The sequence below is a fragment of the Myotis nattereri genome, assembly GCF_964212035.1.
Source record: "Myotis nattereri genome assembly, chromosome: 6".
NCBI lineage: Eukaryota > Metazoa > Chordata > Mammalia > Chiroptera > Vespertilionidae > Myotis > Myotis nattereri.
The window spans coordinates 30,749,657-31,038,014 of record NC_138081.1 but is presented as its reverse complement, the minus strand read 5'-3'; the positions used below and the strand labels follow the sequence as shown (position 1 = coordinate 31,038,014).

Genomic DNA, 288,358 nt, shown 5'->3' with positions numbered 1-288,358 from the left:
CAAAACAGGGTATTTAATGTAGCTATTAGGAAATAACGTTTCACATCTAGGAGTATGCAATATGCTGAAGTGGTCATCTTGCATTTGCAAGGCCTTCACTTATGCCCTAGCTCAGTGGTCGGCAAACCGTGGCTCGCAAGCCACATATGGCTCTCTGGCCCCTTGAGTGTGGCTCTTCCACAAAATACCACGTGCGGGCGTGCATGTACAGTGCGATTGAGACTTCGTGGCCCATGCGCAGAAGTCGGTTTTTGGAAAGGAGATAGACGAAACAAGTATACAAGAGTATGGATGGGAGAGTTGGAAGGGGTGGACCTCAGCGAACATACCTCAATCAGACTGAGGACGTTTTTAGCAAAGCCCAGCTAAGGAGTACCCTAATTAAGTTAATAACAATGTACCTACCTATATAGTTTAAGTTTAAAAAATTTGGCTCTCAAAAGAAATTTCAATCATTGTACTGTTGATATTTGGCTCTGTTGACTAATGAGTTTGCCGACCACTGGCCTAGCTGATTCTAGCACTCTCATGCACGCCCAGTCCTCTGCACATGTTAGTCCCACCAGCTGCAGTAAGGCTTCTTTCTTCTCCCTCCATTTCCTTGATTTACTCCTAAATAACTTTTTGTTCTCAGTTTAGAAATGGCCTCCTTTTTTTTAGAATCCCTATATGAGTTAAGTGTTAATACTATTTGATTTCATAGCATCCTTATCACTGAACTAAGAATAAGCAAGAGGAATAGCTTTTTCTCATTCTTCTCCTTGAATATTTTGCCATTTATTTTTATTATTTTCATTATTTTTGAAATATTAATTTTTAATTAAATTATTTTTATTGAAGAAGTAATATCAATTGTGCAAACTTTAGAAAATTATGAAAAAGAAAATAACTCATTAATTTAAAAAAAACTTGTAAACAACATGCACAGGGATAAATATGAACTGAAATAATATTAAAAATTAAATATGTGTATCATTTTGAAATTACAAAATACATTGTCATGCATTAAGTGATTTAGACTTTGGCACACTCCAATGAGGTAGCCAGGGTAGGTAGTGTAATCTAAACTGAGATACGAGGATTATGTGATTTGCATCAGTTATCACATTGCTTTACCAGAATTTTTTGCTAATCTCAATAACTGTCCTTCCCACCTAAAGCTGCTCATACAAGAAAGGATGACATGAGTCTGACTAGTCTATGGATAAGAGTTTTATTCCAGTTTTACATATGAGGAAATTATGATGTAGAAAAATTACATAGCTAATGAAAAAGTCAGTAAATAATACAACTCCAACTTTCACATTCAGATTCCTCAATTATTTATATTAACTGCTAAGTAATATAATAAATGAAAGAGATTTAGTATCTTGTCTAGAAAAAAGCAAGTGTTCATTTACTGTTAGCAATTATCATTCGTTTTCCTTATTTTAAAACTAGAGGCCCGATGCACAAGCGTAGGCCTTCCTTCCCTCGGAGGCTGGCATCCGGGACCCAGGCTTACCTCACAGAGGGAGGCCCCGCCCACCCGCTGTAGCCCTCTGGTTGGTGGCATGGGCCTCCCTCTTTGGGGTGATGGTGGAGCCCCTCAATTGGTCAGCTTGCCAGCTGGTGGCCTGGGCCTCCCTCTGCAGGGCACCATGCGGCAATGGCCGGGCCCCCGACCAATCTCATCGCACCCACCTTGGCTGGCCTGGCACAGTGGGTGTCATAGCATGGTCCTGGATGGTCGTCCAGATGGTCTTCCAGATGGTCATTCTGCTGTTTGGCCATTTGGTTGATTTGCATATTATGCTTTTATTATATAGGAAGTGAAAGAGACTTTGAGCAATTCTTAAAATTTCTTGGTGTTTGACATTACTATATCAAAATAAAGTTAGCCAAAATATTCTTATGTTTATAGACACAACAGAAATATTTATAAGCACAAGGATAAGTAAAGTGTTATGATGCCTGGATTTGCTTTAAAAGACTCCAGCAAAATAAGACAACAAGTGAGGAGGTTAGAGACAACAAAAAATTGCACAGTCTGAATGAGTGTTGAGCTAGAAACTGATTACTTGGAGGTCCAATATACTTTCTCTCTACTTTGTGCATGTTTGAAATTTTCTAAAATAAAATTAAATTAAATGTGCATGTACTAAGAGAGCCACCAATGTATATTGTCAAGAATAAAGGCATATGTGTTAACATTTGAGAATGGAAGGAAAACAGGGATTTATTATAAAATTTTGCATGCAAATGCATAGAATATGTCTTACACAACTACCAGAAACAAATAAGGTGAGTTGCCTCCTGAGAAGAGAAGTGGCTAACTGGGAATTTGGCATGAGTGGGAGGCCATTCAACGTGCCAGATAAAATATTTGGAACCATTACTTACTTAAAAAATTAAAACCATAGTTTCTGATAAAACTATTGTAGAGAATTATTTGATTGAGTGTAGTGCTCATGAAAGTCTGTTCCTTAAGGTAAGAGGGCTAGTGAAATTATGTAGAAAACGTAAGCATAAAGTAATAGATTGGGCTGACAAATTTATCTTGATTGCAATTATGCAATACAGAACACTTGAAAACTGTTGCTCAGTTATTTAATAGACATTTTTTTTTTAATTTCTAAAATATGTTCTACATATAAGGCATTTAATTAATTAAATATTGCCCCTGCCCACATTTGGCTTATAACCTAGTGGGGGGAGGTTATTTAATGAAAACACATAAAATAAAATTCATAGTTATTACAAATTAGTGTTACATTAAAAATGAGATTCTCAGAGAACGTTTTAATAAAGGGAGAGGGAGAATGAAGATGTCACTGAGGAAATTACATTTGGTTTCATAAGAATTAGGCAAGAAAGGAGAATTGAGTGTCCAATAACTAATGAAAGAGGCAAAGTTAGAAATGCAGATTGAAAGAAAATGATGCAGAACCTTGTAAATTGGGCTATGGATTATCTGTTTTCTTAAATGTAGAATAAATGCCTAAAGGGGTTTTGGAAGCCCTGATATTACCAGATATGCAAGAAACTACCCTCTGGAGTGGTAAGAAGAGAAGCCCAGCTCTGCTTGAGATGTATTAAGGCAACTATCTAAGAGATATATTAGGGTGCAAGGAAGGGAAGAGAACTAGGTTTGAAATATATTGGGAGGTAAAATCAGTAAGATCTAGTGATGCATTGCCAGGGTTAAAAACTTAGAGGTAGGTGGCTATGACAGTGACTCTTTTGTGGCCTGACAATTGGGTAGAAGGAGGTGGGCTGTTATTAGACATAGGGAAGACTAGAAGAGGAACATCTTGAGGCAGTGGTCCTAGAGCATTGGTCGGCAAACTGCGGCTTGCGAGCCACATGCGGCTCTTTGGCCCCTTGAGTGTGGCCACGAAATTTCAATCACACTGTATGTGCGCGCGCGCAAGTGGTATTTTGTGGAAGAGCCACACTCAAGGGGCTGCAGTTTGCCGACCGCTGTCCTAGAGTGTTTTTTGTTTCTGTTATTTTCATTCCTGCAGGAGCAGATCTTTGTTTGATTACTGTCTGGCACAGGCCTCTCTCTTCATTCGAAGTGATCTGGTATAGGAATCAGCCCAGTGCATGAAGAAGAGATTCAGAATAGGAACAGTGTCTCCCACATGGCAAGGTAGTGAATACTGTTAAGGAAAAAAAATGAGGAATATTATCACCTTCATCAGAAAATGACACACAAAATGTCTCAAATTCCCAACGTCAATTAACCTGTTTGTTCAATGTCATTAGCAATGATCATTTACTGAGCAATTCTCATTGTTCATTTGGAACATTTCTTTATTTAGCCATTTAGAAGTCAATTTTGAATTGGCATGTCACTTTTCCCCAGTAGACACCGTGGAAAAGAGGATAGGCAGGCTGAAAGAAGAAGATGATTTTAAAATTACGTCTAAGCATACTTCTTTTTTATAAAAGAGTATATATATATATATATATATATATATATATATATATATAGTGGCCAGATGATTATGACCACCTGCCGTTTGTAGGCAAATTAGCTATAATTTTGCACTGAAGTTGCTAGAGGGCCAGACCATTATAAATAGGGAAGCAGGTTGTTTACCACGACAGTACAAGTGATTTTTTTTTCTGAAGATATGGGTAAACAATGCGATTTAACAGCCTTTGAATGTGGGGGATATGTATATGTGTGTGTGTGTATATATGTGTATATATATATATATATATATATATATATATATATATACACATATATACACACACACACACACACACACACACACACTGAGTGGCCAGATTATTATGATCACCTGATGTTTGTAGGCAAATTAGCTGTACACTGCATTGTATGGGATATGGAAGCCAAAGAACCATTCAAACACCTTTGCTGTCTGCAGTTACCAGACAGCAAAAATAAAATATCTCCAAATCGCACAGGAACACAAGGATTGGACAGTCGAGCATTGGAAAAAAGTCGTGTGGTCCGATGAATCACGTTTCCAGTTGCATCATGCAGATGGCAGAGTGAGAATTTGGCAGAAACAGTATGAAAGCATGCACCCCACATGCATGAGTACAACCTTTCAAGCTGGTGGGGACAGTGTTATGGTTTGGGGCATGTTTTCCTGGCATGATTTGGGCCCTTTAATTCATGTGGAACAACGTCTGAATAGCACAACATACCTAAGTATCATTGCTGATCAGGTTCACCCTATCATGTTGATGGCGTATCCCAATGGAGATGGCTTCTTCCAACAAGACAATGCGCCATGCCACGGTGCTCGTATTGTGCAGGAGTGGTGTCAAGAACATGAGGGAGACTTTACCTTGCTTAGGTGGCCCCCACAATCACCAGATCTCAATCCAATTGAGCATTTGTGGGATGAAGTTAAAAGAGCCATCAGGCAGCTGGTTCCACAAACATCAAATCTCACAGAACTGGACAGTGCTATTCATCAGGCATGGTGTCAGATTCCTTGCAGTACCTTTCAACATCTCGTGGAGTCAATGCCAAGAAGAATCACCACAGTATTGAAGGCAAAAGGTGGCCCAATGAAGTACTGATAGAGGGGTCATAATAATCTGGCCACTCAGTGTGTGTGTGTGTGTGTGTGTGTGTGTGTGTGTGTGTAATTTTTAAACTAAGACAGAACTGTGGACTGTTTTTGAAATTATTCTGTAAAAAATAGCTTTTTCATTTCAAATAACTTTAACATTTAAAAAGGTCATGTAAAGATGTGTGGTAATGATTTAACATTAATATTTAGATTGGCTCTAGCCTCAGATCAATTTTTGACTATGTTTCACCTTTTAAATGATAGAGATTTTAACTTACCCGCATACTTCCTGTTACAATATACCCTCACCTTTTTTCTTTGGTAAAAGACACTCGGAGGAAGAAAAGATAGATAAGTTCCAGTGTCACCGAGTCCTGAGCTGAATGGCGGGACTTTGATGTCAGTGTTTTACTTTCTCAGGACTCATTTGGAAGTTAAATGTTCAAAACAATGTGGTTTACCTATTGCTAGACGGCGATAATTAGGACACAAGCCACTATCTAAAACAGCTGTCTAGTTTTACAAATGCTAGGCTTAGCGGTGAGGTTACACTTGTGAATAAATACTGATGTGAATTATGAAAGGAAGTTGTTCTTCAGATTTGGAAAATATTTATTTTTGGAATAATGAGCTGTTCTGGATGAAAACTGTGCCATCCAATTTGAGAATACTGAAATTGTACAGTGACTTCTATGTGTACAAAAAAAGTACTTTTAATCTGAGACTTGTACTATCTGATATAAGTGTCTCCTTCTCTATAAGTGGATGGAAATAGTGTATATCAAGGCCAGGTAGTCCTGGCCAATTGCATGTGATACTGGAATAAAGAAATGTGTTGTTAATTTAGGTTAATCTTCCATTCTGCTTACCTCATAATATCTGATGATCACGTATGTCTCATCTTGGTTTCATCCCTTTTAAGAATACTAGTATACATCTAAGCACATACTGAGTAGCGTTACACACTTCCTGTGAGTATAGCTTTTATTCTGGATTATATTTGCCTGTTATGTTTTTACTCTTTTCCTCAGTAAGACTATTATAATTTTGAGGATAAGATGTATATTTCTTCCTATTCAAAATCATGGGGTAATCTATTGAAACAAGAGCATTCATTAATTTAGGTTCCTAAATAAACGTATGGAATGAGGGATACATTATCTTTCACTGTTAGCCACTGATATTTTGGGGTTAGTTTGTGTACCACATCTCATCTTTACCTACCCTGAGTAATATAGTTGTCCTGAGAACCTATATGCATGCTTGATTTACAATGTGTAAAAAAAATATGAATTGCATGAAGAAAGGAACATATATCTCTTCCTCAGCTGAAACTCAAAATGTCACCAACTTTGAAAATAGATATTAATGTTGCAGTGTTCTCATGGATCAAAGCAAGCATCTTTTTCATTAATATTCTTCATGACATACTACACAAGATGCTTGTCAATGTCAAGAACCTTGAAGGATCTGACATGTTACCCTGCTGACAGGCTAATGGCTTAGACTGCTACACTTTTGTGGATGCTGCCAGAACACATGAGACTCCTGGGCCAGAGACATAGGACTTCAGTAATCACAGCAGGCAGCATGCATTCACATTGGCTGGGTCCTACTTACTCTCTAAATCCCACAGAGTGATTCAGGGTGACTCAGTGGTTGCCATACAAAAGCAATGAATTTGCATCACAGTTAAGGAACCCTGAGCTAACAGTTAAGAACAACCGAACTTTTTAAAGTGTATGTAAACAAATCTTGAATGTTGCTCTGATCAACAAATAAATCCATCCTCTGCTAAGGAGGGAGGGAGGAAGGGAGGGAGGGAGGGAGGGAGGGAGGGAGGGAGGGAGAGAGAGAGAGAGAGAGAGAGAGAGAGAGAGAGAGAGAGAGAGAGAGATTCCAAAGATGCATGTTATGGAGGCATTATTGAAAATTTAACCTAGAACAAGAGTTGTTAAAATGCCTCTGCATGGAAGACATGCAGAAACACAAGGGATTAGGGGACTATGGATTTCCACTGGAAATTACTTTATATTTTCATTTACTTGACAATTATTTATTAAGACACTTTTCTAGAACAAGGATAAATGCCTAAAGGGGTTTTGGAGGCCCTGGTATTGCCAGATATGCAATAAAGTACCATCTGGAGTGGTAAGAAGTGAATCCCTGCTCTACTTGAGATGTTTGAAGGCAGTTGTCTAAGAGATATATTAGGGTTCAGGGAAGGGAAGAGTACTAGATTTGAAATATATTGGGAGGTAAATAAGTAGGATATTGTGCATGCATACTTCTTCTATACACAAACTCACTTCTAGTCCCTCCATTATCCTTTATCTCTTCTTCCTCCCAGTCCTGTTCCTCTCTTTCTCTTTCTCTCTCTCCTCTCTTTTTTATTTCTTCTCTCAAGCTTTATCTCTTTGGGTATCTTTCAATCTCTGTTCTCCCTTTTTCTTATGTTCCTTCCCTATCTGCCCCTTTTCTCTCTCTCCCTTCCTTCCTCCCTCCTCCTGACCTCTACTCTTCCTTCTAAGGTCCTCCCTGCCTCCCCCTCCGCCCTCCCCCTGCCTCCCCACTACAAGTGCAACCATCCTAACACTGTATATATTTTATACCATATTTTTCCTGTACCTTTTCTATGTTTAGATGTGGTTAGATACACAGACACTATTGTGTTATAACTGCCAGGAGTATTTAGTAGAGCAACATGCTGTATCCCAGCTTAAAGTCTGGGAGCAATAAGCTGTAAAACATAGCCTCGGTGTGTAGTAGACCATACCATCTAGGTTTGTGCAGATACACCGTATGATGCTTGCACAACAAAAAAATCGTTTAACAGCACATTTCTAAGGACATATTCCTGTTGTTAAATGTCACATGGCTGTAACGTATGATCTCACTTAAAGGTAAAATCGGAAAAAGCACAGAACAGAATGGTGGTTGCCTGCAGCTAGGACATATGGGAGATGAGGAGATGTTGTTTAACGGGTACAAACTTCCCGCTATAGGAGGAATAAGTTCCAGACACCTATTGTACAGCATGGTAACTGTAATTAGCGACACTGTGTTGTATACTTTAAAGTTGCTGTGAGAGCAGACTTTAAATATTCTCACCATAAGGGCAACAACAGAATGGTAATCATGAGACATGAAGAGTGTGTTAACTAACCCTATTTCAGTAAACATTTGGCAATATGCACATGTATCAAATCAGCACATTTTACACCTTAAACTTACACAATGCATCAATTATATCTCAATTGAGGTGGAAGAAAAAAAAGATGACAATTAAAAGATGAAAAGAAAGAGCAGACCACTATTCACGTGGGGCAGTTCAACACGGAAACCACACACATCTGTGAATCAGCCCAGCTGGGCTAACCATCTTGCAAAAGGCTATTGCAGAGCAGCTGCAGCGATTGTGAATACAGAACTTCGCGATTTTTTTCAATAATTCAGTGAATGTTCATTTGGAGAATCGTTCATTCAGGAAATTTTCTTTTGGCAAATTTGCTTGCAGTAGTAAATTGGTCATTTGGTTAATTGTGTTTAAATGAAACACAATTTGGTGATTTTCTGTTCATTGTCCAGAACTAGAGCAAAATCAGGGTGCTTCTTAGTGAGGATTTAGCTTTGGTGAGCTCTATACAGTGTCAAGTTATTGCTCATGGAGGAAGAATGCAAAAAGTAAAGATTACAATGTATGTGGAGTCAATGAAAGAGAAAGAAATATTAAGGAGGTTATTCAAATAGCTGTTATTTTCTTCAAAATCATTTTAAGTTTGAACAGAGTAGGTATGAGTATGCTTGGAGAGGTCAGTAGATTATCAAAGCCATCAATAAACAAAAATTATGTGCAAAAAGCATATTTGTAAATCTATCAGAAGATGAAAATTAGAAATGCACAATTAGACTTGATTAAATCACAGAGCTAAAGGTTTTGTTTGCATACTTCTTTGAATGAGAAAATAGTAAATTATTTTCATTTCTGTATAGTACTATGAGTTGAGTCAAATGCATATTAGAGGCATCTAAAATTGAACTCTTATATATAGGGAATTAACAAGTACTTAACACATTTTTTACTGTTTTACTGCTGGTGATATTTTGTGTTTCTATTCATTTCTCTTGATGTGTTGTGATTTTATTTTTAGCCATACTTAATTTTGTTTCTATATTCATTAGTATTCCTTTATATTTTTGAACAATATGATTTAGTATGAGATGAGTAAAATTTATTTTTGTCCAGTAACGAATGAGGAAATCTTGTTGAGGTATTGTTTGTGTAATTTGTTATGTTTGTTTTTTAATGTGAAAATATAAAATACGATTTATACAGTGAACACATAGCTTTATTGTTACAAAAACTGAGATCATCAAAAGAAATAACAAAATAAGTAGCACAATAAATCAATTCATGAAATAATTAAGCAGCATGTGTCTCCTGTGGCACGTTTGGTGACTGTGGTGTTTACTACTTTCTTTTAGGTTTTTAGGGAGTTTTGTGGCCAACTACATTCTTTCCTTTAATCAGTGGTTCTCATATGATTTTGAACTTTCGTTTGACTTCACACTATTGTCTCAGTGAAGTACCCAGGCAATGTGACACTCTTCTAAAAATAGTGTGCTATTGATTTATTTCATCATTTTTTTTTCTTTCTAGGATGTAGTATTTAATATAAAGTTTATTAAAGGGGTTTTTATTGATCTCAAACCCCAGCAAACTAATAATTTCTATGGATATGATATTCAAAATACCAGTGTCAGAACCTGCATTTTCTTAAAAATATATTTTATTGATTTTTTACAGAGAGGAAGGGAGAGGGATAGAAAGTTAGAAACATCGATGAGAGAGAAACATTGATCAGCTGCCTCCTGCACACCCCCTACTGGGGATGTGCCCGCAACCTTGGGCCCATGCCCTTGACCGGAATCGAACCTGGGACCCTTGAGTCTGCAGGCCGATGCTCTATCCACTGAGCCAAACCAGTTAGGGCAGAACCTGCATTTTTTTTTTCTATTTCCATATCATCTTCACTTTCTCTGTATATTTTGTTGTATTTGTTTCCTTACAACAAGATGATATAATGTAAAAGACAAGAACATCTATGGGTCCATGTGTAGACTTTAAAGGGTATATGAATCCTAAAATGTGCACATATTCTTGGGCACCTATATATGGCTAAGAAGAAGAACATGTTCTCATTTTGGCAGTCTCCCTTTGTTTGTTTTTATGTACAGAGCTGCTATGTCTCCCAATTTTGGTAGAATGGCCTTAGAGTAGGTGTCCTGTAGAGTCCAGTAGCACAGCCTCCCTGTTAACCCAAGCTGGGCACTCCAGGTGCACAACCCTTTGTACTTGAGCCTTGATTGCTGTTGGCACATCCATGGGAAGTATTTACCTTCAGGCCAGTTGGCTGATATTGGCTGCGACCACTTTGGAAGGTCCGCTGTGCAGGGGCCCATCCCACAAAGCAGAGCGTACTTCAGCGAGGCTTTGTTACCTGCTCCTTGAGTGTGTCACTCGTGAAAGTAGTTGGGTGATGCCTCAAACTGGTCTGAAGCTGTCCACCGGGTGCACTGGCTCTAGGAGGTGCTGACCAAAGTCAACTGCCACCATTGTTCTTCCCAACACCACCATCCGGCATAAGCTATGAAGCGATCTGCCGATGGCTGGTACTTGTCTTGGGCTTTGATGAGTCCAGAAGAGGCCAAGCTGGGAACCAAACTCAGTTTTGCTAGTGCCTTGCCTGTGGCCATTTAGTGAGAGGTAAGGGACACACAGAAGCCAGATGTAGCATGCTTGATAAATTTTAGGAAAGTCTGAAGCATGAGCCAAAAAAGACAGTTTGTATGAAAAAGCTACTGGAAACAGCTTGGGTGAGCCTTCAAGTTTGTAGGGAAGGATTTCAGGAAACCACCAGGGCAAGGCAAACAATAATAGCCAGGTTGATGGAGACTCAGATATAGCACTTGCCTGCCAGCTTCATGAGGTTCAGGTTCAGAAAAGGAATACTGGCCTCTGCCAGCACTTCTGACTGGGAGAAAACTGCCCCTCCAGCTCTCGCCAGACAATTCATTTCCTCCCTGCTTTTCCCTGCTGCCTTTTGAGCTGCTGTCCCAGTGCTGGAGCTTACACAGAGTGTGTCCAAGTAAGTCTGTGTGCCTTCTCTTTAAGATGAATGCGCGGGACTCTAGCAGCCCTCCATCTCAGTCAGCCACGATTTCCACCAGGTTTTACAGGCAGAAATTCTCTTCTTGGCACTGAAACTCTGGGTTGGGGAGGAGGAGGAGAGCAGATGTGGAACTGGGACCTCTTGCTCCTCAGTGGGACCTCCATAGCTGAGATATTTCTCTAGCTTCTTATATGCTACATGTGCATGTGGAACCAGCTCATTCTTCCTCTCTGCCCCTCCACCCCTCCTATTAGTCTTAATGGGGCTTCTTCTTTATATCCTAGTTGTAGGACTTCTGTCTTGCTAGGTTTCAGGTGGCTCTGAATGATGGTTGTTCTGTAGTTGTAATTCTGATGTGGTTGCAGGAGAATGTGAGCACTGCACTTACCTTTGTCGCCATCTTGATTGGAAGTCTGGAAATGCCATTATCTCTAATTTTTGACAGTAGTTCAAATGAACTAGTATAGGCCAGGAAAAAATATATAAGCCATGCACACATTCACTTCAAATTCTCATTGTGCTTGATAGAATGAAATTAAGTGCTATTCTATGTGAGCTTCTCTGGCCCAAGTTAGTTTAGTGTGTACTAGTAAATACAGAGACATTACCATGCTTACAAGGAAAACTGTATTTGATTGGTTATTTTGAAATTCTAACATCTTCTACTTATAACATGTTCCACATTTTATCTTTTTAATTGTTAGTTATGACATTTTTTATAGAATTATGGAAAAGAAAAATAGTAATTTGTTCAATTTTGGTTTGGCTATCCTCATGTGATGCTGGGAATAGTCACTGTAGAATTCTATGAGCAAATGGAAGGGGGAATGCTCTGAAAGTGGCTGCTGTCCTGCATTTCAATACACATTCTCCTTATTTTTGGATGGTTATCTAGCATTTTTCCAACTTTCATTCATTTATCAATTTACATTGCCTCAGGATTGTATTAATTTGATATATTACACAAAACAACAAGTTAAAATAGAACTACAATGGAACTCAACAAATATCAAAATTTATTCTAGTTAGAAAAATTTCTCATTTTATTAGATTGATAGATGATCAATATTGACTATTGTATTATAAGATATTACTTGATTTAAATTTCTATTACTAAAATATTGAAAGGAGAAACTATATTTGAATATTTTGAAAGGAGGTAACATGAACAATATTTGATTAGTTGGCTAAAGATGTTTTGTAAATATTTTTATTTTATTTATTACATAATGAATATAATAAACAGTAAAATTATATGTTTAAACTGGATTTTAAAAATTACAGTTTTTTAAAGATATGTAATTAACTGGATAATAGCAGAAATAAGGTAATATAAAGTATACATGAAATATAGTTTCAAAAATGATAGTGATTTGTAATCAACTCTTTTTTCCCAAATGAATAATAGCAGAAATAAAATAATATGAAATATATTCAAAGAATAGTAGTTATAGCCCCCCAAATAAAATAAATATCCATGAGTTCATAATAATACAAAGCAATACTGGTGAAGAAAGGAAAACTCTTACAGAAAAATTCAAATAAATGAATGTATAAGTAAGGAGAGAAATATCAAGATCAACATTATAAAACTAATGTTTAATAATTGCTATAAGCAAGATCCAATGATGAATGCAAATATTAGTGGGTAAAACTGTAAAGATATCTTGTTGGAATTTGCTGCATAACCTAAAGTACCTCCCCCCAAATATTTATTACCGTGGCGGTTTTAGCACATATCTAAACATTCTTGGATTATTTTCTCTCCAAGAGGGGAAGCTAATTTCCTTCTCCTTGAGTATGTTTAGATGCAGCCACTTGCTTCTACCTAACGGTGTCGAAACGGAAAAGTAGTAAATTTACAATGCAATTGCCTGGTGGACACTATCTTAATTAAGTGATCAAAGTGAACATCACCTGTAGTAAACATATTGGTACCAGGTATTCCCAGATATTATATTGTGAGAAAGGCACATCACCTCACTGGTACCATCTATAATTTCAGGATAATTATGAAAATTATCAAGTGAGTCATTCTAAAAAATACATGACCAATATTCTTCAAAAGTGTCCTGGTCATGAAACGCAAGGAAAGACTAACTTTTACAAAATGAAAGAAACTAAGGACAGATAAAAGCTAAATGCAATATGGATTGCATTCTGGTAAAGTAATCAGTTATTTAAAATAATTTCTGGAGATCTTTTAATACATCATGGTGCCCATAGATAACAACACTCTATTATATACTTAAAATTTACCAATAGGGTATATATTATGTGAAGTATTCTACCACATACACAAATACTTAATAATAATAACAATAATAAAAATAAAAAGGGTGCAAAGAAACTTTGAGAGGTGAAAGATATGTTTATGTCTCTGATGGTGGTGATGGTTTCACAGGTGTATATTACCCCCAAACTCATTGAATTATAGACATTACATATTTATATATAGCTTTTTACATGTCAGTACTTGAATAAAGTAGTTTATAAAAAAATAAAACCTGGGAAAATTTGAATAAAGTATGTTGTTTCCTCAATAGCATTACATCAATGTTAATTTATTCATTTTGCTTATTATGTCAAGACTAGGGGTCCCTCAGCCTGGCATGCACCCTCTCACAATCCAGGACCCCCCTTGGGGGATGTCGGACTGCTGGTTTCAGCCTGATCTCCTGAGGGATATAGTAGTGTGCGAAGTGGCAGGTAGCCAGGGGGGAGCCCAGAGCCTAGGCCAGGCACTTTGCCCACCCGCTCCCACTCATCCCGGCCCCATTGCGCCTGCTGCTGCTGCTTGATAAGCTTGCTGAGCCCCCTGGTGGTCAGTGCACTGTCATAGTGACCGGTCTACTGGTCAATTGGTCGACTGGTCATAACGGTCACTTAGGCTTTTATATATATACTAGAGTCCTAGTGCACAAAAATTTGTGCACTCGGGGGGGTGGGGGTTCCCTCAGCCCGGCCTGTGCCCTCTCACAGTCTGGGACCCCTCGAGAGATAACGACCTGCTGGCTTAGGCCTGCTCCCGGGTGGCAGAGGGCAGGCCCAGTCCCTAGGTGCAGCCCCTGGTCGGGCTCAGAGCAGGGCTGATTGGGGAGTTGGGGCACCGCCCCCTGTCACGCACAGAGCAGGGCCCATCAGGGGGTTGGGGCACTTCCCCCTGTCACTCACAGAGCAGGGCCCATCAGGGGGTTGAGGAGCTTCCCCCTGTCACGCACAGAGCAGGGCCAATCAGGGGGTTGGGGCACTGCCCCCTGTCACACACAGAGCAGGGCCCATCAGGGGGTTGGGGCACCACCCTCTATCACCCACAGAGCAGGGCTGATCAGGGGGTTGGGGCGCTGCCACTCTCACACTCAGGGCAGGGCCGATGCGGAGGTTATGGCTCTACCCCATCACACACAGAGCAGGGCCCGTGGGGTGGTGGGGGGGGGGTTTGGGGCGCCGCACCCTATCACACACAGAGAAGGGCCGATCAGGGGGTTGGGGCACCGCACCCTGTCACGAACAGAGCAGAGTGGATAGGGAGGTTGTGGCCCCGCCCCCTGTCGCACACAGAGCCACAGGGCGATCAGGGGGTTTGGGCACTGCCCCTGTCACACTGATCCTGGTGCCGGGAGGCCTCGAGGCTCCGCTGATCCTGGTGCTGGGAGCCATATTACCCTTTTACTATATAGGGTAGAGGCCTCGTGCACGGGTGGGTGCCGGCTGGTTTGCCCTGAAGGGTGTCCTGGATCAGGATGGGGGTCCCTACTGGGGTGCCTGGCCAGTCTGGGTGAGGGGCTGAGGGCTGTTTTCAGGCTGGGCATGACTGAAGCTCCCAACCGCTCCTTTTTTTCTTTTTTTAATTTTTATTCTGGGCCAGCTTTAGCTTTGAGGCTTGGCTCCAGCTCTTAGGCCTCCGCTGCTCAAAGTAGGTTTCTGCCCTTTGCTTACAATGTTGCGATCCTGCCTGTTTAGAGTTGCAGCTCAGAGGCCGGCAGCGGCAGGCAGGGAACGTTGGAGTCCTCCGTCACTGAAGCAAGCAAGCCTCATGTTAGTTTCAAGCTGCCTGGCTGCCAGCCGCCACCTTGGCTGGCAGTTAATTTGCATATCTCGCTGATTAGCCAATGGGAAGGGTAGCGGTCCTGTGCTAATTACCATGTTTCTCTTTTATTAGATAGGATAGATATTATACCAAGATTATGTAAGATTTTAACTTTAGGGATAACTTGGTGAAAGATATTTGAAAGCCTGTAAAACTGCGTGAAGAATATTTGAAACTCTCTGTGCTACCTTTGCTATTATTCTGTAAGTTTAACTTTATTTTAAAATAAAGATATTCAGAATCATTGCTATGTTAAATGTGAAATAACTTCTGTGGTTTCACTGATACTCGTATCTCACCTACGATAGATACTCTTTCTCTGCATTCCTATATTCCACATAGTTCCCTCCATCATAGCGGTTGTTTTCTTCAAGACACCGTATCCAGTTGCTTAGACAATTCCTGATTTATGAAGGCACTCAATATATATGTAATGAATTTATATGTATGAATATCTAACATCCACTTCTAAGTATTTAGAAAGAGCTCTTATTAGTTTTGTCATATTTCATAGTGTACTCAATATCAAATTTGTTTTATATGGTTCAGATGAATGAAAGAACTATATCAAAATCAAGATGACTTCATTAGATTACTAAATCAACTCAAATTAATTTATAAAGTATTGCGTATATAAAGAGTTTGATAAAGTTTTTCTTTGTAATTTAATAATGTAAGATTTTAATTTTTTGTAATTTCAAATAATTGTATTGTAAGTGTACATGTTTTATATATTACAAATTTTGCATCTTAATCTTGTCACTATTTCAACAGCATAATAAACTTTTATACATGTATCTTTTTTTCTCAATTTCAGGAAAACTAATCAAATTCTTTTAATATAAATCCCCAAACCTCTAGGCACTTTTAACAACTCAGTATATTGTAACATAGAAGTAATGCAGTCATTTTAATTATTTCTAAACCTATGGAGGACTATTACAATTATTTTTAAATAAGCCACATAACAGTGTACCAGTCATCCTGAGAAATGGAGGTTCATTAGTTTGAGTGAATGAAGTTTTTTAACAGTAGACTCATTCTTGCCTCACAGGAAATCTCAGGATGTAGATATAGAAATTACTCCTAGATTCCAATAGTATTCATAAAATTACATATAATTATTCCAAAATATTAAAATTTGGTTTTACAAATATTAAATAATAAACTTCAATATTATATATACTCTCTGGATAACTGATTTATATGTTTTTAAGTACAAATAATTTCTCCATCATTTCTTCTAGAATTTTCTATGTTTGGGTATTATACTTTCCTCATATATTAAGTTATGTTGTTTAAATACATTATGGTATATATCTTATTTATAATATAAATTTTTACTTAATGTAAATAATTCAGTTTATGAAGAGAAAATATTTTAATTCGTAGAAATTATATAGAAGAAAATGTATTAGGAGAAAAAATATACTAGATTTCCAGTACTTATAAATCATACTATAATGCTGCTGCTGCTGATCTTGAGGAAGATAATAATAGCATGTGTATTTATATATCACCCCATCTTGGACAATAATTTTTACACTAGAAATGCTGATGCTTTCTTCCAGCACAGAGTATGTGTTCAATAAATATTTGCTGTAGAACCATTGATACAGTGGCTATTGAAAAGAGAAGTGCCTTATTGCCTTTTGGAATTATTATTGGCTTTTAGAATTATTGATTGTTCTAACAGGAATAAATTCCAGATGGGATTTTTAAAAGATGATTATTTTTTTAATCCTCACCTGAGGATATGCTTATTGATTTTAGAGAAAGAGGAACTGAGAGAGAGAGAGGAAGAGCAACATTGATGTGAGAAACCACCATTGATTGCTTTCCCATACCTGCCTCGACCTGGTATCAAACCCACAACCTAGCCACCAGGCCAGGCAAAAGGTGAATCTTGATGAGAGATACAAATCTGAATGCTGGAATTTGTTGTTAAGGCTAAAGAAATGAGTCTATAACTGACATATCATCAGATGGCAGAAATAATCATTCAATAATACAGCCATGATGGGGAGAATTATTTATTTGACAAAACCTCTAAGGTTTAAAACAGGATAGTGACATGAACTTCAGCTTTTTCATTAATAGAGCTCATTGCTATCTTACCATGCTTATGAATTAACTTTCTTTTTCATGAAATGAAATATTAAGTACTTATTATTTTATGAGGAACTGCATAAGGACTTTTGCATATTTAATCAACAGGTTGAGGAAGAGATTTTATTTTATTTGAAATGCTTATGACCTGGTAAAGCTATAATGTTAACACTGCCCCATCCTGAGGTCTAAAATTATCAAGCATTTTTGTACATTTTGGAACAGGTTCGTGACCATATATCCTTAAAAGTATGCTCAGTAAACTTTGAAGATACTATGGTCATTGAATTTAACTGTCTGTTCCCTTAACAAGATTCCCCAGAATATTATTTTCTGCTGAAACTTTTACAGAATGAAGCAACTTTTATAAAAGTGTACCTTTAAAGCATAAGAGAACAAAGAAAACAAACTTTAATAAATATGATGAAGAATCTCTATATAGAGAAGGCCTAAGGAGAGGCTATTTGCTAGAAAGAAAATATTTTAAAAAGATTACATAGTAAGACATTTATAAGAGCAAGATCATAAATTCTGACCCATCATTTCTTTATGATCAACTAGAGGCTCAGTGCATGAAAATCATGCACGGGTAGGGTCCTTAGCGGCTACAGGCTGCAGCTGGGGCCTCCCTTCCCCTGGCTGCCACCACTGCCAGCTGGGGTGGGGCCAGCTGAGGGAGGGGCTGTAGGCAGTTGGCTGGCTGACCCCACCCCCTGGTCAAACTCCCAGTCGAACTTCCGGTCCAGGGGGCAGTTTGCATATTAGGTTTTCATTATATAGGATTTCTCTGCCATACCAGTCTTCTATATTTCTACTTTTATCTCTCCTCAGGAGCAAACTCTTGGAGGAATGCAAGGAGAGAATAAGTTGGATAACCCTTTATTTGATTACAGTGTGATAAGGCAGCATGGTTCAGTGGAAAGAGCACAAACTTTGGAATCAGACAGACCCGTGTCTGAATCCTAACTTCAGTCATTTCCTTGAACAAGATCCTTAACTTGTAAACAGCAGAATGATATTGCACACCATTCTAATCATGCAAACATGCATGCATACATTGAAGGCATATTTATGGAAAGAACATTGAAAATATTGATCAGTAAAGATTAAAGTCAAATGGAATTTGTGAACCTTCATTTATTCACATGCATTGATTTATTGATCTATCGATCTAACGTAAGTCTTATTCCTTTTGGTGTATTGCAAATTGATTAACAAGAGAACATAATAGATTCTAATTATATATATACTTACCCTTTCATCAGTACTTTTTTTTTAAATGCATAAACGGCCTCCAGTGTCATAGCAAAGGGGTTCTTTTACAAAGATGTACCTACTCTGTGCAAACTCTCTAAAAGAAGCCCACGGCATTTGACATACTAACTGCTCAGAGAACAGTTCATTTTCATGTGTATAAAAGTCCAAAGACGACTCAATTTAACATGATCCAACTATTTCAGCAGTGTTAGATTATTTCAATAAGCACTACCAATTTGTTCATGCCTCCCTAATATCCATGTCCCTATGCAACATAATTTTATCTTTCTACTTAAAAATGGATTCTGATTCTCCACCACTTGAATGTGGAATTGGCTTTTGATTAGATTTTGCCAATTGCGAATGGAAAACATGACACATACTAGGACTTGAAAATTACTTTTGGACTGGTCTGTGCCTTCTCTTAATGATGAAAACCCTTCTCCCATGTGAGCAAGCCTGGGTTAGGAGGATGAGAGAGGTCTTAGCCTTCTCAAATATCCCAGTTCCCAACCCCCACCTACCCTCCATTGACTTGGATCAGGTCTGAAAAATTGCCAAAATCTACTTATCAGGAAAATATAATACATTTTTTTGACTTGCTTAGTGTTAGGGTATTGTATTATGTAGCATAAGTAAACTGGTACAGAAATTGAAAGTGGGGTGCTGCATAACAAAAAATTCCAAAGGTTTTGGAAAGGGTAGTTGGCAGAAGCTTGAAAAGCCATGAGGAAACATAAAAAGGCTAAAAAGCCCTAACCGGTTTGGCTCAGTGGATAGATCATCAGCCTGTGGACTGAAGGGTCCCAGGTTCAATTCTGGTCAAGGGCATGTACCTTGGTTACGGGCACATCCCCAGTAGGAGGTGTGCAGGAGACAGTTGATCAATGTTTCTCTCTCATCGATGTTTCTAACTCTGTCCCTCTCCCTTCCTCTCTGTAAAAAAAGGCTAAAAAATGTGCAAAGTAATTTGATGCTGGAAAATTAGTGAGGAAACTAAAGCAAGCTAAAAATACAGGGTTTTTTTTCATATTATCGATATAAAGGTGTATATAACATTTTTAACATCGAGAGGTTAATTAGGAAAGCCACTTCTTTTATTTCTACAATCTGTGTTTTCTCCATCTTTTTCCTATCACTCTAGTTAGGGATTTGTTAGTTTTTCTCTTCTTCTGTGAGAACATATTGTTTCATTAATAGTCATTCTAAGAGGTGTGTGGTGATATCTCTTTGTGGTTCAATTTTCACTTCCCTGATGTTCCTAAAATTATTTGATTTTGACTTCTCGTACTGTATGTCCTGGTCCTTGCTAAAAAAATTAGAGATTGAAAGTCAGTTTTATGACCTTTTAACTACTTTTTAAATATTATAACTCATGGTTTCTTCACTCTATTTCTCAGGGAAGTAAAATAGTACCTACAATAGGTCCTTGGGTTACGTAGGAGATCTGTTCTTACGGTTCCTATGGTTCCTACGCGATTTTCGCCATAATTCGGAACCCACCTATATAAGCACATAGTCACTCACATGGAGCATATACACAGCAGTAATGAAGTGAAACAGTAAAAAAAAATTAAAAGAAAGATAATGATTCCTGAACTTTACTTGTGGTAAATAAATAATAAAAAACATAAAGCAAAATTTATATACGTCGAAATGACAGAACTTTTTCTTTTTAATAAATACTGTAAATGGGAGATGGCGACGTAACCAAGAAAAGATGTACGTTGAATCTGATGTAACCCAAGGACTGCCTGAATTGTGTTCTGCTTTCTTTTATTTAGATGATTTCCACATAGGCTTTTTCTGGCGGTCCCACATATTTCTCCATAGTAGCATTGTTCAAGGTGTAATCCAAAGGTCTCAGTGAGTCCTTAAAACCCTATTTGTGAGTCTATAAGATTAAGCTATTTTCATGAATAATATTAAGATGCTATTTTTTTTTTTTTGCTTCAATCCTCCACTGGCTTCATAATATATGATGGACAAGCAGCAGACTGTATGCTTTATCAGATATGAGCATCCAACTTCCATTAAGTCACACATTAAAGAAATTTGAGAAAATGTAAAACAGTGAGTAAATGTAAAACAATTCCACTGTCTAATATATTTTATTTGTTTTGAAAAATAGAGCTATTTTTATAGACTGTTATTTATAAAAACAGATAATAGATTTATTTTTATTCTAAAATTAAATTATAATTAAATTTAAATTTCGTTTTAATTTTTGTTATGAGAAATGTCCATCTATGTAACCAGTGGTGTGCTGGAATTGGTTTGCACAGGCTTTCAAAAGCTGATTGTGCACATCTCTTTCTGTTGTGTGTTCAGTGACATCACATTGGTAGCTTGCAATTCAATATGGTGAAATTATTAACATCACAGAAGTCAGCAAATGCTACACAATTTGGAGTTTGTTCAAACTACCACCCCCCCTTATCTTTGAGAGCCGATTATTAAATATTTACCTTATCACCCAACTGGCGTGGCTCAATTGTTGAGTTTCGATCTATGAACCAGGAGGTCATGGTCTGATTCCCAGTCAGGGCACATGCTCAGGTTGTGGGCTCTATCCTCAGTGTGGGGTGTCCAGGAGGCAGCTGATCAATGATTCTCTCTCATCATTGATGTTTCTATCTCTCTCCCCCTCTCCCTTCCTCTCTGAAATAAATAAAAATATATTAAAAACATATTTACCATATCACTGGATATAACCCACATGATTAAAATATTTTTGATTTCTTGAAACCAAAATGTTTGAGAACCATGTTTCCATCGTTCCCTTCAATGCATTGCCACCTAACATCAGTTTGGAAAATAGTAAATTCTTTATTAACAAAATCTTGTCATATCCAACTTCCTGACTTCCTAACTTCTTTAGCAATATTGTAGAAACATAGAGCACAGGTGTGCATTTTTCTATGGCCCTTTCAAAAAAAATTTTAGATGATTAATCCCTAATAGAACAAAAACCATAAAAATATTACACATTACTTTAAAAAATAAAAGCCTGTTGTTTTGACTATTGTCAGAGAATATAGAGGTTGTATTTTGTTTGTGCTCATACAATGGGATGCATACAATGTGTGCATTATGTTAGCATGACAGAGTAATTTAAGGAAAATAACTATCTTCTAGAAATCAAAGAACTGTGAGTGTTACTTTTAGTCCCACTGTCTACAAGATATTTTATATAATTGATTCTGAGTAGAAGAATGACGTTGGCCAGTTATTTTCACTGGTAGAAAAATTGAGATAATTGTGTCAATACTACCTAAATCACAGGGCTATTTTAAATATTAATGAGAAAACTAATGTTAAAATACTCTGTATATAACAGTGCTCTTTATCCTATATAATAAAGGGTGAGTATGCAAATTGACCATCACTCTGCCACAAAGATGGCTGTGCCCGCAGTGGAGGCCAAGTTCCCGTAACGAGCCTTAACGAGCAAGCAGCAGGGACCTGAGGTTTCACCCCCCCATGGGGCTTGACAGGAGACCTCAGGCCACACCCCATGCATCGGTGCCAGGCTGGGTACCTCAGGCCACGCCCCCCGCCTGGAAGGGCTTGACAGGGGACCTCAGGCCATGCCCCTTGCTCTGGTGCCAGGCCAGGGACCTCAGGTCATGCCCCCCACCCCAACGCCATGCTGGGGGACCTCAGGCCACACCCCTGGCCCAGGACCAGACTGGAGGACCACAGGCCATGCCCTCCACCCAGCGGGGCTTGATGGAGGACCTGAGGCTGCACCCCCCCCCCCCCCAGCGCCAGGCCGGGGGACCTCAGGCTGTGCCCCCACACAGCAGGTCTTGACAGGGGACCTTAAGGTGTGCCTCCCACCCCGGTGCTGGGCCGGGGGACCTCAGACTGCTCCCCGCACCCTGGCACCAGGCCAAGGGACCTCAGGCCATGCCCCCTACATGGCGAGGCTTGACAGGGGACTTCAAGGTGCGCCCTCCACCCCAGTGCTGGGCCGAGGGACCTCAGGCTGCTCCTTTTGCCCTGGACAGGGAACCTCAGTCTGTGCCCCCCACCCAGCAGGCCTTGACAGGGAACCTGAGGCTGCGCCCCCCTCCCGGTACCGGGCTGGCGGACCTGAAGCTATGCCCCCAACCTGGCAGGGCTTGACAGGGGACCTCAGGCCACACCTCCTACACAGTGGGGCTTGACAGGGCATCTCAGACCACATCCCATACCCGGTGGGGCTTGATGGGGGACCTCAAGGCACGCCTCCCGGCTCAGGCTGGGGGACCTCAGGCCATTCCCCCCACCCCAGCACCGGGCCAGGAGACCTGAGGCTGTGCTCCCCACCCAGCAGGACTTGACAAGGGTAGGACCAGCCAGGTCTGTATCTAGTCCAATGGGGAGGGGGTGGCTGGCTGGGTCTGGGTCTCATGCAATTTTGAGGCAAACGTGGGTGGGCGACAACTTGACTCTGGGTCCCATGGTGCAGTCCAGACTCTGACAGGAGGAAGATTTTCATATACCTTTTACTAATTTTCTTTCATCTCTGACACTTCTATTATAGAGAAAGGGCAAACAGAAATATTAGAACATTTCCTCTAATTAATCCTCTTCTAATGTGCATGAATTTCGTGCATCTGGCCACTAGTATATACTGTAATGAAACATTAGCATGTATATAACATCATTATAAAAACAATGAAAATTATAAATTATGTAAATCTGTCTTTAAAGAACAATGAAAGCAATATTACTTTATTAATTAGTGGTTTATTAATTAGTTGTCTTATTAAACAATAACATAACTTTAGTTATTGTTTTATTCATATAAAATTTATTTGTATATTCAGCGTGAAAAACCTCTTTTTTCTTTGAAGATAAAACATATTGTGGATGCCGAAACCGGTTTGGCTCAGTGGATAGAGCATCAGCCTGCGGACTGAAGGGTCCCGGGTTTGATTCCGGTCAAGGGCATGTACCTGGGTTGCGGGCACATCCCCAGTGGGGAATGTGCAGGAGGCGGCTGATCGATGTTTCTCTCTCATCGATGTTTCTGACTTTCTATCTCTCTCCCTTCCTCTCTGTAAAAAATCAATAAAATATATTTAAAAAAAAACATATTGTGGATATTTTTCTTTCTATTACAAAATACTAAAATGCAAGTGATTATATAGCCATCTATTTCTACAGGTATTAATGCAGAAATTAATTTATGTATGTGCATATGTTTATCCTTACTATTAGTATGACATTTTTTTCCCATTACAAATGTAGTCAAATAGTCAAGATAAAATTGCAGTCAAATTGTCCTTGTGTGCAGGCTAGTAAATTGTTTTAAAGTATTTTTTGTTTAAATGGACATATAGACATAAAAGTTCAAAATATTATTTAAAGCTAATATAAATTTATTATCAAAAACTAGCACAATGCTGGGAAATGGTAGATTCAGTAAATGTTGAACTCAGGAATAGGTCTGTTTATACTAATGTATTATCATTTTTAAAATGAGTATTTTGAAGTATGGAAACTTTATATTTGAGGATTCCAAATAGACATGCATTTTAAAATGGTAAGCTAAGGTTTACAACACTTTCCATAATAAAACTCATTTTTCTTGGGATGACAGGGGAGGAAATTGAAATCTGCTGCTCATTTTATAGCTGAGCAAACTTCTAAGAGGTAAACATTTATATATTTCATATGGTTCCCTCTGTAAATAACTTATTTAAGACTTACAGGATTTAGCAATCTGTATCAATGAATATGCATCCATTACAAAGTGATATTTTTTGGTGACTCATTTAAATATTGCTTAACTTTAAACTCTATTTACCATCCCGTTTTTATTATATATAGCTCATAGAGTTTATTTTTAGCTGCTGATAGATACCTGGACAAAATACTAAAATGTCACAAAAAACATAGCTCCAAATATTTATTATCAAATATCAAACACACAGGTTCTTTTTAATTGTTTTGTAAATTATCGCTTTTTAACAAAATATATACTGAAAATCTCTTCAGCCTAGTCTTTTATCTTTGGCTTTTATTTTCCTACAAGAACTAATTTAATATACATTGTATTGGAACTAGAATAATATAGAATCTCCATTTATGTTAATGAAAATAATGCTTTAGAAATAATTTCAACCTAATATAATTACATATTATGTACAAAAATATATATATTCATACACATACATGAACAAACATATTCTAAATTTGAATTTATATTAACATTATGAGAACAACATATTTGCTTACCAGCTTTTCAATACGTATCTTCAAAAATAATTGATTTCCTAAATCTAGGCTTTAATGTAAGATTTTAGCATTACTATGTTTTATTGGTGGTACTTAAATAGATTTTTTTAAAAGTAAGAAAGTCTCTGATGAAAATAATACAGGTGAAACACAACAAATCATTTGTCATAAATTGTTTATATTTTATGTGAGTCAAATTTTAATTTTATTAATTGGTTTGTAACTTCAGAAGTAAATCTTTAATAGTCACAAAATTTACTTGAATCAGATTGCAGCTGTATTTCTCTCCCAAAATACTTATTCTTATTACAGTCTTATTGTCAAAATTTTTTATACTACATTGATTGTGATGGGGAGCATAAGACATTTTGCAGGCTAGCAATCTGAATTTGTTCCAGTAGACCGTTTTCTACTGCACACTCTTGCTAGCTGATAATTAACTCCATTTGTGAAAGAATGTAGGAGACTAGCAGCCTGACTCTGTACCTAAGTTAATCAGTGTCCCTAATGCACATTCCTGAAGTCACTGCCCCTTCCTTTTTTAAAGAAAATATATATTTTATTGATTTTTTACAGAGAGGAAGGGAGAGGGATAGAGAGTTAGAAACCTCAATGAGAGAGAAACATCAATCAGCTGCCTCCTGCACACTTCCTACTGGGTATTTGCCCACAACCAAGGTACATGCCCTTGACTGAAATCGAACCTGGGACCCTTGAGTTTGCAGGTCAATGCTCTATCCACTGAGCCAAACCGGTCAGGGCTGCCCCTTCCTTAATCATCTGGTCATGCAAGAGCTATTTACCTAAATACTTCCAATTTACAAGGGGCCATAAACCAAGGATGTAACAGCTTAACTAGAAGGAGGTCACTGGCACCATCCAGGATGGACATTAGATACAGTATAAATTAACCATCTAACTGATTCTTAAGGGAGGAGGGGCTGTGAGAGTCCACTGCAGAAGCTTGGTAGTTAGGAAACAAAGAAACTCAGAATATATAAAGAGAAAATCTCATTGTCTAAGTTGTTCAGGATCTGGATCTTAGAGTCTCCTGAACCAGCAGCACTGCTTTGAATAAAGGCTTTCCTGAAACCTCAGAGTGTCCAACTGTGTCTTCACGCCAATTCCATAAATTTCATATTCCATAACAATTTCAGCCTCTGTCTTGTCACATTATTCCTGCCAGTTACTCTTCCTGTTTAGTTTACTAATTAGTCTACTCAATCCATTCTTCCCTTCCTCACCCTCCTGTCAATTGCTATTTTGTGGCATGCCTATGTGCCTGTATGATTTGTATCTGTTATAGATTATGCATCATATTATTACTTTTTGTCCTCAATTGTGCTGCTGAATAATAGAACATAAACAAATCTGTTAAAATTATTGAACATAGATTTATCTATTTTTAAAAAATTCAGATAATACAAACAATCGTTAGCAATTCTATATTTCAGTTTGTGTTTCCATATTTTTGTAAGTGTATAATGGAAAGTACAGTCCTTATAGATTTATATTTTTTTAAGTATAATTTAGCTACAGGCTCCTTCAAATTCTACGTGTTTTATCTAGGACAAATTAACCCCTATAAATTACAGTTCCTCTTTCTAACAACTAGACTCACTAATACTTGTTTCACTCTATTTAAGTGAAATAATTTATTAAGGTGTTTGCTATCATGGTCCGCACCTTTGAAGCTTAAAATGTGCTACTTTATTTTTTTACAAATATAGTAAAAACAATGCAGACATTTTTTGTCTATTTAATAAAATTTAATGCCCTTAGTTCTTACTACTATGTGATAAAATATGACATGTTATTTGATAAAGCATCTAAGGAAAATTTATGGCCTTTTCTAAATTAGAAAACAAAAATAAATTGAGTTAATATGACTAATATTTATGCATTAATTATTTTATTAATTTCAAAAGCAATGATTGGGTTCCTACCACATGTCATATGTTGCACTCAACTCTGGTGAAGACTATGAAATATTTAGGGCCCTGAAATGTCTACTGGGAAAGTTATAATATAGTAAGGTAACATATTCCTTTTAATAAAAAATTTTATTTTACTAGTGACTATTCCTAGGTAGGAATACTAGTCACCTGGAATAATAATTACTCATCTGAAAATCCTCACTCTGATTTTTATTTCATCTTTTCATATGAATAAAAGCATCCTAGCTAATAAAAGAGTAATATGCAAATTGACCATCACCCCAACACAAGATGTCTGCCCCCATGTGGTTAAAGATGGCCACCACAAGATGGGAGAGCAGTTGGGGATCAATCAGGCCTGCAGGGGAGGGCAGTTAGGGGTGACTGGGCCAACAGAGGAGGGCAATTGGGGGTGACCATGCCTGCAGGGGAGGACAGTTGGGGGGAACCAGGCCTGCAGGGGAGGACAGTTGGGGGCAACCAGGCCTGCAGGGGAGGGCAGTTGGGAGGAACCAGGCCTGCAGGGGAGGGTAGTTGGGGGTAATGAGGCCTGCAGGAGAGGGCACTTAGGGGTGACCGGGCCAGCAGAGGAGGGCAGTTAGGGGCAAACAGGCCAGCAGGGGAGCAGTTAGGTGTCGGTCAGGCTAGCAGGGGAGTGGTTAGGGGCAATCAAGCAGGCAGGCAGGCGAGCGGTTGGGAGCCAGCAGTCCTGGATTGAGAGAGCTATCTAATATAATAATAGAGGAATATGCAAATTAGCCGGGACGCTATAATGTCATTACCGATCTACAAGAGGTGGAGAGCTACAGGAGGGCAGGGCAGCGAGCTATGAGTGGGGAGAGCTACAGGAGGGTGGGGCAGCAAGCTACAAGCAGCGAAGAGCTACCAGCAGTGATGGGTAGGATGGCCAGCTGAGGCAAGCGGCAGCGAGCTTCTCGCACACGGATTCATGCGCAGGGCTACTAGTACAGAAATAAACATTTTGAAAGTAACACTATATTATGATTGACTTTAAATCTGAATAAATTCCTAAAAATGTTCCCCACTTGCTGAAAAATGAATTTTTGGGGGTGAAAAAGAAAGGTTTTAAGATTTTTAGAAATTTTGGAAATTTAGGGGAGCATGGAGGAAGCATGGGGCTGCAGAGCAACAGGAGGTATATTTCCATAGACTAGGGGAGCTGAAAAGCTGAAACAGGTACATTTCCATAGAATGAGGGAGTTGGGAACAGCAAAAGGTCTATATTTACAAAATAAAGGGAAGGAAGTCCTTCATCCAGAAGGGGAAGAAGAAAGCCTAAAGGGAAAAGGAAAACAACAAGGAAGGAGGCGGGGAGAACCTCACATGTATCATGTGAATTTCTGTTGGGGTCCAGCCCCAGCAGGTCCAGGGGTTCCCAAAGGTGTGGACGGAGTCGGTGAAGAAGGAATGACATGGAGACAGCGTTCAGTTGATCAGCATAGTGAGGTTCTCTCTTTATTCTCCTGTTACATCTGTATTTATATTCTCCTGTTACATCTGTACAGTTGATTTTAATCCTATCCATTCTATTCCAAGGGTTAGGGCAGCCGTGGGCAAACTACGGCCCGCGGGCCAGATCCGGCCTGTTTGAAATGAATAAAACTATAAAAAAAAAAAAAAAAGACCATACCCTTTGATGTAATGATGTTTACTTTGAATTTATATTAGTTCACACAAACACTCCATCCATGCTTTTGTTCCGGCCCTCCGGTCCAGTTTAAGAACCCATTGTGGCCCTCGAGTCAAAAAGTTTGCCCACCCCTGGGTTAGGGAGTTTGTTATCTCCATTCCAAGGTTTTTCTTAGTTAAAGTGATTAACTACCCACTTGGCACTTAGTTAAGGGGTTTTACTGATTCCCTTCCTTAGTCTGTTAATCCCTAACTCCAGGGAAAAATCCCCACCTGGGGAAACAACCTTTCCCAGAGAGGTGACCTTGGTTAAAACACATAGCGCTAAGAAGGGGAGCAAACATATTAAGAACAGTATGCCATATACCCCAGGTCCCTTGAAAAATATGCTGTGCAGATGTTTATTCCCTGCAGCGACTGTGTCAAACAGCAAGGATGGACCGGCTTTTGGAAAATTTCCCCTTTTTTATTTTTTGAATGATTGCACTTGTAAATCAGTGGCCACCTCTTGGATTGGGTTGTTTAAGTCTTGGAAGACCTGTTTGTGACTTTGCCAACAGGTCAGTCCGAGGCTTAACCCTATATAGGTTAACCCTATATAGGCTCCCCACATCTCACCCTTCTTTTATTTTTTAAGCTACTATAATGAAAGTTTTTAAGCATCAAGAACAAAAAACTACCATAATGAAAGTAAAACTTAAGCATCAAGAACAAAACTCTGGCTATTAAAACAATAACAAGACAATGCCAATGCAAAACGCAAAACATTTTAAAACTTAAACATAACATTTTTAAAACTAGTAAGAATAATAAAACAATGGCAATGCAAAATAGCAATAAGTGAGTTTCTGCTAAATGAAAGTTTCTTTTGCTGATTTACTCAGAGTCCTCGGACTTGGCTGAGAGAGTAGCTTCCCCTTCTTGCTTTTCTACCATCTGCTGGGCCTCAGTTGTTAACTTCTTCAGCTGAACCCATGATGGCACCTCAGTCCCTTGCATAGCCTTCCTTTTCTTCTTTTTTCCGCTTTTCTGTCATCGGGGCAACTCTAAGTCTTTGGAAGGATGGGACAAGGAGCTTCTCTGGGTCCATTGTGGTGACGCACATAATGTTCTGGTACCCAAATTGTCTGCACTGCTCCTCCTGGAAAGATACAAAACACAACCTCTTGTGTTTTACCACATCATTACTAGATCTGGTAAAACTCTTGTCTGGTTTGTGTATCCTTCTACCAGGCTGAGTCGTCAGAGGCTATTGTACAGGAGGCCCGATGCCTTTTGGCTCGTGTACAACCCTCTGCATTGTATTCTTTAAAATATTTAACATATGACATTCTTCTCCCCCTTTTTTGTTTTTATAGAAAAGGTTTATATTGATGGAATTGTCAGTTTTTCTTTTTGTGTCAAGAGCTAACTTTGATGTGTTAAAACTAAGTAAAATGCATTTACTCAATCCAAAGCAGGCATTAAAAAGAAGAACCCCAAATGCTCTCTTGTATCCATTTTAAGAGTAGGATTGGCGCTTTCCGCTATTACCTGAATCTGGATCAATCACCCCAGGGAGAGCTTGCCAATCCTGCACTGTCCCAGGGTGGAAAGGCTGCAGTGGGGTTAAGGATACGGCTCCTTGGGCCTACCTTCTCCCATGCCTTTACATTTATCTTTCCTTCCTCAGGAAAGCATGGACATATTTCTTGTATAAAACATTCCATCTGACTGGGAGTAACCTTAACTCCTCTGCTAGGAGTTTTTTGAAACCACACAAGAAACTTCTGGGACTTCAGTCATGAGAAAGAAACAGATCCCTTCAAAAAGTTCTTTACAATTTAGTATGGAAAGGACACAGTGAAATATTATTTGAACATAGGCATATTTAAATGGATTATAAAAATATGCATATAGATATTTTGAAGATTTGAAGATGATAAACAAATAAATATAATTGTCAGTTCAAAGGGAAATGCTTATGATGTCTGCCTTGCCTTATGTTTTTCCTCTTATTGAGCATATATTTATTTATCTCTTATCAGACTATAGGTATTTGATACCTTCCTGCCACCACCCCTCACACCCACCCAGAGAGTTGAAGTTATTCTCTAATCAAGACAAGCTGACTTGGTTTAACAGATTTTTTAGAAGATGAAAATACTTTAATGTCTTATTTCCTTACCTGAAGCAAAACAGTGACAATAATGATATATATATATATATATATATATATATATATATATATATATATATTTTTTTTTTTTTTTTACTCCTACTACTTTCCCCTGTATTATTTTATTTTTCACCCTTTAGGAACTGGAGGGAAAAGAACAGCAACAGCAACAACATAACATCCTTTCAAAGGAGAAGTTTTGACTCTCCTACCCTTTGAGTTTTTGGAGAAAAGTATTATTCAGGCTCTATTTTCCATATGGAATTTTTCAAACTACATTTGAGTTTGGAAGCTCATAGTGTTAAACACGAAATCCCTTTATTTGCCAACCACATATATTAACTTTTATATTGTTTGATTGAAAGTATTTAATGGAAAGACAAGCTTCCATAAATCAACAAATATTTTAAATGGTCTAATGCCTCATGAAGAATAGTGAAAGAGGAACTTTAGGGGTAAAATAGGACAGGTTTAGGAAATTTTAGAAAATTTGGAAATTAAGGGGACCATGGAGGAAGCACAGGGCTGCAGAGCAGCAGAAGGTATATCTACATAGAAAAGGGGAAGCTGAAAAGCTGCAACAGGTACATTTCCATAGAATGAGGAAGCTGGAAACAGCAAAAGGTCTATATTTACAAAATAAAGGGAAGGAAGCCCTTCATCCAGAAGGAGAGGAAGAAAGCCCAAAGGGAACAGAAAATAAGGAAGGAGAGGGGAGAACCTCACATGTCCCATGTGAGGTTCATCCTTTGAGCCCAGGAGTTACTATAGTAACCAGTCCAAGAAAATAGTGACCAGAGGGGATATCAAGGCACCAGGACCTGCAACCTTTATAAGCCATAGGGAAAAGGAACTAAGTAGGACCCTTTTCCCCCTCCCTACGTGGGAGTCCATTCTGTGGGACTCTTCCCCCTCCCCATGGGAGTCTGTACTTATTCTTCAATAAATCTCCTTTGCTATACCACTTTCTGTCCGTGGGTTCATTCTTTGATTCCAGCAGACAAAGAATCCGGGTTTCAGTCCAAAAATTCCGTTTCAATAGCATTGTCATACACCTAAAAATAAAACAAGTAAAACACACCAAAAAGTATACAATTAAAATAAATCTGTGGTTGATATTCATATATTTATCAACCATCTTGTATTAACTACACAGAACCCCTACAGATTTTGGAGAAAGGAAATCCTTGGATCTTTTTTTAAGTGGGAAAGGGAAATATATGCATATTGGTTAGATGTCAGCTTTTATGACATAATGAATTTTCTGTGTTTTATAGGGTATTTAAATTTTTTTAATTTTCTAGCTTTACCACATAATAAGTTGTTTACAGTCAGATTTACAGAATATTCAGTTTCCTTGTAATTCTCAGTGGCATTTAGTATATGACTGTATGTGTCCTAAATCTATCACTCTGAACTAAGAATGTATAGGAAGCTCTGGTTGTTGTAGACAATGCGGCAAAGAGTGACATTTGCTAACGAGAGAGAGGAGAGAGAGAGAGAGAGAGAGAGAGAGAGAGAGAGAGAGAGAGAGAGAGAGAGAGAGAGAGAGAGAGAAGACTGAATTTCAGTGACTTCTGAACAGATAGAAACTTACCAGTATCTCTCTAACAAAATGGCAGAGTCATGTAAAACCCATTCACACAGAGTAACACAGGTCAGAGGCAGAGAGATGGAATCTGTGAGTAACATGAACAAAGCACAAAGAATAGAAGCCATTCTGGAGAGAATAGAACTTATGCCAGGCAAATCTACAAAAATAGTAAGTGAATGAAAATACTTATGTTGCAGATTTGGATAGATCTAAATTGGGAATAAGAGTTGCACTGATTCACATTTTTCTTTCATTGGTGTTGTTAACATAAAAAACCATTGAAACCTGTAAAGAATTTTGTGAGTTTATTTGAGCCAAACTGTCGACATATGCCGGGAAGCAGAACCTCAATGAATTGAGATAGTGCTCCGGAGAATGGCAGGGTTACATTCGTATTTATACATGAAATTCATTGGTGACAGATTTAAGGAGGTGGGATTAAGCAAAGCGGGGAAACCTCTGTGATAGGATAAAAAGTAAAATGATGGACACATACTTAGGTGGGTGCAGGATCAATCAACATGATAATGAAGGAATTTGTAGTATCTGCCCTGGCGCCCAGAACATTTGGTTATGCCCCAGGGGTTCCAGAAAAAGGGAAGTTACAAGTTACCCAGACACTTCAAAGGAATGTTATCTTAGAGGCAAAAAGGCAAATGGGCTCAGTAAGGATCAAAGTTGATCTTGTCAGTGAAGATACTGGCCTAGGACATAACTGCCCACCATAACTGCTTTTAGTCAAAGTTTAATTTCAGACCATCCTTTGTGGTTACTTTAGGTCTCTGAGTCTGCTAGGCTGCCATGCAGGCCTCTCCTGAGCTTGTCAGGTCAGCGTGTGGCCCCTTTCGTCCACAGTGTGAATCACTGATTCAAAAGTAATCCAATGAATCTATTCTATTGCAGGCTGCAAGAAACATCAGAGAACATGGAGAATATAAAGGAAGTATAACAGGTAAGAATATGTTTAGAATCACAATATTTCCTTTTTTTAAAAAAAAATATATTTCATTGATTTTTTTTTGCAGAGAGGAAGGGAGAGAGAGAGTTAGAAACATCGATGAGAGAGAAACATCAATCAGCTGCCTCCTGCGCATCTCCCACTGGGGATGTGCCTGCAACCAAGGTACATGCCCTTGACCGGAATCGAACCTGGGACCCCTCAGTCCACAGGCCGACGCTCCATCCACTGAGCCAAACCGGTTTCGGCCACAATATTTCCTTTTAAAAAGTTCTTGAGCAGTGGTATCTGCAATTGTAGTAAAATATAGAAAAAAATACTGAATAAGACATATGGCATTTGTAGTTTTATACACATGTGTATATGTCTCTATAGAGAGAGACAATTTAACTTTCAAATTAACACTTTAATAGCAACCTTTTAAATTTATATTCCATTTTGGGGGAAAGTGTGCCCAACATAATTAAAATATTATTCTAGGCCACCTAAAAGGAATATTTAACAAGATAGTACCTTAACAAGAATTATTACCACCTGCGTATACTAAATGAATATTTAGATTAAAAAACAAAAACATCTTGAGTACATTGAATCAAGTAGATAGTGGGAAAATAGTTTAATGAGTCAATGGATAAATAGATGAAAATGACATTTTGGCAGAATAGAAATTCATTGCACTGATTTCATTTATTCTGTCACAAATACTTGTGGATTCCCCACTTATATACTTTAAATATCACCCCCAATTTTTGTCTTCTTGGTAAAGTGGACATTTTAATAGTGAATGCAAAAATAAAAATTGTTCATAGAAAACTCTGGGTAAAGAGAAACTATTAAAAATGTGGTGCTTGGGCCACTACTTTATTGTTACATGATTTTGTAGAGAAACATATATTTCCATATGTAAATAATACAGTTGAATATAAACATGCTATATCTTTATAATGGATGGAAATCAGCACCTAAATTTTAACATAACTTATAATTTAGTGATACATATGATTATAAATGTCTATCATGACATTTATAGTTAACTAAAAGCCTGATTCATGAAAATCGTGCAATAGTAGGCCTTTCTTCTCCTGGCTGCCTGCACTGGCTTCCCTCTGGCACCCAGGACCCAAGCTTCCCTTGCAGCCCTGGCTTCATCTGGAAGGACCTCTGGTCTAATTAGCAATTATGCTTTTATTATTATAGATGGGGCATTTTTTTTCATATGGCTCATATATCGTTTTTAACCATAGTGCCTATTAAAACCATATATTTGAACCAAATGCATAAAAATTATTGCCACTATAACTATTATTTCAATTACAAATATTTTCTAGTATGAGCAAAGACAGTAATCTTGAATTTAAAATAAAATTATTTATTATTTATTTATTATCTTCATTAAATCCATTGTACAATGGATGTTGTACAATGCACATTATGTTGGTGTACATGTATATGTACATTATAGAATTAAATAAATATGCATATAATTTTATGCTAGAAAATTAGCATACTGATGGGGTAAGAAACAAAAACTTGGGAGACTCTTGGACCAATATGTAACTGAAATCTTTTCAGGAGTCAAATGCTTGTAGGTTGTTTAGCTTTTATCCCATGAAAAAGTGGAATGTTTTTGACAACTAAGTACCTATGATAAATTAATTGAGGACATTAAATAAGCAGGTCAAGTAAAATACTTCAAGGACACTCTGCTAGCCAGCCTGAAGCAATGGGACATTGGGCAGACAGCTGGGAAACAATGGTAACTGACAGTACCAGCTGGCATTTAACAACCAGGAAGAGAATGGTTTATACAGTTTAAGAAACGAACTGAACGTATTAACATGGAGAGCAAATGAAAGGCATGTAGATAAGGTCTGGCCTTTAATGGAGTCTTACTGAGTGAAGTCAGTATACCTAAAACACAGGGAAAGATTACAAATTACATAGCTTCAGTTTTTGCCTTTCAAACTCAGGATAAGAAATCTGTGACCTGTAATTTTAGTTTTAATTTTATGTGCAGTAGGGAAAGAGTTGTCAATGGCTTTTTAAAAATATTATCAGGTCAGCAGTAAAAATGAAATTTAAATAAAACTTTCCCTTGTTCTCATTTGATAAAAATACAGATTACTTTCCCATAGCGGTCAAATTCAATACTATTCTACAGAACTCCATTTTGATCAATAACTAAAAAAGAACATCAACAGTTATTTTTCATCTTCTCTATCTAATACGGGATACTTGGTGGAGAAAATATTTCAGATGTTTTCTTCACCCAGCGTACGAATTATCTAAAAATAAACAAACATACTTTTATTACAATCTGAAGTAATGAAATAATGCTAGATTCTAAATTTTGTAATCTCAAGAGATTACAAAAAAAAGTTTATGTATTGTGGATGCAAGAGTCCAATGTGGACATTCTGGTTGGGTGGTCCTTCTCAAGGTGGTACAAGAACCCAGACGGCTGCCGCTTGGGGTTCTACAATCTCCAACATATGTGTCTAAATATGTCTCTGGAAGAGGGTAATACATACTAAAACAGACACAATTGAGAAAAATGGAGAAAGGTGTTTGGGAATGTCTCTAGATGAAGCTTAAAGAAGGGTTCATCTTTCTACCCATATTTTTTTTTTCACTAGTAAACAATGCTCTAACCAAACCTAACTGCATGTGACTGACAAATGTCTTTATGTATAGGGATAAAAAATGAACTTGAGAATAAGTTAGATCATATATATATATATATATATATATATATATATATATATATATATATATAGACTGATTTCAGAAAGGAAGGGAGAAGGAAAGAGAGATAGAAACGTCATTGATTGGCTGCCTTCTGCATGCCTCACACTGGGGATACAGACCACAACCTGGACACGTGCCTTGACCAGGAATCGAACCATGACCTCCTGGTTTGTAGGTCGACATCCAACCACTGAGCCATGCTGGCCAGGTTATATATTTTAATTTTCCTATTTAAAACATATATTTTTTTATAATTTATTACATAATTTGGCTCTTACTAAACAGTCATATTGTAAAGATTCTGAAACTGCTTTTTGTTGTTGTTTGTTTTTTCTTTACCCAATATCTTAGTTTAATGTATATATTTTTTAATTTGTACGCCCTATCATTTTGAATACAAAGTCATCTGATTTTTCCCCACTCCGTGAACTTCTTTGTTTTTATAAACTTATACAATATATAGTTAAGTCATCTTAACAATGTTTGTCTCTTAAATATCATTTTATAATAAAACAATCTTTGTGACTTGGAGTTTTTAGAAAACTATAAAAGGTTTTATATTAATCTGCTGTAGCAGCCAAATCAAAATACCAGACTAAGTGGCTTAAACAGCATAAATTTATTTGGTCACAGTTGTGGAGTCTTGAAATGTATGATCAAATTCCTAGCCAATTCAGTATCTCATGAGAGTTCTCATGCTGGCTTTTAGATGGGTATGCCTTCTTGAATTTACCTCACCTCAGTGGAGAGAGAGAGAGAGAGAGAGAGAGAGAGAGAGAGAGAGAGAGAGAGAGAGAGAGAACAAGAGAACTCTGGCGTATCTTATGACACTAATTCTATTGGATCAGAACTCCAACCCTATTGCCTCATTGAACTTGTCACAAGTACAGACACCCTGGGAGTTAGGGCTTCAACATATGAATTTTGGGGAGACATAAACATTTAGTCCATAACAGTTCTGAATTCATATAAAATGATATTATTAAATAAATAATGATATTCTTATTTTTCTTATAGGGGTCATATAATGAGAAATAATTTTATATCTCATCTACGGTGTGAATTACTGAACAGTTTAAAATGAGCAAAGCACATAACTTTCTTGATAATTTCATGAAATGTATGTTAACTTTTATAAGTATTTTATTATATTCTAATAATTTCTTATATTTTAAAATGTATAAATTATTTTTCCTTTATCTAGAATTACCAACACACTATTTCTAGTGAAAAAGGAAAAATTATTGCTTTATTTTCATAATATCTATGAAAGTATACATTTATTGTACTGCTTTTGAAAAAATAAAGTGGTTGAAATGAATAGAAAAATATTGGATTTGTTGTTTTTTTAATTTAATTTATTTATTGAGTTTTAGTGAGAGAGAAAGTGAGAGAAAGTGAGGGGGGCGGGAAAGATTGACTAGTTGTTAAACTTATTTATGCATTAAGTGTTTGATTCTTGTATGTGACCAAGGATCAAACCTGCAACCTTGGCATATTGGAATGATGCTCTTAACAAACTGAGCTACCCTATATTTACTGGGGACCTATATTTATTGTTTCTAATACCATAGTCACCAAACCGTACTTAATCTTACAGGGTCTGTATTTTCTCATTTTATAATTAAGATTTTGCCTACATTATTTAAGATGCTCCCTTAGCTCTAAAAATTTAGGTAAGAGCAGCACTCTTTGTACTATCCAAACAATATTAAAATTTAAATAAATATTTTATCAGAAAAGTAGTTAAATAAAAACGTGTGTATAAAGATGAGAAGGAAACTTAAAAATAGCTGAATTTAATATTCAGCCTCTAATTAAGCTTCTGAAAATTTAGAGTCTGGTACTAATGTGTTGACCATTTTCTTTTTTGCACAAGACAGAGGGTATGTCTTGTGAAACGGCATAGAGGAAGAGGTAATAAAAGGAGCTGAAAATATAGTATATGTGCTATTTCCCAAGGAGTACTTTCTCAGAACATTCTGGTAGACTGTGACCACCACAAAAATACACCCTTTGTTTCTCTACATTGAAGAGTTAGAATAAGGGTTTTTCATATTTTCTCACCTGTTTCCCTGTCCCCCCAAAAAAGTGATACATATATAGTTCTTGATAGGTATTAGAAGTAATACATATAACATATAAAATTAATTTTATTTTATTTTAATTCTTTATTGTTTAAAGTATTACATATGTCTCCCTTTTCCCCAACTGACCTCTCCCAGGTCACTCCCACCCCCAGCACATGCCCTCACCTCCCTACTGTCTGTGTCGATAGGTTATGTTTATATGCATGCAAACAATTCCTTTGGTTGGTCTCTTACTCTCACCCTCTCTCCACCTTCCCCTGCCTTCCCTCTTGAGGTTTGACGGTCTGTTCGATGCTTCTATGTCTCTGGATCTATTTTTGTTCATCAATTTATGTTGTTCATTATATTCCACAAATGAGTGAGATCATGTGATATTTATCTTTCACCAACTGGCTTACCTTAACTTTATCATAAAATTGGTAAGCTCCAAGGTAAAATAGGAAGCATCAGAGCTTATAGGAAAAGAAAATTTAATGTAAAAATTTACAGACAGTTAAACTAAATGACAATAAAACTACAAATAATTAACAGAAATGGATAGGTGGATATATTTAGCTTTCCATTCTTTACTTAGAAAACCAAAGTGAAGAAATTTTAAAATAATCACCTCATGAAGTAATGCCTACCTAGTTTGTTTAGAATTACTGAATCACTAAAACCATAACTTTTATCAATAATAAGTCATTTTCATTAATAATTTGGATAGTGACCTCAACTCTTCATTCCATTTGGTCATGAAAGAAAAAAAAAGAAAGAATGTTTTATATTTTGATTAATATTTCTTGATGCCAAAGTGGTTGTCTGGGGAAATAGAGGGTGCATTCTGCTCTTAACTAGAATGGTTTTCTGTCTATGTTTACGATGATTTTAGATACATAATGAGAACTTGTTCTCTATGACAATAAATGTATGAGCTTCTGAGGCAAATGTGATGTGGCATGTGAGCATTTAGGTAGGTTTTACCAACTGATGAGAGGTTTAGCAACACTTGTTGGTAGTTATCCTAATTATTATGGATAATGATGTAAATAACTATGGATTTTTAGAAAACTATTAGTAAAGCAGAATCCACATAACAGTATTTGTGCTGGTTAATTAGCTCTTCAGGGACATCAAGGCACCAGCCTTTGGTAACTATGTGGTTGAAGTCATTAAACTCATTCTTTCATGCCTACTTTGGCAGTTTTATCCAGGATATATGCTACTATCTTCTGACCTTTAAAAGAAGAGGAATAGAAAAATGCCTATAGTGAATTTAAAATGGTTACTTATATCCTATGGGAGATACTGTCTCCTATAATTATTTAAAATATTTAATGCTTTGTGTAGTGGTTCTCAACCTTCCTAATGCTGCGACCCTTTAATATAATTCTTCATGTTGTGGTGACGCCCAACCATACAATTATTTTCGTTGCTACTTCATAACTGTAATTTTGCTACTGTTATGAATCATAATGTAAATATCTGATATGCAGGATATATTTTCATTGTTCGCGACCCACAGGTTGAGAACTGCTCAAAAATTTATTTAATAATAAATAATATTATTATTTATTTAATAATAAAATACTTGGCCCTGACCGGTTTGGCTCAGTGGAAGAGCGTCGGCCTGCGGAATGAAGGGTCCCAGATTCAGTTCTGGTCAAGGGCATGTGCCTTGGTTGCAGGCACATCCCCAGTAGGGGGCGTGCAGGAGGCAGCTGATCGATGTTTCTCTCTCATCGATGTTTCTAACTATCCCTCTCCCTTTCTGTGTGAAAAATCAATAAAATATATTTTAAAAAATAATAATAATAAAATACTTGAATAAATAAGTATGTTATCTGATAATCTTGTGTATAAGAACATGGATTCTGGTTCTTAACTAACTTTTGTTACATGATATTACTATCTAATTGAAAGGGAAATTGTTGTGATTCCATCGCTATCACATCTAAGGATATAATTATTCCCATCACAAAGCCTCATTCACTGTCCCATACATCTACCTACATATACTCTCCCTTTATACACAATACTGTTGGATTGTTAAAAAGCCTATTATCACCAGGTTTATAAACCATGGTCACTTTAAGCCAACTAGTTTTCATTTTCCAAATATAATCAATAAGGCAACACCAGAAACAAAGGGGCATTGTAATAATGTAATAAGGGTACTAATATGTAAAATTTGAGGGTAACATTTAATTCTTAAAAGCAATTAATCACCTGAGCTTAGAGAAGTCTTCTATTTTGTTTAAAATTCTGTTATCTATTTGTTACCTATTTGTATTGATGGTTGCCATCACTGTTGTTATCTTCATCATTTTTACCATCACTGTCTTCATCATTACAATCAATATCAGGTCTCAGCCTTGCAGCCCACAGTTCCTTTCAAGGTGCACGGATTTGTGTACTGGGCCTCTAGTGTATATATAATAATCTATTATCACATATTATTTACCACATACAGCTAATAGTAGTATTTTGACTGTATTAACTAACAAAATAGTGTTTTTTTACTACATTAAATAGGAAAGCCTAAAAAAATAAAGAAATATTCATGAAATTATAGTGGATCTTGGAAGATATGATACATTAAAATTTTAATCAGTCTGATTACATTGGGGCAAGTTTATAATAGCCATCTTAACAGGTGCGAGATGATATTTTTTCTGATTATGATTTGCATTTCTCTGATGATTAGTGATGTTGAGCATCTATTCATATACCCCTTTGCCATATGTATGTCTTTTTTTTTGAGAAATATCTATTCAAGTTCTTGATTATTTGTTTTTTGCTTTTGGGTTGTAGGATTTCCTTGTGTGTTTTGGATATTAACCTGGTCTTAGTCAGTTTGGGCTGCTATAACAGAACAGCTTAGATTGTATGTCTTATACACAGCAGTAATTTATTTTTCACAGTTTTGGAGGCTATAATTCCAAGATAAGGGTGATAGGATGGTCTCATTTTGTTGTCAGCCCTCTTCAGGGTGGCATACCGTTGACTTCTCATTATATCCTCACATGGCAAATTGCAGAAATAAAGAAGCAATCACTTTTGTGACTCTTATAGCATCATTAATCCCATCCACTAGGGTTCCAAACTCATTACTTCATCGAATTCTAATTATCTTTCAAAAGATCCACTTTCTAAACTACACTGAGAATAGGATTTCAACATATGCGTTTTGTGGGAACACATTCAGTCCATGACAAATCCCTTATCAGGTATATGGTTAGCAAATATTTTCTCTCATTCAGTAGGTTGCTGTTTTTACTATGTTGATTTTTCCCTTTGCAGTGTAGAACCGTGTTAGTTTAATGTGATCCCACTGGTCTAATTTTGCTTTTGTTTTTTGTGCTTTTCTTGTCATTTCTAAGAAATCATTGCCAAAACTAATGTTGAACTTGTATGTTTTCCTCTAGGAGTATTATATTTCCAGGCCCATCATTTAAATATTTAATGTATTTTAAATTAACGTTTTTGTGTGGTGTAAGTTAAGAGTCTACTTTTATTCTTTTGCAAGTGAATATCTAGTTTTTTCAACATTTGTTGAAGAGATTGTCCTTTTCCCATTGTTTTCTAGATAACCTGTTCAACATCAGGTGACTATATGTGCATGGGTTTATTTCTAGGCTCTCTATTTTGTTCCTTTGGTCTATATAACTGTGTTTATGCCAATACCATACTATTTTCATTACAATGACTTTGTAATGTAGTTAGGAATCAGAAAATTAGGTGCTTCCAGCTTTGCCATTCTTTCTCAAGATTCCTTTTGGGGTGGTATTGACTCTGTAGATTGCTTTGGCTAGTATTGATATATTAACAAAATTAAGTCTTCTAATCCATGAACACAGTATGTTTTTTTTTCATATATTTATGTCTTCTTTAATTAGTTTCATTAGTGATTTTTGTTTTCAGTGTGCAAATCTTTCATCTTCTTGGTTAAATTTATTGCTAAATATTTTATTCTTTTTGATATTATTGTAAATGGGGTTATTTTATTAATTCCTCTTTCAAAAAGTATATTGTTCATACATAGGAATAATATATAGAAATGGATTTGGTAGGCTGAATTTTTGTCCTATAACTTTAATGTATGTATTTATTAGTTTTAACAGCTTTTGTGTAAGCTAATCGCACTCTGAAATAATACCCAGATGAAATGGATTTTATGTTTTGTCCAGTTCTATTTTTTGAGAATTGATTTTCTTGAAAAGGACAAGGTTCTTCCATGTCTTCTAAATTGCATCATTTCCTAAAGTCAGTTGTGTTTGACTGTTTAATACAATTGGGATTCCAGTTTAGTAATCTAATTGAATTTCAGATCTGACTCATAGCTGAGCCAGTTCTAAATCAGAGCTCATTTTATTACAGTGCTAATTCACTGACTAAATCTGTGCAATCCCCTCTTTACCGCTTTCAGTTCTGGTTACATAGATAAGCATTGTACAAAGGCCTACCATTGCCTAGAAATTCATTTTGAATAATCTAACCTTTGAATATAAAAGTTGAATTTGAAAATAGACACTGGGTCTGTTGGTCATACCCTCCTTCAATTCACACACACAAGTTTCAGCATTTGTACAATTTAAGTCCCATCAAATATGGTTATCTTCCCCTTCCAAATGTTGGTGCATCTCAATTTGCTCTATATTTGAACCTAAACACCTAGGTTCAATATGTACAAAATTAGTTTCTTTTATTTCAACTTTCATACTATATTAATTTTCACACTATATAATGTTTAAAGGGCATATAAAATAGATCAACATTTTTATTGTGATCGAGTTATTGCTATGTGGTTTATTGAACATATTTAGAGATAATGTAGAGCAATTACTTTTATCCAATATTTATTATTTGAATAAGTATCTTAAATGGGCATTAAGAACAATAATTTTCTATGAGAATTATAACAATTTAAGAAAGTTATGCTATACTATATGGTGTGAAGGACGTTTGTTATTCTTGTGAGATGCCAACTGTTAAGATTAGGAAATAGTATTTACCACTTAGAAATGGAAATTTCACTTGAGTAGTTGTCCTTACACATTCGTCCATAACCATCAAATTATATTTCGTGAGCACTACTATTAAACATTTGGCATTATGCAACAAATTAAAATGAATCACTGTTTTATATGGCCATTCATCAATAGTCATTCCCTCCCCGCCCTGCCCCTGCCCCCCAAGTACAGTACCAGGCTAGGTGCTATTGGAAACTAAGACATGTAGGACCAAACACACAATATCAGATAATATCTAAGTTCAGGCATAGTATCACACAAAAATATAAGCTCAAAACTAAAACATAGATAAAGTGCATTAGGATGTCAAAGGAGAGGTAAGTCAGTTCCATTGCTATGTTAGGAAAGGCCCTGTGAAGGAAAGAGAATCAAAGATTCCTTGAGACTCAGATAGGGTTTTGATATGCAAAGATCATAGGAAGGCATGGACAATTTTCCTCAGTAAGATGAGCAAAGACAAATAGTAAAATTTAGAGTAAGAGTATAGAAAAAAAATCATTTTGGCAGAAACATGAGATGAAAGTTAATTGCATGTAACATTGGTAAAATAATTTGAGGTTATTCCATGGAGAACCTTTAATGTCAAGTTCAATGGATTATGTCTTGTAGCAGTATTCATATACCTTAAAGATGTGTAACTAATTCTATTTCTTTGTTCATACGTGTGCAAATGACTGATTATTCATATTCTTGAATATGCTCTACCATTTCTTTTAAACTTCTCCCTTCAATGCTAACTATCCCCAGTTCTACTTTTTAATTTGTTCATTTCCTGGTCCCTGTGGCTTACCAGGAGCTATCAAACCTTTTCTCTCATTCCCTGGGTGGAAGTAACCATATTCCTGTCAGTTCTGGCTATGGCAGAAAGAAATTTAAAGTGGAGTAAATGGGAAATATACTAAAAGTAACCACTTGTTTGTATGTTCTTGGAGTAAGAAAGATAAAATAGGGGGTAATCTTTCCAGTAGCATTTTGCCAGAAAATCAGAGGTATGCATTTGCATTAGTAAAGTTTTAGATGTATAGTTTTCTCATTCCTCATTATTCAAAGGAGAGAAAATAGGAGAATTGTGACCCTGAAGTTAGGGACCTTTGTTGTTATAGTCTGTGTATAGACTCCATGAAATTTGGAGACTTCTGGAGGCAATGACCATGGTATATATAGTTTTAGAACATAAGTAAGACCCAGTAAAGGAAAGGACATTGAAGTCGGAGAAAAAAAGGGTGATTTGGTATGAGTGAGTGCAATGTGAGCAGCAATAGAAACAATGGAATGGAATGTACGGAACATAAGATATCTGAAGAGAAATGCCTAGGTATAAGAAAACATATAAAACAAAGAGTGAGTGACCTTATAAAAATTTATAATCAAGAAAGAATAATTTCAGTAATAATATAACATAACTAAATGTTAAATGCATGCAATAATCCTATGAACTTTATATATATACTAGAGGCCCAGTGCATAAAAATTTCTGCACTCGGGGGGGAGGGGAGGTCCCTCAGCCTGACCTGTGCCCTCTTGCAGTCTGGGACCCCTCAGGGGATGACCAACTGTGGGCTTAGGCCCGCACCCCGGGGGATTAGACCTAAGATGGCAATCAGACATCCCTCTGGCAGCCCGGCAGCCCTCGGGGGATGTCCACTTGCCAGTGGGGAGCAGGCCTAAGCTGCAGTTGGACATCCTTAGCGCTGCTGAGGAGGCAGGAGAGGCTCCCACCACCACTGCTGAGCTGGCAGCCATCAGCCTGGCTTGTGGCTGAGTAGAGCTCCTCCCATGTGAGAGCGCCCTGACTACCAGAGGGTAGCTCCTGCATTGAGCGTCTGCCCCCTGGTGGTCAGTGTGTGTGTCATAGTGACCAGTCATCCCCAGTCCTTCTGGTGTTAGGGTCAGTTTGCATATTACCCTGTTACTATATAGGATAGAGGCCTGGTGCATGGGTGGGGGCTGGCTGGTTTGCTCTGAAGGGTGTCCCGGATCAGGGTGGGGGTCCAGCTTGGATGCCTGTCCAGCCTGGATGAGGGGATGATGGCTGTTTGCAGCTGGTCACACCCCCTTCAGGGTGGGGGTCCCTACTGGGGTGCCTGGCCAGTCTGGGTGAGGGGCTGAGGGCTGTTTTCAGGCTGGCGGGTGACTGAAGCTCCCAACCTCTTTTTTTTAATTCTGGGATTTATTTACCTTCTATGGCTGTCACTGGAGCTGAGAGCCGGCTTTAGCTCTGAGGCTTGGCTCCAGCTCTGAGACCTCGGCTGCTGAAAGCAGATATCTGGGCTTTGTTTAGCTTCTATAATTGAAACACTGTTGCAACTCCAGCTCTGAGACCCGGCTGGCTGAAAGCAGGTTTCTGGGGATTGTTTAGCTTCTATAATTGCAACATAGTTGCTTAGAGTGCAGCTCAGAGCTGGGCAGGGGCAGGCGGGGAACCTTGGCTTCCTCCGTCACTGGAGCAAGTAAACCTCCTGTTCGCTTCAGCTGCCTGGCTGCCGGTCGCCATCTTGGTTGGCAGTTAATTTGCATATCGCCCTGATTAGCCAATGGGAAGTGTGTCGGAGGTACGGTTAATTACCATGTTTGTCTTTTATTAGAGTAGTTTGAAAGATGTGGGTGAGTACATGTAATCAAAAAAGCAATTGTTAATGCCCCTATTTTTCTGCTTTTTCTCTAGGTATAAAGATTCTAAAACAGGATCAATGCTAAAATCAAATCAACACAGTTAAAGCATATGTTACAACTCATTTACATTTAACTTAATAAATATAGTTTAAAATAATGATTATGTTAAAAGATGAGATTAGGAGTGATACTACCTTACATTTCTATAGTATGCACCAAATTTATAGTGTTTACAGATTTCTAAATCCTATTAGAATTATTTATGCCATATACTTTCTATCCTGGTACACAAAGTAAACAAAAGAGTTAGCATTCCCATTTTTCAGTGAAATTCAGGAGATAGCACCAGACATCAGCATTGACACTTAGGACTCCTATGTTGATAGTATGCTCATCATCTGTGGTTTAAAGACCTCAGTAGAATTTTGATTATGATTCCAGTTAAATTACCATCTGACCAGGAGCAGAGTCAGAAGCAGATAATTTGTGGTCATCTACCTGGACCTTTTTTGGAAGAGTTTACAGAGAGAGAAGGGGTTTGGATTGGATAGATAAAGCATGAGTTGCTTTATTTTATTGGCAGGTTGTTATTGGTGCATGAAAATTACTGAAACTCAACTGGTATCTTTTGCCAGTCTCATGAAACACATTGGAGGAGAAACCATAATCAGGTTTAAATATGTTCTCTCATGTTGCTAATGCTCCACTGGACTGCTAATCTTCTGACAGGAAAAACTCAAAGTAACCATGTGACAGGGTTGAACGTTTATCATCAACTAGAGGCCCAATACATGAAATTCATGCAAGAGTAGGCCTTCACAGCCGCGGTGGCTGACTCAATCCCTCCCTTGCAGCCGTGGGGGCTGCCTCGATCCCTAAAAGCCAGGCAGCTGCCTCAGTCCCGCTGCTGCAGCCCCAGCTTCCTCCAGAAGGTCATCCGGAAGGACATCTGATCTAATTAGCACATTACACTGTTATTATTATAGATGCTGTAGCAGGCACATAATTTTGAGGTCATCCCATATACTACTCTATTCCCTGTACTCCAGCATTAGATACTGTTATATGAATGACATAAGACCAGCATGAAAGTCTAAGGCAGGGGTGGGCAAACTTTTTGACTCGAGGGCCACAATGGCTTCTTAAACTGGACCGGAGGGCCGGAACAAAAGCATGGATGGAGTGTTTGTGTGAACTAATATAAATTCAAAGTAAACATCATTACATAAAAGGGTACAGCCTTTTTTTTTTTTAGTTTTATTCATTTCAAACGGGCCGAATCCGGCCCGCGGGCCGTAGTTTGCCCACAGCTGGTCTAAGGAATAATAACATGATCAAGACCCCTGGGACTATATTATGTCAGAAAACAGAGGAGTCACCATGATTCTGAAGTAAAGATGGTGTATGTGTACTGCAGTGTTAACCACATAAAAATTAATTGTGTGGTTTTTGTTTTAATCTTCTTTAATGATGGAGATTGAAAAGAACACCTTTCCTGTTTCAGGAGCTGAATAGTAAGTGCCAGAAGACTTGTTGATCTCTTTCACTAAAGATGGGCCCTAACTGCTTTGGCTCAGTGGGTAGAGCATCAGCCTGTGGACTCAAGGGTCCCAGGTTCGATTCCGGTCAAGGGCATGTACCTTGGTTGTGGGCACATCCCCAGTAGGAGGTGTGCAGGAGGCAGCTGATCCATGTTTCTCTCTCATCGATGTTTCTAACTCTCTATCCCTCTCCCTTCTTCTCTGCAAAAAATCAATAAAATATATATTTTTTTAAAAAAGATAGTGCATGGGCATGCAGTTAAGGGGTGCACCTCATGCCCCACAAATTATTGGATCTGTTCAGGGACTACACATGTGAATTAACTGTAAAAATGTTGAAATCATCTCTCCTGTATCTTTTGTCTTTGGAGAAAGTGTTAATCTTTGCAGTTCCAGCAGCGTCTTAGTACTGTTTCTAATTTACAATCTAGGGACAGAGAAGTAGTGACAGAGACTTCTACTTGACCTCCTGTACATAAACTATCCTTAGGTCAAAGAGACATTGTCTGGGCTCTACAAATTGCTAAGTATCTCATTCCAAGATCAAAGAAATAACAAGGGTCAGGACGACAGACCAGTGAATGCACTGTATAGCAGGCTGAGGCAGGACTCAACAAAGGTGCTGTGTGGGAATACTGGATCCACAAAGACACTGACTGTAGCAGCCCTCCAAGTCTGGCTATTGCCTTTCTTCCACGTACAGTTACTTTGGTAAACGATGGCAAGTTTTTTTGTAAAATAATTAGGTAAATATCTATTGTATGTATTTTAGGTGCTTTTGCCATAGTCTTCTAAAAGAAGACCCAGCCTCCATTTCAATGAGTGGACCCTGGGTCTTAGTCCTAAAATATAGAAACTGTGAATAAATGTCATTTCAGATTGCATAGAACTGATATAAGACTTCTATTCCTGTTTGGTTGCTCCATCTGTCATACAGTTCTATAAAATACACACACAGACAAGTTATTAAGATATAATTCACATAACATAAAATTCACCCCTTAAAAAGTGTAAAATGTATGGGGTTTTAGTATATTTACAAAATTGTGTAGCCATCACCAGTAATTTTAGAACATTTGCATCACTCCCAAAAGAAATCCTACATCCCTTAGCACTTAGAGTGGTCCCTCCTTATCCATGGTATTACTTTCCCAGGTATCAGTTATCTGAGTCATAAAATATTAAATGTAAAAGTCCAGAAATATATAATGCATACCTTTTTAATTGCACACCCTTTTGAGTAGTGTTATTAAATCTCAAGCAGTCCCACTTTGTAATGTGGATCATCTGTGCATCCACATACCCATACTATATATCCCATCCACCTATTAGTCACATAGAAGCCATCTCAGTTTTACCCTTTCCAGATATCATGTAGTTGGAATCACAAGGAATTTTTTAACTTGGCTTCTTTCACTTAGTAATATTAGTATTCAAGTGTTCTTTATGTCTTCCCATGGCTTAATAGCTCATGTCTTTTTAAAGCTGAATAATATCCCATTGTCTAGTTCAGGGGCCCTCAAACTATGGCCCGTGGGCCACATGCAAATACAAATATTGTATTTGTTCCCGTTTTGTTTGTTTTGTTTTTTTTTTTTTACTTCAAAATAAGATATGTGCAGTGTGCACAGGAATTTGTTCATAGTTTTTTTTTTTAAACTATAGTCCGACCCTCCAACGGTCTGAGGGACAGTGAACTGGCCCCCTGTTTAAAAAGTTTGAGGACCCTGGTCTAGTTGATCCATTCACCTACTAAGCGACAACTTGGTTACTTCCAACTTTTGGCAATCTTGGATAAAGGTGTTATGAACATACATATGCAAGTTTTTGTGTGGATGTAAGTTTCCAACTCCCTAGGGCCGTGGTTGGCAAACTGCGGCTCGAAAGCCACATGCGGCTCTTTGGACCCTTGGGTGTGGCTCTTCCTAAGCCTTAGGAGTACCCTAATTAAGGTAATAACAATGTACCTACCTATATCGTTTAAGTTTAAAAAATTTGGCTCTCAAAAGAAATTTCAATTGTTGTACTGTTGATATTAGGCTCTGTTGATTAATGAATTTGCCAACCACTGCCCTAGGGTAAATACAAAGAAGCATGGTTGCTGGATCGTACGGTAAGAGTATCTTTAGTTTTATGAGAAACCATCTATCTGTCTTCCAGAGTGGCTTTACCTCTACAAAGGTTTTCCAAGTTATACTTTATTTGGGTAAAGCTCTTTTAGTAGTTTCGTCAGGAATGTCTGTTTATATGATACTAGGAGCCCAGCATGAGATATGGTGTGGCATCACCCACCCACCTGCAGCCCAGCCTTGACACCCAAACCTGTCCGTCCACGCAGAGCTCCAGCGAGCCTAGCCCAGCCCTCAAACCCTTTGGCCTTCTCTGACCTCTTCAAGCCCGGACCTCAGTCCCTCCAGTCGCCTCAGGCTGGTCCCACTTTCTCTGGGCGCCTCCCCGCTTCCACCTTGACTCCAGAGCAACGTGGCAGCTCCGCCCCATCATGGCACCAGAGGAGAGCATAAAAGCCTCCCGCCTGCTGCGCTGTGCTCCTTCCCCGGGCAGGTGGGCAGCGGGGCACTCAGTGCAGACAGTGGGTGCTGAAGGACTGGTGATGGGGGCGCTATGGGTTCTCACCCCTGCCCTCCCTGGTACAGGATGGCCCCACCTCCTCCAGGCACCACCCCACTTCCGCCCGGTCTCCGGAGCAACGCCCCAGCTAATATGCTAATGACATGATCATTACCCGTAGGCATCCTGCTCATTAACATATCATCTCTTTATTAGTATAGACTAGGGGCCCAGTGCATGAATTCCTGCACTTGAAAGGAACTGTGGGCCATGAGATACCACTATATACCTATTAGAGTGGCCAAAATCAGGAACACTGACAAAAACAATTGTTGTTGAACATGTGGAGCAATAGGAGCTCTTATGCATTGCTGGTGAGAATGAAAAATGCTACAGCCACTTTGGAAGACAGTTTGGTGGTTTCTAACAAACTAAACTTGGAAGCAACCAATATATCCTCAGTAGGTGAATGGATAAAGTGTGGTACCTCTAAACAACTAAATATTACTCAATGCTTATAAATAAATAAATAAATAAATAAATAAATAAATAAATAAATAAATTCTACATACCCCATGATTCCAAGAATATGAGATTATGGAAAAAGCAAAACTGTGGAGATAATAAAAAGACCTGCCATTTGCGACAACACGGATTGATTTTGAGAATGTCATGCTAAGCAAAATAAGTCAGAGAAAATAAAGAACCATATGATATAAAACTGAAAGCAAAAAGGAACAAACAAAAACAAACAAGCAAAAACTCATAGACGGACAATAGTATGGTGGTTACCAGAGAGGGAAGTGGGGTTATGATAAGAGTAAAAGGGGTCAAATATATGGTGACTGAAGGAGATTTGACTTTGAGTGGTGATCACACAATGTAATTTACAGATGATGTATCATAGAATTGTACACTAAAAACCTATGTAATTTTATCTACCAATGTCACCCCAATAAATTTTGCAATTTTTAAATGAATGATGCAATTTTAACAAAAATGTATGTTTTCCCCCCAAAATTTCTGTGAATTAAATTAAAAAAGGAACAAGAGAAGTGATAGAATCATGAGTTGCATCTGCAAAGACACTAGTTTTTCTAAGTAATATAGAAAATGACTTTTAAAATATAAAAAAGATCTTTATAAAATAGAGACTTGTACAACTATTTTGACACATTGTTCTAGTAAAAAATAAATATTTTTAATGTCTTAGATATAAATTTTATGCTACTAAAATAGCCAAAGATTAACTCTTAAAATTAGATTTCATGTGGGAGAATTTTACTTATTTTCAATAAAATAAGTAAACACAAAAGGCAGCAAAGTTTCAATTATAGAAGCTAAATAAATCCCAGATACCTGCTTCCAGCCAGCCTCCACTGGGAGCTTGGGTGGCTGGGGGCTGTGACCAGCCTGCAAACAGCCATCAGCCCCTCACCCAGGCTGGCCAGGCACCCCAGTGGACCCCCACCCTTATCCAGGACACTCTTCAGGGCAAACCAGCCGGCCCCCACCCATGCACCAGGCCTCTATCCTATATAATAAAAGGGTAATATGCAAATTGACCCTAACAGCAGAGCACTGGGAATCACTGGTCACTATGACACACACTGACCACCAGGGGGCAGACATTCAATGCAGTAGCTGCCCCCTTGTGGTCAGTGTGCTCCCCCAGGGGGAACTCTGCTCAGCCACAAGCCAGGCTGATGGCTGCCAGTACAGTGGTGGTGGTGGGAGCCTCTCCTGCCTCCTCAGCAGCACTAAGGATGTCTGACTGCAGCTAGGCCTGCTCCCTGCTGGAAAGTGGACATCCACCGTAGGGGTCCAAGACTGTGAGAGGGCACAGGCCGGGCTGAGAGACCCTCCTGAGTTCACACATTTTTGTGCACCGGGCCTCTAGATTTTTCATATGTCCCTTGGCCATTTGCATGTCCTCTTGGGAGAAGTGTCTGTTCAGGTCTTCTGCCTTTTTTTTTTTAAATTGGATTATTTGTTTCCCTTTTGTTAAGCTGTATAAGTTCCTTATATATTTTGGAAGTTAACCCCTTGTCAGATGTATCATTGGCAAATTAATTGTTTGTCTCCTATGTAGTGAGTTCTCTTTTCATTTCGATGCTAGTTTCCTGTGCTATGGAGAAGCTTTTTAGTTTGATATAGTCCCATGTGTTTATTTTTCCCTTTGTTTCTCTTGCCTAGGCAATGTTATCTGTGAAAATTATGCTGTGTGAGATGTATAATATTTTGCTGCCTACATTTTCTTCTGGGATTTTTATGGTTTCACGTCTTACATTTAAGTCTTTTAACTATTTTGAGTGTATTTTTGTGTTAGGTGTAACTTGGTGGTCTAGTTTTATTATTATTTTTTGCATGTATCTGCCCAATTTCCCCAACACCATTTATTGAAAAGACTGTCTTTACTCCATTGTATGCTCTTGCCTCCAATGTAAAATATTAATTGAGCATAATGGTTTGGGTTTATTTCTGGTTTATCTGTTCTGCTCCATTGATTTATGTGCCTATTCTTGTGCTAGTACCTGCCTGTTTTGAGTATAGCGGCTTTGTAGTATAACTTGATATCGGATATTGTGATCCCTCCAACGTTGTTCTTCTCTTTCAAGAATGCTGTGGCTATTCTGGGTCTTTTTTGGTTCCATATAAATTTTTGTAGTGTTTGTTCTAGATCTATGAAATATGCCGTTGGTATTTTAATTGGGATTGTAATGAATCTATAAATTGCTTTGGGTAGTATGGATATTTTAATAATGTCAGCTCTTCTAAAGAACTAAAAGGACCCTTGAATCTGTTGCTGGCTCAATAGTTAACATTAATTTTTCAGATCTGGCTGCTTTTTCTGAACTCCATATTTTTTAAACTCTTATCATGACAAAGGCAACATCTTTGACATGAGAAGTGATGTAGAGGACGTAATATGAATCATAGTTGGGATGACTGTTTTCAATTTAGGAGTTTGTTTTGGTAAGTCCTATGTATAATATCTTTTTCTACTGCAATCCAATGAAGATGAAGGAGTGTGAATTATTGAATGGGAAATTTCTGCTGGTGTTAATTACATGTACAATTTTGTGATTACAGGTTTGCTGTATAGCATTTCTATTACAAAGCCAACATTTCCTCCATGGGTAATGGCACAGGCCAGAAACCTCATGAAATGCTGCTTGGTAAACAAAAATGAAAGGCCTAATATTTTCCTACTGCTAAAGATTTGTTACTTTCAATCTAAAAGTTACTACATTAATATTAGTGAAATAATATCCTTGCCTGTCTGTGTTTCTAAAATGGTGAGAACCCCACATGTTTTTACTCGGATTATTACATTTATATTGGATTGTAAAATAACCATCCTGGTGACAAGTAGTAAACCAATTTTTAAGGGGCAGAGACTTACATTGCATATGAAGTGATTATTTTCAAGGAGCAAAAAGCAAATTCTATTTCTTATGTGGCAGGGTAGTATTTTATAATAGAAGACACTAGCAAGCAAGTCTTAGTAAAATTTTAAAAATTAGATAGTTCTCTACCTCTGAATATTACCTTTATAAATGAGCCATTAATGGCTGCTACCAACATTCTTTTTTCACACTTATCTTATTTCCCCCTCCTCATTTTGTTTTGATTCTGGCTGTTTATGTTGCTTATAACAATTAGAGATGCTACAACTTTTAGAAGCTGACATATTTAAAATCTCCAACTAGAATACTGCACATCCTTAAATTGCATCATTTTGCCCACACTACTCCAGTGGCCAGAAGAATATTTCTCCATCCGTCTTTATTGCCTAGAAATTGTAAATTAAAGACAAAAAACAAACTCCAATTCTAGAAAACAGCGATTCATAAAAAGGGAGAGGAGTCCCTACTGAGGACAAAGGGATTCGACATGTTCCCAGCTAAACTTATACCCAGCTAAATATGACAATATTAAATAATTACTTATAGATAGAAAATATAAAAGAAAATTAATGTTATCCATAAATTAAAATGAAACAGTTAGTAAGGTAAGATGGAATGAATAATGCCTGGCAAATGCATTGAAGTCTACCTGAGTTACTATGCAAGTAGTTCACAGGAAAGTTCAAATATGGCTTCTTCCTTTTTTTTTTCTAAATATCTTTTATTGATTTTTTATGGAGAGGAAGTGAGAGGGACAGAGAGCTAGAAACATCAATGAGAGAGAAACATCGATCAGCTGCCTCCTGCACACTCCCCACTGGGGATGCGCCCTCAACCAAGGCACATGCCCTTGACTGGAATCGAACCCGGGACCCTTGAGTCCGCAGGCTGAGGCTATAGCCACTGAGCAAAACCGGTTAGGGCCAAATATGGCTTCTTCTTAAGAAAAGGAGTAAGAGTGAGAAACCATGAGGTAACCACAAGAAGCCAGACTGAACAGTCAGGTTGGGACCAGCAATGTTAGCTTCATTTAAGGACCAGGAATTCATGCAGATATGACTCAGTCTATCAATTTTTTGTCAAAAAATTGATAAACCTGTAGCAAGATTAAAAATTGATACATCTTTTAGAAGCAATGGCTTATAAAATAGTATTCATTACATTAACCAAAATCAGATCTAAAACTGCAGTTGATCCAGAACAAAGGAGCTATATGTACCTCCTTTGGCTCTTCAGAAGAGCATGGATAAAATACCCAAAGCAAAGCACCCAAAATATTTTATATGATTTAAATTGTATGGAATCCACTTTAAAAACTGAAAACATGATAGAATTTTTAGAAACACCTGTTTCTAGAAAACCTAAATACAATCTATGCTGCAAAATGTTGAACTACTAAAAAATAAAATAAAAGGCATGTGTTAAAAAAAATGTGCTGAAATTTTCAAGATAAATGTTTGTTTAGAAATGTTTGCTTGGTAATTTATCTTAGATATCAGTATTATCACATATACTTCAGTCTTTGGGGAAGGGATTTTTACAATATGCATGTTCCATTTGAATTTTTAAATATTTAAGTCTTTATATCATGACTATTATTAATATTAATAAATCCTTTCAAGAATTACATTGTTTTCCCTAACCCTTTCTTCCAATTTAATTCAATAAAAGGTAAAATGTATTTTACAATCTTAATTTACCTAATTCAAATAAACACCACATATGCCATCTCTCTAGTAAAGTTTATATATATATATGTATATATATATAATTTTCAAAAAGGTATCTATAGTTGTACATAATCTAAAACAAACTAAACAAAATAAAAACTATAAGAAAATGTCCAGTGTAAAAGTTTAAATTTTGAAACATTTAGTGTTGAGAAAAAAATTGGCAGTTTATTCTTCTGGGTAAATGAATGTTACAGACAACTACAAATCAAGTTTAATGTAACCAAGCATATGAGGCAAAGACCGCAATCTAAAAATCCAAACAAGCAGCCCCCTTGCCACAAAGCTTCACGTTTCTTGAACTGAAAGGAAGAGTGGCTTTCATCCTCTACAATTAGGAGATTCCAGTTGAAATGCTATATGAGCACATATCCTGGAGCTCTATTTTTCTCCTTCAGTTAACACACTGTAAGGAAGTAGCGGACAGATTTTTGAAGCCAAACTTGTAGTGTGATATTTGTGCTATTTCTTGTCTATAAATTTATGTTATTTTCTGTTTCATCTTTTTTTCTTTATGTATTCTGCTGACTGATTAATAATTTATGGAAGCTACACTCATCTCCACTAATGTCCAATGCCATGCACCACTGTCTGTTTTTAGGGATTCTTTTATAGGATGTTTCTGGTATTCCTATAATATTTTTAAAGCCCAGTATTAGAAATGGACCTTCTTTAATCCACATTCAGTAATAGTTTGTTCTATTGAAAAATGGCTGTTTCTGCATTTTTAAAATTCAAAGTTGGAATACACCCTTTCTATTTTTCTGTGTAACAGAAAATGAAAATCTATTAGCTTTAATAAAAAACAAAAATCCAGACATATCTTTAATATGGTCAATGATTTCTGCAGCACAGGCTAAAAATGGAGAAAAGTCATGAATATAATTTTTCTGTGACCTTAGACTAGGTAATTATTTATCTACTTACCTATCTATTTACTCTCCTGACTATTGGAGTCAATATAGAATATTCACTTATTGTCAATATTAAGATTCTAATAAAAAGAAGATATGTGTAATACCAGGCTCAGGAAAAAGATCATGATTTGTGTTTTATAATTCAAATATTCCTTCTTATTTCTTTCTAAATTTAGTAAACCAAATGATGTGAAAAAAAAAAAAACAAAACAACTAAGAAGCTTTCTAGAAAATGCTTTGAGCATCAGATCATCTAAGATAAAGTTTAGAAATATGATCTCAATATAGGAAGATGAAATTGGAGCATGGAATATCATTGACCAAAATCCTCCTACATATGCTATCATTAACTAACTAATGTATTCAATAAAATGCTGATTTAGGTAAGGATGCTGTGCCGCCATTTTAACATTCTTGCCTGAGTTGCAGCTTCCATCAGTATTCCAAAACACCTCTGAGTCCAGGTTAAAAGAGTTAGCAGCTTGTTGAATGTTAGGAAATATTAAGAGCAATTAAGTTCTCTAAGATTTGAATATTTGACAAACAGTACATAACCTGTTGTTCACATCTCAGAACATCCCATTTATCCTAAATTGTCATGAAGATGATTGGCTTTTCCCATTGTCTGTAAGTCTCCTCAGAAACGGTTGCTGAACTTGGGCTCTATTTCTAAGCTTTGACTCAAGATGGGCCAATGATTGAGAAGAAAACACATGCACCACTTCCAGTGCTGGGCCATAGACACCTTCCACACTATTGTCTTCTTTTCAATGCCTTCCTTAGTCCTCTCATAAGTTCTAGTTAAACACAGAATACTGCCATTTGTGTGCCAATATTTTCTTGTGTGATCAGGCCATTATAATACAACTAGAGGCCTGGTGCATGAAATTTGTGCGTGGGTAAGGTCCCTAGGCCTGACCTGCGATCAGGGCCATCTTCAGCTGGCCCCACCCCGTGCTGCCAGCCACCCCCACTTCCCGTTCACCATCGGGTGATTGGAGCCTGCCAGCCAGGGGAAGGCACCAAGAGGTTGGCCATTCCAACACACTGCGGGTTGCCCTCTGTGTGTGGGTGACTGGTGGGGCTGGGATTGTTGCCACCCGCATCCCCTGCCACCCACCCCTGGTTCTCTGTTCACCATCAGGCAATCAGAGCCTTCCGGCTGGGAAAAGGGATCGAGAGGTGGTCAGTGCACCTCATTGTGACTGGTCAAGCAGTCATTCTGGTCGTTCCAACATTAGGGTAAATTTGTATATTACCCTTTTATTATATAGATCAGAGGTCCAGTACACAGTTGGGGGCCAGCCAGCCTGCCATGATGGAGGCCCCGGATTGGGGTGGGGGGGTCCCTGCGGGGGAGTGGGGCTGGCTTGGGTGAGGGGCCGTGGGTGGTTTGCTGGCCAGCCACTCCCTTGATTGGGGTGGGGGGTTTGTTGGGGGGTGGGGCCAGCCGGGCGAGGGGCTGCAAGCCGGCTACACCCACAATGGGGGTCAGGGTCCCCACTGGGGGATGGCACTTGCCAAGAGAAGGGGCTGCAGGAAGTTTGCAGGTCGGTCACGCCCTGATCAGGTGAGCATCCACACTGGGGATGGGGCTGGCCAAGGCAAGAGGCTTCAGGAGGTTTGCAAGCCAGCCCTGCCCAAGATTGGGGTGGAAGGTCCCCGCTGAGTAGTGGGGCTGGCCAGGCCAAGGGCCTTGGTCATTCTGATCTCTGGTCGTTCTGGCCGTTCTGCTGTTTCAGTCACTGGGCTTTTATTATATAGGATGAGAGGTTTGTGCCCTGATTTAACTTGCTTATATCTCATTCAGTTCTTCATATAGATCAACACAAAACCAGGGGTATAAAAATTTTATTAAGCTCCTGCTTAATACACATGCATATGCATAATGTTGACCTTAAACAACTAGCTAGATATTTCTCCAGCAAAATGTGTTTATTTGGGGACATAAAGAAATTATAATTTGGGACATGCAATCTAATTGCAAACTATGCATAAGTCCAGACAAGCAAAGGAAAGGAGCACTTTTTTATGGATTTGGAAGGGGCTGTTATAAAAGAGGAGTACACTGGAGAAAACTGAATGTTTGAAATATAGTGACTTTTTTTTGGCTGACTTATGGCCATCTCCCATTGGCTGAGCTGTTACTGGCAAGGAGGAATCTCCTTCCTCCTGCTGAGGTAGTAAAGTACTAACACGTCCTGTCCTCGATATGAAGTACCTCTCTTCCAGTTGGGGTAAAGCGTATGTTAAGTGACAAGTGTGTGACAGTTCTCTCTTCTGATCTCCCAACTCCATTATAAATGTGGTTTCTGTTTATTAATTTCACATTTCCTTCTTTATTCAGGATCTTTCTCTGAAAGCATTGCTGATCAAGAGTCAGGTTTTTCCAGATTCAGTGGCCTTTGTCCCTCAATGCCAGAAAGGACCTTTCTTGGATATTGTGTCCCATTCAGAGGGAAAGTGCACAAAAAGGAAAAGTATTTGGGTCATATTTGAGTAACAAGGATGGATAGGAGGTAGATCTCTTAGGCATTTCCCATCTAAAGTCTGTATCTTATAATAGTGAACACGGCAGAACTGAAAGGCTCAAACAAGTGCTTTGGGAAGGTACAGTGTAGGAATTAAACATGAAGTGATTGAACAGTCTTGTTATCTCAAAATAAACTATTTGGAACAAAATGTCTTAATAATACAGCCTATAGGTTGCAAACTCAGAGGCGATGAATTTGGATAAGAATCCATAATCAATGAGCAGCCTAGATGAAAGGGGGACTTTTGTGAATTATAAATCCTCTAATAGGTCTGGTCTGAGCATCTTGGGAAAGCTGTCTCATTAGGTATCATTTTCTATTTCAGGAAATCCTCACCTTCAGGTCACCAGATGGTGCAGAGCTCCAATCAAGCTTAGGTGCCTTCTTTCGATATGTCATGTGAGTCCTGGAATTTGGCAACACAAGGGTTTGGTTAGCAGTGCCTGATTGGGTCCTATCAAAGGTTGAAGACAGTCCTTCTGGAAATGTCTTTTCCAGTAGATGAAATATTCAAATGGAAAAATGTGTTGTTTATGGGCTCGTCTCCCTGGAGCATGTTGTAAAAAGGCTGATCTACCAGAACATGGTTAAATCTGATAGAAGCACTTAGGCTTTTACAGTATTGAAGTACATTTGTATCAGCCGAAGATAAAAAAAAAAAAAAAAAAAAAAAAAAGCAGGGGCCAGGTGCATTGGGCTGCCTGTAAATTACCACAAAGGGTGAGAGTGTATGAATCCCAAAGGGGGTGCATCTGAGATTTAGAAGGACCAACAGCAATTTTGGCCAAGGTATAGGGTCTCTATAAATTTTGGCAATTGAGTCTCAATAATGATTAGAGTGTTCATCTCAGCCTGAGGATTGAGGGTGGTAAGTGCAGTGTTAAGTATAAAATTGACCAAATGGCCGAAACCGGTTTGGCTCAGTGGATAGAGCATCGGCCTGCGGACTAAAAGGTCCCAGGTTCGATTCCGGTCAAGGGCATGTACCTGGGTTGCGGGCATATCCCCAGTAGGAGATGTGCAGGAGGCAGCTGATCGATGTTTCTCTCTCATCGATGTTTCTAACTCTCTATCTCTCTCCCTTCCTCTCTGTAAAAAAAAAATCAATAAAATATATTAAAAAAAAATTGACCAAATGGCACAGACTTGTCAAAGCACCTAACTGATAAAATGGGTTTCCCAATCACTATGGAGTTCAAGAAAGGTTCTCCAGGTAAGGATAATATTTACCAAAAGGACCCCCGCCCCCTTAGCCATAAAAGCAGCAGTAGCTTATTTACAAGGGAAAGCTTCAGTTCAGTGAGAAAACATGCAGACCATAACTGAAACATATTTTTATCCATTGGGAAGCAGTATGAAATCCATTAGTCAAACCTCAAATTATCCATCAGATAATTTAGAATGTTGAGGAGCAGTGTGAACAGTCTTCCCTGGGTGGTTCTTTGAACCAGTCCAACAAGTGAGGTAGGTGCTTTTTGCAGCCACATTAATATTTTCCCACAGATATTGATTTATGAATGTTATTATCTTGTCAGGGGACCAGTGGTTTAATGCATGTACAGTAGTTAGGAGTGGGAATTTAGAGTCTCCTGTAGGACTGAGTCATTATTTGTCCAGAACTAGAGCTTTTTCTCTTTATCCAACCAACAACTGTTAAATTTTCAACCTTTTTTTTTTCCTCTCTCTCTTTTTCTGAGGCCAATCATTGGGATTCTCTTGCTAGTTTTTCTAAGTTATCATTTTGGGAAATATCCCTTTGGACCATAACAGATTGGTTTCCACTGATATTGGTTCCTTTAAGGGCAGCATTCCTTGAGAAAATATCAGTAAGGTGATTTCCCTTAGCTTTCAGAGAGTTCAGTTTAGAATGCCCTGGGATCTTAATAATAGCTAAAGCATCTGGTAAAAGTATAGCATAGAATAATTCCTGAAAATACTACCCATTTTAAATTTTATTTCCACTGGAAATAAGAAAGCCATACTCCTTCCACAACGTTTCAAAATCATGAGCTATGCTGAAAGCATATCTACTATTAGTATAAATGTTGGAGCTTTGCCATTGCCCAGGTTGCAGGCTCATGTGAGGACATATAATTTGGCTTGTTGGACAGTAGAATCCAAAGGCAAGTGTGCCTCCTCAGTTACATTAAAGGGTGTTGATATTGCATATCGAGCACAGTATTTGTCATTAGCCATAGAGCTATTGGGGATCTTCTCCAGCTCCTCATTTAGGCCACCAAATATGTTGAGCTTAAACAAATAGACACCCAGATATTTCTCCTGCAAAATGAGTTTATTAGAGAACAACAAAGAATGCAATTCTGGACATGTAGTTTAATGGTGAGCCTGCAAAAATCTAAAGCAACAAAATAGAGGTGTGTTCTTTCATGGATTTGGAAGGGGCTGTTGTAAACAAAGAGTCCATTGGAGGAAACTGGAAGTTGGAAATATAGTGACTTTTCATTGGCTGAGTTATGGTTGTCTCCCATTGGTTGAGCTAAGTGGGCAAGAAGGATTTTTTCCCTTCTGCTGAGGTAATAAAGTAATATTACTTTCTTTCAGAGATGGAAGGTCAGTCTCTTCCTTTTGGTGTCAGTAGTGTGTGTTGAATGACACATGAGAGAGAATTCTCTTTTCTAGCCTCCAGACTCAATTTTAAAGAAGATTTCTGCTTATTAATTTACACAATATACATATATGTATTTCAATGTGAACATTTAAAATTTTAATAATAGCAGTAAATTATAATAGCAGTATTTCACTATCCAACCACATACCGATTCCTTGCCTTTACAATCTTTCCTCTAAGATAAAGTGAAATTTATTTCATCAATTTTTATTTTAATTCTTAAGTCTTGATATCTGAATACTGAGCAAAACAACCTAGAATCAATAACTCATTCTTCTAGTATCCCCCACCCGTCTCGTCTCTTGCATATATATATGAACATGCACATACTAATGTTTCAACATGCAGACACCAACATTGGACCAGGAGAACAATGCTGTTTGCATGAAGACTGTTGGGAAGGCATTAATGTACTCTTTAATCCCCACTTGGCCACATAAAGATGGGACTTGAGCCTAGAACCAAGAGATAGGGAGGCTACACAGCCTACACTGGGCTTATTGTTTTCTCTGGGGATATCTCAATAATTTCAGGTACAATGTGTGCTTCTTTGTTCTGCTTAAGCATGTGTGTATTATGACATGTGGCCCAATCCATTACAATATCCATTCCCAGAGTAGAAGGAATTGGGTCTTTTACCTACAATATGAGAGGGATGAGTGTAGACCATCACTTAGTAGGTGCTGGTGGAAAATGCCTGCAGGCCATGGTGGACCAGTGCTCTCTGTGAAAGCTGATCTTTCTCTAATTCCTGTCCACATGAGTAAAGCAGTATTCCCTTCAATGCCTGTGTGAGTCATATTTTTCTTGGTGATCCTGAACCATGCATTGACTGACTTCCGGTAGAATCAGACTCTTCCCCTAGAGGTGATAATAGGTGTGGCTTGCTTGACAAGTAGTCACTTCCCTATTCTTGGAAATAGGCATTTCCATACCCAATTTACTTGTCAATATCAGTAGAAATTTAACTTTCCCAAGAAACTGAGATAGTCTCAATTATTTGGCAAAATGTATTTTCATGTCTTCCATGTGCAGTATCTGGTTTCTTCAGCACAATCTTATTTTATTAACCCAGTCAATAATGTTGTCATAATTCCTAGGAGAAGGAGAAAACAAACACCTCCCCCCAAAAAAATAAACTAAAGAACAGCAATGCCACCAATAAAATAAATAAGTTACTCCCACGCACAAACCAATACACACACATACACAGTTCTTCAGAGAAAATGTTTTGTTTACATATAATAGAAAATGATACCATACCACAAAAAAGACTGATTAACTTTCTTGAGTCTAAAGAAAACTCACCACACACACAAAAATAAGTGAAACAAGTAATTCTTTGGGTCTTTATTTTATATTTACGTTACTAAACTAGAGACCTGGTGCACAAAATTTGTGCACTGGATAGGGGGTCCCTCAGCTGGGCCTGCACCCTCCTGCAGTCCAGAAACCCTCAGGGGATGTCTGCCTGCTGGCTTAGGCCTGCTCTCTGTGGGGATCGGGCCTAAGCCGGCAGTCGGACATCCCTCTCACAGTCCGGGAGTCTCCCTCCTTACTGCCCCCCTGTTTGCTTCTCCTTACTGCTCAGCTTGCTGTTCCTTAGCGCTACTGTGGAGGTGGGAGAGGCTCCTGCCACTGCTGCTGCACTCGCTTGCTGTGAGCCCAGCTTCTGGCTGAGCTGTGCATCCCTGTGAGAGCGCACTGACCACCAGGGGGCCATTCTTGCATTAAGCATCTGCCCCCTGGTGGTCAGTGCACATCATAGTGACTGGCCTTTCTGGTTGTTCCACCATAAGAGTCACTTAGGCTTTTATTATATAGATGATTTATACAAGTGGTTTTCACAGATTAAGGGAAGTTTTGTTTTTTAACAAAACAGTAATCAAGCTCTCACATCTATAATAATAAAAGCGTAATATGCTACTTAAACCGAACAGCCAAATAACCTTCCAGACATCATTCTGGATGTCCTTCTGGATGAAGCTGCTGCGATGGGGGCCGAGGCAGAGGCGGTTAGGGGCGATCAGGCAGGCAGGCAAGCAGGTAGGGGCGATCAGGCAGGCAAGCGGGTAGGGGTGATCAGGCAGGTGAGTGGTTAGGGGTGATCAGGCAGGCAGGCAGAACAGTTAGGGGCAACAAGGCAGGCAGGCAGAGTGGTTAGGGGCGATGAGGCAGGCAGGTGAGTGGTTAGAGGTGATCAAGCAGGCAGGCGAAAGGTTAAGGGTGATCAGGCAGGCAGGCAGGCAGGCGAGTGGTTAGGAACCAGCGGTTCCAGATTGCAAGAGGGTGTAGCATGGGCTGAGGTACCCTTCCCCCTGCATGAATTTTGTACACCGGGCCTCTAGTGTTTTATATATCAGAAAACATGCTAGCCATATTGAAAATAAAACAAGAACAAAGGTTATTTAGATTTTGCCACTCTAGTGAAGGCTTCAGAATTTCTAGACATGCTTGCGTCAAGGAAGGAGTTTATATGTCTTTTTTGTTGTTGACATTATTATCGGTGCCCCCCATTTCTCCCCACTTGGCCCACCTCTATCCAGATCTCACTGTCCTCTTTCTATGGTCTTAACCACATCGTTGTGTCCATGGGCTATGCATATATGATTTTTGGTTAATCTCTTCACCTTTTTTCATCCAGTCCCCTCTACCCATCTTTTCTCTGACTTACGTGAAATCAAATCAAAAAGGTATATAATTTATCTTTCTCAAAATGGTTCCTGCCATAATTAAGCATCTCCTGTATGAGACCCAGGAAGTTTGTTGGGGAGTGTTTATCCTCAAAGGTTTGAAGTGGCCTTATTTCTCCTTTGTTTTTCTTTTTTGTAATATGCTGAAAATGACCTAATTTTTCCCTGTTTCAGTTTGACCTGTGTTAAGAACTGAATGCTTGTGTTCCCCCCAAATTCATTTGCTGAAGCCCTACCATTTGATGTGATGTTATTAGCAGGTGAGATCTTTGGGAGGTAATTAGGATTAGATGAGGTCATGGTGACAGGGCCTTCATGTGTGGAATTAGTGCCCTAATAAGAGTTGTAAGAGAGATTACTTCCTCTGTCTGCTCACAACCGTGTGAGGATGCGGTGAGATGTCGGCAGCCTGGAAAAGAGTTTTCACCAGAACTCGACATGCTGGCACCGTGATCTTGGATTTCCATTATTCACGACTGTGTGAAATGAATCTCTGTTGTTTATAAGCCGCTTCCTCTATGGCACTTTGTGAAGGCAGCCTAAATAAACTAAGACAAAGTATAAGTAAATGTTTTACAAAGTAGTTCTTAGTCCCTTCTGAATAGGTTCTGGATTTTCTGGTACTGATATCACTCCTTAAGGGAGTATCACCAAATTTTAGACCAAGTTTTATAGCTACTTGCTAATGCCAATTGAGGCACTGCTTTATTCCCACACATCATTTTCCTTATCACAGACTATGTATTTCCGTTTCTTAGGACATCTTTTCTATCTCCAATAGAACAGAGCTTTACTGGAGTTTATTCCTAAAGGCAAACCCACACAATGCTATTTCTGAGGTGTCTGTGTTCAATGTGCTTAGTTTTCCATTGAAGACCTGCTCCTTTGATGTTTTTGAAGCAAATTGTTTTTCTTTTCTTTTTCTTTTTTTGGATGGAATGATATCGTATGAAATTCACAAGAAATGAAGCCCTTAGAGCAGTGGTTCTCAACTTGTGGGTCGCGACCCCTTTGGCATCGAACGACCCTTTCACAGGGGTCGCCTAAGACCATCCTGCATATCAGATATTTACATGATGATTCATAACAGCAGCAACATTACAGTTATGAGGTAGCAACGAAAATAATTTTATGGTTGGGTCACAACATGAGGAACTGTATTTAAAGGGGCAGAAGGTTGAGAACCACTGCCTTAGAAATAGATTTTCTCGTACTCCTCCTCAGAGTGACTTCTTACTGAATTGTGCCTTTTCAACTACAGTTAGATGATACGTAGTTAGATTCATTAAAGTGGGAGAAATTGTAGGGAAAGGGTGGGTTCTGCAGAGTCTATTTTGGATGTATTAGTTTCCAGTTGCTGCTTTGACAAATCACCACAAACATATTGGCTTAACACAATGAAAATTTATTATATTACAGTCATGGAAGCCATAAGTTCCAAAACAAAGGTTTCTTAGAAACCATAAGGTCTAAAACAAAGGCTTCTTCATTCTAAAACAAAGAAAGCCACCAGTTCTAAAACACAGGTTTCTTCAATGCTGCATTTCTTCTGTGGATGAGAGGAGAATATTTTCTTTGCTGTTTCTAGATTCTAGAGGCCACTTGCACTCCTGGGCTTGTGGAGCCATCAGCAATGGTATCACTGTGATACCTGCTACATCACATCTCCATCTCTGACTTTGATCCTTCTGGACCCTCATATAACGAGCTTTGTGATGCCAGGCAATCGTGGCTCAGTGGTTGAGCATTGACCTATGAACCAGGAAGTCATGGTTCCATTCCTGGTCAGGTCACATGCCCTGGTTGTGGGCTAGATCCCCAGTGTGGGGTCTCCAAGGGGAAGCTGATCAATGATTCACTCTCATTGATATTTCTCTCTCTCTTTCCCTCTCCCTGTCTCTCTGTAATTATATATATATTTACTAGAGGCCCGGTGCACAAAAATTTGTACACTCGGGGAAGATGAGGGTGTCCCTCAGCCCGGCCTGTGCCCTCTCACAATCTGGGACCCCTCAGGGGATGACCACCTGCTGGCTTAGGACTGCTCCCCAGGGAATTGGACCTAAGATGGCAATCAGACATCCCTCTGGCAGCCCGGCAGCCCGGCAGCCCTCGGGGGATGTCCACTTGCCAGCGGGGAGCAGACCTAAGCTGCAGTCGGACATCCTTAGCACTGCTGAGGAGGCGGGAGAGGCTCCCACCACCACTGCTGAGCTGGCAGCCATCAGCCTGTCTTGTGGCTGAGCAGAGCTCCTCCCATGTGAGAGCGCCCGGACCACCAGAGGGCAGCTCCTGCATTGAGCGTCTGCCCCCTGGTGGTCAGTGTGTATCATAGTGACCAGTCATTCCCAGTCCTTCTGCTGTTAGGGTCAGTTTGCATATTACCCTGTTACTATATAGGATAGAGGCCTGGTGCATGGGTGGGGGCTGGCTGGTTTGCTCTGAAGGGTGTCCCGGACAGGGTGGGGGTCCCACTTGGGTGCCTGTCCAGCCTGGGTGAGGGGATGATGGCTGTTTGCAGCTGGTCACACCCCCTTCAGGGTGGGGGTCCCCACTGGGGTGCCTGCCAGTCTGGGTTAGGGGCTGAGGGCCGTTTTCAGGCTGGCGGGTGACTGAAGCTCCCAACCTCTCCTTTCTTTCTTTTTTTTTTTTTTTTTTATTCTGGCATTTATTTACCTTCTATGGCTGTCACTGGAACTGAGAGCTGGCTTTAGCTCTGAGGCTCGGCTCCAGCTCTGAGACCTCGGCTGCTGAAAGCAGGTATCTGGGTTTGTTTGGCTTCTATAATTGAAACACTGTTGCAGCTCCAGCTCTGAGGCCAGCTGGCTGAAAGCAGGTTTCTGGGGCTTGTTTAGCTTCTATAATTGCAACATTGTTTCTTAGAGTGCAGCTCAGAGGCCGGCAGCGGCAGTGGGGAACCTTGGCTTCCTCCATCACTGGAGCAAGCAAGCCTCCTGTTCGCTTCAGCTGCCTGGCTGCCGGTCGCCATCTTGGTTGGCAGTTAATTTGCATATCGCCCTGATTAGATGGGAAGTGTGTCGGAGGTATGGTTAATTACCATGTTTGTCTATTATTAGATAGGATAATTTAAAAACAAATAGCTTTGTGATTTGCATTGGGTCCACCTGGATAATCCAGGATAATCTCTTAATATCAAGATCCTTATCTTAAGCACAAAGACAGAGTACCTTTAGTCATATAAACTGATATTCACAGGTTCCGTGGATTGGGATGTAGACATCTTTTTGGGTGTTTTTTTTTTGTTTTTTTGTTGTTTGTTTGTTTGTTTTTTTTTGTGTTTGGTTTTTTTTTTTTGGGGGGGGGTGCTGCTACAGTCTGAATGCTTGTGTCTCTCCAAAATGTATATGTTGAAATTCAAATGCCCAAGATGATGAAACTAGGAAGTAGGACTTTGTTAGGTCATGAGCGTGGAGCCTTCATGAATGGGATTTACTTTCCCCTACCACCGTGTGAGGGCACAGTAAGAAGTCAGCAGTATACAGCCTGGAAAAGGGCTTTGTCCAGAACCCATGTTGCCACACTGGTCTGGGATTTCCAGTTTCCAGAACTGTGAGATGTTAAGTCTCTCTTTTTAAAATATAAGCTATCTAATCTTTAGTATCTTGTTAATAACATCCTGAAAGGACAAAGACAGGGGCCATTATTCTATCTATACCCTAGGGATATTGATTTTGTAATATCTATTAGACATCTGGTAGACATGTTGAAAGACAGCTTATTGATGAGATAGAAACTGGTGTTATTAATATGGAAAATATAAGTACATAAATGATATTTAGTGTTACAGGGATAATACCTGATTATCTAAAAATGCAAGACAGCAAACTGGTTAAGATTATTTTTATTTAACCAGATCATTTTGGGTTCAAATTCTAGCTCTGGCATGTATAACCTATCTTATAATATCAACTATCTTATAGTGTTCTAGTTAGAAATAAAACAAAATACAAATACTAAGTAAGAGTTTTTATTGTAGGGAGAAATTGTAGCTACATTTTGGATTTACAAAATTTAAAAGAGGGTAAGAAAGGGCATGTAGAATCAGCAAAGAAGAGTGAAGCAAGAAGGAAATTATAAAAGATTGATCTCCTGGCACAGTAGAAAGTGTTTCAAGAGTGAAGGAAGGGCTCTAACCGGTTTGGCTCACTGGATAGAGCATTGGCCTGTGGACACAAGGGTCCCAGGTTTGATTCCAGTCAAGGGCATGTACCTTGGTTGCGGGCACATACCCAGTAGGGGCGTGCAGGAGGCAGCTGATTGATGTTTCTCTTTCATTGATGTTTCTAACTCTCTATCCCTCTCCCTTCCTCTCTGTTAAAAATCAATAAAATATATTTAAAAAAAAAGAGTGAAGGTAGGAAAATTGGCTTCGAATGTTGCTTTGAGGGTTCATCTTGATTTGCTATAGGGAGATCCCTTTAAAGGAACGGTTTTAATAAGAAGATGGAGACAAAACTGATTAAAATGGGCTCTAGGGAAAACTGGAGGAGAGGAAGTGGAGACAGAATATAGAATATTCTCATAAGCAGTTTTGTTTTAAGCAGAGTAAAAAAAAATGGAGAAGTAGTAGCTATAGGAGATGGAGGGTTTTTTTCCCCCCCTAACATGGGGTGGGGGGTGGTGCAAGTGAATGTTTGTATGCTTCTAGGGATAGTCTAGTAAAGAGAGAATAAATTGATGATGCAGGAGGGAAAGTGGATGACTTCAAGGGCAAACTACTTTAGAAGGCAAGTGGATCCAGGATTCAAGTGGAAGGTCTGACAGTAGGAACACAGACAGGGTTCATGTTGTTAGGGCAGTGAAGACAATGTATGGGTGCCAAGATTCATGTGGGTTTGTAGAAACACTAGTGGGAGCATATGGGAGTTCTCATTTTACAACTTTTATTTCACAATTAGTTAAGAAAAGAGGAAAAAAGTATGAAATAATATTTTAAGAGAACTGGAAAGTAGGTTGTCTATGGACATATAGTCCAATAATGAAGCATAGCTAAAAACTCACTTGAAGTTCACATAAATGTAAATTTAAGCTATTTAGCAATGTTGATCATTTTTATAAAACAAATTCAGTGTCAAAGTTTGGGCATAGTATAGGCAGAAAGTAGGGTTTTGCCATGGTTACGATATTCAAATGAAATAAAAAGGGATTAAGGTTGGTTGTAAGAGAGCAATTATAATGATGTGCACTAGACTGTAAGATAAGTAAGGAGGAAAGTGATTTGAGGTGAGTAATGGGTGCTGAAAAAGTGGTAAGGTTAGGGGTTTATAGTAATGATTTGTTTTGAACAATTGTTGAATAGTCATTGTGGTCTCTAATCTCTAAGAATGTTAGTGGAGCTCTAATATTGATAAAATAAGGTCTTAGAGAACCAGGAAATAAGATTTTTGACTTACTACTTCCTTGTTCCCTAATCCTGTTGGCTTCTGGTCACTTTGATGCTGGTGATAATGCCAGAGATTTAATTTTGTACTTTTGTACAAAGCTTATATATTGCTGTTTTACTAGACCTATGGTCATTTCATTGTTCCCAAAACTTCTTCAAACACTAAACAGAAACCTGTTTACAGACATGTTGCTGACTTTTATGTTTGTTTCTTTATCATAGTTCCCCTCTCCCCACCACCTCAATCTATTCTGCTGTGTTAAATTCTAATATTTTATTTTTGGTCACATTTCTTTATGTTTTCTCTGTCTTCTCCTTGCTACCATATCATCTATTCTATGTTCTTAAGGAAACACTCCATTCTTTGATTTTTTTCTTATAGTATTTCCAACTCCTAGCACTCAATCTACAAATTGCATTGTATATAAACATATCATTTTCTCCAATCTCATAGAATATGATACCTCTTCTTCTATCCACAAAAATCATTATTTCCAAGTTCTTTAAGAATTTATTTTATCAGTCATCTCATCTACTAGCTTACAGTACCTCTCTCTCAGGATCTTTTTAAAAAAATAGTTTTTATTGATTTCAGAGAGAAGGGAGAGGGAGAGAGAGATAGAAGCATCAATGATGAGAGGGTATCATTGTTCAGCTGCCTCCTGCACACCCCCTACTGGGGATTGAGCCTGCAACCTGAGCATGTACCCTTGACTGGAATCAAACCAGGGACCTTCCAGTCCCCAGTCCAACAGTCTATCCACTGAGCCAAACCAACTAGGGCAACTCTCTCAGGATCTTTACTCTTCTATCAATAAACGTGTCCAGGTCTTTCTCATTTTCCTCTTTGTCAAAATGCTTTTGTTTCTCCCCATATTTAGCCAAGTTTCAGAAAAGATTAATTTTATACTTTGACTTGACTCACCCTTCCATGCCACTCCTGCTACTTATTTAGACAATCCAGTGCATACATTCTACTTTCATCATCTACTAACACTTCTCATCGGATTCCATGAATTTCCTTCCGATTTCAAATAAAATGGGTAATTTTCAGTCTGTTACGTTACTTGAACCCTTTAATATATCTGACAATGCTCATGTCTGCTTTAAACTAATTCTTCCCCTTAGTCTTTCATCTTTACTCACCAGGTTCTTATTCTACCTTTCTGACCATCTATTCTCACCATCTGTGGTGGAGATCAAGTCTTTCTTTGGAGCTTTTTGGCCCTTCATGTTTGATCCTGGCCCACTGATTTTCTGTCTCCACACTCATCTTGACAATGCTTTGTAATGGACTTATTTTAACTCCAAAGATCTTCAAATATATCTCCAGTCTTGACCTCCTCCTTGATCTTGAGACATACACACACACACACACACACACACACACACACACACACAAATGTCTTTTCCGAAGACCAGTTTGAAGAACTCAGAATCCTTAGTTTTCCTATTACTGATGATATATTACATATCTCTGTCAAACAATATAAACCAGAAATGCCAAGGATACCCATGAGCTCTTGTATTCTTTCTCCATGTATTCAACACCTAATATTTCCTGATAGAAATGATTCCTGATTATTTATTTTAATGTTTAAATTTTTCACTCTATTTCTATTTCTACTTCTTTTGTTCATAATCTTACCATTTTTCTTACCAAAACATCTTAATTGCTATTTTAAAACACTATGAAATGTTCAACTAAGTTTCCATAAAGAGAGTAAAGCTAAGTTATTTAACAAAGAAGTCAGTGCTTCTACAACCCAGTCCTTAGCTCTGTGCATATTTCTTATAATTTATGTTCCAATGAACATTATCATTGGAACATAGCATTATTCACACAGCATTTCTCATCAACTACATTTTTTTGTCATATCTCCAGTAACTCAAAGAGTTTCCCTAACTTCTATTTCTTGGCCAGCTTTCTTTTTTATTACTCAGTTCTAGTAATAGCTTCTTCAGAAAGCCTTCCCTGAAAACCCAGATAATTGTAGATGCTCAACCATTCTCACATAGACATTTTTATTTCTGTATGTCCATTTTCTTCTAGGAATGATCATACCTTTCTGGCAAAACCACATCATTCCTATTTGCATTGTCATTACAGAAGCATAGTACCTGACACATTCTATGAGCTAACAATCATGCTAAGTCAGTTGACTATGACTAGTTTCTAAGACATCTCTGTCAGTAGAATTGTATCCTATCAGTAGGAAATTACATTATTCTGGTCATGGTAATATTAATATGTCCTGAATGTTTACTATGTGCCAAACACTTTGTTCTAAAATTTTCATTTAAGTTATTCCTAAAAAGTATTTACTATTAATATCTTTATTATCCCTGTTTTCTCAGCAAAGAGAACTAGGGCACAGAGAGGTTGAAGTACATAACCATGATCACAAAATTACTAAGTGGTGAAGATTTATTTCAAAACTGAGAGTTATGATCCAATTCGATATTTTGAACCTCTATTCTATTCTTCTATGGTAGATTTTCAACTTCAATTTTGTAGAAAGAGATTAAAAGAACATATATTACTTTTATAGAGGTCAAAGTCTGGTGAGGGATAGGTCTAGAATTATCTATACATATCTGTATGTTAATATTTATATTGAAGAAAAAGAACTATATATCCTTATGCAGATAAAATAATAGTGATCTTTAACCACCTGAATTTAAAATACTTAATACATGTAATGAATGTCCAAGAACAAGCCCTGTGGCTGTAAATGGTTGTTCAGATATGGCCTCCCAGCATAGTTATCAATACAATAATGCTCTTCCATTTCATTGTTGTTAGATGCACTGTGTTATCTGGTATAAGCTGTTATAAGATTGCCATGAGGAAAAAATGAAGCAGGAGGATCCAAGAATGAAATAATTAGTGACAAAGGAAAAAGAGCAGGATGGGAAAGCAGATTCAAAGGGATTTAAAGGAGGTCTGAAAAGACTCAGGCATAGAAGGCCAGGCTTTCACATTACATTGGTGCATGTGGGAATGCTCACTGCAATACCCCAGATCCAGTATAATCTTTTCATTGTGAAAGTTATTATGGTTTTAAATCAATTTTACATGGGGATTCCTTTTGAGCTTATAGAAAATTTGGGACGTTCAAACTTAATTTCCTTTAGTGGGAAAAAATCACTTTCCTCTCTTTGAACAGACATCTTCATTTTTTAAAAAAATCCTCACCCAAGGATATGTTTATTGATTTGATTTGTTTTTTATTAAAAATTTTAATGTTGATATTATTGCAGAAGCTCCCTTTCCTCCCCCCACTTTGCCCACCTCCACCCTCCACAGCCTCCTCCTTCCTTGGCCTTTATCAAATTATTGTCTGTGTCCATGGGGAATGCATATATGTTCTTTAGCTATTTCCTTCACTTTCTTTATTCACTCACCCTCCAACCTCCTCCTCTTGGGCACTAGCCAATCTTTTCCATGTATTCATGTTTCTGGTTCTATTTTATTTGTCATTAGATTCCATATATTAGTGAGATTATATGGCATTTGTCTTTCTCTTACTGGCTTATTTCACTTAGCATAATACTCTTCAGATGCAACCATGTTGTCACAAATAGTAAGATTTCCTTCTTTTTTACAGCTGCCTAGTATCACATTGTGTAAATGTGCCACAGCTTTTTTTATCCACTCATCTAAACAGACATCTTCTGCTACCTGATATACATAATACTTCAAATTCCTTGAGGTCAAAAAGCAAGATGTAGAGGTCAAAGAGTCACATTTAAGTTTAGAGTTTGAAAAAGAAAAGAAGGTCAGGTCAGACTCTAATATGTGTCAGGTAAACCTTATGCTCATTCAAAGAGCTTTTTTTGCAGTGATAGAGTCCAATGTAGTTCATGAATTGTGTTCCCTAGGCAAAAGTCTGCAAAATTACCTGCTGAAAAAGAGTCAAAGAGCTTTAAAAACAGGGAGACTTGAGCATGCTATGGAGAGAGCTGAAAAACCATTATAACTTGGTGTGTCAGCTTTCAAGCTAAAGATCCCCAGCATCAAGACTTGAGGAAGTGATAATGGCATCACCACACCCAAGTGCCACAGCTCATTCCATTCAGCTTATGCTTAGTTGGTTAAAATTCTCCCCTACTTACTTGGTTAAAATCAAAGAACAAAAGAAGCCCTCCCCAGTGAGTTTTGAGACTTTGAGTTTAAGAAAAGTCTCCTTTAGTTCATTCAGGCTGGCTGAGAAATGTGAAGCTCATAAGGCCTGAATATTCATTGTCTTCATGTTTTAAAAAATGTGTTGAAAATCTCAAATTGTCCCTTAATTCAAAGTTTCCCTTACTGAAATACTGGGTAGAGCGACAAAACGCTATGTTTTCTTGGCTTCTTAGGCCAATGCTTTAACTTTTTAACTGATGAGCATGGGAATAATAACTAGCCAGCAACAACCATCCTCAAATCCAACTCCATCACTCCTCTGTGGAAAGGGGTAAGACAGAATGTGATTTGGAATGTTGTTTAATTTCATTGCTATGCTGCTTAGCACAACAGATCCTGTGCATGTTTTTTTTAAAAATACTATATATCATGTAATAGATTTATTATTATTTTTAAATATATTTTTATTGATTTCAGAAAGAGGAAGGGAGAGGGAGAGAGATAGAAACATCAATGATGAGAGAGAATCATTGATTGGCTGCCTCCTGCATGTCCCCTACTGGAGATCAAACCCACAACCTGGGCATTTGCCCTGTCAGGGAATTGAACTTGAACCTCCTGGTTCATGGGTTGATGCTCAAACACTGAACCACAGCAGCTGGGCTAGATGTATTCTTAACAAAACTTTTCCTAAGAGGTCTAGACACTAACACTTTTATTTATTTGCTTGTTAAATGCTTATTGAACACCTACTATGTAATAAATTGTAATACCTGGAGACTTTAGCATGATTGCTCTTCCTATTCAGCCAAGTGTAATTGCCCCCCCGGTCACCTTTTGGATCAAATAGTAACATTGATAATGATAGCAGTAGTGAAAAACATAAAGAGCACTGAATAAACCTTATAAGTGCTTTGGCAGATATTTATATGTATTTCTATCAATTTGAAGTATATATTATACTGCTAACATGAGCATATTCTAAACCTGACAGAGGGTGTATATCTTGCAAACTAGTGTGGGCCTAAAAAATCTATATTAATATTTTTCTCCAACCTTCTAAGTTCTTCTAGGTAGGCAAATAATCCTATTAACAATAACAGATTAACAGAAGAAAATCAAACTTTTAATGCACATGTATGGCAATTCACTTAAGCATAGAAATTCCATGAAAATTCCAAAGACAACTCTGTGTATATAAGCCAATTTGGACAAAGGAGACAAAACGGGGGAATGGAGTATTAGACTGCAGAAGTGAAAATGGGTAGTTTACAGGTAGTGGAGGAAGAGCATAACACAAAGGCAGAGAAACCCTTTCCAGGCTTCTCAGAAACAATGAGACAAAGCGGGTATCTGGCTCACAGGCCCCTGCCTGAACCCTCTTGGTGACCATGCTTAATTCAAATTGGTCTAAGGTGACATCCCAAGGTCTCTTTCCTGAAGCAGGATTCTGTGTCTGAATCTCTTGGGCAGGGTCCAAGTTTTTTTATGAGTCTGTTTCTTAATAAACAGCTTAAAATCAATATTCCAAAGAGCAGCTTCAGGGTGACAAAACTTTGGTGCCCTTTACTACTTAGTCATGGCGTCAAAATCCAAACTCAGGCTGTTTGACCCAAATTTAAACTTTATTTATTTATATATTTTTAAATATATTTTTATTGATTTTTTTTTTTTTTACAGAGAGGAAGAGAGAGGGATAGAGAGTTAGAAACATTAATGGGAAAGAAACATCTATCAGCTGCCTCCTGCACACCCCCTACTGGGATGTGCCCGCAACCCAAGTACATGCCCTTGACCAGAATTGAACCTGGGACCCTTCAGTCCATAGGCTGACACTCTATCCACTGAGCCAAACTGGTTAGGGCCTTAATTTAAACCTTTAACTCTTGTGAAAGTGCATCTATAAATTCAAATTCCTGCCATACCTGGTACATTCAGGAGCTTCATTTGATCCCATTATGTTTATCTCATTTTTCTTCCACCCCCTGCTCTAATGACATGGATAGAAGGTCCTTTTTTTTTTTTTTTTTTTTTGAACTGAAAAATGTGTCATTGTCTATGCTCAGAATCACTTGCATCCTTCTTTTTGCATTTCCCTCTCTTAAATCTCACCTCTTTCAGGAAGCTTTAAATGTTCCAGGCTCTGATGAGTCTCAAAATCCCAGACACTTAGCTTATGTTTGTACAGCAAACGATTTGAAGAGAGGGAAATAAACATTCCTTTAAATTTGCCAGTGAAACTCAGGGTGAGCCCATCAGAAGGAAGGGGTAAGAAGTCAGGCTTCCAGCAGGGGGTGTGCTAACCCTGACAAGATTCTCCCTCCTCAGAGCTCATCCAACTGTACTACCCTGGGACACAAAAGTCAAGGGATCAGTTTGCTTCCTGTCAATCCCCCAGGTCTAATGAAATATGAAACAACATCAACAACAAGAAAGAATCTGCAAACACAGCCTTGGGCTGCAGCCTGAATTATTTAACTGGTCAGGAAGGTTTTGGTCAAGAAGGTCTTCCATAGGGTCCAGGGTACAAAAGGAATGAAAGCAGCTGCTGTGTCCCTGTCAAAGGTGTGTGTTTGGGGAAGAGGGTGTACGTTAAAGCAGCAGATAAACTGGATGTAAGGCAGTACCCCCCTGGGACAGCAGTGCAGGTGGCAGTAGATAGTGAATCAGTAGCTTCAGCGAAAACGATAGTCCTGGAGAAGCCATACCTCGGTGGTGCAGTGTCTACAGTGTGGTGCTTGTCCTTGGTAGTGACGGCATCAGAGGTAGGAGGCCTTCGGGTACTCCGAAGCTGCTGCACTCTGCCTAAACACCCTGGGTACTTAGAGACAATGGGGATGTGAAGGATTCTGAATTTACCACCATCACCCCCACTCTTTTGGAGGTAAAATTTGAACTGGACTAGTTCTAGCTGATTCTAAGGTTTAGTATAAAAGATGTATTACTATTTTCTACCTCAGCTCTACCTTCAGATTGATGTAGCCTGACAGAAAACAGAATATACCCTGTTAGAGCTGCAGATTAAGTTTATTCATATTGTGAATGTATCTATGCATCCAGTTATGTATGTTTTGTAACTTTTGTTGTAATCGTAGCCATATTTCAGTTATTCAGTAAACACTGATTGAAGCCTTTCTAAACCAAGAACCAAGTACACATTGGTGATATGTTCCCTGTCTATATTGAGCTTAAAGTCTAGAGAAGAATCAGAGAATAAATTAATAAATAAACAACCAAATATATAATTATAATGGTGTTTAAATTAATGAAGTAACTGAATAGGATAAAGGGCAGTAATGGTGACTGGGGAGTATAAGGAGGTACTTGATTAAATAGATCAGGGGAGTGATCTTTAGGCTCAGCCCCGATGTAGAAGAAGGACCCACAAACTGTATACAGGGGGGAGAATGGTGGTTGCAGCTAAGGTTAAAGCTTTCTAGGAAGAAGGATGAGGTTAAGAGCCGGAGACAGGAAAGGGCAGTGTGCTTGAGGTCAGTAATTAATCTGGTTGGGCTGAAGCAAACTAGACAGGAAGTCGAGCCAAATGAGATGAAGACGGGAAGGTAGTCAGGGGCTATCATGCAGAGCCCTGGAATCCAAGATAAAAATGTTAGACTCAGTTGAGGTGGCAGTGAAGAGCCCTGACTGCAGCCAGACGTTGTGAATAGAATCTAGCTTCTAGCACTTAGTAGCTGTGTGACTTTGGGGAAGGTACTTAGCTTTTCTTCACTTCAGATTCTCTAACTGTGACTATGAGGACGGAAACAGCTCCTACTCCATAGGGTTGTTTTGAATATTTGAGTTTATAAATGTAAAGTACTTAAATTAGTGTCTTCGTGTGTGTGTGTGTGGGGGGGGGGGGGGTGACTCAATGGTTGTAATCAGGAGAGTGATATTATGATTGGAGTTACTTTTGAAGCATATAACCTTGCCTGTTGGGTGGGAAATGGGTAGGAAAATGTAGAACTGAAATGGTGAGGAGAAAAAAAAAAGTGATTATAGAACAAGCATGTCAAACTCAAAGGCTAACACGGGCCAAATAAACGAGGCATGCAGCCCACAGGCCGCGAGTTTGAAAATGCTTGTTGTAGAGTCTTAATAAAGTGCTTTGACATTAGATATTATTCACCAATTCTGCAATATACTCTAGTGTGTACTCCCCTTTTTCTGGTTACTCCTCTCTTTGAATACTTTTAACTTGCTTGAATATTTAGTATGAAGGTTATGTGTCATACTAATGATGTAGTGGCAAAAATTATTTTGAATGGCTATGTCATCTCTAGAAGAATAATGCTAAATTCTAGTATTTATATTACTGAAATGAAACTATTTGGAATGAAATTGTTTCTTATTAATTTATTTATTCAGCAGACATTTATTGAAAACTGATTATATATCAGACATTCTTCTAGGCATTTAGAATGTAGATCAAATAAAAGCCTGTCTTATGCCCTGACTGGTTTGCTCAATGGATAGAGTGTCAGCCTGCGGACTGAAGGATTCCGGGTTCAATTCCAATCAAGGACATATACCCAGGTTTCGGGCTTGATCCACAGTAGGGGGCATGCGGGAGGCAGCCGATCAATGATTTTCTCTCATCATTGATATTTCTATCTCTCTTTCCCTCTCCCTTCCTCTCTGAAATCAATAAAAATGTATTTTAAAGGAATAAATAAATAAAATAAAAGCCTGCCTTATGAAATTGATAATGCCTTTTTGGTAAGGCAAAGTAGTGACCTGACACAGTTGAAAATTCTATAACTAAAGGATAGTAACCAAAAGTATAAAAATTAATATTAATTCTAGTTAGTAGATTAACATTTGCCTCAGCTTGACTAAACTTTGATGGCCTTCTTCTGAGCTCTCTTTTCTTAGATCATGTTCATGAGAAAACTTATAACTTTAAATTCTTTATCTGCTTCTTTTAGATATAAACTTTCATAAAGGTTTTTTGGCAATTTTATGACCCAGAAATTTCTTTCTCAAGGATCTAGAGGGTCATTCCTTTGAAATATTATCAAGGAAGATGGTGCCCCTATCTGCCAGACTGTGTGCAAAGGTAGGAACCGAATTTCTGATGGACAACAGTTAGAAAACACAGATGGCATCACCACAGAGCAAAATCCTTGCAAACTCAGGAATAACTCAATGTGCAGCACACATTCCATTGATCAAACTCTCTCCTAATGACCTCCAGTATGTTCACACTCGCACCCAGCATGTATCTCATCGGAGTTAAGTTTAGGTAGTTTGCTGGTCTCTCTTCTGTATAGTTATAATCCTAATAAAGTTGTCCTCATCAGTTTAAATTTGGTGCAATTTTTGGTCTTACATAGCTACATAAAGCTATAGCACAATTTAGAGATGATTGAGGAAATGCCGTTTTGTTGAGGACTTTAATATAGTCACCTAAAAAGTGGGGAAGGTGAGTATATCTGTGAGTTTGTAAATGTATTCAAGGTAGTATCAGAGGGAGAAATAATTAGTTAATATCTTAAATTTCTGGAAAAAAAGAGAAGTTCATGAATCCTTAGTACTATCTAAAATAAGCTGAATATTGTTTCAATAAACATTTAAAAATAAACATAATAATGTCTGACAAAAATAAAAAATAAGAAAAATGATCTAAAGTGAGAAAGGTCTTGAAAGTTAATTACGTATATGAAGTATATAAGGGAAAAATTAATTATCATTCTAGATGTTATTGTACACCAAAGCATACTGGAAGTGTGCTGTGTAATTTATGCTAGTCTGGGAATAAAGTATCTCTAAGTAATGAGAGTAATTTTAAATCAATGCATTTGTCCAACAAGTAGCCAATGGGGAAATTTAATTGTGAAATTCATGCTTATTATCTTAACTTAAAATGAATTCTATCAACTAGTTTGAGCCAAATTACCATATATATTAGACTCTATTCATACAATAGACAAAAATTACATTAATTTGTGCTTTGGGAGAGATTTTCAGGATCTGACTTGTTAAGCTCAAGAAAGAAAAAAAAAATGCATCCCCATAACTCATAGCCTGACTGCTAATGGATAAATAAATTTCAGTGTTCTACAGAAAAGAATCTAAGCCTTAGAATAGTATCCATCATTTTGCACACCCAGGTAGTCAAGATTCAGTTGACATGAACTAAAGAAACAAAAATACACAGAAAGACTCAAGAGCCAAGGTTTCTCCCTTTTGAGGTAAGTGAGATGACTTGGCAGCTGACATCAGTGATTTACTATCTAACAGATATTTCTGTAGTACCAATGATTAATCTAATATATCACTGAAGAGTGGAAAAATAAATATACATACATACATACATACATACATACATACATAAATTACATCTGCATGGCACTGATAACCACAATTCAATTTCTGCATCTATGACAAGAGAAGAAAGACCTAGTAAGAATGAAAAGTAGACATTTATGTAGGCTAATATGCCTGCAAGTATGACATGCTCTTTTAACTGGGTTTTTGTCTGAGAACTTTGTGAATTAAAGTACAAGGAAAAAACTTTGTTCAAATGTGTATACCATGAATAGTGTATCCTCTGGTATTTAAATAGGATTTAACATACATCAAAGTCAGATTGGGTGTTTATTAAATGGAAAAAAAGGAGCCACGGGATCTTAAACAAATCATCTAAACAAACTAAAAATACATTTTAACAGATCTTCTTTTGATAAGGTAAAACTAAATATAAAGATATTTATAAATGAGAAAACCAGGAGAACTTACTAGTGCTTTTCTCTCGTCCATCATTAAATCTTTCAAGGTTGATCTTTTGCTAGATTTTAACAATTTTTTGCATGTTTAGTTTAAATTAAAATGTACTAAGAAGGAGCCCAATCATAAATAGCCCCCTTATATACTGTCTACAGTACTTTTTCAAACTTTTAAAAATTCTCCTTGAGATATTGTAGAACAATAAGCTTGGTTCTGAGTTGCATTATTTGAAAAAAATATATATATATATATTAGATTTAAGGACTTGTACACAAACTAAGTAAGCATTGATAGATAAGCTAAGGCTTACTGTGTTGGCTATAATGGGGACGAGAGATGGTCAGATTTAAAGAGCGGAGAATTGCTATGGATGCATGAGCCTCAGTAGGGTAAAGGATATCAGGAGTGACCTAAGTAAGGCAACACTAGAACCTCAGGGACAATGGTTTGGGAAGATAAAAATGAATCCCAAAGCGAGATGAAGGAGGGCTTCACAGATAAACATGACTCTAAAAAATTCATAATCCATTTTCTCAAGATGATTGCCTAAGTCATTTTTAACTTTCCTGTTTATGTTTGTGTATTCTTGGGAGTGAATATGTAGTTAATCAAACAGATTAAGATCAACTGACTGTGTAATGTATGCCTTCCTGACACAATGGGAAAATGTAAATCCCATAATCATTAACACCAGGGATAGGAGCTGCCTTTGTTTTTGATAGAAGGAAGTGTTAGAAGAAAAGAATTCTCCCCAGGTCCTTATAAATACTGTGATTGATATTTGCATGGCTCGGAAATCCCAGATGGATGCATCCTGGATAGATTTCAAATGGGGATAAAATTATATACTACAAACAGTTCTCATTTAAAACGTGTAAGCTATTCTAGTAAAGATAGACAGTTATGCTGTATTTTCCCTTATGTTTTATTAATCAGTAAAAATACAATTGGAGAAATAAACACTCTTTTTTATGGATCATTTGTTTATTTACTTCTTTTTTAAGGGATATACAGCATAATTTTTAAAAATATAACTATATATTGTGAAATGAATACCACGATCAAGTTAATTAACACATCTAACCCCTCACTCACATAGTCATCATATTTTATGTATGCTGAAACATTTGAAAATTTTAAGTGTACCATATAGTATCATTAACTATAATCACCATGCTGTGCATTTAGATCTCATGAAATTATTCACCTTATAACTGAAACAGTGTATCCTATGACAATATCTTTCCAGTAATCCCAGCCTCACCTCAAGCCACTGAAGGCCACTATTGTATCATTACTATGAGTTCAACTAATTATATATAATATATATAGTTAATTGTTGAACAATGTGACAAGTAGTGGTCCATACCCCGCACAGTGGAAAATCCACATATAACTTTTGACTCCCCCATAATATAATAAGTGATATAAAATCAGGGTGATAATTAGCAATTATTAAATATTGATCATTTTAAAGTATGTTTGCTAATCACTTCAACTCTGGTTCAATTCCAATTTAGATAACTGAGATGTATATTTACATACACATTTACACATATTATTTTATAATTTGTTTGCAATGAACTGTTCTTCAAAGTCTGCCTTAGATTGCAAATGTTATTTTCATATTAGTATTCTCTAGATCTCTCTTAGAAAATAAAACTGTTCATTACTTGGTAGCATGGAAGCTATAGTTATAGGTTTAGTATCTATATTGCCTTGTCATTTACGTTATATGGAGATATACTCAGGTTATCAACGTATAATAATATTTCTATTGAAAAATGCATAATTATCATTACAATCCCAAATTTCTCACATAAAAGTAAAATTTAAAAACTTCTCTAATGAGTACCCATTTAAGTCATAGACAATCAGTTTCTAGCTGACTTATATATACTTCTAAACTTTAATACATAGGCATGCATGTTATTAGTGTTACTAATAACCCCTAAAAACAACTTGAATCTGACAAATGCAGGTCATGATAACCAATAATTATTAGTAAATATATCTTAAAATATGGGAAACAATATCTGAGTATTAAGTGTAACTTTAAACCTTTCCTAGGTAACACTGCTAGTGCCAACAAGAGGTCAAGCCATAACTAATATTGTAAAACTGGGTATATTTATCTAATCAATGCTTATATTTTGAACTATAGCAAATTATTTAGGGTCTATGTGTTACATTATTCATTTATAGCCTTATTAATATTTAGTTTGTAAGACTGTTGTGAGAATAGAGGAGTATATCTCATGAAAATGCTAACATCAGCAAAGCAAAAATCATGCATTAAAAATTATTCATTTTATATGCCCTCTCTCTTTGTCTTGGCCACTTGTATATTTTAAATAAATTTCTTCAAACTCTTTCTAATATTAATGAGAACAATTCAATTAAACTTACGATTTTTACTTAAATCTAATCTTCCTCCTAAATGGCACACTTATCTATCTATCTATATATCTATATATATATATATATCTATATCTATATATATATATATATATTTTTTTTTTCCCACATGTTGAAGTCCATAATTCTGAAACTGGGTCTTGAAAATGTATTTTTGACTCCTTATTTGGCTCAGTAAAAGGGAAGGTGGATTTGCAAGTATTGAGGAATTATGAATGAGAAAGTAGAAATATGATCCAATAAGCAGGGTGTCTATAGGAGAAATAAAAATAGCAGATGGACTGAAACAAATGTAGTTAATTTGAGTACCCTATCTAATAAAAGGCTAACAGCAGAACAATCGGTCGCTATGATACGCACTGACCACAGGGGGCAGATGCTCAGTGCAGGAGCTGTTCCTATGTGGTCAGTGTGCCCCCACAGGGGGAGCACCGCTCAGCCAGAATCTGTGCTCATGGCTGGCTAGCACGCAGCAGCGGTGATGGGAGCCTCTCCCACCTCCGCGCAGTGGCAGTGCTAAGGATGTCTGACTGATGGCTTACATCTACTCAGGGTTCCTGGACTGCAAGAGGTTGCAGCCTGGGCTGAGGGATCCCCCCTCCGAGTGCATGAATTTCGTGCACTGGCCTCTAGTGTATGATAAGAAGCAAAGTCTGACAGGTGTGGTGACACACATATTAAGAGTTAGCATGTTTAATATTAAGGGTTATGAATATAAATGGTTGTGATGGTTAATTTCTTGTGTCAACTTGATTGGGCCAAGGAGCGCCCAGGTATTTAGTCAAACATTATTCTGGGATGATATTAACATTGAAATTGGTAGACTGAGTAAAGCAGATTGCCCTCCTTAATGTGATGGAACTAATGTTGATGACCTAATGGAACAAAAAGGCTTACCTGCCCTGAGTAAAAAAGAATTCTTCCTGCTTGACTGCCTTGGGTTGGGACATTTTTTCTACTTTCAGGCTCAAACTGAAACATTGGCTCTTGTTAACTCTCAATCCTGCCAGTCTCTGAGTGGAACTACACCATCAGGTCTCCTAGATCTTAGGCCTTTCAATTCAGAGTGGAAGTACACACTCAGTTATCCTAGTTTTCAGCTTGCCGAGACTGCAGTCATTGGAACTGGTTATCTTCTGTAATCAAATGAACCAATTTTGTTATTATACACACACACACACACACACACACATACACACACAAGGGCAAAAGTAGGCTTACAGTTGTGATTATGAAAAATAGTTTGTTCTTAAATTATTATCTATTAATTATCATATTATTTTCTATACAACTGCAAATCTACTTTTTTGCCCAACCTTGTTTATATCTAATTAATTGGTTCTGAAGAAAAAATAGTGTTTTAGATAGTTTTGTTTCTTTTTTTTTTATTGCTTACAGTATTACAAAGGGTATTACATATGTGTCCCTTTTTTCCCCCCGCCCTTGACAGTCCCCTGGCCTCCCATACCCCCCAGTGTCTTATGACCATTGGTTATGCTTATATGCATGCATACAAGTCCTTTGGTTGATCTCTTAGTTTTGTTTTTACGTCATATTTATCAAGGTATAATTATATCCCATGATGTTTATTCCCTTTGATGTGCCATTACACAAGTTTTGACAATTACAATCACATAACCACCACCATGGTCTTCATATGAAGCATTTCCAAGAGTACAAAGGGTTTCATATGCCTCTCTGTAGTCAACCCCTCTGTCTTCTATCCCTACAAGTTTTTCCCTTTTCAGAATATTTTATGCACAGGTTTGTTTTGCTCAAGAATTCTATAATATTTGAAGATGAGTAGACAATAAAACTGAAACAAGATTCAAGGAACAGATGGCCTCTGTAAGAGGATCCCTCTCCTGTCTTGGAAGTGATATAGTGGGGTAGGAAGAGCACAGAACTTGAAGTTTGTAGTTCCTGAGAATGAATCAAAAGTCCTGTGGTCTTATGTGGTCTGCCTAATTTTTCTGAAAATTATGTAAGGAATGGGGGTAGATACCCACTTCCTTAGGCTTTCTTGATCTATAAATATCATGGCATCAGTATATTTAATAGAACACAAAAGTTATTAAGCAGGTGAATGAGTATTAGGTTTCAAAAGCCAATGGAAGTTTTAGAAGTGGGGAGTGATTTGATCAGAACTATTCTTTTAAAAAATATATATATTTGTATTGACTTCAGAGGAAAGGAGAAGGACAGAGAGATAGATGCATCAATGATGAGAATCATTGATTGGTTGCTTCCTGCAAGCCCCCTACTGGGGATGGAGCCCACAGCTCAGGCGTGTGCCCTGACCTGGAATTGAACGGTGACCTCCTGGTTCATGGGTCAATGCTCAAACCCTGAGGCACACTGGCCAGGCTGATTCCTTAATACATAGTTCAAGTCATGTATTTCTTCTCTTCCAAATTTCCAGGAGTTTTGCATCATATTTAGAGAAAAGAACAGTCTATGAAATGACCAACAGAGACATATTGGTCTGACTCATCATTAATCTCAGCCTTTTCTTCTGCCTCTTTCCCAATGGTTGTTTCTACTTCATTGCTCTCTAGCCCACTCTAGAGTATTGGTACTTTCATCTACCTAGATATCTTTACTTAAGTATCTGTACCTAAATGTCTGCATAGTTGAATTCCTCCCATATTTCCATTTATTTTGATCAAATGTTACCTTATCAGAGAAGATTTCCCCAATCATTTAAAAGGAAAAAGCAAGGAAGGGGAGATGGGGAGAGAGAGGCCTCCCTATAACCATGAGGAAGGAATTTCCTTGAGTCAACACCCAACATTTCTTCTTTTTGGATTACAAACTTGCAATAGCATTTTATTTCATTAATAACATGTAAAGATAATAATATTTAAACCATAATAGAGTATACAAATAACATAAAGACGAAAATACACATATATCTATAATTTCTTTTATCACTATCAATGAACTTCTGTCTATAGCAGTTTTACTATTTTAAAATAGTATCCCTTTCATTTAGATTAATTAAATACATATTTACATACTGAAAGATCAAGTATAATACAAATGATTTATGCTTAATTTGATTATTTTAAATATAAAGATAAAAGTGAGGCAAGTATTTAAATAGAACTGCAAGTTCAGGTATACTGAAAGTATCTTAATTTGACAAAATTCTGAAGTATCCAGTAACTTCTCTTCTCTCTATAAACTCACAGGTGGAGGTGAGATTCCATTTATTCTACCTTTCAATGATATAAATTCCTTGAGGCCTTCTTTATTATAGTTCCATAATTCTTCTTTAGAAAAAGACAGGGCCTGCATTACTTCTTTTATAAAGATCATCGTAGAATCAATAGTAACATTCTAAATTCATTCTTCACATCAGCAGGCTCTCTTTCTGTTCTCTTATCCTGACAGCCTTTGTTGTACAACACCATCTGAGGCTGTCACTAAACCTTTAGCCTCAGGTTTCCCTAGTAACACAAGGCCTTTTTCTTCCTCTATCTGTACCTGGATTTTTTTAAAATTTAATTTGTTTTAATCCCTGAAAACACAAGAAAGCATCCAGGCTGAGACATATGAAGCGAACAATGAAAATGGTGAGTTACAAATAAAACTGGAAATAATTAAATCATAGACAAGTATTTTGCTTATGGATTTGTACAAAGCTTCATAGGGTAGCTTTCTGTATTTATCTCCAGATTAGCTAAATAAAGGCCAAGTCTTATGTCAGCCCTCACATGGCTTTAATGAGTTTACCTCTTACTGCAGCAGGTGAGGGCTTGTCATGCTTCATTCCAGAAGCCACATATAAAAGAAACCTGATTTGATATGGGTTCTGAGAAACAAAAGTGATACACGCCAGGCATGTGCAGACATTAACAGTAACCAGGAGCTTTCCAGGGTTGCAAGCTTCCTTGGCTAATGGTTGAAAATCAGGGGTAAGTTGTACTTGATTCCACCTAGAAATTACTTCTCTATTACAAAATAACAACTCCTTAGCAGAATCCAACCACAAAGACCTCCATTAGCCATCATAAATGTGTCTTGGATCAAATTTTTTCCTACCTGTTTGCTATAAAACCTTTTTACAAGATATTCTTTGTCATACGCTTAAGGATAGGCATTCTACTTGAACTATGAAAAAAGAACTTCTTTGAATTCTTTGGATCTGCAAACAAAGAATATAATTCTCATCTCCTCTAAGGAATAGGATCTGGGGATTTCCAGGGAGTCTTTATTTAATCATAAAGTACTTCTGATTGCTTGAAATTTCAAGTTCTTCCCTGTCATTCACCTGCACACATAGTGACATGACATGACCATTGCAAAAGAAATTGTGTAGTTTTTTGACTTTGTTTATAGATGTTAACTCTATACCTGGAAATATTTTCATGCTAATGCTCACTAGTTTTTCACCCCCTTAGTGATACTGTAAAGAGGGCCTTTCTTTTTGGTGGTGTTAATTTAACGTTTCCTATAGTTTAGCAGATATGATAATTTATTTAAGAAAAATGTAAAAGTGTTTCAAATGTGAAACACTCTTACCTTAACACCTTTCCCATCTTATTTGATTATTTAGGTGAGTTATGACTCAATAGGATTCATCAGTACTGTTTAACTCTTAAGATTTTAATTAACTTAAAATCTGTGATTAATTATTGACATGTTACAGAAATAATGTTTTGAATCACTTGTGATTACTTTAGTATATGATATAAAATGACTGTTTATTAAACTAAGAGTTAACTTTATTTTAAAAATTAAACAGAGTATTACAAAATATTGTTATGGGATTTTATGAGCAGTGTCTTTCATTTTGACTAAATTTACTAAGTGTTGAATTGTGTAAAATGCATATTATGATCAATATTGGTACATGCATATAGAATTTTAATGTGTTGTTATGCTGTATTAATATTACTATCCCTAAGGGGTGTTTTTATTTAAAGCTTAACATTCAAGAAATAATGATGTAAGTTTATGTTATGAACAGAATTTAGGAAACACAATATTACTGTTGAATTAAGGGTGTTTATAGTTTTAAGATAAATTGCAAATGTTAATAATTCAAATTTTTAATAAACTATTATGAAATTATTTTAGTCCTTACTCTCCTGGAATGTTGCTACAATTTTAATTGGCTGAGAATGGCTCTTATAAATTAAGATGTTTAGACCACATTATTTCTATTTATAAATGAAAAAGGGGTGATCTCAATTTAATCTTGACTAAAATAATTTTATAATTATTAATAATAAATCATACTCAGGGTTCAAGAACACAAAAACCTAAGTGTGAAGAAACTTCCATATTGCAGCAGCACCAAAAATAAATAACGAAAGGACACATGTTAAGATTTTCTGCATTATAACTAACTAGAGAGTAAGTTTTGTGAGAACAGGGAACAACCACAACTTCCCTCTCTCCCACTGAATTCTCATAAAACCTTAACACCAAGCTTGTCACTTGGAGGTACTCAACAAATATTGAGTTAGCAATATAAAATAAAATGACTACATTAAATCAGCTCCATTTTCCACTTCAACAATTGCCTTACAACAACACTATGTTGCTTATGGGAAAAGGAAAAAAAAAAAAAGAGAGAAAAGAAACAAATAAAGGAAGTAAAGCTTTTCCGGTGGAGAGTTGCGAGGGCACCTTGAGCACATTATGCTACCCTTAGCCATTCTAAGCATAAATTCTCATTTCATGAGACCCAGGTTATTTGACTTCTGCCAGGTTCTTCCCCTAATTGGTAGCATCCAAAGTGTTCATTGTTCCCCATGAGTACCCCAATTTGGCAGGAGGCTAATTACTTAATAATAATCTTAGCTGAAACTGGTTTGGCTCAGTGGATAGAGCGTCGGCCTGCAGACTGAAGGGTCCAGGGTTCAATTCTGGTCAAGGGCATGTACCTTGGTTGTGAGCATATCCCCAGTGGGAGATGTGCAGGAGGCAGCTGATCAATGTTTCTCTCTCATCGATGTTTCTAACTCTCTATCTCTCTCCCTTCCTCTCTGTAAAAAATCAATAAAATATATTTTTAAAAAATAATAATCTTAATAAAAATAATCTATGCTTGTCGAGTTTTACGGAAACTTCAGTGGTAACTACACATCCTTTGAAGAGACAGTCTATTCAGATTTAAGTCTTTTTGCCACATTCTACCCCAACTGATATAAGTAAATGCTTTATTTCACATTTATCTGTATGTAATAAGGTTCAAAAAGTAAAAAATAAATACACTTCACAAAAACTGTCTGTTCCCAGAGGAAATTTTATCTTAAAAGATAACAAGAACTTTCTTGACATTAATGCTGAAGAAATAATCTTCATCTTTGAATAAACTGGAAGAAACATAATTGTTAAATTATCCCTCAGGCCATAAATTGACTTTTGCTTAAAGAGAATTTTGCGTGTACAAATGTCTTGGAAGGTTTAACAGCCTTCTGATGTCTTCAGAAACTGATTTTGGAGCATACCATGGTAGATCCTACCTCCAGATCATACTCATTTTAACCAAGTGCATTGTATAAAGTGGATGGTTGAAGCAGCAGTTGCTAAATTTATGATACAAGCATTCCTGATGATGTAAAAAGTGTCTATCCTCTGGTTTTGCATTCTATCTATTTTTAGGAAGCTACCCGGAAATCAAATGTAATTGAAGGTTAAGTGATACATTTATGCCAAATAATTATTTTATAACAATAAGTAAAATGGCATCAGAATTGGAGAGACAAGTCTTCTGTCAAGCACAGAAAGATAGCTATTTTCTATGTTCCTTTGAAAAAGAAAATATAAATCTGAATTATAACTCTAACTGTACTTGTTGAATTTAGAATCTAAATAAGGGAAATATTAGTTTAGCATCACAGTTCAGTATAGGCTGTGAAGTCAGACACAACTGGATGAAAACTCTTACTTGGTTACCCATTAACATTGCAACATTTAGTGAATCCATCTTTCTCATTCATGAAATAGAGATAGAAATACATATCTCAACTGGTTGAGTTGAGGATTAATGAGATATATGTAATTTGCTTAGCACAGTATCTATGAGTGAAAAACTTAACACACATTAGGCATTATGACTTATTATGTGATTTGCCTGCTTTATTACACAAAGAGTGCCCAAGCTTCCTTATGCACAATGGTGCTGTATTAAACGAGGGGATCGTACCTGTGGAGTTTTATGTTAGAACTAGAGGCCCAGTGCACAAAATTCATGCATGGGTAGGGTCCCTAGGCCTGGCCGGCAATCAGGGCTGCTCAGGGCTGCTCAGGGCCTTCCTTCGTTACGCACTGCCCCCTTATAGTCAGCGCACATCATAGCAAGCGGTTGAACTCCCTAGGGGACACTTTGCATATTAGCCTTTCATATGTATAGATTAGAGGCCCGGTGCATGAATTCGTGCATGGATGGGGTCCCTCGGCCTGGCAGGCAAACTGGGCCAATCAGGGCCGGCCGGCCGGGGGGAGGGACCATGGGAGGTTGGCCAGCTATTGGTCCTAACGGTTATATATATATATATATATATATATATACACACACACACACACACACACACACACACACACACACACACATATATATATATATATATGTATATATATGTATATATATATCCATTCTTCACTTCTGGTTCCCTCCATGGCTTCTTTTCAGCTTCCTTCTCAAGGACCCCCTCTTCTAACTTACTCAGTCATTCTCCAGATGTGCTACTCCTGCTGTTGTGATATTAGAACCAGATCTGACAGCCTTGGAAGACATCTTTCAAGTGACTTTGTAACTCTATGCCAGTCTATGACATAACAAATGTATACTTCATGCTCAGCAGGCAATTCATTTCTCTCTCCTCAAACCTTGAGGAGAACCTTGTTATATTTCTGAAATATCAATAACATACTATACTCATAATGATGTCAGCTTCTCACAATTTTAGACAGTTCATTTATCAGAACTGAGACAACTTTCTCCTATTGCTTTTAAAGTAATAATTTGGCATCCCTGGGATTATAAATTAAATATAGATATAGATAATAAATGAATCATTTTTGTGTTTTTAAATACGAATGGGTGCTCCATTCTACTTGAAGAAATTATTTAGACATGGAACCAATACATTTTGCTTATTCAAATTCTTGAATAGAATACATTTTTAATAAAAAATAATATTAATTTTAATATATTTAAATGTTAATATAGAGTTATTAAAATGGCTTACTAAATGTTTCATTCAAATTAAAAAATACAAATTTGGAGGGCATCACCTAACATAGTTCATCCTATATAATAAAAGACTAATATGCGAACTGTCCCCTCAGTGGTCATTCGACCGAGAGTTCGACTGGGACACTGTGAGTTCGACCGCTCGCTATGACATACGCTGACCACTAGGGGCAGCACGTAACATGGCAGGCATCAGTGACATAACACTGGCAGCGGGCAGCAGTGGAGGCACTGTCGGCCCTGATGGGCCCTGACGAGAGCGGGACCGTGGTGGGATGGTGAAGCAGGTGAGTGGCAACGCCAGGCCAAGGAGGCTGCAAGCAGGGGCCAGATCGCTCCCCAGATTGCCCCACAGACTACGACCAGTGGCGGCAGCAGGGGGCGGGGCTGCCACCTGGCTACCAGGTGCTGAGGAAGCCAGTGGGGGGCTCCAGCCCCAATTGATCACCCCGCAGGTGGGATGGTGGAGCAGGTGAGGGGGCGGTGCCAGACCAAGGCAGGATGCCAGGCAGGGCTGTGGGGCTGCAAGGCTGGGTGTGCGAGCTGGAGCTGTGAGGCTGGGGGCGCGAGCTGGGCCCCAATCTCCTCAGGCCATCCCAAAGTACCCCACCCATGCACAAATTTGTGCCCTAGGCCTCTAGTTTATAAATATTTCCTCAAATAAGCTAAATAATTTCTGACTCTATAGTCATGTATGTACATATCTGTGAATATATATAGATATATACATATAGGTAGGTAGAGGTACATAGATATATAGATATATCATATATGAATCTGTAAGGCAGTCTGACAGGCTGAAGAGGCACAGAAGAGTTAATGTTTCCGCTCTCAGTCTTAGGGCAGGGTGAAGGCAGAATTCCTTTCTCCTTGGGATTGCTCAGTCTTTTTCCTTAAGGCCTTTAAATGATTGGATGAAGCCCACCCAAATTCTGGAGAGTGAACTACTGTACTCAAAGTCTACTGATTTAAACGTAATCATAGCTAAAATTTACCTTTGCTGACAAGTTAACACCAAATTATCACACACAAATACACAAATGTATATTTATATATATACATACATGTATACATTGCTTCATAGATAGGACAAGCTAATAAGCTATTACAGAAGATAATAAGTCAATCTTGTCAAATTAGCATAAATGTTACGTCCATAAACTCAGATTCGTGAGGCATTTTGTTGTTGTTTATAAATTACACCTAATTTTGAAACTGGTTAAGATTTAATATAAAATTAACTAGTTCCAGGAAATCCAAATAAAATGGAATGGAGAAAAAGATCTTTTTTCCTTTGGGGAAAATAAATGAAAAACAACAACAACAACTACAACAAAAACACAAGAGAAATCCTTCCTCCAGAACACAGTCACCATCTGAGGGACAGTGAGGACGCGGCGAGGGAGAAAACGGCTCCTAATCCTCTCCCGAACCTGCGGAGATGATGACTTCTTCAACACATGTCAGTCATCAGCCTGTCTGGCACAACGTGTTGAGATTAGCTTGTTAAATCTAAATTTGGCCTCAGCTTGATGTTTAAATGTGTTCAATATTACCTTGGTGGATTTATATAGGAGCCAGAGCAATATGTTTAAGCACTAAAACAATGCAACTAAATGCATGATAAAATATTCCTAAACTATGATGAAATGGCAAAACTTTCTGTTTCCCCCCAAAAGAAAATTTGTCCAGATATGTACGTACCCTTTGATTAATTTATTTACTTATTCAGTAAATAGTTGTGAGGCATCACTTATGTTCCCTGCACTGTTCTAGATTCTGAGAAAACAGCAATTAATTTGATAAGAAAGATTCCTGATGTTGTTAAGCTTTTATTTCTGAAGAAGAGCAGAAAAATCAGCATGCTAGTATAAATAAGAAAGAAAATAATAAACACCATGAAAATTCAAATAAATGAGGCACCATTGCCTGGGTGAGTAGATATGTGGGGTAGTCTGAGTCTTAAAAGCGAAGAAGTAGATTGGCCATCCAAATAGCAGAGAAGAGCACCCCCCAGGCAAATGGTGCAAGCAGTGCAAATACCCTGAGGCAGGAGAGAGAATGGCATAATCAAAGAGGAAAGCTGAGCAGTTGTAGCACAGCCTGCAAAAGAGAAAACAGTACTGAATGCCTTTGGAGTGAAGGTAGGAGTCACAGCCTGTGCTACACTGATAGAAAATGCACATTTTTCCCGGCCAGTGCGGCTCAGTGTTTGAGCATAGACTATGACCCAGGAGGTCGTGATTTGATTCTCAATAAGGTCACATGCCTGGATTGTGGGTTTGATCCCCATTGTGGGATGTGCAGGAGGCAGCCAATCAATGATTCTCTCTCATCATTGATGTTTCTATTTCTCTCTCCCTCTCCCTTACTCTCTGAAATATATATATATATATATATATATATATATATATATATATATATATATATATATATGAAAGAAAATGCACATTGTATTATAAGGCAAAGGAAACCTTTGTAGAATTTTTTTTAACCAAGGAGGCATATAATTGATCAGTCTTTTAAAAATCATCATTCTGGTAATTGTGATGAGGAAAATGGATTACAGAAAGGTAGGAGACAATAAAGGAGGATGGTGGGAGAGCTGGAAAGTGGGCATATTTTTCGACTTCTGTATTTTCTCTCAGTATTAGCATAATTTCATTTCTTCTGTATGTTTTAATATTTACCCATGTGGAATTTATTTTGCTGTCAGAAGTAAAATGGACATTATCTTTTTTTTCTTCACATCGTCAGTTGCCTCAATGTAATTTGTTGTTTAATGGAATGGTGATTTTAAATATTTATACATCCATAATCAAAGAAATTATTCAGTAATCTTTGAGGGAAAAATAATTTTCAAAATTATAGGCAAGGATTCCTCTCCTGGATACATACTTCTTGCAGAGATCCATACAAGGATGGTATATATGGCAATAGGGAGTTGGAAGCAACCTGTGTATCCTCTAGACTCAGAGTAATGATAAATAAAATGTAGTAAATCACGCTGTGAAATGTTAGACTGCAATAAGAAGCCATAAAATAGATGTGTGAACTGGATTAGTCCCTAAACAAGGCTGGATGAGAAAACTAGGACAGAGCTGGGATTTACAAAACCCTTAATGGAATTGAAACACACAAAACTACATTGTATTTTATAAGGATACATCTATGCTTAAGAACATATATCAAACGCATTACAAATGATTTCTATGAGAGGAACACTGGGTTGGGGATTTGGAAAGAAGGCACAAAATAAAACATGAAATGGGCCTTGTACTGAGAAATGACGTGTTAACAGTAAGGAGACATGTAAGATGTATTCTGATATCAGACATAACAATGTGGAAAAGTGTGCCCTAGATTTGATGAAATATGGAAAATATTATAGCTCAACCTCATCACTAGAGCTTTACTTTAAAATATGGAAGAAATACAATAAGAAAGAGTATTTTGATCAATATTACCATAAAATTAAATATATATTTTGAAAGTTAAAATAAAACGTGTCATGGCATAGTTAATATGTGGGCGGCCATAGTCTCCCTGTGTAACCTGAGATATTTCTGTTTAACCTGAATCTTGTTTTCAGTTGTCATAAGCTTTCGCAGATTGTGTCTCCTAAATCTGTCACTGAAGGGTCTTCCCTTCTTCATTCATATCACGGACATATCCTTTGCACAAGCCTTTCTTGTCTCTCACTTAGATTATTACAGTGATAATGCTGTGTTATCTTTTCAGAAATGCAAATCTGGTTATAACTTATTTATTTATATTTAATGTTTATACTTTGGCTCAAGAGTAAAATCCAAACTCAGTTTGGTTAGTACATGACCTTCATCACGCGATCTTTATTACCATCCCTCTCCCATATCTCACCATTACTAGTAACTTCCCTGGTCCTCTCTTCTCCAACCATTGCAATGCTCTTATAGTTTTGTCATTTTACTGAAGAATGCCAATATTTACCCTTCTGACCCTTCACTGACTGTAACCAAATGATTTAAAAAATGCCAATGTCTTAGGTTGAATTTATAATCCAGAACAGGTTGTTGAGCAGCTACTCTACACACTCGTGTCAGGCATTCTGCATCTCTGAAACTGGGCATCTTACTGCTCATAGCTGTTTGCTCATTTGTTCTCACCTCATTGAGAACTCCTTCAAAGCAAGGTATGTACCTAATCTTTATTTTTGCAATCACAGGTATCTAGTATGATGCATAATAAAAAGAATTCAATAAATATTCATTAAAGGACATCTATAAATATTTTCAATTAAAAAATGAAATGTTTTTCAAATTGAAAAAGAATATGACATAAAATACAATAACATCCAATTTGGGAAAATTTTAAAATGCATAAATTACTAGAAAAATACAAGTGTGAAGGTTCAACTTCATAATAAGCACACAAAAAGCATTAAAAAAATCATACCAACCCACCTTCAAAACAATTACAACAAAAACAAGAAAATATAAACATGATGGCAAATGAATAAATATTCAAGTAGAATATAATAAATTTAAATTATCTTCACTGGCCTAAATCAAGTGTCATTGTTAATATTAACTAAAAAGGTAAGAAAAATTCTAGAAACATTTAAGTAAGAAATAAATTTAATCCATGAAGAGCATATAAGACATGATTTATTAAAGGTGAGCTCTCTGGATGATTTTGTTTTAACTACTTGATTATTTTGAATAACTACATATTATATTGTTGTCTCAGTTTAAGAAATGACGTATAAAAAGTAATCTGTTTTAAACACTATCAAGAACATTTATTCCTCAGTGATCTTTATGACAAAACAATCCATGCTTAATGCTTTCTGTGCAGGATGTCAACACTAAAACATTTTTTAATTGAAAAAGATTAAATTCTGGAATTAACTAGTAAACACTGTGCTGATGTAAAGATCATAGAATTTCAGTAAGGAAATGCATAGAAGTGGTGAAACATATTGCAGTAAATATTCTTTAGTAAAATAATATCTACAGCTTGGTAAATAAGTTAGTACTTCAGAGATAGGGACCAGTAGGTGCAGTGAAATTCAGAAAGCAGTAGTGCACACCACAGCACTTTTGGGAGCAGTCAGAGAAAGATGTAAGACAAACATCATGTAATTTAATCTGGGTTAGATGAAATACAAAATGATAGATGCACTCTTAATTCTTTTGGGAACATTGAGTCATTTTCATTAGTTTATATCTCCTGTTGGTTTATAATTGGAAAAGAAGCCATATATTACTAGTTAAACAGAATTTTAAAATATATATATTTTTATTGATTTCAGAGAGGAAGGGAGAGGGAGAGAGCTAGGAACATAAATGATGAGAGAGAATCATTGATCAGCTGCCTCCTGCACACCCCACACTGGGGATTGAGCCTGCAGCCTGGGCATGTTCCCTGACTGACCTGGAGTCAAACCGTGACCTCCTGGTTCACAGGTCGATGCTCAACCACTGGGCCACACTGGCTGGGCCAGAATTTTAATTCATATTTTATTTTATTCATTTTAAAGTGACTATTAACTACATAATACCTACAAGTATTTTAAGTTAGGTACAAATTATTTCATTAAAAAATGTTGGAGCTATTTATTGCCTTTTGACAAATACTTCCTTAAATCTACACGTTCTTTATTCATAACATTATACTTTCTCATTTAAGCCATAAAAGAACTTATAAATTGAGATGCAAATAACATATTTATACACAAAAGATAAGTACTGCTTCTCTGCCTCACTGTTTAGAAAGGCAAACATTTTACTTATGTATAAATAAGTATGCACTTGCACCTTTGTCAGACAGTGGCTATTATCTAGATAAACTATTTGATATACTGGAGTCCTTCCCCCAGACTAATGCATCATCCTCCTGCTCTAACACACACAGTTTACATTATTGTGTTGGTATATGAGGCTCATTTAATGGACAAAGGCTTAAGCTGCTTTTTGTAAAACACAAGCCATGTGTGTTGCTTATTATCTTGCGTATTAATTGTGGCAGTACACTATCTTTGAAATGGAACATATCGGCTTTATTTTTAGGTTCTTAAAATGTGTTCTTTTGCCTTATAAACTGTGGCTATGGATATGATTTATAAGGCATCAGGTGTACTGATGAGTTTTGACCAAGATTAAATGACATAATAATTTCATGTCTTCCTTGCTACAGGCTTATTATTGTTTCCATTGCCTAATTTGATTACTTGACTACTCAAGCTCTTCCACCATTTAAATTAGTTGTTTTTACATTCTAAATGCCTAAAACCTAATCATACAGTAAGAACTCAAAAAAAATATTGTCGCTTCCTTCTATTTTTAAACTTGATAGAAAAGGAAGCTTATGTCAAACAGAAATAAAATTCATAGCTGTAGTGTTTTCTCTGTGGGCTTGCAAACATTTACTTATTTTGTTTACAATGAGTCTCATAAAAATAGCAAATCAAACTGACAGATGATCAATGTCAGATTTATTGAGAAACTGCCTATGCAAACAGAATACCAGGACAGAATCCAATCAGTCGCTGATGATCACATGTACGTTGTAAATCATGCCAATGGTAAAAAGTAAGGTTTACTGTAAAAGTCACCTTGGTGTGAAGATGCATTTAACATGAATTTGGTATCAGCTTGTGAAAGATACTTTTTAAAATGTCTAAAGTATGCCCTAGCCGGTTTGGCTCACTGGATAGAGCGTTGGCCTGGGGACTGAAGGGTCCCGGGTTCGATTCCGGTCAAGGGCATGTACCTTGGTTGCAGGCACATCCCCAGTAGGGGCTATGCAGGAGGCAGCTGATCAATGCTTCTCTCTCATTACCCCTCTCCCTTCCTCTCTGCAAAAAATCAATAAAATATATTTTAAATAAATGTCTAAAGTACTTGATGAAGTAACTATTCATAATGACAAATATACTTGGAACATTGATTTCTGATGTACCATTTTAATTATTAGCAAGTGCCAATCATAATAGTTTAATAACAAGATGTTAAAATATATTTTTAATTCAAACTGAATTTATTTATTCACACATATATTGGGCTGCTTTTTGAATTGTTTAGCTAATTTTTTTCATGCCTTTGTGACACTATTATAAGCCATACCAAATTTAGCAATTTAATTTGGTCTCTTCAAAGTAAAGACACACTATTCATTAGAACTTAAATTTATAAGTGAAAAGAATATAAAATAAATAGGAATTCTGTATTATAAGCATTCTGAGAGATTATTTTTTCTTAGACATTTTAAATTCTCAAATTTTTTATACACAATACATATTAAAGTGAATTGCAAATTTTATTTGTAGACTTTAAAATGATTTTTGAGTTAGTTCTTATTGTGAAATTACTCTTGTATTTTTATGATGTGCAAGATTCATGTACCACTTTACACTTATTGGTAAGATAACTTATATTATTCTTTTATGTATTTTCTAAATTATTAAAAATTTAGATTGAAAATTTATTCCTCACATGCTTTCTAATAATTTTTATTCATTTAATTACCCAATTTATCAAAAAAAGAGGAAGTTATTTCCAATAATAACAACAGCTAAGAAAATCAAGATTAATGTTAAAATACAATATACAGAAGTCAGGTCAAAATTACCCAACTTTTTAATTAAGAATTTTCTAATAAACATTTAGCATTAATGTACTATTTAGAAGATAGTTAATTATACTTTAGTCTCAGTTTGCCTTCTAAACCAAAACTGGTAATAAAATATTCAGATAAATAATGCAGTTTTTATAGTCTTCAATAAATATTTAAATGTTTTTAACTATGCATGGGATATTTTAATTGATCTCTGATAATTTGCATGTAAATGTTTGATGATATCAGGAATGTTGGCCAGAGAACCAAGGTCAGAAGTTTTGAATAATACAATAATATCTTTATCTTTCATCTCAATATTCACTAGTGTGGGCAGAATGAACCTTTGTTTTAGAGAATTGCTGAGCTGGAAAGATAACTATTAGGTCATCTTTAAAAAAATATTTCTGCCAAAATAGAATAGAGCATTCCCTTCCAGTATAATCACCATGCATTGGAAAAATTGACCCCTTATGAGACTAATCCCAATGGAAATCTAGGATTTTATGCAGGTTTAGAATAAATATTCTAGACCAAATTTAAAAATAAAATGCCATGATTTTATTTAACTTATCAGGTCTAAAATTTTTGTATGCATACAGAGCTGTGTGTGTGTTTGAATATTCACAAAACATACTCCAGCCAACGTGCCATTTTATAATTATACTAGGGGCCCAGTGCACGAATTGGTGCACCTTGAAAGGAACTGAAGACAACAAGGCTGCGGTGGACACAGGGGTGGGTCTCGGCCCATCCTCCATGCCCCCTCCCAGCCCCTCCTGCCATGACCCCTGGTCCCCTCTCTGCTGGAAGCCCTGCTCTCACTGCTGCTGCTCCCACGCACTGACAGCGCCAGCCCTGCTCACACCCACTTGACGGTGCAGAGCGATTAGGGCTGGTGCCAGCAGCGCATGCGAGCAGGACTGGTGCTGTCAGCAGTAGTTGCTGCCCCAGTCGTCCCTCAGGCGCAGGGGGAGGTGGAGAAGCCTTCAGGGGCGATTGGGGCCGGCAGCTGCTGCTCACATCCACTATGGGTGCCAAGCAATTGGGACAGGCGCTGGGTGCTGGCAGTGGGTATGAGTAGCGGCTCCGGCACTGGCTGTGGGTGTAAACGGGGCTGGCACTGGCAGCAGGTGCAAGTGCCGGGAGGGACCACGGCACACGGGAGCAAAGAATTTTCAGTAACCACCAGAGGCTTGCCCTGATGACAGAGACTGGTGCCCCACCTTGGTCTGGTGCCCCCGCTTACCTGCTCCACCATCCCGCCATGGCCAATGCCTGCCATGTTCCACACATGTCCCTTGGTGGTCAGCGCACATCATAGCGACTGGTTGTTTGGTTGTTCGGTTGTTCCGGTTGTTCCGCCATTTGATCTATTTGCATATTAGCCTTTTATTATATAGGATAATTATGTTTCTATAGTTCCCTACTTGACTACGGAGTAAAGTTTTTCATAAAATCAATAGAAAATCAATTTTCTGATAGAGTTTTATCATTTATGTAGATATATCCTTATATATGGCCATTGTATAAATAAACAGTCACCTTTAAATATAACAGTGCTAAAGTAGGGTGGCAAAGCATGAAAAATAATCATTGATAACTCCTTCATTTCTTAATAATGAGTATGGCTATCACCCAACATCCTCCCTCTTTATCCCTCACTTCTATTGCCCTCCTCTTATCCCACAGAAAAGTCTTTTATGACTTTATGTGAACTTATTATATGAAGAAAGATTAAAAGATTACATTGGTTCTTATGTACATGTTAGATCAGAATCAAGCAAATGTAGTTGAATTGCTTAGAATACCTGGATTTAGGCTCACTATATGGATTTAAAAAAAGAATAGAATTGGCCCTGACCGTTTTAGCTCAGTGGTTAGAATGTTGGCCTGCAGTGTTATGGGTTTGATTCCAAGCCAAGGCACCTACCTCAGTTGCAGGTTTGATCTTGAGCCCCAAAGAATATATAAATTCCTTATAAAACCTAGATTTTTGTACAAGTTATCATCTCTGCTCTCCAATTTTTTCTAAGCTTTCAGATCCTACCACTAATTCTCTCTCAGTCTGAAATGTTCTCAGACTTTACCAGGGTGATTCCCTGTCATTATAGCAAATTTTTAGTCATTATCGCAAATATTATATTATATTATAATTTTTCTCATGCAACTCTGTCTCTTCCTGAGATTGTAGACAGTTTAATACTAGGGAATGTACATGTCCTTCTTTGTATTCCCAATCTGACAGAATAGAAAAAATACAGATAGATAAAAAATGCCTAAGGGCTGTTCAAAGTACATTTTTTAAAAATTCACAATCAATGATTAACCTAATTTGTAGTTAACATTTTTCTGTACAAGTTCATCCATTCGTAAATGGTCAAATAACCAGTCAGTATTAAAACTAGGATTCGGTGTCAGACAGGCTGACCCAGACTGTGAACTTTTAATGATGTTTAGCATTAGTTACTGGGCTCTACTGCCTCTTAATACTGATTACCTAGGGAGACAATCTCTGCCTTGAAAATAAGACCAGGAAAGAATATTTTAGTTTGTTAAACACAAATATTTCTGTCTCTCTCTTTTATTAAAATACTTTATTGTGGCATGGTTAACACACAAAAAGCTGCATATATCTCATGTACACAATTTGGTGAGTCTGCAGATAAGTATACACAGGTGAAATTTTCACCACAATCAATGTCCTAAACATAGCAATCACCTATAAACGTTTCCTTCTGCCCTCTTTATTAAAAAATATATATATAATAGCAACACTTAATATAGATCTACCTTCTTAGGAAATTTTTTTAAAAAATATATTTTATTGATTTTTTTACAGAGAGGAAGGGAGAGAGAGTTAGAAACATCGATGAGAGAGAAACAACGATCAGCTGCCTCCTGCACACCCCCCACTGGGGATGTGCCCGCAACCAGGGTACATGCCCTTGATTGGAATAGAACCTGGGACCTTTCAGGCCGCAGGCCGACACTCTATCCACTGAGCCAAACCAGTCAGGGCCTTAGGAAATTTTTAAGCAATCGTTAACTATAGAAACTACAATGTACAGGAGATTTCTAGAACTTACTCATCTTGGGTGACTGAAAGTTTGTACCCTATGATCAATAACTCATTGTTTTCCCCTCCTCCTAGCCCCTGGCAGCCCCCATTCTAGTCCCTGCTCCAAGTACATTGTGAATAATCAAATAGAAATGTAGATAAACATGATTAAGATTTACTAATTTTAAAAAAATATTTAAATGCTAATATACACAAAGTGCATATGTGTTACTGTACGTGTTTTTTAAACCATTCTTTTTAGCTATAGAATAAAAGCTTTGATCTTTGCATTGATCTTAGTTATCTTCTTTCTTCATACTTCCTGTGAGGTTCCAGGTTCCATGTTGTTTGGAGTGACAATGGCATCCAAATTAGGAAATTTTTGAAAGTAATAAATGAATAAACACTAAAGCAATTAAATACAAACCTGTAGGACAACCAGTGTAAACTGGACAAGCTGGGACAAGTCGTTACCTTATGCACTGACCATTTCCTTACTGTTTTGTGAGCCACGGGAAGTATAAAGCCTCTTAGATGCCATTGGATTTATTTATTTACTAGTGACCCAGCGTGCGAAATTGTGTGCAGTAGGCCATCCGCCTCTTCCATAAGAGCCGGCGGGAGCCGAAGCATGCCAGCCTCACCGCTTCCATGGGAGGGAGGTGGGCTGGAGCTGCCGCCCACAGGAGTTGGGAGTGAGCCGCCGCCACCCGTGGGAGCTGGGTGGAGGGACCGAGAGGTGCTCCATTCATCTCCTGGTGACCAGTTGTGCACGCAGCCCCACACACCTGCACACGCATGCAGCCCCGCCCACCTACATGCACCTGCTACACACGCAGCCTCCTGCTGATCGGTCCGGTCGTTACGCGTGAGGACATGACGACCATTTGTATATTAGCATTTTATTATATAGGATTTTATATATATATAAATAGGCTGTCAAAATTGATATGCAAAAAAGTCCTTATGCCTTTTAATATTTTTCTTAATTTTATCTCTCATCATTTTGAACTTAATATCTCACAATTTCCCAAATCTAGTAATTCCGCTAATAATAATTATTACACTCTGACTCCTGCAGGTTTTATGTAGTTTTTCTAGAACCACATTTTAAAAATCACATTGGTACTAGGATAAATAGCCTTCAAAATTCCCATATCCTCCTTTCTCTAGCAATCTGTAAGCCACTGTATACTCCTCTCTTCCATCGTGCTGCTTATACATCATTTAACATGCTCCATATTCTACTAATATTTATCATCTCACTTGATATCTATTTTATTTATTTATTAGATGTCTAAGAATCTATATATCTTAGGAGCCAAGCAAGATTTATATAAAAAGTGGGAAGAAAAATTTATACTGTAATAGTAGGGTTATTATGTCTAAATGCTAATAAGTAAAACATTGAGTTTGCCTATAGTTGAAAATTAGCCTGTATTATGGTTTTTTTAAAAGCACTTATCATCACACAAAGCACTGGAAACAATTCTTCCACTTATGTTTTTATAGTTTGTAGCAGTGCAAACACTTTTAAAAACATGTCTTTATGTATCACCAGAATTGGATGTTTCTATATGATTATAAATATTATAGATTGTGTAAACATTGAATATTCATATTTTTTCAGTCCCTTTGTAGTTTTTATGTAAAAATTGTTCTGCATAATTCACTGTAAATTCATACTTTTATCTGACTATTATTAATTGACATCTGTAATATGACTGTAATATGACAAAAATATGTCCACTTTCAGTTGATACTAAGAACTAAGGCATAGATTTGATAGTATCTTCTTTTAACAAGGTACCTCTAATTCATACTTAATATTTCTATGATATTTATTAATTTTTATATATTAGATTTTATATATCCATTTTCCTTTTTTTTAGATTTTTTTTCCCTTTATTGATTAAGGTATTACAAATGTGTCCTTATCCCCCCATTGTCCTCCCATCTCCCCACTCATGCCTTCTCCCCCCCCCCCCCATGTCTGTGTCCATTGGTTATGCTTATATGCATGCATACAAGTCCTTTGGTTGATCTCTCCCCCTTAGCCCCACCCTCCCCTGCTTTCCCTCTGAGGGTTGAGCATCTGAGCAATGCTAGCTCAGTTGAAGTTAGAAAGGGATGAAATAATAAAATACATTATTACTAAATATTTATGTACAGACATCAGAGGGGTGAGTGCATGAGTGGGGAAGTGGGGGGGGGGTATTACATAAGGACACATATGCAATACCTTAATCAATAAAGAAAAAAAGAAATATATATATATATATATATATATATATATATATATATACACAATAGCACACCAAACTAAAATAGGATGTTTTCCTACTTTTAAATTTGACTTATTTTTTTAAAATAATCATTACTTCTTTATATTTAGATTTTCCTCAGCAATAGGTTTGTTTAGTGCTGGGAAAACAAGTTGGTGATTTAATACAAAAAGTTGAAAAGTTGTGGGGTCTTTGATCTTGATATTTAACTAAATTATTCACATTTTCCTATTGGGATTCACTTCAGCATTCCATAATGAAAGCTTAAAATTTTCAACTGGACTGTTATGTATATAGATTCTGAATATCATCTTGAGTTTATCTTTTACCTTGAGTACATAACCTTGCGATTTTTTTTAGTAAGTTAGTTTTTCAAATTGTGCTGTATTCTCTTTAAGTAGTCTCAGTGCTACTGCTTATAAATTATTCAGTTGTAATTTTAATGCTTTAAAGATGTATAAATTTAATGCTGAATATTCCTCCATTTTAAAGGCACAAGAATAACATAATACAGTTAATGCATCATTTATCAGTCATCATGCTACCAGCGTAGGTATAAATGTATGACTAAATAATAAGTTATTACTTTTATTTTATAGAATAGGTATATTTCTAACATTTAAAATAAAAAAAATAATGTATTTGAGTTCTACTAAAATGTGTTTAAACAGTGTATAACATTAATAGAAGCTCCCTTTCAATTTTTCCAGTGTTGTCACCAATTCCCATCAATTCTAGCTTCAAATTTTTAAAAATGATTTTCTCATCACGTTTGCCAGTGTCAACATCCTTCTTCAGATATTCATCATCTTTTAACTCATCTGTTATAATAACCTCTAAGCCCTGCTGATGTATATGCCACACTGCTACTGCTTTCCTGCTTAAAAAATATGGATGTTATACTATCCCATTTTAAAAACACCATGTTATCTAAGGCATAAGTCAAACTTTCTTAGAATGACATTTAGAGTGCTTATAATGTGGATTCAACCTTTATTTTCCAATTCCTTTAAAAAAACACATGAATTTTGCTACCCTTCCCATTTGTGTGTGTGTGTGTGTGCATGTGTGTTTATACAAGCATAAGCACACACTTGAATACACCTATAAAATCATATAATCACACTGACTTGTGCTACATAAACTTCTTAACTGTGTGACCAGGGAGCCCTTAGAAAATCACAGAGAAGTTAAACTTTATTCAGTAAATGGCCTTGTTGTAAGTGGTTACTTGTCTTGGAGTAGTCAATTTAAGTATGTTCTCTGACAGGTTGGACTCAAGAGCCACAGGTTGTTATTAGTACCAATTAAGGGCTTTTTGGGCTCAACACCTGTGGATGATCTAGGACGAGCAGGACTGGGTAGAGAGAGAGAATATGGGCTCTGAAATAGTCTATAATAATGACCTCTAAGGATACGCTTTCAAGTTATATAGGGAGAGGGACAGGCATTTTTCTACATCTGCATCTACCCATCATTAGATGCAGGCTGCCATCAAGGTCAATGTTCCTTGTCAAGGCAACACTGGAATGATTCCTGAAGATGAATACCAGTTAAAGTCTGTCTGTTGAAGCATGTTCAGCAGCTGGGGAAGTAAGTTGTTTACACTGAAATGGGGCTCAGGAAAGCACATAACAGGGTCCACTATCCTTGCAGAAGTGACCAAAAATGGTCAATATGAATTGAAAGATTAAAATATTAAGCACCAAAGTGATAAAGAGAATGTACTATAAACATTGTTTTATCTTTTTTTCTAAGATTCTTTTATCCCCAGGTGTTCTTTTTTAATTGCTTAAAGTATTACATATGTCTCCTTTTTCCCCAATTGACCCCCGGCCACTCCCACCCCCCAGGGCAAGTCCTCACTGACCCAGTTTTTGTGTCCATTGGTTATGCTAATATGCATACATACAAGTCCTTTGTTTGATCTCTATACGCCCCCCCCCCCCCCGCCCTTTCCCCTGCACAGGCTTGATACTTGACTATAGGCTTACGGATTTGCAGAGGAGAAGGGAAAAGGGATTAAAGGAGGAAGACTTGGGAGTTAGGTAATAGATGATATTAAACATGGCCATTGATATATCTATGTGGCCACCACTAAATTGATATTAATAGATTACTTATGTCTGGCCAGCATGGCCCAGTGTTTGAGCAGTGACCTATGAACCAGGAGGCCCTGGTCAGGACACTTGCCCAGTTGGTGGGCTCAATCTCTTGTAGGGGGCATGCAGGAGGCAGCAGATCAATGATTTTCTCTCATCATTGATGTTCCTATCTCTGTCTCTCGCCCTTACTCTCTGAAATCAATAAAAAACATATAACAAATAGATAACTTACTAATGAATTAATATAACTCAAAAACTACACAAGCTTCCTCCCTCTTTTTAATAATGATAATACTTTGAGGATGCAAAAAATAACTTACATCCTACCTGAGTACCATTCTGCCTAAGGTAACAATCCAATTAACACAAACAGATGAAAATAAGAAAATAACCACCTTTAATTCATATGTCCATGCCATAGAATTTAAGACCAAAGGGCAGATCGAGCAGTTGAGGCTTCTATGTAATTCTGGAACTAAGGAGAAGGGGTAGTAGTGGGGAGCTGAAGCTTGGGACATCAAAGGGAAGAAAGGCAATTTACGTGGAGATGAAAAAGCAAATGTTTGATGACTAAAGGTTTGCTGTACCATCTTTAGCAATGAGACAACAGAGAGGACTTTGAACAATGGGCCTTGCTAGGTTCCTCTTTGTCTATCACATGTTAGTTATATTAAACTAGTTATCTATGATATCTCCCTTCCTGGAGCAGGACTTCTACCTAACTTCCTTTTAGGTAGTTAAGGGGGAGGTCAGAAGGTTTTTCCTCAGTCTTTCTTTTCATAAAAATAGCCATCTTAAAATTAATAATCCAAAAGACATATTTTTTGGGTGATAAATTTTGCTCCCCTTCAATACTCTTTGGCAAAAAAATGTGGACAGAAATTGTCATTATTGCAAAGGAAAGGAACTGAAAACTCTGTACAGTTGATTTTTACTACTTACATTTAAATCACTTGGTTTCCAATATACGTGGTTGAGAGAGTGAGTGAATAAATTCAAATAAATTGCTTGTCATTTTACTGCATATATGTCCCAGATTCAGTGGGTCATAGAAGAAAATATGAATCTTATGTTTCATCAGTTCTTGTCAGTTTCAACTTATGTCTTTCTGGGTGTGTGTTTTGCTCGGCACTGAATGTGCTTCTAGTTTTTTTTTGTTGTTTTTTTTTTAAAGTATTTTAATAAAATATGGACCCTAACAAACACTACTACTTCCTCTGATACTTTACTGAAGGAATAGTGTTGTATTTCAACATTGAGAAAACAGTAACATACATTTTGAAAGACAAAAATGTAGATCTTCAAAATGCCAATTTTTGAAGCGATTTTCAAAGGTGATTTTTTACATTAGGTTTAATTTTCATTAGATGTGCTGACACTAAACTAAACTTTGATTAACTATCATGCTGTGGTACAATCTTTTTGGAAAATAATTTGGCAATATATATTGAGTCATAAAAACAACAAATAATATTTTGAATTAATGTATTATGAGAAAAAGGGGCTTGGAAGATTATATTCCCTAGAGTTATTTCAAGACTCTGATAGTTCTTCTTTACAATCTCTATTTTAAACATTGCCTCTTAAAATCCAATTAATTATATAGTGAAGTGACCTTTCTGAAATCCAATGGAATTATGGTACTCCTCTGCTTAAAATGCTTGTATGGTACCCTCTCACCTACAAATGAAGCCCTAAATTCATTATGGTGGCCTACATTATCTTTCTAATATGACTCCATTTACTTTTTGTGGTAACTCCAGACTCTCACTCCCACATAAATACTTGCTGTTTTCCCAGATAATCCATATGAAAGCCATCTGACCTTCCCCCTCCCATTCTAATTTATTGAATATTTTTAATATAAAAGAATCTTGATTTTTGTCAAATGTTTTTTCAACATCTATTGTGATGCTCATGTGATTTTTTTTGTCGTTCCTTCTGCTAATGTAGTACATCATATTGATTGTTTTTTGCTGTTTTTTGTAGATTGAATGGTTATTGTACCCTATGGGCATGATATTTTTAATACACAATTGGATATGGTTTGTTAGTGCTTTGTTGAGAATGTTTGCATCTATATTTATGAGGAATATTGCTTATTCCTTTAGTTTTGTTTTTTACTTAAATTTTTGTGAGGATTTGCTATCACGATAATGTTGAGGTCATAAAATGTATTGGGAGTGTTTCATCTTCTTCAATTACTTAAAAGAGATTAAGAAGGATTGCTATTAATTCTTCTTTAAATTATTGGTAAAATTCTCCAGTGAAACCATCTGGTCCTGCTTTTTATTTTTATAATATATTTTTATTGATTTCAGAGAGGAAGTGAGAGGGGAGAGAGAGATAGAAACTCGATGTGATACAATCATTGATTGGCTGCTCCTGCACGCCCCCTACTGGGGATGGAGCCGCAACCTTGGCATGTGCCCTTGACTGGAATCGAACATGGGACCCTTCAGTCCACAGGCTGACACTCTATCCACTGAGCCAAAGCAGATAGGGCTGGTCCTGGTTTTTATTTGTTGTTTTTAATCACCTTAGTAGTAGTCTGTTAAGATAATCTATTAATTCGTGGTTTAGTCTTGGTAGGAGATATATGTTTAGAGAAACTTATCAATCTCTTCTTTGTTATCCAATTTGTTGGTACTAATATATAATTTTTATAGTAGTCTCTTATGATCCTTTTTTTATTTCTGTGACATCCTTTCAGTTCTGATTTTGAGTGTTCTCTCTTTCTCCCTTAGTCTAATTATGTTTGTCAATTTTGTTTATTTTTTCAAATAACTACATTTTAATTTTTAATTGTTTTCAATTGTTTTGCTAGCCTCTAATTTGTTTATTTCTACTCTATTTTTCATTGTTTCTTTCCTTCTCCTAACTTACGACTTCATCTGTTCTTTTTCTCATTCCCATGAGAGTTATTTGTCTCAAGATACTTTCTCAAAACATTAGAAAAAATTATTTCTCTTTTTATTTCATCTTTGTTTGAAAATATTTTCATTTAATTTCTTCTTCATTGGTTCAGAAGTCTATTATTTAATTTATACATATGTGTGAATTTTTCAGTTTTATTTCTGATATGTATTTCTACTTTCATCCATGTATTCAGAAAGGATACTTGACATGTTTTAAACCCTCATAATTTCTAGGGCTTGTTTTGTAATTAATATATCATCTATCATAGAAAATGTCCTGTGTGTACTAGAGAAGAATGCATATTCTGCTGCTGTTCAGTAGAATTGGTTTGTATTGTTGTTTAAGTCTTCTGTTTTCTTATTGATGTCTGTCTGGTTGTTTTATCATAATTAAAAGTGGTATATTGGAATCTCCTACTCTTATTGTATTGCTAATTCTCCATTTACTTATCTCAATATTTGTTTTATATAAGTGGGTGCTCTGATGTCGGTTGCATATATATTTATAATTTTATCTTTCTGGTGAATTGACCCATCTTTAATTATATAATGTCCTGATTGTGTCTTGTGAGAATTTTTGACTTAAATTATCTTTTATGTGATATGGGTATGATGAATCCTGTTCTCTTTTGGTTAACATTTGCATGAAATAATTATTTTCCATCCTTTCTCTTTCAGCCTTTGTGTTTTTAAATCTAAATTAAATCTTTTGTAGGAAAATTATAGTTGGATATGTTCTTTTCATCTATACAGCCATTCTTTTTTAATTGGGGAGTTTAATGCATTTATATTAAAAATAATATTGATATGAAAGGTCTTATTATTGACAACTTAATTGTTTCTGTATGTCTTGAAATTTTTTGTACCCCTTTTTCTCTCTTACTGTCTTTTATGTTTTATTGATTTTTTTTGTTACAATGACATGCTTTGATAATGTTTTAAATTTTCTTTGGTGCATCTTTTTTAGATATATTAATTTGTGCTTACTATGGGGCTTGCATTAAATAACATAACTATCAATTTAATATCTTATAGTTATAACAACCTATTTAATATCTTATAGTTATAACAATCTATAAATATGTAACTATAACAATATCTTATAGTTTCAAAAACTACTTTTATTTTTTCACTTCACACACTTTTTGTTATTGATGTCAAAAATTGCATGCTTTTATATTGTGTATCTATTAATATATTGTGTAGTTGAGGCTGGCTTTTTACTTTTGTCTTTGAAATTCTGTACCAGTAATTAAAAGTGATTAATATACCATCAAAACAGTATTCTCTCTTCATACTTTTACCATTATCAGTAAACTTTATATTTCATATATTTTCATTTTGCACATCAACAAACTTTGATTTCAATTTGAAGGATTCTCTTTAGGATTTCTTGTAAGGCAGGTCTAATGGTGATGAATTTCCTCAGTTTTGTTTTTGTTTTTTCTTTAACAAGTAATCTCTTTATTTCTTATTCATTTTTGAATGACAGTTTTTCTTGGTTTAGTATTCTTGGTTGGTGAATTTTTTTTTCTTTCAACACTTCAAATATATTATCTCACTCCCTTCTGGCCTGCAAGGTTTCTCCTAAGGGCTTTGTTAAGTTTATGGGAGCCCTTATATGATACATTTCTTTCCCTAGATGCTTTCCAAATTGTCTCTTTATCTTTGACTTTTGACAATTTTGTTGCAATCTGTCTCCATGTGTTTGGCTTTATTTTAATTTGTTTGTTTGATTTTAGTTTATCCTAATTGGGCCTATCAGGCTTCTAGAATATAGATGTTCATTTCCTTCCCTAGTTTTGGAAGATTCCAGCTATTATTTCTTCAAATAAACTTTCTGCCCCATTTTCATTCTCTTCTCCTTTTGAAACTCTCATAATGCATATTTTGGTCTTTATTGTTTCATCTAAGTACTTTATGCTTTCTTTACTTTTCTTTATTCCTTTTGTCTTTTTTTCTCTTGTGATTGGATAATTTTAAATGACCTATCTTTGAGTTCATAGAATCATTCTTATGTTTCATCAAATCTGATATTGAATGAACTCCTTTAGTGAATTTTTCAATTTAGTTATTGTATTCTTTAGCTCAAAAATTTCTGTTCGTTGATTACTATCTCTTTGTTGTTGATATTCTCATTTTGTCTATTCATTATTTTCTTGAGGTAATTGGGCATCTTACTGATTGTTATTTTGTATTTATTTATTTTTTTTGGTCAGGTAATTCATTGCCTTATGGTCAGTTTTGTCAATTTATTATTACTTTTTTTCCTTTGGTTGGTCCACAATTCTCTGCTTTTTTTCTTGTGTTGTTATTTTGTGTCAGGACCAACACATTTGAGGAAACACTTCTCTTTCCCAGTTATGGACTGGCTTGAGTCACCAGTTGGCCCAGCTATGAATTCTGAGGGCCTCTAAAGCCTTTTCTGTGGATGAGTCTTCTTTGAACTCGTGTGTTTAAATTCCCCAAATAGAGGTTTTCCCAGTTTACTTTTTTCTACAGTTTTTATATCTTTCCCTTTATGGTGTCTGTCTGTAGTAATGTTGGTTCTCTGAAGCTGACATAAACAACCCCATTCTTTTTGTTATTAGGACCCTGGGGCATCTAGAGTATGCTGAGTTCCATCAGCACTCCATGATAGGCGAGACAAAACCAGTTCCTCAGTCAGCAGGCTGAAATGCTGGACATCGGACGTACACTCCCCTCTTCTCTTGCACACTTAGGCCCTGACCCCTCCAGGTGAAGCCACCAGTGTGTGTTGCCTCTGTTTGCTGAACCACACGTTTCTGGAAGCTCCCGTTTATGTTCTGCTGTCTCCAGGTATCTCGAGTCTGCCAGGCCCTCTCCGTGCTCTACATTAGGCAAGACTCAGCACGGAGCCAGGGGGTGGGCAGTGGTGAGTGAGTGCCATGCTAGTTCACACCATTGCTTTTGTTCTCCGTGCTCCCCAATCTGGTGTCCTTTACTGTAGCACTTAGATTCAGACAGGACAGAGACCAGTGCCTCAGACAGTGCCTTAAGAAATCTGACTGTTCTGTGGATGTTCCAGTCTTCTCTTTCCCTCCCAAAGTAGAATCTGGGGTTGGAGTTGCTTTCTGATCATATTCCACGGAATGTGGTCAAGAGGCTGTGACAAGTGAATGTCAGAAATTGTCCTACCAGTTTCAGGAGCCTCTTAACTGAATCCTGGATGTCTCACAATGGGAACTGGTCCACGTATTATTGAATTGATATTGTAGTGGGGGAAGAAGTGTACGGCGCTTGCTGTTCCACTCTCTTGCTGATGTCATCTCCCAATGAGGAACACTATTTTGCTGGATTTGTTTTATTCTTATTAGATTTCTGTAATAACAAAAAGAATGGGGTTGTTTATGTCAGCTTCAGAGAACCAACATTACTACAGACAGACACCATAAAGTGAAAGATATAAAAACTGTAGAAAAAAGTAAACTGGGAAAACCTCTATTTGGGGAATTTAAACACTGTTTACAAGGAGTTATGTGAATTATAATACTTTGCATTTTTCTGTTCAAACTGTAGGTTATTTAGACCTCTTTTGATACATGAGTCTGTAGAAGAAGAGGTTTAGCTACTCTGACTTTAGAACCTTAGTTTGAGTTAGGTAGGGAGAGAAAAAAAAAAGTATAAGTTACAGATACACGTTATTTTAAATTTCCAACTCTTTCTTCTCATGTGAAAATTAATAATAACCAGGATAGAAACATTTACAAATTTTATCATTCTGTTTTATGACTTAAACAGAAATTAAATAGGTTTGAATTTAATGATTATATTGCCATCTGGCATTTGTAATTTTGTAATTTACACAGATGCCGTAGGACGTGGAAGGCAGGAAAAAAAAATAATGCATATAATTCACATATAATATGACATAGAATCTTAAAACTTAAGTATGCAATTACTACAAAAAGACTATCCCATAAGGTAATTATCAAACAAGTTGATTTTATACCAACATTTAAAAAGATACGTTTCCTATGGTTTTATGCTTTCTTTGTGCTTCTATAGATGAGTTGTTAAATGTGTCTTAGTGAACATATTTGTAAGCGCTTCTCAAATGTACTGTGCTGTCTTTTTTTAAAATATATTTTATTATTGATTTTTTAGAGAGGAAGAGTGAGGGACAGAGAGTTAGAAACATCAGTGAGAGAGACACATCGATCAGCTGCCTCCTGCACACCCCCTACTGGGGATGTGCCTGCAACCAAGGTAGATGCCTTTGACTGGAATCGAACCTGGGACCTTTCAGTCCACAGGCCAACGCTCTATCCACAGAGCCAAACTGGTTAGGGCTAATGTGCTGTCATTCCTGTGGAATAGTGGTAACTGTGGCCAAGGAAACACAGATAGTATTTCACTGGCTCCCTTTTGTATTTTAATGAATATTTTTGCTAAATAGATAATAATGAAAAGTAAATGTTTGAGTGTTGAAATTAAAGTAAGGATTGGAAATGGTGTTTGGAAAAGAAGATAAATCACTTCCCAAGGCAAGCTTCTTTTCATGAAATAAAAGGCTCATCATACAGTTCCTTTAGTCTTCAGTCACTTTTTATGTTTGATTTTTTAGTACCTTGCATGTATTACGTTGCATGATTAAAGCATTTTGAAACTGTTACCCATACAAAAGGAGCCATACAATTGGATTTCTAGAGTTCTGTAATTTATTTTTAATGAGAGAATATTTACTTCTTCCAGAAAATATTCAGAAAAGAGCAAGTGGTTGAACAATAAATAACATCTTATAGGAAGGCATAGGAAGGTCTAGAAGATAGAGAGAGTTGAGCCTTAGATAGGAAGAAGCTTCTATGAAATGATAAATAGAGAAACAGAATGGAACAGGATTAATCTTGGTGAATTGGTTCTACTAACTCAAGCGAAAGAGTAGCAGATGTGTCAGATACTTGAAAATGATGATGAGGAGAAGAGAGACAGGACCATCCTGGCAACAATATGTAAATACATTTTTAACAGGGATTATTATATGCTATGCAGGTACCATTAATTCTATCATAAGTTTATAGTTTATTATCATCATTTCAGTTTTATCTCAAAAATTTTATTGATTTTTAGAAAGAGGAAAGGCGAGAGAGAGAGAGAGAGAGAGAGGGAGAGAGAGAGAAGAGAGAGAGAGGAGAGAGAGAAACGGACAAAGACACAGAGAGAGAGGTGAGAGAGAAATCTCTATTGGTTTCTCTCAGGAGCCCTGCCAGACTGCGGATCAAGCCAGCAACCTGGGTAAGTGCCCTCGTGCCCTCACTGGGAATGGAAACCAACACCTTTGGTGTATCCAGCCAACTGAGCCACACCAGCTGGTACTATTATTATCTTTATTTTACAAAAGAAAACTGACTAGGGTGAAGCGAGTGTGGTGCCCAGGCTGATGAAGCTAAGGAAAAACTAAAATAAGTACTAATTTGCACCCATTGGATGACTGTAATAAAAAAAAAAAAAAAGATGGACAATAAAAAAAGAAAAGAAAAAAACAGAAAACTGAGAAGTGGAGAGATTCAGTTTCCCCTAGGAGAATGTGGCAAAAGCATAGTTGACTCACGTGTTCAACAGGGTAGGTTGTCAACAATTCTAATTTGCTAGTTTTAAAATAATTATATCACTGAGGGAAAGAAAAATTTGACTGGGAAGTGAAGCAAAGTTGTCTTGCCATATTAAGGATTCACTTGATGGTGATGACCATGAATATAATGTGGAACTGATATGACTAGCTCTGAAATGTGTGTCCTACAAATCATAGCTGCCCGTGTGTAGGCAAAGAGAAGTTGCCAGGAAGTTTCAGGAAGAATTTAGGCTCACCAGTGAAGGATGGCTATTGACATCATAAAGGACAAAGCAATCTCTGGCCATTTGTATTTTTCCCTTGTCCTAAGCCATAGCTAATATTTTTTAAGGGACAGGGAGGCCAGAAAACTTATTAGAGAAGGGAAAATGTCTTTTATAATCCCTACTATAACGAGAATGTGAAGCCTTAAAAAACAAACAAACAAACCAAAACCACAAAGTATTTTTATATGGACAAGTACAAGTAAATCGGTCACTTCGTTTATGCAGGGTGTCCTCAAAAAAATGCCTACACACTTTAACAGCTGAAAGTTCAATTTTGAAAATGAAATGTATTTTAATAAACACTACCTTTATAATTATGCAAAGTGTGTGTACACATTTTTTGGGACACCCTATAGATAAAGATTTGCTAATGAATATACACATTCATCTTCTACAGATATAGTTTGAGAACAGGGACCTCAAGAGAATTTCTTTACCAAGTGTAGGCAAAAAAAATAAAACTTTCTCTGATACGTGACAGCTATCTCTCTCACCATAAGTGACGATATGCCAAAACATTAATAGTGGAACTATTTTAGATAGACATCAAAGCCTTGCATTTTTACATAAATATCATAAACTTAATCTTTCTTATGTTTTTAACAGTGTATATACCACGCCAAAAGGCTGTGTACTGCAGCTGTATGAAACACATTCAGAATCTTTGTTTCTGGGCATAATGTTATTTAGAGAAACTAATTATTTCTTTGAAAGCTTGAAATAGTGTAATCTACTGACCTGCACTGTGGTTTATTGGCTTTCTGCTAAACAAGGTAACTTGTCAATAAACAGTTTTATTAAGAAGCTAGTCAAAATGAAGTAATGTCTGTTTGCCAATGTTTAAAGGCTAATAAGAGATCTTGAGAGGTAATCTTTATATTGCATGGGAAAAGAAAGAGGCAGGTATGTCTTTGTAAAACTGCAGCAGGAAAATGATTTTAAGTGTATATAGCTTCTAATTTCTACAAAGTGACAATATAAAAGCAGGAACAAGGAAACCTTTTCTGAGAAGGGGCACATAATGCATATTTTTGGCTTTGTAGGACACAGAGTCGGTTTCAACTATTCTGGCATTATAGCACTAAAGGAACATAGATGGTGCATAAACAAGTGGGTGTGGCTGTGATCAATGAAATTTTATTTACAAACACTGTTGGCCAGCTGGATTTGGTCCAGGAGCCTTAGTTTGCTAAGCCCTGGTGTTAAATAATAAAATATTAAGTTATTACCTATTTAATGTGATTATACAATACATATGTAAGACATTTTTTTAAAAAGCAAAGTTAGAGTTTAACTTTAAAGAAATTGATTTTAGGAAACTATCTGATACATATATGTGAGTAAGCCTGTTGATTACAACAGTGATTTTCACTGATCCTTGATTCAAACAAGAATAAAATTCAAATTTTAAAAAATATTCCTGAATTAGAGGACAGAGAGGGATGAGAAGAGCTTAAAATAAAAACGTGTCAAAGGGGATCCAGAGAAAGGACCAGAGGTGAAACCTATGGAAGCATCAAACTGTATACAATTTAGTGATACATTGGTTGTATGTACTATTTACACGACATCAGTGGTTTATGGTTGATACTTCTGTGATCACTTTAATTAGCTATTTATTAATACTGATAATAGGAAGAGAGCAAAGTGGAGGCCAGACATTATAAGCATGGTCATCTGGGAAGCTTCACCAGGAAGCTATAACTTTATGCTCCCCATGAACCACTGGTCCGTTCCTTGCAGATCACTGGGGAGACAGGGGCATGCACATTGAAATTGTGGTGATGTAAGGAAGGTGCTTGCCTGTCAGCCTAACCTGAGGAAAAGATAACTGGTTGGGGGAGGAGGGGTTGGTACTGGTAAAGCCACTGCAAGTTAGAAAAATCTTGAAGGGTTAATTGGTTAAATTCCTGATTATAATACCCAAAGAGTTCTCTTTTGCCCTATTGCTCCTCTCCTGCTCCATGATCGACACTCACCCGAGCTCTCATCATAGCCACGTGGCCATAAGCAGCCACATGGCTGAGGACCATGCATATTCCACGCACAGGATGCTGGGTTGAACCAGACTTTAATATGGAGTCTGACTCTGGGCAGTGGCCTTAATTCTTGGCCCTTTGACGATAAGATTGGATTTTCTGCATGGCAGGACATAGAGAAATGCATCATTGGAAACCCAAGGGCTTAATTCCACAGAAATAAAGAACACTCATCCTCCTGCGTGAGCCTCAGGAAATTACTTTCCTTGCAACACTGCAAGAACTCCATTTCCACTGGTAACAGATGGGGACACAGTGGGCACCCCACCAATAACACTTCTGTCCACACTGTTTTTAATTTTTTGTTGCACAATATAGTTCAACTTGTGAAGGTGACACATCTTCCCCCTGCTTATTGCCACTGAATACATTTTTCCAACATATATATTTTTTTTTTCAAATTTACATATGAGATCCTATAAACAAGCTTTCCTTTAATTTATATATTTTTACTCAGTCACTAAACTAATATTAATTGTGTTACTATCATTTAGGAAATAACATTCTGGGTGCTAGAAATGTAAACAATGGAAAAGCTCAACAATTACCTGGGCTCAAGGAGTTTTTAATCAACGGGTAAGAAAATGAATGAATGAGAATTTCAGAGAGCAATCTATATAAATAAAAGCCAAGTGACCAGAATGGTGGGACAACCGGAATGACCAGTTGTTATGACGTGCAGTGTGGTAGCCAACTGGCGCAGTAGGGGCTCCAATTGCTCCCCTCAAAACCTCCCATGGCCCCTCCCACTGGCCAGCCCCACCCCTAATCGCCCCCCCACACCCTATCAGGGGCAGAGCCAGCTGGCCAACGACCTGCATCCCCTCCCACACACCACCTCAACGGCCCAGCCCCAATTGGCTCTCTTTGGGGCAGGGCAGCCAGACCCCACCCATGCACAAATTCGTGCACCAGGCCTCTAGTAAGTGATAAGACAATTCAAGTGTGATATTATGGACAGTGATTGAAGTAAGGGGTGATGTAAGGGGTTTAAAATATATTTTATTAGGCCTCTGAAAGGAAATATTATGGAGTTAATATCTGAATAAGAATAGCCTAACTGCTAAAATCCAAGTTTAGGGCTTCTTATTGTTATATGGGTAGTTAGTTACTAACAAAAGAAGGGAACAAATGGAATCAGACATTAAGCCTGATTAACTAGGAAGGGGCAGCTTCGTAGACACCCAGGGGACAACCAATCCTCTGCCAAAGGGACTTAATCCCAGAGCCCACAGGAAAGACAAGATTTCCAGTCTCCCAGTGGCACAACTGGTTTACAGGCTTATGGGAGGGAAGGACAAGCAGTAAGAGGGAAATCCCTTTGCTGGACAAATGCACAGTTTAAACCAGATGACAAAGCAGAACTTTGAGGCACAGGCAATAGGAGCAAAAATGGTGACCATAAAGAGGAGTAGTCTGGCCAGGAAAATCTGGGAAAAGGATTTGATAGGATAAAGGCACAAAACCCCAGAAGATCTGGGAAAGGGATTGGACAGTTTGAAACGCAGCCTCCTAGTTCCTGAAACCAAGAAAATACATGGAGGATTAGCAAAGGCCTCAGGGCAGCTGCTGCCAGAGCTTCCCACCCTCTACATCACTCAGGGTGTATTTCTTTTTTTCACCCCAGTAAATATTGCCACTATGTTTAAACGTCTCCCAAGTATGTGTCCCTTGGAATTCTTTTTTTGGACACTGCAAAGGCTTGTTTTCTCTGGCTACCCTAGTAAGAGGAAGTAGCAAATAAAAAGTGTCTTTTCTGGGAGTAAATGTAAATATGTTCCAAGAATAGAAAGATATTGCTATCTACTACTCCTGTCTCTTTTCATCTTTTGCTACTACCTCTTGACTATAGTTTTGTTAATTACCCTTTCTGTTTACTAAATAGAGGTAAAACCTGATGAAAATCTACACTTACATAGTGTCTCTGGAGAGACTGTGTACACTGTTGGCTTTAGCAATCCCTTCTAAGAAGATGTCTCCTGTATCTTATAAATTTAGAATTGGTTTCTTTCCTGATCACTATATGCAAATGTTTAGCTGTTTTTTTAGATACATGAACATAGGCATACTCTTTAGACCAGAATGAATCTTTTAGAGGCTCTAAGCACTGGAAATAATATGTCATCCCAATATGGAATTTATAAACAATAGTAAACTATACATTTTTATCAAGAAAAAATATTAAATATAATAATGTTACAGGCAGTAAACACCAATTATTCAAGAAAAACGATCTTAAATATAATAATATTACAAGAAATAAACAATATTTGAAGAAAAAAAGGGTCTTAAGTATAATAATATTACCAAAACTGTACTAACATAGTATGATATCATAAAAGTTGTAGGAAATATAAAATATCTGCAAATAACAAGATTGCTTCTATTTTATTCTAAAATATTGTTTTTTTCCCCTCTGGCTCTATTTTTGTTCATCAGTTCATGTTGCTCATTATATTCCACAAACAAGTGAGATCATGTGATATTTATATTTCTCTGACTGGCTTATTTCACTTAGCATGATGCTGTCTAGGTCCATCCATGCTGTTGCAAATGATAAGAGTTCCTTCTTTTTTACAGCAGCGTGGTATTACATTGTGTAGATGTACCACAGTTTTCTAATACACTCATCTGCTGATGGGCACTTAGGCTGTTTCCAAATCTTAGCTATTGTAAATTGTGCTGCTATGAACATAGGGGTGCATATATACTTTCTGATTGGTGTTTCTGATTTCTTTGATTATATTCCTAGAAGTGTGATCACTTGGTCAAATGGGAGTTCTATTTTTAATTTTTTGAGGAAACTCCATAATGTTCTCCACAGTGGTGCGCCCATCTGCATTCCCAGCAGCAGTGCAAGGGGGTTCCTTTTCCTCCACATCCTTGCCAGCACTTGTGGTTTGTTGATTTGTTGATGATAGCCATTCTGACAGGTGTGAGATGATACTGCATTATCGTTTTGATTTGCATCTCTCTGATGATTAGTGACTTTGAACATGTTTTCATATGTCTCTTGGCCTTCTTTATGTTCTCTTTCGAAAAGTATCTATTTTGGTCCTTTGCCCATTTTTTGATTGGATTGTTTATCTTCCTTTTGTTAGTTTGTATGAGTTTCTTGTCAATTTTGGAGATTAAATTCTTATCGGGGAAGAAAAATTAAGCATGTTTCTCAAAACTTTGAAAAAAATAAAAAATAGAAGAAACCAAGATGGCGGCATAGGTAAACACCGGAGATTGCTGCCTCACACAACCACTTCAAAAATACAACTATAAGACGGAACGGACGTCACCCAGAACCACAGGAAGGCTGGCTGAGTGGAAATTCTACAACTAGAAGGAAAGAGAAAAGCATACCGAGACTCAGAGGAGGCGCAGTGTGGAAGTAAAATACTAAGGTGCGGAGGTGCGTGCGGAGCGGGCTGGCGGCTGAGGGCGCAGTTGTCATTTTCAATTGGGAGGGAGTCTCAGGCTCCGAGCTCCAGTTCCAGGCGCGTCTCTAGGGACCCAGACTCATACGAGAGAAGCGGGACTGTCTGGCAGTGGTCTGAACTCGAGGGCAGCTTTCTCTCCAAGGGGCTTGCAGCAATTACTGGGACATTGAGAAGCAAAGCCTCTGAGGGAAAGACTGAGAGCAGCCATAACTGCTAGCCCCACCCTGTTGATCCCATGGGACCCGCCCCGCCCAAGCCCTGCAGGGAGGCTTTTGCTGGATAGCCTCAGGCAAAGGCTAGATTAGCACCTTCCTAGAGATCCAGGAGCCAGGAAGCCCAGAGGTCAGTGTGGGACCATCCAGATTGCAGCTTCGTGGAAAAATAAAGGACACACTCCGGGGGCAGACTCAGTGGGCACCAAAGCCCCATTGAAGCAAGTCTTGCCCCAGAGGGGTGTCTCCAGCACAGAAGTTCTCCCACTGCAGACACAGCTGATTCTCACAGCCAATTGGCCTGGAGGCCAATTCCTCCCAGTGATACCTACAACAATCAAAGCTTAACTACAAGACTGTGCACAAAGACCACAAGGGGTACACCAAGAGTGTCCTCCTGAGGTAATTGGGGAGGCTGAACCACTGGGCCCTAGAGGACACTTAGCACAGAAAACCACTCTACCAACACAGGGAAGCATAAAAAATGCGGAGACAAAGAAAAAGGACGCAAATGACAGAAATGGAGGAAAGCAAACTACTGGATATAGAGTTCAAAACCACACTTTTAAGGTCTTTCAATAATTTTCTAGAAACTGCCTATAAACTTAATGAGATCTACAAGAAATCAATGAAACCCTCGATGTTGTGATAAAGAACCAACTAGAAATTAAGCGTACACTGACTGAAATAAAGAATATTATACAGACTCCCAACAGCAGACTAGAGGATTGCAAGAATCAAGTCAATGATTTGAAATACGAAGAAGCAAAAAACACCCAACCAGAAAAGCAAAATGAAGCATCCAAAAATACAAAGATAGCGTAAGGAGCCTCTGGGACAGCTTCAGTGCACCAACATCTGAATTATAGGGGTGCTAGAAGAAGAGAGAGAGCAAGATATTGAAAACCTATTTGAAGAAATAATGACAGAAAACTTCCCCTACCTGGTGAAAGAAATAGACTTACAAGTCCAGGAATTGCAGAGATTCCCAAACAAAAGGAATCCAAAGAGGACCACACCAAGACACATCATAATTAAAATGCCAAGAGCAAAAGACAAAGAGAGAATCTTAAAAGCAGAAAGAGAAAGACAGGCAGTTACCTACAAGGGAGTACCCATACAACTGTAGCTGATTTCTCAACAGAAACTTTGCAGGCCAGAAAGGAGAGGCAAGAAATATTCAAAGTGATGAATACCAAGAACCTACAACCAAGATTACCCAGCAAAGCTATCATTTAGAATTGAAGGTCAGATAAAGAGCTTCACAGATAAGAAAAAGCTAAAGGAGTTCATCACCACCAAACCAGTATTATATGAAATGCTGAAAGGTATCCTTTAAGAAGAGAAAGAAGAAGAAAAAGGTAAAGATACAAATTATGAACAACAAATACACATCTCTCAACAAGTGAATCTGAAAATCAAGTGAATAATCTGATGAACAGAATGAACTGGTGATTATAATAGAATCAGGGGCATAGAAAGGGAGTGGACTGACAATTCTCAGGGGGGAAGGGATGAGGAGGATGGGGAAAGAGACTGAACAAAAATCGTGCACCTATGGATGAGGACAGTGGGTGGGGAGTGAGGGAGGAGGGTGGGGTGGGAACTGGGTGGAGGGGAGTTATGGGGGGAAAAAGAGGAACAAATGTAATAATCTGAACAATAAAGATTTAATTAAAAAAAACAAAATAAACACAAAGTTAAAATAAAAAAATAAAAAATAAACAATATTAAACTATACAGTACATATAATGAATAAGAGAAATTGTGATTATCCTTCTATTGTGACTACTTTGCTGCTTCAACAAGCTATCAAAAATACTTTCAAAATATTATTTTAAAATAGTTTTATTATATTTTGGAGGATCTCTCCCACTAAGCCATAATAATACATTTAGACTACCTATTATCACATTCCAGAATAAATTCGTATTCATTCTTGTTTACCCCATATTTGATATTGTAACCCCAATATTATAGTCATCTAGAAGCAAAATCTTGGTTATGTTTATCTTTATCTTTTCACATTTTATAAAACCATCTTGACTTTCTATTTCTCTCATCTTCTCTTTTCTTTCCTTTCTTTAATACTTTTGAATATTCAAGATACTAGTAGATATTAAACATAAACTACAAAATCTTTGTGCTTAAAATGATATTTACTAATCACTAACTGAAATTCCAAAGTAGGTTCTGCTAATTAGTGACAGAAAACAGAACAAGTAGTCATTAAGTTACTCAGATTTTCAGCTATTCTGCCATTTAAATATATATATATATATTTACTGATAAGGAAGAGGGTGAGAGAGATAAAAACAATAATGATGAGAGAGAATCATTGATTGGCTGCCTCCTTCACGCTCCACACTGGGGATCGAGCCTACAACCTTGGCATGTGCCCTGACTGGGAATTGAACCCTGACCTCATGGATCATATGTTGATGCTCAACCACTGAGCCACACCAGCTGGGCCATGCTGCCATTTTTTATATAAAGTTTCCAAGATCACCATAATGTGAATATAGAGCTGAAAGATGGGGCAAAGACGGATGTAGATCCATTTTTAAGAAGATATTTTATTTACAAGCCATTCTACAGAAAATTTTTTAAAAAATAAGTATTTAAATTAAATTTTATAATATCTAACAATGAAAAATAAATTTCCTGTATTATTATTTTTAATTCAACAATTGTGATTCCCTTGTTTTGGAGAAAATATTTCATTGCAATGTGATGTGTTTTTGAGTGAGAGAAAGTATTAAAGTCATCCTAATGTAACCTAGGAACCATATTTTGTCTGATGAATGAAAAAGCATTGCCTTGGAGATAAGCTATTTCACTGTCACAGTGGACTTCTTTCTTTATCAAATCTGAGTAGAAGGTAAACCTTTTTCCAAAGTTCATTGGTGATTTTGGTGGTGGAATGTTCAGAATTTGTAATATATATAGAAATTTCCTGTTGATATATCTGCATAATTAATTTTACACATGGGCTAATATGTCCCAACAATTTCCTTGTCTCTTCTTTTTCTTATCTTAAAGAAAGCTTCATAAAATGTTCCAACTTTGTAACCAGAAGAAAAGTGAAATGAGTTTGGTGAATTGCAGCAAAGTTTCTACACTACTTCCTTATTTCTGGTCCTTACTAACTTTTGCATTAACTATAGCCTTTTAAGTAATCTCCTTCTTGTCTATCCTAACTGTCATGATGTCTCCATTCTCTACTACTACAGAGAAATCCCAATACATAGCTAAAAATTAAAGTTTTTTTATAAATTAGTCTAATACACAATTTCCAGGTTTAGCTCCCACTTCTATTTGCTTTGTATTCTATTCTCTAACCAAACTAGACTCAGTATTATTTTTTGTGCATGCACAAACATTACCATCTTCATACATTTGCTTACATAATGCTAATATTGCCTAGAAGAAGTGGAACAAATGGCATTTTTCTTATGAAACAATCCCAATATAATTTGCCTTCCCCTCCTCTGTTTTCCAATAGCAATTTATTTGTACTTCAATTATAAAAGTAGTACATACTAGTGCATATATATTTTTTTTTGAATTAGTGTTTTGGGTTTCTTTGGATATATTCCCAGAAGTGGAATTTCTGGGTCATAAGGCAGTTCCATTTTCAATTTTTTGAAGTAACCCCATACTACTTTCACAGTGGCTGCACCAATCCGTATTTCCACATACAGTGAACAAGGGTACCCTTTTCTTCATATCCTTGCTAACACTTGTTTGTGGATTTACCCTAGACAGGTGTGAGATGGTATCTCTTGGTGGTTTTAATTTGCCTTTCTTGATGATTAGTGACATTAAGCATATTCATATGCCCTGTTTGGAGAAGTGTCTATTCAGGTCCTTTGCCCATTTTTAAATTGGATTGTTTCTTATTTTTGTTTTTAGTTTTGCTTTTGTTTTTTTTGGTGCTGAGTTTTATATATTCTTTATAAATACTGGATATTAACCCCTTATCAGATGTATCATTAGCGAATAACTTCCTCCATTCAGTGGGTTGTCTTTTCAAAGAACCAGCTCTTTGTTTTTTGTTTGTTTGTTTTTGTTGTTTTTTTTTTAAAATATATTTTATTGAGTTTTTACAGAGAGGAAAGGAGAGAGATAGAGAGTTAGAAACATCAATGAGAGAGAAACATTGACCAGCTGCCTCCTGCACACTCCCCACTGGGGATGTGCCCGCAACCCAGGTACATGCCCTTGACCGGAATCGAACCTGGGACCTTTCAGTCCACAGGCCGACGCTCTATCCACTGAGCCAAACCGGCTTCGGTATGTTTTTTGTTTTGTATAGTCTTTTTGTTCTCTATTTCATTCAGTTCTGCTTTAATTTTTATTACTTCCTTTCTTCTGCTGCTTTTTGGGCTGCGTTTGTTCTTCTCTTTCAGGTTATTTAATATGTAATATCTCAAGTAAACAGGTTAGTTTGTTTATTCGAGATTTTTCTTATTTCTTGAGATAGGCCTATAATGATATAAACTTCCTTCTTTTTTTTTCTTTTTTTTTTAAATATATTTTATTGATTTTTTACAGAGAGGAAGGGGGAGAGATAGAGAGTTAGAAACATCGATGAGAGAGAAACATCGATCAGCTGCCTCCTGCACATCTCCTACTGGGGATGTGCCCGCAACCCAGGTACATGCCCTTGACCGGAATCGAACCTGGGATCCTTCAGTCTGCAGGCTGACGCTCTATCCACTGAGCCAAACCGGTTTTGGCAACTTCCTTCTTATTACTGCTTTCACTGCATCCTGGAAGTTTTGCTATGTCATCTTGTCATTGTCATTTGTCTCTACATATTTTTTATCTCCCTTATATTTCTTCTTTGACCCAGTCATTTTTAGCAGTATATTGTTTAACTCCCACATATTTGTGGGATTTTTTACTTCATTTTTTCAGTTGCAAGCACTTTTTGAATACATTTTCTGAGTTATTTAGGAGCTTAGATTAAATAAAGTAAAAGACTAGCCAATTACAGAATATAAGTATTTAGAATGAGTATTTAACATTTATGCTCTGTAAAGAGTACTTACTGTCAGATTTTTCAAGGTGCAATTCATGTTATTCAATGTATCTTCCACCCTCATCATTGTCATAATTATCATCACACTAGTGCTTAGTAGTAGAGTATTAAAGCACTTAGACCTGAGCAGTATGCTACAAAGCAATAAAGAGGGACAGTGTGTGTCCTGATGTTCTTCCTAGTTGTCACTTTGAATTCTGAAACACAAATGTTTACAAAAGTTTCACATGCAAATAGAATTATCAGTAAGCAAAGGTAGCCTCAGTATCTGAAAATTAATGCCAATTTTCCATAAACATAGTTTATTTTTGTATTTCATATTATATTCAACCATAAATTTTGTGTGTGTGTTTGAGTATGTACACCCTCACACCCTCTTATTAAAGAGTACCTTTTCTTTTTTTAACTTTAGAATTCAAGACATTGATAAATATATTTTTTACTAGTCCCTGCTGGTGATGCAGCCGATCCTGTTCCAAACTATAGAAGACACCTGTTTGTGGCTGGCTAACATTTTTTAAAATTCAAGAACAGCTCCATACTCAGGTTGGATTCACTAAAGCCCTTATATATTATGTAATTCAAACATGTAATTAACCAAATAATAATTTGATTAATCATAGCCTAGCACATATTGTTTAATCAATTAGACAGATAAAAACCACACAGAAAAGATGCCATTTGCTGATAGTAATAAAACAGGGCATATATAATAATATACCAGTAAAATTGTTTGTAAGACAAATCCTTATGAATACTCATTAGAAATAGAAAGCATAATAGCTGAGAAGACAGGGACATATTTTTCATAGTACATGAATTCAAGGAAGTTCTCATCATGATTTTTTTATCTGTAGCATCTCAGATGTTTCTAAAATTTTCAGGAACAGCATGCTTACACCTGTAGTCAATTCTTCAACAACCTAGTGATAGTCTTTTGAATTTTAATGGAAATCCAAGTTTACAGCCTCAGTCATTGAGATCACCACAAGCTGAGACTTAAAGTAGAATACATGGTCTTAAATTTCAACACTTCACTTTGTGGTATTTTACTATATATTTTTTTCTCAAACAGTGCTGAATACCTGAATGCTATGCAGTTTGATTTCAGAAAACTTTTATATACCAAATAGCACTTCTTCACAATAAAAGCAATGTTTGCTTTATATTTTAATCCTAACAAAACATACAAAAGGAAATTTACTGAATGTAGCATATAACAGAGAATACAAGGTAAGTTATCTACATGACTTTCTTTTTCTATAAAAGACAAATCTAAAGGAATAGTTTTAAGTTGCTTGAGTGATTGATGACTGAGTAGCTAGAAATGAGAGAAGTCAACATTTAAATTAGCTACAAAAGCAATAAGATCTAAATGGACCAAGAATGGAAAGAAGCTACAGCCAGATGGGCTGGAAAAGAAAGAAGGAAACATCTCTGGGAAGTGGGAATATTTTGTCTATCAATGTCTGACAAATATATTTTAATCTGAACATATTTATATGTGTGTAAGTTTCCTTAATTTAGGCTTTTTATAATTTATCTTTAAAACAAATAACCAAACTGTAGAATTAGCGAATTGGTCTCTGGCGCAGCTCTATGTGTCTCATTGATGAGGTCCTAAATCATTTCTTTTGGTGATCTATTTTTGTTAGGAACAGCTTTAATTTCTTTTTTTCTCTCTTTCTCTCTATTGAGTATTTCTTGACTCAATTCAGTGAACAACAGTTGTGAAAAAGAACTGGTGTCCTTTCTAATGGACTCTCACCTTGTATAGAGATGTCACTATAATCTTTTGACTCCCAGTCCTATGTAGCTCAGAATTTTTAACACTGTTGATAGAATTTCTGATATCTATCAGTTGTGAGGGAAAATGAATTCATGTGAACAGCAGCAGGTCAAGAACTCAGAAGTCATGCCCTCAAAGGCTAGAAAAGAAGTTTTTCAGAAGAGTAAATAAGATAGTAGTATTTTTCGTCATCATTAGGAAAAACTTAACTTTTTTAAAGAGCACTAGCCAAGCCCAGGGGCTGTGTTGTCCTCTCATAAAGGATGTCACATAAAATCTAAGTTTTAAAACGGGCCGATCATTGAAGCTCAGGTCTATGTATACCTATTACAGCAAGCAAAGCAAATCAACACACGTTCACACACATACCATCCATTTTTCTAGCTGAAAAAGTTTTCATGCTGCCTTTCTTACAACCCTTTACATTTTATGAAAATTATTTGGAGAATTAATAATTATTAAGAGGATCAAATCAAATGACGGTCCTGTTCATTTATGACTAATTTCTAATTTCTAACTATTTTAGTGAAATGCTAAAAGCAAAAATAAATAAAACTATTTCTAGTCCTCCTATGACTTTTAATACCCATGAGACTTGTTTTTCTTGAGTGTGAGGCATAGTCAGGTGCCCATGGCAGAAAATGTAGATGAGCACCCTTGGATTATAAGCGATTGTATTGAACACAGAGGTGAGGGAGGAAGATACAGACATAAGATACAGATATATTTTTGCTGCTGGGGGTTTCCTTTCTACTTTTGATTGATGCCAAGAAGGCATGTCTGACTGTACCAAAGCATGAAAAACGCTAGAGGGATGGGACAACTATCTCTGACTGCCTTTCTCAGATATACAGTGCTGAGTTTAAACAGATCCTGGAATAAGAAACACTCTTCACAAATACAGTTTGGCACTGGGTTGCTTTACATACCGAGGACTCTCATACAATTAAGTCAGACTTAAAATCAGACTGCCCCAGACTCAGTTTTAAGATGAGGGATGTAGCAATGCTATTAGATCCGAGCCAAAGTGGGTACGTACATACTAGTAGATTTAATTGGGTCCCCAAATTTAATTTTCTTAACAGCAGTTAGGTGTTGGGAGCCATTAAAGATATTGGCTTAAACAAAGCCATCTTAAGAACTATAAGTTTCTGGTTCCTCCAGAAACTCCTAATTACCAGAAACCACCTGTGTCTTGCAAATTGGCCAGCAGTTACAGATAAACTACCCTCACACAGCCGCTTTTTCACACATCTCCACTGATAAACACACAGCCATCCGAAGGCTGCTAAATCACACATCTCCGCTGATAAGCACAGCCATCAAAAGCCTAATAAATCTCTAGTAAAAGGTTACTGCCCATAGACCCCTTTACCCACCCCCCTTTCCTAAAACAGTATATATTCTGCCGCTGTGAGAATAAAGTTTGAGGCTTGATCAGAACTTGTCTTGCCTCCATTCTTTCGTGTCCCTTGTTTGTCTCATTCTCCTAGGGTGTCTCTTCGTTCCCCCGTTGTTGTCCTGCGGGTCGGGACAGTTAGGGAACTCTGAAATCAGAGTGTGTAGCAAAGCTAGTTCTCAGAAGAAAATTTTTTGGTGGCAAGTTTATCTTCACTGTTATTTCATACTTCTACATTCACTCTTTTTATGAATTTGTTTAATGACATTGCCCGTCTTACATATAAGTTGTGCCCAACCTGGATGTGTGTGATCTATTCTTTGTCCTTCCTCTACTCTGCTCTGTATCACAGGAAGGCTTACCCCGTGCTTCCCAGGCTGTGGGTGGTTTTGGACAATGGAAGCATAGATAGGAAAGAGTGAAAAAAAAAAATACAGAATATGGGATAGCTCTCCCTACCCCGCATACTTTTTTCTTAGCATTCAGCAGTGTCTAGCATCTGTGTCTCTTTTGTAGTTTCCACTCTTTAATTATATGGTCACATGATTGTAGATTTCTGTCTGTGAACACTGGTCCCTGGTTTGGATTAAACTTCCTCTTCATTTTATTTAACATAATTGGTATTGGTAGTGACTGCCTATTGTTTCATTATCAGCTTTTCTATTATCTATGTAGCCAGATTAAAAGCCATCTTATTGAAAATACTTGAAGTGGTTTCTACTTTTCTGGTAGTCCTGAATGACTCAAAATGTAATGAGTTATCATAAGACAGTCTCATGATACATTTAATTAGGCTCATGTCAATATATATTACTGATATCCAGCTCCTTCCTGCCTTAAAGATCTAGATGACTTTGAGGCAAAGTTCTACTGCCTTGTTAGGTAGAGAGTCCAACATTCTCCCTGGGAAGTCTTTCAATTTCTGAGGTTCTTTTTGTGCAGGGCCCTCTAGCTCAGAGCTTCATCTCCTACTGAATAATTTAAGCTTATTAGTTTTGTTTTATTTTCTATTGAACAGGTGCTGTCTGTATTTGTACTAACTTAATTACTTCGAAGTAGAATCAGCCCTTTCTGTGATTGCACACACCTTAAGATAAAGCCCAAATATTCAAAAAATCATACAAACAAATCATCCAATCATACTCTGATTATGCTTCTTCAGGAAATTTTTTCTCTCCTTCCATGTCTCATTCTTTATCCACTCTAGCTTCATCACATTTTCCCTCCAAATGTCTAATTCTTTCCCTCTATTTTTCCAGCAGTGCAACTTCCAAAGTCAACTACGAAATTGCCTTTGCATCCTTTACAACTCAATCTTGGCGTTCAGTGAGAAAAAGAAAAATTTGTTTTGTAGGCTCTACACACTTTAGTAAGCAGGTTTGTTTGCAAAACCCATCTTTTCTACTATTTCACATGAATTAAAGTTTACAGTTATTTCTCATTCACTTTATCAAAGCATTTCCATTTCTTCCTGTTCAAGTCACAAAAATTTAATAGTTGTTTTAATTATTTATATATTTTGCTTTTGATTTTTTGAATTCTATATGCATCAAGAGAATGAGTTTTCTATTTTGCCTAATTCTGTCTGAGACAGGTGCTAGGTATTTAGTGTAAAACATATCTTTTTTCTAACTGGGAGTTTGCAATCTAATGTATCAACTATTTATTGCTGCGTAACTACTAATAATTATCCAAAACCACAATGGCTTAAACAATATTTACTATTTTATACTAGCTTCTGTAGGTCAGCATCTAATTCCAGGTGAGTGGGTATCGTATGTAAGGGCCTTTTATAAGATTGCAGTCATCTGAGGCTCACTTAGATAAGGATCTGTTTCAAGTGTATTAATGTTGTGATTGGAAGGATTTGGTTCCTCATGAGTTTTGGATTGAGGTCTCAATTTGAATTGAATGGTTGTCTTCATTCAATTCCTTGACATATGAGTTTATACAGAGGGTAGTTCATAAACTGGGAGCTACCTTGAGCCAGTGGGAAATATATTTTATATAAATATATTTTTAAAAAATTGATTTTGGAGAGAGAGGAAGGGAGAGAGAGAGAGAGAGAGAGAGAGAGAGAGAGAGAGAGAGAGAGAGAGAGAGAGAGAGAAACATCAATGAAAAACATCGATTGGCTGTCTTCTGCATGCCCCCACTGGGGTTTGAGCCCATAACCTGGGCATGTGCCCTGACTGGAAATTGACCTGAAACCTATTGTTACATGGGATGATGCTCAACCAACTGAGCCACACTGGCCAGGTCAGGTCCTTTATATCTTCATTCTGCAGAGTACTATTTTGACTGTACTCTGGCCTTAGAAACAAATAATAAGGTCCAGCCAAGGAGGAGAGTAAAGAGTGAGTATTTAGGAAGTTGGGATCATCATGAACCACTTAAGAAGCTGCCTACCATAAGGCAATTAGAAATAAACAGAAAATTATAAAATACTATGATATTAATATGTCAGAATTCAATTCAGGAAGCTCAGATATCACAGATGCCCAGATATCCTTTTTTTTTTTTTTTTTTTTTTTATGGAGAAAAACTATGAGAAGAGTAGCTCAAGGGAGGCTTTCTGTTCATATTTGATGTTTTGCATTATCTCACATGTCAACTTTTTTGTTAATTAATATTTTGGGGGAGCAAGGAATGTCAAAATGATGATATCATGAACCATTTTTGTTTTTAAAATAAGAGATATATAATTTTATTTTCTCAAAATTACTTTTTATTTAACATGGACAATAGACCTTGGAAAGTAGGAATGTGAATAGAGAGGTTGGTTCCATGGCTGAGGCTGAATTTCCAAGTGGATATTCATCGAGCTTGAAATTTGGTAATTTTTACAGGAAAGGAGAAAGGTGAGTAGATTTAAGAACAAATTAGAAAGCAAAGATTTGAGAAACAAGAAATAAAGGAAGAATTCCAAGTTTCTGGCTTATATTCTGTAGTGGTTACACTAATCATTTACATCTGAAACAAAGAAGAAATAGGTTTGGGATTTAAGAGGGGAAATGATGAATTATATTTTTGAAAGTTTAAAATATCTGTAGGACATACACGTGGAGACAGAATATGATTGAAGATAGATCTGGGTCTCAGAGGATGTGATATGGGAAGTTAATGGAAGTTAGTATCATATACATATATACAGAACCACTATTTTATAAACCCTGTCTCCAAAGAGAATTATGTTTCTTTATTCCATACAAATAATCCTATCTTTCTTGCAAGCCTACATTTTCTGGCAGTAGCATTAAAACAGCAAACATACTTTAGTCTGTTCTGCCTTTTTTTTTTGTCTGATGTAATAATTTAGACAGTTCCTTTAGGTAAAAACATGCAGGACCTTTCCCAGGAAAATGATCAGCTTCTCTACTTTCCATCCTGTCAGGAGTGGCTCTCACCAGTACAATTTGTATTTGCTAGTTTTAAAATATTGCTGAATTCTCAATAGATTTTTGCTAGTATATATTTTAATAGTCATGCAGACATCCTATATAATAAAAGCCTAATATACTAAGTGTCCGACCATCTGTTTGACTGTTTGACTGTTTGACCGGTCTCTAAGACATGCACTGACCACCAGGGGGCAGACTCTCTGACTGGTAGGTTAGGTTGCTGCTGGGGTCCAGCCAATCAGGACTGGGCGAGACTGGCCAGACACACCCTGGATCCCTCCCATAGTCCCTCCCTGGCTCCAATTGTGCACCAGTGGGGTCCCTTGTCCTGGCCTTGTTCCCTTTTGCAATCCGGGACACCTCGGGGGATGTTGGAGAGCTGGTTTTGGCTGATCCCCACAGGCCATGCCGGGGGACCCTACCAGTACACAAATCAGTGCACCGGGCCTCTAGTATTACATAAAAGGATTGAAATAAGCCAGTAAGAGAAAGACAAGTATCACATGATCTCACTCATATGTGGAATCTAATGAACAAAATAAACTGACAAAAATAAATAGATCTAGAGTCATAGAAGCATGGAATAGACTGTTGAGTCACAGAGCGGGTGGGTGGGAAGAGATCAACCAAAGAACTTGTATGCATATATGCATAACCCATGGACACAGACAGTAGGGTGGTGGGATGCTGGCTAGAAGGGGTCAGTGGGGGAAAAAAGGAGGACATATGTAATACTTTCAACAATAAAGATTTTTTTAAAGAAGTATATATGTTGAAGTTTGTTGGGAACATTTTATGGTGCTGTCCCACATTCTCAATTTCAAAACATATCTGAACTGAACCCATTCCTTGAGGCTGAACTCACTGAAGTAAAATAATGCGATAAAATGATCCTGACTAAGATGTTAATGAATGATAATGACGTCAGTTACATTCCCATTTAAGTATTATATTTTCATTTTAAAATGACCATTCTAGAGACATAAGATCTTAAAAAAATAATGAAACAGTAACTAAGAATGGCAGACAATGTGAGAGGACATGTAGAACTCTCAGTTTGTGGCACTGTCTTTGCTCTCTACCTGCCTCAGCCCAGACTGTATGAACTTTGTCACTTCGGAAGAAAACATTTTCCCCAAATTCCTGTAGATTTTAACTTTAACAAAAATTATCTCAAATGCAAGAACAGAGGAACAAGAATGTTTTATTCAGCTTAACCTGTCAACAATGTCTGTGGTTAAATGGAGGGTCCTGTTTACCTTTAACATAAGGACAGTAAAGCCACCCCAAATACTCTGCAATAATCTTTGCAATATTTCCATATCACTTAGGATCTGGCCTTGGATCAATGTGAAATAAAATAAATATAAACTAGTCTGGCATGTGAAATAGTGTTGATCTCTTTAAGCCCGTATTTTAGTTTCGTTGTGAGTTATAAATATGACCTTACCTTCTCAAGCCTCAGAGACATTTCTGTGCTGACTGGGAAAAGCTGTATTTGAGCCCTTATTTGGTTTATCCTATATATATTAAAGATGTAATATGCAAATGGTCGTTATGCTGTGAAGTGTAATGACTGACCACGTAATGACCCGATCACGGATCAGCAGGAGGGTGGGGCAGCAAGCTACAAGTGCGTGGTGGAGAGCTATAGGAGTGGGCAGGGCAGCAAGCTATGAGAAGGGGGGCGGGGTGGAGGGAGCTACAGGAGGGTGGGGCAGTGAGTGGAGAGCTACAGGAGGGCAGCAGTGAGCTACTGGCTACAAGCGGGTGGCAGAGAGCTATAGGAGGAGGCAGGGCAGCAAGCTTTAAGGGGGGTTAGGGGGGCAGAGGGAGCTGCTGGAAGGCAGCAGTGAGTTACTGGCGAGCTACTGGAGCACGGATTCGTGCGCAGGGCTACTAGTAGCTATATAATAAAGCTGCTTTGTTTTCTATGTTTATAAACTTATATAAACAATCTGCAGAGAAAACATATATATGCACACTTATCCCCACACATACTCAGTGAGTCTTTCCCCTATACTTTTGCTCCCTTTCACTCAGAAAAGTTATTTAGGCAATGAGAATACTCAGGTAACACTGAAAATATTCAGATAAAACATTGCCTTCCTTTCATTCAGAGGAAGTCAGTTAAGCCATAAAAATATTCAGTTAAAACATTGAAAAAATAAGCACACTCTTCCTGCCAAATGGGCCCATATACATATGCTTAATACGAGTTGTAGATAGTTCTTGAGTTAGTATTGGATATTTAACTGGTATTTTATTTATTTGCTCTTCATTTCTGAATTAGTTTTTAAAAATTAGATTTTGTTCATATTTCAACCCCTTTGACTTTCTATATAGTTGTATGTAAATTAATACATGTTGTCTTGCACCAATTGTCATCTACAGGTGACTTTTGATTCATTTTCTTCTCACTCTGGTAATAGATATGGTATAGAACACAAATGCAATCTTACATGAAAGCTATTAACAACTAAAGAGTAAGAACAAACATTCCTTTATTCTGAATTCTGGAAACCTCACAAGGATAAACGAAATAATTCTGATTGGGAGAAAGGAAAGACTCCATCAATAGTTTACAAAGAAAGAAGGAGGTAATAAAGAGAATAAAAAATTAAATTTCAAATTGTATGCATCGGCATTTCATGGATCAAACCAGTACTTGTTAAATACTAGTAAATGAAAGGTCCTTAGATCTCTCCACCATGTAAGTGGATATCTGATGCTATATGTTTGGTGAATAGTAAAAAAAGATTTATCATACTCCTCGGAATCAGTTTCTTTTAGCTTTAGTTATTGTAAATGTGTATGTGTGTAGTTGTGTATATACGTGTATATACGTGTATGTGTATGTGTTTTAAGACTAAACAAATTTCTAAAAAGAATGTATGCTATAATCTTTAAAAAAAATCCCTTTTTCTACACAAATCATAGAAAATGCTGTCTTGCAAGTGATGTTAATTTTTTATAATCTCAGTTATCTTTGAAGACATTTTCTGTAGACTCAAATATTTCCCATAATTGTAAGTCAGGTTATTTGGACTAACCCTTCTACTGAAATTTTCTAAAATGATGGACAAAATGTATGTTGAAAAATATTCTTAAAAGCACTGAATATTATAAGGAAAAAAGTAATCATTAGGCAAAAATGTAAGAAAAAATTGGAACCAAGAGAGGTACTTTTAAATAGCAGAAAATGTAAACATTTATTTTGACAATCTGTCAAGCAAGGGTATAGAATAAAGCCAAGACTCCATAGAAGGAAGAAGCCTAAGAGCAGAATGTCCCACAATAAACTGCACTAAAAGATGCAACTTTAGGGAAAAGATAAACTAGAAAGAGACTAGCCTGCTTGAAGAATTATACTCTAAAAGTTTTAAAAGCCTGGTTCCTTCATGTAACCGGAGGCATGCAACAGTGTGCAATGTAGCCAAAGACATTTGGAAGAAAGTATTCTTTCATTTCAGGCTTCAAATTATTCCTGCAAACACTTTTTAAAAAGTAATGTTTAGCGCACTAAAGATAGTCCGTGAAATATAAGCACACCACAAGCATGAACCCGCAGAAATGCAAACAACAACAGGAACAGAAATACCTCTTAATGGAATTATTGGATACAGAGGACAAAACAGCTCTACCCTTTAGTGCCATTTATTTATTCAACATATATTTATCAAGCACCTGCTAGGTGCTCAAAGCTCTTCGAGGCACTACAAATTCAGTGGCAGGTAAATTAACCCTATTTTTCTTAAGAAGTTTATAATCTAATGGGAGAAGACAGAGAAGGAGAACTTAACTGTTGTTTAGGAAATGCCCCATGGTCTCAGGTGGACAGCACTGGGCAGAGCTGGGATTCTAGCAGAGTATAGCTGTGTCTGATTATAAAGTCTATGCTCTTCCATCGTGATATTCTATCTAGAAGCTGATACAGCACCAATCCCTGTCCAGAAAGGCCGGTAGAACCCAGGAGATCAGGGCAGCAACAATTAAGCATCTTAAGTTAAAGAAATCAAAGTCAAAAGTTGAGTATAGCTGTATGAACAGAAAAATATGAAAAGTGATATTGCTGATGTGAACAAGAGATCTGAAGACTATAAAGAACTCAAAATAAATAAGTAATAGGGAATTATTAAAAAGTCAATGAAATACCTCAGAGCAAATTGCATACAGAGTGCAGAAAAATATTACTCAGTACAGTTAGGGTTTATCAGGGAAGTATTACCATTATAAATAAAAGGACAGAGCTTTTGTGGTCAATGTTGAATCTGCTTCTCTGAGAGTTGCTGCTTCTGTTTCTCACAGTTTATAGCCACACCGCTAACAGAGATGATGGCTATTGCTTTCTTTCTGCCTTCAATATTTGTACAGATTTCTCAGCAGTAGCCAGGAAACCAAAAGGTAACAATCATGAAAAGCATATTTATAGCTAAGCTAAATTTTAACAGTGAAAAAAACAACAACACTATAAGCATGGCAAAGAAAAAGGTTGGAATTATAGAACAAAGATTAAAAAATAGAAGACAGAGAAACAAAATATAACATTATTTAAATTAAAGCCCCTGAAGGGAAAGAACAGAAAGAATGGGGCAGATATATTATTTGAAAATATCATGGCTGATAATTTACATAAATTTTCAATGAAAAAATTCACATTATCATGGGTCCTAAGTAATTCCAGAAGGAGAAATTAAAATAAAACCACAACTTAGGAACATCATAATGAAATTGTAGCTAATCAAAGCACAATGAAAAATCTAAAATATTTTTAAATAGAACAAAGGAAAAAGTTAAATTGAATTAAGCTTTCAAAGAGCTTCTTCAAGTGACAACATAAAAAAATAAAGTTAAAAAAAAGTAAAATGATATTCTAAACATGCAGAAATAAAACAAAAATAATAGGTTAAAACCAATAACAATAAAGCTGTCTTGAATTCTATATGCCTTAAAAAAATATCCCTTTAGAATGACAATAATGTGAAATGCTTTTCAAACAAACAAAAAAGGAGCTGATCTTATTTTCAATAGCAATTATAGACATATCTATAGTTCCTAATGTTATAGAAGACCGGAGAAAAACCACGCAACACTTAGAGAAATGGAGTACACAGGTTTATTATGCTGGAGGACTCAGAGGAGGTTACCTCTCAAATTCTGAGCAAACCAATGTGGTGGAAGCCCCTCTTTTATCCCCTGTTGGTGTCTTTGTCCCCCAAATATGGATTATACTTCCAGACCTTTCACCGGCTTTGCCAAAAGCCTCAGGTGTTGGGGGTCTTGAAACCATACCTAAGGGCCTGGCCTGGTGCCAGCAATGATAACCCCACTCCAGGGGCTGTGTCATGGTTTATGGCCTCTGTAAGATGTGAGCATTTAGGTAACAGGTATTGCAAGACAAGTTTCTGGGAAAGGGGCAGTGACTTAATTATAGGTTATCAAGAATGTACATTAGGTTACAGGCACAAATTCAGATTGCTACCTCCACCCTGCCCCCCCCCTCCCAAAAAAAAAGTCTTATTTTCCCCATCAATAAATACCCTATGCTATTAAAAATTGCTTAAAGAGAAAAAAACATACTAATTCTTTTACAGTAATTCTTCTTGACATTAATTTAAGGGTACTATCTTAAAAACTATTACTCAGAAAGTACAAATACAACTTTCTGTATAGTTTTAGGAGATTCCTGCCATGTTGAAGCTTTTTCATAGACTATTGGGTTACTGCTGAGATTTCGTTAATATTCCTTTCCAGGGTGACATTTGGGCTCAGATATTTAAAACACAATGTAATGGGAAAAACATTAATTTATAAAGAGCAATGCAACTATTTTGTTGTTTGATCTCACATTTATTTTTATTTGTAGAATGTTCATACATCAATCACTATTAGATGTTTTTGCTTAATTTTTTATAGAAGGCTTTCAAAGAGCTTCTTCAAGTTATTTTGAAAGTCAATTTCCACTCTATATTTTATTTCTATCATTTATTACCCAGCCAAAAAAAATGATAAACTACAGCTAAGGGTCGGGCAATTGCTAATTTGAAATGAGAGGATCAGATTCCTCCACCGGATATATTGGAGAGAAGAATCTTAACAAGACAAAACAATTTTTATTAAATCTCCATGTTCTTAACCTTTGTCTCATCCTCAGCAATACTTGGGTACTCAGGTCTGAAATCTCTGCTTCATATCTGTCTAGAAAATAAAACACTGATCTCAAAAGCGAATGAATCTGTGCACTTGAGGTAAGAAAAATCATCCCCAGGAACTGAACAGATTCTGTTTAGAGTCCGGCCTCACACCTCCTCCCCTGTTCTCCATGACAATGTGTTTCCTGGTTCAGAGCCTTTCACAGTCCATTAGTATCACACTCTACAGAATCCCAGGTTCCACCATCTTTGGCTCTGCTAAATGACAACCACCTTCTAAACTTCTTTAAATCTTCTAAAAATTTCTCAGTGCTGCCGTCACAATTCTATAAATTTTCACAGTAATGGTATTACTTTGCCATAAGTTTATAAGGGCCTTGAGAAAAGAGATAGGTGTGACTAGTTAATCCATCCTCTCTATATGGAAGTAAGTGAATATATTTTTTTGAGTAAATAAATAAACTTACACAGGCTGTTCTGTTTTCTGGAAGTGGTCCTTTTAATACTTTTCCTGAATAACTTCTCTTATGGTTCCAAACTAGGAAATTCTACCAGCAACTTCCCTTAATATAATGCTTTTTCTCCTTTTCCTACACCTCCTTCTACTAACAACTAATTTTAAATGTAGTATTTTATCATATCACCTTATTATACCAACTATAAATTTTCATTTTTTGTTCTCTATGTTTTAACATGAGATTATTCACTTTTCTCTTGCATTTGACAGTTAAGAGAATATGGCTTTAAAATTGTTTTTACATTCGAAATTGCAGCAGGCACTTTTATGGCCTCCTTATCATTGAATTACAGCTCATTGTGCTCCCTTTTTATTGTTGCTGCCATAGAACTTTCAGGGCTTTTTTTTAAACCAATTTTTATTGTTGAAAGTATTACAGATGCCCTCTTTTTCCCCCATTGACCCCCTCCAAGCTGCCTCCCTCCCCAGTGTTAAGACTCTGAAAATAGTTTGAATTCTATCTCTACCACATAATGGTTGTGTGACTTAAGACATGTTACCATAGCTTTTTGTGACTAAGTCCCTATGCTGTAAGAATTAAACAATGTCAGCCATATTGCAAGTAGTCATTGATTTTAAGCACTCAGTCATAACTTTCCTTTTCATCCATTATTTTGTTTTATGCCAGAGAACTCCAACATCTAAAATGATGGGCTTCACAGACCTTGGCTTCACTAGTGAGTTAAATGAAAATCAGTGTCAGCATAATTTCATATGTAAAATAGAAGAAATTAGAATCAGTTAATAATGCAAGCTTTTAATTTGCATATAAGCAGTTGTGTTTAATTTTCAGAAACTTACCTGTAATTCTAAATTGGATTTATGCAGTAAATAAAAAATGTGAAATCCTTATGTAATAATTATATGGTAATATTTTACAGCTATCTTTTGCTTAAAATATGTGGAATTAGTATTAACATATTCACACCAAGAGTTTTCCTTTTGAGAAAAGTCACACAATCATTAACATGTTTCTGTTGGCATATTGGAAGGATCTGAAAGAAAGCAAATAAAAGGTGTAGAAATGTGTAATTGTCTGAATTCTTTGTTATGCCTGTATTGATTTTCTGTTGCTGTCACAGCAAATTACCACAAATGTAATAGTGTAAGACAACAATGTTTTATTATCTTACAGTTTTAGTAGATCAGAAATGAAGTGGTTTCAATTAGTTTCCCTACTCTGAGCATCACCAGGTGGAAGTCAGATGTTGGCAGGGCTTCATCCTTTAATGGCTATGGGCATCTAAGAATCTGTTTCCTTTCCCATTCAGATTGTTAGCTGACTTCAGTACATTGTGTTGTAAAACTGAGGTCCTTGGGGTTTTTTGTTTTGTTTTATTTTTGTTAATCCTCATCTGAGGATATTTTTCCATTGATTTTTAGGGAGAGTAGAAGGGAGAGGGAAAGACAAAGAGAAACATGGATGTGAAAGAAACACATCGATTGGTTGCCTCCTGCATGAGCCCTTACCATGGCGAGGCCAGGGAGGAGACTGCAACCAAGGTACATGCCCTTGACCAGAATCAAACCAAGGATCCTTTGGTTAGTAGGCTGATGCTCTATTCACTGAGCCAAACAGTCTAGGGCCTGAGGTCTGTGTTTTTACTTGTTGTTTATTTGTTTTTCTTCCTACTGTATGCCTGGTTCTTTCTCATCCTCCAGAGGCTGCCAACATTTCTTGTCCATTCCTTTATCTTCAAAACCATCAACAGTAGGTTGCAACCTCCTCAGGCTTTGACTCTCTCCTCTTCCTCCATTTTCCATGACATCTTTTTTTACTTTAGTTGGGAAGGTTTTCCTCTTTCAAGAGCTCATGTAATTAAATTGGGACCTTGCAGATATTCCAGGATCATCTCCCCATCTCAATATCCATACTCTTAACCACTTCTGTAAAATTCCTTTTAACATGTAACTTATTCATAGGAGTAACGCCAGGAGGTAAAGTTCGACTAACTCAATACCAGTCACTCCAAAAGATGGTTTGGGTTTAATTTAAACATTGTATTCCAGTTACTGATAACATCACTTAGAGGATCTCTTATTGTTAATGGATGAGTTTGAGATGTCTATACAGCCAGCTGTCTCTCTTCTGTGTCTAATATCATTTTATTAAAAAAAAAAATAGATTTTCTTAAATTCTTAAACTACACTATCGGGTTTTGAATTTGACATTAATTTCCTTATATTTTAATTGCCATCGATATTAGAATATCTATTTCTATTTATCTTATACTATTTATAGTATCGCTCAACTATTTGAGGCTAATATCTTAAAATAATAAGCATTAATTCTTGAAAGCAGAGCATCCTTCCAAGTTATTATTGTTCCCTTGGGAATAATTCCTTATAAAACTATGATTATTTTCTTGCTTCTTGCTTCTCAGTTCAAGAAAGGTGAATTATGTTAGTTTATGCAAGAAATGGATAAGGGTATCTCTTCTCTTCTGTCCCATTCCACTCCAAAAGCAAACAGAACACACTCTTCATTGCTCATTGAAAGCCAACTGTGTGCTGAATATTTTCTAAGAGATTAATATACATTATTTTTAATTTATAAAATAATTATACATTTTGTCAATAATGAATCAAATGTGCAGACTCAAGATCATAAACTGCTTAAGTGGCAAAACGAGGATTTCATTAGACAGGTTTTTGACATCAAAGCCCATCTTCTTCCAATTATTCTTTCAAAAGATATTGGGTACTTATTATGTGCCCAACTCTGTGCACAGCAACCTTGTACTAAGATTCTACAAATGTGAAGTCAGAAAAGTTATGCACATAAATTATGCTGCAAAGGCAAATTGATTTATTTTAAATTCTGCTGAAAAATTGCTCAAATTATTTTACGCTGTGAAGGCATCTGAAGTATCTGCATTAAACTTTAAGATGACTGGTTTCAAGTGAAACATTAATTTACATATAGGAGATTTAAACATTAAGTTAATGATTCTTAAATAATTAGAAGACTACAAAGTATCTCTCCTATTGGCTCCTCCTGGACAACGAGCCAGCTGTCTCTCGCTTTCTCCTAAGTGCCTGTAAAAAGACACTGAAAACTACAACCAAGCTCTGGGATGGTATTTAGTGTTGGGGAGGGGACTGTAGAAGATCAGGATCAGCTGCCGTAGCTTCTGTGCCCAGAACTCAGGTTCGTTCTTTTCACCCTGTTCTGTAGTCAAAAGTAAGGCCCCCTGCTTGCCAGGCTATTATCTCATCATGAAGGTGTTAGAACAGGATTATTCCTAACTAATTAAGAGACACATTAAAAATGCAATCTCATTCCCAATTAATTAAACGTATTGATAAATCTGAGAAAATCTTACTGTGATCTACTGAGACGTTCATTCTCTCCAATGCCATAATTTAAACCAGGCATCCTGCATATTTATTATTATTTCAAGGAACGATAATTTTATTTATCTTTTTATTATTAATTTTACTTCCTGTAAAAAGCTTTATTGTTTCATTTGGTCCAATGCATGAATGAATGGCTAGTAGTTTCGGGAAGAGGCTCAGGTAAAAGCCAGACACCAGGGGAATGCAGAGGGGACCCCAAAGGCCTCTGGGCTCCAAAGGCCTGAGGGTGAGTCTTTGGAAGAGATACTCTCCCAGCCCAGCCTGGGAGCGGGCCAGCCTGCGGGCTTAGTCAGGTGTCATCCATCTTCTTGATGAGTTTCACCTCCTCACCCAGGAAGTGGTTCTCCCAGAAGTCAGAGCTGAGGGTCTGAGCTGAGCCGGTGGAACCCAGGGCCTGCAGCTCCAAAAGGGCCTGGCTCAGGCTCCTCTCCAGGGCTGGGGCGGCTGCCATGGCGTCCTGAGTTTTGCCCACTCATCTCGGGAAGCTTCAGCACATCCTGGAGGAGAATGCGGCCACAGCACTGGTTTTGCAACTTTAAGATGCTCAGTGCCCTCGGCTTCTTCTCTGCCGACTCCCAGAAGAGGCCCAGGCCCTCCAGAGCCACACCATCACGGTTGGAATAGAAGCCTCGAGAGAGGTAGGTGTGGGGCCCGCAGAGGCAGGTTGGCCAGGCGGTTGACTGCAGCCTCCACTGCGGTGGGGTAACTCTGACGAATTTGGGAGCCATGGTTGTGCGGCAATAAGGAGTTAAGGTAGAAAAACAACAATAATGGTGTGTTGGCTGGTCTTGGAGGTGGTTCTGAAGATGGTGACTGGATAAGACGCAGGAGAGTGGTCAGAGGCTGAAAGAAGGGGTATCCTTGGGTCTGTTCCATCCCAACACTCTTGAAGCAAGAGACAGATCTGGGACCGCCGAGGGCACTCCAAAGAATAATCATTTTCACATCACTATCTCATTGAACTGTGGTATAGAATCTAAATGAGAAAAAAAAATTAACATGAAGTAATGTACATAAGCATTTAAGTGAATTTGAAAAGAAGGCAACTATAACTATTTTAATAAAATAACAATACTAATGAAAGATATACCTTAAGGCAGCGGTTCTCAACCTGTGGGTTGCGACCCCTTTGGTGGTCGAACGACCCTTTCACAGGGGTCGCCTAAGACCATCCTGCATATCAGATATTTACATTACGTTTCATAACAGTAGCAACATTACAGTTATGAAGTAGCAACGAAAACAATTTTATGGTTGGGTCACAACATGAGGAACTGTATTTAAAGGGCCAGAAGGTTGAGAACCACTGCCTTAAGGACAATTGAATATAATAGCAAAAGTAATTTCTAAATCTCTCAATCAGAAAAGTAATAAAGCGCTAGTACATTTAAGACATTTTAAGTTGGTGCCCTTCTGTTACTAAGGAGATGAGGAGACCTCGGTTCTTGCCTTCTTGAAAGAAATATTTCAATCAAGAGACAAAATGTAGAAAAGCAAGCAAGAATTTATTGACCACAGCAAAAATATACCTAGGACAGTGAAACAAGGAAGGGCATAGCTAGAGGAGAGCCTAGGCTGGGCTGCTTGAGCTCACTGGGAGGTCAGAGAAAAGAGGGCCTCGGAGACAGGCTCAGGGTGTTAGCCCGTGATGAGCTGCCGCTGCCCATTGCCCCCTTAGGTGTCACACAGCTTGCCTTGGTTGCAAGTCTCCTGGGGTTCTTTGGAGGTTGGAGGATAGTGCCTGTGGGGGAATGACAAAGCACAGCGTGCTCCTTGGGGGGAGAGTGAGCGCTGGGTCCTTTGTCCTGAGCTTTCTTGCAGGTGGAAATCTTAGGGGAGGTTGCAGGGGAGGGTCTTAATAGACTGTTCATCAGCTTTCCAGCTGTGCTCTTTCAGGTTCTTGGTCTCCACTGATTGGCCTGTGCCAGGGCAGGGCCTTATTAGTCAATGCAGGTGGTCCTGAGGCAGACACAGAGTCACTTGTCCGGTTTTCCTCTTTTCTGGGTCTGGAGCTGAAATAGATCCGAGGCCTAGATGGTATCTTTAGGGAGGAAAGGTCAGGGGGTCTAAACCTCCTTAGCAGCGATATGAAAGATCAGGGTCCCAACTGCATGGCCGGTGGTATGCGAGGGACAGATAGGTTACTCTGGGTGAGGCTCTTGTTTCCCAGTTTCGCCCCTTGCTAGGCACGCGGGGCTTTCCGCCCTGTGAGTTTCTGTGCCTGGCACATCGTCCTTGCTCTGCTCCTGTCTGACCCCACCTTACGGGTACTTTCATTCAGGGTACTGTGTTCAGTCTAGCATGTAGGGATGGAGGAAAAAAATCAAAATGAACTTGAATTTTCTTACCACCAAAGGTTTTCTGTTTCCAACCTATAAGAAGAAAGCAACAGACTAACCAATTGGGGGGGAGAGTCAACTGAGAAGGATAAACAATTCTGGCTCATTCTTGTCTCAGTTTAGACAACCAATTATTGCTGATATAAACCATAAAAGTTGTTCAGTTAAATTTATGGACCTCTTTCCTGCTTGTGCCTAGAGGCTTGGGAACGGCTTGCTTTTTTATACTCCTTCTATAACTTGCAACAATAGTTGCCATAAGAGGAGATAAGCAAGCAAGAATTTGACCAAGAATTGCCCTCCGCTGCCAGCCATCTCGTGGCTGTTGGTGCCGCCATCTTTGAGGGTGTGGCAGTCAATTAACATGTTCCCTCCATATTGGCTGTGGGCACCACCATCTTTGAGGGTGGGGCAGTCAATTAGCATATTCCCTCCTTATTGGCTGTGGGCACCGCCATCTTTGCGATGGTGCGAGGGTCAATTAGCATATTCCCTCTTTATTAGATAGGATATTAAAAACAGCAGCAACAACAAAAACTTCTGGAGGGCTCATAACAAGCTCATAAAACCATATAACACCCCAGTTTTATGAATATATGGTGACTAACTGAGGGGGCTTCCTTCTTTTGATGCTATAATTGTTTGTATTTGGGGATTCATATTAGAATCAGTAAAGGAGACACATCAAGGAAACATTTAACAATGAAAACCCTAAATAAAATAATAACAGATGATTTTCTTTTGTTCTATTTAATTCTGTATTCTGGATGTCAATTAAAATTTTTTTTTAGTTACTCATAAAAAATTATATATTTTGTTCATAAGGACTTGTAATAGCATCAGCTTGTTCAGTTAATATCAAATAATAGATCAGAGGTAAAAGAGTTTTCTTGACAACATTTCTTTGTCACACATAGGTTTATGATACTCTTGATTTTTAATGAATATCTGAAGAACCAAACACATTAAAGTTACCCATAATTGCCTAAACTGAAGGTCAAAGCACATGTAAAAACATATTTTATTTAAAAAACTTATATCTTAATAGAAGTAATTTCTCCTAATTGTATATGATTAATTTGTTTGTTTTCATGTTTCTGCACATGTGTAATATTGAATGATTATCACTATACAAATGAAGTAATATCATTTTTAGATGCCAAAATGTATTATTGAGTCATATTGGTCAACAACTACTTGAATTTAAAATTTGAACTTACATGAATTTATATTTATTTTTCTATAGTTTTATTTTAAAATAAATAATTTATTTGTTAAATTATAGAGGCAATTAATGTGATATTAAAAACTCTAGCTGTTGGTAAAATTATTCTTAAAATTTGTCTGACAGTTTCATTCTTTGAAGCAAACAAGGTTGATTAATAATTGCCTTAAATACAGGTCTGATTATTTGCAAGAGTAATGTATTTCCTGAGAATAAACAAATAACTCTGAGTAAAGTAAAACAAAATCAAAGATCAAAACATAGGAATGAATTAGTGGATAAATGCAGAATAGAAACATTTTATATGACAATTACTATTAGAACAAAATAGTTATTAAATTAGAAATATGAGGAAACAGGCAGAGAAAAATCTCACTTTTTAAGTTAGATTCTAGCCTTCCAATAATGACACCATTTCCTATAATTGGCTATTAATAAATGAAATAATTTTTAAAGTAAATCTTTAATACTTGATGCTACTCTATTACCATTGCCTTTTTATTAAAACCCAAAGCAATTTTTATATCAATGAATTTACATAAAATTAATTTTTGTTCATACTATTGAGGGGCTTTTTTTTTTTCTAAGTAAACCACATTGGAGAAGTATTTTTAGATATGCCGTAGGAGAAAATTGGATTTTAAAAGTTAAATGAACACATGTGATCCACCAAAAATAAAAAAATGTCATTGCCAAAACCGGTTTGGCTCGGTGGATAGAGCATCGGCCTGCGGACTGAAGGGTCCCAGGTTCGATTCTCGTTAAGGGCATGTACCTTGGTTGCGGGCACATCCCCAGTAGGAGATGTGCAGGAGGCAGCTGATCGATGTTTCTCTCTCATCGATGTTTCTAGTTCTCTCTCTCCCTCTCTGCAGAAAAATCAATAAAATATATTTTTTAAAAAATGTCATTTAAAATAATTTTAAAAAGCATTATTAACCAAAAGACAATAATATGGCAGAGAAAATGCTGTTTAACTTTGTATTTACATGTATATATATATATATGTGTGTGTGTGTATATATATATATATACATATATATATATCCCCTCTAGACCTTTTCAACAACTCAGATTTGAACATTAAAACTGGAAAAAATAATTTCAATAAGAGTATTTATTTGAATTGACTAATATTCATTTAACATCTACTACTTGCCTAGTCCTATGCAAGACATGAAACGTAGAAAGTAACCTAGACTTTGTCTCAAGCAAGGTTTTGATCAATAATGTAGACATAAAATTAAAATAAGAAGAGTATTTCCAAACACTTATTTTACAACTAGAGTCCCAATGCACAAAATTTGTGCAAGAAACTTGGCCTCACAGCCACAGCGGCTTGCCTCGGCCCTAGCAGCCCAGGCTTCCTCCCGAAGGTTGTCCAGAAGCTCATTCAGCTGTCCAGTCTAATTAGCATATTACACTTTTATTATTATAGATAACAGTTGAATTCAGTAAACCAAATGACTTACAATCTTATTACTAAGCAACACTTTCAGATTTTTGAAATAACTAGTAAGATAATTGAATTTCACCTTTGGTATATTTTAGAGAGTTTTGTTTATGATTCTGCACAATACAGAGGTAATCCAGAGGCCTTGAATGAATAATGAACAATGAGAAACAATGTTCCCAACTCTTCTCTCTCTCAAGGACATTTGTGAGTGTGCGTGCTTGTGCATATTTGTATAAAATCTTTTTGAATAATCGTTAAAGATTACTAGAGAATACTTGCATATTTATGGATGGTATTTAGAAGGCTGAAATAAATGTGTGATAATAATTATTTCATTAAGCATTTTGCTAGTAGAGGATTTAAAAATTAATGACAGATCAAAACCAAATACTGACATCTATTTGCTATAATTGATGCAATTACTCTCTCTAATCATATAGATGCTTTTCTTGCCAAGTAGAGTAAACCTCCTTTAGGTCAATTTTAAGTGTATCCAGTTCATTTTTTGCATTTTATTATGAATGCACATTTTCACTGAGACATTGATCATCTATGAGCAACACGGTTTACTGTAGCTTCTTGTGAGTCTTGATATTCATTGGGCTTCAACCAATTCCTATATGATTGGCTGGTATAAATCTGGATTATTTCACAAGAATGGATGTTGCCAGATGACAATCTTCTAGAAATAATTTTATATATTGTCATTTTCACCAAATATAGAGCAATTAAATGAATGGAGGTTTTGAATTCAGAGAGTAAGGTTCATTAATTTAGACAGGAATTTTTAGAAAGTTCTGTATATTTTGGTGAAGTAAAGTGTAGATAGAACAATTTTTATATTATAGTAAGTATTCAACATGTCATCATCTCTTTTTAGGTTCATGTATCCAAAAACAATTCGTAATGCACATTTAGTTGAATTTCAGATAGTGGTGAAAAGTGTAGGTACTCTCTGTGAGATAAACCCAAAACAATGGAAATGGAAACAAGTAAATTTAAAAAATGTCAGTATATATCTTAAAAGGCTGGCATTTTGCTAATGACTGGATTTTCACTAAACATGGAAACCAAGTTATCTTTGATGATGAAATTGCTTGCTATGTTTTTTTTGTTTTTTTTTTTTTTTTAGTATTATTAAATCCAAAAAAATAGGTTCTTTTATTTCATAGTCTAAAAAATACTTTTACTTAATAACCATAATCCACCTAAACAACAGATGTGAAAAAAATAAAGATTTGAAATTATAAAAGTAGGAAATAAAATAAAAGGGAAAATACATTTTGTGGGAGGGGCAGGCAGGGTCTTTCTCTCCTTCCAGTATATCAATCAACTCTGTGTGGGTTGCTGGCATACCCTTGTGGCCAGCTCTAGCACACAGGGAATTAAAACAAAACATGCACACACAAACCCGCTCCACTTGGCTCTCTATTCTTTCTTTTTCTTTTTAATTCTTTATTGCTTAAAGTATTACATATATCTCCTTTTTCCCCCCCATTGACCTCTCCCCGATCATTCCCACCTCCCCAGCAGATACTCTCACCCCTCCCCACTGCCTCTGTCCATGGGTTATGCTTATATGCATGCATACAAGTCCTTTGGTTGATCTCTCATAGTACCCCCACCTCCCGCCTTTCCAAATCCATCCCATGGATTGGGGAAGGGGTGACTCCTCTTCCCTTGAGGTGGGGAGAATCTTGCCTATTTCCCAGAACAGTATGACTTGACTCCTATTCTGCTCTCTGCTGAAAGTTCTTTTAGAAAATAATTAGCTCCTCAGATTCAGTGCTGGTTGATCAGCTCAGACCCCTCTGTGAGTCTGAAGTTCTGCTGAGATGCTCCTCCTGCAGAAAATGATCCTGGTGACTTCCCAGGCTGGTATTTTAACCAGGCACTCACTTTTTGCCTGGGATAAGGAGGTCTGAGCCCCCCAGGTGGACTAAATCACACTGATTCCCACGGTCAGCTGGTTTTTTAAATGGAATGTTCTGCAGACACAAGCCCCCTCAGGTGCCTGCACCCTCTCTAATCTGGGAACCCTTGGGGGATGTCTGACCTGTGGGATAGGGCCTAAACCAGCAGTCGGACACCCCTCTCACAATCCGGGACTGCTGGCTCCCAAACGCTTGCCTGCCTGCTTGTCTGATTGCCCTTAATTGCTTCTGCCTGCCAGCCTGATCACCCCCTAACTGCTCACCTGCTGGCCTGGTCTCCCCTAACTGCCCTCCCTTGCCAGCCTGGTCACCCCTAACTGTCCTCCCCTACAGTCCTGGTCCTCCACAACTGCCCTTCCCTGCAGGCCTGGTCACCCCCAACTGCCCTCCTCTGCCAGCCATCTTGTGGCTGTTGGTGCCGCCATCTTTGAGGGCATGGCAGTCAATTAACATGTTCCCTCCAATTGGCTGTGGGCACTGCCATCTTTGAGGGTGGGGCAGTCAATTAGCATATTCCCTCCTTATTGGCTGTGGGCACCGCCACCTTTGCCATGGTGCAAGGGTCAATTAGCATATTCCATCTTTATTAGATAGGATATTAAAAACAGCAGCAACAACAAAAACTTCTGGAGGGCTTAAAGGGAAGAGATTAACCAAATAATTTATGTCCATAGTAGTGGCCTGGTGCACAAAATTCATGCACATTGAAAGGGGATTAATTAGAGGAAATATTTTAATATTGCTATTTGCCCTTTCTCTATAACAGAAGTGTCAGAGATGAAAGAAAATTAGTAAAATGTCAGAGTCTGGGGTGCACCACAGGACCCAGAGTCAAGTTCCTGCCCACCCATGTGCACTCAAAATCACACAAGAACCAGACCCAGCCGGCCCCACCCTTGTCAGGTCCGCCGGGCGGGGTCGCAGCCTCAGGTCCCCCAGCTTGGCCCCAGAGTGGGGTTGCGACCTGAGGTCTCCTGACCTGGTGCAGGGGCGAGGGGTGCGGCTTGAGGTCCCCTATAAAGCCCTACCTGCCAGGGGATGCACCTTAAGGTCCCCCGTCAAGCCCCGCCAGGTGGGGGGCACGGCCTGAGGTCCCCCAACCTGGCGCTGGGGTGGGGAGTGTGGCCTGAGGTCCCCTGTCAAGTCCCACCGGGTTGTGGGCGCAGCCTGAAGTTCCCTGTCAAGCCCTGCCAGGCGGGGGGGCACGGCCTGAGGTCCCCAGCCTGGCACCAGGGTGGGGGAGTGACCTGAGGTCCCCTGTCAAGCCCCAAGGGGGGAGGGGGTTGGGGGGGGCGCAGCCTCAGGTCCCTGCTGATTAAGGCCCTTTACGGGAACTCGGGCTCCACTGTGGTGCAGCCATCTTGTATTATGGAAACCCCCTGCCTCCGCTGTGGGCACCACCATCTTTGTGGCAGAGTGACAGTCAATTTGCATATTCCCTCTTTATTATACAGGATATGCATAGCCAATGGATACAGACAATAGTGCAATGAAGGCCTGGGGAGGGAGAGGGAGCAGGGAGGATAGGGTCAATGGGCACAAAGAAAAAAAAAAAAAAGGCAGACATCTATAATACTTTCAGCAATAAAGATAACTTAAAAAAAAAAAAGAGTAGCCATGAAGAAATGAAGGATTTTTATTTTTTCAAATTTCTAATTATTTAGAGTAGATGTATATAACTATTTTATTCAAAATAGAAGATAGGAAACTTTGCAATACAAATTATGCATTATTTCCTGGGCATCAATATATTAAATTATTAAGTAAGAGACTAGAAGTGCCCTTTGGGTCAATAGGCCACTTAAGCATTTAGTTAAATTTATAGGAGTACATTGCTTGAAAGATAATTATAATGATATAAAGTGATTCAGTTCAATGATTCCAGTGTGACTTAAAGATAATGAATCTTTGTATCATTCATTTTGGGTATATTAACATTACTGAATCTTATGACTGCTAATGAGGTGTGTTTTTTTTTTTCCCCCTAGGAAAAAGAATAAATTATTCAGAGACATATTTTGATTATTATAAACATGATATTTTAAAATGTAATTGGTATGCATGTGAGTAAATGGAAAGATTGGAAGTTACTTTGATTGTAAGGAAGTTGAATATCGAAACCATCATAATAATTTTGTGAAAATTAATTTCTTAAAGCAGGAAAAGGTATAGGAGTTTCAAATAAAATACAGTTAGGAAAATTTTTTAATATTGTCCGTACAGGATAGATAATGGAAAATGTGAATGGAAAGATTTCCTTTACATATATAGTGTTCTCCTATATTTAATAGTACACGCGTTAGAAAATTTACAATGGGAAATGGACTTCTTGATAGAAAGATGTAGAAGGTCTGGGATTTATAGCTCTAGAAACTTTTAAAACTGTCATAGTGGAAAACTATAAACATGGAAATGAATCTAAATGATTGAGCAAGGTTTATATCAGTATCCTTCTCTGTGTCCTTACCACTTTCAATTTCATTGTTGGGAATCTGTGCTAATAAACATAAATAATCCCAGTGCATCCATGGGTGTGGAAAAGTTGTCATTCTGCAATCTGAGTAGACAGATTCTGATGTATAAAGAATGGTTTTGTAGACCCTGAGGCCTTTGGAAATGTGAACGTTGCCTGTTTAACCCATGCTGAACCGAGGTGTTTAGCAGTCTCTTGTACAGAGTAGACACTTAGTGAATAAATGTGGCATTCATTCAAGAAGCTAATATTAAAAACCGAATTTATTTTAGTTAGAAGTGACAAATAGCTAAGTATCATTTTTTACAAGACTTGTTCATTTACTTATTTGTTGCCAAATAAAATGTACTGAATTCAAATCATCTTAATAATTTTATTTATAAAGATGAATAGGAAGGGAAAGCAGCATGTCATGGCTATACATAACATGACTTAAAAAATTTGAAGGCTTACATTTATGGTTGTAGAATTTTTTAATCTATAGAAAATAGTGTTCACTATGGATTACTGTGAGGTAACTCTTGATACAAAATGCATCTAAATATCGAGGAACATGTAACTGACATCTTTCTTGCCCAGACCCCATTCCCTGGGTCCTTTGTGGATTTTTCACAGTGTTGGTGGACTCATTTGTGTGAGTGTAGACTTAACTTTGGCTTTCTTCCTTCCCTGTCCCACTCACCCTGCTCTCTATGATTGCTTTCAGTGAACTAACTAGCTGCAACTATCTTAGCACAGCTTTTGCTGTGTGAAGTGGGGAGAGACCAAATTTAAGTCAATAGTCAACCTTGGCAATCTTCCCATTGAAAACAAATGGCTGTTTAGACAGACAGATTTGATGTGGGGCCCTGACTTCATTGCAGATTTTAAGAAAAGTCCTTTAGTCATTCAGCAGGCAGTAACAGAGTACTTACTATGTTCTGTGCTCTGGAGCAACTGTAGTAAGAGTATGGGTTCAAGCTGTACACCAAACTGTTTTCTAGGAGAGCACAAAAGCCCTGAGATGAGAATGTGTGTGGTGCATATGAGGAAAAGCTAGATTAGTGTGACTACAGTTTAAAACAGGGAATGATAAGAATTGAGGTTTAACCATTTATCTGTATGCTTTAATCTTTTGTCTATTTTGTCTCTCATTGCTGTATTTTAGATCCTTATATTGGATGTATTAGTACTTCTGCTTTCTTTCAAAGTTACCTTTATTTTTCTCAGCTCTTCCCTCTAACACAACAAAACAAAACAACTACCCAACTGCTACCAAATTTGTGCCATTTTCCATAGCCTAGAAAACATTTGTCTGTAAACTCTATATCTTTAGGGATCTAGCATACAAATCTTCAACATAAAAGATTCATTGTTTGATGTGATGGACAGAACATGCCAGTGCTCTACCTGATTTGGCAGCTTCAAATTCTACTCAAACCTCTGATGTAAAAAGAGATAAATGATTTGATTTTGTTTATGCTGTTCAAGAGCTTCCAAATTAAAGAAACAGATTAGCTATGGACAGATAAGAATCAGATTGATATTGGATTTCTCAGTAACAATACTGGACAAAGGAGACAACAACATTCTAAATGAAATATTTTTTCTACTTAGAGTTCTCTAATGAGTCAAACTCTCCTGGTGCGAACAAAATAAAAGCATTTCAGACATGCCTAAAAGTTAGTGTCATCTTTATTAACTACTAATTTTCAGTTTATTTTTAGGTATTTTATTTTTTGCTTTTATAATTTGGGTCTTTATTTCTATTATGTTTTCCTTTCTTTTTAAAAATTAAGGTATAATTGACATTTATCCATTATGTTTCTAACTGGTGGTTGTTTGTATAGATGAAGACATTTGATTTTTACACACTAATTTTGTACCCATTCATCTCATAAATTCTTATATTGTTTGCCATAGATTTATAATTGAGTTTCTTTGGTTTTCCAGACACACAATTATCTGTAAACAATAATAAATGTCCCTCTCTTTCAGTGTTAGAAATATCATTCTTTGAACTTTTTTCTTTTAAAAACAAAGCATATGTTTTAAATTCACCATCTTTACCTATCCCTGCCATTCATTGATATTTCGGGAGAAATATAATTTAATCACAACAGAATTTACATTAGAGAATTGTCATAAGAATGTACTAAGATAATGTTAGCAATAGCGTTTTGAAATCAGTAGAAGTCCAATGATTATAGAAATTAACACAATTGCTTATGTATTTATTTAATAAAACGTGTAAGAGTTAAGAGGTTTTGCCGAAACCGGTTTGGCTCAGTGGATAGAGCACCAGCCTGCGGACTGAAAGGTCCCAGGTTCGATTCCGGTCAAGGGCATGTTCCTGGGTTGCGGGCACATCCCCGGTAGGAGATGTGCAGGAGGCAGCTGATCGATGTTTCTCTCTCATCGATGTTTCTAACTATCTCTCTCCCTTCCTCTCTATAAAAAAATCAATAAAATATATATATATTTTTTAAAAAGAGTTAAGAGGTTTTAACAGTTTCATATATTTTAAAAGAATTTTTCTTGGTGTGTAACTGAACTTATATCTCAAAAGTTGAAATGTAATGCATTAAAAATGATAATTTTTATACATGATATGAATCTTATATTTTATTACTGGCATAACAATTTAATTTTATATAATTTATTTATGAACATTAAACATATTTAGATTATGGTTTTGATACAGAGAAGTGAGATGTGATTAAAGTATCCTCAGAAAAACTGATTTCTTAAAGTTTTTGACACTACTGTCTTGACTGCAAAGAAAATATAAATTTGAATTGCCTTTTTAGATAACTGTTAAAGCATGAACTTAAAATATGATATTGTAACACTCTGCCAGGTGGCAACTCAAACCTTTCCAAGTGTGTGAGATAATGGAATAGATGAAATGCAAGATGACATTCAGTTAAATGAAATGATATATTAAATGAGAACCTCCTATTAGAATAATATGAAATTAGGATTATATATTTTTTCACCTGAAACAAGGAAATTCTACTAGGATATTAAGAATAGGGTTATTCTCCATTTAAAGGATTCATATATATGTTTCACATTAAATTTTATACAGTTCTTAAAACATTAGTATTAGATTTTAAAATTACCTTAGATATATTTATCATCCTAAATATAACAGGACACATTTTCTCCGCAAAAGCAAGAATTTTCAAGAACAGTGTGATATGTTCTTATTCTTTAGGAAAGTAAATATAAAGTATGAATGTTCTTATTCTTTAGGAAAGTAAATATAAAGTATGAATGTAAAAGTATACTTTAAAAGTGTTTTCCTTTTTTAAAAAATATGCTATTACGGATTTCAGAAAGGAAATGAGAGGGAAAGAGAAATAGAAACATCAATGATGAGAGGGAATCATTGATTGCCTGCATGCCCCCTACTGGGCATTGAAGCCACAACCTGGGTATGTGCCCTGACTTGCAATCAAACCATGACCTCCTGATTCATAAGTTGATGCTCAACCACTGAGCCACACCTGCTGAGTGAAAGTGTTTTTCATTTGTTACTTTCTCCCATGTTAGGGAAAGCTTATTTGCTTTTCCATGTAATTTTTCTTTGAGAGATTGACCTATAAGATGAAATATAATTTTACAACAGCTACATTTTCCAATTGAACTGTAAAATGACATTTATTTTAGTGCATACATAGTCTGTCAAGTCTACATAATGTATTTATGTGATTCTAAATATCATTAATTTTCATTTCTATTTTTTACTTGAGGATATATACATTAAAGGGATATATTTTTCTTTATCATATTTCAAATAAATTATCCCAGAGAATACTGCATATTTTAGCATATATAAAATGAAATAAATATAAAATGAGCTTTGATGCAGTGGAATTCTTAAAATAGCAAATTCTTCAATTTTCAACAGGTTTTGAAAAGGAACATACTTATGGGGTCAATTATTGTAGAAATTACTGCTTAAACAAATAGACAAAAATAAATAGGAAAAAGTGAGAAAAGTTACAGCAGGAGACTGAGTTGTACTTATGTTACAATGAAATTTGCAGAAGAGTTGTCAAGAGTACAGAGCTGAGAAGGAATGAGTTTAGAACAGTGGTTCTCAACCTTCCTAATGCCCCGACCCTTTAATACAGTTCCTCATGTTGTGGTGACTCCCAACCATAAAATTATTTTTGTTGCTACTTCATAACTGTAATTTTGCTACTGTTATGAATCTTAATGTAAATATCTGATATGCAGGATGTAGTTTCATTGTTACAAATTGAACATAATTAAAGCATAGTGAGTAATCACAAAAACAATATGTAATTATATATGTGTTTTCCGATGGTCTTAGGCGACCCCTGTGAAAGGGTCCTTTGACACCAAAAGGGTCTCAACCCACAAGTTGAGAACTGCTGGTTTAGAAGAAGGTACTAGGGTATCTGCCTGCAGTGACAGTGTTTTAAAAATGAAGAGAGAAGAAAAGAAATAGAAAGCAGCTGTTTTGCCTAAATAATTTTGTGCAGAGAATGCCATTTCTCATGAACAAGTAAAAATCTGATACAGGGTGAAATCTCATCACTGAGGTTCTATAGCAGTGGTTTTCAACCTTGGCTGCACATTAGAATCACCTGGGAATCTTTTTAAAATCCTGATTTCTGGGCCTCATCCTCCAGAAATTCTGTTTCTTTGTGATGGGGTGGGGCCACAACATTAGTAACAAAGAAACAGAATTTCCAGAGGATGAGGCCCAGAAATCAGGATTTAAAAAAGATTCCCAGGTGATTCTAATGTGCAGCCAAGGTTGAGAACCACTGTTCTAGAGGCAAGTCTAAACAGCATTTTCATGCCTGAGAACTAATTAATTAATTTCAAGAGGTTAGGGAGAGAATTTAAATTTTTCTTAAAACATTAACTTCAAAAGTTCCGCAAAGAATTCAACCATAGTATACTATACAAATGAAAATCTAAAATAATTGCACTTGCTGAGATTATTTTTTTAGTTCTTCACTCATCATAACTGAATCTCTTGTACTGCACTCCTGTTAAAATATTGTAAATTCCTGTTGTATCTGCTTTTATATTATAGCCTGTCATTATTTCTTCAGTCATTTAAATTAATAAGTAGATCCAAAATTTTTTTTAATTATGTTAGAGTCTCTTGATTTAAGTCAGATATTAAAAAACAATAAACAGTTACATCTGTCTATTTTATGCATGCATTTCTGTGTTTAGAGTTCAATCTTTAAAATTGCTTTGACTCAGAATTCTTAGATATAGTATAGTAATATGGTGTTCTTAAGCTGATTAAAATTGTGAGTCAACAGTGTATTCTAGAATGCTATTCACTCATTTAAGGCAACTTTAAATATATTGATTGTTCGGAAGTTGTATTGCCAGGAAAGGTAGTAATTGTAGAAATTCATTTTTCTTCCCTGGCCAGGTAGCTCAGTTGGTTAAAGTTGTCCTCCATATACCATGGTTGTGGGTTTGCTCTCTGGTCAGGGTACATACAAGAAGCAACAAATGAATGCACAAATAAGTAGAACAATAAATCAGTGTTTCTCTTTCTCTCTATCTCTCTCTCTAAAATCAAGAAATATTTTTTACTTTTCAAAAATATGTTTTTGCTGAAACCTGTTTGGCTCAGTGGATAGAGCGTCAGCCTGTGGACTTCTCTGTCTTTGGCATTGATGTCCTGGCCCAGGGACAGGAAGTGCTCCACGATCTCCACGTGCCCTGTTCGAACCACCACGTGCAGGGGGGTGCTCAGCAACTTATCTCTCATATTGGTGTCTGCTCCTCGGCTTTGCAGGAGTTTCACTACCTCCAAGTGGCCCCCGCGGCAGGCCCAATGCATGGCTGTGCAGTCCAGCCGATCCTGAAAGTCCACAGTGGCCCCGCTCTCCAGCAGCTTCTCCAGGATCTCCAGGTGGCCCTCCAGGGAAGCTCGGTGTAATGCTGTCCTGCGGAACTGATCGCAGGTGTACGGGGAGCCCCCATCGGCCAGAAACTTCTCGATGACCTTCATTTTCCCTTCCACGGCAGCTTTCAGGAATGCCTCCTCCTCCACAGGGCCAGTGATCTCCTCGGGCTCTGGAGGCGGCTCCTGGGCGACCAGGGCAGCCCGCTTCTTCTGCTTCCGTTTTTTCCGCAGCTCGATGAGATTCTGGATCCCACTCACCTCGATGATCTCCCGTCGCAGGTCTAAGGATGTCTTGCGCACACGCTCCTGGCCCTGCGTGGGGATGGCCCGTCATCCCACGATTCCGGTCAAGGGCATGTACCTTGGTTGTGGGCACATCCCCAGTAGGAGATGTGCAGGAGGCAGCTGTTCGATGTTTCTCTCTCATCGATGTTTCTAACTCTCTATCTCTCTCCCTTCCTCTCTTTAAAAAATCAATAAAATATATTTTTAAAAAAATATGTTTTTATTGATTTCAGAGAGGAAGGGAAAGAGAGAGATAGAAACATCAATGATGAAAGAGAATCATTGATTGGCTGCCTCCTGCAGTCCCTTAGTGGGGATCCGTCCCACAACCTGGGCATGTGCCCTTGACCAGAATCAAACCCGGGACCCTTTAGTCCACAGGCCGATGCTCTATCCACTAAGCCAAACTGGCTAGGGCCATGTTTTATTGTAGATATATATTAGCTTTTAACAGGATTTAAACTTTAATTTTATTTATCAAATTTATTTAACTAAACTTTTAGCTAAAATTTCTAATAATTTATAAGATTTGTAATTTTAATTTGATAATTATTAAATGCATAGATACATATATTTGGTTTCAATAGTTTTAAAGTATAGTTCTAATCATTTTTTAATTTTTAAAATTTTTGTTTTTTTTAATAAATTGATTTTAGAGAGAGGAAGGAGAGAGAAAGAGAGAGAGAGCGAGATACCAATCAGTTGCCTCTGACTGAGGATCAAACCTGCTATCTTCTGGATGCTCCAACCAGTTGAGCCACACAGATCAGGACACTGCATTTCTAAAATTTTAATTGCTGGTTTAAATATAATGTCATTAAATTCACTTGACACACATGAAAATCGAGCATTTCTGAAAGGCTGTATTAATTTACATGTACACTGACATTATATATAATTCTCACCACTTCTACCTTCACAAACACTGGGTATTATAATTAACTTTATTTTTTACCAGGATACCAGAATAAATTAACATCACATTTTGAATTTTTTTAAATATATCTTATTGATTTTTTACAACAAGGAAGGGAGAGGGATAGAGAGTTAGAAACATCGATGAGAGAGGAACATCGATCAGCTGCCTCCTGCACACCCCCCACTGGGGATGTGCCTGCAACCAAGGTACATGCCCTTGACTGGAATTGAACCAGGGACCCTTTGGTCCGTAGTCCGATGCTCTATCCACTGAGCCAAACCGGTCAGGGTGAAATTTGTTTTTTTCTAATTGATAATGAAGTTGTATAATTTTTCATGTATTTACTTCCCATTGTATTTTCCTTTAAATTTCTTATTGGTACCCTTTCCCAATTTTTGTATTTGGAATCAATTATATAATAACATTTATTAAGTATCATTACTTAGAATTTTTCAACATTTTATTATGAAAATTTCAAAGCCAACAAAGTTAAAGGTCCTTTATAATGAACAGTTTTGATCTAGCTGTAGAACAAACTATTCTATATAATCTTTACCCTATCTATAATCCTTCTTAATTTTGGGTACAATTTAAAATTCCTTGCAGAAATCATTACACTTTCTCTTAAATGCCTTATTATTAATTTAATTAATTAGAGTTCAGATTAATTGATTTTTATCTGATGTAAAATTTACATACAATGAGATGTAGGGACCTATGTGTACTTTCTGAGTTTTGAAAAGCCATACCAATTCATAATCAAAACCTCAGCAAGTTTATAGTAATGAATTTAACTATTTATATTTCAGATGTTTTTACCTTTCTTCTCCTCTTAACATGTTAATGTTTTACCATAGGAATTTAAAAAATGTAATTACATGAATTTTTCCTTTTATGTTTTCTGCCCTTTGAGTTTGCCATAAAATGGCTTGCACACCAAGACTATAAAATTGTTTGTTTTCTGGTAACTATAATCCTACCAGAGACCTGGTGCATGAAATGTGTGCACTGGGGATCATGGTCTCTCAGCCTGGCCTGCACCCTGTTGCATTCTGGGACCCCTTGGACCCCTTGGGGGATATCAGCCCCACAGTCTGGGACCTCTCACTCCTTACCGCCTGCCTGCTCACTCCTTACTGCTCGGCTTGCTGGTCCTTAGCATTGCTGCAGAGGCCAGAGAGGCTCCCGCCACCACTGCTGTGCTCTACAGTCATGAGCCCGGCTTCTGACTGAGCTGCGCTCCCCCTGTGAGAGCACACTGACCATGAGGGGGCAGCTCCTTTGTTGAGCGTCTGCCCCCTGATGGTCAGTGCACATCATAGTGATCAGTCATTCCACCATACCAGTCACTTAGGTTTTATTATATAGACTAGAGACCCGGTGCACAAAATTTTGTGCACTCGGGGGAGAGGGAGGGTCCCTCAGCCTGGCCTGTGCCCTCTCGAAGTCTGGGACCCCTCGGGAGATAACAACCTGCTGGCTTAGGCCTGCTCCTGGGTGACAGAGGGCAGGCCCAATCCCTAGGTGCAGCCCCTGGTCGGGCTCAGACCAGGGCCGATTGGGGAGTTGGGGTGCCGCCCCCTGTCATACACAGAGCAGGGCGGATCGGGAGGTTGCTATGCCACCCTAGTCACGCTCAGGGTAGGACCGATTGGGGGGTTGGGGCACCGCCCCCTGTCACACTCAAGGGAGGGTCCATGGGGAGGTTGCGGCGCCACCCATTGCCACGCACAGAGCAGGGTCAATCAGGGGGTTGGGGAGCTCCCTCCATCACACACAGAGCAGGGCCCATTAGGGGGTTGGGGAGCTCCCCCCTGTAATGCACAGAGCAGGGCCAATCAGGGGGTTGAGGAATTCCCCCCTGTCACTCACAAGGTAGGGCGGATAGGGGAGTTGGGGCACCGCCCCCTGTCACACACAGAGCAGGGCGGATCAGGGGATTGGGGCGCCGCCCCCTGTCATACACAGAGCAAGGCAGATCAGAGGGTTGGAGCGCTGCACCCTGTCACACTCAGGGCAGGGCCGATGAGGTGGTTATGGTTCTACCCCGTCACAGAGCAGGGCCCGTGGGGGGTGGGGGGGTTGGGGCGCCGCACCCTGTCACACACAGAGCCGCAGGGCAATCAGGGGGTTGGGGAGCTCCCCCCTATCAGGCACAGAGCAGGGCTGATCAGGGGGTTGGGGCATCTTCCCCTGTCACGAACAGAACAGGGCAGATAGGGAGGTTGTGGCCCCGCCCCTGTCACACACAGAGCTGCAGGGCGATCAGGGGGTTTGGGCGCTGCCCCCTGTCATGCTGATCCCGTTGCCAGGAGGCCTTGCGGCTCCACTGATCCCGGTGCTGGGAGGCTTATTACCCTTTTACTATATAGGATAGATGACTGGTGCACGGTGGGGGCCGGCTGGTTTGCCCTGAAGGGTGTCCTGGATCAGGGTGGGGGTCCCGCTTGGGTGCCTGGCCAGCCTGGATGAGGGGATGATGGCTGTTTGCAGCTGGTCACACACCCTTCAGGGTGGGGGTCCCCACTGGGGTGCCTGGCCAGTCTGGGTGAGGGGATGAGGGCTGTTTTCAGGCTGGCGGGTGACTGAAGCTCCCAACCGCTCCTTTTTTTCTTTTTCTTTTTTTTATTCTGGGCCAGCTTTAGCTCTGAGGCTTGGTTCCAGCTCTTAGGCCTCTGCTGCTGAAAGCAGGTATCTGGTTTGTTTGGGTTCTATAATCGAAACACTGTTTCAACTCCAGCTCTGAGATCCCGGCTGGCTGAAAGCAGGTTTCTGGGGTTTTGTTTAGCTTCTATATTTGTAACAATGTTTCAAACTGCAAGCTCAGAGGCGGCAAGGCAGGCGGGGAACGGTGGATTCCTCCGTCACTGAAGCAAGCAAGCCTCATGTTCGCTTCAAGCTGCCTGTATGCTGGCTGCCATCTTGGCTGGCAGTTAATTTTCATATCACCCTGTTTGCCAATGGGAAGGGTAGGGGATGTATGGCTAATTACCATGTTTTTCTTTTATTAGATAAGATTGTGATAATATGTTGAATGCACTTTTCCCTGTTTTATTGCTAAGATAAGGGAAATAATTACCACCAATAACAACTACCGATATTCTAAAGATAATCCAAAATAGACACCTTTTTCATGGTTATTAACTAAAAGCAGACCCAGTCTCTATCAACCTATCAAAAGAAGACAGAATATCTGTTGGTATTTGTTGAAGAGGAGACTAACTTTAGTGCATCAGAAGACTAAGAGCATACTTTGGGAACTTAGTATATTAATAGCCCAAGTGTTTACCAAGCTAACTATAACCCTAAGCATACTCAAATCTAACCCTAACTCTAACTGTAACCATAACCTCAATCCTAACTCTGACCGAAAGCCAAATAATGACTCTAGTTCTAACCTTATCCCTAAACCTAAAAAGAATCCACATATAATCAACTGGACTTATATTTACTGGGATCACCATGAATTTTATATTTGTTTGGCCTTTAGATTTGTCCTGTCTTAAGTGACATTTTCTGGCAAGGACAACTCTAAAACCAAATACTATGTTTATGGTTACATTGTGTATGATAGCTTTTCTACCTGCTGTTGCAATACAATAAGCACAAATAATTTTATTTTAAAAAGTGAAAAAATGAAAATGAACCCCAAACCAAAACACAACTTGCTACCATAAATGTACTCAACAGGTTCTGCTCACAATCTTCAAAAACACTGGGGGGAAAGGAATACAGCCTATGTATATGTCTTATCTGGAAGATTTATTAAAATAATGATCATGAACAAAGCTCTGGCGTTTACCAGAAACAGATAATAAAAGCTCAGGTTAATTTAAAATTAACAGAAAAGTACTTATGTAGTAATAGGTACTTTTCTGTGTGTTATACATTAAAATGTTTTAAGGTTAATGCACAAAGCCCACATTATTTTCCTTTCAAAATAGATTATATTCTCGGATGAAATAAAGTTCAAAGAAATTTCAGTAAGTGGTATTATAAAAATATCTTTATATTTTTATAATAGGAAAAATTGACTAGTTTATTGCCTGCTTCTCCATAGATTGTAAATTTCATAGCAAAAGGGATCTTACATTTTATATGCAGTGTATTCAACCCAATGAACATAAGTAACAGGGTCCTGAATTATAGAATGCTTTTCTTATGTATTCTTGCTTCTTAGAACAGTATCTGACACATTGTGAAAACTCAATATTTCTTGAAGGAATGAATGAATATATTTTGCATAGCATATGGTGATTATGCAGAAAATATATGTTGTCTCATGAGTTATTAAATTAATAAATTTTTATTTTTATTTATAAAGGCTTAATTTATATACTTTAATTAAAATGTAAAGTATTTTTATGAGCAAAATGCATATGTTTTTATTTAATAAAGCACATATTATAACAATTAGAATGGGTCATTCATTTCTGGTAAATCATGAATGATGGGAATTTTCCAAACTCTAGTAGTACTTTTATGTTTTATACTAGTGTAGATCCTTTATCTTAAGTCTTGTTGAATCACTGGCTCACTTTTAAATTTTAAAAGAATGGAAACATAAAGCACTGACAAAATTTTAAAATTTGTTGAACTTTCACATGAAAGATGTAATTATATCCTTGAAAAATATATATTCAATTCGAAACCCCAAATTATGTGCTCACACAGCTAAGGACTCACACCAATGAAAGATTCCACATTTAGATGTGTCGTCATGTGTTGCATAGACTAACAACATAGCTATTGTTATTTTCTTCATATCAACATTATACAACCCACAATGAAAGCAGAAAATAATACAAATAGGTTCTTTTGTTTAATTAAATTTATTTTAAAGTTAATTATATGTGTGGATATTCCCATATTAGAAGTTTTAAAAACTATTTTCCACACTGTTGATCTCAATGTTGACATGTTACTATTGCTCAAGAAAGAAAAAAGTCTCACATTTGACACTTAGCCACATGTTCACTTTTCCAAACTAGCTGCAGTTTTACAAATCTGTATTTCAAGGAAGATTAACAACAAATTCTGTTTTTATTTCATGGAGAAATTCATTTTAAGCTATTATTTGATCTTAGATCTCAAGAATTCGATAGGCTCACAGTTTTAAAAAAAGTTCATGATGTCTCCTGGGTGGAATTAGCATCCATTAAAGGCATTGACTGGGCCTATTTATTATTATTTTGAGATATTAACAAAAAATCACAGCAAGAGGCAGAACAAATTATTCTCTTAGTGGCAATGATGTCATCGTGAAAAAAAGAAGAATTGACTGTAGCCATGGGATTCAGACAATTATACAGAAAATGGTAACAGAGTTTTCTACATCATTTCCTATTGCTGATCTCACATAGTTATTTTGGTGTTTTGTTTTTGAATAAGGATTATTAGGTTCAGTGTTGTTCCTGTTATTATCACTTTTATTAAGCCAAAACTTATGGCTCAAGTATACAACCATGGAATTAAAATTAGTGATAAGTTGATCTTAAAAGTATTGAATGTTAATGAATTCAGACTATACTTTAAAGATAAACACTAATATGTTTGTTTTCATAAAGCTTTATAAGCACCATTATATATGCTTGCCAATTTTTACACTGGGGTATAAATGCATAACTTCTAAATTACTTAAATTCAATATTCATGATAAGCAACTTGTGTTTAGGCATGGTTTTATTCTATTTTATATCTAAACTAGAGGCCCGGTGCATGGAATTCGTGCACTTTGGGGGTGGGGAGTCCCCACAGCCCGGCCTGCACCCTCTCATAGTCCGGGACCCCTCAGGGGATGTCTGACTGCTGGCTTGTGGTTAGATGGCCTTATGCTGCTACACGGCCTGCTGCTTGAGCTTCAGCAGCTGCTGCACATGCACGGGCTGGGCGACCACAGTCTGTCCTGCAAACACCATCGAGTGTGTGAATCAAGCATGGAGGTAGGCTCACCCCGAGTTTCTTGCACTTCCCTGACCCACTGAGTTGTTCAGACTGACTTCCTACTTCAGAGAACAGCACTGGATCGGGCCTAAGCTGGCAGTCGGACATCCCTCTTATAGTCTGGAACCTGTTGAGGGATGTAGGAATGCGCTAAGCAGCAGACAGCCAGGGAGGAACCCAAATTGGGGCTGAGCGCCATGCCACTCGCATTCATCCCGGCCTGCTGTGCCTGCTGCTGCTGCTCAATAGTGCTGCTGTGGCGTCGGGAGAGGCTCCCACTGTGGCATCTCCACTCGCCAGCCATGAGCCAGGATTCTGGTTGAGCAGTGCTCCCCCTGTGGCAGCACACTGACCTCCAGGGGGAAGCTCCTGCATTGAGTGTCTTCCCCCTGATGGTTACTGCGCATCACAGCAACCAGTTATTCCAGTCATTCCACTGTAATGGTCGTGTAGGCTTTTATTATATAGACTAGAGGCCTGGTGCACGAAAATTTGTGCAATGGGGGGGGGGTGTCCCTCAGCCTGGCCTTCCCCCTCTCACAGTTCAGGAGCCCTCAGGGGATGTCCTACTGACAGCTTAGGCCCACTCCCCACAGTCTGGTCTCCCTCTATGGGCAGCGACCTGGTGGATCAGGGGAAGGCACTGCTGCTGCCACGGTTGGCCACCGTGGCTGCCGGCCCTCAGCCCTAGCAGCCATTGCAGTGGCTGCCGGCCCTTGGCCCTCGCTTCTTAGCACTGGTCCTGCCCACTGGTGGGTGGGGGATGATCTGGGGCCAGTCCAGCTGGGGGAGGGGCTGTGGAAGGTTGAGGCACAGCAGGTGGCACCCCATCAGCCTCTGTGGAGGCATGGCGCCAGGACAAGCCACACTGCTGCCTCTGTGGCTGCCTCTGTGCACGGGGCAGCCCTGGAACCAGAACCGCGCAGCCCTCTCTGCCGCGCTGCCTCTGCGGAAGGGGCCGCAGCACTGGACAGGCCCGCGCCGCGGCCTCTCCCATGCTGCCGGCCCTCAGCCCTCGCAGCCACCACAACTGCCGGCCCTTGAACCCGCTGTGGCTTTGTCCAGAAAGACATCCAGAAGATGTCTGGTCTATCTGGTCTAATTATCATATTACCCATTTATTAGTATAGAGCAGTGGTCCTCAACCTTCCTAATGCCGCGACCCTTTAATACAGTTCCTCATGTTGTGGTGACCCCCAATTTCATTGTTACAAATTGAACATAATTAAAGTATAGTGATTAATCACAGAAACGATATGTAATTATATATGTGTTTTCCAATGGTCTTAGGTGACCCCTGTGAAAGGGTCGTTCTACCCCCAAAGGGGTCACAACCCACAGGTTGAGAACCGCTGGTATAGATGATTAAGGCTTAAAATTACCAATTCACATATACAGATGGATATTAATTGGTATGAGTTATTCTAAAACCCCAATATCATTGTTTTTTTTGTAAAACAAAAAATCTGATGACTTATCAAAAAAGAGAAATAAATTCCATGGAATACCCCATGAGGGTAGATAATGTAGATAGTACTATTGATAGAATTTCCACTGTTTGTTTTGATTAATAGGCTTACTTTATATATTTTATCAGTCATATTTCAGGAGCAGTAATAAAAACACTAATATTGTTTTATAAATACTAATATATATATGTATATATATATATATATATTTTATTTTTTTTAAAATTTTTGAAGTTAGAGGCACAAATTCAGCATGCAACATTTCAAATTGCTAGAGTTCAGGTGGCCACCTTCTCTTTGGGATAGGGATTTGTCTGTGCTCCTAGACCCTCCCAGGAACTTGGCCTTCACATGCATGAGAAGGCAACATATTTTTATCATTTGCATTTCTGAGCACATGCCATGTGCTATTATTGCCAATCTACTTGGAAATAGGGTTGGAATCATGCATGCAAGTTATAAGGGAATGCAAAGATGATTCTGGAGATACTATTGAATTGTTGTCATTAAATTTAGGACTACATATGAAGATAAGAGCAATTTATATCCTTCCAGTGTACCTGAAAAGCTAGGAATTCAGTCACATTTACTTGGCAGTGCAACAGGGTAAGCAGAAAAGGCTCTAAGTTAAAATTTTTCTGAACTACACTTATTTCTTAGAGTGATTTAGAAGAGACACAGAATTCAGTAAGAGGCTTAAGGGGACATTGTGAGGGGTCAGAAATTCCTTGCACAAACAGTTATAGAATAACCACTCACCCTCTCAGCTGGAGGAAAATGAGATCATAGCCAGACCGCCTAAGTTACAGGGGCATTAGTAGAAGCTCAGGTGAAAATAAGTGAGTCCATGGTAATTTTTACACTCTTTCCAAGCTGAGCGATTTACATCTAATACAGAATTTGCAATTTTTGCTTGTAGGTGTCAGCAAGCTATAACCAGTCTTGGGATATAAATTTGGAAAATGTAGTAAGCTAGGGATACAGTATGCACTCAAGCAATATATGTTCACCACTCTGACAAAATTGGTGGAGGTAGTAAAAATGTTTCATACTTGGCTGCTGGGCTGTAGAGATTGGCTTTGTCAGTTTTTATGATGATTTTAGTAACTTGCATCTGGAAAGGAGGATGCATAGGCACCAGCTTTTAAGAAACTCAAATAGGTTTTTGATAATGTTCCTATTAGCAGCAATCATGACAGATCATTCTTAAATACCTTTCTCTTGATCCAAACTTCTGAAGTAACCTCAATATGGTCATCAGATGAAATGATACATAGAGATACTGGCAGAAAGATGGAGTGAGACCCAAGTTGTCATCAGAATGAAACTTCTCAAGAAATGGATTAAATCAGGATGCAGGGCCTTTAGAGGCCCCTGAAGGTCGACATTTAGGAAAGGAAGCTCTAAATAAATTAACAGTGTGTTTTTTGCTTTATGAGTATGCTACAAAGGTCCACAGAAATGAGCCTGCAAATGAGTGCAATCTCTACTTGCGTCTGTGGTTTCCAGGGACCACACTAGCCCACACTCAGCTTTTAGCAATTCATGAAAACATTTTCGCTGAATCTTTTTGCCAGTTTATTTGTTGGCCCTGGCTTTTCCCTTGTGATCTTCCCTCTAGGTGAAACCAGAGCCCATGCCTTGTCTCTTTGGCGTCACCTATCTTTTATCTATAATGGTAGTCCTGTAACCTCAGCTCTCTGATGGGTTCAAAGTTTTGATTTTGTAGATTACTGAGTTGTATTTAATATTGTTTCAGTCAAGTGATCTTTTTTTTTCTACATTCTAATCTTAAACTGGAAGTTCTTACATGTGACCTTCCACATTAAAATAATTATCTTATCTAATAAAAGACAAAAACGGTAATTAACCCTACCTCTGCTACACTTCCCATTGGCTAATCAGGGCGATATGCAAATTAACCACCAACAGAGATGGTTAATTTGCATATACTGGCTCTGAGCAAAGACTGAAGATAACATGGAAGCCAAGCGCTACAGAAGGGAGCAAAGTAGAGCCTGCGGCCACAGTAAAGGAGCCAAGGCTGCGGAGTCGGGAGGCGGGAGGGGAAACCCAGCCACAGCAACTGGGAGCGGGAGGGGAAACCCAGCTGGAGCGGCTGGGGGTGGGTTGGGCAAACCCAGCTGGAGCGGCTGGGGGCGGGTTGGGCAAACCCAGCAGCAGTGGCTGGGGGCGGGTTGGGCAAACCCAGCAGCAGTGGCTGGGGGTGGGTTGGGCAAACCCAGCTGGAGCGGCTGGGGGCGGGTTGGGCAAACCCAGCTGGAGCGGCTGGGGGCGGGTTGGGCAAACCCAGCAGCAGTGGCTGGGGGCGGGTTGGGCAAACCCAGCAGCAGCGGCTGGGGGCGGGTTGGGCAAACCCAGCAGCAGCGGCTGGGGGCGGGTTGGGCAAACCCAGCTGGAGCGGCTGGGGGCGGGTTGGGCAAACCCAGCAGCAGTGGCTGGGGGCGGGTTGGGCAAACCCAGCAGCAGTGGCTGGGGGCGGGTTGGGCAAACCCAGCAGCAGCGGCTGGGGGTGAGAGGGGAAACCCAGCAGCAGTGGCTGGGGGCGGGTTGGGCAAACCCAGCAGCAGCGGCTGGGGGTGAGAGGGGAAACCCAGCAGCAGTGGCTGGGGGCGGGTTGGGCAAACCCAGCAGCAGCGGCTGGGGGCGGGTTGGGCAAACCCAGCAGCAGTGGCTGGGGGCGGGTTGGGTAAACCCAGCAGCAGCGGCTGGGGGCGGGAGCGAAGCCTGCCTCAGAGGGTTTCGCTCCCTTCTCTGCTTTGCTCCAGCCGCAGGAAGCCCTATTCTTGCAGGAATCTTCCTGCAACCGGCCTCTAGTGTAATCTATAATAATAAAAGGGTAATATGCTAATTAGACCAGACATCTTCCACACGTCCTCCCTGAGGAAGCCAGGGCTGGAGGGAAGCCATCTCACATCCCCAGTGGCTGCAGGCATCCCGAGGGAAGCCAGCCGGGTCTCAGGTGCCTGCCGGTGGCCAGAGGAGGGAAGCCTGGGTCCTAGGTGCTGGAGGGAAGCCGGTGCCGGCAGCCAGGGGAAGGAAGGCCTACTCTTGCATGAATTTTTGTCCACCGGGTCTCTAGTATATAATGAAGACCAAAGTTAATATTACTCAAACATGAATAAAACAGACAATTTTGACCATTTTTCTCCTTAAACTTTGCTATTGCATTTTGGTGTTTAAATAGAGTCACTGAATTTTTGTCTGCATCTCAGAGAGTCCCTATATTTGATTTGAATATAAAACAGGTTACTTTATTTTACTGATATTTGAAACTATTATAGTTTCTTCTTCATATGGAAGATTTTTGGAGCTAACCGAAATAATCACAATGTATGTAGAAATCTCTAATAGATTCATTCAAAGTCACTTCTCATTAGGTAACTATTAAAACTAAAATTGCTTTTGGTGAAAAAGCCATTCTTGGAAGCAAGACTATGGTTGGAAATAATATAGGCAAACATATAGCTGATATTTTTGGACCACTTCAGTATTTTATTCAAAGGTTAAATTTTCATTGGAAGAACCATTTTAGAATTTATAGCAGGGAGTGACATGACCCTGTTTGCATTTTGGAAAGGACCTTTTGGCATCAATGAGTACTGGTTGATAGAGGCAAAGGGGCAGGGTGACCAGTTTAAAGCCTGTTGAAGTACCCAGAGGAAGACAAATATACACAGAGTTAGAGATGGAGGGGTGGAAAAAAGTGAACAAATTTGAGAGGCAATAGTGAAGGAAAATCTGAAAAGGACTAGGTAACCAAATGTGCTAATGAGAGTGAAGAAGATGGTGTCAGACATCCAAGTTTGTATCTTGATCCATCCAGGACATGAAAAGATGATTTCTGTCTTCGATATGCTGACTTTGAGAGAGATTCCAACAGGTAATCGGTGAAAGAGTCTGGAATTCAAGAGAGCAGTGGTCTGAGTGTTGAGAAACCACTACCAAGGGAAAGCAGTGGAGCAAGAAATCCTTGTCCTCAACAATGTATATTGTTCTATTTCCAGTTTATATTGCTAGAGTATCTATTTTTCTATTTGTACAGTGACTTGCTAGGAATATAATCATTTTTAGGTGTTATGCTTAATGCTGGCACACAGTGGGAGTGGATAAAGATGAATCCTACCTTCTTGGGGTTTATTATAACCCCCTTGAATTAAAATACTTAAGATCATACCTAATTTGTCATTTTGTAGAACATTGCTCTTAGAAAAGCTAATGGTTTAGCCTTCACAAAACTGTTTAATGCTCAAATGAAGGTGGGGAATGCTGCTTTTTCACTAACTCTTGGAAATTCATATTATATATAATTTAAAACACTATGAAGAAGTCTGTCTAACCAGAATTTTTGAGCATGAACAATTTAAAAAATATATATTATATCCTATTTATATCGTAATTAGGTATAGTACCAGTTTAGATACAAAGATATCTATAATAATGTCATATGTGTTATTTCATTTTGAACTTTAGGTCCTTTTTCAATCTCTATCAAATTGAAATGCTTCATTTCTATAGCCTTTCTTTTTGCAGAAAGCAAAAGTTCATCATTCTGATGGTGTTCTTGAAGGACTATTATTTCTGTAATTAGTGACTGTGTCCTATTAGAACTATTGAAACAAAAATCTTATCATACCACTAAATAGTTAGAATAAGATCTTAAAAATATTCTCTCATCCATATCAATTTAGAATGTGAAAATGATTTTAATATTTTTTCAGCTTTATGAATAAAAAAGGAAGAAAATGATGTACTCTTTTGTATTCTTTTTTTGAAAACCAGCTAATATATTTTGCATTTTCAGGATAATTATCAAGCATCTTTATTCTATTCTACCTAGAATATGTTTTGGAGAATTACCTGTGTGAGAGAGTTATCACTATATATAAAAACCTGTAATTTGTAGTGTCTGCATTTGTTTCTCATCTGGGCATTTAATATTGGTCACCACTTTTTTGGTCTGCATGTATGAGATATCTATATAAGAATTCAGTCTTTCTTAATATTCAATAAAATGGCCTTTGCTGTTCTTTGTTTCTAGCTGTGTAAGATCGTATTTGAAGTTTATGCTAGGGTTCCTTCAATATATATATATTACAGAGCAAATATTAAATGCTAGTTATTTATTGATGCATAAAAAAAAAATTTAGCCCCAAACTAAGTGCCTTAAAAGGGAACCTTTAATCTCACCGTCTGTGGTACAGTTTGGCTGATTCCTCTGGCTCCATGTCTCTCATGAGATTCCAGTGAGTCTGTCGGCCACCATCATGTCCCAGTTTACCTGGGAAATAATCCACTACCAACTTCACCAACAGGACTGATGGTGGACCTCAGAAAATCTCCCTCCAAACTTACTAATTTGACTAGACGCAAGCCTCCAGTGTTCACTGGCTAATGGTGAGAGTTCTCAATTGCCCCAGAATGGTAAGAGTTATTAGTTGCTCCTCACAGGGCTGGTTTCAACAAGAATGTTTGTTTCCACTGAGGGGTTTCAGAGAGAGAGTTAATAAGACTGAGCTGCCAAGACTGAAGCCACAGTCTTTTTAGAACCTATTCTCAGAAGTAAAATCCCATTACGTCTGTTATATTTCATTCATTAAAAGCAATTCTCTAAATCCAGCTCAAGGGGAAGGAATTACACAATCAGGAGATAGCAATCATTGGAGACCATCTTAGAAGCTGCCTGCCATACATATATTTCTTCTCTATTTGGTGAAAAAACAATTATGTTTCAATTCTAAATTGTTAACAAGAGAGAACAAGTTTTCTCCCACATTTCCTCTGAGAAATTAACTGTTATATTACTACCTGATACTTGTTTTTAGAACTCCAAGAGGTTAAATTCAAGAGAAAAGGAGAATAAATGTACCTCTAAGTTCCATAAAGTGACATGATTAGATTTTAAAGAGATGTGCAAATTCAGTAATAAGTAACCACTATTTGAGAAATAGTATACTCAATCTCACATAAATACAAAATGAGTAAGAAACAGCCCTTGGTCCTAAATATGGGTTTGATTTCAGGCTCATCTGCTTACTGGTAGAGTGACAGGAGCAGGATAATATGTGTTCCCATCAAGGGTAAGAATATTATCTTATGAGGATAAAAGGAAGTAAAGCATATGCAACCACATAGTTATGTAAAGTTCTTTAAAGATTCAGTGTTTTAAATGTGCTTAGAACAATACCTAGTGCATTCTAAATGTTCATTAATTTTTAATGTAAAGTATTATTTTATCATAAGTATAAAAGGAAAATAACTATAACATACAACAGAAATGCCAAAGAGAAGGACAAAATGTAATGAAGGCCCAAATGATCAATTTTAATATCTGTGGGGAAATCAAGACATGGTATCTTAGGAAACACATGGAATTCCCTGTAGGAGGATATGTAGATAAATTGGATTTTAAAACAGGGAGATACAAAGTATATTTTGATCAGAGGGTGGCAAAAGTGAATCTTCAAGATAGGAAACCATGGCTTGCCCATGGAAGCAGGAAGCTCTGAAACATAACACAGTCACATTGTGCTTGGTGAGAGGAAACAGCATCCGATTAACCAGACAGAACTGTCCTGGATGTTAGTCTTGCTTGTCTGCCATCCATTTCATCTTTCTTTTTAAGACGGCACTTACATTTTCCACCTAAGGAGAAGTTCACTTTCACACCATGTTGGTAAGGTGGGACTGACTCATGCATCTCCCCCTGAGTTGGAGTCAGTCTATCCAAACAGAATATTACATTTCATAAACGGGTTCTCAGAGTGTGGTCTCGGCATTGCTTGGGAATTTATAGACGTACAAATCTCAGGCTCCTGTAGTAAGCCATTTGACTAGCATCGCTCCGTTTCCCCTTTCTCTTAGCCCCTGGCAACCACCATTCAGTTCTCTGCTTCTATGAGTTTGACAAGTTTAGATTCCATGTATAAGTAAAATTATGCAATGTTTTCTTTCTGTTTCTGGCTTATTTCACTTAGTATAATGTCCACCAGGTGGTCCATCTATGTTGTTGCATGTGGTAGGATTTATTCTTATAATGAATAATATCTCACTATGTGGATATAATGTGGTACATATAGTTTATCAGTTTATTTGTCACTGTACATATAGTTTGTTTTCATATCTTGGCTATTGTGAATAATACTATCATGGACATATGACTGTAGATAATCTCTTTGAGACACTGATTTTATTTCCTTTATATATTTACTCAAAAGTAAATATGATTACTGGATCATATGATAACTCACTTTATTTTATTTTTTTAGAAACTTTCATAATATCCTTCATACTGGCTCTACCAATTTACATTCTCACAACCAGTGTGCAGGCATCCATTCCCGCCGCCCCCACCCCTGCCCCCAATACTTATTACCTTGTGTCTTTTTTATAATAGTTGATCTAAGAGGTGTGAGGTGATACCTCATTGTGGTTTTGACTGCTTTAAAAGTATACAGACTGGTTTTTATTTGCATTTCCCTGATTATTGATATTTAGCACAATTTCTCATACCTGTTGGCCATTTGAATCTTTTCTTTTAAGAAATGTCTATTTAGTTCCTTTGTCCATTTCTGAATCGGGTCAGTTATTTGATGTTATGGAGTTGAGAACCTTACACATTTTGAATATTCCTTATCAGATATAATGGTTTGCAAATATTTTCCATAGGTTACCTTCCACTCTGTTTTCTATGTTGTTCAGAAGCCTTTTAGTTATCCCTCTTGTCTATTTTTGCTTTTGTTGCCTGTGTTTTTGGCACCATATTAAAAAAAATCATTGGCCATATTTTTTATTCTAGTAGTTTTAAAGTTGCAGGTCTTAAATTTGTTTAATTCATTTTGAGTTGATTTTTGTATCGAGTACGAGATAAGGTCCAGTTTCTTCCTTCTGCATATTAATATTTAATTTTTCCAGCGCTATTTGCTGAAGAGACTATCCTCTTCCCATTGTACATGTATTCTTGGTACTCTTGTCAAATAAGTTGACTGTAGATGGGTGGGTTTATTTCTGGCTCTTCATTTTCTTCCAATGATATCGGTGTCTGTTTTTATGCCAAAAACATACTGTTTGCATACTGTGGTTTTATAATGTATTTTGAAATCAGAAGGTGTGATGCCTTTGGTGTGTGTTTTTTTTTTTTTTTTTTTTCTTTTCTCAAGATTTCTTTGGCTACTTAGGGATTTTTGTGGTTTAATGTGAATTTTAGGATTTTTTTTTTCTATTTCTGAGAAGAATGACATTGGGATTTGAATGGGGATTACATTGAATCTGTAGATCACTTTGGGTAGTATGAACACTTTCACAATATTATTTTAATCTATGGGCATTGTATGTATTTCCTTATGTGTTTTCTTGAAATTCCCTTTATCATTGTTTTATCATTTTCAGTGTACAAGTCTTTCACATCTTTGATTAAGCTTATTCCTAATTATTGTATTCTTTATGTTGCTAATGTAAGTGGGGTTGCTTTCTTAATTTTCTTTTTCAATAGTTTGGGTTTGTGTATAGAAAAATCACTTATTTTGTATGTTGATTTTGTATTCTGTGACTTTAGTGAAATGTTTTAGTTCTAAGAATTTTGTTTTGTTGAATCTTTAGGTTTTTCTACATTATGATCATGTCATTTGTAAACATAGATCATTTTATTCATTTTTAAGTATGAAAGCATTCTTTTTCTTTCTTTTTTTAATATTTTATTGAGTTTTTACAGAGAGGAAAGGAGAGAGATAGAGAGTTAGAAACATCGATGAGAGAGAAACATCGACCAGCTGCCTCCTGCACACTCCCCACTGGGGATGTGACCGCAACCAAGGTACATGCCCTTGACCGGAATCGAACCTGGGACCTTTCAGTCCGCAGGCCGACGCTCTATCCACTGAGCCAAACCGGTTTCGGCAAGCATTCTTTTTCTAGGAAATTTTTAAATTATTATTTTTTAAAAAGCTATAGAGTGAAAATGTTTTTGTTTTTTAAAAAAAAAAATGGTAAGCAAAATTAGCTAACAATACAATGATTATACAAATTGGCACAGTGGTGCTGGGTATTATGGATATATGATTTTCAAAATCTTAAATGCGAAGTACTGCAATACATGTGTGTATGTAGCTGTTATGTCCTTCTAATAGCACTGTGCTTCCTGGATACTGGAGATATTTTAGTGATCATGAAACATGGTAATTTTTGTTATGTAACTTATAACTTTATGATGGATAAAACAATTCCTTATAAAACATACAAGTAGTTATATTTTCAATTTTGTTGAGCATTAAAAATGAAGAACTTTGAGAGGGAATATAACTGCTAGACTTAACATAGATAGGATGTAGGGATTATTTTTCACCATTAATGGATATTTTGTGTTAGATCTGAAGAATGAGTAGAACATATGTAGACAAAAATAAGGGGGGAAGTTTCATGGAGAAGAAATAGTAGTGTATATAACCAAAGAGGTTAAATCAGTAGATTAATGAGAATTTTTTTCTTTTTTCTTGCTTGAAACTTCAAAAAAGTTAGAGCTTTAGAATAAAGAAGCAAGAAAATAAAACATGGATGTGAGAGAGTGGAGAGCAGATATGGGGAAGGGAGAGAAAAAGAGGGAAATTAGAACTCTGGAATTGTTTGCATTCTTTCAACTATAAGAGTGAGAGTAGCTAGGAATGCCCCTCAAAATCTGATGTGTAGGTAAAAACCTTGGTCAAAGCTATATTGCACTGATTCTAAAGTTAGGGCCCCCCCAATATAATTCCCCACCTATGGAGAGACATTATAATGAGGAAAAATACACACAGAAAAGAATAGCAATTAGAGGCAGGCCACGTAGATTCAGTTAGTTCCCACCTTGTAGAGAAGTCTGGGGAGGTATGTGTGGGAAGGATATGCCATAGCAAAGAATAACTTCTGGAAAGGGAGGATTATGTCTAACACATAAAAGAATAATCTTGAACTTGTTCTCTCACTTATTGTGTTCAAATCAGTAAATATGATATTTTATAGTTTCCAAGCCATGCTGTTTCTAATGTTGCTGCTTGAAAATAAAGATGATAAATAAGGATTCTTATTTCCAGAAAACTTGGATGCTTATTCTTTATTGCCTCATATGTGGATTCAGTGTAATTTAGGGACTCAGAGGGTTGGGCTCCCTGAGGAAAAGAGTTGATTAAGAGAAGGTGACAAATTCAAGGTAGATTTAGAAGGTACACTTGACAAGACTGCAGGGAAAAATACTCTGTGATTTTTAATTGTGTAAATCAAGACATTGTAAGCTTACTTGGGTAAAAGCACAGCAGACAGTTCTTTGCTGACATGTTATGTCTTTGGTGGGCAGACAGAGACTCTACCTACTGCAGCACAATACTTTCTTGGTTGCTGTGGTAATGGGAGAGACAATTAGAAGGTTTTAACTGATTTTATTTGCTTATGTCTGCATTTGATTCTCATCTTGTTTGCATATAACCCTTTGGTCAGAATCATTTTCATGAACTTACACAACAGCAAGTGGGAATGTGGGAGAAAAGATAGAACTCTACTATCCTATATAATAAAAGCTAATATGCTAAGTGTCTGGTCGTCTGGTGACCGGCCGACTATTCAACCAATCGAAGCTTAATATGCTAATGATATGCTAAGGCTGCTCAACCACTCGCTATGATGTGCACTGACCACCATAGGGCAGACAGTAGACTGGTCAACCAGTTGCTATGACGTGTACTGACCACAAGGGGGCAGATGCTCCGACCAGTAGGTTAGCCTGCTGCTGGGGTCTGGCCAATCGAGACTGAGTGAGATGGGCTGGACATGCCCTGGAGCCGTCCTGCGGTTCCTCCCCGACCCCGATCATGCAACAGTGGGGTCCCTTGGTCTGGCCTGTGCCCTCTTGCAATCTGGGATCCCTCATTGGATGTTGGGGAGCTGGTTTTGGCTCAATCCCGCAGGCCACTCCCTTCGGCAGGGTGCCAGACACAGGGCTTAAGGCTAGTGAGTGCTGCTGCAGTGGTGTGAGCCTATCCCCATCATGACTGATTAGACGCTAGCGCTAGCCCATGGCAGGTACAGTGCGGCCAGGATGAGTGGGAGTGGCAGATAGGAGCTGCAGGTGGCGTTGGACTGTGGTTTCTGCCCCAGCCCTGCAGGCCACCCCAAGGGATCCCACATGTGCATGAATTTGTGCACCGGGCCTCTAGTGGTGACATAATTCTTTTTTGTCATATGTTTTTTTTAAATTCCCAGCTTACTTTTAATTCATCCTGCCATATTTTTTTTTGTTTTTATGCATATCTTTTGTAAATTTTTTGATAATATATAATTGAAAGTAACTGATTCCAAAAGTGACATAAGTTAATAATGTTCAAGCCAAAGTTAAAAAACAGGCCATTATCATCCAAGAAAACCTTAACAAGTATGTCTGATACATTAAAAAATTAGGCTGTTTGAGAAATGGTAAAATGTTATCTTAACAGAAAGTGTTCTTCTTTTTGAAATAGACATATTAATAGTGTATACTTTTAAAGTGTTTAAAAATTATAAAAAGTATACAGCTTAGTTTCTTTTTCTATGCATTCTAGAATAGAAGATTCCTAAAAATAATAATCTAAGCCTTTAAAATAATAATAAATCTACATGTAGTTTATATATTTGTCTTGAATTATTTTTCAGAAACCAAGCAAATTAGTGATTTATAAGTTTATATTAAGGCATATAAATAATAGAAAAATAATAATATGCCTGGAATTATAAAAAAATAAGAAATATTAAGAGTAAAATAACTATTGTTGAGGTTAATATCTCAATGTTAATATTATGAATAATTATAATGAAGGATACTGAAGATAACACCATATATTTCCTCAACAGTATTACAAATATTAATTTTAAATTTTGGAAGTGATGATACAAACATCACTAACAGATCATGGAGCTCACTGGCTTGCTTGTTTACAGAGTTTAAAGAGTTTTTTCATATATTAGACATATATCAAAGTAAGATGCAAGCAAGTTTGCTAGCTCCAGTAGCTCAAGCAATAGATGACAGTTGGCGTGGGGGAAGAAGTCAGAGGCAGCAATAATAAGAGGTAGTCATGGGACTGGAACTCATATTCAGATTCTACATGATACATAATTGCTGCCTGAGTAACCAAGACAGAACAGGAAATTACTACACAAGAAAACCCTTCAGTGCCTACAGTTGTGGGATAATTCATAATGTTACTCAGAATGTTTCATGGTGTATGCTTTTGCTTAATGGGTGAATGCATTTTCATTACTCAGTCAGGAACTAAACTTTCTTTTTCCATGTGTGCACTCAAATAGCATTTTTAAAAAGCACATCAATGATTGAGACTAACACACAGGGTAATGAATGCAGAAAGATAGAAATGTACAGGCCACATAAATAGAAAAACATTCATTAGTATTGACCAAACCCCATAAACAATACAATTTAAAAATATTTTCTGTTTAATATGACCTTTGATACAAAAGTTTATGGCTATAAACTTAATAATTAATAATAATGTTCATGACTTAGAAAATTTGTATTCCATGGCAGACATGATTGGAATGTTCTGATTGATCAGAAAAATGATAAATAGAACCAAACTCAAACACTCTAAGGAGAAGACAGAGAAAGAGAGAGGGAGAGAAAAACAGGGACATGAGCCAGACCCCCCCCCCCACATACACACACACTCATACAGATACAATGACAAAAGAAAACCAGTTAGACATTTCTGATTAAAGAGTTCACCTGCAATTCCTTATTTGAAGTACATTTTGTTATTATTGATAAAGTAAATAAGCAATATCCCTTACATATCACTAACTTAAGTAGTTTACCACTATCAAGCTATTATACCTACTAGCTACTTTAGCTGATGTAAGAAATTAATTTTTAAAGGCTATTGAGCATTGATATGTACTTTTTATAATGATGATGAAAACACATCCCCAGTCTCTATGGAAACAGTAGCTTCATGGCAGAGGTGTCCTTCAAAACTCACTATTACACATGCATGTAATATACATACATATTGTATACATGTAGATATATGGCATGTGCATAATCTGCATGCATATACTACACAAATACATACATACTTTATGAGTATACAAATTTCTATGTAACAGTACCAGCAGAATTCAAGGCAAGAATTATTGCTGCTAAAAGATGTGGAGTGTGTGTGCATTCATACAGGCGTTTGCACTCAAATGTGTGTGAGGGCAATTGGCAAAAAGGAGAGAGAATTTACAATATATTGGATTAGAAGTGATTTTTAACATAAGTAGAGAAAGAAAAAAACAATTTCAGACTGAGTAAACAGTCTGAAGGAGTGCACTGAGAAAGGGAGTGAGAGAGTAACATTGAGATGGATTCAAAGAGGTATGCACCAGGCCCCTTCCCACTGTCCTCAGAACACAATGGGAGGTGGCCTGGTGCATTGATGGGTTGGCTGGAAGTGGAGTGCAACATGCCTGGGACATCATGTTTGCAGTCTCAGACTCAGAGGAAAATGATTTCCATGCAGATATGGTCACTAAATCCTACTGAAAAGTCAAAGGGCATGAAGAACAAGAAGAGACCATTCCACTTGTCAATTAGGAGGTGACGGGAAATTCTAGTGAAGTAAGAGATAATTGTGATAAATTGAGAAAATCAATTTCATCAGGAGGATAGGAAATGGAAATAGAAACTTTGACAAAAGGATGACTGTCACCTAAGAAGCTCACATGGTTAAAAAAAATAAGTTGAGGAATGTTTTTAGAATTACAAAGTCATTTACTTACCATCTAGATCCTATTGTTTATTAAAAAAGAAAGCCTAAGGTATACACTTCATTAATATGTCAGTGAGATCAAAGTTATACAAGATCCCCCTTCAATAAGGTAACATGATATCTGCAGATTGTGAGGGTTAAGGGTCATAGAATCCTGGAAGAGACACATCATTACAAGGAGTTATATTTTATTTATTTTTATTCAAATGTGGCAGTGTAGTTTTCATAAAGCCTTCTTCAAAGAACTCTTCACTGTGCCAGAAATACAGGAACAATCTTTCTTTGAGAAGCATAGTGTTGTTATTTTTCCATTAGTACATAGTTTTTTGTTGTTTTTGTTTTTTAAGCACAATCTTGAGCATCTGGTCATATTTAAAATGCCAAGGAACAAGCACAATACGGACAGAAGGAAGGTTTCAAAATAGTTGAAAGAAATTAATGAAGGAACCAGATAAGTAAGTGTGATTGATGCCAATTCACTAGGGCCCTGGAGGCATAAAACTGCTTCTACCAGCTTCACAACTTTGAGAGGCTCAGCAGATTCCCTCTTGGCTATGCGATGGTTCTAAATGTGGATTTATCTCTAGGACGGACTGACATCTCTTTCCTTAGAGTAGCCTCTTTGCTTTGATAAAAGAATAATGAATGGTGGGAGAAAGACATAACTGAAATGTTAAATTAATTGTTTAGAGGTGATGACAGACAAAAAGTAAACAAACACTAAGCATACAGTTTAGAGAAAATTAGCTAAGACTACTCAGTAGATGGTACCCGATACATACTAGAAAATTTCATTATCTTACTTAATTCTGGAAATGAAATTCCCTCCTGGATCAGATATTTCAGAATTTAATTATTTTCACAAAATTATTCCCCTGAACATGTTTTTAATAGTGATTTTAACACCACTTTCTCAATCTTCTTGAGGAAAAGAAAAAGCCAGTTGGACACCACTCACTGAATGATGTATATATTTTAAGCCTAAAATGATTACATCCTCTCTCTGCCATCTTTAACTTTGATAATGACAGTTTAATAATTTCAAATTCTTGGAACTTAATCCACATTTTTTATTTTATAAAACTGTAAGCCTAATGGGTTTGTTGTATCTGGCACAAACGTACAGTGCACCTTAAAAATATAATTATGTGTACAATTTAACGTATTATGCTCAGTTGACCTTTGAATGAAGGTTTACAATTAGCTTTCTTGTCTCTTCTTTTTAATTCTTGGTCCTAGATATTGTTGTTTCAATAGAAAGGTTTATTTTGGCCCTTGAAACCATCACATTAAAATTTGTATTAGGGCCTTTTGGAGGTCTCCAATAAATAATGAATTAAGTCCAAGGATTATTTCTAAGAGAGATGATTAGAATAGCATGAGGCTTGGCAGCGTGAATCACCCTGCAATGTAACAATTGCCAATGTTCAATCTTAGCAAATTCTTGGAATCATCCTCTCAATAGTAAGTAGTCTATAATGTGGAACATGCCATCCACAAACTTCAAGCTATTTTGTATTTTACATGAGCTACTTTTTTCTATATAGTATTTAAGGAGGGATAGTTTGGGAGATGGTAGTGAGTAAATGAAATACCACTGATTAGACCTACAGTACAGTTGAATAGAAGTTCTACATCAATTTACAATCCTTTGGTTAGGCTATTACCAACATATATTAATTTCTAATTGTGTTGGTAGATAATTCCTTAAGTGATCTATTTTTAAAATTCACCTTAAAAAACTTGAAACAAAGTACCAAAATTACTAATTGCAAATGAATAAAGTATATCAAATTATATTTAACCACTAAATTCATTAGATGACACTTTAATGCTTACAGATTGAAATACTGGTATATTAATATATTATCTGTAGTTCAGGCTTACTTCAGGATAAGAATGTTCTCTATTATCTCTATTAAAGAAAAACATAACACTTAACATCTTTGGTTGAAATATTTAACACTATAAATTTCTGGTTTAGTGCATTAGCTGTATTAATTTGAAACAGTAGCTCTATATAATGTAATATAATCTTGCTTAAGTTTGTATTCAATTATGCATTATACCTTTTTAATGGACTGTTTCTCATTTAGCTTTATTTTTTAGCAGAACTATAATATCCAAAAAGGGGACAGGGTGAAATATTATTTGATTATTAATAATTCCTTCAAAGAATACAATGTGAAGACTATTTAGAAATGCTCTTTTAAATTTTTTTCTACCACTATATAATTTCACTTTTAAAATCTTATAGAATTAGCCCGGCCACTGTGACTCAATGGTTGAGGGTCAATCTATGAACCAGGACGTCATGGTTTGATTCCCAGGCAGGGAACATGCCCGCATAGGGGGCTTGATCCCAAGTAGTGGCTGTGCAAGAGGCAGCCGATCAATGATTCTCTCATCATTGATGTTCTCTCTCTCTCTCTCTCTCTCTCTCTCTCTCTCTCTCTCTCTCTCTCTCTTTACCTTCCTCTCTGAAATCAATAAAATATATTTTTAAAATTATAGAATTAGGCTTTCATTGAAAAGAGGATTTATATATTATCCTAAATTTTATGTGTTTCTTAATGACTTCTGTATCTTTTTTTCTCTAAATTCTATTGACTTCAGAACAGTACAGTTTTTATTTTATTATTTACTTTTCCTTCACCACTTATCCCCCCATATTCTCTTCCACATCTACCCACCCCCTCCAACTCCCCGGTAATAACACAACTGTTGTCCAAGTCCATGAATTTTTTCTCTATTTTTTTTTCCTCATTCCCCACACCACTCTTACACCCACCACAGCTCTCTGCCTGTTCTCTATGAGTCAGTCTCTATTTTGCTTATTAGTTTAGTTTGTTCATTGAATTCCACATATGAGTACAATCATATGATAATTGTCTTTCTCTCACTGGCTTATTTCACTTAGCATAATGTTCTCCAGGTCCATGCTGTAGTGAAAGGTAAAATTTTCTTCCTTTTTATGGCCAAGTAGTATTCCATTGTGTAAATGTTTCAAAGGTGTTTTATTTACTTATCTACTGATAGGTATTTGGGCTGCTTCCAAGTTTTGGCTATTATAAACAATGCTGCAATGAATATGGAGGTGCGTATATTATTTTGAATTAGTGTTTTGGGTTTCTTCGTATAGTTTTCTAAATGGAATTATTGGATCAGATGGCAGTTCTATTTTTAATTTTTTGAGGTAACTCCATACTGCTTTCCACAGTGGCTGCATCAATATGCATTCCCACAAACAGTGCACAAGGGTACTCTTTTCTCCACATCCTCCCCAATACTTGCTTGTTGGTTTATTGAGAATAGCCATTCTAACAGGTGTGAGGTGATATCTCATTATGATTTTAATTTGCATTTCTCTGATGATTAATGACGTTGACCTTTTGATATGTCTATTGGCCATTTGCATGTCTTCTTTGGAGTAGTGTCTTTTCTGGCCCTTTGCACATTTTTTAATAGGATTGCTTGTATTTATGGTGTTGAGTTTTGTAAGTTCTTTATAAATATTGAATATTACCTCCTTAGCAGGTGTATCAGCCAATAGTGTTCTAGCATTCAGTGGGTTGTCTTTTCATTTTGTTGATGGTTTCCTCAACTGTGCAATACCTTTTTAGTTTGATGTAGCCCCGTTTGTTTATTGTTTCTTTTGTTTCCCTTGTCCTAGGAGATATATCAGAGGGGGGAAATGACAAAGAAGGCAAAAACATACAATGGACTAAATATAATCTATTCAGTAAATGCTGTTGGGGAAATTGGACAGATGTGTGCAAAAAATGAAACTAGACCACTTTCTTATATTGAACACACACATACACACACACAAAAAACCCTAAAAATATATTAAAGGCTTAAATATTAGCCTCAAACCCATAAAAATAATAGAAGAAAACATAGGCACTAAAATCTCAGCCTATTTCAGTTTTTAGATCCATATTGTACTGAAAATATTACTTGGACTAGACACACAAAAATGCATAGGGCTTTAATTGGCTAGCTAAATGTTTTATGACCAAAGAAAAATAAGTCATGTTGCAGTTTGTATGCTTCTTTATTGACAAGTATAGAAAATATAGAAATTCCTATAGAAAATTAATTAAATATGTGTACTCTTAAATTTATAATGAGGTTATGTTGTTAGAAAACCCAAATTAAATGTGTAGGAGTTTTTTAAGATTGGATTACAGGTTGCATTCAACAAAATTTTGTATTAGTTTCAGAGGTACAGCACAGTGGACAGGCATTCGTATAGGTTACAAAGTGTGACAGCATAAATGGACCTGGAGATTGTTATGCTAAGCGAAATAAGCCACTGAAATACCATATGAGCTCACTAATACGGTGAGTCTAATGAGCAAAATAAACTCATGGACATAATAGAATCAGAGCATGGATACATGGAGCAGACTGACAAGTATCAGAAGGGAGGGGGGTGGGGGAACTGCATAAAAGAAGATAAAGAGATTAGCCAAAGAACATATGAGCATAGCCCATGGACACAGACACCAGTGTGGTGAAGGCCAGGGGTGAGAGTACCGGCTGGGTGGAGATGAGCAAAGAGGGTGAAATGGGGGACATCTATAAGAGTGTCAACAATAAAAAATATACAAAAAACCCCCAAAAAACCACTTGTAACTGTTAGAAAACTGGAAACAATCTAAATGTTTATCACTATGATTAGTTAAATTATGCAACCCATATAATGAAAAACAAAAACTGTGACATCCAAATTATAAAGTTACTGTATTTTTCCATGTATAAGACACTATTTTCTTCTAATATCATTACACTGAAAATGAGGAAGTCTTATACACGGAAGTCAGATGTGGAGAGAGCCACAGGGGTGCGTAGCTGCCCATACCTTGTCAAACAGGCTTTCTCTAATCACAAGCCTTATTGTTACTGACATCAGCTGATGCCATAATTGGAGGTGGAGGTGGAGAGGGTGAAGATGCATCAGGGTCCAGAACATTCTGAGCCCATAAAGATGTTAAAAAAGAAAAAGATAAATACTGGTAAGCAGTTGTCTTACTCTGCAACATTCAAACTGAATGTAATCAGCTGTGCAAAAGAGCATAGAAATAGAGCTGCAGAGACAATTTGGATCTCCCCCCACTGAGTGTATGATCAGACAGTGAAGAAAACAGGAAGAACAACTCCTTCAGATGCCAAAAAAGAAGCAGGCCTTAAGAGGAAAACCAGCAAAATGGGAAAACTTGGAGCAGAGGCTTAAGACTTGGATTATGGAGCAGCACCAGAGTGGCTTATGTGTGTCAACCAAGCTTATTCAATGTCAGGCAAGAATGTTTGCAAGCGAAATGAACATTGTTGATTTTACAGGAAAGGCAAAATGGTGCTTCAATTTCATGAGGAGAGAAGGGTTGACCATGTGAACACAAACAAAGTTAGATCAGAAAATGCCACCACTTTATGAGGATTATCTCACATTTATAGACAGTGACTCACAGCAGTGATACAATAGAAGATTAAGAAATTGATATGTCTGGAATTTATAGTGATGAAGAAGAGAGCAGTGATGCAACAGAGGCTGAATAAAATGATATGCTGCATAATATTATAGTATTGGTATCTAAACATTCCTGTGGTGATTACTAAATAAAAATGTGTTTTGTTTTGTTTTTAAATATTGATTTCTTAATTTTGGGTTGGAAAAGTGGGTGTCCTATACATGGGGGTGTCTTATACATGGAAAATACAGTAAATATAATCTTAATCTTAATAATTTTTTTAAAGTTGCTTTTCAAAAGATACTGTAACTAAGTGCAAAAGGCAGGCCAAAGACTGGGTGAATATATTTGCAATAATTATCTTGCAGTTGATGACCCAAATATAAAGCAAAAAAAGTCCCATTATCTCTCCTTTTGTACAACTGGTCAATTTGCCTGAAATATATATTTGAGTTAGTAACACCCTTCTAAATGCAAGAATTGTCTAAAATTACATTTAGAGCCAAGCAACAAAGTGATCTAATACGTAGCCATTTATCATTACTCAAAATTCTAAATCTAAAGAACCAATCTGAAAGCTTGATGAAAGGCCAGTTTGCTTGTGGAGTATCTCTAGTGTGTTAATGTCTTGAACTCCACCACAAATGAAAATAAGTTTTTTCTATTTTTCATATTTACTAAAAAACTGGTAGTAAACCGAATTAAATAGATTCAAACCACTAATAATAACTACCTTTGGATTATGGTTTTGATTTATTTTTAAAATGCTATCCAAGCAAACCTGGATTTTGTATTCTCAATTATAGCACTGTCATATGATGTAGAGTAAATCTCTCTCTCTTTCTCCGCCTCTCTCTCTCTCTCTGTCTTTATCTCTCTGTCTCTTTTTGTCATACACACACACACACACACACACACACACACACACACACACACCACTGTCTATGCTGTAGAATTTTAAATTTAGTTACAGATAATCTAGCTTCCACTCTGATAAGCACTGTATCCAAAGATTCATAGGGTATCTCCCATGACCTTTTGTAAACCACATTAGGAAGAGAAACAATACAATTTCAGAGTTGCTGTTATTTTCTGTTAGTGTGCATGTGTATAATTTTTCCTCTGGACCATCTAGACCAGTGATGGCGAACCTATGACGCGTGTCAGAGGTGACACATGAACTCATTTTTTTGGTTGATTTTTCTTTGTTAAATGGCATTTAAATATATAAAATAAATATCAAAAATATAAGTCTTTGTTTTACTATGGTTGCAAATATCACAACATTTCTATATATGACACGGCACCAGAGTTAAGTTAGGGTTTTTCAAAATGCTGACACCACGAACTCAAAAGGTTCGCCATCACTGATCTAGACAAACTATAGTCAACCCACAATATTTGCTAATTTCTTACTTGCAAATCAATATTTGTAATGCTTACCTGGCCAGTTGCAGAAATGCACAGAGCATCAAAATATTTGAAACACCACCATACATGCACACTCCCAGCTGCAGCTGAACAAGGTGATGTGACTCTCTGACTTTTTGCTTCATGTCTCACACAGAGATGACCAGAGGAGGTGACAGTTTAGAGCAAGAAGCTCTGGTTCTGGGACCAGCAGGAGAGGGTTTGAATCTTAGTCTTAGCACCTGTTAGTGGGCCTCCTCATGCAAGTCAGTTAGTACTTCTGAAACCCGTGTTTTTTTCTTTGTATTTTAAAAATATTAGAATTTCTCTGAAAAAGTATTTTTTTTTTAGGATTTGTAATCTCGGTGTGTGTGTCTGTGTGTGTATCCCTCAAGGGCAATTTTCAGTGTTTGCTAGTTTAGTCTTTGTAACACATTTTATAGAAATTACCTGCTGAAAATAATGAGAATCAACTGTACTGTACAATTGGATCTTTAAAAATATATTGTACCCAAATAAATTTCTTTTAGAATATAAATAAAAAACAAGTAAAGATATATTCAAAATATTAAATTACCTTCTACTAATCTGATAAGGCATTCAGATGAAAAGCAAGCAGCTTTTTTCCCTGAAGTTGTTTCAAGTGGCAATCTAAAAATAATAAGAAAGAAAGGAAATAGAAGACACGGGACCCTTCCCTATCTTATTGCAGACCTTATTTTCCAGCTCCCATTTCTAGATCTACTGAAGGAAAGAGTCCATCTCTGTTTATCTTCAAAGTTAATGGCTATAACTTGTTGACAGTTTTAACAGATTCACTTAAGAACATGACTAGATTGCTCTGTGACAGTATCAGCAGGAGTTCTCACCCCCATTTCAAGCAATCTATAAACCCAGCATGAGAGATCATGATGAAATCAGTTGTGAAACTCATGCAATGAGTGAAATTGATAGTAAGTCTACATTTTTCATGAATTTTGTGGGGAGAAGAGGCACAGCAGTTAATGACAGCATGATAACTTCAAAATGACTTGCTGATGAGTTCCCAAAAAAGGCCCTAGTAAATCATTGAGGAGTATGAAAAAAACTACTTGCTAAGCATAGCATAGCATGTTTTTTTTTACATAGGTCATTTATAGAGTATGTGCTAATTCATTGCTACTCTTAAGAAAGGTCTAGATTCAACTCAGCCATTGCATATTTAATTAATTGGGAGGGAAATTGGAGGTGGAGAAAAAAAATCCACCTCTTATCTACCTTTACTTTTTTCCTAGAAACAACTTTTTTTTTTTTGAGAATCTAAAACATACCATGCATTGAGATTGAAATAATATTTGACTCTTAGAATATTTCAATCTATGTTCCATTCCTGATTCCTCTTGCCTCCCCCAAATTCTCTTGTTTTGTATTCCTTCATTTGTCTCCAGTTCTTTAATTTATTATTCGTGAGATAAGTCACAAGAAACCTTTGTAAGCTTAAGAAATATGATCAACAATTAGAAAAGATAGTCTGAGATACACAATAGTGTTCCTCAAACTGTTTTTAGTGAAAAAACAAACAAACAAACAAAAAAACAAACAAACAAAAACGCCATTAGTAAAACTGAAGCTGCTTGGAAGATATAACCAAATAGAAATTAGCCTATCTAATTTTGCTATGGAAAGATCATGCTTTGTTGTGTTGTTGTCTTCTATTTTTTTTCATTTCAAAGGATAACTTTCTAAACCTTAATTTGCCAAAGAGTTCATTCAATTCATTAATTAATTAGGTAACCAGTTAGGTGGTTCCAAGATTATTTGCAGAACCAGAAATTTATGAAAATATTTTTAAAAGACTATTAAAACAAGATGACTAGGTTAGTTAGGAAGCTGGACAAAGCCCTGTAGAACATTAAACCTTCTTGTGGTATCTTTTTTATTAAATAGAATTCATTTTAATTGGCTCTAAATAGAACTTCCCTGAGTTGAGGCCTTAGTGAAAATATCTGGATCAAACAAAAATACATCTCCTAGAAACTTATATCCTTTTGGGATTGATAAGGAATAATAACTCAGTAGCATATTAGAACATATGTAACTATTCTCTGACCTTATTTAAAACAGTACATAATTTTTAGTAGAAGTTACTGCCTATCATTTTCATGCTAACTATAAAAGTTGAGATGGGATAATCCATTCACGTATATTTAAGAAACACTTATTTAAAATATTTATATATCTATATAATTTCATTTACTATTGTATTTATTAAATTCTCCAAACAAAAGACATAGAATGGCTGAATGGATTAAAAAGAAAAGATGGAAACTCTGGATTCATTATGGGTATTTCTCTTACTTTGTAGATGCTAAAAATTAATCCTAACAGTTTAAGTAGTTTTTTTGAGATCACACAGGTAGTGTATAAAGACAACTAAAATACCAAGCTCATTTTAAAAATATTCTGTTCTTTCTATTTGCAAACCTTGAATTTGATTCAAAATTTTAATTGTAATGTATTAATTTTTCATATTCCCCATGTACAATGTTATCATGGACATTAATTTAAAAGTACAGTTCTCTTTAGAGGAACAAACTTCATAATTAACTTTTTGAGATAGTCTTAATTACATATTTCAAAAAGAGGTACTGTATGATGTATTATTGAAATTGAGTGATTTGCTATATGAAGTAAATAGAGTCACACATGAAAATGCCAATGAGTATTTTAACCATTAAATTTAAGAAAAATTGAAATACAACAACATTTTCATATATTTACCTATAAATCTACAATGTATGTATTTAGTGAATGCCTGCTAATAAATACTTATTGGATATTCTATTGAGTTTCTGATATATAAAGTATATTCCAAATGTGATTAACACAATATTATATTGTTTGATTGTGTTCATTGATAAAATTAGTAATGAATTACTGATATCTTTTTCACTGAATCTTAGGCAGTGAAACTAAAGCAGAGTATGGACTAAAGCAGAAACATGGAGATATATATTCAGGTCTCTCTCAACAGCTGGGGCTTGTTATGGAAATGTTTGGACAGTTATTCAAATTCTCCAGACCACAGTTTCTCTAACAGTAAAATAAAGGAGATGAATTAAATAATAAGTCCTTCCAGTACTAACATTCTAAGGATTTGATGTGTTGCTGAAATAGTGGTACTGCATGCTTTGCTTGCTAGAATTTATCCAGGCAAAAAAAGTGGTATCATTTTATTAAACTTGATGAAGCATCAATGATCAGCATCAGCTTCAAACCACCCACAGATATTAAATTGCCATGGCAATCTTAATCAATTAATATCACATTTTTACAAAATTAAGAATTTAAACTGTACTTTATGCAGAGGACTGTTAGAATCACACCACATTTTATTTTTTAATATTACCAAAGGAAACTTTTACAGCTGACTATAGAAATGAGTAGCAACATAATATTTATTCCATCTCATCTAGATCAGGTGAATTATGCCTAAATAATATTTGCTAAGGGAAATATTTCCCTTGACATTTAAAATAAAATAGGCTCAAACCTCAACTCACATATAGTATATTGATAAATTTAGCACCACAACTAAATATCTTCAGGTAGTGTTGCTATTGGGATATAAGGGAGTATAGTGTACTTATTCAAGATTCCTACATCTGCTAATTTGGGGTATTTCTAATATTTAGGTTCCTTCAGTTATTTCATTTTTTCTATTCTGCCTTTATATTCACTAAGAATTTTAGAGAACAGTATGGAATATATGGAATATATTACAGTGAGTTACAAATGACAAAACATATTAACCATTCACCTTTGAAATCTTTAGTCATTTTTATTCAGCTGCAAGATTTATTGTTGAGCTGCTTTACTCTCATTTGACACTTTCTCTTCTCTTGCTGGTTTGCATTTACATCTCTTGTTCATTTCAGATATTCACTGAGAACATTTTGCAAAGATAAAATGTTTTAAAAATTATCTATTGAACAAAGATAGCTTCTTCAGGGGAAATATAGTGGTCAGATAGTAAACTAATAATTATTTTGTTTCCATTAAACATGAATCCTATAAATGTATAAAATTTGTATTTGTATATTTTCTGAAGAAATTCAATGTGGTATAGGCAATTATAGAAATAAAAATTACAATGAAAAAGTTAGGAGAGAAAACTAGAATGGTGTGAAGTACTTGTGTAAAAGTGCTCTGTTTTGCTGGATTATTTGGCTAAATAATTTGAGAAAATACCTTTGGGAAATGACATCAAACACTTTATACAAAACTCTGTTTATTGCTAAGTTATTTTTATTGTATGAATCAACATTCAATATTACAAAAGCATGTATTTTAATAGATTTAAAATAAAATCAGGGTAGATTTGAACAAACAGAAGTATTTTGAAAAATTATATCACCATGCAGTTTCAAACACCATCTACATTTTCTTATTCATTTAAATATGTGAGAGGCACATATTTTCTAAACATTGTAAATATTGACACTTTGAAATAAAGCTGTTATATTACTTCCTGAAAATATCAAAACATAACTATTTAATGCATACCATCTTACATTTAGAAAAACAAAACAAAAAACATGAACATGCTACAGCTGGAGGTAACATCTGGATTTACAAGTACATATGAGATAATGAAGCATGAACTCAGTGACAAGTAAAATAAGGGGAACATACTACAGATACTTTAATAATAAACTGATAGAATTGTGAGAGACAATAAAATGGTGAATAAAGAAATATCTTCAGTTAATTGAGAACATTATAAGTTTATTGGTGAATGGGAGTCGTTTTTCTATGCAGTTTTTGATTATAGAGTGTGCAATGTTAATACTACAATTTGCATGAAAAGTCCAATAGAGAGCTATAAATGTCTCCAATAGACAGCTATAAATGACCTCTGCCTACAATGGCATGTAAGCTGACTGTTGGCCTCAACTTGCCTCTAGAAAAGTGCATGCTAATGGACACAAAATGTGATATTTGACTTTAGCAGAAAATAACATTGAGACTGTAGACCTTTCTCAAACATGTTTGATTAATAGTGTCTGCAAGACTTAGAGTCATTCCAACAGCAAAGATAACTTCTAATCTGAGAATATTTATGAATTATCTCAAGTAGCAACCATAAAAAATACATAAGGACCAGTACTATTTTTTTTTTTTAACATCAATGAGAGAGGAACATCATTGATTGGCTGCCTCCTATATGCACCCCTACTGGGGATCAAGCCCATAACCCAGGCATATGCCCTGACCAGGAATCAAACCCAGCAACCTCTTGGTTCCTGGGTCAATGCTCAATGGCTGAGCCACACCGGCCAGGCCAACATTTTTTGGAAAAGAATCTTCAGGCTGAATACTATGACTGGTCAGAGCTTTTTAATTCTGACTGCACTTAAAATTAATTAAATGCTTTAAAAATATACATTGACAAGAATACATGCCCAATCAGAAAGGACTGGATGTGGGACCTAAAATTATATGCATGCATATATATATATACTAGTGGCCCAATGCATGAAAATCCATGCAAGAAACGTAAGTCATATATGCAATTGTAAATTTTATAATAGTTACATAAAGAAAAGTAAAAACAAAATACATAAATTAACATATAAATATATTTGGTTTAATCTAATATGTCAAAAATGTTTTCATTCATCACTAATTAGATATTTCACATTGTTATTTATTTTTATTGTCTTCAAAATTCTGTATATTCTTTTTTTAAGTATTTTTTTTAATTTTTTTAATGTTTTATTGATTTTTTTACAGAGAGGAAGGGAGAAGGAGAGGGATAGAGAGTTAGAAACATCGATGAGAGAGAAGCATCAATCAGTTGCCTCCTGCACACACCCCCTACCGGGGATGTGCCCACAACCAAGGTACATGCCCTTGACCAGAATTGAACCTGGGGCCCTTCAGTCTGCAGACCAAAGCTCTATCCACTGAGCAAAACTGGTCAGGGCAAAATTCTGTATATTCTTAATACTTACAGCACATCTCAATTTGGACTATGCTCAGTAGCCACATATGACTGTAATGTATTACACAGCTTAGATCTAGAAAGTGACCTTGATTCACAAAAAATAATTCCAAAAATATGAAACAGTTATTAAGTTTTAAATGTTTATAAGACAATAATAAAGTTTTAAGATGGATGAAAAAATATTTGAAATAGCTTCTGTGTGTAATCACAAATTTATAGATCAATTACTTTAAGTTATATTGTAAGTCTTTTTACTAAAAGTATCAATGTAGTATTTTTAATAATTTAATTTTTATTGAATTTGTTGAGGTGACATTGGTTAATAAAATTTTATAGGATTTAGGTTTACATTTTTATACATTATTTGTATATAGTATTGTGTGTTCACCACCCAATTTTAAGTATCATTTTGTCAAAATAAACAAACAAATTAGAAACAGACTCAAAGTCGATTTAATGAAGTAAAAATTATTTATATAAACATTATTAGGATTTAAATGAATTACTTATGGTAATGGAAATATATTGCTAATTACTATAAATTAATTTGTTATTAAATAAGTTTATAAAATAAAGGGACCAATAAAACATTTAAGCAATAACTGGTCTGGCAAGACAAGATACGATATAGAACCTTGGATGGTAAATTTATTTCTGAATATATCTTCCATAATGCTATTTGGCAATTTATAAATCTATTAAAGTAGAATTGCTAGTGATGGTGTGTGAAGTAAATTCAGTTTATTCCATAAAATAGAATTAGTTTATTTCACGTTCATCCTTAGGTGTACCATAAAAATAATGAAAACATAAATTTTACTATTCATTTAGAAACCACTTTTATTACTTTTGATTGATAGTGACTATAACCATCAAATTCTATTGTCTGATGAGTATCTTGGGCTAATGCTCTAAAAATCACTTTGTACCAGTCTTTGGGATATAATTACTCTTAATGCATTTTGAATTTAATATCTTATTTGCAAAGTTCCAAAACAAAATCAGTATTTCTAAAACAAAGCATAATCCAAAACACCACGTTCATGCATAGGTGTGCAAATTAGACAGGTTTAAAGTGAACCATCTGATGGGATCAGGATTGTCACCAGTCAAAACTGAAGTATTTCTAAGATTGACTGTGGTGCTCTCTATGAGTTGACTTTAATTCCTTTTATGTCTTCCTGGCTAGGCATTGCTTTCCATATTTAGCTTTTATGCCATTTTTTAAATCAGGAATAGGTCAGTTTTAACTCACTTGATAATTTTTTTGAGTAGGGCATTGCTATATTATCCAGGACCTTATTGTTTAGGAGTAAATTAAATTTAAAAATATTTTGAACCCTTTCAGAAAGACGCTAAGCTCCAATTTATATGACACTTAAAATATCTCCTTGATTCTATCCATCTGTTCTGGGTGTTAAATTAACTTGACAGAGAGAATGCATCTGCAAGTGATTAATGAATTGAAACTTTCAGAATATTTCTTCAGCATTATCTGTGTGTAGTTTCATTCTGGGTGCATGAGAACATCTGCAGGCCTTTGATCTGGGTTTTGGAGGGCTGTCTGTGTATTTGTGTTCAGAAGAGGATTCTGTGCAGAGCTGCACAGGATTGGTTCAATATTTAGAAAACCATATACTGTAGAGCAGCTGCAGAAAATTGAAATAAGGTTCATGAGGAAAAGCATAGATTTGAATCAGCAGGTCTAAATTGGCAGAAGTAGAATCATGGACAAGAGGTGGAGCTAAGACAGGTACAGTATTTTCATTTTTTAATAAATTGGGGACAACGGACAGATTGCATAGTTGAGGAGACTTCCAGTGAGTAGTTCCATGTCAGCTTAACAGCATAATATCAATTACATTTTCTTTAAGGGATACTATACTGAGTTTATAGAACTCCATAGCTATTATTATGAAATGATCTAAGTTAAAAGCTTTAGCTAGTTCTTTTCATATTTCCATAATATTAATAATTGGAGAAAATATTGACATAATTATGTGAAAAAAATTTATAGATTTTAGCTAAATAAAACTTTTGGTAGAAAACCACAATAATGGCACTCTTGCATTAGGGAGATATTCTAAACCATGAGTCCTATAGATTGCTCAAAGACAGGCAGGAAAAATGTCTGTCCATATATAGAAAATGTAAACAAGGCTAGAAAGACTGTGCTTGGGTGAATGGGAGGAGTGAGTGAGATGTTGATAGTAGATAAGGGGATATTTTTGACTGAACCTATTTCTGACTAATGTTTAGTCATATGTATATAAATATCTGAATAAAATTTATATATATGTAAGCTCAGCATGCCTTCTAACCAAAAATATTAACATGCAACTTATGAAAATTATTTCCCTTCTATTTTCACTCTACTTAAAGTATTCATTTAAACTTCTTTGACATTTATGGGTTAAAAAATATTTAAACTGACCTTTAATATTTTTAAATATTATTTTAATTTTCAGATAAATTCCACGAGATTATTTCTGTTCATATCAAATTATATAAAACTAGAGGCCAGTGCACAAATTTGTGCACAGGTGGAGTCCCTTGGCCTGGCCAGCTATTGGGGCTGATCGGGGCCATCTAACCCAGTCCAAATTGGGGCTGATGGGGGCCGGTCTACTGAGGAGGGACCACAGGAGGTTGGCCAGTTGGCCTGGAAGGGACCATGGGAGGTTGGCCATCCAGGGAAGGACTGCAGGAGGTCTCCAGGGCATGTCCGGCCCATCTTGCAGAGTCCTGATTGGCTGGACCCCAGCAGCAAGCTAACCTGCTGGTCAGAGTATCTACCACTTGCTGGTCAGTGTGCATCATAGTGACTGGTCAAGCAGTCGACTGAATGGTTGACCAAACGGTTACACACTTAGCATATTATGCATATATATATATGTGTGTGTGTGTGTGTGTGTGTGTGTGTGTGTGTGTGTGTGTATTAGAGGCCCAGTGCACAAATTTGTGCATGGGTGGGGTCCGGCCAGACTGCCCAGATGGGGGCCTATTGGGCCAGGCTGGTGAGGGGAGAAGCTGTAGGCAGTTGGACAGCTGGCCCCACCCCTGATTGGAGTGTTGGGGGCCGTTTGGGGGCGGGGATGGCTGGGGGGGAGGGGTCATGGGTGGTTGGCCAGCTGACCCTCCCCCCTGCTGATTGGGGTGTTTGGGGCTGAATGATGGCTGAGCCAGAAGGTGAGCCTATTGGGGCCTGGATCAGGCTGGTTGGCTGCCACAGTGCACATCATAGCCACTGGTCATTCTGGTTGTTCTGGTCACTGGGTTTTTATATATATAGATAGATAGATATAGATTATTTTTAATGCAAAAATGTAGTCAATAACAAAATATTAATTTAAAATAAATATTAGTAGACCTAGTTCCTATTAACCACCAATCATATATTCTAGAAAATAACCCTTAATTTAACAGTCTTCGGCAAGTTATTTCTATCATCTTCTCCTTTCTTTAAACTAATGCATGTAAGATACCTCTTTTCTAATTTATGTTTTACAATAAAGTGTAATGTATTTCTTATCATTTCTTATGTAAAATTAATTCAATGCCAAGCAACTCTCTTAATACATTTTAAATCAAACTATTGGTTTTTTTTCTAAACAACTTGCAAACATTACTGATAATTTGTACCTGATGGTCAGGTTTTTTTTCAATTATTCTTTAAACTCTTTTGGAAATGTATACTTTGACAAAAGTAATGCATTCTGTAAAGACTAGAGGCCCAATGCATGAAATTTGTGCAAGAGGTTTGTCCCCCACCGATTTGGTGGCCGCCTCTGCCTCGGCCCTCATGGCCCTGGCTTCATCCAGAAGGATGTCTGGTCTAATTAGCATATTATTATTATATATTGCAATTGTTAAGATATTCATATGTTAACTATTTTTTACCTCAATGAAACACCAAGGCAGAAATTTCTCACTTACATGGACTGGATTTATGTAATTGGCTCACTTGCGTGGAATCTCACATTTAAAAAGTTTTTCTAGTTTCCATATTTTGCTGTATATGAAATTTTAACTTTAAAAATAACTTGAGCCAAAGTTATCTACCAGGTACATAATTATGTGAAACAATTTTAAAGTTTAGATAAATAAAACCTATTGTAGAAAAACCACAATACATTGGGATGTATACATTATAAACTAAAAGATTCTGCAAAGTAAAATTGAGTTTAAATGAATTTGAAGAAAAAAATGTCTAATAAGAACACCACATATCCTCATGAGTAAAACACTTGCATAAGTTACCACCATAAGATCCCTGCAAATCATATCCAGTTTCCAATGTAAAGGCCACACATTAAGTCATGAAATAGTCAAATTAAAAAAAAACAAACAGGAAGAGAAAACTTAAAATGCTCTGCCAAATAGCATCTGTCAGTAAGTCATATTCTCCCTCCCTCCCTCCCTCCCTCCCCCTGTCTCTCTCTCTCATGAATGAATGGAAAAGTTTTATTCATTGCTCATGCTGCCATTTTTCACTCTCCCTGAAGCTGAGACCATCTCTACTCTGGCCTCCCATCCCTTAGGCCCCCCAACCCTGGCAGAGGGAATAGACCTTTTATATATGATGCAGCAAATTTAAAGAGCCAGCGTTGCGCTTTTCAAAGTCATCTGTTATTTTGGTAATTTTTTGATTCACAATATTAAAGCAAAAGAATTGAATAGAGTTATCATTCTTAACTGACATCTGAACTTTAAGCAGGTTACAGTGAGGTCAGTGCTTAGATTATGTTCTTAAAACATGGAAGGGAGAAGATTAATGAATAACATAGAATATAGGATATATCGATTAAAATAAAACAAAATTTCAAAAAGATAGGAACTAAGAGTTTCCACTGCTAGAAACAAATTATATCAATACTCATTGAGGTAAAAAATACATAATAATCTATATATATAAAACCCTAATATGCAAATAGACCAAACAGTAGAACAACCAAATAACCAAACAACCAGTCGCTATGACATGTACTGACCATCAGGAGGCGTGCACGGAACATGGCATATGTCAGAAGCAGGTGGCAGAACGTGGAACATGGTGGGCATTGGCCATGGTGGGATGGTGGAGCAGGTGAGCGGGGGCGCCAGACCAAGGTGGGGTGCCAGTCGCTGTCATTGGGGTGAGCCTCTGGTGGTTACTGAAAATTCTTTGCTCCCATGTGCCCTGGTCCCACTGGGCGCTCATACCTGCTCCCATCGCTGGCCCCATTCAAACCCGCTGCTGGATCAAGAGCCGCCACTTGCACCTGCTGCCAGCGCCTGGCACCAGCCCCGATTGCTTGGCACCATCAGCAGGTGCGAGCAGCGGCCACTGGCCCCCATCGCCCCTCAGGGCTTCTCTGCCTCCCCCTGCTCCTGAGGGGTGATTGGGGCCAGTAGCCACCTCTCACACCCACTGCCAGCGCTTACCCCACTTGCACCTGCAGCCAGTGCCAGAGCCACCACTTGCACCCGCTGCAGGTGCCCAGTGCCGGTCCCAATCGCTTGGCACCATCAGGTGTGAGCAGTGGCTGCCAGCTCTGATCTCCCCTGAGGGCTTTTCCACCTCCCCCTGCTCCTGAGGGGTGATTGGGCCAGCAGCCGCCTTTTGCACCTGCTGCTGGCACCAGCCCCAATCATTCCGCGCCATCAGCAGTTGCGAGGGGGCCGGCACCGTCAGTGCATGGGAGCAGTGGCAGGGAGAGCAGGGCTGCCAGTAGATGGGTCTGGGGGCCGCAGGGGGTGGGGCCTGGCAGGGGTGCGGATGATGGGCCAAGACCCGCCCCTGTGCCCATCGCAGCCTCCTGGCCCACAGTTCATTTCAATGTGCATGAATTCTTGCACCAGGTCACTAGTTTAAAATAATATAATAAGTAAAATGGCAAATTGTGATCAGGTTCTAATTTTATAATCACTCAATCTAATTTTATGTGCAATAAATGCGATTACTTTAGAAAAGAAGAGGTTGGCATACATTTAGTGCTTAAGTTCATATTACCAAAATAACAATGAAGGCGCTCAATACCTTGTGTACAAGGACATTTTTGTGCTAAAATTATATGCCTTTTATAAAAATTAATGCAAATGATAGATATACTCATAAAAGTATTTACCATTATCATTTTAAATGTCAGTGTCAATGTTTATTAAGTAGTAGATTGCTGGGGTCCAGCCCCAGCAGATCCAGGGGTCCTCAAAGGTGTGGACGGAGTCAGCGAAGAAGGAATGACACAGAGACAGCATTCAGTTGATCATCAGCCTAGCCAGGATCTCTAGCCAAGTTCTGGTCAGGATCTCCAGCCAAGTTCTGTGTCCATGCTCTCTTGCTAGGTTTTCCAGCCAGGTTCTCCAGGTTCTCCAACCAGGTTCTGTAGCCATGTTCCCTCGCTAGGTTCTCCAGCCAGGTTCTGTCCAGGTTCTCAAGCCAGGTTCAGTCACCAGGTTCTAGTCAGGTTCTCTTGCCATGTTCTCTCCAGGTTCTGTAGCCAGGTTCTGTCTCTATGTTCTTCAGCCAGGTTCTCTCGCTAGGTTCTGTCTCTAGGTTCTGTGGCCAGTTTCTGTCCAGGATCTTTAGCCATGTTCTCTCGCTAGGTTCTGTCTCCAGTTTCAAATGCTGGGGTCCCACCCCAGCAGGTCCAGGGGTCCCCAAAGGTGTGGACGGAGTCGGCGGAGAAGGAATGACACAGAGGCAGCGTTCAGTTGATCAGCATGGTTGGGTTCTCTTGCCTGGTTCTATTGCCAGGTTCTGTAGGTTCTCCAGCCAGGTTCTGTAGCCAGGTTCTGCCCAAGATCGTTTGCCATGTTCTCTCACTAGGTTCTGTCTCCAGGTTCTGTGGCCAGTTTCTGTCCAGGATCTTTTGCCATGTTCTCTCCAGTGAAGTTCTTCTGTCTCTAGGTTCTTTGTAGGTTCTGTGTCTGGGTTCTGTCTCCTGTTGTCTTGTTACATCTGTATTTATACCAGTTGATTCCAATCCTATCAATCTCTATTCCAAAGGTTAGGGCGTTTCTTATCTCCATTCCAGGGAGTAAAGATTATGTAGCTTAAGCATGATTGTTCGTAGTTAAAGTGATTAATTACCCGCCTGGCACTTAGTTAAGGGGTTTTATTCCCTCCCTAACTTCAGGGGAAAATCCCTACCTGGGGAAACAACCTTTCTCAGAGAGGTGACCTTGGTTAAAACACATAGTGCCAAGAAGGTGAGCAAACATATTAAGAACAGTATGCCATATATTCCAGGTCCCTTGAAACAGCAAGGATGGACCGGCTCCCGGCAGTAGGTATTTAAATCATTAGAATAGAATTGTATATACACAGTATATAAATAGAGTTGTGTATACACAGTATATAAGACTTTTCACCTTCCCTTAGTTAGGTACTTTAAAATCTAGTTAATTGGCTTTTAGCCTCTGTAAAAGCTATTAATGAAAAGTGGAGTATAGAATATAACCAAACCTATAGTCTAAAAATTGTTCTTTATTTTTTAATATAGCCCACATGTGATTGGTATTGAAAGATATACTCAAAGTTTCAAAGCACGATTTTGCATGTACATACAGACACACACACATTCTGTTGTTATCTATAACCACAGTTTGTAAGAATTGTCAATATGTATTACTATTTGGAAGAGAATATTATATATTTTAAAGTGATATAATACCCAACAATTATAAGAAGTAGACTCAAGTACAAATGCAATAATATATTTTAAAATACTTCATATAAATCTGAGTCAAATGCTAGCTATTATTGGCAGGCAGGTGTCTTTTCTATATCTAGTTGGTTTTATTAAATAATTTTTAAAATTTATTTAAAACCAATGGGGAATAAAGAAGTGTCTGGATAAATAGGATAGTTAGAAATGATTTTAAAATTAATAACTATTTAAACAAAACAGTTAAGGGTAGTCAAACATGTCTATATTCAGAATGAAGTTAAATACATGTAAAGTATGCAGTACAATTCCTATCCTATAAATGTAGTTATACTAAGAACATCTGTATCAAATGAAATTATTTATGATTTGTATAAACTCTGACTCAGCTTTCTGACCATGTTTGTCTCTCAGATTTTATATTCTACCAGCCTAACTTACTTGAAAATCAAGCTCCTATATTTCTGGGTTCCAGGGAAATTGCATCCCATCCTCCACAACGGTGAGCACTTGGCCAATATAAAATCTTGTGATTTTTCAGTGTTCTGAAGGTATTCATCAAAGGGATCTTTTGGAGACACTTTCATATTGAGAAAGGAGATAATTAATATGTCTGTCTGAAGCAGTATTGTTGGGCTGAAATCACACTCTTTTTTTTTCTGAAGTTTCTAATAAATATTCTTCTTTTCTCATGAGAGATAAACAGGATCATTTATAAGACAGCTTAAATCAACCTTTGGGGAAATGTGTAAATGTTATGCATCTGGTAATTAAATCTTGGAAAGGCAGACAAGGGTTTTTGATAGGAAAGTCGTCATTTAAATTTCAAATTAAATGAACAATTAAGTTAAAATATGTGTTAAAATGTAATATGGAGTATAAGAAAAAATGACTATTATTTTAAAATGCAAAAGACCAAAAATCAGTTAATTATCTCATCCAAAAATTCAGCTTGATTATCTTCTAAAAAATACAAATTGTGTAACAGCCTAATAATTATTTTCCAACAACTGTATGCAGCTTTTACTCTTTAAGAATCAGACATGTTTACTGAAAAGGGGGTTTCATACTCACTTGTAGTTACACACCATTGGTGGCAATTTTTAAATTAATTTAGAATTTCTGACTATATGTACACATATATTAGATGAATGAGACATTGTTTTTGTGTTTTTTTTTTAATTTAAATTTTTTATTGTTGAAAGTATTACATATGTCTCTTTTTTTTCCCTCCATTGATCTCTTCTTGGCTGCTCCCCCCCACCCCCCACCCTCCCACCATATGCCCTCACCCTCCTACTTTCTGTGTCCATTGGTTATGCTCATATGCATGCATACAAGTCCTTTGGTTGATGTCATACCCCCCCCACCCTCCCCTGCCTTCCCACTGAGGTTGAAGGCCTTTTTGATGTTTCTGTCTCTGGATCTATTTTTGTTCATCAGTTTACGTTGTTAATTATATTCCACAAATGAGTGAAATCATGTGATACTTATCCTTCTCTAATTGGCTTATTTCGCTTAGCATAATGCTCTCCAGTTCCATCTATGCTGTTGTGAATGGTAAGAATTCTTTTTTATAGCAGCGTAGTATTCCATTGTGTAGATGTACCACAGCTTTTTAATCCACTCATCCGCTGATGGGCACTTAGGCTGTTTCCAAATCTTAGCTATTGTAACTTGTGCTGCTATGAACATAGGGGTGCATATATCCTATCTGATTGATGTTTCTGAGTTCTTGAGAGATATATTCCTAGAAATGGGATTTTTGGGTCTATTAAATGTGTGTGTGACCAAGTGGTACCAACTTGAAGGGATATATTCCTAGAAGATTTTCACAAAAGGTATAGAGGCCAGCAGAAAAACAAAAGTGACAAGGAGTTTGAGGCTATGGATAAACTTATGTAAACCATATAAGGAATTACATTTATTAAATTAAAAAACAAATATATTTAATGAATAAAAATAATTCTAATGTAACTTTACTTATCTCAATTTTAAAGTATTGGATATTTTAAACAATCTTTTCTTGGAAAGTTTTAAGAGAATATTGCTGTCTTCTATATAAAATTATGTACTCTTTTATTAAATTTGCTTTGTTACTGGTAATATGCATATATTATCAGTAGAATTTTACATATATTTTGCATCACTTTAATTAATTTTCTTCTAAATATTATCTCATTAAGATCAAATGAAATTATAATTCTTAATTCTAGAAGCACAAATTGCCTTGAATATTTTATATTTTTAGTTGACTTTCATTTAACAAATATGGAATAGCTGAGGAAGTATCAAAATATCTGAAATTGAAACCTCTTTATCACACTCCTTAGCTCATTTTCTTTGTTATTCAGAGATAATTTACACCACTGAAATTAGATGTTGGGGCAGCTTGTAAAGTTTGATTCATTTCTTTAAAACCTAGTTGATTTACTATTATTGAAAAAAATAATTCAATGGAGAGAACAAAAAGTTGGAAGCAGGAAACTTTCATTATACAAACTATTGTGTTTGTGTGTCTCTGGGTCTACGGTGAGAATAAAACTGTTTAAAAACCAAAATAGGATTCCCCTTCATTGCAAATGTGAATGTTTAGGATGTGAAAGATACAGAAATATATCAATCTGAACTTCCTTATGCAAAGATATACATCCACCTTATGCAAAGATATACATTAAACATTAATGTTAAAATGAGTCTTCCCAGATGGTGGCATTCCATGGTGGCTAAAAAGCTTTATGGGCTTTTCTCTTTGGTTTCCATTGATTTGTGAGCTTACACATCATGTTGAATCGAATGAATGTCAGAAGGTATTTAAAGAACTATACTTCTGAGAAAATTGAATGAATAGATATTAAATCAATAGAATATTGTTAATACTTTCAAGAATTAACTTTTTTTTAAATCTTTATTGTTCAGATTATTACAGTTGTTCCTCTTTTTTCCCCCCATAGCTCCTCTCCACCCAGTTCCCACCCCACCCTCTGCCCTTACCCCTCCACTGTCCTCATCCATAGGTGTACGATTTTTTTCCAGTCTCTTCCCGCACTCCTCACACCCCTTTCCCCCCTGAGAATAGTCAGTCCACTCCCTTTCTATGCCCCTGATTCTATTATATTCACCAGTTTATTCTGTTCTTCAGATTTTTTTTATTCACTTGATTTATAGATTCACTTGTTGATAGATATGTATTTGTTGTTCATAATTTGTATCTTTGCCTTTTTCTTCTTCTTCCTCTTCTTAAAGGATACCTTTCAGCATTTCATATAATACTGGTTTGGTGGTGATAAACTCCTTTAGCTTTTCCTTATCTGTGAAGCTCTTTATCTGACCTTCAATTCTAAATGATAGGTTTGCTGGGTAAAGTAATCTAGGTTGTAGGTTCTTGCTATTCATCACTTTGAATATTTCTTGACACTTCCTTCTTGCCTGCATAGTTTCTGTTGAGAAATCAGCTGACAGTCGTATGGGTACTCCCTTGTAGGTAACTGACTGTTTTTCTCTTGCTGCTTTTAAGATTCTCTCTTTGTCTTTTGCTCTTGGCATTTTAATTATGATGTGTCTTGGTGTGGTCCTCTCTGGATTCCTTTTGTTTGGGGTTCTCTGCACTTCCTAGACTTGTAAGTCTATTTCTTTCACCAGGTAGGGGAAGTTTTCTGTCATTATTTCTTCAAATAGGTTTTGAATATCTTGCTCTGTCTCTTCTTCTGGCACCCCTATAATTCGGATGTTGGTACGTTTGAAATTGTCCCAGAGGCTCCTTACACTATCTTTGTATTTTTGGATTCTTTTCTCATTTTGCTTTTCTGGTTGAGTGTTTTTTGCTTCTTTGTATTTCAAATCTTTGACTTGATTCTTGGGATCCTCTAGTCTGCTGTTGGAACTCTGTATAATATTCTTTATTTCAGTCAGTGTATGCTTAATTTCTAGTTGGTCCTTTTTCATATCCTCGAGGGTCTCACTAGATTTCTTGAGGGTCTCACTAAGTTAATCATCGGTTTCTAGAGAATTCTTGAAAAACCTTAAAAGTGTGGTTTTGAATTCTATATCCAGTAGTTTGCTTTCCTCCATTTCTGTCATTTGTGACCTGTTTCTTGTCTTCACATTTTTTATGCTTACCTGTGTTGATAGAGTGGCTTTGTGTGCTAGGTGTCCTATAGGGCCCAGTGGCTCAGCCTCCCCAATTACATGAGGTAGGCACTCTTCGTGCACCCCTTTGTGGGCTTTTTGCACAGTCTTGTAGTTAAGCCTTGATTGTTGTAGGTATCACTGGGAGGAATTGACCTCCAGGCCAATTGGCTGTGAAAATAAGCTGTGCCTGCAGTGGGAGAACTTCCATGCTGGAGACACCCTCCTGGGGCAAGATTTGCTTCAGTGGGGCTTTGGTGCTCACTGAGTCTGCCCCTGAGTGTGTCCCTTATGGATCTGAGGAGTTGTAATCTGGATGGTCCCACTCTGACTACTGGGTACACTGGCTCTTGGAACTCTAAGGAGCTGCTAATTTAGCCTCTTCCTGAGGCTACCCAGCAGGAGCCTAGCTGTGAAGCAGTGAAAGCTGCTGTGGGGCCTTGGGGCTTCTTTTGAAAGTTCTGGGTTTCTCTGACCCAGCTGCAGTTTGTTAGGTAATTTTCAGATTGGAAAGGGCCAGGCCTTTCATATGCAAAAGCTTCTGTGCACAGCTTGGGTGGGGCGGAGTCTCTGGGGGTCAACAGGGCGGAACAAGCAGCTATGGCTGCTCCTCAGTCCTACCCTAAGAGGCCCCGCTTCTCAGTGTTCCAGTAATCACTGCAAGCACCTCTGAGAAAAGGCCGCCTTCAAGTTCCGACCGATGTCAGACATTCCAGTTTCTCCCCGTATGAGTCTGGGTCCCCAGAGACTTGTCCGGAACTGGAATTCAGAGCAGTCAGGAGCTTGAGACTCCCTCCCAATTGAAAAAGACAACCGTGTCCTCAGCTGCCAGCACTTTCCAAGTGCCCCGCGTCCTCTGCTGCCAGCCCTTTCCATGTGCGCTGCGTCCTCAGTTGCCAGCCCTTTCAACGTGCGCCTCCGTACCTCTGCACTTTACTTCCACACCGCACCTCCTCTGAGTCTCAGTGTGCTTTTCTCTTTCCTTCTAGTTGTAGAATTTCCACTCAGCCAGCCTTCCTGTGGTTCTGGATGATGTCCGTTTTGTCTTTTAGTTGTATTTTTGAAGTGGTTGTGTGAGGCAGAAATTTCTGGTGTTTACCTATGTCGCCATGGTGGTTTCTCCTCAAGAATTAAATTTTAATTCAAGTCAATTTTACTTTAAGAACATAGTTTTCATATTATTTTTATAGCAAACTGCTATAATACTTTTATTGACAATTTATGATATTTTCAAACATTAATTTTATGTTATTTGTAGTAAGTGGAGACCTTTACATGTGACAACATGTATTTAGTACATATAAGCACCATTGTAGTGACATATGCATGCCTATGTAATTTAACATGGTGACTTGAAGTATTATTTTAATGTACTGATTTGCAAATCTGATTTATTATAAACTATTTTATATATTACTATTTTGTTTGGTTTCAAACACCATTCTCTATAATTCAGTCTATTATGTTTGTGTTGCACATTATATTTTCAACATCCTTTTACTTGCATCATCTCCATTGATCTTTTCAAAAACCATGTGGGATAGTAATTTGATAATTATAGTACTGAGGAGGAACCAGCTCAGAATGTTCAAAACACCTGGTCAGGAACACCCAATTAGGAAATTGGTGACCAGGATTCCAGCACACAAGATTGCCCTAGCAAAAATCTCAAAATGAAATAGCCTACATTTCCTTAGTGTTTCACTATAAATGTTCTCCTATGAATTCTCATTTTGAAATTGAAAGACATGACTCTAAAATAGGAAGTGCTTTTTATGTATGTTGAGATAAAAATATAAATTACATACATACAAGTTTGAGGGATAATTGAAAGAAAGACTAGTAAAAGGTTTAAGATATATGGCTTATATTTCTGGACTGAGCATAAGAAATTAAGCTGTTCTTTTTAGCCAATCACTTCAATTCTCTAAGCTCAGTTTCCTCATCTGTAACATGAAATGTTTGGACTGTGTGAGTGTTCATGCATCCTCCAACTCATGGTGTCTCTATCTCTGATTCTAACTATCTCAAAGATGGATAAATGACCACAGACAAATAATCAAAATTTGTTTTCATTATCCTTGGCTTGATTTGTAGTACATCATTTCATGATAGCTTATATTAATGAAGATTAAACCAAAGTTTTATAGCATAGTTGATTTAATGCCAAAAGGTTCTGTCTGTCATGAGGGTATTTACATCTTCCCATTGCATTTGATTACCGTAGTGCCTAAATGATTCATTCTTTAATAATTATTATTTTAAACCTATAAGCTTAGTGTGCCAATGTTTTTTTCTGTAGCATTCATAGGTTAAAAAATAGATTAAAAGTTTCAAAATGATTATCCAAATAATGCCATTGATCAGTTAATTTATTTTACACTGGTAACATTCTTAATCACAAATCACTACATTTATTCAGGAGTTCTCAGAAAATTTCATCTGATTAATCACTCCTATGTAAGTTGTATGTTTATTTGTTTAGAACAGAAACGTTTACAGAAAAATGCGGCCATGCTCTTAACTTGTGTAGCGACATAATTCCAAATCAGAATAAGCACAGAAAGGCAGAGGTATTTCTTCTCCTGAAGAACATCCCAAAACATTTTCTGAGAAACATTATTCCCATGCGATTATTTCTGAGGTCAAATAATTTAGGAAAATGTTGTGTCTCCTCAGGAAATCACCTGATATCAATTTTTTATGCTTCCCCTACAAGAGTAGTGAAATAGAAATAATCCACTCTCCATTTAGAGAATCTATAACCTTCACAGTATATATTTTGCAGTGCAATAGAATAATGAAGGAGCACTTTAAATACAATAGAGAGTAATTTAACTTAAGGATAAAATTGTTTTAATAGCTTTTCTATTTCTTTTTGTTAATTTCCATTTAATCACTTATTCTTTGAGCTACAATACTCATTTTGCTAGAATGGTAAAAAAACAAGCAAACATGTATTTTCTATTTCTGTGGTTGCAGCATCATCTTGCAATAATCTGAGTACAACAAAAGTCTAACATCTCTCCTGTGCAGTGAAAGAGGGGGCAGAGTACTATGATGTCATAGACCTAATAGAATGGCAAATCATATAGGGTCTTGTGAGCCTCATTAACCTCTAGAGTGCCCGGGAGCGCGAATGCACTCCTCCTGTCTTCCGCCAAAAGTGCCGGGAGCACTATTGCACTCCTCCTGCAGTGTCACTATTAGATGCTAGTAGTTCACTCTTTATTGACAGATGGCACCTAAGTGCAGATTACTTATGATGCCGAATATTTGTAGTTCTAAAATTGACCACAGGCATTTATCTGCCTAATTTTTTACAGATACTACGATTTTATGAAGTTTACTCAGATTTTGTAGCCCTAAAGCTTTGAAATGGTGTCCAGTTCTAAGTCTGCTTTTATTAGTGATGATGATATTGTTAAATATGTCAATTCTTGCTGTGAAGATGACGATTTTGTGGAAAATATTGGAGAAGGGTGTCCCTCTATTTTAACATTATATGTTTTGTTCAAATTTTTTATAGTATTTTATAATACAATCAGCAAACAATATATGTCAAAGATGAAAACAAATGTAGTAAAGGTTTCCTTAAGTTTTTGAATATGTAACTTCATTTACTTGTGATTCATAATTTTTTCCTAAACTGCTGTAAAATCAGCAAAAATGCCTCAGCAATTTTAGCATAGTTCCTAGGATATTGGTTGGCACTCAAAGGGTTAACATATGGAATTTTGAACTCTAGGAAAGGTCATATGAGGGTTGGAACACAATAAGTGATATAATCTATACTAATAATAGAGGACTATGCAAATCATCCATTACACCATCACTTAATGACTGGATCAGCAGGCTGCATCCCTGTCCCCTGTGGCCGCCCTAGGTAGGAGCCCAAATCCTAGCCTACCTAAAACATGGCTGTGTGCCATCATATCAGTGAGAAAGGGACATCCCACACTTGCCTAGGGCATCTAAGTCACTGGCCTAGAGAATCAGGGTTTCAGATGAGGGGATGCAGCATTCCACTGCTATCTTGAGTTTGTGGTTTCTAAGGAAACATCCAGAAGGGATGATAAACCCTCAGGAAATGGCTCAGCTGGCACCTATCTAAGTGGTGGCTTCGTTTAAATCGAGCCTTTCGCACAGTGAATGACCCTAACCCTCTGGACTGGGCAGGTTCTTGTGGAGCACAATCTCCATGCAATACAATGGGGGCCCCAGTTTCCTGCCTGGTGATCTCATGCACATTAGTTCCGGACATGGAAAGATGGGAAAAGGCATCACGCAGGGCAGTTCTGGCGAACAAGCAGAAGGAAACCATATCTGGCAGACACTCCCCGGCCACCCCCTTCAATGTATAAGAAGAATCAAATAAACCAACACAGTCACCCCTCCCCTGCCCTGGGGGGATCCGGGACTGAGAGGATTCCACACAGGCATTGCGTGCCTGCTTCCCATCCCCTTCATCCAAATGGACAGGTCAGGGTTTAAGGGGAGGAAGAGGAGCCTCGCAGGAAGGGGATCCCCGGAACCGCACCCCTGCCTTCCCTCCGGACCTGACCTCTCAGAGCACAGGGCCTGACCCCACCCCCAGTAGATTTGCATATCCCAGACCCTCCAGTGCTTCCAGGCACTGGGCATTCCTGTGTCTTCTCTGTCTCCCAGCCTCTGATCCTCACTGTCTCCTACCCCAGAAGCACTCTGTCCTCCCAGCTTTCGGTCTTTATAGCCTGAATGCAAGGTGGGTTTAGTTGCTTCTCCATGGATTTTATTTGATGAGAACCCAGCGAAGTCACTTAGCAACTGAGCTGCTCAGACTTCATCAGAGATAAGGAATATCACACCTTACTTGGCTTTGGTAGCAAAGCCATCTTATTCTTTTATTTTTTAAATAGATTTTTATTGATTTCAGAGAGGAAGGGAGAGGGAGAGAGATAGAAACATCAATGATGAGAGAGAATCATTGATCAGCTGACTCTTGCACGTGCCCTACTGGGGATCGAGCCCACAACCCAGGCATGTGCCCTTGACCAGAATCAAACCTGGGACCCTTCAGTCCTCAGGCCGAAGCTCTATCCACTGAGCCAAACCAGCTAGGACAAGTAATCCTATTCTTTTTGTAAAATATATTTTATTGATTTTTTACAGAGAGGAAGGTAGAGGGATAGAGAGTTAGAAACATCGATGAGAGAAACATTGATCAGCTGCCTCCTGCACACCCCCGACTGGGGATGTGCCTTCAACCAAGGTACATGCCCTTGACCGTAATCGAACCTGGGACCTTTCAGTCCACAGGCCGACGCTCTATTCACTGAGCCAAACTGGCTATGGCAGTAATCCTATTCTTAAAGACTTGATTTTTGTCATAAGCAAGCGGATTTGAATCATATCCATGGCTTCTGTGTCATGCATTGGCCACAGCTGTATTTTAATTTTAGCATGAATGATGGTGAGTCCACTGCTTAAGAATATACTTTTTGGGGGGAGGTTCCCCAAATGTTACCATATTGGGTAGGGAGAGGAAGCTGGAATTACTTAATTTTATATAGCAATTTGTTTTGAGAATTAAATATGGTAATATTTAAGTGGGTGACAACAGTGTCTGTTACAGAGGGAATGCTAAATGTAAATGTGTGTATTGGGTAATTGTAAATCATCTCTTCAGGTATGGAAGTATGGAGATACTATACGTAGATAGTTTGCAAAACTAGAAATTCACAAGTGCCACAGTTTAATGGACTCTTGGAATTGTACAACAGTCATTAACTTTCTCTATTATTCTTATTTTCTTCAACTGCTTATCTTGCTTTCTTAATTCTCCTAAAACGCTTACCTTTTTGATCATATGATAACCTTACCACATTATTTCTTGGTGGAATAAAATTAAAAAGGATTATAATATTTTCCAACCCATATTAAACACTTATTGTGCTAGGAAGTGTTCAAAGTACATTTCATTAGTCTTAACAGCCCTCTAAATTAGATTCTGTTTTTATTGCTACTTAACAAATGGGGAACATGACACATGGAGAGGTGTAAGTAAATTTCCCAGAGTCACAAAGCTGCTAAGAGTCAAAACAGGAAATTCAGACTCAGACAATCTGACCCCAAAGTCCCAGTATGTTAATCATTCTCTTCTCAATGCAAATTTGAAAATCTAGCAGCTTGAGCACTTTCTTCAAGGTTTGTGCTCCCAGCAAAGTCTAATCCCTCTTCACATTTCTGGGTACTTGACTCCTCCATTATTCATCTTCTGTTTCTTTAGCTCGCCCTCTCCAATGGCTCATCCCCATCAATATTCAAACATGTTCTAGTGCTTTGTATATCTGCAAATCTTTCCTGGTAAGCAGATACTTTTTCTTCTTTTTCTTACAGGGGAAATCTTAAAATAACTGTTAACCTATGCTATCTGCTTCTTCAATTCCTGTCTTCTTTCTAAAATGATATATTTTTTATATTTTCCAACTAATATTGAATACGTTCATGTTATATGACATTACAGATAAAGCTAGAGTCCTTTTCTATACCATCTCAAACCAGTGATTTTTCAGAGGACCAGTTTTAACAGTTTGGTGTTATTCTCCCAGATTTTCCATACACACACACACACACACACACACACACACAAACACATATTAGAGGCCCAGTGCACAAAATTTGAACACTGGGGTGGGGCGTGTCCCTCAGCCCGGCCTGTGTCCTCTTATAGTCCAGGAGCCCATGGGGGATATCTGACTGACAGCTTGCTCCCTGAAGGGAGCGGGCCTGAATCATCAGTTGGACATCCTTAGCACTGCTGCTGAGGCGGGAGAGGCTCCTGTGACTGCCACTGCACTCACCAGCAGTGAGCCTGGCTTCTGGCTGAGCACATTGATCATGGGGGCAGCTCCTGCATTGAGCATCTACCCCTGGTGGTCAGTGCATGCCATAGCAACTGTCGACCTGTTGACTGTCTGCCCCCTGGTGGTCAGTGAAGGTCATAGTGAGCAGTTGAATGGCCTTAGCATATCATGAGCATACTAGAGGCCTAGTGCACAAAAATTTGGGCACTTGGGGGGGTCCCTTAGCCTGGCCTATGCCCTCTTGCAGTCTGGGACCCCTTGGAGGATGTCCACCTGCTGGCTTAGGCCCGCTCCCTGGGAGATCGGGCCCAAGCTGGCAGTCAGACATCCCTCTGGCAGCCCGGGAGCCCTCAGGGGATGTCCACTTGCCAGTGGGGAGCAGGCCTAAGCTGTAGTCGGACATCCTTAGCACTTCTGAGGAGGCGGGAGAGGCTCCCACCACCACCACTGTGCTGGCAGCCATCAGCCTGGCTTGTGGCTGAGCAGAACTCTCCCTTGGGAGTGCACTGACGACCAGGGGGCAGCTCCTGCATTGAGCGTCTGCCCCCTGGTGGTCAGTGTGTGTCATAGTGACCAGTCATTCCCAGTCATTCTGCTGTTAGGGTCAATTTGCATATTACCTTTTTATTATATAGGCTAGAGGCCTGGTGCACAGGTGGGGTCTGGCTGGTTTGCCCTTAAGGGTGTCCCAGATCAGGATGGGGGTCCCGCTGGGGTGCCTGGCCAGCCTGGGTGAGGGGCTGATGGGTGTTTGCAGGCTGGCCACACCCACTTCATGGTGGGGGCCCCCACTGGTGTGCCTGGCCAGTCTGGGCTGAGGGCTGTTTTCAGGCTGGCCAAGCCCCCCAGCGAAGGAAGCTCCCAGCTTCTCCTTTTTTTCTTTTTTTTAATTCTGGGATTTATTTACCTTCTATAATTGAAACTTTGTTGCTTTGAGTGGAGCTCAGAGCCCACCGCAGCAAGCGGGAAGCTTGGCTTCTTCCATCATTGGGGCAACCAAACCTCCTACTTGCTCCAGCTCCGTGGCTGCCAGCCGCTATCTTGGTTGGGTTAATTTGCATATAGTCGCTCTGATTGGCCAGTGGGCATGGCTTAAGGCATAGCTAAGGTATGGTCAATTTGCATGTTTGTCTTTTATTAGTGTAGACTATGCTTTGATTGGTTGAATGGACTACAGGATGACTGGACACTTAGCATATTAGGCTTTTATTATATAGGATATATATATACATATACATACATATATATGTATATAAATAAAATATTTAGGGTTTTGCGGGTGTGGTTTATCTTTATTATAATATGTATATACTTGAATGTTATCATATTCTATATATAATGTGATTTGATATGTGGTAGTGTAAATATGTATCTATCTGTTAAGTTTTTAAAATTCTAATTCATTTGCTTTTCCATATGAATTTAAGAATAAGATACTCAAAACTTTTTCTACTCTCCCATGTAAAGCAGGGCCTAGAAACCTTGCATACCACTGTGATGGCTAATTTTATGTTGTCAACATAACTAAGTCATGAGGTGCCCAAATATTCAGGTAATCATTATTCTGGGTGTTCCTGTGAGAGTGTTTTATGGATGAGATCAACATTTAAATCTATAAACTGAGTAAAACTGATGATACTCAGTCCTTTTTCCTATGGGTGGGCTTTATCCATTCAACTGAAGGACTGAATAGAACAAAAAGACCGACCCTGCCCAAAGTAAGACTCTGGCCTGACAGCCTTCTGACTGGGGCATTTGCTTTGTTCCTGTCTTTGGAATCAAAGTGAAGCATGTCTTTTTCTTGGGTCTTAAACCTGCTAGCCTTCAGAGTGGAACTACACCATCAATTCTGCTGGCTCTCCAGCCTTCAGACTCAGACCAGAACTAAACCATTGGTTCTCCTGGTGTCCAGCTTGCTCTTTCAGTTTGTCCTGCACATCTTGGAACTTGGCAGCCTCAATAATCATTTGAGCCAATTCCTTTTAGTAAATCATATATATATATATATATATATATATATATATATATATATATATATATACTAGTAATATATAATACACACACACACACACATTCTATAGGTTCTATCACACACACATACACACACATTCTGTTGGTTCTATTTCTCTGGAGAATTCTAATACAACTACATTTTCCAGACGCTTGTCAGAATTATTTTTTATTTCACCAATGAGCCATTTGAAAGGAGACTTGTGGAACAGAACCATCATATTATCCAGCAGCAGATATGAGTGTAGAAATAAGCAAAGCCTCCCCCCACCCCCCAAATGATTACAAGCAGAAGCTATGTATTCAGATTTGTTATAGTAAGGGAGTCAGGAAACATCATCTGCATTTGGCAGGGACTTAAAGCTAGACAAAGGAGTGGAGACACTTTATAGAAGAAAAAAGGTTTCAGATATGCCCTCATTTAATGTAGTTGGCATGGAGAGGCTTTAGATAAACTAAGTAAAAGTGGGTCATCCAATGTTATTGGTAATGTGTACATATTTGGCTTCTTCATTTGTTCCTAAATTGGAATCAGGGACCAAGAAAATAGGGACACTATAACTGATAATGTATTAAGAAAGTCTTGGACATTTTTGGTTGATTTCTATGGGAATATTGTTTGGGTTCTAGACTGGTGGTCATATGTTTATACATGATCTAGCTATTGTTTTTTCTTATATTTGATCTCTTAGTCATCCATTTTGGTCATTCTCTCACTTGTGATATGTTTATCAGTTCAAAGAAAGCAAGAGATCTAGATATTTACCACTTAGAGACTGTTGAGTTATCTTCAAAGATAAGTATATTACATGATCTTGACCTTCTTATTTTTGTACCATCTCGGTGATTATATGATTAGAGAACAGCTCTTCAGAAGCACTTAAGTCACTGAATAGAATAAAACAGACCAACATCATGATCACTATGACAAAAACAAGTACACTTGACAATCCCTGTAAGGCACTTTGGAAACCTAATTACCCCATTTAGTTAAGAGAACACATCCTTTAGGCCATGAGGATCAACCTTAGAGAAGCAAATAGCATTTTCCCCCATAAGGCGATGTACAGCCTACTTCACCTGCCTGGTTCATTGATCCAGCTAAAATAAGTATTATCAATGGCACAGAACCCACCAAGACTAACCAACAAGAAATCTAGACTAGCGTGATTGTCCATAAGCACTCATGCCAACGAATTGAGACTGATATGTTTTTCATCTAGGGCAGAGGTGGTCTCATTAATGACTTCTGCCAGAATAAGCAATGGGCCAGAGTAATTAGCAGTGACTATATTTTAGAGTTCATTTCAAAGTTGGAATTTCCTGGGTTATACCTTTGAATCTCTATTACTTTCTTCTAGATGGTAAGCATGTGGTTAATTACCCTATGAAGTTGTTTGTTTTTTAAATTTAAATTTAGAATTACCTAAAATAGATCAATATATAAAGTATGACAGACGGGATGCCTTAAACAACGGAGATTTATTTTCTTGTGATTTTGGAGGCTCAGTGAACCAAAATCAAGTTGTCAGCAAGGTGAATTCTTCCAAGGGCCTTGTCTTATGGATGACCTTCTCTGTGTCTTCACATGGTCTTCCCTCTGTATGTATCTGTATCCTAATCTCCTTCTCTTATCAGAACACAAGTCATGTTGGGTTAGGATCTATCCTAATGATAGGCTTCATTCAACCTCAATTACCTCATTGAAGGCTCTATTTTCAAATATAGTCACATTCTGATATACTGAGAGGTAGGACTTCAACATATGAATTTGGAGGGTTCACAATTCATTGTACACCACACAAATGAGAACAAGCAAAAGCTATTTATTCATATACCTGACATACTAAGGGAGTCAGGAACCATCACTTTTTATTGGGCAAGAGACTCAAAGGCAGGCAAAAAGCTGAGTGGGAAAGCTTTCTAGTAGGAAAAAAGGAAGGTTTCAGGTTTGCTCTGATTAGAGGCTGTTAGTATGGGAAAGCATGGGAACTCTCAAATTTATTATAAATTTTCATAAATTGTTAATTATGATTATAAATTGTTATTTCCTGTTTAGTGTTATCCATTAGTTATACAAAAATAGAGCTACAAAAATTTTAAGTAACTATATTAAATTTTGCTGTATATACTTTAATTAAGAAGCTAACAGTATTTCTCCATTTAAAAATTTTTAGCATAAACATACTATAAAATTGGCATTTGTAAATATTAAATTGAGGGAGTCAATACAATTAATCAGTTTTGGAGATATTCTTTAGAGATCCAAAAATAAATTCCACCAAATGGAAGATATATAGTAATCTTAGAAAATAGAGGTAGGGAATATATTCTTTAATTTATCTAAAAATAAACTTTCAATACAATTTTTCCTGTTGATAATGTTTACCCTAAAGCTTTTTAGTACATATATGTCTAGGAACTATGGGACAAGGATGTGTTCATTTCTAATCTTTCCTGTTTGCTACACCTGTGCTCCAGGGCAGCAGAATTGAGGAAATGATCCTAATTTTCTATTGTGAAATCTGGGCTGCTTTGCTAGTATTTTCACTTTGCCACATTTAACTATAAAGTGCTGTTGATACATAGCTTCATAAAACAAGTGAAAATTGTGATACTATATTACCATTTGAACCAATGCATCAGGGACTGTAGCTGTAATACTTCATGTTTGATCCAATCTTCACGAAAGGCTAAATCAGAACAAGAAGAATTAGATATAATTAATTCACCAGACCATGGCAGAACAAAGCAAGAACTCTAACACCCTGTACCATAATAGTGTTTCAAAAAAATTTAGGATCAAAGAAAAACATTATGGCTTTAGATTATTACGATCTAACAGGCATAGGAAGGCCTTACATTATATACCATAATGAATATAGACTCTGTTATATCTTGCATTTTAATACTCTAGTCATAGTTTTTCTTTTATCTTTTTAAATGTTTAGATCATTATATATAACATAGTAGGTTATGACTTAATTTAATTGATTCTATTTTTTCCATAAAATTACAAAATAACTTTTTAAACGTCTTTTAAAACTCTAATTTCTTTTTTTGTTGTTTTTTTAAAATATATTTTTTATTGATTTCAAAGAGGAAGGAAGAAGGAGAGAGAGATAGAAACATCAATGATGAGAGAGAATCATTGATTGGCTGCCTCCTGCAAGCCCTCCACTGGGGATCAAGCCCACAACCCGGGCATGTGCCCTTGACCGGAATTGAATCTGGGACCTTTCAGGTCACAGGCCAATGCTCTATCCACTGAGGCAAACCAGCTAGGGCTCTAATTTTATTTCTTATACATTTTGCATAAATAGTAATAGAAGTAAGAACAATAATTTATATAAAGAGAGCTTAATAGATATCTTAGGTATAGTTCTAAGTATTTTACATGCGTTAAAACATTTAATGAATCACACAGCAACTTACACAAAGTTAAAAAATTCTAGGCTATTTCTGAGAAATAACTTCACCAAAGCAGCTCTTATTAATTAGGTAAATTAACTACGAAAAACACAATTTTCTAAATCTTATTTATGAAGCAAAAGGTTAATCTATCATTTGGTTCTGGTAGTGGCTCTTCATTGCATAACTCTAATTTGTTTATGCTCTCCTTGTCTTTGATCAGCAGCTGGAGGCACCTGTGGGTTGCTGCCCCTGGATCTGCCACCTGGCCCACAAATGTATAGGTACCTTATTTTCACTGAGCAGCATGCATACAATCAAGAGTGAGTAGATCCTGTCCTGGCTTTAGCATTTATGCTAGTTTTTTAGTACTTATATTGATTTCTCTATCCATTTTCAACTATGATATGATACTCCTATCTGCATACTAGAATTTAAATGTTTTCTCCGATGTAATTTAAATTTTGATATTCAAGCCTTCAGTTAGCTACCCCTTTCTGATTCTGTCAGTGTATAGTCAACTCCTAAATGTCATGTTCTTTCTACTTTCATAGTGTTCCAGTTAATCAGAGAAGCCTGAATGCTAAACTCAATACATTCCTTATTTTTCACTTATTCATTCAGTTATTGAAAAATATTTATGGTATCCTCTACACAACTCACCAGGTTAAATGTGGCAATTGCAGTAATGATAACATAGTCATTGTACCTAATCCTTTGTATCCATTTTCTATGATAAACTCCTGCTCATGCATTTAATTATTAAAATCCTAGAATGCTTGCTATTTATCTATCAGCAGTCTAATGAACAAGAAATAATCCATAAATGGGCGAGGGTGCTGTTTTGTGGAATGCCAAAAGAATCAAGATTCTACAGACTACTATGATCTAAAGTGGAAAAATTAACAGCCCTGATGCAAGACTGTTAAGCTACATTTTTGTTCATGTCATGTAAATGCAAACTTCTTCTGATTCCTCTAGCTTATAAATATGAATAAGGAAAGACTTCACTAGTTAGTTGCTTCATATCAAATGCCAGAATTTCTGTTTTTCTTCTCCAGTTTCTCTTCTCTAGTAAAGATATCATTTTATTCTGAGTCATTTAAGAAGCAACAAGAAGATAGGATTAAATCTGCAAAGATTTTTATTAGAAAAATACCCATGATAATAATTGGAGGAGGGGTTGGAAGGCTGGGAATACTGTCAGATAGTGATGTAAGCTGACATTTCCAGGATTTGATGGATAGTCAGGGACTTAGAAGGAAAGTGATTAGAAAATCGGTGACAAGGAAATTTGGGGAAGAGCTATTGGATAGATCTCTCTGAAGAGGCAAATATATTTGTGTCCCATGTGAATGCTCACTAAATGGTGACCCTTGCAAAGGATGATTATTATTAAGTAGATAGTATACCAGTCAGCTTCTTTCTCCAGTCACTCTAGTCATTGCCCCATAGGTCTGTGAAAAAAGTGAAGGTGGTAGCATGGGCTCAGTAACATAGGCTTCCACTGACTAAGGCTGACCTTGTTACAGCCATGTCTGAATGTCCAATATGACAGCTGCAGAAATCAATGAGTCCTCAATATGGCACCACTTCCTAAGTGATCATTCAGATCTCTGATGGCAGATGGATTACATTTAACCACTTCCATCAGGGATATGGTAGTGTTTCCGTCTCACTGGAATAGACACTTACTTTGGATATTATTTTACCTATAGCTATAGATATATCCATTTATATCTAAATCTATCTGTATATACGTTCAATTAGTGAATGAGAGCACCCTGTGGGAAGCATGGCCGTAATGAAAATGCAGTGAAATATTTTAGAACTCAGAGGCTGGGACCCTTGTTTAGTTAAGCTTCCAATAATTGGAGATCTGCGAGGTGCATTCGTAGCGACCACATATGGCATGTGCACATCAGCTGTAGTTTGAGTCATCACGTAGTTGCATGAAGGCAGTCCCTCATAATTTTCAATGACTTAGCTGGATTTCTGCAAGGACCAAGCAGGTGACTGGGTTGTGGATTTGATATGGATAATCAGCAGAATATTTTTCATTTCTTCTGATTCCTCCTCTTGATTTCTGGTATGGAGGACAAATAAAAAGGGTTTCTCCTTGTCTCTTTCTTCATAATATCCACAATCCACAATCCATGTACTCATATTAATGTTCTGCCAGGCCCTTGGTATGTCTATTGCAAGTATATATTTTGCAGTGGTAGAAATAACTATAGATGTGGGTTTGAGACATAGACTTAGGAAATAGCCACTAGTGACCTGCTCAAGTCTCTCTCAATGAGGCATTCTTTAGAGCCTCAGGAAAGTGAATACCTTCTGGCCCTTCCTGGGATCATAGCCATGTGGTCGGTCAGTTCTCAGGTTCTTGGGTCAGGCTTTTTTTTTTAACAGAAGTTGTTTTCTTTTATTGTTTAAAGTATTACATAAGTCTCATTTTTCCCCATTGATCTCTCCCTGGCCACCCACACCCCCCAGCACATGCCCTCACCACCACCCCTGTCCCCCCTCCCCCCCCCCCCCGCCGTGTCCATTGGTTATACTCATATGGATGCATACAAGTCCTTTGGTTGAACTCTTACCCCCTCAATCCCACCTTCCCTCATAGGTTGGACAGTCTGTTTGATGCTTCTATGACTCTGATTCTATTTTTGTTCATCAGTTCATCAGTTTATGTTGTTCATTATATTCCACAAATGAGTGAGATCATGTGATATTTATCTTTCTCTGACTGACTTACTTCACCTTCACTTAGCATAATGCTCTCCAGTTCCATCGATGCTGTTGCAAATGGTAAGAATTTCTTTTTTTTCTGCAGCATAGTATTCCATTGTGTAGATGTATCACAGTTTTCTAATCTACTCATCTGCTGATGGCCACTTCAGCTGTTTCCAAATCTTAGCTATTATAAATTATGCTGCTATGAACATAGGGGTGCATATATCTTTTCTGATTGGTGTTTCTGTTTTCTTGGAATATATTCCTAGAAATGGGATTACTGGGTTAAATGGCAGTTCATTTTTAAATTTTTGAGGAAACTCCATACTGTTCTCTGCAGTGGCTGCACCAGTCTGCATTCCCACCAGCAGTGCAAGGGTGTTCCTTTTTCTCCGCATCCTCTCTAGTACTTGTTGTTTGTTGATTTGTTGATGATAGCCATTCTGACAGGTGTGAGAAAGTACCTCATTATTGTTTTGATTTGCATCTCTCAGATGATTTTGACTTTGAGCATGTTTTCACATGTCTTTCGGCCTTCTGTATGTCTTCTTTTGAAAAGTATCTATTTAGGTCCTTTGCCCATTTTTTTTTATTGGATTGTTTATCTTTCTTTTGTTAAGTTGTATGAGTTCCCTATAAATTTTGGAGATTAAACGCTTATCGGTGATAACATTGGCAAATATGTTCTCCCATGCAGTGGGCTTTCTTGTTATTTTGATGATGGTTTCTTTTGCTGTAGAGAAGCTTTTTATTTTGATGTAGTCCCATTTGTTTATTTTCTCCTTAGTTTCCTTTGCCCTAGGAACTATATCAGTAAAGATATTGCTACAACAAATGTCCACTATTTTGCTGCCTATGGCTTGGATCAGTCTTTAAGTCTTAGTTTCATATTAGATTCATATTAATCCTTTTTCATGAAAACCTCAAAATATGCCAGGAATTTCTGAAATCTCTACTTAATTTCCTTTGAATCATTGTCAGTTCTAGATTTTAAGGCATTATCCCCTTAGAACTAGCCACTGATGGCCTTGCTGAATTAAAGGAGATGTCCCTGTGTTAATGAACATTCTGAAAGATTTATCATTACGTTCCACTTCTCCACATTCTTCTACACTCAAGATCCACTGCTACAGTTTTTCTGGTTCTTGTCAACATATATTAGTGTGATCCTGAAATTTGCTGGTTTATAAGCGTTTATGGGGGGGGGGGGGCGGAGCAAGTAGCCTATTAGGGCAAAGCTGTTACTTGACATGGTTTATCAGTCTAGAGACCATCAGGGGTGGGAGTATTGAGGAGAGCAAACATTATCCAGTAAATATGAGATTAATACATTATCTGTAAGCAAAAGGAGACTTTTCTTCTTTGGTCGGGGGCAAAGGGCAATTTGTCTGAGGAGGAAGAATAGATTATAAAGACAAAGATCCTGCCTTTAATCAGTTTGTAGTCTTACAGTTACATTACATAATTATTAAATGCTTTTGTTTCTAAGCGTGTTCTCATTTATTGGATCCTTTATTTTTATACTGCTTGTGAATTAGATAGAGGTTTTATTGTCATATAGAATAGTAAACACAAAGAAATAAACTTTTTAATGTCAGAGCAAATTCCCATCTAGCAAACAAGTAGATGACAATTCCCTCATCTGCATATTTATCCAAAAGTTTCCTACTGGGGTTTGGAGAATCAAATGCTAACATCATCAGAGAACTGAGTATATTATTTGACAGAGACCATAGGTCAATAAAATTTATATTGTATTAGAAATAGAAAGCCCTTAGAAATCACCAAGTTGAATTTAACATTCAGTGTAGTAATTTATTGTATAACATTTTTAGGACCGATCATTCAGCCTTTTTTAGCAAATTTCCCATAATACAAAGCTTACTCCCTATTAATGTATACTATTCCTGGTTTATCTATATAATCACCAGCCACCTGTCATCAAGCAATAGATAAACCCTTTTTTAAAAAATCTAATGAGCCCTATCTGGTGTGGCTCAGTGGTAAGAGTGTTGGCCTGCACATCAGAGAGTCTTGAGTTCCATTTCCAGTCAAGCCACCCACTTCCATCCTCTCTGAAAATCAATGGGAAAATATCCTCTAGTGAGGATTGACAAAAAAAAAAAAAAAAAAAGCTAATGTGATAATGACAGACATTTTCTTGAAATTTGATGTAATATATGATATCAATAATTGTTATTTTCCCTCTTATTAGTATACTAGAGGCCTGGTGCACAAAATTTGTGCACGGGGATGGTGGTCCCTCAGCCCAGCCTGCACCCTCTCCAATCAAGGACCCTTGTAGGATCGGGCCTAAACCAGCAGTCTGAGATGCCTCTCGCAATCTGGGACCGCTGGCTCCTAACCACTCACCTACCTTCCTGCCTGATTGCCTCTAACCCCTCTGCTTGCCTCCCTGATCGCCCCTAACTGCTCCCCTGCTGGCCTGATCACCCCTAACCACCTCTGCCTCAGGCCCATACCCAGGACCCAGGATTCCGTCCTCCGGCTGGTTGCAGGTACCTAGGACCCGGGCTTCCCTCCCTCTGGCCAGCCGAAGGGAACTGGGCAGGCTTTGCCCAGACTGGCTGCAGCCACAGGGGTCTGTGGGAAGGTGGCTTTGCCCAGGCTGCAGCCACAGGTGCCTGGGACCGTGGGCTGGCAACTTCTCTCTCTCCCGGGCCACAGCCATAGGCGCTGGTGCCTGGGACTGCAGGGAAGCCAGCTTCGCTCAGGCCCGACTTTGTCAGAAAGGACATCTGAAAGGTCGTTCAAAGATGTCTGGTCTAATTAGCATATTATCCTTTTATTAGTATAGATATATTTGGGGATTCTATTTACATTCGGTTATAAGCATAATTCTCAGAACATAATCAGCAATAAAACAAAATATTAAAGTGATTTTTAATGTAATATTCTAGATTTAAGTTTGATTTTCATGTTTTGTTATTTTCTGAAACATTACACTTAAATATTACACTAAATATTTTATAACTAGAAGAAGTAAGATTAAAAAACAGAACTGATAGAATGTGAAAAGCTTACTTATCTAAAATTTTTAAATTCATAAGATTTGATAGGACATCTGCACAAAGGTGTAAAAATATGTGAAAATGACTACATGTAAATATATAACTAAGGTACATCTGTAATACTTTCAACAGTAAAGATTTTAGAAAATAAAAATTAAAAAATAATCAAAATAAGGGGAAAATTAAATATGTATTGAGTAGTCTTACTGAGAACATTGGGATATTTACATGAAATATGCAGACTGAATAATTAAAATTAACACATATTTTGGATGCAAAGATGCATAGAAATTCTTAAATTACATGTGCTAACATGTGTTTTGATATATATCAAAACTTAAGAACACTCCCCACAAAATGCTTTCACTAATTTATCATTTAGTTTATAGCTATAAAGATGTTCTAGTACTATAGAGCAGTATAATTTCTCACATATGTCAGAATAGGTAGATTTTTATTTTCACTTTACCAGAAAATCACTATAAGCTTCATATAAATAATTCAAATATAACAAAATCTAAAGCTGAGGTAGTAGATTTATACTTCCTATTTTATGGTTGTTTCCTGAGTATGCACTTTTCAAGTGCTAAGACAAGTATAAAATAGTATTTATATTAGATAGAATTATTCTAGATGTTACAATGCTGTATTTCATAAAGAAAAGACCCAAAAGAAATTTGAAAGAAAAATTTCCCCAAATTCTATATAATGAACTTATTTGATGACTAAAAATAGCAATATTATCATTTACTCACTAATTTTTTTGTTACTAAATAAAAAATCATTTATTTAGCATCTGTTACTTGTCAAGGAACCTAATAGATACTGGAGATGTGGGAATATTTTGGTGAATAGGGGAGATTAGACTTTCTGCCCTTATATAGCTTGAGAACTCTTGGAAGAGACTGGAATTAAACCAAAAATTATGTTTACAGTCCTCTAATGGTCATTATGATAATTACCATGTCTTAATCAGCTTGGTCTAGGATAACAAAATACCACAGATTAAGTCACCTAAAAAAAAAATGTTTGTTTCTCCCAGTACTGGAGGCTGGGAAGACCAAAATCAAGGTGCAGGCACATTCAGAGTCTGGTGGAAGCCTTTTCCTGGTTTGCAGATGGCTGCCCTCTTGCTGTGTCCTCACATGACAGTGCAGGGCGTGTGGGGTGCACTGGAGAGTGCACTCTGGTCTCTTCCTCTTATAAAGGAACCGATCCCCTCATGAAGGCTCTATCCTCATGACTTCATTTAAACCTGTTTATCTCCCAAAGGCCTCATTTCTTAATACCTTCACATTGGGGATTTTAAGACTTCAATTTATGAGTTTTGGGAAGGACACAGACATGCAGTCTATAGCATACTCTGAAAGAAGATTGGAAGAAGTGGATACTGTGAGTTTAGTTATTTAAATGTGTCATTTTAAAAACATAAAAATTGTTAGCTTTCCTTAATATTTTATATGATCTTTCATATATGTTTGAATATATAAATTAGTCTAAGAAATATCATCGAAGTATTTTTAAAGGAATATAGTTATTGGACTTCTCCACATATACATATAACTATTTTAAAAAATGTACTAACTTTCTATTTGAAAGGACCGAGGTATCAAAATAGCTTTATGATTTGTTTCATTTAATTCTCACAGTCTATGAGATAAAAACAATCATTACCTTGATTTTACAGGTGAGGAAACTGTGCTAATTTCTCTAACGTAGGGGAGGTAGAAAGGTAACCAAAAATTGTAACCAAGCTTTTGTTTTACTCCAGAGTTTCTATGTTTAGATACTGCAGATGCAATGGGATACATTTGATGAAAGCTTGATAAGATAGTCATTCTACAGTGTATTTTTTACATCTATTAAGTGAAAGCCTTATTTTCTGTCTTATGTTGGAAATTTAACAGTTAACCATTTTAAAAAATGTATTAATTGATTTTTAGAGAGAGAAGAAGGGAGAGGAAGAGAGAGAGAAACCTCCATTGGTTGCCTCCTGCATGCACCCTATTGGGGATCGAGCCCTCAACCTGGGCATGTGTCTCAACAGATTGAACCTGCAACCTCTTGGTGCATGGAATGGTACTTATCCAACTGAGGCACATCAGCCAGGGCAATTCACTATTAAATAACATGTTGGTCAATGAAGTCTCAAGAAAAATTTAAAAAATATTTTGAGCTAAATGGAAATAAAAATACAACTTAAACTCTGTGGGATGTAGAACCATCTATATATATAAAAGCTCAGTGACTGAGTGGTGGAACTACCAGAACAACCAGTTGACCAGTCACTATGATGCGCACTGACCACAAGGGGCAGACTCTCAAAGCAGAAGAGTAGCTCTCCTATAGCAGGCCTGTCCTCGCAGGCCACGCCCCCACCAGTGCATGAATCTGTGCATCTGGCCTCTAGTGTCATTATAAATGAAGAAGAACTGAGTTACATATCATTATACTTATCTTTTGAGTCCAAATTACAGCTCCTTATTCAAAGGCATAAAATGATGCTTATATCAATCTTGTTCTAATAAAATTCAGTGCATTTTGTATTCAGCATATATGGAAGCAAATTGACCTCATACAAGTTTTCTGGGTTTTTATGTTTTGCTTCTATTTCTATTTATTTAAATTTTCTTGAGATAGACACATAATACATCAAGTCACTTTCTCTTTGAAAATATGAATGCACAATAATTAGGGACCCAGAGAATTCTGAGAAGCATGGAAGTAGCCATGCAATATTGCGAGCTCACATCTGCAGCTAGTCTAAAAATGTCACACAGACTTAATTCTTCTTCAATGCAAATGGCGTTATTTTCTTAGCATTTCCATGTGGAAATAAATTGGTAACTCCATTTGTTTAAGCCCATTTATTACTTATTTTTATTATATACCTTTCAACTAGGCTCCTGGGAAAATAATGCACCTGTGCAAGCTGATACTACTCTCAATGTGTTTCTAACAGCCACAAACATATTTCAGTATTGCCTATTGATCCTTCTCTTTTGTCTTAATTAACATTCTCTCATATTTTTCTCACTGTTTATTTCAAATCTTGTCCAACCCTTTCCTCCAAACTCACCATCTCCACTAATCATCTCTTATTTCATAGAGAAAATAGATAATCCCACAAGGTAAATTCCTCGACTTCCTGCCACCAAAGTCACAACCTTAATAATCTACAATAATCTTAATTTCTTTTCTCCTACTATGCACTATATACATTGACACTTATTTTCCTCCATACTGCTTTGTTGTCTTCCATGTTTGTTCTTTCCTCATGTTTAAGTAAGATCAAGTCTTTCACATTATAAAACAATCTTCCAAAATTGTAAATATGTATTGAAATATAAAAATATATGATTAGTATGATCATGTTTAGCTTTCCAGCCCAGCATCTCCTCTATGCTCATATCTTTACATACCATTGATGTCTGAATACTTCTACAACAAAAGTGTTCAGATGGACTTCAAATTCAATATGTACATATGTGATTCTGACATCCCCTTTCCCTTACCATCTTGATTAAGCACCTACTCCTCCTGAGTTTCTTTCTCTCTACGTAGGTCAACAGCCTTTAAGACCTTGCAATTCTACTGTTTAAATATTTCTCAACTCTATCAATGTTATTATATTTCTACTGGCACCTTTTTCACCAGGCCATCACTATTGTTTCACTAGATTAGTGCCACTGCCTTCTCTAACTTCTCCGCTCTCTCAATTGTACCCACTACTATGTGCATTCCTCACACTTCAAATAAACTGACGTCATTAAAATAAAACTTGCTCTTGTTAATCTCCCACATAAAATCTTCAATAAGTTCTCCAGTGTCCTCAAATAAAATGCGAGCTCCTTTACTAACAATGCCTGCCCCTCTGGATATACTATCTACATAAATCAAGAGCTTATATTTTATCATAATTTTTTTTGTCTCTGCACAACTTAACTTCTTCAAAAAAGTCCGTTGTCACACTCATCTCAAAGTCTTTAGCTAGACATTTTCTTCTGGAATTTCCCTCCTTGGAAACTTTCCCAGATGAATCCATTTCATTGTCCAAGCTCATCCTTATTCCCTGTTAAATGGCTCTGCTATATGTTTTTATAGTTCTCTAGACTATCTTTTTTTATAATAAATTGGTGATATTACTTGCCTAATAATCTGTCTCCTTCATTGAGTTTTCAGTTCTTTATACTGATACCTACTTCCACTCAGTCATTGATGAATTCCTAGTACCTAGCATGTTGCCATGCACATCGATTAAAATAAAATAGATTTGTTTAAAGTATTCTTTATATCTTAGCAAGGTTATTAATTTAAATCAAGAATTTATGATTAATATATTTCAAATGAACATGATCACGTAAAACTTTTGGTTCTAAGAAACTTATAATTTAACTTTTTCTGTGTGTATACTAAGGTAATATATTACTTATGTGAATTAATATCTTATAGATTTATAACATCTATGACCAAATTTGCAAAGAAGTAATTTATAATAAATTTAATTTCTATATGATCTAAAATAGCCATTAAGATATTAGACTTTCCATAAATATTTTATATTAATAAATTAATTACATATTATAATGGCATAAAATATTTTATTTTAACAATATTTAATTGATAGTCAAGGTATATTAGAAATGCTGTGATTTTAAGTATGATAAACTTGGATTTTAATTGCTTAGTGAAATTGGATAATAAAAGCTACCATTTATTTAATAACATATACATTTAAATAGTCTAATTCAATCTTCACTGCTACCTTGTCAATTCAATACTTCTATATTAATTTCTTTAAATTAATATATTAATATATTCTTACCTGTGGAAGAGCGCAGCAAATTAAAGCTATAAACATAGAATGAATAAATAACATAACTGAGATCCAAAGAGCATATGTTTCTGTCATATCATTTGCTTTCTTCTCTGAATTTGAGTTTTGTTGTAAGGTTTATACTTTATTTGCTAATCAAATAGAGTAGTGATTTGCACTGTGGAAAACCTCAGTATGTGGTAGTTACTATATTTTAATTGGGTCAGTATATTAAATCTGATTGCCTTCTTCCTGGGAGTAGTGATGTCTTCTCAGAGAACTGATCCCCTGACCCCTCCTTTCACACCTGTGGTGAGTGATGAAAGAGAACATTACTGCCACACTGCCTCTATTTATTTTCCTTCCATCACACCATTTTACACTTTCTGCCATGCTCCCACCATTCCTGCAGAAGGGTGGGGGTAAGGGGGAGAGACCAACCAAAGGACTTGTGTGCATGCATATAAGCCTAACCAATGGGCACAGACACCAGTAGGGTGAGGGCATGAGTGGGGGGCTTGGTGGGGGGGCAGTGGGGGGATAAGGACATATATGTAATCTACACTAATAAAAGAGAAAAATGGTAATTGGCGTACGGCGATACCGTTTTCATTGGCTAATCAGGGCTATATGCAAATTAACTGCCAACTAAGATTGGCAGGTAACTGTCAACTAAGATTGGCAGTTAACTGCCAACAAGATGGCGGCTAATTTGCATATGTAGGCACAATGCAGGGAGGCGAAAGGGAATGCAGGAGGAAGCCCCCTGCCACTGACAGTGATCGGAAACCCAGGGGGGGAGCTAAGAGCTGGGGCCGCCTTTGCCCTGCCCCCCAGCCATGATCAGAGAATCAGGCACCTTTGCCGCCCTGGCCAGTGATAGCAGGAAGTAGGGGTGAGCCAGCGATGGGAGCTGGGCACGGTCGAAGCTGGCAGTCCCAGGAGCTAGGGGTCCCTTGCCTGGGCCTAAAGCGAAGCCCATGATCGCGGCGCCCCCTGCTGCCACTGCAGGTCCCCGCTGCCCAGGCCGGACACCTCGGCCAGAGGCGTTAGGCCTGGGCAGGGGCAGAGCCTGCAACCACGGGGAGCTGGGGGTCCCCTGCCCAGGCCTGACACCTCTGCCGGAGGCCTCAGGCCTGGTCAAGGGGCCGATCCGGTGATTGGTGATCGGAGGGTGATGAGGGTCAACTCCTCTGGCTGAGGCATCAGGCCTGGGTGGGGGGGCGGAGCCGGGGATTGGGGGGATATGATGGTCCCCTTGCCCAGGCCTGAAGCCTGGGTCAGAGGCGTCAGGTTTGGGCAGGGGGTGGAGCAAGCGATCAGAGGGAGATGGGGGTCCCCTGCCCAGGCATGATTCCTGGGCCAGAGGCCTCAGGCCTGGGCGGGGGCCAGAGCCAGTGATTGGGGGGAGATGGGGGTCCCCTGTCCAAGCCTGACACCTCTGGCAGAGGCGTCAGGCCTGGGCAAGGGGCCGATCAGGCGATCGGAGGGTGATGGGGGTCAACGCCTGAGGGCTCCCAGTATGTGAGAGGGGGCAGGCTGGGCTGAGGGACACTCCCCCCACACACACACCCAGTGCACGAATTTCGTGCACTGGGCCCCTAGTACCTTAATAAAGAAAAAAATATAAAAACTCATTCTAAGTTTACTCATTTGTACAACAGAATATTCTATGCACTTGCTATGTATGTGAGAGCTTCCACCTTCTGGATTACCATTAGAAGAATATGATTTGTCACCAACAGGTATCTTAGGGCTTATATTTGTATAAAAATATTACATGAATATTATATGTTATATTTAAATCATTTAATTCTTATTTTATGTCTTTTAAAGTGGTTTTTTTTCTAAAACTAATCCGAGAGGGATACTTATATCTGAAGAAAATCACATCTATCCATTAAAGATGTTGACTATCGCTGTGCTCCAGTTATGTTCAAGCTTGATATAAAAGACTATAGTAAGTTGCTGGTTCAATTACACAGTGATACCAAGCCTTTTCAGAATCAGGTGATTATATAGGGAAGGATGAGATACAACATAACAACCACAATTTTTCCTGGCCTGTTTCACAGAGAAGATGCCTATCTGCTAGTGACACAGTTTTTCTGAAAACAGCAAGAAATTTTTGCATCATTAAGTAATTTAGGAAAATACTCAGTAACAATGTATGCTTTTCTGTTTGAAGGGTTATTTAAAACAGCAGAACCTCCTGTTTCTTAATCAATATCCAATTCTTGAGTTCACTTGCACTTTGGGAATAGTAAAGAAAACCAGAGCCAGTTCCCAGGAATCCCTGAACAAAATCCCTGCTTAGAAATGTCCAGCAACATTGAAAGCCCATGTCGAGCAATCATTTATGACATTTTCATGATTGACTGTAAAATACAATTTCCTGAAATGACTAACAAATCAATTATGCTTCTGAGCCTGCTGGCTCTTCACTGCATGTTTATAAATGGAAAAACAACATGTAAATGGCAATTGGTGGAAGAATGGCATGCACAACCCTCATCATATGTGGTGAATTGGGCACTAACAGAAAACATTTGCATGGACGCCTATGGAGATTGCTGGTTTGAGGACATAAATACTAAAATGAGTACTTCAGGCAATCTAGCTGTCCCCCAGATTTGCCCTTTGCAAATTCAATGAGGAGGCAACCTTGTAATTTCTTCTGCACCATCTCTTCACTCTCCAGAACTAAATTTGGTGAATGTTTCTGAAGCATCCTTCATTGACTGTCTGCAGAACACCACAGCTAAAGAGCAGTTACTTTTCGGTTGCAAACTAAAAGGAATGCACACTGTTAACTCTCAGTGGCTGACTGTTGGGACACATTATTTTATTATAGTAATGGCAAGTGGTCCATCGCTTTGTCAACTGGGAGTTCGACTAAATATGACAGTGAAAGAGCAGTTCTGCCAGGAATATCTGAATTCAGAATATTGCTCTGGGCATGGTAAATGTCTTACTGAAATTTGGAGCAAGACATACAACTGTCATTGTGAGACTCCATTTTCTGGAAAATACTGCCAGGAAGTTGATGCATGTTCTTATAAACCCTGTAAAAATAATGGCAGTTGCATTAATAAAAGAGAAAAATGGAATGAGCAAGGATATGAATGTATCTGTCCCCCACCATTTTGAGGTAAGATGACTTTATAAATAACGTAATTCTATTAAAATATGAAAATAAAGTGAATTCATAAACTGCTACTTACAAAAATACAAAAATTCTACCTTCAAATATTGTCAAATTATGCAGTCTTGGAATTAGGATTTCAACAAATGGAGGGAGTATAATAGTTTAGCTCATTACACACTCTAAGATCGACAGGACATGACCTACAAACATTCTACTGTTAATTTTGTTTTTATATGTCGGAATATTTTGGGACACATTTAAATTTAATTATATTTCACTAGAGGCCCAGTGCACAAAAATTTGTGCACTCGGGGCGAGGGGATGGAGGAGTCCCTCAGCCCAGCCTGTGCCCTCACAAAGTCTGAGACCCCTCGGAAGATAGCGACCTGCTGGCTTAGGCCTCTCCCGGGTGGCAGAGGGCAGGTCCAATCCCTAGGTGCAGCCCCTGGTCTGGCTCAGAGCAGGGCCGATTGAGGAGTTGTGGCGCCGCCCCTGTCATGCACAGAGCAGGGCGGATCAGGAGGTTGGGATGCCACCATCAGTCACACTCAGGGTAGGGCCGATTGGGGGGTTGGGGCACTGCCCCCTGTCACACTCAAGGCAGGATCAATGGGGAGGTTGCAGCGCCACCCCCTGTCACGCACAGAGCAGGGCCAATCAGGGGGTTGGGGCGCTGCCCTCGTCACATACAGAGCAGGGCCAATCAGGGGGTTGGGGTACTGCCCCCATCACGCACAGAGCAGGCCCAATCAGGGGGTTGGGGTGCTGCCCCCGTCACGTACAGAGCAGGGCCCATCAGGGGGTTGGGGAGCTCCCCCCTGTCACTCACAGAGTATGGCCGATAGGGGAGTTGGAGCACCGCCCCATCACACACAGAGCAGGGCGGATCAGGGGGTTGGGGCGCCGTCCTCTATCACCCACAGAGCAGGGTCGATCAGGGTGTTGGGGCGCCACCACTGTCACACTCAGGGCAGGGCTGATGGGGAGGTTATGGCTCTACCCTGTCACACACACAGCAGGGCCCGGGGGGGGGAGGGGCGCACCGCACCCTCTCATACTCAGAGCAGGGCTGATCAGGGTGTTGGGGTGCCTTCCCCTGTAATGAACAGAGCAGGGCAGACAGGGAGGTTGTGGCCCTGCCCCCTGTCACACACAGAGCCGCAGGGCGATCAGGGGGTTTGTGCGCTGCCCCCTGTCACGCTTATCCCAGTCCTGGGAGGCCTCTCAGCTCCACTGATCCCGGTGCTGGGAGGCATATTACCCTTTTACTATATAGGATAGAGGCCTGGTGCATGGGTGGGGGCTGGTTGGTTTGTCCTGAAGGGTGTCCTGGATCAGGGTGGGGTTCCCCACTGGGGTGCCTGACCAGCCTGGATGAGGGGATGATGGCTGTTTTCAGCTGGTCACACACCCTTCAGGGTGGAGGTCCCCACGGGGGTGCCTGGCCAGCCTGGATGAGTGGATGATCGCTGTTTGCAGCTGGTCACACACCCTTCAGGGTGGGGGTCCCAACTGGGGTGCCTGGCCAGTATGGTTGAGGGGCTGAGGGCTGTTTTCAGGCTGGCGGGTGACTGAAGCTCCCAACTGCTCCTTTTTTTTCTTTTTCTGGGCCAGCTTTAGCTCTGACTCCAGCTCTGAGGCCTCTGCTGCTGAAAGCAGGTATCTGGTTTGTTTGGGTTCTATAATCGAGACACTGTATCAACTCCAGCTCTGAGATCCCAGCTAGCTGAAAGCAGGTTTCTGGGGTTTTGTTTAGCTTCTATATTTGTTACAATGTTTCTAACTGCAAGCTCAGAGGCTGGCAAGGCAGGCGGGGAACGTTGGATTCCTGCGTCACTGAAGCAAGCAAGCTTCATGTTAGCTTCCAGCTGCCTGGCTGCCGGCCACCATCTTGGCTGGCACTTTACTTGCATATCGCCCTGATTAGCCAATGGGAAGTGTAACGGTTGTACGCTAATTACCATGTTTCTCTTTTATTAGATAGGATTGTGTTGAAAGTTGTTTGGAGGTGAAATAAGGAAGGAGACTTCTGAGGCAGGGATGTCAGAGCTTACAAGGAATTTGAAAGGCATCATTGATCATGGCAAAAACTGCTTAAAATTAAAATCAGAATTAAAATAGAATTGGGGGTATTTTGTCAAATTGTGTATAACTGTTTTGTAGTAACATTTGTGCACTTGCCATGCCCTGAAATATTCTAGGCACATTCTTCTGTAAAGGGCATTATGAGATGATTAACTACATTGAAAAATATTGTATGCAAGGTTATGGTATATGATATAGTAAGAGCATGATAGTTTATGTAAGTGGGATTTGACAAACTTGATATAACAGCAAAGGCAAGAAAGCAATAGATTTTAGAATTTTGTGTGTAGCTTTTGAGAATCCAAACTTTCTTATATGTGGGATCTAAAACAAAATAAGCAAACAAAGTTGAAATAGACTCATGAATACAGTGAAAAAACTGAGGGTTGCCAGATCAGAGGGGGCTAGGGAGCTGATTAAAAAAAATTAAGGGATTTTAGAAGTACAATTTGGCAGTAACAGAATAATCATGGGGATATAAAGAACAGTACAGGCAATATAGTAAATAATATAATTGTAACTATGTATGGAGCCAAGTGAGTACTAGAATTATTGGGGAAATTATTTTGTAAATTATATAATTTTCTAACTAGTATGCTGTACACCTAACACTACTATAAAATGATACTGAATGTCAATTGATACAGAATTAAAAAAAGATGAAACCTTAAAAAAAAAAAAAAGGAATTCCAATTACCTTCAAATAAATCTTTTCCAGTCTTTTTTCCTTCAATTCCTTTGTTTCCTTGAGGGATGTTATGAGATGAAAAATGTTTTACAGTCTCTTACCATATGCTACATACATATGGAAACCATGCAATTGCCTTCAAATAATAGCATTTTTGAGCAAAAGAGGTAGCTAAAAGTAGTTATATCATTGCTGAGACGATGAGACCTTGGTTCTTATCTCTTTGAAGGAATGATTTCAGTCAAAACAAAATCCAGCAAAGCAAGCAATGATTTATTGGCTGCAGTAAAAGCACACGCAGGACAGTGAACCAAGGAAGAGCTTAGCATGGAAGGAGCCACAGGAGGGCCTAGGCTGGGCTGCTTTAGCTCCCTGGGAAGTCAGAGAAAAAGGGGGACCTTGGAGACAGGTGCAGGGGTTTAGCGTAGGACACGCTGTCACTGCCCTCCACTCCACTGAGACAAGTCTCCTGAGGTTCCTTAGAATAACAGGGAAAGGGAGTGGTGTAGGTGTGCTCCCAAGAGAGGGCACATACTGCATCTTTTGTGTTGAGGCTATTTATTTATCTCTTCCAGGCCGGAATCTTAGGGGAGGTCTCCTGGAAGGTCTCAGTAGACTATCCATAGGCTTTGCCGGTGTGCTCTTTTAGGGTCGTGGTCTCCCCTGATTGGTGGGCTTGAGGGCAGGTGGTCCTTAGTCAAGGCAGCTGGTTCTGAGGTCAGCAATGGCATTGCTTGTCTGGGACTGGGACTGAAATACAATTGAGGCCTAGATGTTATCTCTAGGGAGGAAATGTTAGGGGGTTTAAAGCACATGAGCAGCAATATGCTAGGGGTGGGAAGGTCGCCCTGGGGGCGAGGCCCTTGTTTCCCTAGCTTTGCCCCTTGTTAGGCCCCTGGGGCTTTCCGCCTGGTGACATTCTGTACCTGCTGTAAATTGTTCTTCCAGTTTGTTCAGCTATCTATCCCAGTTTCCCTATTCCACTTGTCTTGGCTTACTGACCTGTCTCAGTTATAATTACATAATATTTGAAACAGTTATTTATTGATTGGCAATTTCATTTCCTTAAATAAGCAGACATAGAAAATAGTTTATACAAAATTATTTTAAATAAAATTATTTTCAAAGAAAATGATTGCAACTTGATATCTATAAATCAAAGGGAAAATTTTGAACATATATTATTTTGATTATCTGAACATTACAAAATAATTTCAGCAGAAACTATGTTTAGTCATATTTATCTCTAATACTATTTTTTTCTGAAGATTGAGTATTTTTTCATATGGTTCTATTATCTTAATTTTTCATAAAATCATCTATACCTTGTTCAAAGTTGCATTTATTATTGATAGGTTTAAATTTATTGCTTTCAACTTTCTTTCTAATTATGCCATTATTAATTGAAAAAAGTGTCACTGTACACATATTGAGGTTTCTGTTCATTTCTTGGGAAAATCTGCTGAATGGAAAGAATCCTCAATTCTATTTTTTGTATAAAATACATAGATCAAATATTTACATCAGATCCATATTTTTTTATATATATTTTATTGATTTTTTTACAGAGAGGATGGGAGAGGGATAGAGAGTCAGAAACATCGATGAGAGAGAAACATCGACCAGCTGCCTTCCACACACCCCCTAACTGGGGATGTGCCCGCAACCAAGGTACACACCCTTGACGGGAATTGAACCTGGGACCCTTGAGTCCGCAGGCCGACGCTCTGTCCACTGAGCCAAACTGGTTAGGGCCAGATCCATATTTTTATTCTATTCAGAATTATTTGACACACATTTTCAAAAATAATCCTCACAAAACAAATGATCTCTAAATATATAATCCCTTTGAGTGTTGGCCAAACTTAGGTGCTGCAGAGTTATAGACCTTTTCTATTTAATTCCATTTTGTCCTAGCACATCAATCTATCCATGAAATATAGGTGCTCCCTTCAAATAGTGTTTCCCACATGCCCAGCTATTAAAAAGCACAGTTATAGTGTATATAATGTTGTACACTTTTGAACTTATCAAATTTGTTAAGTGTCTTCATTGCATTGTGCAGGGATAAACTTTAATGCTTTTAAAAAAAATAAGTACAACTCACTAACACTTTCAAAAACTGATTTTTTTTTGTGTTAAATGTTATTTTTTAATTAAATGCTCATAACTGATTTTAAACAAGATATAACCTACATTTAAAGGCTTCTTCCACTAACATGTCAAAACATCCCTAAAATACTTTGGTTTATTTTCATTCATTCCTCAGAAATTTAAACATCACTAAAATCTAAATGTGGACAACAGTGAGAGAAAACACATTATGATATGCAACTTTTTTTTCAATATCAGTTTGTCACAAAGAAATTAGTGTGCTTTCTTGTAAATATTTAAAGTTATTTGTGAAATTTTCAGGTAAAGATTCTAATCCAATTGTCTGAATATCCCAACTATTTTGGATTTACAATATGACTTATGTGTGTATGACAATAAATTACAAGTACATTTTCCCATCCTTTTCTCAGCATAATGAAAACAATATATATTAGGATATACTTAATAAAATATATAATTTTAAAACAACAATAACTTTAGCTTTAAACATTCTTACTAAATTTTCAATAGCATTTCTAATACTGTCAGATATCTTGCCTTCAACAGAATACACTTTTATAAAGCTTTATTTTTTTCCCAATGAATTGGATGGAATAATCAAACCACTATTGAAATTAATTGATTATCTATTTGAAGCCTCTTATTTCACTAGTAGTGTGGCATATTTTAACTGAATGTGAAATTATTCTAGCTGTGGAGCCAATACATTTACTAGTATAAATCACTAGTACACTGTGGTGAATCATGAATAAGCAACATGGTTTAGGGACAAACTATGTATTCCTTATCAAATTTATAGGAAAACATAAATGTGAAATATTTTTATTAAACTGTAAATTGTTTATCTTGATCTTATAACATATTAAATATCTATTATGAAGTAAAAAGTTGGGAGGGGATTGTGGGGGAGGTATAATCCAAAGAACTCATATCTGGGACACAGACAATAGTGTGGTGAAAGCCTGGGAGGGAGGGTCCAGTGGAAGGGTCAATGGGGGAAGGGGACATCTGTAATACTTTTAACAATAAAGGTAAATTAAATTAAAAAAGAAAGATCCAGTAAATAGAAATAAAGTAAATCCAATAAATGAAACATTATTAAAAAAATAAAGAAACATCAGCATATAATAAAATATGTAAATAGTTGTATATTCATACCAGGGGCTTGCATACTTTTCTTCTTTAAAGGGTTAGATAGTAAATATTTTAGACTTTCTGAACTTTATGGTTTCAACTGCAATAACACAGTTCTGCTATGATAGGGTGAAAACAACCATCCTATATAATAAAAGCATAATATGCAAATTGACTGAACAGCAAAATGACTGGTGGGTGGGGGGTGGGGCTGGCCAAGGCTCATGCCAGCGGGGCAAAGAGAGGAGACAGTGATCAAGGGGTGGCAGCGACCAGTGGTGGCAGTGACCAGTGGCAGCAGCAACCAGTGGCGGCAGAGGAACAGTCGGGAGCACTGCTGGCCACTCCCTGGAAGGTGCCATCCCCTGATTGGCCCACCCGGTCACCTCCCATAGAGGGAGGCCAAACTGTGGATAGGCCCACTCCCTGGAGCGGGCCTAAGACCTGCGTCAGACATCCCCTCAGGGCTCCCAGACTGTGAGAGGGTTCAGGCCTGGCTGAGGAACCCCACTGAGTGAATAAATTTTCATCCACCGGGCCTCTAGTCCTATATAATAAAAGCCTAATATGCAAATTGTCCCCTGGACTGGGAGTTCGCCTGGGAGTTCTACTGCTCACCCAGTCGCTATGACCCACACTAACCACCAGGGGACAGACGCTCTGACTGGTAGGTTGGCTTGCTGAGGGTGCTGGTGGGCTGGCCTGGAAAGTAATGTGTGAGGAAGCTCCCAGGGTTTCGCCTGAGCCCGTGACGGAGGCAGGCGGGGATAGGAGCCAGGAGGGACCGTGTGGCGCAGGAGGCTGCTACCTGTGATTCAAGAGCCAGTGGACTGCACAGCCCTCCGCATCCTATGGCGTTCTTAGTGCACAATTTATAATCTTCAGAGCTGCTGCTTTTTAAAAAAATATATTTTTATTGATTTTTTATAGGGAGGAAGGGAAAGGGATAGAGAGTTAGAAACATCGATGAGAGAGAAACATCGATCAGCTGCCTCCTGCACACCCCCTACTGGGGATGTGTCCACAACCAAGCTACATGCCCTGACCTCAGTCGAACCTGGGACCCTTCAGTCCACAGGCCAATGCTCTATCCACTGAGCCAAACTGGTTAGGTCAGAGCTGCTGCTTTTTAAGTTTCAGTAACTTCTGCACAAGAGTGGGCAGCACCGTTCTGCACAAGAGTGGGCAGCACCGTTACAGGGCGATGGGCCGGGTGCACCTGCCCAAGGCCAAGGGGCAGCCTCAGGCTCTCAGGGACACAGCAGAGAGGAGGACTGGTGTGAGTCAGAGAAACCAAGTCCAAAACTTGAAAGGAAGCAGAAAGAGCAAGGGGCGGAGGGCGACAGTTGCGCAGGGGCCTAAAAAGCTGCTGGGTGGGGGCAGCCGAGGAGCCCAGTGCCTTTCCATGGGACAGGCTCCATGTCTCTCCCTCCTCCTCCCTGTGACCTATCACCCCAGATATCCTCCAAGGACCCACCTGGACTCGCTCTGCACAGCTCCACAAGGTTGCATGGCCCCGCAAAGCCCCGCCTGCACTGCCTCCCCAACACCGCCTCACCCCGCACAGCCTTTGGGGGGTTCTGCCTCCAGAGGAGAAAGGGGGGGGGCTGCAGACAGGAGGTCGCAGGAGGAGGGGGCAGAGCAGGGCCCACCAAATTAGAAGGTGGGGAGGGAGGGAGAGACCCCACAGGACTGGGGACAGGGATAGGCAGGGAAGGAGGGCCATGCAGAAGTGCCACCCTTGTTTGAAGTAGAAATCTTGACCCCATTTTACAGACCCAGCAGAGTGTGTGGGGGGCTGGGGGGAAGAGGAGCAAAAACAAAGATGGTGTGAGGGGACTGGATGGATGGAGAACAGGGACATTTGATTCATGGCCTATTTTTATTTTTTTTAAATATATTTTTATTGATTTCCTAGAGGAAGGCAGAGGGAGAGAGATAGAAACATCAATGATGAGAGAGGATTGATCTGCTGCCTCCCACATGCCCCCTACTGGGGACTGAGCCCGCAACCCAGGAATGTGCCTTGACCAGAATTGAACCCAGGACCCTTCAGTCTGCAGGCTGTGGCTCTATCTACTGAGCCAAACCATCTAGGGCAACCAATGGCCTATTTAAAACTGCTGCAGTAGGCTGAGCAGGGGTCTTACCACAATGGTGTTACCTAATAACGAGGGTGTCTCTCCTTATGTTGGGGTAATTGGAACTGCAGAGAAGTAAAGATACACCCATGGAGCCTGCAAAGGGTTTCCATGCACACAACTCAATTTACTTTGTGTGGCAGCAGAAGAGGGTGAGAAGAGCCTTGGAAAGACATGAGGTCTCCAAGACCAGGGGCTGGAGGGAAAGTGCATGCCGAGCATTCTGTGCCATGAGTTACAATCTACTTATATAAAAGTCTAACATGCTAAGTGTCCAACTGAACGGTTGACCTACCAGTTCCTATGAGATGCACAGATGCTCTGTCCGGTAGGTTAGCTTGCTGCTCACGTCCGGCCTATTGGGACTGGGTAAGACAGGGCCAGACACATCCCAGAGCCCTCCTGCGGTCACTCCATAGGTCCCTCCCTGGCCATCGGCCCCAATCGGGACTAGGTGAGATGGCTCTGATTGGCCTCCATTGCTGGTCCAGTAGAGAGACCCCACCCATGCACGAATTCATGCACCAGGCCTCTAGTAGATAATATGTAAATGAGTTAATTTATCTATGATCCAATAAAACTTTTTTTACAAAAATAAATGGAAGGTCATATTTGGCTCACAGTTATAGTTTACCAACTCCTGATTCATACCATACAATAAATGACCAAATCTCTATAGCAAGAACATATAGACAACTCTGTAAATTCTATGACCAGCCTGCTTGGCCTCAATTTTTCTTTCATATAAAACAGAGACATAACTCATTTTCTGTGGTTCCCACTCACCCACCTTACTTGCAAATAGGCAGCTTTTCACTCTCAGGAGTCAGCTATTTGTGATTGCTTTGGTCTTCAAAATCCCGCAACCTGTCCTTAAAGGAGAGATACACAGTACTTTGAATCTGGACAGGATTGAGAAAAGAGAGGTGCATTATCACTGGTTAACTTGCTACCTTATCCTCATCTTAAAATAACTCACTGCTTATGTTTCTCCTACTCTCCTAGAAAAAAATTTTAAATACAATGTGGAGATCACTTAAACACATCCCTGTTTATTGGAATGCAACTATGAATAAGAATACCGGGTTAGAAAATCCAAGACAGTGAGAATCCGGTAATGGGACAGGACTGATAATTTAGCAATATTCTCTTTTACACTTCATAAGCATAAAGTGGTGCTATCATGTGAAAACTAGAATGATGACCTATTAATAACTATAATACCTTGGAATTTTTTTTGTACCAATTGTATAATTCTGTGATGTAAAGCCTTAGTAAAGAATGTGCACTTGTCAAATTTTAAAAACTTACAAGTATGTATGTATACATGTGTCTAAGTATGTATCTAACCTCCTATCTATGTATTTATCCCTCTACCCATCTATCTATTTAGTCAGCTTGTATATAATTATTTATTTACTTATTATTTTTTGTTTCAACATTTTTATTGATTTCAAAGAGGAAGGGAGAGAGAGGGAGAGATAGAAACATCAATAATGAGAGAGAATCATTGATCTGCTGCCACTGCACCCCTGCTCTGGGACCAAGCCCTCAACCGTGGCATGTGTCCTGACCGGGAGTTGAACTTTGATGTCCTGGATCATAGGTTGACACTCAACCACTGAACAACACTGGCTGGGCAGCTTATACATATTTAAAATTAGTTTCACCAAAAACCTTCAAGAAATAATGCATATATAATCATTTTAGCCTCTGTTAGGAACTGTACATATTGATATATATTATACGAGAGGCCCAGTGCACAGATTTATGTACCAGTGAAATCCCTTGGCCTGGCCTGCACTCTCTCAAATTCCAGGACCCCTCAGGGGATGCATACCAGTTTTAGATCAATCCCTACAGGCCAGGCTGAGGGACCCCAACAGTGCACAAGTCCATGCACTAGGCCTCTAGTATGCATATAAGATCTTTGGTTAATCTCTTCCCGCCCTCACTTTCCCACCTTTCCTCTGAGATTCATCAGTCTGTTCCATGCCTCCATTCCTGTGCATTGAGCATCTGCCTCCTGGTGGTCAGTGTGCGTCATTGCTACTCGATGAACTGTAAAATGGTCGGTCACTTAGGCTTTTATATATATAGATGATATATGAAACATGATCCTATCTAATAATAGAGAAGCATGATAATTAACCGTAACTTCACTACCCTTCCCATTGGCTAATCAGTGAGATATGCAAATTAACTGCCAACCAAGATGGCGGCCGGCAGCAAGGCAGCTGAAGCAAACAGGAGGCTTGCTTGCTCCAGTGACGGAGGAAGCCAAGGTTCCCTGCCTGCTGCTGCTGGGCTCTGAGCTTGCACTCTAAGAAACAATGTTGCAATTATAGAAGCTAGACAAACTCCAGAAACCTGTTTTCAGCTGTCAGAGCTGGATTGAGCAGGACTGCAACAGTGTTACAATTATAGAACCCAAACAAACCCAGATCCCTGCTTTCAGCAGCCGAGTATCAGAGCTGGAGCCAAGCCTCAGAGCTAAAGCTGGCTCTCAGTTCCAGTGACAGCCATAGAAGTTAAATAAATCCCAGAATAAAAAAGAAAAAAAAGAGAGGTTGGGAGCTTCAGTCACCCGCAAGCCTGAAAATGGCCCTCAGCCCCTCACCCAGGCTGGCCAGGCACCCCAGTGGGGACCCCCACGCTGATCCGGGACACCCTTCAGGGCAAACCAGCCAGCCCCCACCCGTGCACCAGGCCTCTATCCTATATAGTAAAAGGGTAATATGCAAACTGACCCTAACAGCAGAAAGACTGGGAATGACTGGTCACTATGACACACTGACCACCAGGGAGCAGACACTCAATGCAGGAGCTGCCCTCTGGTGGTCAGGTCACTCTCACATGGGAGGAGCTCTGCTCAGCCACAAGCCAGGCTGATGGCTGCCAGTACGGCGGTGGTGGTGGGAGCCTCTCCTGCCTCCTCAGCAGTGCTAAGGCTGTCCGACTGCAATTTAGGCCTGCTCCCCGCTGGCAAGTGGACATCCCCTGAGGGCTGCTGGGCTGCCAGAGGGATGTCTGATTGCCATCTTAGGCCCAATCCCCTGGGGAGTGGGCCTAAGCCAGCAGGTGGTCATCCCCTGAGGAGTCACAGACTGCGATAGGGTACAGGCTGGCCTGAGGGACTTCCCCCCGCCCCCAATGCACAAATTTTTGTGCACCAGGCCTCTAGTTCATAAATAAGTTGAGATAATATTTTAAAAAGTCATATTAAAAATATAAAAATGTTATATTTCTAGTGCTTTCTCAAACAGAGATTACATAAATTACCTTTATTCAAATTTACTTTGCTATTGAGTTTCACTTAACTGAGAAATTTGGAACTTACTGTCTTGAAGTTATAGTTATTATGCTAGAAACAGTTTAATGATATATTGCAAATTTATATCAAGACTGCAAAGAATTAAGGGTATAGATATAACAATTTAATTTGGAAGCTATTGAGCCTTTAGAAAAAAAGCCTATTCCTGATTTTTAAGACACCTCAATATTAAGAAGGAGTATAAATAGGAACAATTAACCATGAGGTCAATCTCAGTCATAATGAAAGTAAAATTAAGAATTAAAGTCTAATCTAACACTGTAATTGCAAATTTGAAAACATTATGTAAATTTTATGTATCCATTATAAAGTGATTTACTCTAATTCTATAATTTCATAAGGTTTATTGCAAAAAAATTAATGTATTTTCAGTAATTCATTGAATCATTAACATTCTCATTCTATATATGATCAGTTTCTGACTTTTTATTAAACTTTTTAAAATATCAGGTTGTTATAGGAAAAGTAATTGTCAAAAAATAAACTCCTCAGCCTTAGTTTAGGACTGACAGCTACAAAAAGCAATTTCAGCCCTGACTGCTTTGGCTCAGTGGATAGAGTGTCGGCCTGCAGACTGAAGGGTCCCAGGTTCGATTCCGGTCAAAGGCATGTACCCTGGTTGCAGGCACATCCCAGGTAGGGGGTATGCAGGAGGCAGCTGATTGATGTTTTTCTCTCATTGATGTTTCTAACTCTCTATTCCTCTCACTTCCTCTCTGTAAAAAATCAATAAAATATATTTTTTTAAAAAAGCAGTTTCAGTTTCAAGATTCAAGAAGGTTCATTTGCAAGACATGGTGGGATCTCTATACCCAAGATAATTTATAGACCACAGCATGGCATTGAGAAATAATTATATTTCAGGATGTGATAACCTAAGATATCATTGGACAGGTAACAAGTGGTTCAATCTGACTAGTGAAGAATATTGTAAGGCATTTCATTAGCAGTTTAAGTCAGAGGGTAGGCAGAATATTTTTTAATTTAAAGTTGATTTCTCCGTTTCCAATTTGTAACCTCTAGCAGTGGGTAGAATTTAAGGAGAATAGTATTTTTTCCATGGAAAGAAATGCTAGCAGGAGCTAAATCAGATATAACTTTTTTTCAGTTTTAATAATTGAACTTTAATCCTATTTTGAAATTCAATCCTGATCGAGGTTGGAAAATTAATCTCAGTCAATTCAACTCTAGCTCTAACCCCCTGCCATTTAGAAAATTGAAATATTCCTTGTTCTCATAAGTGTAATTTGTTAAGTAGTGTGGAGAGTTAATCGCATTACATGAGCCAATAGGCACACTACACGTAAAATCAACTTTAAGGCTTAGCATTTATAAAATTTGTACTTAAAATTATGACAGCCCTAGCCCATTTTTCTCAGTGGTTAGAGTGGCGGCCTATGGACTAAAGGGCCATGGGTTCAATTTCGATCAAGGCTACCTTGGTTGCAGGCTCAGTTTTACTCTCAGGGCATTTGGGAGGCAACCAATTGATGTGTCATTCTCACATCAATGTTTCTTTCTCTGTGTGTCTCTCTCTCCCTCCCATTTTCTCTAAAAACTCAATGGAAAAAATATTGTTGGGTGAGGAGTAAAAAAAAAAAAAATTATGGCAAATAGTTAAAGAAGTTAATCTAATATATTTAATGATGTACATCATCTAGGAAGGAATTTATGTATTTTACTCTGGATTGTTATTTTTACATTGTCAAGCCTCATTTGGTCACTATGATCATTATCAGCATTGGTGGTGATCTTTAGTTCTATGCTCAGCATGATCTACAGTAATATAACACTAAGATGAAACCTAAATAGGGACTTGCAGGTGTATACATATAATGTAAAGCATCGAATATGCATAATTAGGCATAAATATTAATTTATTCACTTTATATATTATGGTAATTATTTTAAGATTAGACAACTATAAATGAGGCAACTTCACTAAGTAGAGCACTGTGAAAATGTTGAACATTTAAGGAGAGACAATTGAGTAGCTATAACAAATATATAATGTCTTTCCCAAATAATTTCACCTAGTATGACCAACTTAATTTTCTAAATATGCCTTTGTAAATATTACTTTCTCAGAACACTCCAAATACTTTCCCTTTTCTAATGTTATATAGTAGAAAGATGAACATGAGAGTTATGTGAGTTTAGTTAATAGATTCTGCAATAGTCATAGACAAATTTTAGTCATCTAATCTTCAGTTACGTCACCTACATTATGAAGGAAATAAGGCACAACTCCACCACTTGCTCTGCGAAATGAATAAGATAATAAATACAGCAGTGGTGTGGTTAATATAGCACTGCAGTAAAGTTAAGCAGACTTGTGTCCCAAGACCATGTCTATAACTCCTGGCTCTATGGTCTTTAGGATAATATTTAAGCTCTCTACATTTTAATGTCCTGATTTGTAAAATTTTGAGAATTATCAATACTCATGGATTTTTATGAGGATTAAATGAAACAATCCATGCTAAGTACTTGGTAAAAATGGCAGACACATAGTAAGCATTCAGTTATTTTAGCTGTTGTTACTTTTGCTTGTCTGACGAAACAATGCTTCATCTGATGTTTATTTCTTCAGTTTAATAAACAGAGTCAAGTCCAGTCTCCTTATTTTTTTTTAGCATTTGCATATTTATACAATTGACTTCTACTTACTTTTATGAACTTATTTTTTAATATTTCTCTAAACAATTAATTCTAGTGATTTTGTTATGAACACATTCATACTTTCTGTTGCTGCTCATCATTATTCCCTTCTCTAGTATGAAGTTTTCCTATCTTTCCCTTCTCCAGAATTCACTTCTTTTACTCTGCCTGCTGATATACAGTGTCCTTGACAGCAAGGCCTATTATCTAGTCAAACTTATAGCTCCATTTTGTAGCAAATATAAGGTAATGAATAAATGTTTTATAATCAAGAAAATCAGAGATAGGGGCTGTTCTTAATCTTAAAGGAATTTCAAATTATTGTGATTCTGACAGATGTACTCTGGAATAGGTATAAAGCAATCTTTTTTTCAATTTAGGAGTCACACGTTTATATTTGAATTTTGTACACTCTTTTTGCCATATATAGAAAGAAAAGAATCATAGTTTCGGTTATGTGATTTATTGGGACACTGGAAGTAATATTGAAAGAAACACACCACCTTTTAAAAGTGAAAGATATGGTTTTTGGAACAAATGATCATGTGAATAATATGAATATCCACTTAACTTTGACTCAGAATGTGTTAAATTTTCATAACAGTTATGAAAATTGCATGATTGCTTTGCTTTTAAAGTGAAAAACATGTAATAGCTACTTTTAGTCCTGTGATATTGAATGCAGTCTTCCTTTGTAGAATTCTGAATTGGCTATCATTTGCTACAAAAATTCTATACAATTGTAATAATTTTCTACTTCTGCCTCAGCAGTTTCAGTGACTTAAAAATCATTTGATGTCTGCCTGAAAATGACTGGTGTGTTGTTATCTATATTAAGTAATCTCTGCTGGTGCAGTGTAAGTCTTTTAATGAGTCCTAGAAATCTGTTAAAGTCTGCATGTTTTCATGCTTTGTTCAAGTGAACAGGTGTGACAATTTATAGAATTCAAGGCAGACACTCTAATTACTTCATCTTGGGACTTTGAAATATGTTTTATGGGGAAAAGTCATGAACATATTTTTTAAGATCAGGAACATTTTGGAACATATAGCTTCAAATTTTAATTAGAGAAAGAAAATTTCAAAATAAAAATTTAGGAAGTTGAAATTACCAAATGTTCTACCTTTATCCTATAGGTAATATTTTAAATTCTATTTTGTCTTTATGGTTTCATGTGTTGACTATCAAATCCCAATGCAAGAATTACTCAAGTATCATTATAAACATCCCTTTCAATAGATATGATCATACCTGATTTCTTTAATATGCTAATTTGAATACAATGATAAAAAATTTCAGGCTTATGTTAACACCTCTATCGACTTCATGTTGTATAGTTTCAAATAAGTTTTAGAAAAGGCCTAAGGTAGATGAGCATTTGCTTATTCAAGACAAATATTTGCAAATGATTAATACATTTTGATATAAAATTGTGTCACAATTCAATGGAATTCTTCTTAATCCAAAGAATACCTTTACAAGTAATGAGATAGTAATTTAAATTATAATGTATATTTCAATGATATATCAATTAAGTAAGTTTGAAAGGAAAGCCTAGCGAAACTGCATATGACTTTTGAATCCTCCAAAACTTTAGTACTAACAGCCTCCTGTTGACTGGCAGCCTTACCAATAATATAAACAGTCAACACATATTGTGTATGATATATTTATTACATACTGTATTCTTATAATGAAGTTGGAGAACACAAATATTAAGACAATCATAAAGAAGAGAATATATTTAAAATAGTACATATTAATTTTTAAAAATTGTGTGTAAGAGCAACCACTCAGTTCAAACCCATGTTGTTCAAGGATCAACTGAAATTTATTTTTCTGTCATTTATCCATTAGATTTTATTCTAGTGGTGCAATAGATCTACCTAACTATGGAAGATCAACATTGATGACCATCTTTGATATACTAGATATACTTGAACTGAGCACTTCCATGGAGTTAATTCTGTTTCAAAAGAATGAAAACAGCCCTGGCCCATGTGGCTCAGCTGGTTAGAGTGCCATCCTGTGCACCAAGAGGTCACCAGTTTGATTCCTGGTCAGGGCACATACCCTGGTAGCAGTCTTGATGCCCAGTAGGGGCTGTGCAGGAGGCAGCTGATCAATGTTTCTCTCTCTATCTAAAATCAATAAAAACAATTAAAAAAAAAGGAATGTGAACAGAATGCATCATGGCAGATGAGCCTACCATTTTGTGTTTAAGAACTAAGGTTTCACTCAAGGTGCAGGGTTGCAAATAACTGAAGTTTCTCTAAGCCCATCATGCCTGCTACCTGGGAATCAACTGCTGCTACAAAATAGCAATCCTAATATTTTCCCCTGAAAAAAAATTGTTCCTTAGGTCATTACCTTAATAGGCAGTATATTTGTATAATGAAGAATTTCATTTACTATGCTGAGAACTACAGAGCAAACAACACTTTTAGCTTTCAGAATCCATATAATCAATTCTATGATATTTCATAGTTACTTATTATGAGTCTAGGACACAATACTTGAATACATTAAATTACTACTTAATGAAGAGATAATATTTGGGAGTTCTGGGAATACTCAAATTTATAAAATAAGTCTAAACTTTTAGTGCTCTATAACAACATATGTCATTTATTTGCATACACCAATAAAATTTGAATCAAATATGAGATATTAAATTTAAAAATTTGTCTTATTATTTTCCACATGTACTCATACAAAATTCACTATCTGGCTACATATGATCAATGAAATGTAAACCTATTTTTAAATAAATATATGTATCCCTTATATAATTTTGATAATATATTACATTTAAATTTCATCACATAGTCTTGAGCTTTCTAGAGTATATTTTAGAACTTTGAAACATTTTCAATAAGTATATGCGTTGCTCAACTGGGTATATATAAGGAAGACCAATGGCAGAACGATTGAATGAGGCTAGCATCGACAAACTGAAAGGAGGTAGCATTTTAATGTAGCCTGTAGTAGTTTGTTTTTTTGTGACCAAAACTCATTAAGTTCTAATTAAAATCGTGAAATGTTTTGAAGTTTGTACAATGTTTCCCTATGCAGATGGCATCCAATGCTTACAACTACCTTTTAGGAAAGAAATACAATAATCATTAAGTAAGGTAGATAGATCAATGATAGGTAGATAGATAGATGATAGATAAACAGGGGGGAGCAACAGTAGGTTTACAGTTGTTCATCTGGAAGATATTATAATAATTAATAAATGATTATACAGGAATAAACTCTGTGTTTAGTGTATTCACAATTGTAAAAGTAAGATATACAGTTCCTGACTGGGAGGTCCTTACTTCTTCTTCCAAGATAAGATATTATTTCTTCTCAGCAACATTTATTTTTTGTTTTGTTTTTTTAAATATATTTTATTGATTTTTTTACAGAGAGGAAGGGAGAGGTATAGAGAGTAAGAAGCATCGATGAGAGAGAAACATCTGTCCGCTGTCTCCTGCACACCCCCTACCGAGGATATGCCCGCAACCGAGGTACATGACCTTGACCAGAATCAAACCTGGGACCCTTCAGTCCTTAAGACGATGCTCTATCCACTCAGCCAAACCGGTCAGTGCGACAACATTTATTTTTAATGCTGATAAACCCTTCAGTCTGATAAAAAAGAAAAAAAAATCTGTTATCAACAGCTTGAACTTCTTGTTTTCTTGTCCATAATTGCAAGCATATTTTCTTCCCTATGCCTTTTATCTATGTTCTTCCCATCCCCAGAAAAAAAAAAAAAAAAAAAAAAAAACCTCAAGGCTCTTCGTTGAGATGTTAGTGGGTGTTATTAGCGATAACACTTAAATATAACCTCTCTGAATGACATTGACTTTCACAAAATAGTATCAGATTCCACATCAACCCTAGAAGAGTAAGCTGTTCTCATCTTTTATGACCTAGTCTCAGAAGTGACACCAAATAAGTCTTTCCATATTCTATTTGTTGATATTGTTATAAAATGTAATTCAGATTGAAGGGGGGATGTTCTAGAATACTCTGTTCAGTGAAAAATATTGCTGCAACCATTTTTTTATAATCTACCAGAAAACGCTTTAAAAAAATATTTCATATTATGAACCCTAATTGATTCTCAGGCTTTTTCTTCTGCAGCATGCTTTGCAAAAGCTACTCATCCTATGATGTGACATACACCACAAGGCCATTCTTGCTTCTTGTTAGCCAACAATTGCATTTACCAAACTATTACTTTAGCCATATGTCTCAAAATCTCCTCCTTCTTTGAGTTTCATGGCATCTTGTATCAGATTTGTTAGTACTTTTAGTCTTCTTGGTTCCTCATAATTATTTGATATACCCAGCACCTAGTTTATAATCTTTCTTTCAGTCATCATCATTTTGTAATCTTACTTCAAATTCTTTGACTTCCTTAATTCCAAGGAATAGTGCCATCCTTTCATTTTGGCAAGTCACACCCACAAAGTTGCCAAGAATCTTGTCATTATCCTGAAATACTATTATCCCTTTAATTTCTCACATTCTGAATCATTCTACATTGCATTTTTTGAACCAAGTTTAAAAAGAGAAACATTCTCCTGAATAGGAAAATTATATATATACTAGAGGCCCGGTGCACAAAAATTTGTGCACTTGGGGGCGGGGGGGGATCCCTCAGCCTGGCCTGTGCCTTCTCGCAGTCTGGGAACCCTCGGGGGATAACCACCTGCTGGCTTAGGCCTGCTCCCCGGGGGACTGGGCCTAAGCTGGCAGTCAGACATCCCTCTGGCACTCCGGGAGCCCTCAAGGGATGCCCACTTGCCAGCAGGGAGCAGACCTAAGCTGCAGTCGGACATCCTTAGCGCTGATGAGGAGGTGGGAGAGACTCCCACCACCACTGCTGTACTGGCAGCCGTCAGCCTGGCTTGTGACTGAGCAGAGCAACCCCTGTGGGAGTGCAGTGACCACCAGGGGGCAGCTCCTGCCTTGAGCGTCTGCCCCCTGGTGGTCAGTGTGTGTCATAGTGACCAGTCACTCCCAGTCATCCTGCTGTTAGGGTCAATTTGCATATTACCCTTTTATTATATAGGATATGTTAAAGGACTTAGATATGATCCTATATCTGCTGTTTATTACTCTTGACCAAGACTCTTTATTAACTTTTCTGAAACTAAGTATTTTTTCATATGCAGTAGTTGAGAAAAAATAAAAGCAACGTTATATTGAAGTGTAAGTTAGAATCTTGTATGTAAAATACAAATACTGTTCCTAGCATCTAGAAGGCACTATTTTATTGTCAGTTTCCTCTTGCAAAATGTTTTTGTTCTTCCATAACTAATTAAAAAACAGGTGTCACACTTCCATTACGTGCTATCATGCATATAGTTATGTTTGCATTATGCAGAACATGTGTTTTCTCTGCCTCCTTTCAAGGTTACTGAGCACTGTTGGAGGAAATCCCAACATTTTGTATGGCTTTACCAATACATCTGTGGTCTTCAGACTCAACAGTACGCTCAATACTAATCTGCCTTCTCTTTTAGGTGCTTAAACAGGAATCTCTCTGATTGCTACTGCTTTTCTGAAACCTCATTTTTTTGGTTTGTTTGTTTAACCTGTCTTTCCTAAAGCATTACTCACCCCATATCCATGCAGCAGATAATTTTTATCTTCTGCACAGAAAGTACACATCCAGCATGATATTAATCAACTTTTATTATTTATTTTAAGTACATAATTCCTCACCTCCTTTCTTTTAGTTTTATTTATTTTTATGTGTCTATTTAGGATAATAACATTCTGATCTGAATTATTCTCCTCACCCATAGTCTAATATAATATTTGCATTTAGCCAAGTTTTATTTATTATTTGATGTCTATTTTAATTTCTAAGATAATTGTATTTCGATCAATTATCTTGCTTATTGTAGGTAAACTACTGATGAGAAGAAATTGTTTTGTTTAATAAGCCCTTGCCACTATTTATCCAAAAATAGTCTAGGGTCTATAGGACTTTGGACCCAAGGAAATTTATTTTGATTGATAGGCATACAAGAGAAGAAATACCAGATAAAAGCAGAATACTGAGAAAGTATAAAGCTTAGGAGAGAAATACTGTTATAAAGGACAGCATATATAAGAGTCAATCTTGGAATTATGTAGGAAAAAATAATAAATCTTAAGTGAAAAAATGACTAAGATCAATCAGTTAATGAAATAGAATGATTTCTCTGTAGGGCAGTAAAATGAATTCTGTAGTGTTTGACTTTCTCTCTTCTGGACTGTGTCCCTTCTGTAGGTCTTACCTATAACTGAAATCACATGCTTATATAAATAAGATAATTCATATTTCATTTATGTACTATATAATGAGTGTTATACCCTGGTGAATTTCAAATAATTTGTGAAAGACTTATCAAAGAAGTGATCTTCAAAATATTCAAGGTATATTATTTGAAAGCTTATTGAAATTTACAAGCATTTGTACTAATTTTTTTTAAATTCAAAATAAGTTCCACAAACTTTCCTATCAAAATATATGTTTCTGAAATTTTAATGATAGAACTTGTTCATCTTAGGTCTAGAAAATAAAATTTGTAAATTATCTCATTCTTTTTTTTAAAAAAAATATATATTTTATTGATTTTTTTTACAGAGAGGAAGGGAGAAGGATAGAGAGTTAGAAACATCGATCAGCTGCCTCCTGCACACTCCCCACTGAGGATGTGCCCGCAACCAAGGTACATGCCCTTGACCAGAATCGAACCCGGGACCCTTGAGTCCGCAGGCTGATGCTCTATCCACTGAGCCAAACTGATTAGGGCAAATATCTCATTCTTTACTATCACTGTTATACAGTATCTTTCAAGAATAAATGTGGATCTCCTAAACATATCTATATTTTTCCAGGTTGGTTATGTTTATTAGACCTAGATTACATTTAGATTTCAAAAAACAGTAAAATTATATTGCATCTCCATACTGGTACTTCTTTCTAAAGATAGTCCAACTCTGGGATTTTGTTTTTAAGGAATAATGAAGCAAGGACATTCCCGTATGTCTCTGGTTACCTTCAATTGTAAAAATTGGCAATATAATATTAGGATTTGTTCAATAATGTACGACTTATTTAGTAATTGAATACTGAGAAGATAAGATATATGGGGAATAAATGCAATCAGCTACATTTAAAGCATCTATAGAAAGATTAACAGTATAAAATAGCATAATCTGACCAAATCTCTGCTATCATTTAGGTCATATCTTTAGTTTCTGATTATATTTCATTAGCGGTAAAATTATAGGGAACTTAGATATCCTAAGTTCCTTAAGTGACATAACACTACCACTCTATTTTGAGGTTAAAAATATCATAAATATTTTATTAGACATATAATATTAATGTGTATAATTACATGGTTTCCATTAAGAGCAAAATACCAAATAACAACAACTGATTTAAAGTAGAAGAAAAAAATTCAGTCAACTTCTATTTTCCATAGCATTTTGGCTTTTAGTCAGGAATATATTTCTTCCTAATTGCCCAGGCTTTGGTGATAATGGGATTCTATCGTAAAATTTTCCATTTTGGAGTAAATGATTTTTCCAAATCATGGTACACTTCAACATAAATTACAATGATATCAAAGCAGGAGTTAGTGAAGAGCTATTTTTGATATGCTGAACCGTTGTCTAAGATCTAAAAACCACAAATTTTCTTCTTCTTCTAATCCTATCTAATAAAAGAGAAACATGGTAATTAGCATACGACCGCTCCTCTCCCATTGGCTAATCAGGGCGATACGCAAATTAACTGCCAGCCAAGATGGCGGCTGGCAGCCAGGCAGCTGGAAGCAAACAGGAGGCTTGCTAGCTTCAGTGACGGAGGAAACCAATGTTCCCCGCCTGCCTTGCCAGCCTCTGAGCTTGCAGTGTGAAACATTGTAACAAATATAGAAGCTTTCAGCTGGCCGGGATCTCAGAACTGGAGGTGATACTGTGTTTCGATTATAGAACACAAACCAGATACCTGCTTTCAGCAGTGGAGGCCTAAGAGCTGGAGCCAGAGCTAAAGCTGGCCCAGAATAAAAAAAAAAAAAAAAAAAATTAAAAAGGAGCGGTTGGGAGCTTCAGTCACCCACCAGCCTGAAAACAGCCCTCAGCCCCTCACCCAGACTGGCCAGGCACCCCAGTGGGGACCCCCACTCTGAAGGGTGTGTGACCACCTGCAAACAGCCATCATCCCCTCATCCAGGCTGGCCAGGCACCCCAGTGGGGACCCCCACCCTGAACGGTGTGTGACCAGCTGCAAACAGCCATCATCCCCTCACCCAGGCTGGCCAGGCACCCCAGTGGGGAACCCCACCCTGATCCAGGACACCCTTCAGGGCAAACCAGCCAGCCCCACCCATGCACCAGGCCTCTATCCTATATAGTAAAAGGGTAATATGCCTCCCAGCACCGGGATCAGCGGAGCCACGAGGCCTCCCGGCACCAGGACCAGTGTGACAGGGGGCAGCACCCAAACCCCCTGATTGCCCTGCGGCTCTGTGTGTGACAGGGGGCGGGGCCACAACCTCCCTATCGGCCCTGCTCTGTTCGTGACAGGGGAAGGCACCCCAACCCCCTGATCAGCCCTGCTCTGTGCCTGATAGGGGGGAGCTCCCCAACCCCTGATTGCCCTGCGGCTCTGTGTGTGACAGGGTGCGGCGCCCCAACCCCCCGCCCCCCAATTGCCCTGCTCTGTGTGTGATGGGGTAGAGCCATAACTGCCCCATCGGCCCTGCCCTGAGTGTGACAGTGGCAGCACCCCAACCCCCTGATTGGCCCTGCTCTGTGGGTGATAGAGGGCAGTGCCCCAACCCCCTGATCTGCCCTGCTCTGTGTGTGACAGGGGCCGGTGCCCCAACTCCCCTATTGGCCCTACCTTGTGAGTGACGGGGAGCTCCCCAACCCCCTGACGGGCCCTACTCTGTGTGTGACGGGGGAGCTCCCCAACCCCTGATCGACCCTGATCTGTGTGTGACAGGGTACGGAGCCCCACCCCCCCGATGGGCCCTGCTCTGTGCGTGACAGGGGGCAGCGCCCCAACCCCCTGATTGGCCCTGCTCTGTGCATGACAGGGGGTGGTGCCCCAACCCCCTAATCAGCCCTACCCTGAGTGTGACTGAGGGTGGCATCACAACCTCCCAATCCGCTCTGTTCTGTGCATGACAGGGGGCAGCACCCCAACTCCCCAATCGGCCCTGCTCTGAGCCCAACCAGGGGCTGCACCTAGGGATTGGGCCTGCCCTCTGCCACCCAGGAGCAGGCCTAAGCCAGCAAGGCGTTATCTCCCGAGGGGTCCCAGACTGTGAGAGGGCACAGGCCGGGCTGAGGAACGCCCCCTCCCCCACCCCGTCGAGTATACAAATTTTTGAGCACTGGGCCTCTAGTTTATATTATAAAAGACCTGTGGCCCTAATGCCATAACGACCAAAGACCAGTGTGGGTGGGTTGGGCTGCACGATTTTGTGCCCTGGGCTTCTAGTTCAATTTATAACCGTGTTTCTAAAATTTCTAGCTTCTGCAAAGTTTCTATGCTATATTTTTTAAATTTCTTTATTGATTAAGGTATTACATATGTGTACTTATTCCCCCCATTACCCCCCATCACCCCCCACACACACACTCATTCCCTCACCCCCCTGTTGTCTGTGTCCCTTGGTTAGGCTTATATGCATGCATACAAGTCCTTTGGTTGATCTCTCCCCCATACCCCCACCCACCCCTGTCTTCCCTCTGAGGTTTGATGGTCTGATCGATGCTTCTCTATCTCTGGATCTGTTTTTGTTCATCAGTTTATGTTGTTCATTATATTCCATAAATGAGTGAGATCATATGATATTTATCTTTCTCTGACTGGCTTATTTCACTTAACATAATGCTCTCCAGTTCCATCCATGCTGTTGCAAATGGTAAGAATTCCTTCTTTACAGCAGCATAGTATTCCATTGAGTAGATGTACCACAGTTTTTAATCCACTCATCTGCTGATGGGCACTTAGCTGCTGGTGGGAATGCAGACAGTTGCAGCCACTGTGGAGAACAGTACAGAGTTTCCTCAGAAAACTAAAAATAGAACTCCCATTTGACCCAGTGATCCCACTTCTAGGAATATATCCCAAGAAATTAGAAACACCAATCAGAAAGGTTATATGCACCCCTGTATTCATAGCAGCACAATTCACCATAGCTAAGATATGCTATATTTTTTATATCTCCAGCCTTTGCTTTCAGAATAGCATAGTATATACACCATATTCCTACATTAATTTAGTATCTAGGTAACAAATTCCCCTCATGACAACTCACTTAATAACTTTTACATTCATGTGGATGACACTTCAGATGCTAGAGTTTTATGATTCACTCTCTTTTATTATGCTAATATGTAACATCAATCTTTATATTAACTCGGTTACTTCCAAATTTCAAATTATTTTTGTGTCTCTGGACTGGCTAACATAATGTTAACCATACATTAACACCTAATACTTAAATGAATATTGTTATTAATGCAAAAATTTTGGAATTCTTATAAGATTGTACAGATTGTTTCAAGGACATTAAGATTCGTCAATTTTAAAACCAGTCCAATATATTAAATTCATGTAGATTAAATAATGATAATAAAAATGTCAGCTGTTATTTAATGTATGCTGGGTATTTTGGTAACCATATTTGATACATTATTTACATGTAATCATCAAAACAATAGTATGTTATAACTGCCATTGTACTTCCATTTGCATTGTTTACAGAAAAGGAAGCTCTTAATACTTTCATGAATTTAATAATTTCTCAGAACCACAGCAAGAAAGTGGTTGAGAAAGGTTTTTAAAGATTAATTATATTAGCAGACTTTTTCTATTTCTTAATTCTCGTTTGGAGATAACATTTAAGTCATTGGCACATAGACCCTTCTGTTGCTTGTTACTAATCCTTTATAGGAGGTACTTTTAATGAAAGATGGTATCGTCATAGTTTCTAAAAACACACATTGCCTGAGAAAGTGCTATTTTATATCCAATCTCTAACATGTATAATTCTAAAAATCTATAACTAAAATTTTAAATGCCGAATGGGAGAAGCTTGTGCATTTTTCTTTGATATGATTTTAAGTCACAGTACAATCTGGCAATTTCTAAACTTAGGCCAAAGTTAGGGATTTAAAATCTTTGGAAGTTTACTTACATCATTTCCTCAACAGATGCTTGGTATAAGAGGTGGCTATGTATAGCTGAGGAAGAAAGTTCTTTGAGGATAGTGAGATAATTGTTGAGGTTTGAGTTCTTCAGGCTTATTTCAACTAATTTTATTTTTCTTATTCTGTGTGCTAGTCATAAGGGTTAATGGAAAAATGCTCTCTCTCTCTTGTGAAATACAAAATCAATATTCTAAAGAAATAGAAAATAAAAATAATGATTTTTAAAAGAAGAACATATTTTAATTTTCCATTAAGTTTATGTGACTGATAAAAATATATATGTATTTATGTTTTGTATTTCTATTTCTGAATGTATTGACCTAAATATCTAATAATAGGGTACACAGGGATATAAAAAGTCAAAGGAGAATATATATATATGCCTAATATGCTAAGTGTCCAACCAATTGATTGACCTTTTGGTCGACTGCTCAACCAACTGATATAACGCACACTAATCACCAGGGGGCAGATATTCCAACCAGTAGGTTAGCTTGCTGTCCGGGTCCTGGGTGCTATTTTATCTTAGCTAAATTAGTAGAGTAATTTAGAGAAAACAGTCATCTTTGTGTTAATTCATAGCATCTGATCATCTGATAAATTTAAATATTTCTTCATTTATTTAGATGTCTTCATATTCTTATAGTTTTCCTAATAAGGGTTTTGTGGTTGTATGTGCATGTATCTGTGTGTGTGTGTGTGTATTTACCAGCTTATTTTTGTTACTCTAGTGAATATCCTATTTCTGATTATATTTATAACTAGAGGCCCAGTGCACAAAAATCTGGGCTTTCCTCCTCCGACTGCCGGCAGGCAACCAGGCCTCAGGCTGCTTCCCTCCTCCGGCCACTGGCAGGCACCCGGGATCTGGACTGGCTTCCCTCAGGCCCCAGCTTCCTCAGGAAGGACATCCAAAATGACATCTGGAAGACATCTGGCCTACTTAGCATATTACTCTTTTATTCTTATAGATTGGTTAGTATTTTGTGAAGGAAGGACATTGAGGGTTGTGAGTTAATTCTGTATTTTATACCCTTATGGTATTCATATTAATTTGATATTTTATCTGTTCATTCTATGAATTTTCAAGGTAGATATAAAATACCTACTCTACAAATAATTGTAACACTAACGTTCATTCTCCTTACAAGTTATATAAATAACTTATCTGGTTATCTGAATAGGCAAACATGTCTGTGTATTTGACCCCTAGTTTAGTTTGCTTGTTTCTTTACTGAAGGCCAAGACTCAGTAGCGCAAAAGCCCACTGGTGCCAAATTCATATTTTTAGATATCCAATTATTTACACATACTCTAAACAAACAGAAATTTACTCATTTAGAGCCTTCCTATTCTTCATAACCTGTGAAACTACACTCAATATCAACTGGTCATTGATAAGATAGAACCTGTGATGGTAACCTCCTGCCCTTTGGAGCTCTCTGACCCAGACTCCCCACAGTGCTGTTAATTGACATCACAATTAAGCCCCTTTCTCATTCCTCTATTACCCAGGAGTTCCCTAACCTTACTTCTCTTTTGCATGTGATGCTATTTCCTTAATCACTGGTGTCCAATATAAGGGATTTCCTGTCTCAGGCACCCCTGTCAAAGCTTCATCTAATAAAGTTTGTTGTGAACTATTGCCACTGATTTTTCTAACCTCTACATATCTCTTATTTCCTTTTAATGTTTTTTGTGTTTTTTTTTCTTATTGAATTTACCAAAATTTAGGATTATGTGGTTCAAAAAAAAATTAACGGGATACTTTCATTTTTTTTCCATCATTATTTACCTCCTCTATATCCTCTTCCATTGCCCTCCACCTTCCTACACCCTCTTCCCCCCATCAATCACTACACTGTTGTGTATATACATGAGTTCTTCCCGCCCCCCCCCCCATTTTTTTATTTCTCAATCCTTCCATGCACCCTTCATCCCTCACCACCCCCCACTGGCCTCACACTACCCACTACCCCCACAACTGTCAGCCTGCTCCTGCCGATTTTCACTGCCAGATGCTATGCAGGCTCCTCCTCCCCCATGCCATGGTGCCCCGGGTTTGGGAATCCAGCATGGAGTTGAGACCCTATTCTCCTCAGGGCAGACTTTTGCAGCTGAGTTATCTTTCTAGATTCTCAGCCACAGGTGGGATCAGGGACTAGCCCTCTGTCTATGCCAATGGTTCTCAACCTGTGGGTCGCGACCCCTTTTGGGGTCAAACGACCCTTTCACTGGGGTCGCCTAAGACCATCTGAAAACACATAAATTACATATTTTTTTGTGATTAATCACTATGCTTTAATTATGTTCAATTTGTAACAATGAAAATACATCCTGCATATCAGATATTTATATTACGATTCATAACAGTAGCAAAATTATAGTGATGAAGTAGCAACGAAAATAATTTTATGGTTGGGGGTCACCACAACATGAGGAACTGTATTCAAGGGTCACGGCATTAGGAAGGTTGAGAACCACTGGTCTACGCCCTTCTTACCAGTCTCTATGTGGCTTCTTCAATAAATCCTTGGTTATAACACTCCTGTTCAGCTGTCCTTCAGTTGGTCATTCAGGTTGAATGCTCTATAATTTAGCTGTAAATCAGATTTGGTGCCAGAAGGTAGTAAGTGCAGCTCCTACATACTCTGCAGCTATTTTGGAATCCTGGAGACCTAGAAGACTTGAATGTCTGCATAGGTTTCTTGATGTCATGTTTTAATTTAAATGTTTTAAGATATCAATATTTGTATTATAGCAAGTGTAAATTTAAAATTTGTACATAAAAAGGGACTTTGTCTTTTTATTTATTTACTTTGTAGATTTACCAAGTTACATGTAAATTAGGAAAGATGTGGTTATCTCCAGGAAGACAATATTTGATGAGAATGAAGTTTAGTGGCCACCATAATATGTGCATATTTTCCTCCTCTTCTTTGTCTTCTCCTCCTCCTCCTCCTCCTTCTTTTTCTTGCCATGCTTTATTTCTAAGAAGAATATTAATATGAGACAGTAGTGCCCCCTAATTCACAGTTTGGGTTTTCATGGTTTTAGTTATCCACTGTCAACCCTAGTGCAAAAATATTAAATGGAAAATTCCAGACAAAAACAATTCATGTTTTAAATTGCATGCTGTTCTGAGTGTCATGATGAAATCTCTCTCTGCTCCACTCTATCCAGCCCAGATGTCACTCATCCCTTTGTCAGTGTATTTATAGTGTACACATTACCTGCCCCTTATTTATTAACCACTTGTTATTAGAGAGAGACAGCTCATTCACATAATTTAGCTGTAAATCAGGTTTGGTGCCAGAAGGTAGTGAGTGCAGTATATTGCCATTACTGAATATTTTTATAATTGATTTATTATATTATGTTATACTTGTTACTCTCTTACTCTGTCTAATTCATAACTTTTATATGTATTTGTGTATAGAAAAAACATAGTGTATATATATATGGGGTTCAGTACTATCTGTTGTTTCAGGCATCCAATGGGGGTCTTGAAATATATCCCGCACAAATAAGGGGGACTATGTACAATATACATATACATGAAAAAAAGTATATACAAGGAAGAAAAGAAAATATAGCAGTAACCCTTGAAATTTAGACTATTCACAAAGGAAGAATTTAAGGAAGAATTAACTATAATGCAATGATCACTCCTCAGGGATTAGAATATAATTTCTTATATTGTTATCTAATAACTATAAAGATATTTTAACTATAACTATATTAGTTTCTTGGAATATTTGCTAGGTGTTTAGGTTTGTTTGTTATTGTGTTGTTTTTTAACTAAGCTCTAGCTGCAAAAATGTTTGAGATCTTTGGAAAAGTATAATAAGAGGGTCTTTTATTTATTCATTCATTTAATAAATATTTATTAACCATCTACTATGTATCAGGCACTTCTTGCCTTACCATCTTTGAAAAAAGCTGTACAGGATTTTTTCTTTTGTTTTTTTCTTTTTTATTATGCTGAGATATTTAAAATATCTCATTATCTTCATTATCATATACATTCTTGTTATCTTAATAATTTGTGCATTGTTAATATTTTTATATTGATGCTAAATGACACTATAGTTTCTTCCTTAGTCATTTTGTTTCACACTTAAATTATTAAGGTCTCTATATTCAACCTGCTTACCTATGCAAACTAATGTACAGATAATGAGAGCAATTATTTCAAATTAATGTCACTGACATTTAACATCACTAGTAACATCAACTTCTTTATCTTTTCTAATAAATGGAAATATTAATTGAATACCCCCAGTCTCTATGACATATATACTCAGCACGTCTCCTCTCTCATTCTTTCATATACTGTTACAGATGGCTTTTTAAACCAGTAGATGTGTCTTGCTCAATTAATTTTAGCAAAGTTCACTTAGCAGGTGTCATCTTATCAGCTCTTGACAACTGTGTATATAATTTTATCATAGCATAAAGTTTTTCTCTCTGATTTTCTTAAATCAAAGAAAATATGAAATCAGTTTTTGAGAACAAATGCTCTTAGACATCAACCCTATTAAAATTTGTATTTCTTTTCAATTATTTTGTTCAGATCACTATGCAAGTATATTTTTTCTCATTACAAAAATATGACTTGGCAATTCTATTATTTGAATTTATATACATATTTAAGCAAATTTGAGTAAGTGTACTTTTTAAGTGCTATTTTTAGGTTTAAAGTATCCCCAGAAATGATTTTTAACTTGAAACTTCACAATTCCTCCGCAGTGCCTGGTTAACTACAATATTTCTACTGTGTAATATAAACAATAAAAAAATAATATTCTTTGTCCAAACTGTTTTTCAAGAGTCTTATAAGATAAATTAGAGGTCCAATGCATGATATTCGTGCACTAGAGGGAGGTCTCTCATTGGTGGGGGCGGCAGTCCCTCAGCCCAGCATGTGCCCTCTTGTAGTCCAGGAGCTCTTAGGGGATGTCCAACTGCCATGGAAGCAGAAGAGGCTCCCGCCACCACCAATGTGCTTGCCAGTTGTGAGCTCAGCTTCTGGCTGATTGCAGGGGGGAGTTGCCGCTCAACCAGAAGCCAGGCTCACTGGCCCCCCTCCACAGGTGTGGGGGACCAATCAGAGTGGGCCAGCCAGGGCAGGGGCCATGGGAAGTTGAGGTGCCGCAGTTGCGCCCTGTCCTGTCTCTGCGGAGACACCGGGACTGGACCACCCCCTCTCCTGCTGCCTCTACAGAAAGGGGGGCACCAGGACCGCCATGGCTGGCCTGGCAGCACAGGCTCATTGGCCCCGCCCCCCTGCCCACTGGTCATTCCTGAAAGTCAGTCTGCTGTCTGGTCTAATTAGCATATTAGCTCTTTATTATATAGGATTATATAGGACTAGAGGGCCAGAGCATGAAATTCATGCACTTGGGAGGGGGGGCGTCCCTTAGCCTGGCTTGTGTCCTCTCGCAATCTGGGAGCCAACAGGGGAAGTCTGACTGACGGGTCATCCTTAGCATTGTCTCAGAGGTGGGAGAGTCTCCCGCCACTGCCGCTGCCCTTGCCAGCTGTGAGCCCGGCTTCTGGCTGGCCAGCACTCCCCCTGTGGGAGTGCACTGACCACCAGGGGAAAGATCCTGTGTTGAGTGTATGCCCCCTGGTGGTCAGTGCGCATCATAGTGACTGGTGGTTCCACCATTCGGTTGATTTGCATATTAGCCTTTTATTATATAGGATACTTGTGTGTTTTGTGGACAAATATAAAAATATTGCTTATCCTGGGTACATCCTAAATTCTAATTTTAATCCATTGCATGTACTTAATTAGGCTATACAAAACTTTTTCCCCCTTTTTTATATTTATTAACAAAATTATACAGGTTTCAGGTGCACAATTCCACAACACATCATCTGTACATTGTATTGTGTGTTCACCACCCCACCTCAAGTCTTCTCCCATCACTATTCATTCCCCTGTAACTTCCTTCTCCTTCCCCCTGTTTAACCTCCCCTGGCAATCCCCACAGGGAATCCACAAGTGTTATCCATGTTCATGAGTTTTTTTCTCTATTTTTTAATTTTGTTCTCAATCCCTCCACTCTCCCAGCCCCCCGATCGTCGACCCTCTTCCCCCTCGCCAAACACTGATAGCTGTCAACCTGTTATCTGCTTATAGGTTTGTCTCTATTTTGTTTGATAGTTAATTTTGCTCATTAAATTCCACATATGAGTAAAATCATATGGTACTTGTCTTTCTCTGAGTGGCTTATTTCACTTAGCATAATGCTCTCTAGGTCCATCCATGCTGCCACAAAGTCTTTTTTGTGTCTGAGTGGTATGCCATTATGTAAATGTGCTACAGCTTTTTTATCCACTCATCTGCTGATGGGCACTTGGATTGCTTCCAAATCTTGGCTATTGCAAATAATGCTGTGATGAACATAGGGGGGCATATATTTTTTAAAATTAGTGTTTTGGGGTTTTCAGATATATTTTCAGAAGTGGAATTGCTGGGTCATAAAGCAGTTCCATTTTTAATTTTTTGAGGTAACTCCATACTGCTTTCCACAGTAGGTGCAGTAATCTGCGTTCCCACCAACAGTGCATGGAGGTTCATTTCCCCCCATGTTTTTGTTAACACTTGTTTGTTGATTTATTGATGGTAGCCAGTTTGAAGTCCTGAGGTGATATCTCAGTATGGTTTTAATTTGCATTTCTCTGAAGATTAGTGACATAATGGTGAGCATCTTTTCATATGTCTACAGACCATTTGTATGTCCTCTTTAGAATTAAACTAAACCACCTTCTTACACAATACACAAGAATAAGCTCAAAATAGAATAAGGTTTAAATGTTAGACTCAAAACCATACAAATCCTGAAAGAAATATAGGCAGTAAAATCTCAGAAATTTCTTGTAACAATATTTTTTTTTAAAGATATGTCTCCTCGGGCAAGGGAAACAAAAGAAAGGATGAAAAATGAGACTGAATTAAATGAAAAGATTTTGCACAGCCAAAGAAACCATCAACAAAATGGAAAGACAACCCACTGAGTGGGAGGACATATTCACCAATGATACATCTGATAAGGAATTATATCCAAAATTTATAAAGAGCTTAGACTATACAAATCTTGAACTTGACATCAGAATTCTCATTTCCAAGCAAAATTCACAAAATTATGTGATTTCTCTTCAGCTTTGAAGTAATAAATGGGAATTGAAAAATGTGTCAAAGTTTTGGGATCATTTGTGAGGATGCCTTATTCAGATCAGCATCAATTATTTCATTTTTAGGGATTCTTCCCTTTTCACCTTCACTTGTCAGCCAGGATTTTTTGTTGAGGTCAGGCTATTGACCAAGTAGGATACACAGATGAGAGGATGAAGAGGATTGGAATAGGGGTAAATTGAGACCTGAGATTGGAAAAAAAAAGAATCCATTGTTTGTTCCCTTGAATAAGTAACAGGTTGGTGGTGGAAGAAGACAAAATATGTGTATAAACAAAGTATAGTGGGAAATGTGTAGTGCAAGGGTAGAGGATTGTTATGGGTTCTATAACAATTATTCATTAAAGTACTGTAATCATGATCAGATTTGAATTTCAAAATGATATATTAATCATCATGGGTAGAATATTATTTGGAGTTTGGGAGATTTCAATAAACCAGGATACTAGAATCCAAAGATGCAAGCCTGAAGTAAGTGTTGCCAATGGGAAGGGGACAGTGGTATAGGTACATGTCAAGCATCAACATGATTTTCTGTGTGGTTGATATTGTTAGGTGAGTGGTGCAAGAAGGTAAAGAAGCAAGAGTACTTCTCATTTCTTCACTGAGATGATTAGGTGGATAACAGGGGTTGGAGGGTATAATGAAATGATGAGCTTCTTTTGTACTTGCTGAGCTTGAGACACTGTGAGCCACCCATGCAGGTATTTGAGGAATTTGGCCAAATTGTGCAAGCCTAGTTAAGGTTAGAAAGATGTGTGTTTATGTTTGATTTGTAGGTGAAAGTATTATTTTTTGGAATAACTTTCAGCTTGGTTCACTGACATTGTAACACTGGCGTAAACTTGAATTTTTTTTTATTCATCAGAGTATGATGTTTTGCCAAGGTAACCAATAAAACAAACAATAACAGTTACTTACAACAAGGAAGATTTATTTCTCACTTTTACAAGCACATCTTCATGTTTAACTGACTTTCTAAAGCAACTATCAAGCAAAGGGTAGTTCAGCCTTACATTTTCACTCAACCAAGATTGCTGTTGCATGGAAAGAGAGCCCTGGAGAGACTTTTACTGGCAATTAATTGCTTTCATTCTTAAATAACATATGTGTGTGCCATCTGCACAGAACTCTTTGACTAAAACCAATTACAAGTCCATACCTAACCTCAAGGAGATAAAGAAGTACAATATCTATCCTCATATACTCAGAAAGAGAACCAGAAATACTAGTAAGTAGCACTAATGTCTTCAATAATTTTGAAGTCTGAAATACTTGTTTCAAAATCAGTTCTGCCTAAGTTTCTTTATTTATAAAATGAAAATATCAAAGTTCTTTTTAGATTGGAGGATAAAATGAAAAATTGTATATAAACTTACTGGTCAGCTGTGATAAATGGTGCAACTAGCAGGTATAGTTTGCTTGAATATTTTGCTTGAATATATAAATGTATACTGTGTGTGCATGTGAACTTTGAACATTGACTCATTCCCCACACACATATTTTTTGAAAATGTGTTCTTTGCATTCTTAGTTTATGTGAGTGGAATGTGCTTATGCCATGTAATTGGAAAAATATGAATGAATAAGTTATTAATCCCTGTTTGCATATCTATAAAGATTTCCCTGGGCTGTGTAACATAATTTGTTTTGAAGACCTTGTGGATCCTGTTTGTGATTTTTTTAAGATATATATTTTAATATGTTTTTATTGATTTCAGAGAGTAAGGGAAAGGGAGAGAGATATCTATATATATAAAAGGCTAATATGCAAAGTGTCCCTATGGGAGTTTGACTGGGAGACTGGGAGTTCTATCGCTCGCCATGACATGTGCTGACCACCAGGGGGTGGTGCAGAATGAAGGAAGGCCCCAGCCGGCAGCTGGAAGTCCCAGATCAGCCCTGATCACTGCCCAGGCCTAGGGACCCTACCTGTGCACGAATTTTATGCACCAGGCCTTTAGTATAAACATCAATGAAGAGAGAAAAACATCAATCATCAGCCTCATGCATAGCCCCTGGGGGCTTAGCCCACAACCTTGGCATGTGTTCTGACCAGGAATCAAACTGTGACTTCTTGGTTCATAGGTCAATGCTTAATCACTGAACCATATAGGTCAGGCTTTTTGTGATTTGATGCCCTTCCAACTTTTTTTAAGGGTTTTTTTTTTTTCATATTATTATATTGAGTGAGGTAATGCATTACAAGCTGTAATAAAATTAATTCAACCTTAGTGTCTTATATAAACAATAGAGGCCTGATGCACAGATTCGTGCACTGGTGGGGTCCCTCGGCGTGGCCTGCGGGGATTGGGCTGAAACTGGCATCCAACATCCCCCGAGGGATGTAGTAGTGTGCAGGCAGCCAGGGAGGAGCTGTTCCTGCTCATCCCAGCCCCACTCATCCTGGTCAGCCGAGCATCTGCCCCCATCTTTCACTGCTGCCCCTCACATCTGGTCTGCCACACCCAGAAGTGGGTCCCTAGGGTGGAGCTCCCACAGCCTTGCTAGGGGTGCAGACTGAGGTATGGAGAAGTGGAGTGAGTGTCAGGGGGCGCCCAGGGCAGACTAGGGAGTCATGGTAGCTGCGCAGTGAAGCTGCCCACTTTGCCATCCTGCAAGTCCTGGAGTGGCTCTGGTCTGATAGGAAGAGGCGGGTGCTAGGGTCGAAGTTTGTGGTCTCCTTTTTCCCTCTCTCCATTTCTTGGTCCCAGCTGCCTGGGGAGGACGTGGCCGGAGGGGTTGACGGGGGTCAGGGGTGTTGCGCCTCCAGAGCAGTGCCTGAGGAGTGGCAGAATTTGGGCGGATGGCCCAGCCTCCCAGTGTGAACTGCAGCTCAGCTCCACCTGCCTGCAGTCTTTCATCCATTCAATTGCCTGTTTCTCTTTTCATCTGTCCAAGTTGACTGCCCCCCCTGGTGGTCAGTGTGCATCATAGCGACTGGTCAAGCAGCCAAATCTTGCTCAATATTAGCACATCTCATTACATTAAAAATAATTTAGTAAAAAATCATCTTTTTATGTTCTTATTTCTGTGTTTTCAAATGTTTTTTTATTATAAGCAAAATAGATTGTATTCTATCAAAAGGATAAAAATACTCCTTGAATTTTAGATTGTGACAGTCTTACTACTAGATAAATTATTATATTCTGTTTTAGTTGTTTCCTTAGTTGCTGGTTAATAAGAGTTAATTTCATTTTATGAGATTGTTATAATTGTATGACATTGAAGTAAATTATTATTACTGAATTTTTATTAAAGATTGCATATGTATTGAAAATTCAGGCTAGTAAAGCTTCTCTAATTTTCTGTGAATAATTATTATTTATTTTCCTCTGAACATTTAACTTGGCAAAAGATGTAAAATTTATTTATATTAAATATATTGTTATTATTAAGTTATTTATTGATATCATACCCATGAGTTAATTTTAAAATAACATGAAACATTTAATTTAAAATCATTACTCTTTATAAAGGTAAAATGTTAAAACATGAATTGAAATTGGAAGGAAGAAAAGACAGAAGTTAGTAACTATATTTAAGAAGCAGTGCCAATTATAAGAACTTTCTCACTGTGGAGGCAGCAATGGAAAAACTCACAGCAGGTTTAACACTCAAATGACCATATGTTTGCCAACCATATTGTTTATTTAATATGAACAAACTCTTTAAGCTAATAACAAAACTAGGATTTCTCAGGTTAAAATATGACAAAATTATGTACTTATAACTCTAAAGATCTGTGACAAGTTCTTATTCATATATTTATTACTTATAGTGAAAGAAGGATTATTTGGTATTGCTGAAGAGGCATCTAAGTTATTACTGGGGTGTCAATGAATTGTGGTGGAAGCAATAAATTCATTATAATAAATTTCTTTAATTCAAATATAATTCAAGCATAGTCAAAATGTGTGCATGTGGTGTATATAAACACATTAAAGGTAATCTCTTATTTCTCCTTATGTTCAAATTGTGCTACTACTAAACACCATAAATATGTCTTTATTATCTTTCTCTACTTTGTGCCAGAGTTAAAGGCCCTATTATTCCTCACATAGAGTTGGCTGCACTACTTATATGGGAGCATTATTTTTTCAACAAAGCAAAAAAAAAAAAAAATCAAATGTGTTGACAAAAATAAGGTATATACAAAAGTAACTGACCCATGGATAAAAGCTAAAGTATATATTTTTAAAAAGAGAAATACCAAAGAAGTATTTTTAGTGTACCAAAAATGTATAATGATAAACTAAGAACATGCCATGTTTTTCACCAAAATTCATCGGCAAAATTCCAGAGGTGTGGAATATTTCTTAGGTGTTGAATATGGAGATGGATCACCCATATCCCTCAAGGACTGACTTCATGGCCCAGCCACCTCAGAGGTTGTCAAGCTGAAGAGTTAATGTCACACCCTTCTGCCCGCAGCACATATCCAATACTGTCAGGTGAGGGGAGTGCAACAGCCCAGCCATTTCTAGCCAAGCAGGGCCACTCTCATCAGCCACTTTTGGCTCCAGAAATCCCTGGGCCTGCAGCGACTCTGGTCACGGTATGGCACTCACTTCCCCTGTCTTGGGGATACTTTCATCCCTCCTCCCTTCCACACATTAAACTCTGCCTCCACATCCGATTCCCAGAAAATCCAGCCTAGAATATCTTAAAATGCAGCTTAACTAGAAAAAATAATGGCACATGAAATTGGACTTCCCAAGAATGATCCCCCCCCCCGCCCCCCAGGCCTAGGATTATTATATTTATTCATATTTGATTTTCTGTTAGAAACTATGGAGCATAGACTGAGTGGAATCTGGAGTGAATATTGTAAAATCTGTGATAAGTGGTGCCTTGAGGGTGCTAATAGGCCAGGATTTTGACGATAGTAATCAAAATCACACAAGCAAGAAACCAATAAGCGCCCGGTTTGTTTTCAAACTGTGTAAGAATGCAAGAATTAGACATGCACTGTGAAAAAAAAATAGTGTAAAATTTAGACACATATCCTGTTTTTTCACACTTTCTTTAAAAGGCAGCAGAGTCCTTAGCATCTTGTGTTTTACACACTAAACTATTTTGAAATCTGCCCATGATCACAGAATTTTGTGCTGTGCCAAAATACTTATAATACTCAGCTTTTAAAATTCAATTAGCAAGTGCTAATTAGCATCTAACATGAGGGAAAGGTCCCAGAAAGGTTATAAGAAAAACAAGAAAGGAAGGAGACTAAGTAAAGAAAGGACATTACTTCAGAGCAGAAGGGGGATGGCTGGATGCACTAACAGAGTTGGAGGAACAGAGAACCAAAGAAAAAAAACAAAATATCCCGAGGGAAGTAAAGAAAGAAAACACACAAAATTTATTCTTTGAAAGGCTTATTTTTTATGCCTTTGCTTTCAAACAAGATTCTGAAAATGTCTTCTGTTTATCTGATTAAATGTTTTTATTTCTTTTTATTTTACCTCACAATTGAATCTGAATAAAGAGTGAAATTCAAATCAGCTGCTTTTTTTCTAATTTCAATAGTTAATTATAGGTAACAATGTATACCAATTTTACTCTTAGTTTTGTTCTTGCTTCGTTTTAAATGGCGCACATTCCAATACAAATGTATAAGGTTGAGAAAGTGGCTAATAACTCAAAACACTTATGATGATAAAACTTGAGAAAATCTCATTAGAAATTATTTTCTTTTATGAGTTTACAACTCAAAGTTTTTAATTAAAAAACCCTTTGCATATTCCATACGCATCGCTTAGGCTCAAGTTGTATAATTGGCAATCTAAGCTGTAGGCCGCTGGAGACATAGCTCACATTCCTAATAGGAAGAAAGCCAAAATAACAACAGGAAAAAACATGTCATCGAGAGCATCACCAAGACCAGGCTTTAGTGCAGGAAAACAACAGAAATCTCCTAAGGCGAAGTGGAGCAGATGGTCCCAAGAATCTTTTGGACTAGGTTGTTTTTGTTCTTAGGCCAGGGCTTATAATGGAAATCAAATACACTGGGAACAAATTAAGTGGTGCGTACGGATGTGGGTGTTAGTTTCCCAAGGTGAGTATCAAACCACAAACCTAACATTTAATCAGAACTGTTGTTTCTAACTAGCATGTCATGCTCCATTGCTTCCAGACAATATACCATAAGACTTCCAGTCAGATGCTAATGATGAGTAGGAATGACAGAATGGAGAGAACAGCGCTGAGTCAAACCTACTCTTCTCCAGATAGACAGAAAAAACAACATAAAACAAAAACCTTTATAACACGATCTTGAAGAAGAAAAAAGAAGTGCAGGTCTTCTAATCTTCTAACCTATCTGCATAGAGCCATCACTGGTAACACACTTTAAAAACTATACACAATTTCACATGTCACAATGTGGGAAATATATGCCTGATGAACGCTGAGTCAAATTATATAATGTTGAAAAGAATCATACTGTGGACACACCCTTATTGAATGAAATGATTTGGCTGAGACATAGACTGGGTTTGTTTGACAGCTATTTTTAACAGGGCATAAGTTGTTATTGTTTTCATAATGTAGTTACTAAAAGCATTGCATTTGCAATTGTTAAAACATGTATTAAAATCATTTCAAAGAAATTAAATTTTTAATTTTCAAAATTTTATTTGTAAAGGCTTATAAAGCAATGAGTGTGAGTCTGTGGGAGAATGTGTGTATATAAATATGCTTGTAGATGAATCAAATTCATCCTGTCATGTTTGCCTTCGAGGGCTATGAAGAATTGTTAAAAAAAAATAAAGATAAACTCTGATGTAGTTTTATGTCAATGATGCCATAATCAACAAACGTTGAACTCTCTTAACCTGAAAAACAACACATTCAATAACTGAATTCTTAATGAATTTTAATATATTTTTTTTATTGATTTCAGAGAGGAAAGGAGAGGGAGAGAGAGATAGAAACATCAATGATGTGAGAGAATCCTTGATTGGCTGCCTCCTGCATGCCCTGTACTGGGGATCAAACCCAAAACCCAGGCATGTGCCCTTGCCCGGAATCAAACTCAGGACCCTTCAGTCCACAGGCCAACGTTCTACCCACTGAACCAAATCAGCTAGGGCTTAATGAATTTCAGTTAAACTTTTCAAAATTTAAGGATAGTTTCTATTTTTCTCTTATAATTTCAATTACTTATCACATAAATAAATTATGTTTTTAATATTATAAAGGAAAGTACAGTTATGATGTCACATGTGGTCATGTTGGTCATCTAACATCTTTATTCTCATTTTCCCTTGAATATTACCCAAATTCTTCAGCCCTCCATAGTAGCATGGGGAGAGATGTGTGGGGGGGGGACTACAATTTCCAGAGGAGCCATCTGGTAAAGTGGTGATTGAGGTGAAGGAGAGGGTTAGTTTGATCATGATACAATGACAAAGGAGTATTGCTGGAATTTAGCAAGGGGAGTGGGGTGGGCAGTGACATTCAACACCCCCTGAAAGAATTGTCATGAACAGCAAAGAAATGTTCAAGTTGTCAGTAGTGCTTCTATTAAAGAATGCTTAGTCGTAATCTGACTTGACTGTATCTAGATTCAGCCATTCTAATCTGCATACTCTGCATCCCAGGCAAACAGAACTTTCTATTATTTTCAACATGGATCTTGATATGCCATTTCCCCTTCCTTAAATGCTATTCTCTTCTACTCTCTAGGCAACTAACTAATTTTCCCAATTTCAGCCCACATGTTGCTTTTTCTCAGCAAAGTGTTTCTTACTTCCCTCAACTCTCATTACTTATTTTCTCTCTCCACATGCACAAAACTGAGAACATTCCATTAATGTTATCTGTACACTTTTTTCTGTGGTTTTACATGCTTGCAGGCTGCTGTTTTTAAATAATGAATAATTTCTTATTTATCTTTGCATATGGATACTCCAGTATATTGAAATATATGTGTTTATGACACATATTAATGAAAAAAATAATATAGAGAACTACGAATGAGTGAATAAACATGTAAAAAATAAGCAACTGAAATGTTCAGAAAGATACGTTACAATGTTAGATTTAGGAAAGTGCTCCTACTTTGAAAGAAATATCACATTTATATTGGAGAATTGCACAGAAAAATATAAGGTTTACAATATAGTATACCGAAATATATATTATACTCCAAATAAAGCTGTGTGGAAATTTAAGGGTAGTGTTTTAAATTTGTTTTGTTTAATAGAAACAATTAAGATTTTAAATGTTTTAAGGTGGCAATATGTTTAATTTTTACTAAACTTTTCAGTTTAACTTAGGCTCTTAGCCAATCCTTTGGGTTAAAATATCCTATCTAATAAAAGACAAAAAGGGTAATTGACCATACCTTCGCTACACTTCCCATTGGCTAATCAGGGTGATATGCAAATTAACCACCAACAAAGATGGTGGTTAATTTGCATACGTAGGCTCCAAGCTGTGGAGTGAAACCAAATGGCCCCGAAGCCGGCTGAGCAGTGAGGCCTCACGCCCCCAGGATCAGTGGAGCCGCGAGGCCTCACGGCCCCAGGATCAGCAGAGCCGCGAGGCCTGACAGTTGGGGAGGCAGGGGGGCTCTGGCCGGAGCCCAGCCAGAGCGAAGGCCTGGGTCCCGGGTGCCAGAGGAAAAATGGTGCCGGCAGCCAAGGAAAGGGAAGGCCTATTGCACGAATCTCTTCGTGCAACAGGCCTCTATTTTATAATTTGGGAAAATAGTATCAAAATAATTTATTATTTGAAAGAAATAACTAATATTGAATAATGAGGCAAACATAGATTTTCAAGTTGTTTTATTAGATGCATATTTAATTTTTATATACTGAATCATGTTCTGTGAAAATTGCTGGATGTTTAGTAGTAAAAAGTATAGTCATGGGACCTACCTTCACAAATATTATTCTATTTGGAAATACAGATGATTAAACAAGTAAATAAAGTTTAACTACTGATTTGAACTGTGATTCAATATTTACCTTTGTGCAACCTTAAGTACTTGTCATTTCTGAATTTCAGTTGACACTATTTACTATATCTATGAAGTGTTTACAAGCAAAAGCCTACCTGGTGAGCATGTTGTGAGGATAAAGATAAGTTATATACAGGCCTAAGAAAATGTCTGGAACATGGGCAGTATTTAATAACTGGTAACTAATATTACATGAGAGCTATACATATCATTATTCATAAGTCTTTATTGGGCCTTTTCTCATAAAATTTTAACTTTAAAAAGCTTTAGATCTTATAAGAATTAAATGTTTTTATGGTTTTCTATACTCAAACTATAGACAACTCATGTACTGTGTTTTATATCTCATTTCTTTTTCTTTTTTGAAAAATATATTTTATTGTTTTTTTACGGAGAGGAAGGGAGAGGGATAGAGAGTTAGAAACATCGATGAGAGAGAAACACTGATCAGCTGCCTCCTGCACACCTCCTACTGGGGATATGCCCGCAACCAAGGTACATGCCCTTGACCGGAATCGAACCTGGGACCTTTCAGTCCACAGGCTGATGCTCTATTCACTGAGCCAAACTGGTTAGAGCTCATTTCTTAATTTTTGTTCTAATGATGTTCAATTTCCTAGGCAAGCTTAGATTTAGACCACAGAAAACCTACTTTAAAATATCTTTGAACAGTTTAGCATACATTCAGGAATATATCAAAATACAATCAAGGGCAATGTCATGCTTTTTCATTGCCTTTTGTTAGTGTGACTTAGTATTTCCCTTGGGCTTTTTTCAGCTCTCTCCCAAGTTAATAGTTTCTCAACTCTTAGATGCCTGATAGCTTTTCTTGCCATTAATCACTGTAAAGTTAACAGCTAGCACATCTTTCAGTATTATCTTGAGTTTAACTCTGTCTACACAGCAATGAATCAAAGTCAAGGAAACAGAGGCTTGTACCTCTTCAAATCAAAACATTTAAAAAATTATATACTCAGCAACTGGTAGTCAAGCTTCCAGACTTAGAAAATCCTTTTTGGTTCTAATAATTTTCTTTTTGAAGTTAATATACTTTAAACATACTACCTGGTGAATTTTACTGGATGAATTAAGCATAAATTATTTTTAAACTAATTATGAGAGAGAGAGAGAGAGAGAGAGAGAGAGAGAGAGAGAGAGAGAGAGAGAGAGAGATGTGAGAGAAACATCTATCAGTCGCCTCCTATTCTTGCCCCAACCAGGGATCAAATCTGCGCCCTTGGTATGTGCCCTGACCAGGAATCAAACCCACAACATTTTGGTGTACAGGGTGACACTCCAACCAACTGGGCTACCTGGACAGGGCTTAATACATTTTTAAAGCAAGAAGAACTATAAATTTAACATATGATGTTTCAGGTGATCAATTGGGTCAATTAACTGAAATTAAAGAAAGTTACTTGGGAGCAACAAAAACAACAACAAAAAAAATAGTTTAGTAATTGATTGATTTATTCAAAAGCGTTGGGGGTAAAATTTTGTTATTTATACTATGTGAAAGTTTTCAAACTCTACAGCCTTGGACCCAACTTTTATTTCTCCTAAGCTATGAGTAGTAATTCTAAATCTTATTGATATTATAAGCTAATTGGGTGATTTTTTAAAAAAATATTTTGTTTAATCATGTCATAAAATTATGGTAACCAATATTTTAGGCCTTTAATTGATCAGTAAGGTAACTTCTTAAAAAATTACCTTTTAGAAATACATTTCCTAGAATATGGATTGAATAAACATAGGTGAATAAAAGGATTCTAGAGGTGTAAATGACATAATATTTCTATGTGAATGCACAGATTTTATAAAACTAAATTTCTATTATAGTGCTTCATTCTTAAGGCTGTATCTTACTGCACCTCAAAAAATTAACCCATATTTTTTTCAGTTTTTCAATTTGTTTAGATATAGGTTTTTGTGTCAAGTAAACTTTTTCTAAAAAAATAATTTTAAACTTATACCAAGGAGGAAACCATTAGATGCAAAAAGGATTAAAAGCTTAGAGTTTTAAAAAAGTTAGCAAATTGAATTCTATGGTATTATTAAAAAAAAAATAGAGAAATTACATTTAAAATATTTTTCTCTCTTCTCTTTATACAATTATGTAGAATTTTAGAGTTTAGATATAATCAATAAATATTATTATGCATCCATAATAAATTTACTTAAACTTTTGGGCTAGTGAAAAGCCATTAAAGCCCAGATGACATGGCTCAGTAGTTTTGCATCAACCTATGAACAAGGAGGTCAAGGTTTGATTCCTACTCAGGGCACATGCCCCGGTTGTGGGCTTGACCCCCAGTGGGTGGCATGCAGGAGGCAGATGATCAATGATTCTCTCTCATCATTGATATTTCTATCTTTCTCTCTCCCTTCCTCTCTGAAATCAATCATATATATATATTTAAAAGCCTTTAGATATATTTATTGTGATTAGTACATAGGATTAATAAAAGTGATTATTTTCCACCTAGTTAATTTGTTTATGCAAAATGTTCAAACATGGTGGATAGCTGAAACTGGACGCTTGGACTCTTAAATCAGCAAAAGTCAAATAGGACTACTAAAGAAATTATCAAAACATTAATGCCCTGGCCAGGTTGCTCAGTTGGTTTGAGCATCATCCTGTACACCAAAAGTTTACAGGTTCGATTCCTAGTCAGGGAACATGCCTAGATTTTGGGTGGATTAGATCCCTGTACTCAAAGAGTTTATATATTTTGATATTCTATATTTGTTGTCTCTTTGCTTTGAAACAAAGGGATTAGGAAAGATGGTCTAATAGGCTCAAAAGCTGAAAATTTTATAGTTTGAAATAAAATATACTAAAATATTAATCTTGATTAGAGTAGAGAGTCCTAGCATGGGAGAATTAAGGTGGTCCACTTAGCAAAATGTTTTCCTCAATATACAGAGAATCATAGAGAATATTTTGTGAAATTTTCTTTATACCATAAAAATCTTAATGGTAATACTGGAAGTGGTCAGGTATTATGCACATTTCTTAAAGTATCTCCTTCAAAATGTACTATGATGTTATTAAGTGATATTATTTTTTATCTAGACCCCCCCAAAAAAGAGAGTCAGAATTATTTAGTAATTTGCTTAAAATCAGTTAGTTTAGGGTCTGAGAGGGTTAAAACCCAGCCCCCTCTTCAAACCAACCTTTTCACTAAGCTGCACAGCATTCAGTTTCTTCATGTGAGTAGCCTTTGTGGCAAAAATAAATCCCACTTAATCCCACTTGTGTATGTTCTTTTTATATAATCTTTCTTGTGAAGAAGAAATAGAATAAATTAAATAATCTCTAAATTAGGTAAGTTTATTTTGAAATCCACCCCACACCTATTTAAAATCAAAAGTAGTTTCTTCATTTCAAATCCTCAAAGCCAAAATTAATTGTGTGAAAATGTATTTAAGACAAACTTTAACAGTAGGATCTGAAATTAATAAGAACATGTATAGAGAGAATATATTAAAGAATTGTGACTCTAATTTACAATGAGAATATGTATGTTTGAAAAGCTTCAATACAATTTTCAGTAATATGCATAGCATTAGTGGCCTTCTAATTAAGTTGCATTTATTTAAATTTCAGATCTAGACAAATGAGCCCTTACTTGCATGAATATTACTAAAATCTATTATTACTTTTGTTATTATTATTTTCTGTAGCTTAGATTAATTATTTAAAATGTCTTCTGATCCTATGAATATAAGAAAAATCTTTCAGAAATGAACTTGAGGATTAACTTCAGATTCAATACTTACTTTAGACATAATTAATATTATTAAGACTAAGGGAACATACGTATTCTTGTATTCATTTTCACAAGCAATGTAAAACAGTATTTATTATCAGCATGAAGTCATAAATAGCTCTTTCAAAGATGAATAAATAACCTGAGGTTCTTAAACTTTAGAATGCATAAGAATTTTTTCAAAATTTAGAATTCTCAGCGCATATAACCCAAACCTGGTATTTAAATTAATAGGTCAGAGATGGGACTGAGTAATTTGACACTTTATAGTAAGATACAGATATTTAGATCAGGTGTTTCATGAATCACACTGAGAAATACTGAGCTAGGCTGTGCCATAAACAAGGGGCTTTCATGATTGGGAAAATTATAGTCTTGTAGGACTAAGAAGAAATCACAGTGCTGTTCGTGGTTTTACAAAAAAAACAAAACAAAACATATGCACGCTTAATTATATTTTAATGATAAGTTTAAGAAAAATCAAATTAGCACTGAGTGTATTGGCATTCTTATTCCTTCATTAATTTATTTAATTATTTATGGAGTTTCTATCATATTTGTTCTAGGCACTGGTCACAGAGGTATAGTGGGGAACAAGAGAGTTGGGGTACCTGTGTTGACAGAGCTGTCCGTCTCATGGGAAAGATTGCCAAATCCCTGTCAAAAAGCAAGCAAAAATGAGACAAAATAATATAAAGAAAATAAACCCGGTTTTCTGTTACAAAGTAGTAGTATTTTACCGTGAATTCTGTCACATAAGAGAAGAAAATCTCAGTAAGAGCCTCTATGAGGAAATTATAATTAGTTCTCCCAGAGAGCAATTTTAACAGCTTCATAGATCTCTTTTGTCTTGGCCTTGCTAGATCACTCCTTACAAGGCCTGAGCAGGATTCACAAAATAGTATTTCTGAATGTTTTTGCAAAGGTCAATTCATTTGTATTGGTCTAAGTGCCCTTGTCTCTACGAATAAGATAATTTGGACTAGATGCACATTTAGTTCCTTCCAGTTTTACCATTCTATAAATGTATGAATGTATGTATTTTGCTTACTTTACTATTTCACAAACATCATGTTTAAATAGTTTTAAGGGGAAAATACCAGTGCTCCTCAGAATATTATGCATTATAATGATAGCAATAAAATTTTTCAAAATATGTAATGCATGCCATAATTTACACAATTATGATCTGCCAATACAGAACAGTTGAAAGACTAAATTAGTTTTTTTGAGTAAATACTGAAAAAAACTTTTTTATTTCATTGCACTGTATTCATGATTTTTAAAATAGGGTACTTTCATAGTATATTTTCAAATAAGAATTTTAGTAATTTGAAGAAATCTCTTCATCGACTTTCTTAAATAAAAAGATCAGTAACAAATACATATAGTGTCAAAATATAGAGTGAAAGTGTTATAAATTTAAAGTTTTTTACACGAATGTTGAATGTAATAATACATTTAAAAATATATATGCTAAAGAATAGTGAACAATGAATAAATCTTATAAAAGCTAATATTATGCTATGTGAGTATTAAACATTGACACTCACAAATACAAATAAAAATAGCATGAGGCAGAAATATGATCAGCAAAGGACACCTTTCATACTGCTCCTAGGCTCAAAAAATGAAACATAAGAAATCAAGTTTTAGTAAGTTAATCAATTAATATTGCCATTATTTCAAAAGCATGTATTTAGTTCATAGAATATGTTAAACACTTTATATATTTTGGAGCTACATAGGTAAAGAAGAATTGTCTATTAGACAGTTATCTATCTTCCTGGTGAAGCAAAGGAATCCTATATAATAAAACCCTAATATGCAAATCAACCAAAGGTGGAATGACTGGTCGCTATGACACACACACTGACCACCAGGGGGCAGAAGCTCAATGCAGGAGCTGCTGAGACATGCACAGAGAAACAGCATCACGGACTTGGTGCCCACAAAGCAACACTCGGCTTCTCCCAAGTGGGACACAGGCCCCGCCACCACCCTGGAGCGGCAGCCACGCGGCTCAGACCCCATGGCGCAAAATGCAGCCCACAGCCCAGCCCAGCCCACTGTGGGCATTAGTAATGAGGTCATGTAGCAACACTTGGCTTCCTCTCCCTAGCGACAATTAACCTCCTTGCAGTTTCTTCAGCCCAGGAACACGGCTTGCTTTATGGCCAGGTGGAAACATTTCACACTGTAACCAAATGTCCGTGAAGCGTTTTCCTGTGCCTCATCTCATTTGATCCTCACAGAAGTCCTGGAGTAGGTAGATGGGAGACTCAGTGGAATTCTATTTTCTTTTCATTAACCGGAAAATGGAGATTTAGAAAGCTTGGATAGTTGACCCAACTGAAAAGAAGAAAGATGCCGAAACCGGTTTGGCTCAGTGGATAGAGCATTGGCCTGTGGACTGAGGGTTCCCGGGTTCGATTCCGGTCAAGGGCATGTACCTGGGCTGCGGGCACATCCCCAGTGGGAGATGTGCGGGAGGCGGCTGATCGATGTTTCTCTCCCATCGATGTTTCTAACTCTCTATCTCTCTCCCTTCCTCTCTGTAAAAAATCAATAAAATATATTTAAAAAAAAAAAAAAGAAAGAAATGGTGAACCTTGAAAATGACTTCAGGTTTTCTCACTGTGCAGAATATAGTCAAACACTGCTGCAGTTAAATATTTTAACCTTTGTTCTCCCCGCATGATCTACAATAATAATGTGATTCATGTTGATATTTATTGCTGCGTTGCTGACAATTACCTGAAAGAGAATTTGGGGTGCTTCACTGGGCTGGAAAAAGTTTAGCTAAATCAGAAAGCAGGTCTAATTAAGCAAGTTTGTTCTATATCTATAAAGGGCTAAGTTGACTTGTGCATGCGTGATACTTATAAAGCTCTCGCTGGCGCCAATCGCATGCGTGTGTTTCGATCTGTCATTGTCGATTGTGAATTTGGTTGACACTTCTATCATAGAGAAAGGGCAAATAGCGATATTAAAATATTTCTTCTAATTAATTTCCTTTCAATGTGCATGGATTCGTGCACTGGGCCACTAGTATAAAATAATATCATTAAATCTTTAGAATGGTTTTTAAAAGATATAAGTGCTTCCAGTGCACAAGGACATATTGTTAATAAATCAGAGCTTTTAGCTTTATGTATCAGCTCAATGAGGGTGTTTTAGGAGAAGTGGGAAAGGCTCATTTGAGAGTAGAGAAAATTACATGTGAGCCATAAAGTAAAAGACATCATAAGAATTCATATCTTCTATATCATATTTCTCAAAGTCTATTCTCTGGAATATATATATATATATATATATATATATATATATACATATATATATATATTTATAGATATATATTTATATATATATATTTATATTTATTTATTTATATTTATAGATATTCTAATTGGAGAGAATGTTTATTTCCTGAAAAGCTTATAAAATGTATTAAATAAAAGTCAAAAGTTTTATTTTACTTATGGACTTCCAGGTTGTTTATATACTAGCATGTGTTGTAAATCTCCAAGATAGGGTATGTTATTGAATTTGGGAAACATTTTAATCACATTTTATCCTGGGAACCTATAACCATAGAACACTCCTATTGTACTGAGGAATGTTTGGGAGACATTAGCCTAGACCAGTGGTCGGCAAACTGCGGCTCGAGAGCCACATGCGGCTCTTTGGCCCCTTGAGTGTGGCTTTTCCACAAAATAGCACATGCGGGCACGCACATACAGTGCAACTGAAACTTTGTGGCCCATGCACAGAAGTCAGTATTTTGTGAAAGAGCCAGTATTTTGTGGAAGAGCTACACTCAAGGGGCCAAAGAGCCGCATGTGGCTCGTGAGCCACCGTTTGCCGCACCGCAGTTTGCAGACCACTGGCCTAGACTAATATGCAGATCTAAAAAATTGCTTAAAAGACAAATGGAACTGTATTCTCACCCTTATTTCAAGACTAGGAGCCCAGTGCACGAAATCGCGCAGCCCACCCCCCGCTACCCGCCGCATGGCCTTGACACCCGAACCTCTCCACACAGAGCTCCAGCCCTACGACCTCTCTGGCCTTCTCTGGCCGCTTCAAGTCCCGCCTTCAGTCCCTGAGTTGCCTGGGGCTGGTCCCGCCTTCTCTGGGCACCTCCCTGCTTCCACCCTGTCTCTGGAGCAACATGGTGGCTCCGCCCCATCATGGAGCTGGAGAAGAGCTTAGAAACCTCCCGCTGCTGTGCTGTGCTCCTTCGCAGGCAGGTGAGTGGCAGGGCGCTCTGAGTGTGAGTGGTGGGTGGTGAAGGACTGGTGAGGGGGGCGCTATGGGCTCTCACCCCTGCCCTCCTGGGCATGGGCCTCCTCCGGGCACCTGCCTGCTTCCAACCTGTCTCTGGGAGCAATGCCCCACTGCACACGTGCAGGCAGCCTTCTCCTTAGTGGTCATGACTGTGACACCCTTAGGACCAATTAGCATATTACATCATATATATATATGTATATATATATATATATGACTTAGGCTTTCTATTCTGCCATTGATCTTTAATCAATCTTACACCAAAATACCATAATTTCTTAATTATTGTAGATATATAAAGTTTGCATCTCTAAATAGCTGATAAGATCTGTCTCCATTCTTGCTTAATACAAAGCTGTCTTGACTATTCTTGACTCTGCCTTTGAGTATCGAGTTGTAGGTATTTAAATAGAATTTTATTAAATTTGTAGGTTATATTTAGGAGGTTATATTTGTAGAATATATTTAGGAGAATACTTTCTGTCAATATTAAATATTATATCCCACTCTACTTCTACATTTATTTTTTATTTTGTAAGAAAGATTCATAATTATCACTATATTGCTTTACAATTGTTTGAAAATATATTTTTGAATTCTTTGCTAAATTTATATAAGAATTTCTGCTTCATGTGTTGATATTTTATCCAGCAAACTTGATGAACACTATTTTTCCAAAAAATTGTGTTTTACTACATGGGTATACTATATAGAATAGGGTCTCCCAACCATTTGTAGTGTAACACTGCTGTGTCAGAAATGAAAATGGGTTACAATTGTGGTAGGATATTGATCCTATTCCTTTAGCAATTTCTATGCATCTCCTGAGATGAAAAGTGCTGGGAAGCATGAAACAGACAATGGTGGAACACTGCTGTGTCACAAATGGGTTACAATTGTGGCAAGATATTGATCTGATTCCTTTAGCAATTTCTGTGTATCCTGAGATGAAAAGTCTTGGGAAGGACTGAACAGACAATCGTAACATCATTTGTTCTGTTTTTCTTTTCTTTTTTTTTATCATCACATTGTTCTGCTTGAGTCCTTTAGTACAACATTGAAGAGAGATGCATTGATTGCAGTCTTCCTTCTCGTGTTCCTAATTTGAGAAGAAAATGTTTATAATGCTTCACCATTCAAAATGATGTGTTGTTGATGATTAGTAAATATCCAGTATCAGGTTTAGAAATGTGCCTAAAATTTGGAATCTTCTGGTGATTAGAGTCAGAGCATGTGGAGTTTTATTAGATATGTTTTTTTTGCATTGAATAAGATGATCCTATAAGATTTTGTTTAATTAATCTCCTGTTGTGGTCAATTATATTAATAGTATTCTTTGCTGCTATACTCTTATAGATTTGTTCATTATGCATTTTTAGTAAAATGCTATATTCAGTGTGAGAATATTTAATTAATCTTTTTATTTAGAAATGATTATAGATACCCATGTAGTTGTAAGAAATACAAACTCTATAACAGCATGGACCCTCTGAGAAGTTCGGTTACAAAAGAACAACTACAATTTTCACTTACAGGAGTAAAGAAGGACATTAATGTGGAAAAAATACCTAGTGAAAGAGAGAAATTTCAAATAAGATAAACATTTTGACCCAATAAGTTAAATGGATATGATTTTTATAAAATACAATGTAAAGATAATATGGCGAAATCATACCTAAAAAAGAAAGCTGACTTAGTGGATAACAAAAATTTAAGTGGAGACAAATGAGTTAAGAAAGGAATATTTAAAGTAAAAGTAAATTAAAAATATAATTTATAAGCATAACCAATGGACACACACACTAGGGGGGTAAGGGCATGTGCTGGGGGTGGGGGTGGCTGGAGAGAGGTCAATGGTGGGAAAAGGAGACATATGCAGTACTATATGTAATACTTTAAACAATAAAGAATTTAAAAAAAATAAAATATTCCAAGGTTGAAAATATACATATATTTAAAATATAAACATAAAGTTAGAATTATCACCTCACCACCCTCCATAACATCAAAAAAAGTAGTATACAATTTATATTTGAGAAATATAGCAGAAATTGGGGGAGAAAAGAAAATGTAAAAGCAAACATTCAAAATAATAAATCAGACTATTTTAAAAGATAGATAAGGGCAAAGATATATCTTATAAGAGCTGGTCAGTATAAATGTCAAAGTCCAATAACTTCTATAATTAAATTTTGGCAATTTAAAATATTTCATACCTTTTATTTATTTTTTCTACTCTTCTTTAATTCATATTTCAAACTTAATAAATTAAACTAGTTTAGCCTAAAATTAATCATATAAAATGTCCTCACTGATAACAAATATCAGGTAGATTAATTTGCAATTCAAGGTTTTTTATTGTATCACTTTAAGTCATTATTCATATACAAAAATGTTTTTCTGCCCTTTTTAAAGAATAACTAGCCACAGCATTCAATGTTACCTCTGTAATCAAATATGCATTTATGCAACTAAAGGTTTTGCAAAGGACTAATTGGTCAAAGGAGAGTTTCATAATTGAATTGCATGTTTAATTACATTACCCATTCAATTTTCATTGGTTATACATGTCTAGAATAATACTCTTAGATACAAGATACCAAAAAAAGAAAAACAACCTCTTTTTAAATTTATGATTAACCTTTGTGGCATGAATTTCATTTGACTGGAAAAAGGTAGAGTAACACTTCATATGCATTTGAATTTTGAAAGGCAGAAAAGGCTTCCCTGCTTTTATTAATAATAGCTTCTACAGGTGAGGGTAGTTGAAGACATATTTCTACCATCTCAGACAGAGGTGAGGGATGCATTATCTATACATGCCTAAATTAATATATAGCATATCATCTGAATACTAGAGTATTTGAATATGACTGTGATAGAAACAGAATTTTAAAACTTTTATAAATTTAATATATGTATCCCCAAAACTTCATCTTTAAAAAGTATATTTCTGTTCTGATTGATGGAAGGATGTAGATTTGGCCCTGGCTGGTGTGGCTCAGTTGGTTGGGCGTTATCCAGTGCACTGAAAGGTTGCAGGTTCCATTCCAGGTCAGGGCTCAATCCCCAGTAGGGGGCAAGCAGGAGGCAGTCAATCAGTGTTGTGTTCCCACATCAATGTCTCTCTCTCTCTTTCTCTCTAAATGTAAATAAAAAATCTTTTAAAAAGATATGGATTTGATCAAATATAAACCATAAACTCTTTGTTAAACATGGAAAACTATTTTAAGAACAAGAGGATGATTGCATGTATTTATTATTATGTATTCAAAACAGATTTTGGTGGCCCAGAAAGGAGAGGAGAAAGTTGGTAAAGGAAGTGATGGTTCTAAAAGCAGAGGGTGAAAACATAAGAGAGAGATTTATTTTCGTTGAAAGTGTTTTTGTGGAAAGCAAAACTAGAGTACAGAAAATAATGAGATCATTCACAGACCATCAGAAATGTCTTTAAAGCAAGTTTAGATGAGGAAAAGGGATAAAGAAAATAGAAGGAAAATTGGTAAGGGAATCAAGAAAGGAGGGCAATGGATTGTTAATCTTCTGGCAGCTTCGTGAGAGGAAAGGTGCATCCCGCCAGGAGGAAGGCAAGTACAAGTGTCACACATAGAATAGAACACCTTTGTGGTCTTTGGCTGAGTTAGTGAAGCAGGAGGCTGTTGGGACACAAGTTTTATCCTAAATCCATCACATTAGGGATATAAAAGGAAAGGGGGGGAATGCTAAGAAAGCTGGGGTTAAATTTGGCTTTAAGATAAGGAGAACTAAAGACAAGAATCATAGGGACCTAAAAGAAAACATGTCAAACCATTCAGAAATTGAGAACTTGATGGGATTTTTTAATATATTCAACATACATACTTAAAACAAACATTCTAAAGGATAAAATAAACTCTAAAGATTTCCAGATATAGAGGATAAATTAGAAACCTAGACAGAGATAAAACACATAGGTAAGTTTCTAAGGGAAATATGAAGTGCAGAAGAGGGTCCTCTAAAGTGCGTAACTGTGGTTGGGGTCAGGGAAACCTTCTATTATGCAGCCTTGCTGGAACTGGAATAAATGTAAGAGTGAGTTAGTCAGGTGACTGCAAGGATGGAGAAAAGTACATTTCTAAGAGAATAGAAAATGTCAGTGGTTTATAACCCGTGGCCCCACACCAACAGCGTAAACATCACCAGGGAATTGTTGGAAATAAAAATTCTCAATATTTGGTACCAAAAGCAGACCCAGTGAATCATGAGCTTTGGAAATGAGTTCCAGCTATCTGTTTTAATAAGCCCTCCAGTGACTCCGAGGTTAGCTAACATGGGATTTCCAATGACATAAGCAAAACCTAGAAACAAGGAAGAACTTCTTCCTGTCATATATAATACAAGTTATTTTTAACCAGTTATGTGCCTTTTAATTTTGTCCATGGATTTAATCATTCATACTTCTGAATTACATTTAATTTTTTGAATACAAAGTTTTCACAAAACCTCACATAAATGCAACATTGATCAAGATATTGCTAGCATCCCAGAAATCCTCTTCCTAACTCTTTCCCTGTAATTATCTCCCATCCCTTCCTCCCAAAGATAAACACTGTCCTGAATTTTTATAATTGTTTTGTTTTCCTTCAGTTGCACAGTATATGAATGTGATTTTATAGTATATTCTATATTCTGTTTATATTTTTAGAGTTTATGTTATGTTTGTGAGTCTCATCTATATTGTTCAGTTTAGCTTTAGCTAAACACATGGTTTTGGGATTTTTTTTATAGTATAAACATACCAAATTATATAATTATTCTAATGATGATGAACATAGTTTAGGCAATTTCCAGTTTGTGTCTATTCTGAATGATGTTTTTATAAGCTTTTCTGTATTTGTCTTTTATGCTCCTTTTTGAGGATAATACATACATATATGCATTTATGTAAACAAATGTTTATATACATACTTGGACTTTATAGTCATGATTTATATATCCATTAAATGTTAGTAAATAACACATTGTTTCCAAAGAGAATGTAATTTACACTCCTGTTAGCAATGTATGAAACTTCCCTTTGCTCTATATGCACACCCCACTCTGCCTATCACCTATTTTTATTTCAGCCACTCTGGCAAGTATAACGCAGCATTTAATTTTGGTTTAATTTTTATACCTATGTTTACTAATAAGACTCAATGTTTATTGAACATTTTATATATAGTGTTTGTATAACATATGTTCTTATATATCATATATGAAATTTACATGTGTTTTATTAATTTGTAGGAGCTCCCAATGTACTCTGTATTTTCTGAATGGTCTCTTTGAATAAGATGTTCTTATTTTTAATGAAACTTTAATGACTTTCATCATGTTTAAGAAATCTTATTTCTAAAATTTTTATTGGTTTATACTCTACCTTTAAGTAATACAATGTGACTGAATAATGACTATTTTTGTAAGGTGTGAGATAGGGCTTAGGACCATTCTTAAAACTATTCAACTGCATTATCCTTTCTTTGTTGTGACATTATATTCATAAATTTTCTAAGTATTTTTAGTCAGAATGAACTGAACTTAGTCTTTTCCCCCCCTTTACTTTTGTTGTTGACACTATTACAGATATCCCCATTTTCCCTTTCTCCACCCAATCCGCACCTCCTCTTCCCTCTGGCCATCACCACACTGTTGTCTGTGTCTACGGGTGATGCATATATGTTCTTTGCCTGATCCCTTCACCTTCTTTCATCTAACTCAGTGGTTCTCAACCTGTGGGTCACCACCCCTTTGGAGGTTGAACAACCCTTTCACAGGGGTCACCTAAGACCATTGGAAAGCATATATATTTACATATTGTTTTTGTGATTAATCACTATGCTTTAATTATGTTCAATTTGTAACAATGAAAATACATCCTGCATATCAGATATTTACATTACTATTCATAACTGTAGCAAAATTACAGTTATGAAGTAGCAACAAAAATAATTTTATGGTTGGGGGTCACCACAACATGAGGAACTGTATTAAAGGGTTGCGGCATTAGGAAGGTTGAGAACCACTAATCTAACCCCTGCCAATAGCTGTCAGTCTGATGCATGTATCCATGCTCCTGTTTCCATTTTCTTTGTCTGTTTATTTTGTCCATTAGATTCTATATATAAGATCATATGGTATTTTTCTTTCTCTCACTGGTTTATTTCACTTAGCATACTGATTTCCAGGTCCATCCATGTTATTGCAGAAGGTAAGATTTCCTTTTTTATTATAGTCACATAGTATTCCACAGCTTTTTTATTCACTCATCTATTTGGTTGTTTTTATTACTACTTATCAATCTTAGCTAATTTTTTAAAAAACATATTTAATTTATTGTGGACACATTGGTTAATAAATTTAAATTTAATTGCTCATATTTTATTTAAGCTCCTTCTATCCTTAGTCATGAGACTGGAATTTAATGTATGCTTAGTAAGGTATTTGCTATCAAGTTTTGAATAGCTTTGTGAGATGAGATTGGAAGATTTACTTTTTCCTGTTTAGTGGTAGAGAACCACTAGCCACTATGGTTGTTGAGCACTTGGGATTTGGCTATTTCAAATTGGGATGTGATATCAGTTCGATATATACACTTTCCCACTTTGGATTTTAAAAACAGTATAATATGTAATATATGATGTTAGTAACCTTTTATGATAATGTTTTGAAATAATTTTATTTTTAATTTATTGGGGTAAATTAAATGTATTATTAAAATCAATCCCACTTCCTTTGTTTTTTAAACTGTGGCTACTAGAAAATTTAAAATTGCATATGACATATATTTCTGTTGAATAGGGCTATTCTGAAACACAATGAATACAATTTTACATGTTTCACATATTTTAAAGATTTAAATAATTCAGGTTCCTTGTACTTTTTAAGTATAGTTCTGATTATTTACTTGACAAATTTTATTTTATGTACTGGCATATTCAGTCATTCTATATTTTTTTGGAAAAATTTGGTACATGCATTTCAGTTTTAAATTTTTACTGGCATATGTACTTAACTACATTTCAATACATATAATCATATATATATATATATATATATATATATATATATATCACCCTTTTAATTTTCTTAGTGTCGAGTAGAAATATTCTTTCACTTTTTGATAAGTATGCTCAAAGTAATGAAGGTTGTTTTTAATGAAACATCTCCATGTTTTGATTTATTAACCCATAAATTATAGATTTCTACCCTATTTCTGCTACAGACACTAGTGACTGCCCTATTTTCAACTTTTCTTTTGAAATACTCTTTTCATATGTGTGATATAATTTCTCTGTTTTCTCAGTCTTATTGAGAAATGTCATGTGTCTGGTATTGTTCATTGAGGTGCTTTTAGCCCCAGATTAGGCAGATCCCTATTCAAATTTTAAGGCTTTGATGAAACATGATAATGAAATTAAATATAAAGAGGCTTTGCTCTGCTACCTAATTGGAGGTATACAAACTGTTACCAGGAAGCAGGTCCTATTGTTGCCGGAGAAATTAGTGGGTCCTATTTCCACGACACTAGTTGGAGTGGGGTTTCTACTATATCTTAGAATATGAATTTTCTAAGACTCACATGGGAGAATGAATTGTTTTTATTGGCGTGGCATTATATTTCTTGGGTTGCGAAGTCCCTCTGTCCTTAAACCAGTCCTGAAAAAGACGTAGTTAGAGGTTCAGCAGAGCCAATAAGAGGGCCAGTGTCCAGAGGGTCTGTTCCATGATGGAGTTGAGTTCTGTACAGCATTAGGCTAATCACAGCCATTAGTCCATTGTGTGGAGTCCTCATGGCTGTGGGCCACATGGACAAGTGCAGAGCATGGGAGTCCACAAGCCAGGGGTCGGGGCAAGCAGTAAAAAGAGGCAAGAGGGGGAGCCTCCTATGTTCAGAAGCTTAAGTATCAACTCTTCCAGAGCTTGCAGTAGCCACTCCTACTCCCCTACTTTGGCCAATGCCCAAGTCCTAGGTGTGACTGACAAGTAAGCACCTTCCCACAACACGCAGACCTGGTCTACTGTCCAGTCCCTTCCCCCAGTGATGTGTGGGGAATTGACCTGGAGAGTGTTAACTGCAGCTTCCTGGCAAAGCTGTATAAATGGCATGCCTATTTTATCTAGTCTCCCCTTTGCTCCTTTCCTGTTATTAATAACCAGGTTATTATAATGGCATCATTATTAGTATTAAGGGCAGATCTCCAATTTGCTGCTGCTGTTCAAAATTAGTTCTCTAATTGAAAATTTATTTTCTCTATTAGAAACTCTTGCATTTATTAATGGAAACTTTGGTTGATGGACAGAACTTAACCTCATGAATCCTAACCTAAAATTGCACATTAAGATATGTTCTTCCTTTCAGCACATCCTAAAGTCTGATTTGGATTGCACCACATAATGTATTTCTTTCCATACCCCAATCTAACCTTCTTGATTTCTGACTTCTGCTGCTTAGAGTTTAGGTATGTGAATGGATTTATCTTAGTGGCCATATTCACTTAACTCTTATGTGCTTTTTTTGGTTCTATGCATACTGCAAATGTCTTTAGGTACTTCCCTAAATCCAGTCTTGCGTTTTGTGCGTCTTA

At 37.4% G+C, this 288,358-nt stretch overlaps 1 protein-coding gene across 1 annotated transcript; it reads right to left on the bottom strand.

The window, feature by feature from the left end:
- Positions 1–75,714: 75,714 nt before the first annotated feature.
- Positions 75,715–164,521, bottom strand: LOC308521607 (uncharacterized protein; the record flags this gene model as incomplete). The annotated part of the gene is made up of 3 exons (XM_081094662.1): positions 75,715–76,022; positions 156,755–157,382; positions 164,345–164,521. 3 exons carry the CDS (start codon positions 164,519–164,521, stop codon positions 75,715–75,717), a joined length of 1,113 nt encoding a protein of 370 aa, XP_080950788.1.
- Between the last annotated feature and the right edge of the window lie 123,837 nt (positions 164,522–288,358).